Here is a 288,358-nt window from a genome sequence, read left to right as displayed (position 1 = left end):
ACCATAGGCTCAGAAATCATTTTGGACGCACTCGATGGTACCACTAGGTGATGAGGCTCAAGTGGAAGCTCGTTTCGGTCCATTTAGTGATAGTGCCAATGTTGACGCAAGATAGTTGTACGGTTTGCGTCGAACGTATCATAGGCTCAAAAATTATTTTGGACGCATCTGATGGAACTCCTAGGTGATGTGGGTCAAGTGGAATATTGCTTCTTTCCATTTGGAGACAGTGTTAGTGTCGGTGCAAGATAGGTGCATTGTTTGCGCTAGACATAGGCTGAGAAATCATTTTGGACGCACCTGATTGTACCACTAGGTGACGTGGCTCAAGTGGAAGCTTGTTTTCAGTCTGTTTGGAGATAGTGCTAATCTTGACGCAAGATTGGTGCATGGTTTGCGTCGAACATACATAGGCTGGGAAATCATTTTGGACGCACCCGATCGAACTCCTAGGTGACGTGGGTCATGTGGAACCTCACTGCTTTCCTTATGGAGACTGTGTTAGTGTCGGTGCAAGATTGGTGCATGGTTTGTGCTAGACATACCATAGGCTCAGAAATCGTTTTGGACGCACTCAATGGTACCACTTGGTGATGAGGCTCAAGTGGAAGCTCGTTTCGTTCCGTTTGGAGATAGTGCCAATGTTGATGCAAGATAGTTGTACGGTTTGCGTCGAACGTATCATAGGCTCAAAAATCGTTTTGGACGCATCCGATGGAACTCCTAGGTGACATGGGTCAAGTGGAATATTGCTTCTTTCCATTTGGAGATAGTGTTAGTGTCGGTGCAAGATAGGTTGCGCTAGACATAGGATGAGAAATCAATTTGGTTGCACCTGATGGTACCACTAGGTGACGTGGCTCAAGTGGAAGCTCGTTTCAGTTGGTTGGAGATAGTGCTAATCTTGACACAAGATAGGTGCACGGTTTGCATTAAACATACATAGGCTGGGAAATCATTTTGGACGCACCCGATGGAACTGCTAGGTGACGTGGGTCATGTGGAACCTCACTTCTTTCCTTATGGAGACAGTGTTAGTGGTGGTGCAAGATTGGTGCATGGTTTGGGCTAGACGTACCATAGGCTTAGAAATCATTTTGGACGCACTCGATGGTACCACTAGGTGATGAGGCTCAAGTGGAAGCTCGTTTCGTCCATTTGGAGATAGTGCCAATGTTGACGCAAGATAGTTGTATCGTTTGCGTCGAACGTATCATAGGCTCAAAAATCATTTTGGACGCATCCGATGGAACTCCTAGGTGACGTGGGTCAAGTGGAATATCGCTTCTTTCCATTTGGAGACAGTGTTAGTGTCGGTGCAAGATAGGTTGCGCTAGACATAGGCTGAGAAATCATTTTGGACGCACCTGATGGTACCACTAGGTGATGTGGCTCAAGTGGAAGCTTGTTTCAGTCTGTTTGGAGATAGCGCTAATCTTGATGCAAGATAGGTGCACGGTTTGCGTCGAACATACATAGGCTGGGAAATCATTTTGGACACATCTGATGGAACTCCTAGGTGACGTGGGTCATGTGGAACCTCACTTCTTTCCTTATGGAGACAGTGTTAGTGTCAGTGCAAGATTGGTGCATGGTTTGCGCTAGACGTACCACAGGCTCAAAAATCGTTTTGGACACATGCGATGGTACCACTAGGTAATGAGGCTCAAGTGGAAGCTCATTTTGGTCCGTTTGGAGATAGTGCCAATGTTGACGCAAGATAGTTGTACGGTTTGCGTCGAACGAATCATAGGCTCAAAAATCGTTTTGGATGCATCCGATGGAAGTCCTAGGTGACGTGGGTCAAGTGGAATCTCGCTTCTTTCTATTTGGAGACAGTGTTAGTGTCAGTGCAAGATAGGTGCATGGGTTGCACTAGACGTACCATAGGCTCAGAAATCATTTTGAACGCACTCTATGGTACCACTAGGTGACGAGGCTCAAGTGGAAGCTCGTTTCGGCCTTTCGGACATAGAGGTAAACTTGACACAAGATAGGTGCACGGTCTGCGTCGAACGTACCATAGGCTTAGAAATCATTTTGGACGCACCTGATGGAACTCCTAGGTGACGTGGGTCATGTGGAATCTCGTTTCTTTACGTTTGGGGATAGTGTTAGTGTCAGTGCAAGATAGGTGTGTGGTTTACGCTAGACGTACCATAGGCTGAGAAATCATTTTGGATGCACTCGATGGTACCACTAGGTGACGAGGTTCAAGTGGAAGCTCATTTCGGTCTGTTTGGAGATAGTGCTAATCTTGATGCAAGATAGGCGCACGGTTTGCGTCGAACATACCATAGCATGGGAAATCATTTTGGATGCACCCAATGGAACTCCCAGGTGACATGGGTCATATGGAACCTCACTTCTTTCCTTATGGACACAGTTTTAGTGTCGGTTTAAGAAAGGTGCACGGTTTGCACCAAACGTACCATCAGCTCAGAAATCGTTTTGGACGCACCTGATGATACTCCTATGTTACGAGACTCAAGTGAAAGCTCATTTCGTTCCATTTGGAGATAGTGCAAATCTTCAGGCAAGATAAGTGCATGGTTTGCGTCGAACGTACCATAGGCTCGGACATCATTTTGGATGCACCAGATGGAACTCCTAGGTGACGTGGGTCATGTGGAATCTCTCTTCTTTCTGTTTAGAGATAGTGTTAGTGTCGGTGCAAGATAGGCGCATTATTTGCGCTAGACATGATATGAACCCGCTAGGGTTTGTTTCTGATCTTTCGATGAGAGGTGTGGGATAACTCGATTGATGGGTGGAGACGACGTTCACGGCCCGACTACAGCCTTCCAAGCTACGCCTTAGCAACCGATACACCACCTCCAATGTCTGCCGTGATCTTGTGGAGCGCGTCACCCGACCATTAGGGCACTCGTCCTACAAGCAATCAAAGAACTAGCAAGAACAAGTATAGCAAGTACTGAATTACTAGATGTAGATGAAAGTTTCAAACTCAGTCTCAATTAAGGTGGGGTTCCAAAGACAAGCAGACGAGCGGCTGATCCAGCATGCGCGCTTACAAGCAAGTAGCGAGAGCTAAACTTGATCTAAACAAAACTCGACTATTCTTGGTGGTGGCTAAGGAGTATATGAAGGTGGAAGGATGACCAGGGGGTGTTGGGGTTGTTCTCCAACCCTAAGATGCATCCCTAATGGACCCAACTTGATACACGGCCCATTGGACCAAACTAAGGTGATGCAGCACCTTTGGACAGACAAGCTCTCAGTTATAATTCAGTCATTGCGGCCGCCTCAAAATAGATATGGACTTGATTCCAGATCCATATGAAAATAGACTTCATAAGGATTCCATGAAGTACTTGAATGCCCCAATCCGAGTCTGTATGCGACCGTGGTGACCATCACAAGTTGGAGCTGTCCTAGAGTCCGAATTCAGCCTCCACGAATCCTTATCCCTTTCGGTCCTCTCCCTGGTTCCTAACCAAAACAAGAGTGCACGTGTCTCCATGGTCTAAATATTATGGATAGGAACTCAAGAGTGAACTTACTTGATGATTAAGGTGATGAGCACGGGCGTGAGTAATAGGACCAGAAACTGGTACTCGTGTCAGCGTGGATGTACCGTTGGTGTTGATGTCCTCATCATCCTCCCCTTCTTGCATTTGAGGCGTCCTCGACTCAAACTCATCTTCTTCTCCCAAATATGGCTTCAAATCTACAATGTTAAATGTGGGACTAACCCCAAATTCTACAGGTAGATTGAGTTTATATGCATTATCATTAATTTTGTCTAACACTTTAAATGGTCCATCAGCCCTAGGCATCAATTTAGACTTTCTGAAATCAGGAAACCTATCCTTTCTCAAGTGCAACCAAACTAAATCTCCAGGTTCAAATATTAGTTCCTTTCTACCTTTATCACCAGCAATCTTATATTTAGCATTCATACGCTCTATGTTTTCTTTAGTTGTTTCATGCAGTTTTAACATCAATTCAGCACGCTTAGTAGCATCAAAATTTAGTTTTTTAGAAGATGGCAAAGGCATCAAATCAATAGGAGCATGAGGCAAGAAACCATAGACAATCTGAAATGGGCACATCTTTGTAGTAGAATGCAGCGAACGATTATAAGCAAATTCAATATGAGGCAAACAATCTTCCCACATCTTAATGTTCTTCTTTAAAACAACCCTTAACATAGTAGACAAAGTTCTATTGACAACTTCAGTTTGACCATCGGTTTGGGGATGACATGTAGTAGAAAACAAAAGCTTAGTCCCCAGTTTTCCCCATAAAGTCTTCCAAAAATGACTAAGAAATTTAGCATCACGATCAGAAACAATTATGTTGGGCACACCATGCAAACGAACAATTTCTCGAAAGAACAAATTAGTAATATGAGTAGCATCATCCGTTTTATGACAGGGTATGAAATGTGCCATCTTAGAAAATCTATTAACAACCACAAACACACTATCACGTCCCTTCCTAGTCCTTGGCAAACCCAGCACAAAATCCATAGAAATATCTTCCCAAGGGGCACTAGGAACAGGTAGAGGCAAATGCAAACCGTGTGGATTTAACCGTGACTTAGCCTTTTGACATGTCGTGCAACGAGCAACAAATCTCTCCACATCTCTTCTCATCTTTGGCCAAAAGAAATGACCAGCAAGTATGTCCTCCATTTTCTTAGCTCCAAAATGCCCCATCAAGCCACCTCCATGCGCTTCCTGCAGCAACAACAAACGAACGAAGCTAGCTGGAATGCATAGCTTGTTAGCTCTAAACACAAACCCATCACTAAAGATGAATTTATTCCAACCTTTCCCATCTTTACAATGCAGCAACACATCTTTAAAATCAGCATCATTAACATATTGGCCCTTAATTGTTTCTAATCCAAAGATTTTGTAATCAAGTTGATTCAGCAAGGTATATCTCCTAGACAAAGCATCAGCAATAATATTCTCTTTCCCTTTCTTGTGCTTAATAACATAAGGAAAAGATTCAATAAATTCAACCCACTTAGCATGTCTATGGTTCAATTACCCTTGACTACGAATATGCTTCAAAGACTCATGATCAGAATGAATAACAAACTCTTTGGGCCACAAGTAATGCTGCCATGTTTCTAATGTGCAAACAAGAGCATACAATTCCTTATCATATGTAGAATAATTTAGAACAGGCCCGCTCAATTTTTCACTAAAATACGCAATAGGTTTGCGTTCTTGTAACAAAACACCACCCAGTCCCATCCCGCTAGCATCACATTCAAGCTCAAAAGTCTTATTAAAATCAAGAAGTTGGAGGAGAGGTGCATGTGTCAACTTATCTTTTAGCATATTGAAGGAGTTCTCTTGTACTTTGCCCCAACTAAAAGGCACTCCCTTCTTTGTAAGCTCATTCAAAGGTGCAGCAATGGTACTGAAGTCCTTCACAAATCGGTGATAGAAACTAGCAAGTCCTAGGAAACTCCACACTTATGTGATAGTCTTTGGTACAGGCCATCCCTGTATAGCTTCTACCTTGGCTTGATCAACCTCAATTCCCTGTGGAGTCACAACATAGCCAAGAAAAGACACTCGATCAGTGCAAAAGGTGCACTTCTCAAGGTTACCAAATAAACGTGCATCTCGTAAAGCATTAAAAACAACACATAAGTGATCAAGATCTTCATCCATAGATTTGCTGTAAATCAATATATCATCAAAGTAGACTACAACAAATTTTCTAATGAAAGCACGTAGAACCTCGTTCATTAACCTCATGAAGGTAATAGGTGCATTAGTTAACCCAAAAGGCATGACTAACCACTCATATAAACCAAATTTAGTTTTGAAAGCAGTTTTCCATTCATCTCCCAATTTCATATGAATCTGGTGGTACCCACTTCACAAATCAACTTTGGAAAACACATTAGCACCACTCAGTTCATCAAGCATATCATCTAATCGTGGAATAGGGTGTCGATATCGAATGGTGATATTATTAATAGCTCTACAATCAACACACATATGCCATGTTCCATCTTTCTTAGGCACTAAAATGACAGGAATAGCACAAGGACTAAGGGACTCACGCACATAACCTTTGTCGAGTAGTTCTTGCACTTGTCGTTGAATTTCCTTCGTTTCTTCCGGATTAGTCCTATATGGCGCACGGTTTGGCAAAGATGCACCAGGAATAAGATCAATTTGGTGCTCAATCCCTCGTATTGGTGGTAGCCCCACTGGTATCTCACTTGGAAAACATCCAAAAACTCCTGCAAAATGTTAGCAACAGCAGGGGGCAAAGAATGCTGCATATCGTGAACTGAAATCAAAGCACCCTTGCATACCAAAGCATAGGCAACAGAAGTGGAAGCAACGAATTCATTAATATCAGATTTAGTAGCAAGCAAGCAATGTCCTTTCAATCTTATCTCATCTTTGTTACTACTAACAGATTTGACATTTTTATCGATCTCAGATTTAGTTTTCTTAGCTTTAGCAACATCATCATGCACAATAGCTTCAGGAGACATAGGAAGCAAAACAATTTTCTTATCATGGTGTATGAGAGAATACATATTTGATCTACCATGATGCATACAATCTGTATCAAATTGCCATGGTCTACCTAGCAGAATATGACTAGCTTCCATAGGCACAACATCACACTCAACAAAATCATGATATGATCCAATAGCAAAATGAATTCGTACCAATCTCGTTACCTTAACCTTACCACTATTGTTGAGCCATCGAATGTGATATGGATGTGGGTGCGGTTTGGTTGTAAGTGCAAGCTTCTCTACCATATCGCTGCTAGCTAAGTTGTTGTAGCTACCTCCATCAATTATCAAACGGCATGAACACTCTTTAATGACACACTTTGTTTGGAACAGTGTATGCCACTGATTTTGCTCCGCCTTCTCCATTTGTGCGCTAAGCACATGCTGCACAATGAGGCTCTCATAATGATCTACATCCTCTGCTCCAATGTGCTGTTCTAGTGGTTCCTCACTTCCTACATGGTCAACAGCAAGCAAAGCAAGTGTATCTTCATCAAAATCACTAGCAAAGGAATACTCACCATCATCTTTGATGACCATAACACGCTTGCTTGGACAGTCACGCATCACATGTCCATATCCCTTGCACCGGTGACACTGAACGTCTCTTGTTCTACCTGTAGATGCCATGGTTGAAACACTCAGCAGCAGGCTTCTGGGTCAGTCTTCGCCACTGAATTTGCAGAAGTAGCACTGAGGTTTGTCGCTGGATGTTGGCATAGGAGCACGTGTAGTTGGAGTAGTAGTCATGCGGGGCTGCCATGAATTAGTTTTCCCTACAGAAATATTATTCTTGGCACTGGCACATCGCCCCTGCACTTCCCTTTCAGCTTTACAAGCAAGATGAAACAAACGGGTTACGTTAGTGTATTCTTTATAATCAAGGATGTCTCGGATTTCATGATTTAACCCACCCAAAAATCTTGCCATAGCAGGTTCCTCATCCTCATCTAAATTACAACGCAACATACCCATTTGTAATTCTTGATAATATTCTTTTACACTTTTAGCACCCTGTCTTAGTTGTTGCAATTTATTCAACAAATCACGTGCATAGTAAGAAGGAACAAATCTAGCCCTCATGATTCGTTTCAAAGCATTCCAAGTTTGTGGTATGTTATTAGGATTTTTCTTGCCATATTCTATCCACCAAACAGTAGCAAAATCAGTAAACTCACTAGTAGCAGCCCTAACATGTGTATTCTCAGGAAATTCATGACATGCAAACTTTTGATCAACAGCAATTTCCCAAGTAATGTATGCATCAGGATCATATTTACCATCAAAAGTAGTATCTTAAATTTTATCTTACTGAAAGCATCATTATTATTGGGTACCTCACGTCGGTGGTGACCACCCATACCTCTATGATTATGGCGTAGGCGACGCCAGTCACGAGTGTTATGAGCATCATGTTTAGTATCAGTAGTATAATCATCATCATAATTATCTTTGAATCGCTCTTCGTCCTTGTTGTCTTCATTATGCTGCTCTTTGTCTTTCGTGTGGAAGTCATCAAAACGCTTTAGAAGAGCAGCAAGGCTTCTGTCCATACGGGCAACTAGATGCCTCCAATCCTATAAGCTTGGTGGTGGAGGCAAGTTGGGTGGCCTCCTAGTTGCCCAATCTTGTCATTGGTCACTTGTAAATCTTGATCAAGTCCTTCTGTATGCTGCTGCACTTGCCTTGTAAAATGTTGAATGATGCCCTTGGTGTGAGGAGATTGTGGCCTCTTGTTAACATCCTCTGATCCTGACATGGTTTAAAAGACAAGGGCAACAAGAAAATAGGTGAAGAAATAAAAGCCCTACAACTATTAGGATGTAGCTACTGCAAGGCGCTCACTCTCAACCTGTTACAAAAGCTCTTACCAATTCTTATCTTGCTCAACTAGGAGGGAACGGCAACCAATAAGTCTACAACCGTCGAATGAAGTGTATCGATGCCGCAACAACAACACCTGTCAAGCTGTAGTCGAAATATGTGGAGCTATAGGTGGGCTGAAGCAAGGAAGTACTAGCACCACGTTAGTCACAAAAGCAAGCTGAATAATTCGTTCAATGGTGGTACTGTGCTGGTCCTAGCCTAGACCGTGCTAAAGATGTGAGCCTGGGCACAAAGGAGGTCACAACACACCACCGGAAATAATGGAGAAGCACAACAAATAGCCCCCTTTTTTCTCTTTTTTTTCTTGTCTTTTTTTTTCTTTTTTTCTTTTTTTTTCTTTTTTTCCTTTTTTTCTTTTTCTAGGGATCCTCAAAACTGATTATATAAACAAAAAGACTTCACAGGAGTCACACACCACACAAACTTTTTCCGAAGGACTAGGGGTATTCCGGTAAAAAAAGACTAGAGTAAAAACTGAGCCAAAACGTATATGCAGGACTGTGGAGTGTTTGAGTATAAGTAGGACTACTGCTGCACAAAGATGTACTCAGATTCAGACTCACAATAGCAGTCAGCTAGTCAACTCAGACTAAAAACCGATTCCAACTCGAACTCAACACCATGTGGGATTCGGTCTCCAACTCAGATTCCTACTCGGTCTTGAACACAAGGATGTATTTGGATTCAGCCAACAGAAAGTTTATATGTTAGCACACAGCTATGACTAGAACGTGATAAGAACTCAAAACTCTAAAGGACAAAAACTAAGACCAGCAACTCGACACAACTGATGTAGCCGACGACTCAACAAGCCCTAACTAAGCAGTGCTAGCAAAGGCTCAAAGGGTTTATAGGATCACGGTAAAACTAATCTACTATATTTTTTTTGGCTTTTCTGGATTATAGGAAAAATTAGAACAACAAAGGATTGGAAGACTCTCACCGATAAACCTTGCTCTAATACCAACTGATATGAACCCTGCTAGGGTTTGTTTCTGATCTTTTGATGAGAGGTGTGGGATAACTCGATTGATGGGTGGAGACGATGTTCACGGCCCGACTATAGCCTTCCAAGCTACGCCTTAGCAATCGATACACCACCTCCAATGGCTGCCGCGATCTTGTGGAGCGCATCACCCGACCACTAGGGCACTCGTCCTACAAGCAATCGAAGAACTAGCAAGAACAAGTATAGCAAGTACTAAATTACTAGATGTAGATGAAACTTTCAAACTTAGTCTCAATTAAGGTGGGGTTCCGAAGACAAGAAGACAGGCGGCTGATCCAGCACGCGCGCTTACAAGCAAGTAGCGAGAGCTAAACTTGATCTAAACAAAACCCGACTATTCTTGGCGGCGGCTAAGGAGTATATGAAGGTGGAAGGACAACCAGGGGGTGTTGGGGTCATTCTCCAACCCTAAGATGCATCCCTAATGGACCCAACTTGATACACGGCCCATTGGACCAAACTAAGGTGACGCAGCACCTTTGGACAGACAAGCTCTCAGTAGTAATTCAGTCATTGCAGCCACATCAAAATAGATATGGACTTGATTCTAGATCCATATGAAAATAGACTTCATAAGGATTCCATGAAGTACTTGAACGCCCCAATCCGAGTCCGTATGCGACTGTGGTGACCATCACAAGTCGGAACTGTCCTGGAGTCCGAATTCAGCCTCCGCGAATCCTTGTCCCTTTTGGACCTCTCCCTGGTTCCTTACCAAAACAAGAGTGCACATGTCTCCATGGTCTAAATATGATGGATAGGAACTCAAGAGTGAACTTACTTGATGATTAAGGTTACGAGCACGGGCGTGAGTAATAGGACCAGAAACTGGTACTCGTGTCGGCGTGGATGTATCGTTGGTGTTGATGTCTTCACCAAGACATAGGCTCAGAAATTGTTTTGGACGCACCTGATGGTATCACTAGGTGACGTGGCTCAAGTGGAAGCCCGTTTTGGTCCATTTGGAGATAGTGCTAATCTTGACGCAAGATAGTTGCATGGTTTGCGTCGATCGTGCCATAGGCTCAGAAATCGTTTGGACGCAGCCAATGGAACTCCTAGGTGATGTGGGTCAGTGTAATCTCACTTCTTTTTGTTTGGAGACAGTGTTAGTGTCGGTGCAAGATAGATGCGTGGCTTGCGCTAGATGTACCATAGGCTGAGAAATCATTTTGGACGCAGTAAATGGTACCACTAGGTGACGAGGCTCAAGTGGAAGCTCGTTTCGGTCCATTTGGAGATAGTGCTAATCTGGACGCAAGATAGGTGCATGGTTTGCGCCGAACATACCATAGGCTGGGAAATCATTTTGGACACACCCGATGGAACTCCTAGGTGATGTGGGTCATGTGGAACCTCACTTCATTCCTTATGGAGACAGTGTTAGTGTCGGTGAAAGATAGGTGCATTGTTTGTGCTAGACATAGGCTCAGAAATTGTTTTGGACACACCTAATGGTACCACTAATTGACGTGGCTCATGTGGAAGCTCGTTTTAGTCTATTTGGAGACAGTGCTAATCTTGACGCAAGATAGGTGCACGGTTTGTGTCGAACATACATAGGCTGGGAAATCATTTTGGATGCACCTGATGGAACTCCTAGGTGACGTGGGTCATGTGGAACCACACTTCTTTCCTAATGGAGCAGTGTTAGTGTCGATGCAAGATTGGTACATGGTTTGCGCTAGACGTACCATAGGCTCAGAAATCATTTTGGACGCACTCGATGGTACCACTAGGTGATGAGGCTCAAGTGGAAGCTTGTTTCAGTCCGTTTGGTGATAGTGCCAATGTTGACGCAAGATAGTTGTACGGTTTGCGTCGAACGTATCATAGGCTCAAAAATCATTTTAGACGCATCCGATGGAACTCCTAGGTGACGTGGGTCAAGTGGAATATCGCTTCTTTCCATTTGGAGACAGTGTTAGTGTCGGTGCAAGATAGGTGCATTGTTTGCGCTAGACATAGACTGAGAAATCATTCTAGATGCACCTGATGGTACCACTAGGTGACGTGGCTCAAGTGGAAGCTCATTTAGTCTATTTGGAGATAGTGCTAATCTTGACGCAAGATAGGTGCACGGTTTGCGTTGAACATACATAGGCTGGGAAATCGTTTTGGACACACCCGATGGAACTCCTAGGTGACGTGGGTCATGTGGAACCTCACTTCTTTCCTTATGGAGACAGTGTTAGTGTCGGTGCAAGATTGGTGCATGGTTTGCGCTAGATGTACCATAGGCTCAGAAATCATTTTGGACGCACTCGATGGTACCACTAGGTGATGAGGCTCAAGTGGAAGCTCATTTTGATCCATTTGGAGATAGTGCCAATGTTGACACAAGATAGTTGTACGGTTTGCGTCGAACGTATCATAGGCGCAAAAATTGTTTTGGACGCATCTGATGGAACTCCTAGTTGACGTGGGTCAAGTGGAATTTCGCTTCTTACCATTTGGAGACAGTGTTAGTGTCGATGCAAGATAGGTGCATTGTTTGCGCTAGACATAGGCTCAGAAATTGTTTTGGACGCACCTGAGGGTACCACTAGGTGATGTGGCTCATGTGGAAGCTCATTTCAGTCTGTTTGGAGATAGTGCTAAACCTGACGCAAGATAGGTGCATAGTTTGCATCGAACATACATAGGCTGGGAAATCGTTTTGGACGCACCCGATGGAACTCCTAGGTGATGTGGTTCAAGTGGAACCTCACTTCTTTCCTTATGGAGATAGTGTTAGTGTCGGTGCAAGATTGGTGCATGGTTTGCGCTAGACGTACCATAGGCTCAAAAATCGTTTTGGACGCACTCGATGGTACCACTAGGCGATGAGGCTCAAGTGGAAGCTTGTTTCGTCCATTTGGAGATAGTGCCAATGATGACGCAAGAAAGTTGTACAGTTTGCGTCGAACATATCATAGGCTCAAAAACCATTTTGGATGCATCCGATGGAACTCCTAGGTCATGTGGGTCAAGTGGAATATCGCTTCTTTGCATTTGGAGACAGTGTTAGTGTCGGTGCAAGATAGGTGCATTGTTTGCGCTAGACATAGGCCGAGAAATTGTTTTGGATGAACTCGATGGTACCACTAGGTGATGAGGCTCAAGTGGAAGCTCGTTTCGTCCGTTTGGAGATAGTGCCAATGTTGACGCAAGATAGTTGTACGGTTTGCGTCGAACATATCATAGGCTGAAAAATCATTTTGGACGCATCCGATGGAAGTCCTAGGTGACATGGGTCAAGTGGAATCTCGCTTCTTTCCATTTGGAGATAGTGTTAGTGTTAGTGCAAGATAGGTGCATGGTTTGCACTAGACGTACCATAGGCTCAGAAATCATTTTAGACACACTCTATGGTACCACTAGGTGACGAGGCTCAAGTGGAAGCTCGTTTTGGCCATTCGGAAGTAGAGGTAAACTTGACGCAAGATAGGTGCATGGTTTGCGTCGAATGTACCATAGGCTCAGAAATCATTTTGGACGCACCTGATGGAACTCCTATGTGACGTGGCTCAAGTGGAAGCTTGTTTCGGACCATTCGGAGATAGTGCTAATCTTGACGCAAGATAGTTGCATGGTTTGTGTCGATCGTGCCATAGGCTCAGAAATCATTTGGACGCAGCCAATGGAACTCCTAGGTGACGTGGGTCATGTGTAATCTCACTTCTTTTTGTTTGGAGACAGTGTTAGTGTCGGTGCAAGATAGGTGCGTGGCTTGCGCTAGACGTACCATAGGTTGAGAAATCATTTTGGACACAGTAAATGGTACCACTAGGTGATGAGGCTCAAGTGGAAGCTCATTTCAGTCCATTTGGAGATAGTGCTAATCTGGACGCAAGATAGGTGCATGGTTTGCGCAGAACATACCATAGACTGGGAAATCATTTTGGACGCACCCGATGGAACTCCTAGGTGACGTGGGTCATGTGGAACCTCACTTCATTCCTTATGGAGTCAGTGTTAGTGTCGATGCAAGCCATGCACCATTGTTACTCCTAGGCCTAGGAGTAATATGCAAGCCATGCGCGGCGGCGAGAGATCACACAAGGCGGCTAGCGGGGGCAAGTCGAGTAATATGGTGGCTTCGACTTGTTGTTTGGGAACGGTGGTTGGGATAGCGGCGGAAACAAAGAATAGCAACGGTGCGGTTGAACTACGACCACGAACACAATCCTAAACCAGCAACAAGACTCGACCACGGAAACAAACTCAACAATGCGAAACTGGAACGAAATTGCAAAGGCACAAAGGTTGATAGGACAGCGGAAAGTAAAATATTTTTTTGGCTTTTGTGGACTCTAGGTAATGAACAAATATGAATCGGGGAAACACTCGATAAAGCTCACCGATCAACCTGGAAATCTGATACCACTTGATAGAAGGGGAGTGCCCGATCTTTCGGTGAGTGGAGATAATTTCGATCTGGTGGAAGTAGACCCTCACGATCCGACTACGACGAGCGAACCCGAAGCGCCAATGCAATCGCTGAACCAACTCCCGATGGTTACCAACCTCACCGGTGCGAGATCAGCCTGATCACGAAGATCGTTTCCTGCACGCAATCGAAAAACGAACAAGAAAAAGACGCGAGCAATCACAATTATCGCTCGAAGGTGGAGTTCTGAATCACACAAAGACGGCGTGGAATTGCCGTGTTCGAGAGTAGCTAAAGCTAGATGTAAAACACAACTCGAGTTGTAAACAAAAGGGACTCCGACTAAATAAAGGGGGCGCAGCCCCTGGAGTCCAGATCGACGGCAGGAGGGGGGGCGCCACCAGGGAAAAAGCGGCGGCTGCCAGCCCTAGGCGCCCCAACTGGGCTGCCCTGTTGGGCCATCTTCTTATTCCGCTGGCCCTTCGTTCCTTAACAGCATGATGAAGTTTAATTCTCTCGCACGGGCCCGAGTGATTGGCCCTAGATGATCAACTGGAGGCGCCTGAGGTGCTGCTGGTGTAGATGTACTCGTGGTGTCCTCATCAGTACCACTAGGTGATGTGGCTCATGTGGAAGCTCGTTTCAGTCTGTTTGCAGATAGTGCTAATCTTGATGCAAGATAGGTGCACGATTTGCGTCGAACATACATAGGCTGGGAAATCGTTTTGGACGCACCCGATGGAACTCCTAGGTGACATGGGTCATTTGGAACCTCACTTCTTTCCTAATGGAGACAGTGTTAGTGTCGGTGCAAGATTGGTGCATGGTTTGCGCTAGACATACCATAGGCTTAGAAATCGTTTTGGACGCACTTGATGGTACCACTAGGTGATGAGGCTCATGTGGAAGCTCGTTTCGGTCCGTTTGGAGATAGTGCCAATGTTGACGCAAGATAGTTGTATGGTTTGTGTCGAACGTATCATAGGCTCAAAAATCATTTTGGACGCATCCGATGGAACTCCTAGGTGATGTGGGTCAAGTGGAATATCGCTTCTTTCCATTTGGAGACAGTGTTAGTGTTGGTGCAAGGTAGGTTGCGCTAGACATAGGCTAAGAAATCATTTTGGATGCACCTGATGGTACCACTAGGTGACGTGGCTCAAGTGGAAGCTTGTTTCAGTCTGTTTGGAGATAGTGCTAATCTTGACGCAAGATAGGTGCACGGTTTGCGTCAAACATACATAGGCAGGGAAATCATTTTGGACGCACCCGGTGGAACTCCTAGGTGACGTGGGTCATGTGGAACCTCACTTCTTTCCTTATGGAGACATTGTTAGTGTCGGTGCAAAATTGGTGCATGGTTTGCGCTAGACGTACCATAGGCTCAGAAATCGTTTTGGACGCACTCGATGGTACCACTAGGTGATGAGGCTCAAGTGGAAGCTCGTTTTGGTCCGTTTGGAGATAGTGCCAATGTTGACGCAAGATAGTTGTACGGTTTGCGTCGAACGTATCATAGGCTCAAAAATTGTTTTGGACGCATTCGATGGAAGTCCTAGGTGACGTGGGTCAAGTGGAATCTCGCTTCTTTCTATTTGGAGACTGTGTTAGTGTCGGTGCAAGATAGGTGCATGGGCTGCACTAGACGTACCATAGGCTCAGAAATTGTTTTGGACACACTCTATGGTACCACTAGGTGACGAGGCTCAAGTGGAAGCTCGTTTTGGCCTTTCGGACATAGAGGTAAACTTGATGCAAGATAGGTGCACGGTTTGCGTGGAACGTACCATAGGCTCAGAAATCATTTTGGACGCACCTGATGGAACTCCTAGGTGACGTGGGTCATGTGGAATCTTGCTTCTTTATGTTTGGGGACAGTGTTAGTGTCAGTGCAAGATAGGTGTGTGGTTTGCGCAAGACGTACCATTGGCTGAGAAATCATTTTGGATGCACTCGATGGTACCACTAGGTGACGAGGTTCAAGTGGAAGCTCATTTCGGTCTGTTTGGAGATAGTGCTAATCTTGACGCCAGATAGGCGCACGGTTTGCGACGAACATACCATAGCATGGGAAATCATTTTGGATGCACCCGATGGAACTCCTATGTGACGTGGGTCATGTGGAACCTCACTTCTTTCCTTATGGACACAGTTTTAGTGTCGGTTTAAGATAGGTGCACGGTTTGCACCAAACGTACCATCAGCTCAGAAATCATTTTGGACGCACCCGATGATACTCCTAGGTGACGAGGCTCAAGTGAAAGCTCATTTTGGTCCATTTGGAGATTGTGCTAATCTTTAGGCAAGATAAGTGCACGGTTTGCGTTGAATGTACCATGGGCTCGGATATCGTTTTGGACGCACCCGATGGAACTGCTAGGTGACGTGGATATTGTGGAATCTCTTTTCTTTCTGTTTGGAGACAGTGTTAGTGTCGGTGCAAGATAGGCGCATTGTTTGCGCTAGACATAGGCTCAGAAATTGTTTTGGACGCACCTGATGGTACCACTAGGTGACGTGGCTCAAGTGGAAGCTCATTTCGGTCCATTTGGAGATAGTGCTAATCTTGATGCAAGATATTTGCATGGTTTGCGTCGATCATGCCATAGGCTCAGAAATCACCCAATGGAACTCCTAGGTGACGTGGGTCATGTGTAATCTCAGTTCTTTTTGTTTGGAGACAGTGTTAGTGTCGGTGCAAGATAGTTGCACGGTTTGCGCCAAACGTACCGTCAGCTCAGAAATCATTCTAGACGCACCCGATGATGCTCCTAGGTGACGAGGCTCAAGTGAAAGCTTATTTCGGTCCATTTGGAGATAGTGCTAATCTTGACGCAAGATAAGTGCACGGTTTGCGTCGAACGTACCATATGCTCGGACATAATTTTGGATGCACCCGATGGAACTCCTAGGTGACGTGGGTCATGTGGAATCTCTCTACTTTGTGTTTGGAGACAGTGTTAGTGTCGGTGCAAGATAAGTGCATGGTTTGTGTCGAACGTACCATAGGCTCGGACATCGTTTTGGATGGACCAGATGGAACTCCTAGGTGACGTGGGTCATGTGGAATCTCTCTTCTTTCTGTTTAGAGACAGTGTTAGTGTCGGTGCAAGATAGGCGCATTGTTTGCGCTAGACATAGGCTCAGAAATTGTTTTGGACGCACCTGATGGTACCACTAGGTGACGTGGCTCAAGTGGAAGCTCATTTCGGTCCATTTGGAGATAGTGCTAATCTTGATGCAAGATATTTGCATGGTTTGCGTCGATCATGCCATAGGCTCAGAAATCACCCAATGGAACTCCTAGGTGACGTGGGTCATGTGTAATCTCAGTTCTTTTTGTTTGGAGACAGTGTTAGTGTCGGTGCAAGATAGTTGCACGGTTTGCGCCAAATGTACCGTCAGCTCAGAAATCATTCTAGACGCACCCGATGATGCTCCTAGGTGACGAGGCTCAAGTGAAAGCTTATTTCGGTCCATTTGGAGATAGTGCTAATCTTGACGCAAGATAAGTGCACGGTTTGCGTCGAACGTACCATATGCTCGGACATAATTTTGGATGCACCCGATGGAACTCCTAGGTGACGTGGGTCATGTGGAATCTCTCTACTTTGTGTTTGGAGACAGTGTTAGTGTATGTGCAAGATAGGTGCTTGGTTTGCGATAGACATACCAGAGGTTCAGAAATCATTTTGGACGCACCTGATGGTACCACTAGGTGACGAGGCTCAAGTGGAAGCTCGTTTCGGTCCGTTTGGAGATATTGCTATTCTTGACGCAAGATAGGTGCACGGTTTGCGTCGAGCATACCATGGGCTAGGAAATTGTTTTGGACGCACCCAATGGAACTCCCAAGTGACATGGGTCATGTGGAACCTCACTTCTTTCCTTATGGACACAGTTTTAGTGTCGGTTTAAGATAGGTGCACGGTTTGCACCAAACATACCAACAGCTCAGACATCATTTTGGATGCACCCGATGGTACTCCTAGATGATGAGGCTCAAGTGAAAGCTCATTTTGGTCCATTTGGAGATTGTGCTAATCTTTAGGCAAGATAAGTGCACGGTTTGTGTCGAACGTACCATGGGCTCGGATATCATTTTGGACGCACCCGATGGAACTCCTAGGTGACGTGGGTCATGTGGAATCTCTCTTCTTTCTGTTTGGAGACAGTGTTAGTGTCGGTGCAAGATAGGCGCATTGTTTGTGCTAGACATAGGCTCAGAAATTGTTTTGGATGCACCTGATGGTAGGTGATGTGGCTCAAGTGGAAGCTCGTTTCGGTCCATTTGGAGATAGTGCTAATCTTGATGCAAGATAGTTGCATGGTTTGCGTTGATCGTGCCATAGGCTTAGAAATCATTTGGATGCAGCCAATGGAACTCCTAGGTGACGTGGGTCATGTGTAATCTCACTTCTTTTTGTTTGGAGACAGTGTTAGTGTCGGTGCAAGATAGGTGCATGGCTTGCGCTAGACGTACCATAGGTTGAGAAATCATTTTGGATGCAGTAAATGGTACCACTAGGTGACGAGGCTCAAGTGGAAGCTCGTTTTAGTCCATTTGGAGATAGTGCTAATCTAGACGTAAGATAGGTGCAAGGTTTGCGCCGAACATACCATAGGCTGGGAAATCGTTTTGGACGCACCCGATGGAACTCCTAGGTGATGTGGGTCATGTGGAACCTCACTTCATTCCTTATGGAGACAGTGTTAGTGTCGGTGAAAGATAGGTGCATTGTTTGTGCTAGACATAGGCTCAGAAATTGTTTTGGACGCACCTGATGGTACCACTAGGTGACGTGGCTCATGTGGAAGCTCGTTTCAGTCTATTTGGAGATAGTGCTAATCTTGACGTAAGATAGGTGCACGGTTTGTGTCGAACATACATAGGCTGGGAAATTGTTTTGGACGCACCCGATGGAACTCCTAGGTGACGTGGGTCATGTGGAACCTCGCTTCTTTCCTAATGGAGACAGTGTTAGTGTCGCTGCAAGATTGGTGCATGGTTTGCGCTAGACGTACCATAGGCTTAGAAATCATTTTGGACGCACGCGATGGTACCACTAGGTAATGAGGCTCAAGTGGAAGCTCATTTCAGTCCGTTTGGAGATAGTGCCAATGTTGATGCAAGATAGTTATACCGTTTGCGTCGAACGAATCATAGGCTCAAAAATTGTTTTGGATGCATCCGATGGAAGTCCTAGGTGACGTGGGTCAAGTGGAATCTCGCTTCTTTCTATTTGGAGACAGTGTTAGTGTCGGTGCAAGATAGGTGCATGGGCTGCACTAGACGTACCATAGGCTCAGAAATCATTTTGGACGCACTCTATGGTACCACTAGGTGACGAGGCTCAAGTGGAAGCTCGTTTCGGCCTTTCGGACATAGAGGTAAACTTGACGCAAGACAGGTGCACGGTTTGCGTCGAACGTACCATAGGCTCTGAAATCATTTTGGACGCACCTGATGCAACTCCTAGGTGACATGGGTCATGTGGAATCTCACTTCTTTACGTTTGGGGACAATGTTAGTGTCAGTGCAAGATAGGTGTGTGGTTTGCGCTAGATGTACCATAGGCTCAGAAATTATTTTGGACGCACTCTATGGTACCACTAGGTGACGAGGTTCAAGTGGAAGCTCATTTCGGTCTGTTTGGAGATAGTGCTAATCTTGACGCAAGATAGGTGCATGCTTTGCGTCGAACATACCATAGCATGCTAAATCATTTTGGATGCACCCGATGGAACTCCTATGTGATGTGGGTCATGTGGAACCTCACTTCTTTCCTTATGGAGACAGTTTTAGTGTCGGTGCAAGATAGTTGCACGGTTTACGCCAAACATACCATCAGCTCAGAAATCGTTTTGGACGCACCTGATGATATTCCTATGTTACGAGACTCAAGTGAAAGCTCATTTCGTTCCATTTGGAGATAGTGCAAATCTTGACGAAAGATAAGTGCACGGTTTGCGTCGAACGTACCATAGGCTCGGACATCATTTTGGATGCACCAGATGGAACTCCTAGGTGACGTGGGTCATGTGGAATCTCTCTTCTTTCTGTTTAGAGATAGTGTTAGTGTCGGTGCAAGATAGGCGCATTGTTTGCGCTAGACATAGGCTCAGAAATTGTTTTGGATGCACCTGATGGTACCACTAGGTGACACGGCTCAAGTGGAAGCTCGTTTTGGTCCATTTGGAGATAGTGCTAATCTTGATGCAAGATATTTGCATGGTTTGCGTCGATCATGCCATAGGCTCAGAAATCACCCAATGGAACTCCTAGGTGACGTGGGTCATGTGTAATCTCACTTCTTTTTGTTTGGAGACAGTGCTAGTGTCGGTGCAAGATAGTTGCACGGTTTGCGCCAAATGTACCATCAGCTCAGAAATCATTCTAGATGCACCCGATGATGCTCCTAGGTGACGAGGCTCAAGTGAAAGCTTATTTCGGTCCATTTGGAGATAGTGCTAATCTTGACGCAAGATAAGTGCACGGTTTGCGTCGAACGTACCATATGCTCGGACATAATTTTGGATGCACCCGATGGAACTCCTAGGTGACGTGGGTCATGTGGAATCTCTCTACTTTGTGTTTGGAGACAGTGTTAGTGTATGTGCAAGATAGGTGCTTGGTTTGCGATAGACATACCATAGGTTTAGAAATCGTTTTGGACACACCTGATGGTACCACTAGGTGACGAGGCTCAAGTGGAAGCTCGTTTCGGTCTGTTTGGAGATATTGCTATTCTTGACGCAAGATAGGTGCATAGTTTGTGTCGAGCATACCATGGGCTAGGAAATTGTTTTGGATGCACCCAATGGAACTCCCAGGTGACATGGGTCATGTCGAACCTCACTTCTTTCCTTATGGACACAGTTTTAGTGTCAGTTTAAGATAGGTGCATGGTTTGCACCAAATATACCAATAGCTCAGACATCATTTTGGATGCACCCGATGATACTCCTAGGTGATGAGGCTCAAGTGAAAGCTCATTTTGGTCCATTTGGAGATTGTGCTAATCTTCAGGCAAGATAAGTGCACGGTTTGTGTCGAACGTACCATTGGCTCGGATATCATTTTGGACGCACCCGATGGAACTCCTAGGTGACGTGGGTCATGTGGAATCTCTCTTCTTTCTGTTTGGAGATAGTGTTAGTATCGGTGCAAGATAGGCGCATTGTTTGTGCTAGACGTAGGCTCAGAAATTGTTTTGGATGCACCTGATGGTAGGTGATGTGGCTCAAGTGGAAGCTCGTTTCGGTCCATTTGGAGATAGTGCTAATCTTGATGCAAGATAGTTGCATGGTTTGCGTCGATCGTGCCATAGGCTCAGAAATCATTTGGATGCAGCCAATGGAACTCCTAGGTGACGTGGGTCATGTGTAATCTCACTTCTTTTTGTTTGGAGATAGTGTTAGTGTCGGTGCAAGATAGGTGCATGGCTTGTGCTAGACGTACCATAGGCTGAGAAATCATTTTGGATGCAGTAAATGGTACCACTAGGTGACGAGGCTCAAGTGGAAGCTCGTTTTAGTCCATTTGGAGATAGTGCTAATCTAGACGTAAGATAGGTGCAAGGTTTGCGCCGAACATACCATAGGCTGGGAAATCGTTTTGGACGCACCCGATGGAACTCCTAGGTGATGTGGGTCATGTGGAACCTCACTTCATTCCTTATGGAGACAGTGTTAGTGTCGATGAAAGATAGGTGCATTGTTTGTGCTAGACATAGGCTCAGAAATTGTTTTGGACGCACCTGATGGTACCACTAGGTGACGTGGCTCATGTGGAAGCTCGTTTCAGTCTATTTGGAGATAGTGCTAATCTTGACGTAAGATAGGTGCACGGTTTGTGTCGAACATACATAGGCTGGGAAATCGTTTTGGACGCACCCGATGGAACTCCTAGGTGACGTGGGTCATGTGGAACCTCGCTTCTTTCCTAATGGAGACAGTGTTAGTGTCGCTGCAAGATTGGTGCATGGTTTGCGCTAGACGTACCATAGGCTCAGAAATCATTTTGGACGCACGCGATGGTACCACTAGGTAATGAGGCTCATGTGGAAGCTCATTTCGGTCCGTTTGGAGATAGTGCCAATGTTGACGCAAGATAGTTATACGGTTTGCGTCGAACGAATCATAGGCTCAAAAATTGTTTTGGATGCATCTGATGGAAGTCCTAGGTGACTTGGGTCAAGTGGAATCTCGCTTCTTTCTATTTGGAGACAGTGTTAGTGTCGGTGCAAGATAGGTGCATGGGCTGCACTAGACGTACCATAGGCTCAGAAATCATTTTGGACGCACTCTATGGTACCACTAGGTGACGAGGCTCAAGTGGAAGCTCGTTTTGGCCTTTCGGACATAGAGGTAAACTTGACGCAAGACAGGTGCACGGTTTGCGTCGAATGTACCATAGGCTCTGAAATCATTTTGGACGCACCTGATGCAACTCCTAGGTGACGTGGGTCATGTGGAATCTCGCTTCTTTACGTTTGGGTACAGTGTTAGTGTCAGTGCAAGATAGGTGTGTGGTTTGCGCTAGACGTACCATAGGCTCAGAAATCATTTTGGACGCACTCTATGGTACCACTAGGTGACGAGGTTCAAGTGGAAGCTCATTTCGGTCTGTTTGGAGATAGTGCTAATCTTGACGCAAGATAGGTGCATGCTTTGCGTCGAACATACCATAGCATGGAAAATCATTTTGTATGCACCGGGTGGAACTCCTATGTGACTTGGGTCATGTGGAACCTCACTTCTTTCCTTATGGAGACAGTTTTAGTGTCGGTGCAAGATAGTTGCACGGTTTACGCCAAACATACCATCAGCTCAGAAATCGTTTTGGACGCACTTGATGATATTCCTATGTTACGAGACTCAAGTGAAAGCTCATTTCGTTCCATTTGGAGATAGTGCAAATCTTGACGAAAGATAAGTGCACGGTTTGCGTCGAACGTACCATAGGCTCGGACATCATTTTGGATGCACCAGATGGAACTCCTAGGTGACGTGGGTCATGTGGAATCTCTCTTCTTTCTGTTTAGAGACAGTGTTAGTGTCGGTGCAAGATAGGCGCATTGTTTGCGCTAGACATAGGCTCAGAAATTGTTTTGGATGCACCTGATGGTACCACTAGGTGACGCGGCTCAAGTGGAAGCTCGTTTCGGTCCATTTGGAGATAGTGCTAATCTTGATGCAAGATATTTGCATGGTTTGCATCGATCATGCCATAGGCTCAGAAATCACCCAATGGAACTCCTAGGTGACGTGGGTCATGTGTAATCTCACTTCTTTTTGTTTGGAGACAGTGTTAGTGTCGGTGCAAGATAGTTGCACGGTTTGCGCCAAACGTACCGTCAGCTCAGAAATCATTCTAGACGCACCCGATGATGCTCCTAGGTGACGAGGCTCAAGTGAAAGCTTATTTCGGTCCATTTGGAGATAGTGCTAATCTTGACGCAAGATAAGTGCACGGTTTGCGTCGAACGTACCATATGCTCGGACATAATTTTGGATGCACCCGATGGAACTCCTAGGTGACGTGGGTCATGTGAAATCTCTCTACTTTGTGTTTGGAGACAGTGTTAGTGTATGTGCAAGATAGGTGCTTGGTTTGCGATAGACATACCATAGGTTTAGAAATCGTTTTGGACGCACCTGATGGTACCACTAGGTGACGAGGCTCAAGTGGAAGCTCGTTTCGGTCTGTTTGGAGATATTGCTATTCTTGACGCAAGATAGGTGCACGGTTTGCGTCGAGCATACCATGGGCTGGGAAATTGTTTTCGATGCACCCAATGGAACTCCCAGGTGACATGGGTCATGTCGAACCTCACTTCTTTCCTTATGGACATAGTTTTAGTGTCAGTTTAAGATAGGTGCATGGTTTGCACCAAATATACCATCAGCTCAGACATCATTTTGGATGCACCCGATGATACTCCTAGGTGACGAGGCTCAAGTGAAAGCTCATTTTGGTCCATTTGGAGATTGTGCTAATCTTCAGGCAAGATAAGTGCGTGGTTTGCGTCGAACGTACCATGGGCTCGGATATCATTTTGGACACACCCGATGGAACTCCTAGGTGACGTGGGTCATGTGGAATCTCTCTTCTTTCTGTTTGGAGACAGTGTTAGTGTCGGTGCAAGATAGGCGCATTGTTTGCGCTAGACATAGGCTCAGAAATTGTTTTGGATGCACCTGATGGTAGGTGACGTGGCTCAAGTGGAAGCTCGTTTCGGTCCATTTGGAGATAGTGCTAATCTTGATGCAAGATAGTTGCATGGTTTGCGTCAATCATGCCATAGGCTCAGAAATTATTTGGATGCAGCCAATGGAACTCCTAGGTGACGTGGGTCATGTGTAATCTCACTTCTTTTTGTTTGGAGACAGTGTTAGTGTCGGTGCAAGATAGGTGCGTGGCTTGCGCTAGACGTACCATAGGCTGAGAAATCATTTTAGATGTAGTAAATGGTACCACTAGGTGATGAGGCTCAAGTGGAAGCTCGTTTTAGTCCATTTGGAGATAGTGCTAATCTAGACGCAAGATACGTGCATGGTTTGCGCTGAACATACCATAGGCTAGGAAATCATTTTGGATGCACCCGATGGAACTCCTAGGTGATGTGGGTCATGTGGAACCTCACTTTATTCCTTATCGAGACAGTGTTAGTGTCGGTGAAAGATAGGTGCATTGTTTGTGCTAGATATAGGCTCTGAAATTGTTTTGGACGCACTTGATGGTACCACTAGGTGACGTGGCTCATGTGGAAGCTCGTTTCAGTCTATTTGGAGATAGTGCTAATCTTGACGCAAGATAGGTGCACGGTTTGTGTCGAACATACATAGGCTAGGAAATCGTTTTGGACGCACCCGATGGAACTCCTAGGTGACGTGGGTCATGTGGAACCTCGCTTCTTTCCTAATGGAGACAGTGTTAGTGTCGGTGCAAGATTGGTGCATGGTTTGCGATAGACGTACCATAGGCTCATAAATCGTTTTGGACACACGCGATGATACCACTAGGTGATGAGGCTCAAGTGGAAGCTCATTTCGGTCCATTTGGAGATAGTGCCAATGTTGACAAAAGATAGTTGTACGGTTTGCGTAACGTATCATAGGCTCAAAAATCATTTTGGACGCATCCGATGGAAGTCCTAGGTGACGTGGGTCAAGTGGAATCTCGCTTCTTTCTATTTGGAGACTGTGTTAGTGTCGGTGCAAGATAGGTGCATGGGCTGCACTAGACGTACCATAGGCTCAGAAATCATTTTGGACGCACTCTATGGTACCACTAGGTGACGAGGCTCAAGTGGAAGCTCGTTTCGGCCTTTCGGACATAGAGGTAAACTTGACGCAAGATAGGTGCACGGTTTGCGTCGAACGTACCATAGGCTCAGAAATCATTTTGGACGCACCTGATGGAACTCCTAGGTGACATGGGTCATGTGGAATCTCACTTCTTTATGTTTGGGGATAGTGTTAGTGTCAGTGCAAGATAGGTGAGTGGTTTGCGCTAGAGTACCATAGGCTGAGAAATCATTTTGGATGCACTCGATGGTACCACTAGGTGATGAGGTTCAAGTGGAACCTCATTTCGGTCTGTTTGGAGATAGTGCTAATCTTGACGCAAGATAGGTGCACGGTTTGCGTCGAACATACCATAGCATGGGAAATCGTTTTGGATGCACCCGATGGAACTCCTATGTGACGTGGGTCATGTGGAACCTCACTTCTTTCCTTATGGAGACAGTTTTAGTGTCGGTGCAAGATAGGTGCACGGTTTACACCAAACATACCATCAGCTCAGAAATCGTTTTGGACGCACCCGATCATACTCCTATGTTACGAGACTCAAGTGAAAGCTCATTTCGTTCCATTTGGAGATAGTGCAAATCTTGACGCAAGATAAGTGCACGGTTTGCGTCGAACGTACCATAGGCTCGGACATCGTTTTGGATGCACTAGATGGAACTCCTAGGTGACGTGGGTCATGTGGAATCTCTCTTCTTTCTATTTAGAGATAGTGTCAGTGTCGGTGCAAGATAGGCACATTGTTTGCGCTAGACATAGGCTCAGAAATTGTTTTGGACGCACCTGATGGTACCACTAGGTGACGTGGCTCAAGTGGAAGCTTGTTTCGGTCCATTTGGAGATAGTGCTAATCTTGATGCAAGATATTTGCATGGTTTGCGTCGATCATGCCATAGGCTCTGAAATCACCCAATGGAACTCCTAGGTGACGTGGGTCATGTGTAATCTCACTTCTTTTTGTTTGGAGACAGTGTTAGTGTCGGTGCAAGATAGTTCGGTTTGCGCCAAACGTACCGTCAGCTCAGAAATCATTCTGGACGCACCCGATGATGCTCCTAGGTGACGAGGCTCAAGTGAAAGCTTATTTCGGTCCATTTGGAGATAGTGCTAATCTTGACGCAAGATAAGTGCACGGTTTGCGTCGAACGTACCATATGCTCGGACATAATTTTGGACGCACCCGATGGAACTCCTAGGTGACGTGGGCCGTGTGGAATCTCTCTACTTTGTGTTTGGAGACAGTGTTAGTGTATGTGCGAGATAGGTGCTTGGTTTGCGATAGACATACCACAGGTTCAGAAATCATTTTGGACGGACCTGATGGTACCACTGGGTGACGAGGCTCAAGTGGAAGCTCATTTCGGTCTGTTTAGAGATATTGCTATTCTTCACGCAAGATAGGAGCACGGTTTGCGTCGAGCATACTATGGGCTGTGGAATTGTTTTGGACGCACCCAATGGAACTCCTAGGTGACATGGGTCATGTGGAACCTCACTTCTTTCCTTATGGACACAGTTTTAGTGTTGGTTTAAGATAGGTGCACGGTTTGCACCAAATGTACCATCAGCTCAGAAATCATTTTGGACGTACCCAATGATACTCCTAGGTGACGAGGCTCAAGTGAAAGCTCATTTTGGTCCATTTGGAGATTGTGCTAATCTTCAAGCAAGATAAGTGCACGGTTTGCGTCGAACGTACCATGGGCTCGGATATCGTTTTGGACGCACCCGATGGAACTCCTAGGTGACGTGGGTCATGTGGAATCTCTCTTCTTTCTATTTGGAGACAGTATTAGTGTCGGTGCAAGATAGGCGCATTATTTGCGCTAGACATAGGCTCAGAAATTGTTTTGGACGCACCTGATGGTAGGTGACGTGGCTCAAGTGGAAGCTTGTTTCGGTCTATTTGGAGATAGTGCTAATCTTGACGCAAGATTGTTGCATGGTTTGCGTCGATCGTGCCATAGGCTCAGAAATCATTTGGACACAGCCAATGGAACTCCTAGGTGACGTGGGTCATGTGTAATCTCACTTCTTTTTGTTTGGAGACAGTGTTAGTGTCGGTGCAAGATAGGTGCGTGGCTTGCGCTAGACGTACCATAGGCTGAGAAATCATTTTGGACGTAGTAAATGGTACCACTAGACGAGGCTCAAGTGGAAGCTCGTTTTAGTCCTTTTGGAGATAGTGCTAATCTGGATGCAAGATAGGTGCATGGTTTGCGCCGAACATACCATAGCTGGGAAATCATTTTGGACGCACCCGATGGAACTCCTAGGTGACGTGGGTCATGTGGAACCTCACTTCATTCCTTATGGAGACAGTGTTAGCGTCGGTGCAAGATTGGTGCATGGTTTGTGCTAGATGAACCATTGGCTCAGAAATCATTGTGGACGCACTCGATGGTTCCACTAGGTGATGAGGCTCAAGTGGAAGCTCGTTTCGGTCCATTTGGTGATAGTGCCAATGTTGACGAAAGATAGGTGCATGGTTTGTGTCGAACATACATAGGCTAGGAAATCATTTTGGACGCACCCGATGGAACTCCTAGGTGACGTGGGTCATGTGGAACCTCGCTTCTTTCCTAATGGAGACAGTGTTAGTGTCGGTGCAAGATTGGTGCATGGTTTGTGCTAGATGAACCATAGGCTCAGAAATCATTTTGGACGCACTCGATGGTTCCACTAGGTGATGAGGCTCAAGTGGAAGCTCGTTTCGGTCCATTTGGTGATAGTGCCAATGTTGACGCAAGATAGTTGTATGGTGTGCATTGAACATATCATAGGCTAAAAAATTGTTTTGGACGCATCCGATGGAACTCCTAGGAGACGTGGGTCAAGTGGAATATCGCTTCTTTCCATTTGGAGATAGTGTTAGTGTCGGTGCAAGATAGGTGCATTGTTTGCGCTAGACATAGGCTGAGAAATCATTTTGGACGCTCCTGATGGTACCACTAGGTGACATGGCTCAAGTGGAAGCTTGTTTTCAGTCTGTTTGGAGATAGTGCTAATCTTGACGCAAGATAGGTGCACGGTTTGCGTCGAACATACATAGGCTCAGAAATCATTTTGGACGCACCCGATGGAACTCCTAGGTGACGTGAGTCATATGGAACCTCACTTCTTTCCTTATGGAGACAGTGTTAGTGTCGGTGCAAGATTGGTGCATGGTTTGCGCTAGACGTACCATAGGCTCAGAAATCATTTTGAACGCACTCGATGGTACCACTAGGTGATGAGGCTCAAGTGGAAGCTCGTTTTGTTCCGTTTGGAGATAGTGCCAATGTTGATGCAAGATAGTTGTACAGTTTGTGTCGAACATATCATAGGCTCAAAAATCATTTTGGACGCATCTGATGGAACTCCTAGGTGACGTGGGTCAAGTGGAATATCGCTTCTTTCCATTTGGAGACAGTGTTAGTGTCGGTGCAAGATAGGTTGCGCTAGACATAGGATGAGAAATCATTTTGGACACACCTGATGGTACCACTAGGTGACGTGGCTCAAGTGAAAGATCATTTCAGTCTGTTTGGAGATAGTGCTAATCTTGACGCAAGATAGGTGTACGGTTTGCGTTGAACATACATAGGCTAGGAAATTTTTTTGACGCATCCGATGGAACTCCTAGGTGACGTGGGTCATGTGGAACCTCACTTCTTTCCTTATGGAGATAGTGTTAGTGGTGGTGCAAGATTGGTGCATGGTTTGCGCTAGACGTACCACTAGGTGATGAGGCTCAAGTGGAAGCTCATTTTGTCTGTTTGGGGATAGTGCCAATGTTGACGCAAGATAGTTGTATGGTTTGCGTCGAACGTATCACAGGCTCAAAAATCATTTTGGACGCATCTAATGGAACTCCTAGGTGATGTGGGTCAAGTGGAATATCGCTTCCTTGCATTTGGAGACAGTGTTAGTGTCGGTGCAAGATAGGGGCATTGTTTGCGCTAGACATAGGCTGAGAAATCATTTTGGACGCACTCGATGGTACCACTAGGTGATGAGGCTCAAGTGGAAGCTCGTTTCATCCGTTTGGAGATAGTGCCAATGTTGACGCAAGATAGTTGTACGGTTTACGTCGAACGTATCATAGGCTGAGAAATCATTTTGGACGCATCCGATGGAAGTCCTAGGTGACGTGGGTCAAGTGGAATCTCGCTTCTTTCCATTTGGAGACAGTGTTAGTGTCAGTGCAAGATAGGTGCATGGTTTGCACTAGATGTACCAAAGGCTCAGAAATCATTTTGGACACACTCTATGGAACCACTAGGTGACTAGGCTCAAGTGGAAGCTTGTTTCGGCCATTCGAACATAGAGGTAAACTTCACGCAAGATAGATGCACGGTTTGCATCGAACGTACCATAGGCTTAGAAATCATTTTGCACGCACCTGATGGAACTCCTAGGTGACGTGGCTCAAGTGGAAGCTCGTTTCGGTCCATTTGGAGAGAGTGCTAATCTTGACGCAAGATAGTTGCATGGCTTGCGTCGATCGTGCCATAGGCTCAGAAATCATTTGGACGTAGCCAATGGAACTCCTAGGTGACGTGGGTCATTTGTAATCTCACTTCTTTTTGTTTGGAGACAGTGTTAGTGTCGGTGCAAGATAGGTGCATGGCTTGCGCTAGACGTACCATAGGCTGAGAAATCATTTTGGACGTAGTAAATGGTACCACAAGGTGACGAGGCTCAAGTGGACGCTCGTTTCAGTCCGTTTGGAGATAGTGCTAATCTGGACGCAAGATAGGTGCATGGTTTGCGTCGAACATACCATAGACTAGGAAATTGTTTTGGACGCATCCAATGGAACTCCTCGGTGACGTGGGTCATGCGGAACCTCACTTCATTCCTTGTGGAGATAGTGTTAGTGTTGGTGCAAGATAGCTGCAATGTTTGCGCTAGACATAGGCTCATAAATTGTTTTGGACGCACCTGATGGTACCACTAGGTGACGTGGCTCATGTGGAAGCTCGTTTCAATCTGTTTGGAGATAGTGCTAATCTTGATGCAAGATTGGTGCACGGTTTGCATCGAACATACATAGGCTGGGAAATCGTTTTGGATGCACCCAATGGAACACCTAGGTGACATGGGTCATTTGGAACCTCACTTCTTTCCTAATGGAGACAGTGTTAGTGTCGGTGCAAGATTGGTGCATGGTTTGCGCTAGACGTACCATAGGCTCAGAAATCATTTTGGATGCACTCGATCGTACCACCAGGTGATGAGGCTCAAGTGGAAGCTCAATTCGGTCCGTTTGGAGATAGTGCCAATGTTGACGCAAGATAGTTGTACGGTTTGCATCGAACGTATCATAGGCTCAAAAATCATTTTGGACGCATCCGATGGAACTCCTAGGTGACATGGGTCAAGTGGAGTATCGCTTCATTCCATTTGGAGACAGTGTTAGTGTCGGTGCAAGGTAGGTTGCGCTAGACATAGGCTGAGAAATCATTTTGGACGCACCTGATGGTACCACTAGGTGACGTGGCTCAAGTGGAAGCTCATTTCAATCTATTTGGAGATAGTGCTAATCTTGATGCAAGATAGGTGCACGGTTTGCGTCGAACATACATAGGCTGGGAAATCATTTTGGACGCACCCGATGGAACTCCTCGGTGACGTGGGTCATGTGGAACCTCACTTCTTTTCCTTATGGAGACAGTGTTAGTGTCGGTGCAAGATTGGTGCATGGTTTGCGCTAGATGTACCATAGGCTCATAAATCATTTTGGACACACTCGATGGTACCACTAGGTCATGAGGCTCAAGTGGAAGCTCGTTTCGGTCCGTTTGGAGATAGTGCCAATGTTGACGCAAGATAGTTGTACGGTTTGTGTCGAACGTATCATAGGCTCAAAAATCGTTTTGGACGCACCCGATGGAACACCTAGGTGACGTGGGTCAAGTGGAATATCACTTCTTTCCATTTGGAGACAGTGTTAGTGTTGATGCAAGATAGTTGCATTGTTTGCGCTAGACATAGACTGAGAAATCATTCTGGACGCACCTGATTGTACCACTAGGTGACGTGGCTCAAGTGGAAGCTTGTTTTCAGTCTGTTTGGAGATAGTGCTAATCTTGACGCAAGATAGGTGCACGGTTTGCGTCGAACATACATAGGCTGGGAAATCATTTTGGACGCACCCGATGGAACTCCTCGGTGACGTGGGTCATGTGGAACCTCACTTCTTTCCTTATGGAGACAGTGTTAGTGTCGGTGCAAGATTGGTGCATGGTTTGCGCTAGATGTACCATAGGCTCAGAAATCATTTTGGACGCACTCGATGGTACCACTAGGTCATGAGGCTCAAGTGGAAGCTCGTTTCGGTCCGTTTGGAGATAGTGCCAATGTTGACGCAAGATAGTTGTACGGTTTGTGTCGAACGTATCATAGGCTCAAAAATCGTTTTGGACGCACCCGATGGAACACCTAGGTGACGTGGGTCAAGTGGAATATCGCTTCTTTCCATTTGGAGACAGTGTTAGTGTTGATGCAAGATAGTTGCATTGTTTGCGCTAGACATAGACTGAGAAATCATTCTGGACGCACCTGATGGTACCACTAGGTGACGTGGCTCAAGTGGAAGCTTGTTTTCAGTCTGTTTGGAGATAATGCTAATCTTGATGCAAGATAGGTGCACGGTTTGCGTCGAACATACATAGGCTAGGAAAATCATTTTGGACGCACCCGATGGAACTCCAAGGTGTCGTGGGTCATGTGGAACCTCACTTCTTTCCTTATGGAGACAGTGTTAGTGTCGATGCAAGATTGGTGCATGGTTTGCGCTAGACGTACCATAGGCTCAGAAATCATTTTGGACGCACTCGATGGTACCACTAGGTGATGAGGCTCAAGTGGAAGCGCGTTTTGGTCCGTTTGGAGATAGTGCCAATGTTGACGCAAGATAGTTGTACGGTTTGCATCGAACGTATCATAGGCTCAAAAATCATTTTGGACGCATCCGATGGAACTCCTAAGTGACATGGGTCAAGTGGATTATCGCTTCATTCCATTTGGAGACAGTGTTAGTGTCGGTGCAAGGTAGGTTGCGCTAGACATAGGCTGAGAAATCATTTTGGATGCACCTAATGGTACCACTAGGTGACGTGGCTCAAGTGGAAGCTCGTTTAAGTCTGTTTGGAGATAGTGCTAATCTTGACGCAAGATAGGTGCACGCTTTGCGTCGAACATACATAGGCTAGGAAATCATTTTGGACGCACCTGATGGAACTCCTAGGTGACGTGGGTCATGTGGAACCTCACTTCTTTTCTTATGGAGACAGTGTTAGTGTCGGTGCAAGATTGGTGCATGGTTTGCGCTAGACGTAGCATAGGCTCAGAAATTGTTTTGGACGTACTCGATGGTACCACTAGGTCATGAGGCTCAAGTGGAAGGTCGTTTTGGTCCATTTGGAGATAGTGCCAATGTTGACGCAAGATAGTTGTACGGTTTGCGTCGAACATACCAAAAGCTGGTAAATCATTTTGGACGCACCCGATGGAACTCCTAGGTGACGTGGGTCATGTAGAACCTCACTTCTTTCCTTGTGGAGACAGTGTTAGTGTTGGTGCAAGCTAGGTGCATTGTTTGCACTAGACATAGGCTCTGAAATCATTTTGGACGCACCTGATGGTACCACTAGGTGACGTGGCTCAAGTGGAAGCTTGTTTTCAGTCTATTTGGAGATAATGCTAATCTTGATGCAAGATAGGTGCACGGTTTGCGTCGAACATACATAGGCTGGGAAAATCATTTTGGACACACCCGATGGAACTCCAAGGTGACGTGGGTCATGTGGAACCTCACTTCTTTCCTTATGGAGATAGTGTTAGTGTCGGTGCAAGATTGGTGCATGGTTTGCGCTAGACGTACCATAGGCTCAGAAATCATTTTGGACGCACTCGATGGTACCACTAGGTGATGAGGCTCAAGTGGAAGCGCGTTTTGGTCTGTTTGGAGATAGTGCCAATGTTGACGCAAGATAGTTGTACGGTTTGCATTGAACGTATCATAGGCTCAAAAATCATTTTGGACGCATCCGATGGAACTCCTAGGTGACATGGGTCAAGTGGATTATCGCTTCATTCCATTTGGAGACAGTGTTAGTGTCAGTGCAAGGTAGGTTGCGCTAGACATAGGCTGAGAAATCATTTTGGACGCACCTGATGGTACCACTAGGTGATGTGGCTCAAGTGGAAGCTCATTTCAGTCTATTTGGAGATAGTGCTAATCTTGACGCAAGATTGGTGCACGGTTTGCGTCGAACATACATAGGCTGGGAAATCATTTTGGACGCACCGGATGGAACTCCTCAGTGACGTGGGTCATGTGGAACCTCACTTCTTTCCTTATGGAGACAGTGTTAGTGTCGGTGCAAGATTGGTGGATGGTTTGCTCTAGACGTACCATAGGCTCAGAAATCATTTTGGACGCACTCGATGGTACCACTAGGTCATGAGGCTCAAGTGGAAGCTCGTTTCGGTACGTTTGGAGATAGTGCCAATGTTGATGCAAGATAGTTGTACGGTTTGCGTCGAACGTATCATAGGCTCAAAAATCGTTTTGGACGCACCCGATGGAACTCCTAGGTGACATGGGTCAAGTGGAATATCGCTTCTTTCCATTTGGAGATAGTGTTAGTGTTGATGCAAGATAGGTGCATTGTTTGCCCTAGACATAGGCTGAGAAATCATTTTGGACGCACCTAATGGTACCACTAGGTGACATGGCTCAAGTGGAAGCTTGTTTCAGTCTATTTGGAGATAGTGCTAATCTTGACGCAAGATAGTTGCACGGTTTGCGTTGAACATACATAGGCTAGGAAATCGTTTTGGACGCACCCGATGGAACTCCTAGGTGATGTGGGTCATGTGCAACCTCACTTCTTTCCTAATGGAGACAGTGTTAGTGTCGGTGCAAGCTAGGTGCATTGTTTGCGCTAGACATAGGCTCTGAAATCATTTTGGACGCACCTGATGGTACCACCAGGTGACGTGGCTCAAGTGGAAGCTTGTTTTCAGTCTGTTTGGAGATAGTGCTAATCTTGACGCAAGATAGGTGCACGGTTTGCGTCAAACATACATAGGCTGGGAAATCATTTTGGACACACCCAATGGAACTCCAAGGTGACGTGGGTCATGTGGAACCTCACTTCTTTCCTTATGGAGACAGTGTTAGTGTCGGTGCAAGATTGGTGCATGGTTTGCGCTAGACGCACCATAGGCTTAGAAATCGTTTTGGACGCACTCGATGGTACCACTAGGTGATGAGGCTCAAGTGGAAGCTCGTTTTGGTCCATTTGGAGATAGTGCCAATGTTGACGCAAGATAGTTGTACGGTTTGCGTCGAACGTATCATAGGCTCAAAAATCATTCTGGATGCATCTGATGGAACACCTAGGTGATGTGGGTCAAGTGGAATATCGCTTCTTTCCATTTGGAGACTGTGTCAGTGTCGGTGCAAGATAGGTTGCGCTAGACATAGGCTGAGAAATCATTTTGGACACACCTAATGGTACCACTAGGTGACATGGCTCAAGTGGAAGCTTGTTTCAGTCTGTTTGGAGATAGTGCTAATCTTGACGCAAGATAGTTGCACGGTTTGCGTCGAACATACATAGGCTAGGAAATCATTTTGGACGCACCCGATGGAACTTCTAGGTGATGTGGGTCATGTGGAACCTCACTTCTTTCCTTATGGAGACAGGGTTAGTGGTGGTGCAAGATTGGTGCATGGTTTGCGCTAGACGTACCATAGGCTCGGAAATTGTTTTGGACGCACTCGATGGTACCACTAGGTGATGAGGCTCAAGTGGAAGCTCATTTTGGTCCATTTGGTGATAGTGTCAATGTTGACGCAAGATAGTTGTATGGTTTGCGTCGAACATATCATAGGCTCAAAAATCATTTTGGACGCATCCGATGGAACTCCCAGGTGACGTGGGTCAAGTGAAATATCGCTTCTTTCCATTTGGAGATAGTGTTAGTGTCGGTGCAAGATAGGTGCACTGTTTGCGCTAGACATAGGCTAAGAAATCATTTTGGACGCACCTGATGGTACCAATAGGTGATGTGGCTCAAGTGGAAGCTTGTTTTCAGTCTGTTTGGAGATAGTGCTAATCTTGACGCAAGATAGGTGCACGGTTTGCGTCGAACATATTTTGGACGCACCCGATGGAACTCCAAGGTGACATGGGTCATGTGGAACCTCACTTCTTTCCTTATGGAGATAGTGTTAGTGTCGGTGCAAGATTGCTTCATGTTTTGCGCTAGACGTACCATAGGCTCAGAAATCATTTTGGACGCACTCGATGGTACCACTAGGTGATGAGGCTCAAGTGGAAGCGCGTTTCGGTCTGTTTGGAGATAGTGCCAATGTTGACGCAAGATAGTTGTACGGTTTGCATTGAACGTATCATAGGCTCAAAAATCATTTTGGACGCATCCGATGGAACTCCTAGGTGACATGGGTCAAGTGGATTATCGCTTCATTCCATTTGGAGACAGTGTTATTGTCGGTGCAAGGTAGGTTGCGCTAGACATAGGCTGAGAAATCATTTTGGACGCACCTGATGGTACCACTAGGTGACATGGCTCAAGTGGAAGCTCATTTCAGTCTATTTGGAGATAGTGCTAATCTTGACGCAAGATAGGTGCACGGTTTGCGTCGAACATACATAGGCTAGGAAATCATTTTGGACGCACCGGATGGAACTCCTCGGTGACGTGGGTCATGTGGAACCTCACTTCTTTCCTTATGGAGACAGTGTTAGTGTCGGTGCAAGATTGGTGCATGGTTTGCTCTAGACATACCATAGGCTCAGAAATCGTTTTGGACGCACTCGATGGTACCACTAGGTCATGAGGCTCAAGTGGAAGCTCGTTTCGGTACGTTTGGAGATAGTGCCAATGTTGATGCAAGATAGTTGTATGGTTTGCGTCGAACGTATCATAGGCTCAAAAATCGTTTTGGACGCACTCGATGGAACTCCTAGGTGACATGGGTCAAGTGGAATATCACTTCTTTCCATTTGGAGATAGTGTTAGTGTTGATGCAAGATAGGTGCATTGTTTGCGCTAGACATAGGCTGAGAAATCATTTTGGACGCACCTAATGGTACCACTAGGTGACATGGCTCAAGTGGAAGCTTGTTTCAGTCTGTTTGGAGATAGTGCTAATCTTGACGCAAGATAGTTGCACGGTTTGCGTCGAACATACATAGGCTAGGAAATCGTTTTGGACGCACCCGATGGAACTCCTAGGTGATGTGGGTCATGTGCAACCTCACTTCTTTCCTAATGGAGATAGTGTTAGTGTCGGTGCAAGCTAGGTGCATCGTTTGCGCTAGACATAGGCTCTGAAATCATTTTGGACGCACCTGATGGTACCACCAGGTGACGTGGCTCAAGTGGAAGCTTGTTTTCAGTCTGTTTGGAGATAGTGCTAATCTTGACGCAAGATAGGTGCATGGTTTGCGTCAAACATACATAGGCTGGGAAATCATTTTGGACACACCCGATGGAACTCCAAGGTGACGTGGGTCATGTGGAACCTCACTTCTTTCCTTATGGAGACAGTGTTAGTGTCGGTGCAAGATTGGTGCATGGTTTGCGCTAGACGCACCATAGGCTTAGAAATCGTTTTGGATGCACTCGATGGTACCACTAGGTGATGAGGCTCAAGTGGAAGCTCGTTTCAGTCCATTTGGAGATAGTGCCAATGTTGATGCAAGATAGTTGTACGGTTTGCGTCGAACATATCATAGGCTGAAAAATCATTTTGGATGCATCTGATGGAAGTCTTCGGTGATGTGGGTCAAGTGGAATATCGCTTCTTTGCATTTGGAGACTGTGTCAGTGTCGGTGCAAGATAGGTTGCGCTAGACATAGGCTAAGAAATCATTTTGGACGCACCTAATGGTACCACTAGGTGACGTGGCTCAAGTGGAAGCTTGTTTCAGTCTGTTTGGAGATAGTGCTAATCTTGATGCAAGATAGTTGCACGGTTTGCGTCGAACATACATAGGCTAGGAAATCATTTTGGACGCACCCGATGGAACTTCTAGGTGATGTGGGTCATGTGGAACCTCACTTCTTTCCTTATGGAGACAGGGTTAGTGGCGGTGCAAGATTGGTGCATGGTTTGCGCTAGACGTACCATAGGCTCAGAAATTGTTTTGGACGCACTCGATGGTACCACTAGGTGATGAGGCTCAAGTGGAAGCTCGTTTCGGTCCGTTTGGAGATAGTGCCAATGTTGACGCAAGATAGTTGTACGGTTTGTGTCGAACATATCATAGGCTCAAAAATCATTTTGGACACACCCGATGGAACTCCTAGGTGACGTGGGTCAAGTGGAATATCGCTTCTTTCCATTTGGAGACAGTGTTAGTGTTGATGCAAGATAGTTGCATTGTTTGCGCTAGACATAGACTGAGAAATCATTCTGGACGCACCTGATGGTACCACTAGGTGACGTGGCTCAAGTGGAAGCTTGTTTTCAGTCTGTTTGGAGATAATGCTAATCTTGATGCAAGATAGGTGCACGGTTTGCGTCGAACATACATAGGCTAGGAAAATCATTTTGGACGCACCCGATGGAACTCCAAGGTGTCGTGGGTCATGTGGAACCTCACTTCTTTCCTTATGGAGACAGTGTTAGTGTCGGTGCAAGATTGGTGCATGGTTTGCGCTAGACGTACCATAGGCTCAGAAATCATTTTGGACGCACTCGATGGTACCACTAGGTGATGAGGCTCAAGTGGAAGCGCGTTTTGGTCCGTTTGGAGATAGTGCCAATGTTGACGCAAGATAGTTGTACGGTTTGCATCGAACGTATCATAGGCTCAAAAATCATTTTGGACGCATCCGATGGAACTCCTAAGTGACATGGGTCAAGTGGATTATCGCTTCATTCCATTTGGAGACAGTGTTAGTGTCGGTGCAAGGTAGGTTGCGCTAGACATAGGCTGAGAAATCATTTTGGATGCACCTAATGGTACCACTAGGTGACGTGGCTCAAGTGGAAGCTCGTTTAAGTCTGTTTGGAGATAGTGCTAATCTTGACGCAAGATAGGTGCACGGTTTGCGTCGAACATACATAGGCTAGGAAATCATTTTGGACGCACCTGATGGAACTCCTAGGTGACGTGGGTCATGTGGAACCTCACTTCTTTTCTTATGGAGACAGTGTTAGTGTCGGTGCAAGATTGGTGCATGGTTTGCGCTAGACGTAGCATAGGCTCAGAAATTGTTTTGGACGTACTCGATGGTACCACTAGGTCATGAGGCTCAAGTGGAAGGTCGTTTTGGTCCGTTTGGAGATAGTGCCAATGTTGACGCAAGATAGTTGTACGGTTTGCGTCGAACATACCAAAAGCTGGTAAATCATTTTGGACGCACCCGATGGAACTCCTAGGTGACGTGGGTCATGTAGAACCTCACTTCTTTCCTTGTGGAGACAGTGTTAGTGTCGGTGCAAGCTAGGTGCATTGTTTGCACTAGACATAGGCTCTGAAATCATTTTGGACGCACCTGATGGTACCACTAGGTGACGTGGCTCAAGTGGAAGCTTGTTTTCAGTCTATTTGGAGATAATGCTAATCTTGATGCAAGATAGGTGCACGGTTTGCGTCGAACATACATAGGCTGGGAAAATCATTTTGGACACACCCGATGGAACTCCAAGGTGACGTGGGTCATGTGGAACCTCACTTCTTTCCTTATGGAGATAGTGTTAGTGTTGGTGCAAGATTGGTGCATGGTTTGCGCTAGACGTACCATAGGCTCAGAAATCATTTTGGACGCACTCGATGGTACCACTAGGTGATGAGGCTCAAGTGGAAGCGCGTTTTGGTCTGTTTGGAGATAGTGCCAATGTTGACGCAAGATAGTTGTACGGTTTGCATTGAATGTATCATAGGCTCAAAAATCATTTTGGACGCATCCGATGGAACTCCTAGGTGACATGGGTCAAGTGGATTATCACTTCATTCCATTTGGAGACAGTGTTAGTGTCAGTGCAAGGTAGGTTGCGCTAGACATAGGCTGAGAAATCATTTTGGACGCACCTGATGGTACCACTAGGTGACGTGGCTCAAGTGGAAGCTCATTTCAGTCTATTTGGAGATAGTGCTAATCTTGACGCAAGATTGGTGCACGGTTTGCGTCGAACATACATAGGCTGGGAAATCATTTTGGACGCACCGGATGGAACTCCTCAGTGACGTGGGTCATGTGGAACCTCACTTCTTTCCTTATGGAGACAGTGTTAGTGTCGGTGCAAGATTGGTGGATGGTTTGCTCTAGACGTACCATAGGCTCAGAAATCATTTTGGACGCACTCGATGGTACCACTAGGTCATGAGGCTCAAGTGGAAGCTCGTTTCGGTACGTTTGGAGATAGTGCCAATGTTGATGCAAGATAGTTGTACGGTTTGCGTCGAACGTATCATAGGCTCAAAAATCGTTTTGGACGCACCCGATGGAACTCCTAGGTGACATGGGTCAAGTGGAATATCGCTTCTTTCCATTTGGAGATAGTGTTAGTGTTGATGCAAGATAGGTGCATTGTTTGCCCTAGACATAGGCTGAGAAATCATTTTGGACGCACCTAATGGTACCACTAGGTGACATGGCTCAAGTGGAAGCTTGTTTCAGTCTATTTGGAGATAGTGCTAATCTTGACGCAAGATAGTTGCACGGTTTGCGTTGAACATACATAGGCTAGGAAATCATTTTGGACGCACCCGATGGAACTCCTAGGTGATGTGGGTCATGTGCAACCTCACTTCTTTCCTAATGGAGACAGTGTTAGTGTCGGTGCAAGCTAGGTGCATTGTTTGCGCTAGACATAGGCTCTGAAATCATTTTGGACGCACCTGATGGTACCACCAGGTGACGTGGCTCAAGTGGAAGCTTGTTTTCAGTCTGTTTGGAGATAGTGCTAATCTTGACGCAAGATAGGTGCACGGTTTGCGTCAAACATACATAGGCTGGGAAATCATTTTGGACACACCCAATGGAACTCCAAGGTGACGTGGGTCATGTGGAACCTCACTTCTTTCCTTATGGAGACAGTGTTAGTGTCGGTGCAAGATTGGTGCATGGTTTGCGCTAGACGCACCATAGGCTTAGAAATCGTTTTGGACGCACTCGATGGTACCACTAGGTGATGAGGCTCAAGTGGAAGCTCGTTTTGGTCCATTTGGAGATAGTGCCAATGTTGACGCAAGATAGTTGTACGGTTTGCGTCGAACGTATCATAGGCTCAAAAATCGTTCTGGATGCATCTGATGGAACACCTAGGTGATGTGGGTCAAGTGGAATATCGCTTCTTTCCATTTGGAGACTGTGTCAGTGTTGGTGCAAGATAGGTTGCGCTAGACATAGGCTGAGAAATCATTTTGGACACACCTAATGGTACCACTAGGTGACATGGCTCAAGTGGAAGCTTGTTTCAGTCTGTTTGGAGATAGTGCTAATCTTGACGCAAGATAGTTGCACGGTTTGCGTCGAACATACATAGGCTAGGAAATCATTTTGGACGCACCCGATGGAACTTCTAGGTGATGTGGGTCATGTGGAACCTCACTTCTTTCCTTATGGAGACAGGGTTAGTGGCGGTGCAAGATTGGTGCATGGTTTGCGCTAGACGTACCATAGGCTCGGAAATTGTTTTGGACGCACTCGATGGTACCACTAGGTGATGAGGCTCAAGTGGAAGCTCATTTTGGTCCATTTGGTGATAGTGTCAATGTTGACGCAAGATAGTTGTATGGTTTGCGTCGAACATATCATAGGCTCAAAAATCATTTTGGACGCATCCGATGGAACTCCCAGGTGACGTGGGTCAAGTGAAATATCGCTTTTTTCCATTTGGAGATAGTGTTAGTGTCGGTGCAAGATAGGTGCACTGTTTGCGCTAGACATAGGCTAAGAAATCATTTTGGACGCACCTGATGGTACCAATAGGTGATGTGGCTCAAGTGGAAGCTTGTTTTTAGTCTGTTTGGAGATAGTGCTAATCTTGACGCAAGATAGGTGCACGGTTTGCGTCGAACATATTTTGGACGCACCCGATGGAACTCCAAGGTGACGTGGGTCATGTGGAACCTCACTTCTTTCCTTATGGAGATAGTGTTAGTGTCGGTGCAAGATTGCTTCATGTTTTGCGCTAGACGTACCATAGGCTCAGAAATCATTTTGGACGCACTCGATGGTACCACTAGGTGATGAGGCTCAAGTGGAAGCGCGTTTCGGTCTGTTTGGAGATAGTGCCAATGTTGACGCAAGATAGTTGTACGGTTTGCATTGAACGTATCATAGGCTCAAAAATCATTTTGGACGCATCCGATGGAACTCCTAGGTGACATGGGTCAAGTGGATTATCGCTTCATTCCATTTGGAGACAGTGTTATTGTCGGTGCAAGGTAGGTTGCGCTAGACATAGGCTGAGAAATCATTTTGGACGCACCTGATGGTACCACTAGGTGACATGGCTCAAGTGGAAGCTCATTTCAGTCTATTTGGAGATAGTGCTAATCTTGACGCAAGATAGGTGCACGGTTTGCGTCGAACATACATAGGCTAGGAAATCATTTTGGACGCACCGGATGGAACTCCTCGGTGACGTGGGTCATGTGGAACCTCACTTCTTTCCTTATGGAGACAGTGTTAGTGTCGGTGCAAGATTGGTGCATGGTTTGCTCTAGACATACCATAGGCTCAGAAATCATTTTGGACGCACTCGATGGTACCACTAGGTCATGAGGCTCAAGTGGAAGCTCGTTTCGGTACGTTTGGAGATAGTGCCAATGTTGATGCAAGATAGTTGTATGGTTTGCGTCGAACGTATCATAGGCTCAAAAATCGTTTTGGACGCACTCGATGGAACTCCTAGGTGACATGGGTCAAGTGGAATATCACTTCTTTCCATTTGGAGATAGTGTTAGTGTTGATGCAAGATAGGTGCATTGTTTGCGCTAGACATAGGCTGAGAAATCATTTTGGACGCACCTAATGGTACCACTAGGTGACATGGCTCAAGTGGAAGCTTGTTTCAGTCTGTTTGGAGATAGTGCTAATCTTGACGCAAGATAGTTGCACGGTTTGCGTCGAACATACATAGGCTAGGAAATCGTTTTGGACGCACCCGATGGAACTCCTAGGTGATGTGGGTCATGTGCAACCTCACTTCTTTCCTAATGGAGATAGTGTTAGTGTCGGTGCAAGCTAGGTGCATTGTTTGCGCTAGACATAGGCTCTGAAATCATTTTGGACGCACCTGATGGTACCACCAGGTGACGTGGCTCAAGTGGAAGCTTGTTTTCAGTCTGTTTGGAGATAGTGCTAATCTTGACGCAAGATAGGTGCATGGTTTGCGTCAAACATACATAGGCTGGGAAATCATTTTGGACACACCCGATGGAACTCCAAGGTGACGTGGGTCATGTGGAACCTCACTTCTTTCCTTATGGAGACAGTGTTAGTGTCGGTGCAAGATTGGTGCATGGTTTGCGCTAGACGCACCATAGGCTTAGAAATCGTTTTGGATGCACTCGATGGTACCACTAGGTGATGAGGCTCAAGTGGAAGCTCGTTTCAGTCCATTTGGAGATAGTGCCAATGTTGATGCAAGATAGTTGTACGGTTTGCGTCGAACATATCATAGGCTGAAAAATCATTTTGGATGCATCTGATGGAAGTCTTCGGTGATGTGGGTCAAGTGGAATATCGCTTCTTTGCATTTGGAGACTGTGTCAGTGTCGGTGCAAGATAGGTTGCGCTAGACATAGGCTAAGAAATCATTTTGGACGCACCTAATGGTACCACTAGGTGACGTGGCTCAAGTGGAAGCTTGTTTCAGTCTGTTTGGAGATAGTGCTAATCTTGACGCAAGATAGTTGCACGGTTTGCGTCGAACATACATAGGCTAGGAAATCATTTTGGACGCACCCGATGGAACTTCTAGGTGATGTGGGTCATGTGGAACCTCACTTCTTTCCTTATGGAGACAGGGTTAGTGGCGGTGCAAGATTGGTGCATGGTTTGCGCTAGACGTACCATAGGCTCAGAAATTGTTTTGGACGCACTCGATGGTACCACTAGGTGATGAGGCTCAAGTGGAAGCTCATTTTGGTCCATTTGGTGATAGTGTCAATGTTGACGCAAGATAGTGGTATGGTTTGCGTCGAACATATCATAGGCTCAAAAATCATTTTGGACGCATCCGATGGAACTCCTAGGTGACGTGGGTCAAGTGGAATATCGCTTCTTTCCATTTGGAGATAGTGTTAGTGTCGGTGCAAGATAGGTGCACTGTTTGCGCTAGACATAGGCTAAGAAATCATTTTGGACGCACCTGATGGTACCAATAGGTGATGTGGCTCAAGTGGAAGCTTGTTTTTAGTCTGTTTGGAGATAGTGCTAATCTTGACGCAAGATAGGTGTATGGTTTGCGTCGAACATACATAGGCTAGGAAATCATTTTGGATGCACCTGATAGAACTCCTAGGTGACGTGGGTCATGTGGCACCTGACTTCTTTCCTTATGGAGACAGTGATAGTGTCGGTGTAAGATTGGTGCATGGTTTGCGCTAGACGTACCATAGGCTCAGAAAATTGTTTTGGATGCACTCGATGGTACCACTAGGTGATGAGGCTCAAGTTGAAGCTCGTTTTGTCCATTTGGAGGTAGTGACAATGTTAATGCAAGATAGTTGTATGGTTTGCGTTGAACGTATCATAGGTTCAAAAATCATTTTGGACGCATCCGATGGAACTCCTAGGTGACATGGGTCAAGTGGAATATCGCTTCTTTGCATTTGGAGACAGTGTTAGTGTCGGTGCATTGTTTGCGCTAGACATAGGCTAAGAAATCGTTTTGGACGTACTCGATGGTACCACTAGGTGATGAGGCTCAAGTGGAAGCTCGTTTCGTCCGTTTGGAGATAGTGCCAATGTTGACGCAAGATAGTTGTACGGTTTACGTCGAACGTATCATAGGCTGAGAAATCATTTTGGACGCATCCGATGGAAGTCCTAGGTGACATGGGTCAAGTAGAATCTCACTTCTTTCCATTTGGAGACTATTAGTGTCAGTGCAAGATAGGTGCATGGTATGCACTAGACATACCATAGGCTCAGAAATCATTTTGGACACACTCTATGGTACCACTAGGTGACTAGGCTCAAGTGGAAGCTCGTTTCGGCCATTCGAACGTAGAGGTAAACTTGACGCAAGATAGGTGCACGGTTTGCATCGAACGTACCATAGGCTTAGAAATCATTTTCGACGCACCTGATGGAACTCCTAGGTGACGTGGCTCAAGTGGAAGCTCGTTTCGGTCCATTTGGAGATAGTGCTAATCTTGACGCAAGATAGTTGCATGGCTTGCGTCGATCATGCCATTGGCTCAGAAATCATTTGGACGTAGCCAATGGAACTCCTAGGTGACGTGGGTCATTTGTAATCTCACTTCTTTTTGTTTGGAGATAGTGTTAGTGTTGGTGCAAGCTAGGTGCATTGTTTGCGCTAGACATAGGCTCTGAAATCATTTTGGACGCAACTGATGGTACCACTAGGTGACGTGGCTCAAGTGGAAGCTTGTTTTTAGTCTGTTTGGAGATAGTGCTAATCTTGACGCAAGATAGTTGCACGGTTTGCGTCGAACATACATAGGCTGGGAAATCATTTTGGACGCACCCGATGGAACTTCTAGGTGATGTGGGTCATGTGGAACCTCACTTCTTTCCTTATGGAGACAGGGTTAGTGGCGGTGCAAGATTGGTGCATGGTTTGCGCTAGACGTACCATAGGCTCAGAAATTGTTTTGGACGCACTCGATGGTACCACTAGGTGATGAGGCTCAAGTGGAAGCTCATTTTGGTCCATTTGGTGATAGTGTCAATGTTGACGCAAGATAGTGGTATGGTTTGCGTCGAACATATCATAGGCTCAAAAATCATTTTGGACGCATCCGATGGAACTCCTAGGTGACGTGGGTCAAGTGGAATATCGCTTCTTTCCATTTGGAGATAGTGTTAGTGTCGGTGCAAGATAGGTGCATTGTTTGCGCTAGACATAGGCTAAGAAATCATTTTGGACGCACCTGATGGTACCAATAGGTGATGTGGCTCAAGTGGAAGCTTGTTTTTAGTCTGTTTGGAGATAGTGCTAATCTTGACGCAAGATAGGTGCATGGTTTGCGTCGAACATACATAGGCTAGGAAATCATTTTGGATGCACCTGATGGAAACTCCTAGGTGACGTGGGTCATGTGGCACCTGACTTCTTTCCTTATGGAGACAGTGATAGTGTCGGTGTAAGATTGGTGCATGGTTTGCGCTAGACGTACCATAGGCTCAGAAAATTGTTTTGGATGCACTCGATGGTACCACTAGGTGATGAGGCTCAAGTCGAAGCTCGTTTTGTCCATTTGGAGGTAGTGACAATGTTAATGCAAGATAGTTGTATGGTTTGCGTTGAACATATCATAGGTTCAAAAATCATTTTGGACGCATCCGATGGAACTCCTAGGTGACATGGGTCAAGTGGAATATCGCTTCTTTGCATTTGGAGACAGTGTTAGTGTCGGTGCATTGTTTGCGCTGGACATAGGCTGAGAAATCATTTTGGACGTACTCGATGGTACCACTAGGTGATGAGGCTCAAGTGGAAGCTCGTTTCGTCCGTTTGGAGATAGTGCCAATGTTGACGCAAGATAGTTGTACGGTTTACGTCGAACGTATCATAGGCTGAGAAATCATTTTGGACGCATCCGATGGAAGTCCTAGGTGACGTGGGTCAAGTAGAATCTCACTTCTTTCCGTTTGGAGACTATTAGTGTCAGTGCAAGATAGGTGCATGGTTTGCACTAGACATACCAAAGGCTCAGAAATCATTTTGGACACACTCTATGGTACCACTAGGTGACTAGGCTCAAGTGGAAGCTCATTTCGGCCATTCGAACGTAGAGGTAAACTTGACGCAAGATAGGTGCACGGTTTGCATCGAACGTACCATAGGCTTAGAAATCATTTTCGACGCACCTGATGGAACTCCTAGGTGACGTGGCTCAAGTGGAAGCTCGTTTCGGTCCATTTGGAGATAGTGCTAATCTTGACGCAAGATAGTTGCATGGCTTGCGTCGATCATGCCATTGGCTCAGAAATCGTTTGGACGTAGCCAATGGAACTCCTAGGTGACGTGGGTCATTTGTAATCTCACTTCTTTTTGTTTGGAGATAGTGTTAGTGTTGGTGCAAGCTAGGTGCATTGTTTGCGCTAGACATAGGCTCTGAAATCATTTTGGACGCAACTGATGGTACCACTAGGTGACGTGGCTCAAGTGGAAGCTTGTTTTTAGTCTGTTTGGAGATAGTGCTAATCTTGACGCAAGATAGGTGCACGGTTTGCGTCGAACATACATAGGCTGGGAAATCATTTTGGACGCACTCGATGGAACTCCTAGGTGACGTGGGTCATGTGGAACCTCACTTCTTTCCTTATGGAGACAGTGTTAGTGTCGGTGCAAGATTGGTGCATGGTTTGCGCTAGACGTATGATAGGCTTAGAAATCATTTTGGATGCACTCGATCACTAGGTGATGAGGCTCAAGTGGAAGCTCATTTTGGTCCATTTGGAGATAGTGCCAATGTTGACGCAAGATAGTTCTTGTTTCAGTCTGTTTGGAGATAGTGCTAATCTTGACGCAAGATAGTTGCACGGTTTGCGTCGAACATACATAGGCTAGGAAAACATTTTGGATGCACCTGATGGGACTCCTAGGTGATGCGGGTCATGTGCAACCTCACTTCTTTCCTTATGGAGACAGTGTTAGTGGTGGTGCAAGATTGGTGCATGGTTTGCGCTAGATGTACCATAGGCTCAGAAATCGTTTTGGACGCACTCGATGGTACCACTAGGTGATGAGGCTCAAGTGGAAGCTCATTTCGGTCCGTTTGGTGATGGTGCCAAGGTTGATGCAAGATAGTTGTACGGTTTGCGTCGAACGTATCATAGGCTCAAAAATCATTTTGGACGCATCCGATGGAACTCCTAGGTGACGTGGGTCAAGTGGAATATCGCTTCTTTCCATTTGGAGATAGTGTTAGTGTCGGTGCAAGATATGTGCACTGTTTGCGCTAGACATAGGCTGAGAAATCATTTTGGACGCACCTGATGGTACCAATAGGTGACGTGGCTCAAGTGGAAGCTTGTTTTCAGTCTGTTTGGATAGTGCTAATCTTGACGCAAGATAGGTGCACGGTTTGTGTCAAACATACATAGGCTAGGAAATCATTTTGGATGCACCTGATGGAACTCCTAGGTGATGTGGGTCCTGTGGAACCTCACTTCTTTTCTTATGGAGATAGTGTTAGTGTCGGTGCATGATTGGTGCATGGTTTGCGCTAGACGTACCATAGGCTCAGAAATTGTTTTGGACGCACTCGATGGTACCACTAGGTGATGAGGCTCAAGTGGAAGCTCGGTTCGGTCCGTTTGGAGATAGTGCCAATGTTGACGCAAGATAGTTGTATAGTTTGTGTCGAACGTATCATAGGCTCAAAAATCATTTTGGACGCATCCGATGGAACTCCTAGGTGACGTGGGTCAAGTGGAATATCGCCTCTTTCCATTTGGAGACAGTGTTAGTGTTGGTGCAACATAGGTTGCGCTAGACATAGGCTGAGAAATCATTTTGGACACACCTGATGGTACCACTAGGTGACATGGCTCAAGTGGAAGCTCGTTTCAGTCTGTTTGGAGATAGTGCTAATCTTGACACAAGATAGGTGCACGGTTTGCGTCGAACATACATAGGCTGGGAAATCATTTTGGACGCACCCGATGGAACTCCTAGGTGACGTGGGTCATGTGGAACCTTACTTCTTTCCTTATGGAGACAGTGTTAGTATCGGTGCAAGATAGGTGCATGGTTTGCGCTAGATGTACCATAGGCTCAGAAATCGTTTTGGACGCACTCGATGGTACCACTAGGTGATGAGGCTCAAGTGGAAGCTCATTTCGGTCCGTTTGGTGATGGTGCCAAGGTTGATGCAAGATAGTTGTACGGTTTGCGTCGAACGTATCATAGGCTCAAAAATCATTTTGGACGCATCCGATGGAACTCCTAGGTGACGTGGGTCAAGTGGAATATCGCTTCTTTCCATTTGGAGATAGTGTTAGTGTCGGTGCAAGATAGGTGCACTGTTTGCGCTAGACATAGGCTGAGAAATCATTTTGGACGCACCTGATGGTACCAATAGGTGATGTGGCTCAAGTGGAAGCTTGTTTTCAGTCTGTTTGGAGATAGTGCTAATCTTGACGCAAGATAGGTGCACGGTTTGTGTCAAACATACATAGGCTGGGAAATCATTTTGGATGCACCTGATGGAACTCCTAGGTGACGTGGGTCCTGTGGAACCTCACTTCTTTTCTTATGGAGATAGTGTTAGTGTCGGTGCATGATTGGTGCATGGTTTGCGCTAGACGTACCATAGGCTCAGAAATTATTTTGGACGCACTCGATGGTACCACTAGGTGATGAGGCTCAAGTGGAAGCTCGGTTCGGTCCGTTTGGAGATAGTGCCAATGTTGACGCAAGATAGTTGTATAGTTTGTGTCGAACGTATCATAGGCTCAAAAATCATTTTGGACGCATCCGATGGAACTCCTAGGTGACGTGGGTCAAGTGGAATATCGCCTCTTTCCATTTGGAGACAGTGTTAGTGTCGATGCAACATAGGTTGCGCTAGACATAGGCTGAGAAATCATTTTGGACACACCTGATGGTACCACTAGGTGACATGGCTCAAGTGGAAGCTCGTTTCAGTCTGTTTGGAGATAGTGCTAATCTTGACACAAGATAGGTGCACGGTTTGCGTCGAAGATACATAGGCTGGGAAATCATTTTGGACGCACCCGATGGAACTCCTAGGTGACGTGGGTCATGTGGAACCTCACTTCTTTCCTTATGGAGACAGTGTTAGTGGCGGTGCAAGATTGGTGCATGGTTTGCGCTAGACGTACCATAGGCTCAGAAATCGTTTTGGACGCACTCGATGGAACCATTAGGTGATGAGGCTCAAGTGGAAGCTCGTTTCGTCCGTTTGGAGATAGTGCCAATGTTGACACAAGATAGTTGTACGGTTTGCGTCGAACGTATCATAGGCTCAAAAATCATTTTGGACGCATCCGATGGAACTCCTAGGTGACGTGGGTCAAGTGGAATATCGCTTCTTTGCATTTGGAGACAGTGTTAGTGTTGGTGTAAGATAGGTGCATTGTTTGCACTAGACATAGGCTAAGAAATCGTTTTGGACGCACTCGATGGTACCACTAGGTGATGAGGCTCAAGTGGAAGCTCGTTTCGTCCGTTTGGAGATAGTGCCAATGTTGACGCAAGGTAGTTGGACGGTTTACGTCGAACATATCATAGGCTAAGAAATCGTTTTGGACGCATCCGATGGAAGTCCTAGGTGACGTGGATCAAGTGGAATCTCACTTCTTTTCATTTGGAGACAGTGTTAGTGTCAGTGCAAGATAGGTGCATGGTTTGCACTAGACGTACCATAGGCCCAGAAATCATTTATGACGCACTCTATGGTACCACTAGGTGACGAGGCTCAAGTGGAAGCTCATTTTGGACGCATCCGATGGAAGTCCTAGGTGACATGGGTCAAGTGGAATCTCGCTTCTTTCTATTTGGAGACAGTGTTAGTGTCGGTGCAAGATAGGTGCATGGGCTGCACTAGACGTACCATAGGCTCAGAAATGGTTTTGGACACACTCTATGGTACCACTAGGTGACGGGGCTCAAGTGGAAGCTTGTTTCGGCCATTCGGACATAGAGGTAAACTTGACGCTAGATAGGTGCACGGTTTGCGTCGAATGTACCATAGGCTTAGAAATCATTTTGGACGCACCTGATGGAACTCCTAGGTGACGTGGCTCAAGTGGAAGCTCGTTTCGGTCCATTTGGAGATAGTGCTAATCTTGAGGCAAGATAGTTGCATGGTTTGCGTCGATCGTGCCATAGTCTCATAAATCGTTTGGACGTAGCCAGTGGAACTCCTAGGTGACGTGGGTCATTTGTAATCTCACTTCTTTTTGTTTGGAGACAGTGTTAGTGTCAGTGCAAGATAGGTGCGTGGCTTGCGCTAGACGTACCATAGGCTGAGAAATCATTTTGGACGCAGTAAATGGTACCACTAGGAGACAAGGCTCAAGTGGACGCTCATTTTAGTCTGTTTGGAGATAGTGCTAATCTAGACGCAAGATAGGTGCATGGTTTGCGCCGAACATACCATAGACTGGGAAATCGTTTTGGACGCACCTGATGGAACTCCTAGGTGACTTGGGTCATGTGGAACCTCACTTCATTCCTTATGGAGACAGTGTTAGTGTTGGTGCAAGATAGGTGCATTGTTTGTGCTAGACATAGGCATAGAAATTGTTTTGGACGCACCTGTGGTACCACTAGGTGGACATGGCTCAATGTGGAAGCTCGTTTCAGTCTGTTTGGAGATTAGTGCTAATCTCGACGCAAGATAGGTGCACGGTTTGCGTCGAACAAACATAGGCTAGGAAATCATTTTGGACGCACCCGATGGAACTCGTAGGCGACGTGGGTCATTTGGAACCTCACTTCTTTCCTAACGGAGACAGTGTTAGTGTCGGTGCAAGATTGGTGCATGGTTTGCGCTAGACGTACCACATGCTTAGAAATAATTTTGGACACACTCGATGGTACCACTAGGTGATGAGGCTCAAGTGGAACCTTGTTTTGGTCCGATTGGAGATAGTGCCAATGTTGACGCAAGATAGTTGTACGGTTTGCGTCGAACGTATCATAGGCTCAAAAATCAATTTGGACGCATCCGATGGAACTCCTAGGTGATGTGGGTCAAGTGGAATATCGCTTCTTTCCATTTGGAGATAGTGTTAGTGTCGGTGCAAGGTAGGTTTGCGCTAGACATAGGCTGAGAAATCAGTTTGGACACACCTAATGGTACCACTAGGTGACGTGGCTCAAGTGGAAGCTCGTTTCAGTCTATTTGGAGATAGCGCTAATCTTGACGCAAGATAGGTGCATGGTTTGCGTCGAACATACATAGGCTAGGAAATCGTTTTGGACGCACCCGATGGAACTCCTAGGTGACATGGGTCATCTGGAACCGTCACTTCTTTCCTTAGGAGACAAGTGTTAGTGTCGGTGCAAGATTGTGCATGGTTTGCGCTAGACGTACCATAGGCTCAAAAATGGTTTTGGACGCACTCGATGGTACCACTAGGTGATGAGGACTCAAGAGGAAGCTCGTTTCGGTCCATTTGGAGATAGTGCCAATGTTGACGCAACATAGTTGTATGGTTTGCGTCGAACGTATCATAGGCTCAAAAATCGTTTTGGACACATCCGATGGAAGTCCTAGGTGACATGGGTCAAGTGGAATCTCGCTTCTTTCTATTTGGAGACAGTGTTAGTGTCGGTGCAAGATAGGTGCATGGGCTGCACTAGACATACCATAGGCTCAGAAATTGTTTTGGACGCACTCTATGGTACCACTAGGTCATGAGGCTCAAGTGGAAGCTCATTTTGGCCTCTCGGACATAGAGGTAAACTTGACGCAAGATAGGCGCATGGTTTGCATCGAACGTACCATAGGCTCAGAAATCATTTTAGACGCACCTGATGGAACTCCTAGGTGACGTGGGTCATGTGGAATCTCGCTTCTTTACGTTTGGGGACAGTGTTAGTGTCAGTGCAAGATAGGTGTGTGGTTTGCGCTAGACGTACCATAGGCTAAGAAATCATTTTGGATACACTTGATGGTACCACTAGGTGATGAGGTTCATGTGGAAGCTCATTTCGATCTATTTGGAGATAGTGCTAATCTTGACGCAAGATAGGTGCACGGTTTGCGTCGAACATACTATAGCATGGGAAATCATTTTGGATGCACCCGATGGAACTCCTATGTGACGTGGGTCATGTGGAACCTCACTTCTTTCCTTATGGAGACAGTTTTAGTGTCGGTGCAAGATAGGTGCACGGTTTACGCCAAACATACCATCAGCTCAGAAATCGTTTTGGACGCACCCGATGATACTCCAATGTTATGAGACTCAAGTGAAAGCTCATTTCATTCCATTTGGAGATAGTGCAAATCTTGACGCAAGATAAGTGCACGGTTTGCGTCGAACATACCATAGGCTCGGACATCATTTTGGATGCACCAGATGGAACTCCTAGGTGACGTGGGTCATGTGGAATCTCTCTTCTTTCTGTTTGGAGATAGTGTTAGTGTCGGTGCAAGATAGGCGCATTGTTTGCGCTAGACATAGGCTCAAAAATTGTTTTGGACGCACCTGATGGTACCACTAGGTGACGTGGCTCAAGTGGAAGCTCGTTTCTATCCATTTGGAGATAGTGCTAATCTTGACGCAAGATATTTGCTTGGTTTGCTTTGATCGTGCCATAGGCTCAGAAATCACCCAGTGGAACTCCTAGGTGACGTGGGTCATGTGTAATCTCACTTCTTTTTGTTTGGAGACATTGTTAGTGTCGGTGCAAGATAGGTGCGTGGATTGTGCTAGACGTACCATAGGCTGAGAAATCATTTTGGACGCACTAAATGGTACCACTAGGTGACGAGGCTCAAGTGGAAGCTCGTTTTAGTCCATTTGGAGATAGTGCTAATTTGGACGCAAGATAGTTGCACGGTTTGCGTCGAACATACCATTGCCTGGGAAATCATTTTGGACGCACCCGATGGAATTCCTAGGTGACGTGGGTCATGTCGAACCTGACTTCTTTCCTTATGGAGACAGTGTTAGTGTTGGTGCAAGATAGGTGCATTGTTTGTGCAAGACAAAGGCTCAGAAATTGTTTTGGACGCACCTGATGCTACTCCTTTGTGACGTGGGTCATGTGGAACCTCACATCTTTCCTTATGGAGACAGTTTTAGTGTTGGTGCAAGATAGGTGCATGGTTTGCGCTAGACGTACCATAGGTTCAGAAATCATTTTGGATGCACCTGATTGTACCACTTGGTGACGAGGCCCAAGTGGAAGCTCGTTTCGGTCCTTTGGAGAAAGTGCTAATCTTGACGCAAGATAGGTGCACGGTTTGCGTCGAACGTACCATAGGCTGGGAAATCATTTTGGATGCACCCGATGGAACTCCTAGGTGATGTGGGTCATGTGGAACTTCACTTCTTTCCTTATGGAGACAGTGTTAGTGTCGGTGCAAGATAGTTGCACGGTTTGCACCAAATGTACCGTCAGCTCAGAAATCATTCTAGACGCACCCGATGATGCTCCTTGGTGATGAGGCTCAAGTGAAAGCTCATTTAGGTCCATTTGGAGATAGTGCTAATCTTGATGCAAGATAAGTGCACGGTTTGCGTCGAATGTACCATATGCTCGGACATAATTTTGGACGCACCCGATGGAACTCCTAATTGACATGGGTCATGTGGAATGTCTCTACTTTGTGTTTGGAGACAGTGTTAGTGTATGTGCAAGATAGGGGCTTGGTTTGCGATAGATGTACCATTGGTTCAGAAATCATTTTGGACGCACCTGATGGTACCACTAGGTGACGAGGCTCAAGTGGATGCTCGTTTCGGTCCGTTTGGAGATATTGCTATTCTTGACGCAAGATAGGTGCATGGTTTGCGTCGAGCATACCATGGGCTGGGAAATCATTTTGGACACACCCAATGGAACTCCCAGGTGACATGGGTCATGTGGAACCTCACTTCTTTCCTTATGGACACAGTTTTAGTGTCGGTTTAAGATAGGTGCATGGTTTGCACCAAACGTACCATTAGCTGAGAAATCATTTTGGACGTACCCGATGATACTCCTAGGTGACGAGGCTCAAGTGAAAGCTCATTTTGGTCCATTTGGAGATAGTGCTAATCTTCAGGCAAGATAAGTGCACGGTTTGTGTCGAACATACCATGGGCCTAGATATCGTTTTGGACGCACCCAATGGAACTCCTAGGTGACGTGGGTCATGTGCAATTTCTCTTCTTTCTGTTTGGAGACAGTGTTAGTGCTGGTGCAAGATAGGCGTATTGTTTGCGCTAGACATAGGCTCAGAAATTGTTTTGGACGCACTCGATGGTACCACTAGGTGATGAGGCTCAAGTGGAAGCTCGTTTCGGTCTGTTTGGAGATAGTGCCAATGTTGACGTAAGATAGTTGTACGGTTTGCGTCGGACGTATCATAGGCTCAAAAATTGTTTTGGACGCATCTGATGGAACTCCTAGGTGACGTGGGTCAAGTGGAATATCGCTTCTTTCCATTTGGAGATAGTGTTAGTGTCGGTGCAAGATAGGTTGCGCTAGACATGGGCTGAGAAATCATTTTGGACGCACCTGATGGTACCACTAGGTGACGTGGCTCAAGTGGAAGCTCGTTTCAGTCTATTTGGAGATAGTGCTAATCTTGACACAAGATAGGTGCACGGTTTGTGATATGAACCCGCTAGGGTTTGTGGACGATCTTTCGATGAGAGGCGTGAGATCACTCGATTTGGTGGATGGAGATGACGTTCACGGCCCGACTACAGCCTTCCAAGACCGCGCCTTAGCAACCGATACACCACCTCCAAAGGCCGTCACGATCTTGTGGAGCGCGACAACCAGCCACTAGGGCTCCCGTCCTGCAAGCAATCGAAGAACTAGCAAGAACAAGGAAACAAGCACTGAATTTGCAAGATGGAATTGAAAGCCTCAAACTGAATCTTATTTTGAGTGGGGTTCCGAAGACAAGGAGACGGGCGGCTGGATCAGCACGCGCGCCTACAAGCAAGTAGCAAAGGCTAAACTTGATCTAAACAAAACCCAAGTGTTCCTGGTGGCGGCTAAGGGGTATATGACATGTGGAGGACGACCACAAGAGAGTTTGGGTCATGCTCCAACCCTAGGACACGTCCCTACTGGACTCTAAACGATACAAGCCCATTGGGCTAACTTAAGGTGGCGCAGCACCTTGGACAGAATAGACCTCTTGGTGATTTTTGGGCTGTTGACGCCGTTTATGAGCAGATATAAGTATGAGATCAGATCCGTATGAAAGTAGACTTCATTAGCTTTCCAACAAGTCTAGAATCACCCCAATCCGACTCCGTATGTAACCGTGGCGACCGTCGCAAGTTGGAGGTGTGCTGCAGTCCGAATCCAGCCTACGCGAGTCCTTTTCCCTTTCGGTCTTCTCCTTGATTCCTAATCAAAACAAGAGTGCACGTGTCTCCAAGATCTAAACAGGATGGACAAGAGCTCAAGAAGGAACTCACTTGATGATTAAGTGTTCGAGCACGAGCACGGGTAATAGGACCAGCAGGTGTCGGTGTGGACGGCGTGGATGTATGATCGGTGTTGATGTCCTCATCATCCTCCCTTTCTTGAATTTGAGTCGTCCTCGACTCAAGCTCATCTTCCTCACCCAAATAAGGCTTCAAATCTGCAATGTTAAATGTGGGACTAACCCCAAAATCTGCAGGAAGATCAAGCTTATATGCATTCTCATTTATTCGTTGCATCACTTTAAAAGGACCATCCGCTCTAGGCATCAATTTAGATTTTCTTAATTCAGGAAACCTATCCTTTCGCAAATGCAACCAAACCAAATCTCCAGGTTCAAGAATCAATTCCCTTCTACCTTTATCTCCAGCAAATTTGTACTTAGCATTCATGCGCTCTATGTTTTCTTTAGTGGTTTCATGTAGTTTTAGCATCAATTCAGCACGTTGCTTAGCATCAAAATTCAACTTTTCAGAACTTGGCAATGGCATTAAATCAATAGGAGCACGTGGTAACAAGCCATAAACAATCTCAAAGGGACACATCTTCGTAGTAGAATGCAGCGAACGATTATAAGCAAACTCAATATGAGGCAAACAATCTTCCCACATCTTAATATTCTTCTTTAAAACAGTCCTTAACATAGTAGACAAAGTTCTATTCACAACTTCAGTTTGACCATCAGTTTGGGGGTGACAAGTGGTGGAAAATAAAAGCTTAGTCCCCAATTTGGCCCATAAAGTTCTCCAAAAATGGCTAAGAAATTTAGCATCACGATCAGAAACAATTGTATTTGGCACACCATGCAAGCGAACAACTTCTCGAAAGAACAAATCAGCAATATTTGTAGCATCATCAGTTTTATGACATGGTATGAAATGTGCCATTTTAGAGAATCGATCCACAACCACAAAAACACTATCTCGCCCTTTCCTAGTCCGTGGCAATCCCAACACAAAATCCATAGAAATATCCTCCCAAGGAGCACTAGGAACAGGAAGAGGCATATACAAACCGTGTGGATTCAACCGGGACTTAGCCTTTTGACATGTTGTGCAGCGAGCAACAAATCTCTCCACGTCTCGTCGCATCTTTGGCCAAAAGAAATGACCAGCAAGAATGTCCTCCGTCTTCTTCGCTCCAAAATGCCCCATCAAGCCACCTCCATGCGCTTCCTGCAGCAACAACAAGCGAACGGAGCTAGCTGGAATGCATAGCTTGTTAGCTCTAAACACAAACCCATCATTGAGGATGAATTTGTTCCACGTTTTCCCATCTTTACAATGCAGCAGCACTTCTTTAAAATCAGCATCATGAGCATATCGGTCTTTAATTGTTTCTAACCCAAAGATCTTGTAATCAAGTTGATTCAGCAAAGTATATCTCCTAGACAATGCATCTGCAATGATATTATCCTTCCCTTTCTTGTGTTTGATAACGTAAGGAAAAGATTCAATAAATTCAACCCATTTTGCATGTCTACGATTCAGTTTTCCTTGACTACGAATATGCTTCAAAGATTCATGATCAGAATGTATAACAAATTCTTTGGGCCACAAATAATGCTGCCATGTTTCTAATGTCCGCACTAGAGCATATAATTCCTTATCATATGTAGAATAATTAAGAATAGGCCCGCTCAATTTCTCACTAAAGTATGCAACAGGTTTTCCTTCTTGTAACAAAACACCACCCAATCCAATTCCACTCGCATCACATTCAAGCTCGAAAGTCTTATTAAAATCAGGGAGTTGGAGTAGAGGTGCATGTGTTAACTTATCTTTCAGCACATGGAAGGCGTGCTCTTGTGCTTTGCCCCAAGAAAAGGGCACTCCCTTCTTTGTAAGCTCATTCAATGGTGCAGCAATGGTGCTGAAGTCCTTCACAAAACGGCGATAGAAACCAGCAAGTCCTAGGAAACTCCGCACTTGTGTGACCGTCGTGGGTACAGGCCATCCTTGTATAGCTTCCACCTTGGCTTTATCAACCTCAATTCCCTGTGGAGTGACAACATAGCCAAGAAACGATACTCGATCGGTGCAGAAAGTGCACTTCTCAAGGTTACCAAACAAACGTGCATCACGTAGAGCATTGAAAACAGCACGTAAGTGATCAAGGTGTTCATCTATGGATTTGCTATAAATCAGTATATCATCAAAGTAGACGACAACAAATTTCCCAATGAAAGCACGCAAAACCTCGTTCATTAATCTCATGAAAGTACTAGGTGCATTAGTTAACCCAAAAGGCATGACTAACCACTCATATAGACCGAACTTGGTTTTGAAAGCAGTTTTCCATTCATCTCCCAATTTCATACGAATCTGGTGGTACCCACTACGCAAATCAACCTTTGAAAACACAACAGCACCACTCAATTCATCAAGCATATCATCTAGTCGTGGAATAGGGTGTCGATATCGAATGGTGATATTATTAATAGCCCTACAATCAACACACATGCGCCATGTTCCATCTTTCTTAGGCACTAAAATCACTGGAACAGCACAAGGACTAAGAGACTCACGCACATAACCTTTGTCTAGTAGTTCTTGCACTTGTCGCTGAATTTCCTTCGTTTCCTCCGGATTGGTCCTGTATGGCGCACGGTTTGGCAAAGATGCTCCAGGGATAAGATCAATTTGGTGCTCAATCCCTCGTATTGGTGGCAGCCCCGCTGGTATCTCAATAGGGGAACACATCAGAATACTCCTGCAAAATGTTAGCAACAGCAGGGGGCAAAGAACGTTGCATATCCTCAAATGAAATGAAAGCATCCTTGCATACCAAAGCATAAGCAACAGAGGTGGATGCATTGAACTCATTAATATCAGATTTTGTAGCAAGCATACAACGTCCTTTCAATTTTATCTCATCTTTGTCATCAACAACAGATTTGTCACTCTCGCTCTTTGCTTTTGCAGCCTTAGTAACATCAGATTTCATAATAGCTTCAGGAGACATAGGATGCAACACAATTTTTCGATCATGGTATAGAAACGAATATTGATTTGATCTACCATGATGCATCGAATCTCTATCAAATTGCCATGGTCTACCTAGCAGAATATTGCAAGCTTGCATAGGCACAACATCACATTCAACAATATCTTTGTATGATCCGATGGCAAAATCGATTCGCACCAGTCTCGTTACCTTTGCCTTACCACTGTTGTTCAGCCATTGGATGTAGTAGGGATGGGGGTGTGGTTTGGTGGTGAGGGCGAGCTTCTGTACCATGTCGCTACTTGCCAAGTTGTTGCAGCTACCTCCATCAATGATCATGCGGCACGAACGCTCCTTGATGACACACTTTGTTTGGAATAAAGTGTGTCGCTGATTTTGCTCCGCCTTCTCCATTTGTGCACTAAGCACTCGCTGTACAATCAAGCTCTCATAGTGCTCCGCGTCACCTGCATTAATGTGTTCTTCTATGTGTTCCTCACTACCTGCATAGTCAGCCGCAAGCAATGCAAGTGTATCTTCATCAAAATCACTAGCGGATGAACACTCACCATCATCTTTGACAATCATAACACGCTTGTTTGGGCAGTCACGCATCATATGGCCATATCCCTTGCACCGATGACATTGTATGTTGCTTGTTCTACCTGTCGATGCCACGGATGAAGTACTCGCAGCCGGCTTTTGCGTTGTCTTCGCTACTGAATTGGTGGGGGCAGCTCGAGTCTTATCACTAGATGATGGCGTAGGAGTACGTGTAGATGGAGTTGTAGACGTGCGCGGCTGCCATGAACTAGCTTTCCCTGCAGAAACATTAGTCCTTGCGCTAGCACGTCGTCCCTGCACTTCCCGTTCAGCTTTACAAGCAAGATGAAACAGTTTGGTTACGTTATTGTATTCTTTGTAAGCGAGGATATCCTGAATTTCCCGATTTAACCCACCTAAAAATCTAGCCATAGCAGGTTCCTCATCCTCCTCTAATTTACAACGCAACATACCCGTTTGTAATTCCTGATAGTATTCTTCTACACTTTTAGAACCTTGTCTCAATTGCTGCAACTTATTTATCATATCACGGGCATAGTAAGATGGGACAAATCTAGCTCTCATGGCTCGTTTCAGTGCATCCCAAGTTTTAGGTATGTTATTAGGATTTTTCTTGCCATATTCAATCCACCAAACAGAAGCAAAATCCTGTGAACTCACTAGTAGCAGCCCTAACACGTGTGTTCTCAGGAAATTCATGGCATGCAAACTTTTGATCAACAGCAATCTCCCAAGTAATGTATGCATCAGGGTCATATTTACCATCAAAAGGAGGTATTTTAAATTTAATCTTACTGAAAGCATCATCATTATTGTGTACCTCGCGTCGGCGGCGGCCACCCATACCTCTACGGTTGTGACGTAGGCGACGTCGATCACGAGTGTCTCGATCATCATGTTCAGTATCACCTGTGTATTCTTCATCATAACTACCATCCTCTCGATCTTCCTCCTTCTTTTCTTCTTTATGCTGGTCTTTATCATTGTTGTGGAGGATCATCAAAACGCCTCAGCAGAGCAGCAAGGCTTTTGTCCACACTAGCAATGGACTGCTCCAAACCTGCAAGCTTGTTGTTTGCGACAATCTAGCGTAGCCTCCAACTGCCCAAGTTTGTCATTTGTCACCTGCAAGTCATTATCAAGTCCCTCCGTGTGCAACTTCACTTTCCTTTCAAAATGTTGTATGATGCCCTTTGTGCGAGGCGAATGGGGAATTTGGTTATCTTCGTCGGTCCCTGGCATGGTTCAAAGACAAAGACAACAAGAAGACAAGTGAAGAAATAAAAGCCCTACAACTACTAGGATGTAGCTACAGCAAGTCGCTCACTCTCCACCTGTTACACAAGTTCTTACCAGTTCTTACCTTGCTCGACAGGAGGGGTCATCTACCAACAAGTCTGCAGCAATGGATGAAGTGTATCGGTGCCGCAGCACGAGACCTGTCAAGCTGTAGAATATGTGGAGCTATAGGTGGGCTGAAACAAGGAACGAACTAGCACCACGTTAGTTACAAAAAGCAAGCTGAATAATCGTTCAACCGGCGGTACTGTGCTGGTCCTAGTCTAGACCGTGCTAGAGACGCGAGCCTGGACACAAAGGAGAGCACAACACACCACCCAAAGTGAACAAAAAAAAATCTCTAAGATCAGCCCCTTTCTCTTCTTTTCTTTTGCTTCTTTCTCTTTTTTTTTCTTTCTTTTTTTTTCTTCTTTTTTTTTTGAATATTTTTTTTTCAGGGGCACTCAAAACTGATTATATGAACAAGACACTCCCAAAGAGTAACTCAGCACACACACTTTTTCCGAAAGGGCAGGGTTATTCCAGTAAGCCACTCGTTTAGATATGAATACCTGCTGCGTGCTTCGTTTGATATTTGTAGCACAGGGTGAACTGATTCCTCGTCCGATTGGAACTTCCAATTCTACTCGGACTTTGGCCAACAGCGAGGAATAACCGATTCCTTGATCCGACTCAAACTTGAAAACCTACTTGGATTCGGCCAACAGAGAGGAACAGCCGATTCCTTGTCCGATTCAAACTTCAAACCCTACTTGGATTCGGCCAACAGAGAGACTATATGATAGCACGTGTTGTGATAGAACGTGACAAGAACTCGAAACTCTAAAGGACTAAAACTAAGACCAGCAACTTGACACAACCGATGCAACCGACGACTCAACAAGCCCTAACTAGGTAGCACTAGCCACGGCCCAAAGGTCTATAGGATTGTAGGAAACTAATCTACTATTTTTTTGGCTTTTTTTGGACTGTAGGAAAAATAAAAACAGCAAAGAATTACAAGTCTCTCACCGATAAACCTTGCTCTGATTACCAACTGATATGAACCCGCTAGGGTTTGTGGACGATCTTTCGATGAGAGGCGTGAGATCACTCGATTTGGTGGATGGAGATGACGTTCACGGCCCAACTACAGCCTTCCAAGACCGCGCCTTAGCAACCGATACACCACCTCCAAAGGCCGTCACGATCTTGTGGAGCGCGACAACCAGCCACTAGGGCTCCTCGTCCTGCAAGCAATCGAAGAACTAGCAAGAACAAGGAAACAAGCACTGAATTTGCAAGATGGAATTGAAAACCTCAAACTGAATCTTATTTTGAGTGGGGTTCCGAAGACAAGGAGACGGGCGGCTGGATCAGCACGCGCGCCTACAAGCAAGTAGCAAAGGCTAAACTTGATCTAAACAAAACCCAAGTGTTCCTGGTGGCGGCTAAGGGGTATATGACATGTGGAGGACGACCACAAGAGAGTTTGGGTCGTGCTCCAACCCTAGGACACGTCCCTACTGGACTCTAAACGATACAAGCCCATTGGGCTAACTTAAGGTGGCGCAGCACCTTGGACAGAATAGACCTCTTGGTGATTTTTGGGCTGTTGACGCCGTTTATGAGCAGATATAAGTATGAGATCAGATCCGTATGAAAGTAGACTTCATTAGCTTTCCAACAAGTCCAGAATCACCCCAATCCGACTCCGTATGTAACCGTGGCGACCGTCGCAAGTTGGAGGTGTGCTGCAGTCCGAATCCAGCCTACGCGAGTCCTTTTCCCTTTCGGTCTTCTCCTTGATTCCTAATCAAAACAAGAGTGCACGTGTCTCCAAGATCTAAACAGGATGGACAAGAGCTCAAGAAGGAACTCACTTGATGATTAAGTGTTCGAGCACGAGCACGGGTAATAGGACCAGCAGGTGTCGGTGTGGACGGCGTGGATGTATGATCGGTGTTGATGTCCTCATCAGTTTGCGTCGAACATACATAGGCTGGGAAATCATTTTGGACGCACCCGATGGAACTCCTAGGTGACGTGGGTCATGTGGAACCTCACTTCTTTCCTTATGGAGACAGTGTTAGTGGCGGTGCAAGATTGGTGCATGGTTTGCGCTAGATGTACCATAGGCTCAAAAATCGTTTTGGACGCACTCGATGGTACCACTAGGTGATGAGGCTCAAGTGGAAGCTCGTTTCGGTCCGTTTGGAGATAGTGCCAATGTTGACGCAAGATAGTTGTATGGTTTGCGTCGAACGTATCATAGACTCAAAAATCATTTTGGATGCATCCGATGGAACTCCTAGGTGACGTGGGTCAAGTGGAATTCGCATCTTTGCCTTTGGAGATAGTGTTAGTGTCGATGCAAGATAGGTGCATTGTTTGCGCTAGACATAGGCTGAGAAATCATTTTGGACACACCTGATGGTACCACTAGGTGATGTGGCTCAAGTGGAAGCTCGTTTCAGTCTGTTTGGAGATAGCGCTAATCTTGATGCAAGATAGGTGCACGGTTTGCGTCGAACATACATAGGCTGGGAAATCATTTTGGACGCACCCGATGGAACTCCTTGGTGACGTGGGTCATGTGGAACCTCACTTCTTTCCTTATGGAGATAGTGTTAGTGTCGGTGCAAGATTGGTGCATGGTTTGCGCTAGACATACCATAGGCTCAGAAATCATTTTGGACGCACTCGATGGTACCACTAGGTGATGAGGCTCAAGTGGTAGCTCGTTTCGGTCCGTTTGGAGATAGTGCCAATGTTGACGCAAGATAGTTGTACGGTTTGCGTCGAACGTATCATAGGCTCAAAAATTGTTTTGGACGCATTCGATGGAAGTCCTAGGTGACGTGTGTCAAGTGGAATCTCGCTTCTTTCCGTTTGGAGACAGTGTTAGTGTCAGTGCAAGATAGGTGCATGGTTTGCACTAGACGTACCATAGGCTCAGAAATCATTTTGGACGCACTCTATGGTACCACTAGGTGATGAGGCTCAAGTGGAAGCTCGTTTCGGCATTTCGGACACAGAGGTAAACTTGACGCAATATAGGTGCACGGTTTGCGTCGAACGTACCATAGGCTCAGAAATCATTTTGGACGCACATGATGGAACTCCTAGGTAATGTGGCTCAAGTGAAAGCCCATTTAGGTCTAGTTGGAGATAGTGCTAATCTTGACGCAAGATAAGTGCATGGTTTGCGTCGAACGTACCATATGCTTGGACATAATTTTGGACGCACCCGATGGAACTCCTAGGTGACGTGGGTCATGTGGAATCTCTGTACTTTGTGTTTGGAGACAGTGTTAGTGTATGTGGAAGATATGTGCTTGGTTTGCGATAGATGTACCATAGGTTCAAAAATTGTTTTGGACACGCCTGATGGTACCACTAGGTGACGAGGCTCAAGTGGAAGCTCATTTTGGTCCATTTGGAGATATTGCTATTCTTGACGCAAGATAGGTGCACAGTTTCCGTCGAGCATACCATGGGCTAGGAAATCGTTTTGGACGCACCTAATGGAACTCCTAGGTGACATGGGTCATGTGGAACCTCACTTCTTTCCTTATGGACACAGTTTTAGTGTTGGTTTAAGATAGGTGCATGGTTTGCACCAAACTTACCATCAGCTCAGAAATCATTTTGGATGCACCCGATGATACTCCTAGGTAACGAGGCTCAAGTAAAAGCTCATTTTGGTCCATTTGGAGATAGTGCTAATCTTCAGGCAAGATAAGTGCACGGTTTGCGTCGAATGTACCATGGGCTCGGATATCATTTTGGATGCACCCAATGGAACTCCTAGGTGATGTGGGTCATGTGGAATCTCTCTTCTTTCTGTTTGGAGACAGTGTTAGTGTCGGTGCAAGATAGGCGCATTGTTTGCGCTAGACATGGGCTCAGAAATTGTTTTGGATGCACTCGATGGTACCACTTGCTGATGAGGCTCAAGTGGAAGCTCGTTTCGGTCCATTTGGAGATAGTGCCAATGTTGACGCAAGATAGTTGTACGGTTTGCATCGGACGTATCATAGGCTCAAAAATTGTTTTGGACGCATCCGATGGAACTCCTAGGTGACGTGGGTCAAGTGGAATATCGCTTCTTTCCATTTGGAGACAGTGTTAGTGTCGGTGCAAGATAGGTTGCGCTAGACATAGGCTGAGAAATCATTTTGGACGCACCTAATGGTACCACTAGGTGACGTGGCTCAAGTGGAAGCTCGTTTCAGTCTGTTTGGAGATAGTGCTAATCTTGACGCAAGATAGGTGCACGGTTTGCATCAAACATACATAGGCTAGGAAATCATTTTGGACGCACCCGATGGAACTCCTAGGTGACGTGGGTCATGTGGAAACCCCACTTCTTTCCTTATGGAGACAGTGTTAGTGGCGGTGCAAGATTGGTGCATGGTTTGTGCTAGACGTACCATAGGCTTAGAAATCGTTTTGGACGCACTCGATGGTACCACTAGGTGATGAGGCTCAAGTGGAAGCTCGTTTCGGTCCGTTTGGAGATAGTGCCAATGTTGATGCAAGATAGTTGTACGGTTTGCGTCGAACGTATCATAGGCTCAAAAATCATTTTGGACGCATCCGATGGAACTCCTAGGTGACGTGCGTCAAGTGGAATATCGCTTCTTTGCATTTGGAGACAGTGTTAGTGTTGGTGCAAGATAGGTGCATTGTTTGCGCTAGACATAGGCGGAGAAATCATTTTGAACGCACCTGATGGAACCACTAGGTGATGTGGCTCAAGTGGAAGCTCGTTTCAGTCTGTTTGGAGATAGCACTAATCTTGACGCAAGATAGGTGCGCGGGTTGCGTCGAACATACATAGGCTGGGAAATCATTTTGGACGCACCTGATGGAACTCCTAGGTGACGTGGGTCATGTGGAACCTCACTTCTTTCCTTATGGAGACAGTGTTAGTGTCGGTGCAAGATTGGTGCATGGTTTGTGCTAGACGTACCATAGGCTTAGAAATTGTTTTGGACGCACTCGATGGTACCACTAGGTGATGAGGCTCAAGTGGAAGCTCGTTTTGGTCTATTTGGAGATAGTGCCAATGTTGAAGCAAGATAGTTGTACGGTTTGCGTCGAACGTATCATAGGATCAAAAATTGTTTTGGACGCATCCGATGGAACTCCTAGGTGACATGGGTCAAGTGGAATCTCGCTTCTTTCCGTTTGGAGACAGTGTTAGTGTCGGTGCAAGATAGGTGCATGGTTTGCACTAGATGTACCATAGGCTCAGAAATCGTTTTGGACGCACTCTATGGTACCACTAGGTGATGAGGCTCAAGTGGAAGCTCGTTTCGGCCTTTCAGACATAGAGGTAAACTTGACGCAAGATAGGTGCACGGTTTGAGTTGAACGTACCATAGGCTTAGAAATCATTTTGGACGCACCTGATGGAACTCCAAGGTGACGTGGCTCAAGTGGAAGCTCATTTCGGTCCATTTTGAGATAGTGCTAATCTTGACGCAAGATAGTTACACTGTTTGCGTCGATCGTGCCATAGTCTCAGAAATCGTTTGGACGTAGCCAATGGAACTCCTAGGTGACGTGGGTCATTTGTAATCTCACTTCTTTTTGTTTAGAGGCAGTGTTAGTGTCAATGCAAGATTGGTGCGTGGCTTGCGCTAGACGTACCATAGGCTGAGAAATCATTTTGGACACAGTAAATGGTACCACTAGGAGACGAGGTTCAAGTGGATGCTCGTTTTAGTCCGTTTAGAGATAGTGCTAATCTGGACGCAAGATAGGTGCATGGTTTGCGCTGAAAATACCATAGACTGGGAAATCATTTTGGACGCACCTGATGGAACTCCTAGGTGATGTGGGTCATGTGGAACCTCACTTCATTCCTTATGGAGATAGTGTTAGTGTCGGTGCAAGATAGGTGCATTGTTTGTGCTAGACATAGGCTTAGAAATTGTTTTGGACGCACCTGATGGTACCACTAGGTGACGTGGCTCATGTGGAAGCTCATTTCAGTCTATTTGGAGATAGTGCTAATCTTGACGCAAGATAGGTGCACGGTTTGCGTCGAACATACATAGGTAGGGAAATCGTTTTGGATGCACCCGATGGAACTCGTAGGCGACGTGGGTCATTTGGAACCTAACTTCTTTCCTAACGGAGACAGTGTTAGTGTTGGTGCAAGATTGGTGCATGGTTTGCGCTAGATGTACCACAGGCTCAGAAATCATTTTGGACACACTCGATGGTACCACTAGGTGATGAGGCTCAAGTGGAAGCTCGTTTTGGTCCGTTTGGAGATAGTGCCACTGTTGACGCAAGATAGTTGTACGGTTTGCGTCGAACGTATCATAGGCTCAAAAATCATTTTGGACGCATCCGATAGAACTCCTAGGTGACGTGGGTCAAGTGGAATATCGCTTCTTTAAATTTGGAGACAGTGTTAGTGTCGATGCAAGGTAGGTTGCGCTAGACATAGGCTGAGAAATCATTTTGGACGCACCTGATAGTACCACTAGGTGACGTGGCTCAGGTGGAAGCTCGTTTCAGTCTATTTAGAGATAGTGCTAATCTTGACGCAAGATAGGTGCACGGTTTGCGTCGAACATACATAGGCTGGGAAATCATTTTGGATGCACCCGATGGAACTCCTAGGTGACGTGGGTCATGTGGAAGCTCACTTCTTTCCTTATGGAGACAGTGTTAGTGTCGGTGCAAGATTGGTGCATGGTTTGCGCTAGACGTACCATAGAATGAGAAATCATTTTGGATGCACTCGACGGTACCACTAGGTGACGAGGTTCAAGTGGAAGCTCATTTCGGTCTGTTTGGAGATAGTGCTAATCTTGATGCAAGATAGGTGCACGGGTTGCGTCGAACATACCATAGCATGGGAAATCATTTTGGACGCATCCGATGGAACTCCTATGTGACGTGGGTCATGTGGAACCTCACTTCTTTCCTTATGGAGACAGTTTTAGTGTCGGTGCAAGATAGGTGCACAGTTTACGCCAAACATACCATCAGCTCAGAAACCATTTTGGACGCACCCGATGATACTCCTATGTTACGAGACTCAAGTGAAAGCTCATTTTGTTCCATTTGGAGAGAGTGCAAATCTTGACGCAAGATAAGTGCACGGTTTGCGTCGAACGTACCATAGGCTCGGACATCATTTTGGATGCTCCAGATGGAACTTCTAGGTGATGTGGGTCATGTGGAATCTCTCTTCTTTCTGTTTGTAGACAGTGTTAGTGTCAGTGCAGAAATAGGCTCAGAAATTGTTTGCGCTAGAAATAGGCTCAGAACTTTTTGTTTACGCTAGACATAGGCTCAGAAATTGTTTTAGACACACCTGATGGTACCACTAGGTGACGTGGCTCAAGTGGAAGCTTGTTTCGGTCCATTTGGAGATAGTGCTAATCTTGACGCAAGATATTTGCATGGTTTGCGTCGATCGTGCCATAGGCTCAGAAATCACCCAATGGAACTCCTAGGTGACATGGGTCATGTGTAATCTCACTTCTTTTTGTTTGGAGACAATGTTAGTGTGGTGCAAGATAGGTGCATGGCTTGTGCTAGACGTACCATCGGCTGAGAAATCATTTTAGACACACTAAATGGTACCACTAGGTGACGAGGCTCAAGTGGAAGCTCGTTTCAGTCTGTTTGGAGATAGTGCTAATTTGGACGCAAGATAGTTTCACGGTTTGCGTCGAACATACCATTGGCTGGGAAATCATTTTGGACACACCCGATAGAACTCCTAAGTGACGTGGGTCATGTGGAACCTGACTTCTTTCCTTATGGAGACAGTGTTAGAGTCGGTGCAAGATAGGTGCATTGTTTGCACTAGACATAGGCTCAGAAATTGTTTTGGACGCACCTGATGGTACCACTAGGTGACGTGGCTCAAGTGGAAGCTCGTTTCGGTCTATTTAGAGATAGTGCTAATATTGACGCAAGATAGTTGCATGGTTTGCGTCGATCATGCCATAGGCTCAGAAATCATTTGGACGCACCCAATGGAACTCCTAGGTGATGTGGGTCATGTGTAATCTCACTTCTTTCTGTTTGGAGACAGTGTTAGTGTGGTGCAAGATAGGTGCATGGCTTGTGCTAGACGTACCATAGGCTGAGAAAACATTTTGGACACACTAAATGGTACCACTAGGTGATGAGGCTCAAATGGAAGCTCGTTTTAGTCTATTTGGAGATAGTGCTAATTTGTACGCAAGATAGTTTCACGGTTTGTGTCGAACATACCATTGGCTGGGAAATCATTTTGGACGCTCCCGATGGAACTCCTAAGTGACATGGGTCATGTGGAACCTGACTTCTTTCCTTATGGAGACAGTGTTAGTGTCGGTGCAAGATAGGTGCATTGTTTGCACTAGACATAGGCTCAGAAATTGTTTTGGACGCACCTGATGGTACCACTAGGTGACGTGGCTCAAGTGGAAGCTCGTTTCGATCCATTTGGAGATAGTGCTAATATTGACGCAAGATAATTGCATGGTTTGCGTCGATCATGCCATAGGCTCAGAAATCATTTGGACGCACCCAATGGAACTCCTAGGTGATGTGGGTCATGTGTAATCTCACTTCTTTCTGTTTGGAGACAGTGTTAGTGTCGATGCAAGATAGGTGCGTGGCTTGCGCTAGACGTACCATAGGCGGAGAAATCATTTTGGATGCACTAAATGTTACCACTAGGGGACGAGGCTCAAGTGGAAGCTCATTTCAGTCTGTTTGCAGATAGTGCTAATCTTGATGCAAGATAGGTGCACGGTTTGCGTCGAACATACATAGGCTGGGAAATCATTTTGGATGCACCTAATGGAACTCCTAGGTGACGTTGGTCATGTGGAACCTCACTTCTTTCCTTATGGAGACAGTTTTGGTGTCGGTGCAAGATTGGTGCATGGTTTGCGCTAGACATACCATAGGCTCAGAAATAGTTTTGGACACACTCGATGGTACCACTAGGTGATGAGGCTCAAGTGGAAGCTCGTTTTGGTCCGTTTGGAGATAGTGCCAATATTGATGCAAGATAGTTGTATGGTTTGCGTCGAACGTATCATAAGCTCAAAAATCATTTTGGACGCATCCGATGGAACTCCTTGGTGACATGGGTCAAGTGGAATCTCGCTTCTTTCCATTTGGAGACAGTGTTAGTGTCGGTGCAAGATAGGTGCATGGTTTGCACTAGACGTACCATAGGCTCATAAATTGTTTTGGACACACTCTGTGGTACCACTAGGTGACGAGGCTCAAGTGGAAGCTCGTTTTGGCCTTTCGGACATAGAGGTAAACTTGACACAAGATAGGTGCACGGTTTGCGTCAAACGTACCATAGGCTCAGAAATCATTTTGGACGCACCTGATGGAACTCCTAGGTGATGTGGGTCATGTGGAATCTCGCTTCTTTGCGTTTGGAGATAGTGTTAGTGTCAGTGCAAGATAGGTGCGTGGTTTGCGGTAGATGTACCATAGGCAGAGAAATCATTTTAGACGCACTCGATGGTACCACTAGCTTACGAGGTTCGAGCAGAAGCTTGTTTCGGTCTGTTTGGAGATAGTGCTAATCTTGACGCAAGATAGGTGCACGGTTTGCGTCGAACATACCATAGGATGGGAAATCATTTTGTACGCACCCGATGGAACTCCTATGTGACGTGGGTCATGTGGAACCTCACTTCTTTCCTTATGGGGACAGTTTTAGTGTTGGTGCAAGATAGGTGCACGGTTTGTGCCAAACATACCATCAGCTTAAAAATCATTTTAGACACACCCGATGATACTCCTAGGTTACGAGACTCAAGTGAAAGCTCATTTCGGCCCATTTGGAGATAGTGCAAATCTTGACGCAAGATAAGTGCACGGTTTGTGTCGAACATACAATAGGCTCAGACATCGTTTTGGACGCACCAGATGGAACTCCTAGGTGACGTGGGTTATGTGGAATCTCTCTTCTTTCTGTTTGGCGAAAGTGTTAGTGTCTATGCAAGATAGGTGCATCGTTTGCGCTAGACGTACCATAGGTTCATAAAACATTTTGGACGTACCTAATGGTACCACTAGGTGACGAGGCCCAAGTGGAAGCTCGTTTCGGTCCATTTGGAGAAAGTGCTAATCTTGACGCAAGATAGGTGCACGGTTTGCGTCGAACATACCATAGGCTGGGAAATCATTTTGGACGCACCCATTGGAACTCCTAGGTGATGTGGGTCATGTGGAACCTCACTTCTTTCCTTATGGAGACAGTGTTCATGTCGGTGCAAGATAGTTGCACGGTTTGCGCCACACATACCGTCAGCTCAGAAATCATTCTGGACGCACCCGATGATGATCCTAGGTGACGAGACTCAAGTGAAAGCTCATTTCGGTCCATTTAAAGATAGTGCAACTCTTGACGCAAGATAAGTGCACGGTTTGCGTCGAACATACCATAGGCTCGGACATCATTTTGGATGCACCCGATGGAACTCATAGGTGACGTGGGTCATGTGGAATCTCTCTTCTTTGTGTTTGGAGACATTGTTAGTGTCTGTGCAAGATAGGTGCTTGGTTTGCGATACACGTACCATAGATTTAGAAATTGTTTTGGACGCACCTAATCGTTTTGGAGACAGTGTTAGTCTCGGTGCATGGTTTGCACTAGACGTACCATAGGCTCAGAAATCATTTTGGACGCACTCTGTGGTACCAGTAGGTGACGAGGCTCAATTGGAAGCTCGTTTCGGCCTTTCGGACATAGAGGTAAACTTGACGCAAGATAGGTGCACGGTTTGCGTTGAACTTACCATATGCTTAGAAATCATTTTGGACGCACCTGATGGAGACAGTTTTAGTGTCGGTGCAAGATACGTACACGGCTTGCGCCAAACATACCATTAGCTCAGAAATCATTTTGGACGCACCCGATGATACTCCTAGGTTATGAGACTCAAGTGAAAGCTCATTTCGGTCCATTTGGAGAAAGTGCAAATCTTGACGCAAGATAAGTGCATGGTTTGTGTCGAACGTACCATAGGCCCGGACATCATTTTGGACGCGCCAGATGGAACTCCTAGGTGACGTGGGTTATGTGGAATCTCTCTTCTTTCTATTTGGAGACAGTGTTAGTGTCTGTGTAAGATAGGTGCATGGTTTGCGCTAGACGTACCATAGGTTTAGAAATCGTTTTGGACGCACCTGATGGTACCACTCGGTGATGAGGCCCAAGTGGAAGATCGTTTTGGTCTGTTTGGAGAAAGTGCTAATCTTGACGGAAGATAGGTGCACAGTTTGCGTCGAACATACCATAGGCTAGGAAATCATTTTGGACGCACCCGATGGAACTCCTAGGTGACGTGGGTCATGTGGAATCTTGCTTCTTTACATTTGGAGACAGTGTTAGTGTCGCTGTAAGATAGGTGCATGGTTTGCGCTAGATTACCATAGGCTTACAAATCGTTTTGGACGCACCCGATGGTAACACTAGGTGACGAGGCTCAGGTGGAAGCTCGTTTCGGCCCATTTGGAGACAGTGCTAATCTTGACGCTAGATAGGTGCACGGTTTGCGTCGAACGTACCATAGGCTCGGCAATCGTTTTGGATGCACCTGATGGAACTCCTAGGTGACATGGGTCACATGGAATCTTGCTTCTTTCCATTTAGAGACAGGGTTAGTGTCGGTACAAGATAGGTGCATGGTTTGTGCTAGACATACCATAGGCTCATAAATCATTTTGGATGCACCCGATGGTACCCTAGTTAACGAGGCTCAAGTGAATGCTCGCTCCGTTTGGAGATAGTGCTAATCTTGAAGCAAGATAGGTGCACGGTTTGCGTCCAACGTATCATAGGCTCAAAATTCATTTTAGACGCACCCGATGCGACTCCTAGGTGACGTGGGTCATGTGGAATCTTGCTTCTTTCTATTTGGAGACAGTGTTAGTGTCGGTGCAAGATAGGTGCATGGTTTGCAATAGACGTACCATAGGCTCAGAAATCATTTTGGAGGCACTCGATGGTACCACTAGGTGACGAGGCTCAAGTGGAAGCTCATTTCAGTCCATTTGGAGATAGTGCTAATCTTGACGCAAGATAGGTGCACGGTTTGCGTCGAACATACCATAGGCTGGGAAATCATTTTAGACACACCCGATGGAACTCCTAGGTGACGTGGGTCATGTGGAACCTCACTTCTTTCCTTATGGAGACAGTGCTAGTCTCGATGCAAGATTGGTGCGTGGTTTGCGCTAGATGTACCATAGGCTCAGAAATCATTTTGGACGCACTCAATGGTACCACTAGGTGATGAGGCTCAAGTGGAATCTCGGTTCGGTCCATTTGGAGTTAGTGCCAATGTTGATGCAAGATAGTTGTATGGTTTGCGTCGAACGTATCATAGGCTCAAAAATAGTTTTGGACGCATCCGATGGAACTCCTAGGTGATGTGGGTCAAGTGGAATCTCGCTTCTTTCTATTTGGAGACAGTGTTAGTGTCAGTGCAAGATAGGTGCATGGTTTGCACTAGACATACCATAGGCTTAGAAATCATTTTGGACGCACTCTGTGGTACCACTAGGTGACGAGGCTCAAGTGGAAGCTTGTTTCAGCCTTTTGGACATAGAGGTAAACTTGACGCAAGATAGGTGTACGGTTTGCGTCAAACGTACCATAGGCTCAGAAATCATTTTGGACGCACCAGATGGAGATAGTTTTAGTGTCGGTGCAAGATAGGTGCACGGTTTGCGCCAAACAAACCATCAGCTCAGAAATCATTTTGGACGCACCCGATGATACTCCTAGATTATGAGACTCAAGTGAAAGCTCATTTCGGTCCATTTGGAGATAGTGCAAATCTTGACGCAAGATAAGTGCACGGTTTGCGTCGAACGTACCATATGCTCGGACATCATTTTGGACGCACCAGATGGAACTCCTAGGTGACGTGGGTTATGTGGAATCTCTCTTCTTTCTGTTTGGAGAGAGTGTTAGTGTCTATGCAAGATAGGTGCATGGTTTGCGCTAGACGTACCATAGGTTCAGAAATCATTTTGGACGCTCCTGATGGTACCACTGGGTGACGAGGCCCAAGTGGAAGCTCGTTTCAGTCTGTTTGGAGAAAGTGCTAATCTTGATGGAAGATAGGTGCACGGTTTACGTCGAACATACCATAGGACAGGAAATCATTTTGGAGGCACCCGATGGAACTCCTAGGTGACGTCGGTCATGAGGAACCTCACTTCTTTCCTTATGGTGACAGTTTTAGTGTCGGTGCAAGATAGGTGCATGGTTTGTGCCAAACATACCATGAGCTCAGAAATCATTCTGGACGCACCCGATGATGCTCGTAGGTGACGAGGCTCAAGTGAAAGCTCATTTCGGTCCATTTGGAGATAGTGCTAATCTTGACACAAGATAAGTGCACGGTTTGCGTTGAACGTACCATAGGCTTGGACATCGTTTTGGACACACCTGATAGAACTCCTAGGTGACGTGGGTCATGTGGAATCTTTCTTCTTTCCATTTGGAGACAGTGTTAGTGTCGCTGTAAGATAGGTGCATGGTTTGCGCTAGATGTACCATAGGCTTACAAATCATTTTGGATGCACCCGATGGTAACACTTGGTGACGAGGCTCAGGTGGAAGCTCATTTCGGCCCATTTGGAGACAGTACTAATCTTGATGCAAGATAGGTGCACGGTTTGCATCGAACGTACCATAGGCTCGGCAATCGTTTTGGACGTACTCGATGGAACTCCTAGGTGACATGGGTCACGTGGAATCTCGCTTCTTTCCATTTAGAGACAGGGTTAGTGTCGGTGTAAGATAGGTGCATGGTTTGCGCTAGACATACCATAGGCTTAGAAATCATTCTGGACGCAACCGATGGTACCCTAGGTAATGAGGCACAAGTGAAAGCTCGCTCCGTTTGGAGATAGTGCTAATCTTGACGCAAGATAGGTGCATGGTTTGCGTCGAACGTATCATAGGCTCGAAAATCATTTTAGACGCACCCAATGCAACTCCTAGGTGACGTGGGTCATGTGGAATCTTGCTTCTTTCTGTTTGGAGACAGTGTTAGTGTCGGTGCAAGATAGGTGCATGGTTTGCAATAGACGTACCATAAGCTCAGAAATCATTTTGGAGGCACTCGATGGTACCACTACATGACGAGGCTCAAGTGGAAGCTCATTTTGGCCTTTCGGAAGAAATCATTTTGGATGCACTCGATGGTACCACTACGTGACAAGGCTCAAGTGGAAGCTCGTTTTGGCCTTTTGGATATAGTGCTAATCTTGACGCAAGATAGGTGCACGGTTTGCGTCGAACGTACCATAGGATCAGAAATGATTTTGGACCCCCAATGGAACTCCTAGGTGACATGGGTTATGTGGATTCTCACTTCTTCCGTTTGGAGATAGTGTTAGTGTTGGTGCAAGATAGGTGCATGGTTTGCGCTAGACGTACCATAGGCTCATAAATCATTTTGGACGCACCCGATGATGCACCTAGGTGATGAGGCTCAAGTGAAAGCTCATTTCGGTCCATTTGGAGAGAGTGCTAATCTTGACGCAAGATAAGTGCATGGTTTGCGTCGAACGTACCATAGGCTCGGACATCATTTTGGACGCACCAGATAAAACTCCTAGGTGACATGGGTCATGTGGAACCTCTCTTCTTTGTGTTTGGAGACAGTGTTAGTGTCTGTGCAAGATAGGTGCTTGGTTTGTGATAGACATACCATAGGTTTAGAAATCATTTTGGACACACCTAATGGTACCACTAGGTGACGAGGCTCAAGTGGAAGCTTGTTTCGTTCCATTTGGAGATAGTGCTATTCTTGACGCAAGATAGATGCACGGTCTGCGTCGAGCATACCATAGGCTAGGAAATCATTTTGGACCCACCCAATGGAACTCTTAGGTGACGTGGGTTATGTGGAGCCTCACTTCTTTCCTTATGGAGATAGTTTTAGAGTCGGTTTAAGATAGGTGCACGGTTTGCACAAAACGTACCATCAGCTTAGAAATCATTTTGGACGCACCCGATGATACTCCTAGGTGACGAGGCTCAAGTGAAAGCTAATTTCGGTCCATTTGGAGATAGTGCTAATCTTCAGGCAAGATAAGTGCATGGTTTGCGTTGAACGTACCATAGGCTCGAATATCGTTTTGGACGGACCCAATCGAACTCCTAGGTGACGTGGGTCATGTGGAATCTCTCTTCTTTCTATTTGGAGACTAGTGTTAGTGTCGGTGCAAGATAGGCGCATTGTTTGTGCGAGACATAGGCTCAGAAACTGTTTTGGACGCACCTGATGGTACCACTAGGTGACGTGGCACAAGTGGAAGCTCGTTTCGGTCCATTTGGAGGTAGTGCTAATCTTGACGCAAGATAGTTGCATGATTTGCTTCGATCATGCCATAGGCTCAGAAATTGTTTGGACGCACCCAATGATACTCCTAGGTGATGTGGTTCATGTGTAATCTCACTTATTTTTGTTTGGAGACAGTGTTAGTGTCGGTGTTAGTGTCGGTGCAAGAAAGGTGCGTGGCTTGCGCTAGACATATCATAGGCTGAAAAATCAATTTGGACGCACTAAATGGTACCACGAGGTGACGAGGCTCAAGTGGAAGCTCATTTTAGTCCGTTTGGAGATAGTGCTAATCTTGACGCAAGATAGGTGCACGGTTTGCGTCAAACATACCATAGGCCAGGAAATCATTTTGGACGCACTCGATGGAACTCCTAGGTGACGTGGGTCATGTGGAACCACACTTCTTTCCCTATGGAGACAGTGTTAGTGTCGGTGCAAGATTGGTGCATGGTTTGCGCTAGATGTACCATAGGCTCAGAAATACGCCCTCGATGGTACCACTTGGTGATGAGGCTCAAGTGGAAGCTCATTTTGGTCCATTTGGAGACAGTGACAATGTTGACACAAGATAGTTTATACGGTTTGCTTCGAACGTATCATAGGCTCAAAAATCATTTTGGACGCATTCGATGGAACTCCTAGGTGACGTGGGTCAAGTGGAATCTCGCTTCTTTCTATTTGGAGATAGTGTTAGTGTCGGTGCAAGATAGGTGCATGGTTTGCACTAGACGTACCATAGGCTTAGAAATTGTTTTGGACGCACTCTATGGTACCACTAGGTGACGAGGCTCAAGTGGAAGCTCGTTTCGGCCTTTTAGACATAGAGGTAAACTTGACGCAAGATAGGTGCACGGTTTGCGTCAAACGTACCATAGGCTCAGAAATCATTTTGGACGCACCCGATGATACTCCTAGGTTACGAGACTCAAGTGAAAGCTCATTTTGGTCCATTTGGAGATAGTGCAAATCTTGACGCAAGATAAGTGCACGGTTTGCGTCGAACGTACCATAGGCTTGGACATCATTTTAGACGCACCATATGGAACTCCTAGGTGACGTGGGTTATGTGGAATCTCTCTTCTTTCTGTTTGGAGACAGTGTTAGTGTCTGTGCAAGATAGGTGCATGGTTTGCGCTAGACGTGCCATAGGTTCAAAAATCATTTTGGACGCACCTGATTGTACCACTAGGTGACGAGGCCCAAGTGGAAGCTCGTTTCGGTCCGTTTGGAGAAAGTGCTAATCTTGACGGAAGATAGGTGCACGGTTTGCGTCGAACATGCCATAGGCTGGGAAATCATTTTGGACGCAGCCAATGGAACTCCTAGGTGATGTGGGTCATGTGGAACCCCACTTCTTTCCTTATGGAGACAGTGTTAGTGTCGGTGCAAGATAGTTGCACGGTTTGCGCCAAACGTACCGTCAGCTTAGAAATCATTCTGGATGCACCCGATGATGCTCGTAGGTGACGAGGCTCAAGTGAATGCTCATTTTGGTCCATTTCGAGATAGTGCTAATCTTGACGCAAGATAAGTGCACGGTTTGCGTCAAATGTACCATAGGCTCAGACATCATTTTGGACGCACCTGATAGAACTCCTAGGTGACGTGGGTCATGTGGAACCACACTTCTTTCCTTATGGAGACAATGTTAGTATCGGTGCAAGATTGGTGCATGGTTTGCGCTAGACATACCATAGGCTTACAAATCATTTTGGACGCACCCGATGGTACCCTAGGTAATGAGGCTCAAGTGAAAGCTCGCTCCGTTTGGAGATAGTGCTAATCTTGACGCAAGATAGGTGCACGGTTTGCGTCGAACGTATCATAGGCTCAAAAATCATTTTAGACGCACCCAATGCGACTCCTAGGTGACGTGGGTCATGTGGAATCTTGCTTCTTTCTATTTGGAGACAGTGTTAGTGTCGGTGCAAGATAGGTGCATGGTTTGCAATAGACGTACCATAGGCTCAGAAATCATTTTGGAGGCACTCGATGGTACCACTACGTGACGGGGCTCAAGTGGAAGCTCGTTTTGGCCTTTTGGAAGAAATCATTTTGGACGCACTCGATGGTACCACTACGTGACAAGGCTCAAGTGGAAGCTCGTTTCAGCCTTTCAGACATAGTGCTAATCTTAACACAAGATAGGTGCACGGTTTGCGTCGAATGTACCATAGGATCAAAAATGATTTTGGACCCCCAATGGAACTCCTAGGTGACATGGGTTATGCTGATTCTCACTTATTCCGTTTGGAGACAGTGTTAGTGTTGGTGCAAGATAGGTGCGTGGTTTGCGCTAGACATACCATAGGCTCAGAAATCATTTTGGACACACCCGATGATGCTCCTAGGTGATGAGGCTCTATTGAAAGCTCATTTCGGTCCATTTGGAGATAGTGCTAATCTCGACGCACCAAATGGTACCACTAGGTGACGTGGCTCAAGCGGAAGCTCGTTTCAGTCCGTTTGGAGATAGTGCTATTCTTGACGTAAGAATGGTGCACAGTTTGCGTCGAGCATACCATAGGCTGGGAAATCATTTTGGACACACCCAATGGAACTCCCAGGTGATGTGGGTTATGTGGAACCTCACTTCTTTCCTTATGGAGACCATTTTAGTGTCGGTTTAAGATAGGTGCACGGTTTGCACAAAACGTACCATCAGCTCAGAAATCATTTTGGACGCACCCGATGATACTCCTAGGCGACGAGGCTCAAGTGAAAGCTCATTTCGGTCCATTTGGAGATAGTGCTAATCTTCAGGCAAGATAAGTGCATGGTTTGTGTTGAACGTACCATAGGCTCGGATATCGTTTTGGACGCACCTGATCGAACTCCTAGGTGACGTGGGTCAGGTGGAATCTCTCTTCTTTCTGTTTGGAGACAGTGTTAGTGTCGGTGCAAGATAGGAGCACGGTTTGCACCAAACGTACCATCAGCTTAGAAATCATTTTGGACGCACCCGATGATACTCCAAGGTGACGAGGCTCAAGTGAAAGCTCATTTCGGTCCATTTGGAGATAGTGCTAATCTTGACGCAAGATAGTTGCATGGTTTGCGTCGATCGTGCCATAGGCTCAGAAATCATTTGGACGCACCCAATGGAACTCCTAGGTGACGTGGTTCATGTGTAATCTCACTTCTTTTTGTTTGGAGACAATGTTAGTGTCGGTGCAAGATAGGTGCGTGGCTTACGCTAGACGTACCATAGGTTGAGAAATCAATTTGGACGCACTAAATGATACCACTAGGTGACGAGGCTCAAGTGGAAGCTCATTTCAGTCCATTTGGAGATAGTGCTAATCTTGATGCAAGATAGGTGCACGGTTTGCGTTGATTGTGCCATAGGCTCAGAAATCATTTGGACGCACCCAATGGAACTCCTAGGTGACGTGGGTCATGTGTAATCTCACTTCTTTCTGTTTGGAGACAACGTTAGTGTTGGTGCAAGATAGGTACGTCTCTTGCGCTAGACGTACCATAGGTTGAGAAATCATTTTGGACGCACTAAATGGTACCACTAGGTGACGAGGCTCAAGTGGAAGCTCATTTTAGTCTGGTTGGAGATAGTGCTAATCTTGATGCAAGATAGGTGCACAGTTTGCGTCGAACATACCATAGGCTGGGAAATCGTTTTGGACGCACCCGATGGAACTCCTAGGTGACGTGGGTCATGTGGAACCTCACTTCTTTCCTTATGGAGATAGTGTTAGTGTCGGTGCAAGATTGGTGCATGGTTTGCGCTAGATGTACCATAGGCTCAAAAATTGTTTTGGACGCACTCGATGGTACCACTAGGTGATGAGGCTCAAGTGGAAGCTTGTTTTGGTCCATTTGGAGATAGTGCCAATGTTGACGCAAGATAGTTTTAGTGTCGATGCAAGATAGGTGCACGGTTTGCGCCAAACATACCGTCAGCTCAGAAATTGTTTTGGACGCACCGATGAAACTCCTAGGTTACGAGGCTCAAGTGAAAGCTCATTTCGGTCCTAGTTTGAGATAGTGCAAATCATGACGCAAGATAAGTGCACGGTTTGCGTCGAACGTACCATAGGCTCGGATATCATTTTGGACACACCAGATGGAACTCCTAGGTGACGTCGGTTATGTGGAATCTCTCTTCTTTCTAGTTGGATGGTTTATGCTAGATGTACCATAGGTTAAGAAATCATTTTGGATGCACCTGATGGTACCACTAGGTGACGAGGCCTAAGTGGAAGCTATGTTTCGGTCAGTTTGGAGAAAGTGCTAATATTGACGCAAGATAGATGCACGGTTTGCATCGAACATACCATAGGCGGGGAAATCATTTTAGACGCACCCGATGGAACTCATAGGTGACGTGGGTCATGTGGAACCTCACTTCTTTCCTTATGGAGACAGTGTTTGTGTCGGTGCAAGAAAGTTGCACGGTTTGCGCCAAACATACCATCAGCTCAGAAAAATCATTTTGGACGGCACCCGATGATACGCCTAGGTGACGAGGCTCAAGTGAAAGCTCATTTCGGTCCATTTGGAGATAGTGCTAAATCTTGACGCAAGATAAGTGCATCGGTTTGCAGTCGAACGTACCATAGGCTCGGACATCATTTTGGACGCACCCGATAGGAACTCCTAGGTGACATGGGTCACGTAGAATCTCTCTTCTTTGTGTTTGGAGACAGTGTTAGTGTCTGTGCAAGATAGGTGCTTGGTTTGCGCTAGACAGTACCATAGGTTCAGAAATCATTTTGGATGCACCTGATGGTACCACTAGGTGACGAGGCTCAAGTGGAAGCTCGTTTCGATCTGTTTGGAGATAGTGCTATTCTTGACGCAAGATAGGTGCACATGTTTGCGTCGAGCATACCATAGGCTGGGAAATCATTTTGGACAGCACCCAATGGAACTCCCAGGTGACGTGGGTCATGTGGAACCTCACTTCTTTCCTTATGGAGACAGGTTTTGGTGTCGGTTTAAGATAGGTGCATGGTTTGCGCCAAACATACCATCAGCTCAGAAATCATTTTGGATGCACCCGATGATACTCCGGTGACAAGGCTCAAGTGAAAGCTCATTTTGGCCCATTTGGAGATAGCGCTAACCTTCATGCAAGATAAGTGCACAGTTTGCGTCGAATGTACCATAGGCTCGGACATCATTTTTGACGCACCCGATGGAACTCCTAGGTGACGTGGGTCAAGTGAAATGTCTCTTCTTCTGTTTGGAGACAGTGTTAGTGTTGGTGCAAGATAGGTGCATTACTTGTGCTAGACGTAGGCTCAGAAATTGTTTTGGATGCACCTAATGGTACCACTAGGTGACATGGCTCAAGTGGAAGCTCGTTTCGGTCTATTTGGAGATAGTGCTAATCTTGATGCAAGATAGTTGCATGGTTTGTGTCGATTGTGCCATAGGCTTAGAAATCATTTGGACGCACCCAATGGAACTCCTAGGTGACGTGGGTCATGTGTAATCTCACTTCTTTCTGTTTGGAGACAGCGTTAGTGTCGGTGCAAGATAGGTTCGTGGCTTGCGCTAGACAGTACCATAGGCTGAAGAAATCATTTTGGACGCACTAAATGGTACCACTAGGTGACGAGGCTCAAGTGGAAGCTTGTTTAAGTCCGTTTAAAGATAGTGCTAATTTTGACTCAAGATAGGTGCACGGTTTGCGTCGAACATACCATAGGCTGGGAAATCATTTTGGACGCACCCGATGGAACTTCTAGGTGACGTGAGTCCTGTGGAACCTCACTTTCTTTTCTTATGGAGACAGTGTTAGTGTCGATGCAAGATTGGTGCATGGTTTATGCTAGATGTACCATAGGCTCAGAAATCATTTTGGACGCACTCGATGGTACCATAGGTGATGAGGCTGAAGTGGAAGCTCATTTCGGTCACGTTTGGAGATAGTGCCAATATTGACGCAATATAGTTGTATGGTTTGTGTCGAACGTATCATAGCCTCAAAAATAATTTTGGACGCATCCTATGGAACTCCTAGGTGACGTGGGTCAAGTGCAATGTCGCTTCTTTCTGTTTGGAGACAGTGTTAGTTTTGGTGCAAGATAGATGCATGGTTTGCACTAGATGAACCATAGGCTCAGAAATTGTTTTGGACGCACCCTATGGTACCACTTGGTGACGAGGCTCAAGTGGAAGCTCAGTTTTGGCCTTTCGGAACATAGAGGTAATCTTGATGCAAGATAGGTGCATGGTTTGCGTCGAACATACCGTAGGCTCAGAAATCATTTTGGACACACCTGATGGAACTCCTAGGTGACTGTGGGTCTTGTGGAATCTCGCTTCTTTCGGTTTGGAGAAAGTGTTAGTGTCAGTGCAAGATAGGTGCGTGGTTTGCGCTAGACGTACCATAGGCTGAGAAATCATTTTGGACGCACTCGATGGTACCACTAGGTGATGAGGTTCAAGTGGAAGCTCGTTTCTATTCGATTTGGAGATAGTGCTAATCTTGACGCTTGATAGGTGCACGGTTTGCGTCGAACATACCATATGATGGGAAATCATTTTGGACGCACCTGATGGAACTCCTAGGTGACGTGGGTCATGTGGAACCTCACTTCTTTCCTTATGGAAATAGTTTTAGTGTCTGGTGCAAGATAGGTGCACGGTTTGCGCCAAACATACCGTCAGCTCAGAAATTGTTTTGGACTGCACCCGATGAAACTCCTAGGTTACGAGGCTCAAGTGAAAGCTCATTTTCGGTCCAGTTTGAGATAGTGCAAATCATGACACAAGATAAGTGCACGGTTTGCGTCGAACGTACCATAGGCTCAGACATCATTTTGGACGCACCAGATGGAACTCCTTGGATGATGTGGGTTATGTGGAATCTCTCTTCTTTCTGTTTGGATGGTTTACGCTAGACGTACCATAGGTTAAGAAATTGTTTTGGATGCACCTGAATGGTACCACTAGGTGACGAGGCCCAAGTGGAAGCTTGTTTCGGTCCGTTTAGAGAAAGTGCTAATATTGACACAAGATAGATGCACCGTTTGCGCCGAACATACCATAGGCTGGGAAATCATTTTGGACACACCCGATGGAATTCCTAGGTGTCGTGGGTCATGTGGAACCTCACTTCTTTCCTTATGGAGACAGTGTTTGTGTCGGTACAAGAAAGTTGCATGGTTTGCGCCAAACGTACCATCAGCTCAGAAAAATCATTTTGGACGGACCCAATGATACGCCTAGGTGACGAGGCTCAAGTGAAAGCTCATTTCGGTCCATTTGGAGATAGTGCTAATCTTGATGCAAGATAAGTGCATGGTTTGTGTCGAACGTACCATAGGCTCGGACATAATTTTGGACGCACCCGATGGAACTCCTAGGTGACGTGGGTCACGTAGAATCTCTCTTCGTTGTGTTTGGAGACAGTGTTAGTGTCTGTGCAAGATAGGTGCTTGGTTTGCGCTAGACGTACCATAGGTTTAGAAATCATTTTGGACGCACCTGATGGTACCACTAGGTGATGAGGCTCAAGTGGAAGCTCATTTCGATCTATTTGGAGATAGTGCTATTCTTGACGCAAGATAGATGCACGGTTTGCATCGAGCATACCATAGGCTAGGAAATCATTTTGGACGCACCCAATGGAACTCCCAGGTGACATGGGTCATGTGGAACCTCACTTCTTTCCTTATGGAGACAGGTTTGGTGTCGATTTAAGATAGGTGCATGGTTTGCGCCAAACATACCATCAGCTCAGAAATCATTTTGGACGCACCCGATGATACTCCGGTGACAAGGCTCAAGTGAAAGCTCATTTTGGCCCATTTGGAGATAGCGCTAACCTTCATGCAAGATAAGTGCACATTTTGCGTCGAATGTACCATAGGCTCGGATATCATTTTCGACGCATCCGATGGAACTCCTAGGTGATGTGGGTCAAGTGAAATGTCTCTTCTTTCTGTTTGGAGACAGTGTTAGTGTCGGTGCAAGATAGGTGCATTGCTTGCGCTAGACGTAGGCTCAGAAATTGTTTTGGACGCACCTGATGGTACCACTAGGTGACGTGGCTCAAGTGGAAGCTCGTTTCGGTCTATTTGGAGATAGTGCTAATCTTGATGCAAGATAGTTGCATGGTTTGTGTCGATTGTGCCATAGGCTTAGAAATCATTTGGACGCACCCAATGGAACTCCTAGGTGACGTGGGTCATGTGTAATCTCACTTCTTTCTGTTTGGAGACAGCGTTAGTGTCGGTGCAAGATAGGTTCGTGGCTTGCGCTAGACGTACCATAGGCTAAGAAATCATTTTGGACGCACTAAATGGTACCACTAGGTGACGAGGCTCAAGTGGAAGCTTATTTAAGTCCGTTTAAAGATAGTGCTAATTTTGACTCAAGATAGGTGCATGGTTTGCGTCGAACATACCATAGGCTGGGAAATCATTTTGGACGCACCCGATGGAACTTCTAGGTGACGTGAGTCCTGTGGAACCTCACTTCTTTTCTTATGGAGACAGTGTTAGTGTCGATGCAAGATTGGTGCATGGTTTATGCTAGATGTACCATAGGCTCAGAAATCATTTTGGACGCACTCGATGGTACCATAGGTGATGAGGCTGAAGTGGAAGCTCATTTCGGTCCGTTTGGAGATAGTGCCAATATTGACGCAATATAGTTGTATGGTTTGTGTCGAACGTATCATAGCCTCAAAAATAATTTTGGACGCATCCTATGGAACTCCTAGGTGACGTGGGTCAAGTGCAATGTCGCTTCTTTCTGTTTGGAGACAGTGTTAGTTTTGGTGCAAGATAGATGCATGGTTTGCACTAGATGAACCACAGGCTCAGAAATTGTTTTGGACGCACCTTATGGTACCACTTGGTGACGAGGCTCAAGTGGAAGCTCGTTTTGGCCTTTCGAACATAGAGGTAATCTTGACGCAAGATAGGTGCATGGTTTGCGTCGAACATACCGTAGGCTCAGAAATCATTTTGGACACACCTGATGGAACTCCTAGGTGATGTGGGTCTTGTGGAATCTCGCTTCTTTCGGTTTGGAGAAAGTGTTAGTGTCAGTGCAAGATAGGTGCGTGGTTTGCGCTAGACGTACCATAGGCTGAGAAATCATTTTGGACGCACTCGATGGTACCACTAGGTGATGAGGTTCAAGTGGAAGCTCGTTTCTATTGATTTGGAGATAGTGCTAATCTTGACGCTTGATAGGTGCACGGTTTGCGTCGAACATACCATATTATGGGAAATCATTTTGGATGCACCTGATGGAACTCCTAGGTGACGTGGGTCATGTGGAACCTCACTTCTTTCCTTATGGAAATAGTTTTAGTGTTGGTGCAAGATAGGTGCACGGTTTGCGCCAAACATACCGTCAGCTCAGAAATTGTTTTGGACGCACCCGATGAAACTCCTAGGTTACGAGGCTCAAGTGAAAGCTCATTTCGGTCCAGTTTGAGATAGTGCAAATCATGACGCAAGATAAGTGCACGGTTTGCGTCGAACGTACCATAGGCTCAGACATCATTTTGGACGCACTAGATGGAACTCCTTGGAGATGTGGGTTATGTGGAATCTCTCTTCTTTCTGTTTGGATGGTTTACGCTAGACGTACCATAGGTTAAGAAATTGTTTTGGATGCACCTAATGGTACCACTAGGGGACGAGGCCCAAGTGGAAGCTTGTTTCGGTCCGTTTAGAGAAAGTGCTAATATTGACACAAGATAGATGCACGGTTTGCGCCGAACATACCATAGGCTGGGAAATCATTTTGGACACACCCGATGGAATTCCTAGGTGTCGTGGGTCATGTGGAACCTCACTTCTTTCCTTATGGAGACAGTGTTTGTGTCGGTACAAGAAAGTTGCACGGTTTGCGCCAAACGTACCATCAGCTCAGAAAAATCATTTTGGACGGACCCAATGATACGCCTAGGTGACGAGGCTCAAGTGAAAGCTCATTTCGGTCCATTTGGAGATAGTGCTAATCTTGATGCAAGATAAGTGCATGGTTTGCGTCGAACGTACCATAGGCTCGGACATAATTTTGGACGCACCCGATGGAACTCCTAGGTGACGTGGGTCACGTAGAATCTCTCTTCGTTGTGTTTGGAGACAGTGTTAGTGTCTGTGCAAGATAGGTGCTTGGTTTGCGCTAGACGTACCATAGGTTTAGAAATCATTTTGGACGCACCTGATGGTACCACTAGGTGATGAGGCTCAAGTGGAAGCTCATTTCGATCTATTTGGAGATAGTGCTATTCTTGACGCAAGATAGGTGCACGGTTTGCATCGAGCGTACCATAGGCTAGGAAATCATTTTGGACGCACCCAATGGAACTCCCAGGTGACATGGGTCATGTGGAACCTCACTTCTTTCCTTATGGAGACAGGTTTGGTGTCGGTTTAAGATAGGTGCATGGTTTGTGCCAAACATACCATCAGCTCAGAAATCATTTTGGACGCACCCGATGATACTCCGGTGACAAGGCTCAAGATGAAAGCTCATTTTGGCCCATTTGGAGATAGCGCTAACCTTCATGCAAGATAAGTGCACATTTTGCGTCGAATGTACCATAGGCTCGGATATCATTTTCGACGCACCCGATGGAACTCCTAGGTGACGTGGGTCAAGTGAAATGTCTCTTCTTTCTGTTTGGAGACAGTGTTAGTGTCGGTGCAAGATAGGTGCATTGCTTGCGCTAGACGTAGGCTCAGAAATTGTTTTGGACGCACCTGATGGTACCACTAGGTGACGTGGCTCAAGTGGAAGCTCGTTTCGGTCTATTTGGAGATAGTGCTAATCTTGATGCAAGATAGTTGCATGGTTTGTGTCGATTGTGCCATAGGCTTAGAAATCATTTGGACACACCCAATGGAACTCCTAGGTGACGTGGGTCATGTGTAATCTCACTTCTTTCTATTTGGAGACAGTGTTAGTGTCGATGCAAGATAGGTTTGTGGCTTGCGCTAGACGTACCATAGGCTGAGAAATCATTTTGGATGCACTAAATGGTACCACTAGGTGACGAGGCTCAAGTGGAAGCTCGTTTAAGTCCGTTTAAAGATAGTGCTAATTTTGACGCAAGATAGGTGCACGGTTTGCGTCGAACATACCATAGGCTGGGAAATCGTTTTGGACGCACCCGATGGAACTTCTAGGTGACGTGGGTCCTGTGGAAGCTCACTTCTTTTCTTATGGAGACAGTGTTAGTGTCGATGCAAGATTGGTGCATGGTTTATGCTAGATGTACCATAGGCTCAAAAATCATTTTGGACACACTCGATGGTACCATAGGTGATGAGGCTAAAGTGGAAGCTCATTTCGGTCCGTTTGGAGATAGTGCCAATATTGATGCAATATAGTTGTATGGTTTGCGTCGAATGTATCATAGCCTCAAAAATAATTTTGGACGCATCCGATGGAACTCCTAGGTGACGTGGGTCAAGTGCAATGTCGCTTCTTTCTGTTTAGAGACAGTATTAGTGTTGGTGCAAGATAGATGCATGGTTTGCACTAGACGAAGCATAGGCTCAGAAATTGTTTTGGACGCACCCTATGGTACCACTAGGTGACGAGGCTCAAGTGGAAGCTCATTTTGGCCTTTTGGACATAGAGGTAATCTTGACGCAAGATAGGTGCATGGTTTGCTTCGAACATACCGTAGGCTCAGAAATCATTTTGGACACACCTGATGGAACTCCTAGGTGACGTGGGTCATGTGGAATCTCGCTTCTTTCGGTTTGGAGAAAGTGTTAGTGTCAGTGCAAGATAGGTGCGTGGTTTGTGCTAGACGTACCATAGGCTGAGAAATCATTTTGGACACACTCGATGGTACCACTAGGTGATGAGGTTCAAGTGGAAGCTCGTTTCTGTCGATTTGGAGATAGTGCTAATCTTGACGCATGATAGGTGCACGGTTTGTGTCGAACATACCATAGGATGGGAAATCATTTTGGACGCACCTGATGGAACTCCTAGGTGACATGGGTCATGTGGAACCTCACTTCTTTCCTTATGGAAATAGTTTTAGTGTCAGTGCAAGATAGGTGCACGGTTCATGCCAAACATACCATCAGCTCAGAAATTGTTTTGGACGCACCCGATGAAACTCCTAGGTTACGAGGCTCAAGTGAAAGCTCATTTTGGTCCAGTTTGAGATAGTGCAAATCATGACGCAAGATAAGTGCACGGTTTGCGTCGAACGTACCATAGGCTCAGACATCATTTTGGACGCACCAGATGGAACTCCTTGGTGATGTGGGTTATGTGGAATCTCTCTTCTTTCTGTTTGGATGGTTTACGCTAGACGTACCATAGGTTAAGAAATTGTTTTGGATGCACCTGATGGTACCACTAGGTGACGAGGCCCAAGTGGAAGCTCGTTTCGGTTCGTTTGGCGAAAGTGCTAATATTGACGCAAGATAGATGCACGGATTGCGTCGAACATACCATAGGCTGGGAAATCATTTTGGATGCACCTGATGGAATTCCTAGGTGTCATGGGTCATGTGGAACCTCACTTCTTTCCTTATGGAGACAGTGTTTGTGTCGGTGCAAGAAAGTTGCACGGTTTGCGCCAAACGTACCATCAGCTCAGAAAAATCATTTTGGACGGACCCGATGATACGCCTAGGTGACGAGGCTCAAGTGAAAGCTCATTTTGGTCCATTTGGAGATAGTGCTAATCTTGACGCAAGATAAGTGCATGGTTTGCGTCGAACGTACCCTAGGCTCGGACATCATTTTGGACGCACCCGATGGAACTCCTAGGTGACGTGGGTCACGTAGAATCTCTCTTCGTTGTGTTTGGAGACAGTGTTAGTGTCTGTGCAAGATAGGTGCTTGGTTTGTGCTAGACATACCATAGGTTTAGAAATCATTTTGGACGCACCTGATGGTACCACTAGGTGACGAGGCTCAAGTGGAAGCTTGTTTTGATCTGTTTGGAGATAGTGCTATTCTTGACGCAAGATAGGTGCACGATTTGCGTCGAGCATACCATAGGCTAGGAAATCATTTTGGATGCACCCAATGGAATTCCCAGGTGACGTGGGTCATGTGGAACCTCACTTCTTTCCTTCTGGAGATAGGTTTGGTGTCGGTTTAAGATAGGTGCACGGTTTGCGTCAGATGTACCATTAGCTCAGAAATCATTTTGGACACACCCGATGATACTCCTAGGTGACGAGGCTCAAGTGAAAGCTCATTTCGGTCCATTTGGAGATAGAGCTAACCTTCATGCAAGATAAGTGCACAGTTTGTGTTGAATGTACCGTAGGCTCGGATATCGTTTTTGACACACCTGATGGAACTCCTAGGTGACGTGGGTCATGTGAAATGTCTCTTCTTTCTGTTTGGAGACAGTGTTAGTGTCAGTGCAAGATAGGTGCATTGTTTGCGCTAGATGTAGGCTTAGAAATTGTTTTTGACGCACCTGATGGTACCACTAGGTGACGTGGCTCAAGTGGAAGCTCATTTCGGTCCATTTGGAAATAGTGCTAATCTTGATGCAAGATAGTTGCATGGTTTGCGTCGATCATGCCATAGGCTCAGGAATCATTTGGACACACCCAATGGAACTCCTAGGTGATGTGGGTCATGTGTAATCTCACTTCTTTCTGTTCGGAGACAGCGTTAGTGTCGGTGCAAGACAGGTGCATGGTTTATGCTAGATGTACCATAGGCTCAGAAATCATTTTGGACGCACTTGATGGTACCATAGGTGATGAGGCTGAAGTGGAAGCTCATTTCGACCCGTTTGGAGATAGTGCCAATATTGACGCAATATAGTTGTATGGTTTGCATCGAACGTATCATAGCCTCAAAAATAATTTTGGATGCATCTGATGGAACTCCTAGGTGACGTGGGTCAAGTGCAATGTCGCTTCTTTCTGTTTGGAGACAGTGTTAGTGTTGGTGCAAGATAGGTGCATGGTTTGCACTAGACGAACCATAGGCTCAGAAATCATTTTGGACGCACCCTATGGTACCACTAGGTGACGAGGCTCAAGTGGAAGCTCGTTGTGGCCTTTCGGACATAGAGGTAATCTTGACGCAAGATAGGTGCATAGTTTGCGTCGACTGTACCGTAGGCTCAGAAATCATTTTGGACGCACCGGATGGAACTCCTAGGTGACATGGGTCATATGGAATCTCACTTCATTCCGTTTGGAGAAAGTGTTAGTGTCAGTGCAAGATAGGTGCGTGGTTTGCGCTAGACGTACCATAGGCTGAGAAATCATTTTGGACGCACTCGATGGTACCACTAGGTGATGAGGTTCATGTGGAAGCTCGTTTCTGTCGATTTGGAGATAGTGCTAATCTTGACGCATGATAGGTGCACGGTTTGCGTCAAACATACCATAGGATGGGAAACCATTTTGGACGCACCCGATGGAACTCCCAGGTGACGTGGGTCATGTGGAACCTCACTTCTTTCCTTATGGAAATAGTTTTAGTGTCGGTGCAAGATAGGTGCATGGTTTGCGCCAAACAAACCGTCAACTCAGAAATTGTTTTGGATGCACCCGATGAAACTCCTAGGTTACGAGGCTCAAGTGAAAGCTCATTTTGGTCCATTTTGAGATAGTGCAAATCATGACGCAAGATAAGTGCACGGTTTGTGTCGAACGTACCATAGGCTCAGACATCATTTTGGACACACCAGATGGAACTCCTAGGTGATGTGGGTTATGTGGAATCTCTTTTTCTTTCTGTTTGGATGGTTTACGCTAGACGTACCATAGGTTAAGAAATCATTTTGGATGCACCTGATGGTACCACTAGGTGACGAGGCCCAAGTGGAAGCTCGTTTTGGTTCGTTTGGAGAAAGTGCTAATATTGACGCAAGATAGATGCACGGATTGCGTCGAACATACCATAGGCTGGGAAATCATTTTGGATGCACCTGATGGAATTCCTAGGTGTCATGGGTCATGTGGAACCTCACTTCTTTCCTTATGGAGATAGTGTTTGTGTTGGTGCAAGAAAGTTGCACGGTTTGCGCCAAACGTACCATCAGCTCAGAAAAATCATTTTGGACGGACCCGATGATACGCCTAGGTGACAAGGCTCAAGTGAAAGCTCATTTTGGTCCATTTGGAGATAGTGCTAATCTTGACGCAAGATAAGTGCATGGTTTGCGTCGAACGTACCCTAGGCTCGGACATCATTTTGGACGCACCCGATGGAACTCCTAGGTGACGTGGGTCACGTAGAATCTCTCTTCGTTGTGTTTGGAGACAGTGTTAGTGTCTGTGCAAGATAGGTGCTTGGTTTGCGCTAGACATACCATAGGTTTAGAAATCATTTTGGATGCACCTGATGGTACCACTAGGTGACGAGGCTCAAGTGGAAGCTCGTTTCGATCTGTTTGGAGATAGTGCTATTCTTGACGCAAGATAGGTGCACAATTTGCGTCGAGCATACCATAGGCTAGGAAATCATTTTGGATGCACCCAATGGAATTCCCAGGTGACGTGGGTCATGTGGAACCTCACTTCTTTCCTTCTGGAGATAGGTTTGGTGTCGGTTTAAGATAGGTGCACGGTTTGCGCCAGATGTACCATTAGCTCAGAAATCATTTTGGACACACCCGATGATACTCCTAGGTGACGAGGCTCGAGTGAAAGCTCATTTCGGTCCATTTGGAGATAGAGCTAACCTTCATGCAAGATAAGTGCATAGTTTGTGTTGAATGTACCGTAGGCTCGGATATCATTTTCGACGCACCTGATGGAACTCCTAGGTGACGTGGGTCATGTGAAATGTCTCTTCTTTCTGTTTGGAGACAGTGTTAGTGTCAGTGCAAGATAGGTGCATTGTTTGCGCTAGATGTAGGCTTAGAAATTGTTTTTGACGCACCTGATGGTACCACTAGGTGACGTGGCTCAAGTGGAAGCTCGTTTCGGTCCATTTGGAAATAGTGCTAATCTTGACGCAAGATAGTTGCATGGTTTGCGTCGATCATGCCATAGGCTCAGGAATCATTTGGACACACCCAATGGAACTCCTAGGTGATGTGGGTCATGTGTAATCTCACTTCTTTCTGTTTGGAGACAGTGTTAGTGTCGGTGCAAGATAGGTGCATGGTTTATGCTAGATGTACCATAGGCTCAGAAATCATTTTGGACGCACTCGATGGTACCATAGGTGATGAGGCTGAAGTGGAAGCTCATTTCGACCCGTTTGGAGATAGTGCCAATATTGATGCAATATAGTTGTATGGTTTGCATCGAACGTATCATAGCCTCAAAAATAATTTTGGACGCATCCGATGGAACTCCTAGGTGACGTGGGTCAAGTGCAATGTCGCTTCTTTCTGTTTGGAGACAGTGTTAGTGTTGGTGCAAGATAGGTGCATGGTTTGCACTAGACGAACCATAGGCTCAGAAATCATTTTGGACGCACCCTATGGTACCACTAGGTGATGAGGCTCAAGTGGAAGCTCGTTTTGGCCTTTTGGACATAGAGGTAATCTTGACGCAAGATAGGTGCATAGTTTGCGTCGACTGTACCGTAGGCTCAGAAATCATTTTGGACGCACCTGATGGAACTCCTAGGTGACATGGGTCATATGGAATCTCACTTCATTCCGTTTGGAGAAAGTGTTAGTGTCAGTGCAAGATAGGTGCGTGGTTTGCGCTAGACGTACCATAGGCTGAGAAATCATTTTGGATGCACTCGATGGTACCACTAGGTGATGAGGTTCAGGTGGAAGCTCGTTTCTGTCGATTTGGAGATAGTGCTAATCTTGACGCATGATAGGTGCACGGTTTGCGTCAAACATACCATAGGATGGGAAACCATTTTGGACGCACTCGATGGAACTCCCAGGTGATGTGGGTCATGTGGAACCTCACTTCTTTCCTTATGGAAATAGTTTTAGTGTCGGTGCAAGATAGGTGCATGGTTTGCGCCAAACAAACCGTCAACTCAGAAATTGTTTTGGATGCACCCGATGAAACTCCTAGGTTACGAGGCTCAAGTGAAAGCTCATTTTGGTCCATTTTGAGATAGTGCAAATCATGACGCAAGATAAGTGCACGGTTTGTGTCAAATGTACCATAGGCTCAGACATCATTTTGGACGCACCAGATGGAACTCCTAGGTGATGTGGGTTATGTGGAATCTCTCTTTCTTTCTGTTTGGATGGTTTACGCTAGATGTACCATAGGTTAAGAAATCATTTTGGATGCACCTGATGGTACCACTAGGTGACGAGGCCCAAGTGGAAGCTCGTTTCGGTTCATTTGGAGAAAGTGCTAATATTGACGCAAGATAGATGCACGGATTGCGTCGAACATACCATAGGCTGGGAAATCATTTTGGATGCACCTGATGGAATTCCTAGGTGTCGTGGGTCATGTGGAACCTCACTTCTTTCCTTATGGAGATAGTGTTTGTGTTGGTGCAGGAAAGTTGCACGGTTTGCGCCAAACGTACCATCAGCTCAGAAAAATCATTTTGGACGGACCCGATGATACGCCTAGGTGACGAGGCTCAAGTGAAAGCTCATTTTGGTCCATTTGGAGATAGTGCTAATCTTGACGCAAGATAAGTGCATGGTTTGCGTCGAACGTACCCTAGGCTCGGACATCATTTTGGACGCACCCGATGGAACTCCTAGGTGACGTGGGTCACGTAGAATCTCTCTTCGTTGTGTTTGGAGACAGTGTTAGTGTCTGTGCAAGATAGGTGCTTGGTTTGCGCTAGACGTACCATAGGTTCAGAAATCATTTTGGACGCACCTGATGGTACCACTAGGTGATGAGGCTCAAGTGGAAGCTCATTTCGATCTGTTTGGAGATAGTGCTATTCTTGACGCAAGATAGGTGCACGGTTTGCATCGAGCATACCATAGGCTGGGAAATTATTATGGACACACCCAATGGAACTCCCAAGTGACGTGGGTCATGTGGAACCTCACTTCTTTCCTTATGGAGACAGGTTTGGTGTCGGTTTAAGATAGGTGCATGGTTTGCGCCAAACATACCATCAGCTCAGAAATCATTTTGGACGCACCCGATGATACTCCAGTGACAAGGCTCAAGTGAAAGCTCATTTTGGCCCATTTGGAGATAGCGCTAACCTTCATGCAAGATAAGTGCACAGTTTGCGTCGAATGTACCATAGGCTCGGATATCATTTTCGACGCACCCAATGGAACTCCTAGGTGACGTGTGTCAAGTGAAATGTCTCTTCTTTCTGTTTGGAGACAGTGTTAGTATCAGTGCAAGATAGGTGCATTGTTTGCGCTAGATGTAGGCTTAGAAATTGTTTTTGACGCACCTGATGGTACCACTAGGTGACGTGGCTCAAGTGGAAGCTCATTTCGGTCCATTTGGAAATAGTGCTAATCTTGATGCAAGATAGTTGCATGGTTTGTGTCGATCGTGCCATAGGCTCAGGAATCATTTGGACACACCCAATGGAACTCCTAGGTGATGTGGGTCATGTGTAATCTCACTTCTTTCTGTTTGGAGACAGCATTAGTGTCGGTGCAAGATAGGTGCATGGTTTATGTTAGATGTACCATAGGCTCAGAAATCATTTTGGACGCACTCGATGGTACCATAGGTGATGAGGCTGAAGTGGAAGCTCATTTCGACCCGTTTGGAGATAGTGCCAATATTGACGCAATATAGTTGTATGGTTTGCATCGAACGTATCATAGCCTCAAAAATAATTTTGGACGCATCCGATGGAACTCCTAGGTGACGTGGGTCAAGTGCAATGTCGCTTCTTTCTGTTTGGAGACAGTGTTAGTGTTGGTGCAAGATAGGTGCATGGTTTGCACTAGACGAACCATAGGCTCAGAAATCATTTTGGACGCACCCTATGGTACCACTAGGTGACGAGGCTCAAGTGGAAGCTCGTTTTGGCCTTTTGGACATAGAGGTAATCTTGACGCAAGATAGGTGCATAGTTTGCGTCGACTGTACCGTAGGCTCAAAAATCATTTTGGACGCACCTGATGGAACTCCTAGGTGACATGGGTCATATGGAATCTCACTTCATTCCATTTGGAGAACGTGTTAGTGTCAGTGCAAGATAGATGCGTGGTTTGCGCTAGACGTACCATAGGCTGAGAAATCATTTTGGACGCACTCGATGGTACCACTAGGTGATGAGGTTCAGGTAGAAGCTCGTTTCTGTCGATTTGGAGATAGTGCTAATCTTGACGCATGATAGGTGCACGGTTTGCGTCGAACATACCATTGGATGGGAAACCATTTTGGACGCACCCGATGGAACTCCCAGGTGACGTGGGTCATGTGGAACCTCACTTCTTTCCTTATGGAAATAGTTTTAGTGTCGATGCAAGATAGGTGCATGGTTTGCGCCAAACAAACCGTCAACTCAAAAATTGTTTTGGATGCACCCGATGAAACTCCTAGGTTACGAGGCTCAAGTGAAAGCTCATTTTGGTCCATTTTGAGATAGTGCAAATCATGACGCAAGATAAGTGCACGGTTTGCGTCGAACGTACCATAGGCTCAGACATCATTTTGGACGCACCAGATGGAACTCCTAGGTGATGTGGGTTATGTGGAATCTCTCTTCTTTCTGTTTGGATGGTTTACGCTAGACGTACCATAGGTTAAGAAATCATTTTGGATGCACCTGATGGTACCACTAGGTGACGAGGCCCAAGTGGAAGCTCGTTTCGGTCCGTTTGGAGAAAGTGCTAATCTTGACGCAAGATAGTTGCATGGTTTGCGTCGATCATGCCATAGGCTCAGAAATCATTTGGACGCACCCGATGGAACTCCTAGGTGACGTGGGTCACGTGTAATCTCACTTCTTTCTGTTTGGAGACAGCGTTAGTGTCGGTGCAAGATAGGTGCGTGGCTTGCGCTAGACGTACCATAGGCTCATAAATCATTTTAGACGCACTAAATGGTACCACTAGGTGACGAGGCTCAAGTGGAAGCTCATTTAAGTTTGTTTAAAGATAGTGCTAATCTTGATGCAAGAAAGGTGCACGGTTTGCCTTGAACACACCATAGGCTGGGAAATCATTTTGGATGCACCCGATGGAACTCCTAGGTGACGTGGGTCCTGTGGAACATCACTTCTTTCCTTATGGAGACAGTGTTAGTGTCGGTGCAAGATTGGTGCATGGTTTATGTTAGACGTACCATAGGCTCAGAAATCATTTTGGACGCACTCGATGGTACCATAGGTGATGAGGCTGAAGTGGAAGCTTGTTTCGGTCCATTTGGAGATAGTGCCAATGTTGACGCAAGATGGTTGTATGGTTTGCGCCGAACGTATCATAGGTCAAAAACCGTTTTGGACGCATTCGATGGAACTCCTAGGTGATGTGGGTCAAGTGGAATCTCGCTTCTTTCCTTTTGGAGATAGTGTTAGTGTCGATGCAAGATAGGTGCATGGTTTGCACTAGATGAACCATAGGCTCAGAAATCATTTTGGACGCACCCTATGGTATCACTAGGTGATGAGGCTCAAGTGGAAGCTCGTTTTGGCCTTTTGGACATAGAGGTAATTCTTGACACAAGATAGGTGCACGGTTTGCGTCGAACATACCATAGGCTCAGAAATCATTTTGGACACACCTGATGGAACTCCTAGGTGACGTGGGTCATGTGGAATCTCGCTTCTTTCCATTTGGAGACAGTGTTAGTGTTAGTGCAAGATAGGTGCGTGGTGTGCGCTAGATGTACCATAGGCTGAGAAATCATTTTGGACGCATTCGATGGTACCACTTGGTGCGAGGTTCAAGTGGAAGCTCATTTCTGTCTGTTTGGAGATAGTGCTAATCTTGACGCAAGATAGGTGCACGGTATGGGTCGAACATACCATAAGATGGGAAATCATTTTGGATGCACCCAATGGAACTCCTAGGTGACGTGGGTCATTTGGAACCTCACTTCTTTCCTTATGGAGACAGTTTTAGTGTCGGTGCAAGATTGGTGCATAGTTTGCGCCAAACATACCATCAGCTCAGAAATCATTTTGGATGCACCCGATGATACTCCTAGGTTATGAGGCTCAAGTGAAAGCTCATTTCGGTCCATTTGGAGATAGTGCAAATCTTGATGCAAGATAAGTGCACGGTTTGCGTCAAATGTACCATAGGCTCGGACATTGTTTTGCACGCACTAGATGGAACTCCTTGGTGACATGGGTTATGTGGAATCTCTCTTCTTTCTGTTTGGAGACAGTGTTAGTGTCTGTGCAAGATAGGTGCATGGTTTGCACTAGACGTACCATAGGTTAAGAAATCGTTTTGGACGCACCTGATGGTACCACTAGGCGATGAGGCCCAAGTGGAAGCTCGTTTCAGTCCGTTTGGAGAAAGTGCTAATATTGACGCAAGATAGATGCACAGTTTGCATCGAACATACCATAGGCTAGGAAATCATTTTGGATGCACCCGATGGAACTCCTAGGTGACGTGGATCTTGTGGAACCTCACTTCTTTCCTTATGGAGACATTCTTAGTGTTGGTGCAAGATAGTTGCACGGTTTGCGCCAAACGTACCATTAGCTCATAAAAATCGTTTTGGACGCACCCGATGATACTCCTAGGTGATGAGGCTCAAGTGAAAGCTCATTTTGGTCCATTTGGAGATAGTGCTAATCTTGACACAAGTTAAGTGCACGGTTTGAGTCGAATGTAACATAGGCTCGGACATCGTTTTGGACGCACTCGATGGAACTCCTAGGTGACGTGGGTCATGTAGAATCTCTCTTCTTTGTGTTTGGAGACAGTGTTAGTGTCTGTGCAAGATAGATGCTTGGTTTGCGCTAGATGTACCATAGGTTCAGAAATCATTTTGGATGCACCTGATGGTACCACTAGGTGACGAGGCTCAAGTGGAAGCTCGTTTCGGTCTGTTTGGATATAGTGTTATTCTTGATGCAAGATCGGTGCATGGTTTGCATCGAGCATACCATAGGCTGGGAAATCATTTTGGACGCACCCAATGGAACTCCCAGGTGACGTGGGTCATGTGGAACCTCACTTCTTTCCTTATGGAGACATTTTTAGTGTCGGTTCAAGATAGGTGCATAGTTTGCGCCAAACGTACCATCAGCTCAGAAATCATTTTGGATGCACCCGATGATACTCCTAGGTGACGAGGCTCAAGTGAAAGCTCATTTCGGTCCATTTGGAGATAGGGCTAATTTTCAGGCAAGATAAGTGCACGGTTTGCGTCAAACATACCATAGGCTCTAATATCATTTTGGACACACCTGATGGAACTCCTAGGTGATGTGGGTCATGTGGAATGTCTCTTCTTTCTGTTTGGAGACAGTGTTAGTGTCGGTGCAAGATAGGTGCATTGTTTGCGCTAGACGTAGGCTCAGAAATTGTTTTGGACGCACCTGATGGTACCACTAGGTGATGTGGCTCAAGTGGAAGCTCGTTTCGGTCCATTTGGAGATAGTGCTAATCTTGACGCAAGATAGTTGCATGGCTTGCGTCGATCATGCCATAGGCTCAAAAATCATTTGGACACACCCAATGGAACTCCCAGGTGACGTGGATCATGTGTAATCTCACTTCTTTCTGTTTGGAGACCGTGTTAGTGTTAGTGCAAGAAAGGTGCGTGGCTTGCGCTAGATGTACCAAAGGTTGAGAAATCATTTTGGACGCACTAAATGGTACCACTAGGTGACGAGGCTCAAGTGGAAGCTCGTTTCAGTCCGTTTGATGATAGTGCTAATCTTGATGCAAGATAGGTGCATGGTGTGCGTCGAACATACCATAGGCTAGGAAATTATTTTGGACGCACTCGATGGAACTCCTATTTGATTATAGTGTCGGTGCAAGATTGGTGCATGGTTTGCGCTAGACGTACTATAGGCTCAGAAGTCGTTTTGAATGCACTCGATCGTACCACTAGGTGATGAGGCTCAAGTGGAAGCTCATTTTAGTCTGTTTGAATATAGTGCCAATGTTGACGCAAGATAGTTGTACGGTTTGCGCCGAACGTATCATAGGCTCAAAAACCGTTTTGGACGCATCTGATGGAACTCCTAGGTGACGTGGGTCAAGTGGAATCTCGCTTCTTTCCATTTGGAGACAGTGTTAGTGTCAGTGCTTGGTGCATGGTTTCCACTAGACGAACCATAGGCACAGAAATCATTTTGGACGCACCCTATGGCACCACTAGGTGACGAGGCTCAAGTGGAAGCTCGTTTTGGCCTTTCAAACATAGAGGTAATTCTTGACGCAAGATGGGTGCACGGTTTGAGTCGAACGTGCCATAGGCTCAGAAATCATTTTGGACGCACCTGATGGAACTCCTAGGTGACGTGGGTCATGTGGAATCTCGCTTCTTTCTGTATGGAGACAGTGTTAGTGTCAGTGCAAGATAGGTGCATGGTTTGCGCTAGACGTACCATAGGCTGAGAAATCATTTTGGACGCACTCGATGGTACCACTAGGTGATGAGGTTCAAGTGGAAGCTCATTTCTGTCTGTTTGGAGATAGTGCTAATCTTGACGTAAGATAAGTGCACAGTTTGCGTCAAACGTACCATAGGACAAGAAATCATTTTGGAGGCACCCGATGGAACTCCTAGGTGACGTCGGTCATGAGGAACCTCACTTCTTTCATTATGGTGACAGTTTTAGTGTCGGTGCAAGATAGGTGCACGGTTTGCACCAAACATACCATGAGCTCAGAAATCATTTTGGATGCATCCGATGATACTCCTAGGTTATGAGGCTCAAGTGAAAGCTCATTTCGGTCTATTTGGAGATAGTGCAAATCTTGACGCAAGATAAGTGCACGGTTTGTGTCGAACGTACCATAGGCTCGGACATCATTTTGGACGCAACAGATGGAACTCCTAGGTGACGTGGGTTATGTGGAATCTCTCTTCTTTCTATTTGGAGACAGTGTTAGTGTCAGTGCAAGATAGGTGCATGGTTTGCGCTAGACGTACCATAGGTTAAGAAATTGTTTTGGATGCATATGATGGTACCACTAGGTGACGAGGCCCAAGTGGAAGCTCGTTTTGGTCCGTTTGGAGAAAGTGTGAATATTGACGCAAGATAGATACACGGTTTGCGTCGAACATACCATAGGCTGGGAAATTATTTTGGACGCACCCGATGGAACTCCTAGATGACGTGGGTCATGTGGAACCTCACTTCTTTCCTTATGGAGACAGTGTTAGTGTCGGTGCAAGATAGTTGCACGGTTTGCGCCAAATGTACCATTAGCTCAGAAAAATCATTTTGGACGCACCCGATGATACTCCTAGGTGACGAGGCTCAAGTGAAAGCTCATTTCGGTCCATTTGGAGATAGTGATGATCTTGACGCAAGATAAGTGCATAGTTTGCGTCGAATGTACCATAGGCTCGGACATTGTTTTGCACGCACTAGATGGAACTCCTTGGTGACATGGGTTATGTGGAATGTCTCTTCTTTCTATTTGGAGACAGTGTTAGTGTCAGTGCAAGATAGGTGCATGGTTTGCGCTAGACGTACCATTGGCTCAGAAATCATTTTAGACGCACCCGATGGTACTCCTAGGTGACGAGGCTCAAGTGGAAGCTCGTTTTGGTCTGTTTGGAGATAGTGTTGTTCTTGACACAAGATCGGTGCACGATTTGCGTCGAGCAAACCATAGGCTAGGAAATTGTTTTGGACGCACCCGATGGAACTCTGAGGTGACGTGGGTCATGTGGAACCTCACTTCTTTCCTTATGGAGACAGTTTTAGTGTTGGTTTAAGATAGGTGCACGGTTTGCACTAAACATACTATCAGCTCAGAAATCATTTTTGACGCTCCCGTTGATACTCCTAGGTGACGAGGCTCAAGTGAAAGCTCATTTCAGTCCATTTGGAGATAGTGCTAATCTTCAGGCAAGATAAGTGCATGGTTTACGTCGAACGTACCATAGGCTCGGATATCATTTTGGACGCACCCGATGGAACTCCTAGGTGAGGTGGGTTGTGTGGAATGTCTCTTCTTTCTATTTGGAGACAGTGTTAGTGTCAGTGCAAGATAGGTGCATGGTTTGCGCTAGACGTACCATTGGCTCAGAAATCATTTTAGACGCACCCGATGGTACTCCTAGGTGACGAGCACAGTTTGTGTCGAACTACCATAGGCTCAGAAATCATTTTGGACGCACCAGATGGAACTCCTATGTGACGTGGGTCATGTGGAATCTTGCTTCTTTCTGTTTGGAGATAGTGTTAGTGTCGGTGCAAGATAGTTGCATGGTTTGTGCAGACGTACCATAGGCTAAGAAATCATTTTGGATGCAGTCGATGGTACCACTAGGTGACAAGGCTCAAGCGGAAGCTCGTTTTAGCCTTTCGGACATAGAGCTAATCTCGACGCAAGATAGGTGCATGGCTTGCGTTGAACGTAACATAGGCTTGGAAATCATTTTCACCTGATGAAACTCCTAGGTGACGTGGGTCATGTGGAATCTCGCTTCTTTTTGTTTGGAGACAGTGTTAGTGTCGATGCAAGATAGGTGCTTGGTTTGCGCTAGACGTACCATATGCTGAGAAATCATTTTGGACGCACTTGATGGTACCACTAGGTGACGAGGTTCAAGTGGAAGCTCGTTTCGGTCCGTTTGGAGATAGTGCTATTCTGGACGCAAGATAGGTGTACGATTTGCGTCGAACATACCACAGGCTGGGAAATCATTTTGAACGCACCCGATCGAACCCCTAGGTGACGTGGGTCATGTGGAACCTCACTTCTTTCCTTATGGAGACAGTTTTAGTGTTGGTGCAAGATAGGTGCACGGTTTGCGCCAAACATACCATTAGCTCAGAAATCATTTTGGACACACCCGATGATACTCCTAGGCAATGAGGCTCAAGTGAAAGCTCATTTTGGTCCATTTGGAGAGATAGTGCAAATCTTGACGTCGGTTCTGTGGAATCGTTTTAGTGTCGGTGCAAGATAAGTGCACGGTTTGCGTCGTACGTACTATAGGCTCAGACATCATTTTGGATGCACCCAATGAAACTCCTAGGTGACGTGGGTTATGTGGAATCTTTCTTCTTTCTATTTGGAGACAGTGTTAGTGTCTATGCAAGATAGGTGCATGGTTTGCGCTAGACATAACATAGGTTCAGAAATTGTTTTGGACACACCTGATGGTACCACTTGGTGATGAGGCTCAAGTGGAAGCTCGTTTCGGTCCATTTGGAGATAGTGCTAATCTTGACACAAGATAGCTGCACGGTTTGTGTCGAACGTGCCATAGGCTAAGAAATCATTTGGACGCACCCAATGGAACTCCTAGGTGACGTGGGTCATGTGGAATCTCACTTCTTTCCATTTGGAGACAGTGTTAGTGTTAGTGCAAGATAGGTGCATGGTTTGCGCTAGACGTACCATTGGCTCAGAAATCGTTTTGGACGCACTCGTTGGTACCACTTGGTGACCAAGCTCAAGTGGAAGCTCATTTAGGCCTTTCGAACATAGAGCTAATCTTGATGCCAGATAGGTGCATGGTTTGTATTGAACGTACCATAGGCTTGTAAATTGTTTTGGACGCACCTGATGGAACTCCAAGGTGACGTGGGTCATGTGGAATCTCACTTCATTCAGTTTGGAGACAATGTTAGTGTCTGTGCAAGATAGGTGCATGGTTGGCGCTAGACGTACCATAGGCTCAGAAATAATTTCGGACGCACTCGATGGTACCAATTGGTGATAAGGCTCTAGTGGAAGCTCGTTTTGGTCCATTTGGAGATAGTGCTAATGTTAACGCAAGATAGTTGCACGGTTTGCGTCGAACATATCATGCGCTCAAAAATCATTTTGGACGCACCTGATAGAACTCCTAGGTGACGTGGGTCAAGTGGAATCTTGCTTCTTTCCATTTGGAGACAGTGTTAGTGTCGGTGCAAGATAGGTGCATAGTTTGCTCTAGACGTACCATAGGCTCTGAAATTGTTTGGGACGCACTCTATGGTACCACTAGGTGACGAGCTCAAGTGGAAGCTCGTTTTGGCCTTTCAGACAGAGCTAATCTTGACGCTAGATAGGTGCACGGTTTGCATCGAACGTACCATAGGCTCAAAAATCATTTTGGACACACCTGATGGAACTCGAAGGTGACATGGGTCATGTGGAATCTTGCTTCTTTCTGTTTGGAGACAGTGTTAGTGTCGGTGCAAGATAGGTTCGTGGTTTGCGCTAGATGTACCTAAGGCACAAAAATCATTTTGGACACACTCGATGGTACCACTAGGTGATGAGGCTCAAGTGGAAGCTTGTTTCGGCCTTTCGGACATAGTGCTAATCTTGACGCAAGATAGGTGCATGGTTTGCGTAGAACATACCATAGGATCAGAAATCATTTTGGACACACCCGATGGAACTCCTAGTTGACGTGGGTCATATGGAATCTCACTTCTTTCTATTTGGACACAGTGTTAGTGTTAGTGCAAGATAGGTGCATGGTTTGCGCTAGATGTACCAAAGGCTTACAAATCATTTTGGACGCACCCGATGGTACCACTAGGTGACGAGGCTCAAGTGGAAGCTCGTTTTGGTCCATTTGGAGATAGTGCTAATCTTGACACAAGATAGTTGCACGGTTTGCGTCGAATGTGCCATAGGCTCAGAAATCATTTGGACGCACCCAATGGAACTCCTAGGTGGCGTGGGTCATGTGGAATCTCACTTCTTTTTGTTTGGAGATAGTGTTAGTGTCGGTGCAAGATAGGTGCACATTTTGCGCCAAACGTACCATCGGCTTACAAATCATTTTAGACACACCCCATGGTACTCCTAGGTGATGAGGCTCAAGTGAAAGCTCGCTCCATTTGGAGGTAGTGCTAATCTTGATGCAAGATAGTTGCACGGTTTGCGTCGAACGTACTATAGGCTCGGAAATCATTTGGACACACCCAATGGAACTCCTAGGTGACGTGGGTCATGTGGAATCTCACTTCTTTCCATTTGGAGACAGTGTTAGTGTTAGTGCAAGATAGGTGCATGGTTTGCGCTAGACGTACCATTGGCTTAGAAATCGTTTTGGACGCACTCGTTGGTACCACTTGGTGACCAAGCTCAAGTGGAAGCTCGTTTAGGCCTTTCGAACATAGAGCTAATCTTGATGCTAGATAGGTGCACGGTTTGCATCGAACGTACCATAGGCTTGTAAATCGTTTTAGACGCACCTGATGGAACTTCAAGGTGACGTGGGTCATGTGGAATCTCACTTCATTCCGTTTGGAGACAATGTTAGTGTCGGTGCAAGATAGGTGCATGGTTGGCGCTAGACGTACCATAGGCTCAGAAATAATTTCGGACGCACTCGATGGTACCACTTGGTGATAAGGCTCAAGTGGAAGCTCGTTTTGGTCCGTTTGGAGATAGTGTTAATGTTAACGCAAGATAGTTGCACGGTTTGCGTCGAATGTATCATGCGCTCAAAAATCATTTTGGACACACCTGATAGAACTCCTAGGTGACGTGGGTCAAGTGGAATCTCGCTTCTTTCTGTTTAGAGACAGTGTTGGTGTTGGTGCAAGATAGGTGCATGGTTTGCTCTAGACGTACCATAGGCTTAGAAATCATTTGGGACGCACTCTATGCTACCACTAGGTGACGAGCTCAAGTGGAAGCTCGTTTTGGCCTTTGGAACATAGAGCTAATCTTGACACCAGATAGGTGCACGGTTTGCGTTGAATGTACCATAGGCTCAAAAATCATTTTGGACACACCTGACGGAACTCGAAGGTGATGTGGGTCATGTGGAATCTTGCTTCTTTCCGTTTGGAGACAGTGTTAGTGTCGGTGCAAGATAGGTTCGTGGTTTGCGCTAGACGTACCTAAGGCACAAAAATCATTTTGGACACACTCGATGGTACCACTTGGTGATGAGGCTCAAGTGGAAGCTTGTTTTGGCCTTTCGGACATAGTGCTAATCTTGACGCAAGATAGGTGCACAGTTTGCGTAGAATGTACCATAGGATCAGAAATCATTTTGGACACACCCGATGGAACTCCTAGTTGACATGGGTCTTGTGGAATCTCAATTCTTTCTATTTGGACACAGTGTTAGTGTTAGTGCAAGATAGGTGCATGGTTTGCGCTAGATGTACCAAAGGCTTACAAATCATTTTGGACGCACCCGATGGTACCACTAGGTGACGAGGCTCAAGTGGAAGCTCGTTTCGGTCCGTTTGGAGATAGTGCTAATCTTGACACAAGATAGCTGCACGGTTTGCATCAAACGTGCCATAGGCTCAGAAATCATTTGGACGCACCCAATGGAACTCATAGGTGACGTGGGTCATGTGGAATCTCACTTCTTTTTGTTTGGAGATAGTGTTAGTGTCGGTGCAAGATAGGTGCACATTTTGCGCCAAACGTACCATCAGCTTAGAAATCATTTTAGACACACCCCATGGTACTCCTAGGTGATGAGGCTCAAGTGAAAGCTCGCTCCATTTGGAGGTAGTGCTAATCTTGACGCAAGATAGTTGCACGGTTTGCGTCGAATGTACCATAGGATCGGAAATCATTTTGGACGCACCAGATGGAACTCCTATGTGACTTGGGTCATGTGGAATCTCACTTCTTTCTGTTTGGAGACAGTGTTAGTGTCGGTGCAAGATACGTGCACATTTTGTGCCAAACATACCATTGGCTCAGAAATCATTTTAGACGCACCTGATGGTACTCCTAGGTGACGAGCACAAGTGAAAGCTCGCTCCATTTGGAGATAGTGCTAATCTTGATGCAAGATAGGTGCACGGTTTCCGTCGAACGTGCCATAGGCTCGGAAATCGGTTTGGAAGCACTGATGGAACTCCTAGGTGACGTGGGTCATGTGGAATCTCACTTCTTTCCGTTTAGAGACAGTGTTAGTGTCAGTGCAAGATAGGTGCATGGTTTGTGCTAGACCTACCTTAGGCTCAAAAATCATTTTGGACACACTCGATGGTACCACTAGGTGACGAGGCTCAAGTGGAAGCTCGTTTTGGCCTTTCGGACGTAGAGCTAATCTTAACACCAAATAGGTGCATAGTTTGCGTCAAACGTACCATAGGCTCAAAATTTTGTTTGGAAGCACCTGATGGAACTGCTTGGTGACGTGGGTCATGTGGAATCTCACTTTGTTCCATTTGGAGACAATGTTATTATCGGTGCAAGATAGATGCATGGTTTGCGCTAGACGTACCATAGGCTCAGAAATCATTTCGGACGCACTCAATGGTACCAGTAGGTGATGAGGCTCAAGTGGAAGCTCGTTTTGGTCTAGTTGAAGATAGTGCTATTGTTGACGCAAGAGTGTTGCATGGTTTGCATCGAACGTATCATAGGCTCAAAAATCATTTTGGATGCACCCGATGGAACTCCTAGGTGACGTGGGTCAAGTGGAATCTCGCTTCTTTCTATTTGGAGATAGTGTTAGTGTCGGTGCAAGATAGGTGTATGGTTTGCACTAGACATACCATAGGCTCAGAAATCATTTTGGACGCACTCTATGGTACCACTAGGTGACGTGGCTCAAGTGGAAGCTCGTTTTGGCCTGTCGGACATTGAGCTAATCTTGATGCAAGATGGGTGCACGGTTTGCATAGAAAGTACCATGGGCTTGGAAATCATTTTGGAAGCACTCGATGCAACTCCTATGTGACGTGGGTCAAGTGGAATCTCGCTTCTTTCCATTTGGAGACAGTGTTAGTGTCGGAACAAGATAGGTGCATGGTTTGCACTAGACATACCATAGCCTCAGAAATCATTTTGGACATACTCTATGGTACCACTAGGTGACAAGGATCAAGTGGAAGCTCGTTTTGGCCTTTTGGACATAGAGGTAATCTTAACGCAAGATAGGTGCACGGTTTGCGTCGAACATACCATAGGCTGGGAAATCATTTTGGTCGCACCCGATGGAGCTCCCAGGTGATGTGGGTCATGTGGAACCTCACTTCTTTCCTTATGGAGATAGTTTTAGTGTGGGTGCAAGATACGTGCACGGGTTGCGCCAAACGTACCATTAGCTCAGAAATCATTTTGGACGCACCCGATGATACTCCTAGGTGATGAGGCTTAAGTGAAAGCTCATTTCGGTGCATTTGGAGATAGTGCAAATCTTGACGCAAGATAAGTGCACGGTTTGCGTCGAACGTACCGTAGGCTTGGACATCATTTTGGACGCACCCGATGAAACTCCTAGGTGACGTGGGTCATGTGGAATCTCTCTTCTTTCTATTTTGGAGACAGTATTAATGTCTGTGCATGATAGGTGCATGGTCTATGCTAGACTTAACATAGGTTCAGAAATTGTTTTGGACGCACCTGATGGTACCACTAGGTGACGAGGCTCAAGTGGAAGCTCATTTCGGCCTTTCGGACATAGAGCTAATCTTGATGCAAGATGGGTGCACGGTTTGCGTCGAACGTACCATGGGCTCAGAAATCATTTTGGAAACACCCGATGGAACTCCTAGGTGACATGGATCAAGTGGAATCTCGCTTCTTTTGGTTTGGAGACAGTGTTAGTGTCGGTGCAAGATAGGTGCATGGTTTGCACTAGATGTACCATAGCCTCTGAAATCGTTTTGGACGCACTCTATGGTACCACTAGGTGACGAGGCTCAAGTGGAAGCTCGTTTCGGCCTTTCGGACATAGAGCTAATCTTAACACCAAATAGGTGCACGGTTTGCGTTGAACGTACCATAGGCTCAAAAATTGGTTTGAAAGTACCTGATGGAACTCCTGGGTGACGTGGGTCATGTGGAATCTCACTTCGTTCTATTTGGAGACAATGTTATTGTTGGTGGAAGATAGATGCAAGGTTTGTGCTAGACGTACCATAGGCTCAGAAATCATTTTGGACGCACTCAATGGTACCAGTAGGTGATGAGGCTCAAGTGGAAGCTCGTTTTGGTCCGTTTGGAGATAGTGCTAATGTTGACGCAAGAGTGTTGCACGGTTTGCCTCAAACGTATCATAGGCTCAAAAATCATTTTGGACACACCCAATGGAACTCCTAGGTGACGTGGGTCAAGTGGAATCTCGCTTCTTTTCATTTGGAGATAGTGTTAGTGTCAGTGCAAGATAGATGTATGGTTTGCACTAGACGTACCATTGGCTCAGAAATCATTTTGGACGCACTCTATGGTACCACCAGGTGACGTGGCTCAAGTGGAAGCTCATTTCGGCCTATCAGACATTGAGCTAATCTTGACGCAAGATGGGTGCACGGTTTGCGTCAAAAGTACCATGGGCTCGGAAATCATTTTGGAAGCACCCGATGGAACTCCTAGGTGACATGGGTCAAGTGGAATCTTGCTTCTTTCCGTTTGGATACAGTGTTAGTGTCGGTACAAGATAGGTGCTTGGTTTGCACTAGACATACCATAGCCTCAGAAATCATTTTGGACATACTCTATGGTACCACTAGGTGACGAGGATCAAGTGGATGCTCGTTTTGGCCTTTCGGACATAGAGGTAATCTAAACGCAAGATAGGTGCATGGTTTGCGTCGAACATACCACAGACTGGAAAATCATTTTGGACGCACCCGATGGAACTCCCAGGTGACGTGGGTCATTTTGAACCTCACTTCTTTCCTTATGGAGATAGTTTTAGTGTCGGTGCAAGATACGTGCATGGTTTGTGCCAAACGTACCATCAGCTCAGAAATCGTTTTGGACGCACCCGATGATACTCCTAGGTGACGAGGCTCAAGTGAAAGCTCATTTTGGTCCATTTGGAGATAGTGCAAATCTTGACACAAGATAAGTGCATGGTTTGCGTCAAACGTACCATAGGCTCGGACCTCATTTTGGACACACCCGATGGAACTCCTAGGTGACGTGGGTCATGTGGAATCTCTCTTCTTTCTATTTTGGAGACAGTATTAGTGTCTGTGCATGATAGGTGCATGGTCTACTCTAGACTTAACATAGGTTCAGAAATCATTTTGGACGCACCTGATGGTACCACTAGGTGACGAGGCTCAAGTGGAAGCTCATTTCGGCCTTTCGGACATAGAGCTAATCTTGACGCAAGATGAGTGCATGGTTTGCATCGAACATACCATGGGCTCAGAAATCATTTTGGAAACACCCGATGGAACTCCTAGGTGATGTGGATCAAGTGGAATCTTGCTTCTTTCTGTTTGGAGACAGTGTTAGTGTGGGTGCAATATAGGTGCATGGTTTGCACTAGACGTACCATAGGCTCTGAAATCATTTTGGACGCACTCTATGGTACCACTAGGTGATGAGGCTCAAGTGGAAGCTCATTTTGACCTTTTGGACATAGAGGTAATCTTGAAGCAAGATAGGTGCATGGTTTGCATCGAACATACCATAGGCTAAAAAATCATTTTGGACGCACCTGATGGAACTCCTAGGTGACGTGGGTCATGTGGAATCTCGCTTCTTTCTATTTGGAGACAGTGTCGGTGCGGGACCCATGGGATACCCCACAAGGAAGGAAGAAGAACTAGCCTAACTAGGATTCTTCCCCTGTAATCTTAGTAGTAGTATTATTCTATAATCCTACTAGGAACTCTCATTGTAAACTGACTAGGACTCTGGTCTCCTGACTATATAAAGGAGGGCAGGGCTCCTTGAATCGGGAGTTCAGAGAAGAACACAACACTTCATAATCAATCCAACGCAAAGGCTAAGGCTGACTGGACGTAGGGCTATTACTCGATCATCGATCGAGGGTCCGAACTAGGATAAATCGACTGTCTCTTACGTTAACCATTGAGTTCTGCCATATGCTAAAGCCCGAACATATTGCCCCGGGGACCCCCCATGGTAGGCTATCAGTGGTCAAACATTGACAGCTGGCGCGCCATGTAGGGGCTTTCGGTGACTTTACATCCGAGAGCTCGATGGACCTCAACAACATGATCTTCTCAAAGGGATCAATCTTCATCTTCGGTTCATGGATCTGTGAGGTAGGCGACGATGGCAAGCTCCAAGGCCATCTCCTCAAAGATTCAGATCATTATCAGGACTTTTTCATTTCGGTGACAACGACAGATCAGCTGACCGAAAGATTCGCATAGCTCGTAATGTCTAATCCAACTCGGATTTCACGACTTCATGCATCCGATTCAAACTCAAGTTCCACTTCCGAAATGAAGTCTTATCCGAGTTCTTTTGGAAAACTGAGTTCTTTTCTGACAAAGGTCTAGAACATGACGTCAACCTATCAAGAATACTACTCGGAATTCACTGAAAGTACTTCAAAGAAGTCGGGTCCTCTTCCATTTGGACTCCACAACATGGCAACATCTTATCAGACATGGCCCGAAGGATCCACTTATCCTATGCTTAGAATGCCACTAAAGGGAGCCCAAGAAGGTCTCATTTTAACCATAACATCTCAATACTGCATCGTTCACTGGCCAGATACCATTCCTGAGGATGACAGAACCCAACTAGTCGACGATACAACAATAGTGTAACACCTCGGGTGTTAGCCTTGCATAACTTGACTTGCATAGCATGAGCATGATCATAAAGCATTCATATATAAGCTTTGACACTTGAAACAGTTGATTGAAACATATGCAACATTTTTATTATTTCATGTTCCCATGTGTATGTGCATATGATCATGAGTGTAAACATGTAGATGATTGTGTAACCTTGCAAATAGCTTAAACATGTTTAGTATATCATCATGAACAACTTTGGTAATTATGGCTAGGGCTAATTTGGTCATTATGTCATAGTTTAAGTATGTACCCTCTTTTGAATGTAGCTTGTTTGACCAAGTTTGAACTAGGTGTTAGAGACCTTGCATCGAGGAGATCACTAAAGCAAAGTTGTAGTATTTGACATAAGGAACAACTTTTATTTTTGGGTCATTGACTGATTTAGCTTCTAACATGCTTGAATTGGTCCCACAAAAATCAGCAAAATCAAGATTTCAACACTTCAGAAATTTTTTCTAAGTCTTGTACCCTAACTGTGCTGACAGCCGACCTTTGGGATGATATAACTCGAGTTCGGTTGGGAATTGGCACGAGCTCTTTGAACAAGAATGGAAGTTGGTACATTGAGCTATGATTTTTGTTTAGACAGTTTATGCTTTGGAGCCATGGTTTAGTGGTGAAATGGCCTAGAAAACACGCTGTCATGTGGCCATCGTGTTAACTAAACCAACTGAATCGCCGTTCGGTGGCCGACCAGCTTCAGGCATCGCGCACCGTGTGGAGGCCAGCGACGGCCGTGCGTCGCCGGCGCTCTAGCCTAGCAGTGGCCAAGGTAGGTAGACTGCGTGCCTTCAACTCCCCAGCGTCAGCCCGCTCCCTCCCGTGCTCACCATTTTCATTTCCTCGGCCTCATTTCCTCGCCAGCAGCAGCAGCCGAGCACCTCCTCGCCTCCGCCAGTCGCCATAGCTACTGCCAAGCCTCGCTGAAGCCACCCATTCGTCACCACAGCAGCACCACCGTCTCGCCAGCAACTCCTAGCATCCCCCATTGCCCTGCTGTTCTAGCTTGGTAAGCCATCGCAGCGCGCAACACCTCGCCAGGAGCTCCGCCAGCTAGTCCCATCACCGTGGCCACGTCGCCTCCGTCCACCATTGGCCAGTGATAGCTTGTGGTATAGGATCGCCGTGGTCTAGAGATACTCAGTCCATGCCTTAGTTGGAGACGCTATAGCTTCCACCGGCACCTCACCGTCGTTCAGCACCACCGCTCCGCCATGGCCAGCCGCCGTCAGTCACTAGCGTCGATGTTAGGGCCGGGCAAGTAGTGCAAACGATGCGCCTCGTCGAGTAGAACGTCTGGTGAAGATGTCACCACCGGCGAACTCGCCGCCATTGAGTTCTAGCCATGCCCAGTAGAGTATCGCCGCCGGCTCTATTTCCGTCTCAATGACAGGTGGGGTCAACTGACCAGTGGGTCCCGCTTGTCAGCGACTCCATGTATTAAAGCTAGTTCATTTTGAATGCAGATTTCATATGTTTTGCAATTTTTGTATCTTCAGTTTGGTAGCTTCAAAAATTGTGAAATAAATTTGTTAGTGTTCCTTAGGAAGTGTAGTATTTAGGAAAAATATGTTTTTGACATTTACAGGAGAAATTTTTAGAGATTTAAATAGGGATTTGAAATGTGCCTTTTGAATGCATTCAAATTTGTTTATTTTATATCTATAGTTCCTGTCCTCCAAAAATTATGAAATTTTTGTGGTAAGCTAGTCTTAGCATATATGAGCTCTTGTAAAAATTTGAGGACCAGTGCGTGTGTAGATTTATAGTTCTAGATTTTTCTTGTATGAATAGTTAATCCTTGCATGAATTTTTATAAATTATTTATGAATCCAAAATTCATGAAATTTGTTGGAGGTAATCCTAGTACCATATGGATGCTAAGAAAAATAGGAAATCTATTGCTTGACACTTTTCAATAGGGTTTTCCATTTATGCTATTTCAAGCCTTGCTGCCTTGCCATTTTTGTATAGGATGTTCTGCTTGGCAAAATGGCATGAAACTTTTACAGTAGTCCTTTGATAGCCTTATAAGGACACTGTAAATTTTTAAGAATTTTTTCATGCACATTTGATATATATTTATTATTTCACCTATGTATCCAAATAAAATAATAAAGTCATATAAAGAAATAGTTTAGGCTTCACCATTATGTTATCTTAAATGTATTTGGTATGCTTAAATTGTTGGTAGATTTTATGTTGTCAAATTTTGACTGATTTCATGAAGTAGAAGTATTGTTACTTTGTATGGCAAATTGAATAGTTTCCGGATAGATTCTGGGGTTTGATGAGTTGCATGTTTAAAATGATGTGTACTGTAAAAATGGTTAATAATAAAGTTGTAGAGAATTTGATAAGCTTTCCAGAAAGTCTAGGATCACTATATTTGGATTAGTAGAACTCTAGTTATGAGTGAAACAAGTAGCTACTATTTTGTGGTATAGTCGATGCATTGTGGAAGTAGATAATTAAATAATCAAGAAGAGATATGCATCTACTCAATAAACATGATGCACTTGTTAACATATATGCATTCGTAATACTTATGTCATATTCATGCATCTAGGATCAAAGGAAAAGATAATGTTGCTGGAATTTGAAGAAGCAGAGGAAGGGGACCAGCAGGAGAATCCGCAAGCCACAGCTCCCGAAGGCGTGGAGCAGAACCCTAAAGAGCTTCCGGAGTGTCCTGACCATCGCCCTACTTCCTTTCTATGAGGCAAGCCCTGGAGCATTCTAAGTCTCCCAATAATTTACAATTGTTTACTTAAGTACTTATGATTGATGCATTAGGTTATAAGAGTTGAATGGAACCACTTGATGCATGTACATTCCTTGTCCAGATATTACACCTTTAACCGGTATAGGTCCAGGATCGAATATATGCTTAGCCATGCTTAGACCGGTAGAAGTCGGGTGATGTCTTGTCACCTGCGAGATATAGGTGGATACCAGAGCACGGTTGGCTATATCTGCTATCGTGGAATAGAACCATGAGGTAAAAGTAAATAAAGACCGGACGGGAGGTCGATAGAGAAGCAACAAGACATGGAGGTCTTGGGTGTGGATCTATCCCCGTCTATGTCGATTAAGGACCGCACCATTGTTGGAACTTCTAACAAGATTGAACGCATGCCTCTCCCTTAGCTAGCTGGATAACTCGTTCCGACCGTGAAGCCGAGTAATCCAACTCAGGCCGAGACCCGTTCTGTTGTGCGCTCCTTCCAGGGAACGATCAGACTAAGCCCAAGGGCAGGCTGGGCCTAAACATCCTGGCATCTGGTGTTCTAAATTGTGCGGCGTGGTACGGACCCGTGAAATGTGTACCTAAGTTGTACCAAAGGTGACCTAAGGCTATCGTGGCTGGTAGACCTGGGTTTGTGTTAGGAATAAATTCTCAGCTGGTTGAAATCGATTCGAATCACCATCTCTCCCGGATAGTGAGAAACTTGACTATCTCCAACATCGTAGTAACTGTGTTATGAAACATGATGGTTCGGATGAATATGGAATTACAATACCTGCTACAGGTTACTATTGTATGCTTCTAAATGATATACCACATGTTTGGCATAGGATAGTTGCTAATCTAGAAATGGATAGTTATAATTAACTTGATAAAGGCGTCGTAATGGTCTAACTACGTTAATTGCTTTTATGCAAAATGTTGTCAAGTTACGTCCACTTATACAGCCTTGCATAATCCTTGGAGTCATTTTATTTCTGGTTCATGATGGGTAAGTCTAGCTGAGTACCTTCTCGTACTTAGGGTTTATTTTCCCATTGTTGCAGATGGCACTGTGTATCATGGTTATTGCAAGAGTTGCTTCTATCCCACCGTGGATGAGGAGTAAGCCTTGGGCAGGCTTCTTTATTAATTCCTATCCTTGCTTTTGTGGACCGTGATCTGACTTGGCACTATATCAAACTATGTTGGAAACTTTATTTTCAAACTTAATTGCTTTCTGCTTTATTTATCAAACTCGGTTTGTAATAACTTTTATTCGTACTCTGATGATGAAATGTATCTATGAACTTTATGTAATATGTGGCATGTATGTTGAGTCCTGTACGATCTTGGTTGTTGTAAATCGTTTATCGAGACCCGTCGTGGTACTCGACGGACTACCGGGTTTATATGGGTTCAAGTATGACAGTGCGACCGCTTGCGGGCTGCCATTGTACTTGTACTCTTATAAATTGGTCGGTTCTGCGACAGCTGGCATCAGAGCAAGATTCAACGTTAATTGTCACAAGAGTATTTAAAACAAAAGTTTTTGTTTTCCAAAAACCCTTCTTGAGCAACTAATAGTTATATAATAGGTATTTGAAATCTAAAGTGTGCCAATGATCACTTTCCTTATGCCCAAATTAGGACTATTAGGTGGCTATTTAAGTACTATCATGGGGGTTTTTACTTCATCGTCCATACGGCATGCTATTGTATGGATGCCATTCACTTGAGTGGTAATGTATGGATCAAATGCCTCTATGCCAAGGTAAGATGATGAGTGTATGACCGCAAGAGGTAAGCGTGCGGTCGGGGAGAGTTAGCTTTGGTACGGCTATGTATGCATGCTTGCATGTGTATATGGTATGTATTTAATTATGGGTTTAAATTATTGTCGGGTAGATTGATACGAAAGTATATGTATGGGTATACATATATGGAAGTATTTACAATTACATTCTGCATATTTCATTATGGGTTTAGGGCTGAAATGGAATTTTATGCAGGTACACTGACAACGAAACGTGTAGCTCGACTAGTTACGCTGTTTATGAGAGAACAAATGTATGCCACCGTGTCTACCGATTAGAAACAATTTTTTTCCTAAGTTTGTGAGGACGTATGGCACGAGCATGCATTATAATAATTACCATTCACATAACTACATTGTTCCTCCCCTTATAAAATTCTTACTCAGTTAAGTAACTCTTATCCATTATGGCATTATCTCACCAAGTGGTACATGTTAATGGTGCAGATGGCACGCACAAAGCAGACCGCTCGCAAGTCCACCGGAGTCAGAGCTCCCAGCCGTCAGCTTGCTCCACGTACCCATCAACGTCATATGTTTCTTGGAGAGTTTGGGATGCCTACACTCTTGTGGAGAGTGCTTAGCTATGTAGGCTATCCTGATGGAATGGAGCCCCGCTACTTCTGGGCGAATGAGCAGTTGGGAGAAGGTCTCTTGGTTACTGTGGAGGCCGTTGTTCATCCCTAAGGTGATGATTCTGAGTGGACAGGTTGGTGTTATGAGTCAACTGGTAGGACTGCTGAAGAAGCAGCTGGCAGGGCAGCCTTTGGGATCCTGAGGGATATCATGGATCGTTTTCCTCAGGAGCTGGTAGCCGCTTTGGTTGGAGTTTTTCCAAGGGGCAACCCCTCCACTGACTCATGGCAGCAAGCAAGAGGTAGACCCTTGGAGATTGGTGCAGCAGAAGGGTAGAATAGTGATAACCCTGCCATGAGCGCCATGTTCGTAGTGATGAGAGTGTTAGAGGGAGTAGAAGGTAGCCTCAGGCGTGTGTCTGGTGCTCTTGGTCATGCCCGTGAGGATCGACGTTAGCTTCAGAGGGAGCATGACGCCGAGATTGAGAGGCTCAATGTAGAGATGGCTCGGTTAACTCACCAGAGGAATGCAGCCTGGTCCAGGGAAGATGTTCTGAGAGCTCAACAGTTTGAGTTGGGGTAGCAGCTGGCCAATGCGGAAGAATACAACGATAACCTACATGAAGAGGTTCATCTGCTGAACAACCAGCTCCACCCTTATGTCCCACCTGGAGCTGCTGAGATGGATCTAGAAGAGGACGAGGAAGAAGAAGAAGTGGAGCCTGAAGAAGAAGTGGAGCCCGAAGAAGGGGATGATCCTATATCTGACCTTGATAGTGATCATGATGAGGATTAGATCGCTTAGTACTTAGTAGAAGGTCTAATGTATCACCTTTATTCATGTAATGGACCTGTAGTTGGAATTTGGCATTAGTAATCCGACTATCATGTAATGTTGTTAATCGCACGACTATCGCACGTTTGGTTGAACATCAATGCAATTCCAGTCCTTTGTTGATGATCATGATTTAAATTTGCATGCGTTATGAGCGCAATAAGTGGTCAAATTGGTGATGTCATGTTGTGAGAATGAATTGTTATGCCTCTATTTTTATTATGATTTTGAGAATTTTCTCCAGTAATTTTAGTTTGGCATGAGTACATAATTCATCTGCAATCTCTTGGCATCAACCAATAATCGCTTATTGTTGCAACTTCACAGATGACGCGCACCCATGCTGGAGCTGGTGGCAGCCAGGATGGCAACCATGATGACTTGCCACCCCCACCACCACCGTCTGCTCAGGAGTTCTTTATCTAGTTCCTAGGGAGCCAGAGGACAATTGAGGAAGCTTTGCGCCTTATCGCGCAAAACACCGCTCGTGGCCACCCACATCAACCAGGGGCCGAACCAAATCAGAACAGTACATTCAAGGAGTTTTTGGATATGAAGCCTCCAATCTTCAAGGTGGCTGAGGAACCACTATAGGCTGATGAGTGGCTAAATACCATTGAGCAGAAATTTCGTTTGCTAAGGGTCACTGAGCATCTGAAAGCTGAGTATGCTTCTCATCAATTGCAAGGACCAGCAGGGATCTGGTGGACACATTTCCTGTCGTCTTTGTCTGCCAATGCGCGAGTTACCTGGGAACAGTTCAAGCTAGCTTTTAGGGGACACCATATTCCCCCGGGCCTGATGCGCATGAAAGTGGCCAAATTTATGAGGCTCACTCAAGGAACAAAGTCACTCACAGAATATATGCACGCATTCAACAACTTGTCCAGATATGCTCCAGGTTTTGTGGATACCGAAGGAGAAAAAGATAGAGAGTTTCAAGTGAGGTTTGGGTACCTAAACTGATGAAGACTAGTGGCAAATTACTAGATGTGCCACGTACGAATGAGTTTATTAGTGATGCCTTGACCCAAGAAAACCACAACAATATGCATGCAGTTGCTAAGGGTCGCAAAGAGGCATATGAGGTCGGTGCCTCTGGATCTTTCCAGTCAAAGGCGCCTATCATAGCTAGGCCACAATTCCTGTCCACCTGCACCCAAGTTTAGGCCTCCACCACCTAAAGCTCAGAATAATATGCCACAGAAACCATTCCATAAGGCGTTCACTATTGCCTTACCAAAAGGAAATGGCAGTCAGGACAGCTCCACCGGATTCAGAAGTAATCAACCATGTTTCAACTGTAACCAACTGGGTCATTGGTCCAAGGAATGCCCCCACCCCAAGAAGAATGGCAACCAGAATCAGAACAATCAGAGGCAGGCTGAATGCCAGGGCACGTCAGGGACACATGCATTATACCGCTGTAGAAGAAGTGCCCGCTGGAGAAGTTGTCACAGGCTGGTATGTTTCTCGTCAACAAGCATCCCGCTGTTGTTTTATTTGATTCAGGAGCTTCTCATTTCATTTATGAGTCAAAGCATTTGCATCTAGACATGATCAAGAAATAATTGAAGTAAGAAAAGGGGGTTATAACATAAGTTCAGCAGGGGAACTGTTACTACCAAAAAGATAGTAAAAAATGTACTCATCTCTATACAAGGGAGGGAGTACACAATAGATTTGATAATATTGCCCGGGTTATCGATAAGTGTAATCTTAGGCATGAATTGGATGAAGGAATCATGGTGTTCTTATTGACACTAGCACCCGCACTATTATGTTGAGAGAACCCACAGGAGGGAATGCTTTTCTAGTACCACTCTCCCGCGATTTTGAACCCCAACATTTAGCCTGTGCTATCCAAACCACCACACTATTGTGATATCCCAGTGGTTTGTGAGTTTCTGGATGTATTTCTAGAGGAATTACCAGGTCTACCACCGGATAGGGACGTGGAATTTAAGATCGAGTTAGTGCCAGGTACGGCACCCATATCAAGAAGACCCTATAGAATGCCACCCAATGAGTTAGCGGAACTTAAGGTTCAATTGCAAGATCTATTGGACAAGGGTCTTATCCAACCTAGCTCATCTCCGTGGGGATGTCCAGCCTTGTTTGTGAAAAAGAAGGACAAGTCACTGAGAATGTGTGTAGATTATAGACCACTCAATGCTGTGACCATCAAGAACAAATATCCATTGCCCCGCATCGACATCTTAGTTCGATCAGCTAGCGAAGGCAAAGGTATTCTCCAAAATTGACTTGAGATCAGGCTACCATCAGATAAAGATCAGACCGGAGGATATACCTAAAACTGCTTTCTCTACTAGGTATGGCTTATACGAGTATTTGGTTATGTCTTTCGGACTAACAAATGCTCCAGCCTACTTCATGTACCTGATGAACTCGGTATTCATGCCCGAACTTGACAAGTTCAGTGGTCGTGTTTATCGATGATATATTGATTTATTTAGAAAATGAGTCAGATCATGAAGAGCATCTGAGGATTGTCCTATCCAGACTGAGGGAGCATAAGCTATATGCCAAGTTTAGCAAATGTGAATTTTGGTTGAGCAAAGTACCTTTCTTAGGTCACATTTTATCAAGAGATGGAATCTCAGTAGACCCATCAAAAGTACAAGAGGTCATGGATTGGAAAGCCCCAACTTCGGTTCATGAAGTTCGGAGTTTTCTAGGGTTAGCAGGATACTATCGTCGGTTTATTCTAGATTTCTCAAAGATAGCTAAGCCTATGACCAGACTACTTCTAGAAAGATGAGAAGTACAAGTGGACACTAGAATGTGAAGTAGCTTTTCACACCCTTAGAACTTTGTTGACTATAGCACCTGTGCTAGCACAACCAGACATTGAAAAGCCTTTTGATGTATTTTGTGATGCATCGGGAATAGGTTTGGGATGTGTGCTTATGCAAGAAGGAAGAGTAATTGCATATGCTTCTCGGCAATTGAGGAAACATGAAGTCAACTACCCTACACATGATTTGGAACTTGCAAGCCGTTGTCCATGCATTAAAGATATGGAGACATTACTTGTTGGGCAATGTATGTCATATCTATACTGACCACAAAAGTCTCAAGTATATCTTTACCCTAGCTAGAACTGAACATGAGACAACGAAGATGGTTGGAATTGATTAAGGACTATAATTTAGAAGTGCATTACCATCCGGGTAAAGCTAATGTAGTAGCCGATGCACTTCAGTCGGAAAGTCCCATTGCAACACTATGGAAGCATTGTTGGAAGATGGATTCAACTTGTTACATCCTGCTGTACTACACAATATCACGATCAGTTGTTCACTTGAGAGCAAAATCATAGAGCTACAGCAGACAGATGTAGGAATAAGTCACATCAAGAGAAAAATGCAAGAGCAAGGAAACCAAACATTTTAGATTGGACGAAAGAGGTGTATTATGGTTTGAGGACCTGACTAGTGGTACCAAAAGACCATGAGCTAAGGAATCAAATTTTAGATGAAGCTCACTCATCCAAATTGTCCTATCCATCCGGGTAGTAGTAAGATGTATCAAGATTTGAAAACCCATTTTTGGTGGACTAAGATGAAGAAAGAGATCGCAGCCTATGTTGCTAGGTGTGATAACTGCAGTAGAGTAAAAGCTATCCATATGAAAACTGCTGGATTACTTCAGCCATTGCCTATTCTAGGATGGAAATGGGAGGAAATCAGCATGGACTTTATCACAGGCCTTCCAATGATGCCACAAGGTCACGATTCAATATGGGTAATTGTTGATCGTCTCACCTAAGTCAGCACATTTTGTACCAGTTCACACAACATATCACATGGGGAAATACTCTGAGTTATATGTTTCCTAGATCGTGAGACTGCATGGAGTACCCAGGACTATAATCTCAGATCGAGGACCACAGTTCGTAGCTCGTTTCTAGGAGCACTTACACCAGGCTTTGGGAATCAAGCTAATCAGAAGTTCAGCATATCATCCACAAACTTCAGGATAGACAGAGCGAGTGAACCAAATCCTAGAAGATTTACTTAGAGCTTGTGTTATATCTTCAAAAGGTTCATGGGAGAAATGGTTACCTTTAGCTGAATTCTCCTATAACAATAGTTATCAAGCGAGTATCAAGATGGCTCCATTTGAAGCCTTGTATGGCAGAAAATGCAGAACTCCATTGAATTGGATTGAGCCCGGTGAAAGGAGATACTTTGGTATTGACTTTGTCAATGAAGCCGAAGAGCAAGTACGTATCATCCAACAACATATGAAGGCAGCTCAATCAAGACAAAAGAGTTATGCTGACAAAAGAAGAAGACCACTGACTTTTGAAGTGGGTGACTATGTATACTTGAGAGTATCACCCATGAAAGGTGTGAAAAGATTTGGGATGAAAAAGAAGCTTTCACCAAGATATGTAGGGCCATACAAAATTTTGGAACGAAAAGGAAATGTTGCATATAAGTTACAACTTCCACCAGAGATGAGTGCAATATTTAATGTGTTCCATGTGTCTCAGTTGAAGAAATGTCTTCGAGTACCAGAAGAAGCTATTGCACCCACCAACATGCAGCTTAATCGGATTTGACCTATGAAGAAAAGCCAATTCGAGTATTAGAGGAGATGGAGAGAGGAACACGGAGTAAGATTATTAAGTTCTATAAGGTGGTGTGGAACAATCATAGTGAACAAGATGCTATGTGGGAGAGAGAAGATTATTTATGAGAAGTTTATCCCGCCTTTTTCCAAGAATGGTAGGTCTTGCAAATCTTGGGACGAGATTTTTATAAGGGGGAGGGGCTGTAACACCTCGGGTGTTAGCCTTGCATAACTTGACTTGCATAGCATGAGCATGATCATAAAGCATTCATATATAAGCTTTGACACTTGAAACAGTTGATTGAAACATATGCAACATTCTTATTATTTCATGTTCCCATGTGTATGTGCATATGATCATGAGTGTAAACATGTAGATGATTGTGTAACCTTGCAAATAGCTTAAACATGTTTAGTATATCATCATGAACAACTTTGGTAATTATGGCTAGGGCTAATTAGGTCATTATGTCATAGTTTAAGTATGTACCCTCTTTTGAATGTAGCTTGTTTGACCAAGTTTGAACTAGGTGTTAGAGACCTTGCATGGAGGAGATCACTAAAGCAAAGTTGTAGTATTTGACATAAGGAACAACTTTTATTTTTGGGTCATTGACTAATTTAGCTTCTAACATGCTTGAATTGGTCCCACAAAAATCAGCAAAATCAAGATTTCAACACTGAAGAAATTTTTTCGTCTTGTACCCTAACCATGCTGACAGTCGACCTTTGGGACGATATAACTCGAGTTTGGTTGGGAATTGGCACGAGCTCTTTGAACAAGAATGGAAGCTGGTACATTGAGCTATGATTTTTGTTTAGATAGTTTATGCTTTGGAGCCACGGTTTAGCGGTGAAATGGCCTAGAAAACATGCTGTCAGGCGGTCATCGTGTTAACTGAACCAACTGAATCGCTGTTCGGTGGCCGACCAGCTTCAGGCATCGCGCGCCGCGTGGAGGCCATGATGGCTGCGCGTCACCGACGCTCTACCCAGCGCAGCCAAGGCAGGCAGACACATGCCTTCAACTCCCCAGCGTTCGCCCGCTCCCTCCCATGCTCACCATTTTTATTTCCTCAGCCTCATTTCCTCGGCGCTGCAGCAGCCGAGCACCTCCTCGCCTCCGCCATCGCCATAGCTGTGCCAAGCCTCGTTGAGCCACCAATTTGTCACCACAGTAGCACCACCATCTCCCCAGCAACCCCCAGCATCCCCATTGCCCGCTGTTCCAGCTTGGTAAGCCACCGCAGCGCGCAACACCTCGCCGGAGCTCTGCCGCTAGTCCCGTCACCGTGGCCACATCGCCTCCATCCACCATTGGCCGTGATAGCTTGTGGTATAGGATCGCTGTGGTCTAGAGATACTCGTCCATGCCTTAGTTGGAGCCGCTGTAGCTTCCACCGGCACCTCATCGTCGTTCAGCGCCATGGCTCCGCCATGGCTGCCGCTGTCGTCACTAGCATTGATGTTAGGGCCGGGCAAGTAGTGCAAACGATGCGCCTCGTCGAGTAGAACGTTTGGTGAAGATGTCACCGCCGGCGAACTCGCCGCCATTGAGTTCTAGCCGCGCCCATAGAGTAGCGCTGCCGGCTCTATTTCTGTCTCAATGACAGGTGGGGTCAACTGACCAGTGGGTCCCGCTTGTCAGCGACTCCATGCATTAAAGCTAGTTCATTTTGAATGCAGATTTCATATGTTTTGCAATTTTTGTATCTTTAGTTTGGTAGCTTCAAAAATTGTGAAATAAATTTGTTAGTGTTCTGTAGGAAGTGTAGTATTTAGGAAAAATATGTTTTTGACATTTACAGTAGAAATTGTTGGAGATTTAAATAGGGATTTGAAATGTGCTTTTGAATGCATTCAAATTTGTTTATTTTATATCTAGAGTTCCTATGCTCCAAAAATTATGAAATTTTTTTGGTAAGCTAGTCTTAGCATATATGAGCTCTGGTAAAAATTTGAGGACTAGTGTATGTGTAGATTTATAGTTATAGATTTTTCTTTTATGAATAGTTAATCCTTACATGAATTTTTATAAATTATTTATGAATCTAAAATTCATGAAATTTGTTGGAGACAATCCTAGTACCATATGGATGCTAAGAAAAATAGGAAATCTGTTTCTTGACACTTTTCAATAGGGTTTTGCATTTATGCTATTTCAAGCCTTGCTGCCTTGCCATTTTTGTAAAGGATGTTCTACTTGGCAAAATGGCATGAAACTTTTACAGTAGTCCTTTGATAGCCTTAGAAGGACAATATAAAATTTTAAGAATTTTTTATGCACATTTGATATATATTTATTATTTAACCTATGTATCCAAATAAAATAATAAAGTCATATAAAGAAATAGTTTAGGCTTCACCATTATGTTATATTAAATGTATTTGGTATGCTTAAATTGTTGGTAGATTTTATGTTGTCAAATTTTGACTGATTTCATGAAGTAGAAGTATTGTTACTTTGAATGGCAAATTGAATAGTTTCTGGACAGATTCTGGGGTTTGATGAGTTGCATGTTGAAAATGATGTGTACTATAAAAATGGTTAATAACAAAGTTGTAGAGAATTTGATAAGCTTTCTAGAAAGTCCAGGATCACTATATTTGGATTAGCAGAACTCCAGTTATGAGTGAAACAAGTAGCTACTGTTTTGTGGTATAGTCGATGCATTGTGGAAGTAGATAATTAAATAATCGAGAAGAGATATGCACCTACTCAATAAACATGATGCACTTGTTAACATATATGCATTCGTAATACTTATGCCATATTCATGCATCTAGGATCAGAGGAAGAGATAACGTTGCTGGAATTCAAAGAAGTAGAGGAAGGGGACCAGCAAGAGAATCCGCAAGCCGCAGCTCCCGAAGGCATGGAGCAGAACCCTGAAGAGCTTCCGGAGTGTCCTGACCACCGCCCTACTTCCTTTCTGTGAGGCAAGCCCTAGAGCATTCTAAGTCTCCCAGTAATTTACAACTGTTTACTTAAGTACTTATGATTGATGCATTAGGTTATAAGAGTTGAATGGAACCACTTGATGCATGTACATTCCTTGTCCAAATATTACACCTTTAACCGGTATAGGTCCAGGATTGAATATATGCTTAGCCATGCTTAGACCGGTAGAAGTCGGGTGATGTCCTGTCACCTACGAGATATAGGTGGATACCGGAGCACGGTTGGCTATATCTGCTATCATGGAACAGAACCATGAGGTAAAAGTAAATCAAGACCGGACGGGAGGTCGATAGAGAAGCAATAAGACATGGAGGTCTTGGGTGTGGATCTATCCCCATCTGTGTCGATTAAGGACCGCACCGTTGTTGGAACTTCTAACAAGATTGAACGCATGCCTCTCACTTAGCTGGCCAGATAACTCGTTCCGACCGCGAAGCCGAGTAATCCAACTTAGGCCGGGACCCGTTCTGTTGTGTGCTCCTTCTGGGGAACGATCAGACTGAGCCCAAGGGCAGGCTAGGCCTGAACATCCTAGCATCTGGTGTTCTAGATTGTGTGGCATGGTACGGACACGCGAAATGTGTACCTAAGTTGTACCAAAGGTGACCTAAGGCTATCGTGGCTAGTAGACCTGGGTTTGTGTTAGGAATAAATTCCCACCTGGTTGAAATCGATTCGAATCGCCGTCTCTCCCGGATAGTGAGAAACTTGACTAGCTCCAACATCGTAGTAACTATGTTATGAAACATGATGGTTCAGATGAATATGGAATTACAATACCTGCTATGGTTACTATTGTATGCTTCTAAATGATATACCACATGTTTGGCATAGGATAGTTGCTAATCTAGAAATGGATAGTTATAATTAACTTGATAAAGGCATCGTAATGGTCCAACTATGTTAATTGCTTTTATGAAAAATGTTGTCAAGTTACATCCACTTATACAGCCTTGCATAATCCTTGGAGTCATTTTATTTCTGGTTCATGACGGGTAAGTCTAGCTGAGTACCTTCTCGTACTTAGGGTTTATTTCCCATTGTTGCAGATGACACTGTGTATCATGGTTATTGCAAGAGTTGCTTCTATCCCACCGTGGATGAGGAGTAAGCCTTGGGTAGGCTTCTTTATTAATTCCTATCCTTGCTTTTGTGGACCGTGATCTAACTTGGCACTGTATCAAACTATGTTGGAAACTTTATTTTCAACTTAATTGCTTCCGCTTTATTTATCAAACTCGGTTTGTAATAACTTTTATTCATACTCTGATGATGAAATGTATCTGTGAACTTTATGTAATATGTGGCATGTATGTTGAATCCTGTACGATCTTGGTTGTTGTAAATCATTTATTGAGACCTGTCGTGGTACTCGATGGACTACCAGGTTTATATTGGTTGAAGTATGACAGTGCGACCGCTTGCGGGCTGCCCTTGTACTTGTACTCTTATAAATTGGTCGGTTCTACGACAAATAGCAACTCTACCCTACCAAGAAGGAGACTCGATCTATAACCTTGAAACCTCTACTGAAGTTATCAACAGCTCTGGCAGTACAGAAATCAACGACGATGACAAAACAACTCACACTAGAGAAGGGCACGATGGTGAGACCGAAAGTCAAAGGCAAGCGAGAGAAAGAAAGAATAAATTGAAACAAGGACGTCAACGCCGTGCTAAGCAGCGAAAGGACACTTGGATCAAATATGAGTCAAATCTAGCCGAGTACAACAGAAGAAAATCAGAGTGAGAAGTCAAAGAAGGACGAGCAGCGAATACACCCTACGATAAGATCTGAGAAGCACTAGAAGAACTCAGGGCGACTTCACATCCCAATGAAAAACAAGAACAGCTTCAGGACTTCCTTCGTTCAATAGTCCTAAGGACGCACGACGGAAGGACCTGCTCAAGACTGCCAGATAGGTCAACATCTCATGAAAAGGAAGATCAAAATAAAAGAAAGTCCACTTTTGAAAGACTTGGACCAAGTGGAAGTCACAACGGAGAGAGTCGAAGAAATCATAATAGAAATGACCGAGTCGAACAACCAAGAAAGGCTAGAAGCAAAGCACCTACTCGGATAGCTACACAAAACTACTCTCACCAAGACGACAGTTGGCAAGAAGGGGGTGCAGAATCAAAATATACAGAAGCCAGAACGCACGATAGATTCCCTTGTTTTGAAAACAGACTTGCTTCAATATGACTACCTCACAAGTTCAAGCCATCCAACCACTCCAAGTATGATGGCAAGACCGAACCAAAGCAATGGCTCAAGATCTACTTGCAATCAATTCAATTGGCCGGTGGGGATGATGACATCAAGACCTTGTTCTTTCCCATGGCCTAGAAACTATGCCACTTCAATGGTTTGACAAATTGAATCTAGGATCAATTAGAAATTGGGAGGACTTGCAAAGAGCTTTCTGTGAAAATTTTGTGGGTATTATTACACACCCAATCACCCATGTAGAGTTAAAAGGACTCAAGCAGAAAGGAGGTGAAAGTCTCAGAAATTACTATCGACGATTTGGCGAACTACGAGCTCAAGTACATGACATCACACAACGGGAAGTAATCAAAGCTTTCTCTCACGGAATCATGGCTAGGTGGCAATTTCAAGACTTCTGCAAAGAAAACCCAAGAAACAATGAAGAATTCAGATGAACAGTAGTAAAGATGATCACCGCAGAGGAAAAGACACGAGAAAGATTCTCGGATAGAAACAACAGAGACAACCCGGATAGGCAAAATCCTCGAAACAACAGACATCAGGAAAGAAAGCGTGGTTTGGACAACATAGTAGCAATGGCTGACAAATCAATGAAGTTTTCAAAACCCAGAAGATATGACGACATTGAGAACATACGTTGCCCCTTACACCCCAATGGAAAGCACACCATCAGAAATTGCTACAACTTCAACAAAAGATACACAAGAAAAGATAGCAAGGGGAATAATAAAGAAGACAATCAGAAAAAAGAAGATGACAACCATGAAGACAAGGGTTTCTAAAAATCCAAAGGGACAGTGGCAGTAATCTTTGCCGGGATTCCAGAGTCTAGAAGCAAACATCAGGAAAAGCTACCGTTACGAACCATCATGGCAGCAGAACCAGCTACACCAAGATATCTCAATTGGTTAGAGTATCCAATCCAATTTTCAAGAGAAGACCAATGGACCAGCGTAGGAAACGCAGGCCATTACCCACTGGTTCTAGATCTAACCATTGCCGGTATGACTGTTACGAAAGTACTAATCGATGGAGGAGCTGGACTCAACATTATTTTTTTAGAAACCCTAAGGAAGATGGGACTACAACTCCCCGGGATGATCACACCAACAAGCACACCTTTTTATGGCATAGTACCTGGCAAGGCAGCAATGCCACTTGGACAAATCACTCTACCAGTTACTTTTGGGACTCCCTCAAACTACCACACAGAATTCATCAAATTTGAAGTCGCGGACTTCAATTCATCATATCATGCAATCCTCGGGCGCCCAGCACTAGCGAAATTCATGGCAATACTACATTATCTGTACCTGTTGCTTAAGATGCCAGGGCCTAACGGTGTTCTTTCTCTTTGGAGTGATTTAAAGCGCGTATTTGACTGTGATGTTCATGTAATCCAAATTGTAGCAAAAGCATAGGCAAACGATGGAAGAAAAGAAATAGCCACTATCGCTGCAGAAATAAGCCAAGAAGAACTAGAGATACCGGCTAAAAGACCAACCATCCTAGCACCACCAAAAGATGCCGACATCAAGCAAATCGACCTAGGCACCGGTGATCCCTCAAAAACGGCAACCATCAGTGCACACCTATCAGCAAAATAGGAACTCGTGCTCACCAACTTTCTTTGGGACAACATGGATATCTTCGCTTGGAAGCCGGCCGACATGCCAGGAGTCCCAAGAGAGTTGTCTGAGCACAGAATTGATATCAATGAAGGCTCCAAGCCTGTGAAACAATGACTACAATGATTCTCTCCTAACAAGAAGGCTGCAATTAAAAAGGAAATTACAAAACTAATGGCAGCTGGATTCATCAGAGAAATCCTTCACCCAGATTGGCTAACAAACCTAGTTCTAGTATAGAAAAAGAATACGGATGAGTGGCGCATGTGTGTTGACTACATAGATCTCAACAAACACTACCTGAAAGATCCATTTAGCCTACCACGCATTGATCAAATAGTTGATTCAACAGCAGGATCTGCCCTATTATCCTTTCTTGATTGCTATTCCGGATATCACCAGATCACATTAAAAGAACAGGACCAAAGCAAGACATCTTTCATCACTCCATTCGGCGCCTACTGCTACAAGACCATGTTGTTTGGACTTAAAAATGCTGGAGCCACTTACCAAAGAGCTATCCAAACATGCCTTGGCGATCAGATCGGCAAAAACATAGAAGCATACGTGGTTGATGTGGTTGTAAAAACGAAGAACCCGGATGCACTGATTGAAGACTTAAAATAAACCTTCGAGAATCTGAAAAGGTGGAGATGGAAATTGAACCCAAATAAGTGTGTATTCGGAGTTCCTTTAGGACAACTACTCGGATTCTTGGTCAGTCATTGTGGAATCAAAGCAAGTGCCAAGCAAATTTGAGCCATAACAGAGATGGGCCCTCCTTGAAGCGTCAAAGATGTACAAAAACTAACAGGCTGCATGGCGGCACTCAACCGTTTCATATCAAGACTCGGCAAAAAAAGGGTTACCTTTCTTTAAACTACTAAAGAAGACAGACAAGTTTGAGTGGACGGAAGAAGCCAATGAAGCTTTCAAGAAACTTAAGGCATACCTCACCTCCTCACCAGTCCTCACACCTCCAAAGAAAGACGAAGACATGATGCTATACATTGCGGCAACTTCTACTGTGGTCAGCACGGCAATAGTAGTAGAAAGAGAAGAAGAAAGGCGCGTATATAAAGTACAACACCCAGTATACTACATCAGCGAAGTACTGTCAGAATCAAAAATCTGGTACCCGCACATGCAAAAACTACTCTATGCCCTACTGATCACTTCACACAAGCTTCGCCACTATTTTGAAAGCCACAAAATTACCATGGTGACAGATTTCCCACTCGGAGACATCTTACACAACAAAGACGCAATAGGGCGCATATCTAAGTGGGTAGTTGAACTTGATGCTCTCAACATCAATTTTAACCCACGGAAAGCAATTAAATCTCAAGCCCTTGCTGATTTTGTTGCTGAGTGGACAGAGATTCAACAACCTATGTCAAATACAATCCTTGACCACTGGAAGATGTACTTTGATAGATCACTCAAGCTAGGCGAAGCCGGTGTAGGCGTTCTACTAATTTCTCCAGATAGAAAACAACTCAAGTATGTCCTTCAGATATTATGGCAAGCTACCAACAATGAAGCAGAGTACGAAGCTCTCATCCACGGGCTACGAGTGGCAATTACCCTCGGAATCAAATGATTACTCGTATACGGTGATTTGGTAGTAGTCATCAACCAAGTCAACAAAGATTGGGATTGCACCAAAGAAAACATGGGTGCTTACTGCGCCAAAATCCGAAAACTTGAAAAACATTTCCAAGGATTAGAAATTCTACACGTCATGCGCGATTCTAATATTACAGCAGACATCCTCGCCAAGCTCGGATCAGACAGGGCGAAGGTCCCACCCAGTGTATTCGTAGAGGAGCTATCAGCTCCTTCTATCAAACAACCCAATGAGATAACCACTAAAATCTCAGCCAAAGACAACCAGATCTTGGTAATCACCACTTCATGGACCTAGGTTTTTATTGATTACATCAAAGAGAATAAGTTACCAGTAGAAAAATAGGAATCTACCCGAGTTGTTTGCAGAAGCAAGAATTACGTCCTAGTGGGAGATAAGCTCTATAGAAGAGCCACATCATTAGGAGTACTCCTAAAATGCATCTCATTTGAAGAAGGCAAACAAATCCTAGATGAAATACACTCAGGTTGCTGTGGAAACCACGCCGCTTCAAGAACACTAGTCGGTAAAGCATTCTGCACTAGTTTCTACTGGCCAACCACTTTGAAAGATGCAGAAGAACTCGTAAGAAGATGCAAAAGTTGTCAGATGTTCACAAGATAGGCTCATGTGCTAGCCCACAACCTCATCTACATACCACCTGCTTGGCCCTTCTCCTGCTGGGGGCTGGATCAAGTAGGACCTCTCAAGAAAGCAAAAGGCGGCTTCGAGTACATCTTCATGGCAATCGACAAGTTCACCAAATGGATTGAATTCAAACCACTAACAAAATACAGCGTAGCCAAAGCAGTCAAGTTCATCCAAGACATTATGCACTACTTTGGCATGCCCAATTAAATCATCACGGATTTGGGTTCTCCCTTCACGGTCATAGAATTCCAAAGTTGGGCACAGGATTATGGCTTCAGCATAGATTACGCATCAGTTGCACATCCAGAAGCCAATGGATAGGTAGAAAGGGCTAATGGACTCGTACTAGCCGGATTGAAACCAAGACTGTATGAAGAACTAGTAGACTATGGATCAAAACAGATTGAATAATTACCCAAGGTTGTATGGGGGCTACGGACTTAAATAAGCAGAGCCACCGGATACTCACCTTTCTTCCTAGTGTATGGATCAGAAGCCGTACTACCCATAGACTTGATCTGGACGTCACCAAGGATAGAGCAATACGACGAAGGAGAAGTAGAACACACCCGAAGATTAGAACTCGACAGTACAGAAGAAGTCAGAGTAAACGCTACCCTACAATCAGCAAGATACCTCCAAGGACTAAGGCGCCACTACAACAAGAATACCCAGTCTCGATCATTACAAGTCGAAGACCTAGTACTAAGAAGAATACAAAAAACCGACGGACGCCACAAACTACTTAGTCCATGGGAAGGTCCTTTTATTGTCACAAAAGTCATTGGACCAGGCACATACAAGCTCATAACTAAAGACGGAAAAGAAGTCAACAATACATGGCACATCAGTCAGCTATGAAGATTCTACGCATGAAAACAACTCAAGGGAAAATATGTATACAAGACACAAGAGATCAACGTTCATGATCAACAAAGATAGCGCTCACCAAAAACATATGTATCATAATAGCACATTAATATTCATGATCAATAAAGATGATTCTCTCTCATATGTCTCATCATGGCTTTCCCCGAGTTGTTTCTTAAATGCAAAATGGCTGAAAAGACGCCTGAGCATCCCGGCCAAGAGCAAAATAGCTGAAAAGATGCTTAAGCCCGCCGATGAGGGTAGCTAACAAGCTAACACCCGAAATAAAATGCAAAATGGCTGAAAAGACACCTAAGCATCCTGGTCGAGAGCAAAATAGTTGAAAAGATGCTTGAGCCCGCCGATGAGGGTAGCTAACAAGCTAACACCCGAAATTAAATGCAAAATGGCTGAAAAGACGCCTGAGCATCCTAGCCAAGAGCAAAATAGCTGAAAAGGCGCTTGAGCCCGCCGATGAGGGTAGCTAATAAGCTAACACCTGAAATAAAAAGCAAAATGGCTGAAAAGACGCCTGAGCATCTCGACCGAGAGCAAAATAGCTGAAAAGACGCTTGAGCCCGTCGATGAGGGTAGCTAACAAGCTAAAACCTGAAATAAAAAGCAAAATGGCTAAAAATATGCCTGAGCATCCCGGCCGAGAGCAAAATAGCTGAAAAGACGCTTGAGCCCACCGATGAGGGTAGCTAACAAGCTAACACCCGAAATAAAAAGCAAAACGACTAAAATTAAGCATGAGCATAGACCACAACAATTTCAAGACAAGACCCTCCAGCTACTTGTTCCAAATAGCAAGAGGCTCGGGGGCTACACTGGAGATACCCAAGAACACAAAGATCTACATATAATGAGTTGTTTACATGGCACAAAAGAAGGCCAGACAAGCACTCGATAGATCAAGAAAGGTTGTCAACATTAAGATCTATATATAACAAATTGTTTACATGGGACAGAAAAGTACTCGACAAATCAAGAAAGTTTGTCAAGATAGCGCACATAATTGTTTACAAGGCAAAGGCAAAAGCAAGACAAAGTACTCGGCAATTCAAGTAACTCTAACCAATTGGACAAATCATCCAAGGAATAAACAAGGCATCCAGGCAAAGAAGACATCAACAAAAAATCTTCATTCAAAAAGAAGTATGATGTCATATTACAAGGCACAGGCATAAAGGTCAAATACATCAAGCCTCATCATCAGGAGAAGAGATAACAATATTAAGATTATCTACAATTCTACTAGCTAAGTCTTCGACCTCATGCTCCATCCTCTCAACGGCATCAATGTATTCTTGACTATCAGCTTCCTCTGCTATCTTGGACAAAGGCGCCGTTGGAGCAAGAACCCGGACCTAGGCCAGGACATTCTTGGTACATAATTGAGCACACCTCTTCACGAACTCTTGGAAACGAGTCGGAATTCGAGGAATTAACTGAGCCCAAGATTGCCCATCGTCTGCTGGAGTCTGGAGAACATCGGCTACTGAACGAAAGGACTTCCATAAAGCATTCCAGATATTAGTAGCCGTTGTTAACCTACCGGTCAAGTCTTGAATAGTCTTTTGGGCCTGCATAAGATCCCTGTTAGCTCCATGCCTAATCAACTTAGCAAGTGCGAGTTCTTCTTTAGCTCGAGTAATTACCTCCTCAGCTTTGTTGTGGTTAGTGTGGATGAGTGTTTTCATCTCTTCGATACCCTTTGAGAGCTTCTGCTTTTCAACTCGGAGAGCTAGGTGAAGCAACAAAAACAAGTCAGCAATAAAGGAAGTCAAAATCCAAAAGGAAACAAGCAGAACCCGCAATACCTTTGCACTCGTTCTTCATGGACTCCACCGCAGCATCCTTTTGCTTCTCTGCCTCTACCACCCGGGCATGAAGAGCCTTCTCCTCCTTTTGGTGCGTTTGGCGCTCAGTCTCCAACTCAGCCTGGAGGAGATCAAGATCGGCTTTCAGGGTGCTCACCTCGAAAGACAACTTTTTCTCGTTTTCAGACGAGAAAAAGAAGCCAGTATGATCATGAGAGAAGGACTGAGCAAAAAGAGACAAAGAAAAACAAGACATAAGGATAGAAGAAAAATGAGCATCCAAAGACAGAATGGCAGAAAAACTTACCTGGAGCTTTTCTCCAAAAAGAAGTCGTAAGGGTCGATAAACTTCCCCAGGCAGCAGTTAACTCCGATAGTCGATGAGTGGCATCAAACTGCTGCACCACGTCATCAGCAAAAGGCGGACCACCAGAGGCAAGAGAAGGAGAAGGAGAAGTTAGCCGAGGTGAAGAAGGTACGACTAGAGCAATCTCCCGAGAAGCCAAGGCCAATCCCTCAGATGAACCTGCCACCATGGCCACGGTCACTTCGGGAGCTAGCAAATCAGCAGCTGCGGACTCCATCCCCCTCACAGCCACCTCAGCGCCCATGTGTTCCGAGCCCTAAGACTCAACATGCAAGGGCGCACTAGAGGTTTGACAAGAAGTTGACTGGAGGGCCATGGAAGATGAAGGACTAAAAGATGACAAGAGAACCCATCAAAAAAGAATAAGAAAAAGAAGAACAGAAGCAAAGAGACGAAACTAGAATCCACTCACCTAGCTATCTTCTTTTTCATAAAACAAAAAGAAGATCTCGTAGGGGGAACCACGGCAGCAAAAACATCCCCACCACTTAGGGGCAGGAGCGGCATAGCCGGTACCGGAGCCCGGAAGAACTCAATACCAGAGCTATGGAAGAACTCGGCACCAGAGCTATAGAAGAACCCGGTGCAGGAGCCTTAGAAGAACTCATATCCAACGACCGCTTACTACAAAAAGGTCAAGACCAAAGTCAAAACAAAAAGGAGGAATTCAGTAGCAAGAAAATAAGAAAGCAACTCACCGCCACATGAGAAGGGGTACATCATCGTCCTCTTCTCCCTCAGTCTCGACCAAGGCCACCAAAGCACCAGCTAAAAAAAAGAACAAAAATACTCGGTTCAAGATAAGAACAAGAAGACAAAAGGGAAAGAGTGTATTAATATGCTCACCTAAGAGCATGCTAGCTACAACTGGAGTACCTGGACGAGTACTTGGCTGGCGAGACTTCTTGGAAGCAGGTAAACCAGATGAAGAACCATCCGCTTGCCCCCTCTTTGAGACACTATGAGGACTTCGAGGGACTGGACGAGGAACATATTCTTCATATACATCAACAACTCTAGAAGAAACTCTAGGAAACACTGTGGTGATTGGGAACTTGCTAGTTGTAGAAGCCCCAACAGGGTTCTCCCCAGTATTCACCATGGTAGGGAGGACATCAAGGGGAATAGGGTCAATAAAATTCCACCCTAATTCCTACGAAAAAAATAAAACAACAAGGAAAATTAAGCAAAAATGGATACAGCAAAAGAAATACAAAAAGTACCCGCACGAAGAGAAAATGACTTACAACTAGAGGCGGGTTGTTGGCAGAGAACTCGGAGACAGTAAGCAGGACAACGCTTGCTCCTTTCAGCATCTTCTGGAGATGCTTGAGTACCTCCTCGTCGGTCAACTCAAGGGCTGGGACCATGCATGAAGGATCCTCAGCCCTAGAGTACTCGAAGCCAAGGTGCTCACGCTCCTTCAGAGGCTGAACATGGCGATGAAGAAAGCTCGAGACAATACCGAAGCCGGTCAAGCCCTGCTATTTCAGAATACTTATCCTATCAAGAAATGGCTGGATTGCCTGAACCTCAGCAGTCATCACAGGGTTCTTATCCCATCGGTCATTAACCAAGGGACTAGATTTAGAGTGAACAACAAGAGAAGGAATTAGATTGGCGGCATAAAACCAGTCGGCACGCCAATCCCTCATAGAATCAACTAGGTCATAGTCAAAGAACTTGCTCTTAAGACCCTGGTGAAATTGAATCTCGTAGCCACCAAGAACACTAGTGTCTTCACGGCGGGGTTGGGGTTTTAGGCGAAAGAAGTAGCAAAAGAGAGAAAGAGAAGGGGGAATTCCAAGGAAAGTTTCACAAAGATGAACAAAGACAAAAAGGTGAAGGACTGCATTGGGAGCAAGATGATTCAGGCAAATCCCAAAATAGTTGAGAAATTGATGAAGAAAGGTGGAGGCAGGAAGGCAAAGTCCAGCACAAATGAAGGAGACGAAAAGAACAATCTCACTAGGACCTAGAGCAGGGACTCGATGCTCACCTAGAACTCTCCATTCAGCAATGGCCTTGCTCTGGATCAAACCATCGCTGACAAGTTCCCGAAGCTGATCTTCGGTCATCATCGGAGCCGGCCAAGCCTTCTGGGCAGCCCTCATGGCCACGAACTCCTGGTTCTCAATCACGGAAACTGATGATTCCTCGTCCATGAAGGTTGCCTAGGACTTGCTCACGACCTTCTTATTACCCATGTACTAATGGAGGCAAAAAGCAACTAGGGAAGAGAAAGCTTGGACGGCGGCGCTAGGATGGTGGCAATGGCGATGGTGGATTTCTGGGAGCTAGGGTTTCAAGGAAAGAGATGGGCAGTAAAGAAAAAGAAGATGAAAGGTCCTTAAATAGATTTTACAGCGATAAAAATGGCCCACCAGGCCCGTTAAAGCACGGTGTGAGAACGCAACGGTCCATTTACTGACACAGCTAAAATGACGAAGGGCACAAATCCACACAACGATACAAATCAACGGGCAGATTTCAGACTTATCCATCTAGCACTACAGCGGAGTTATCAGATTACTGCAAAAAACAACTTGTCAACCATGAAGAAAAGAAGGGCTACCTCACAAGGAACATAAGAACTCGGTTCTTATGGAAAGAACTTAGAAATCTCATGAACAACAAGGACCACAGCAGAAAAATAAATGACAACTCAGAAGACAAGATCCTTTCCATTACAAGCGACTTCAAAAATAGAAGATTACATATCTTAAAGACCCAACAAACTCGGTACCATGAAAAGCAAAGTAGCAAAGAGGAACTTGGACACGGCTAGGCTCTGGAATGACTACATGTCCCAAATTGCTACTCGGAAGGACAGACTGCCCTCGGCTACACTATTTTCTTCAAAGGATGGACGCAGTGCACCCAAGGCGGAAATCAGCAGAATAGCAGGACAACATGGAGCAGAGAAGGCCGGCAGGCATCTGTCTACCCAAGTCTAATGTGATGCTGGATATGGTGTTGATCTGCATCGGACAGTCTCAAGACAAGCGGTGAGGATCAACCTAGAACAGCCAGATGAAGGAACGAAGCCCACATCACAAGACTTCCTCCAACTACCACCATGTACATCCTGGTACATTGCTGCTGCGGGATTAGCCTACCTCTAATCCCTATCACAAGACTTCCTCCAGCTACGACAAGACACACAGGAACTACAAAACATGCCCGGGGGCTGCTCTACTTCACAAACTACCATATTCATGACTACAAAGGTTTCAACAGAATGTTCAATGGATGAAAACAAGCACTCTGGAAGGGTATTTATAGATCGAAGGAGTGGTGCACATGGACTAGGAGTACCAACAAAACAAGCCTAACAAAGGACACAGTGAAAAGACAGGGCTCAATAATGAAAGACTCAGGCGAGAGGGGACAGTACTCGAAGACGAGAATATTCGGAAGAATATACCAACACAGTACAACCCGTGAACAAAAGGCACTTACACTCAACCACCACCATACAACTACATCTAACAACAGCAGACTACCAGAGAATACATCAAGACCCTGCATCTGAGTTCTTCCTGAACAAAACAACCTGGATATATGCTCAGGGGCTACAATAGGAAAGTTATACAGTTCTTTTGAACAACTCAGATTCAAGACCCTCCAACTTTTTGTTCCAAATAGCAAGAGGCTCGGGGGCTACACTCAGTGAGTGCACTTTTTTCTTCAAAAAAGCGCACGTCACTTAGAAGACTTCTTCAAGACAGACGACTTCAAGGCCACAAGATAAAAAGAACCCGGACATAGCCATATCCGAGCCCTTTTCGACAAAAAGAACCTGGACATAGCTAAACCCGAGATCTCTTTAAACAAAGAATCCGGGTATATGCTCGGGAGCCTTTCAACGAAGAATCAGGGAGATTTCAAGAAAAAACCCTCAAGCTCCTTGTGCCAAACAGTAAGAGGCTCGGGGGCTACATCCAAATGGGGGTACTTTTTTCTTCAAAAAGGTACACATCACACAAAGATCTCATGAAGCGCTGCACAGTTTCGCTTAAGGAAGCCCTCGGACGACACTTGTTCCTGCTCGACAAGACTTGAAGGAACAAGACGAGGCTTCTAGAACTCAACCATGAAGTGCTCGAGGGCTTGTCGGTGCGAGACCCATGGGATACCCTGCAAGGAAGGAAGAAGAACTAGCCTAACTAGGATTCTTCCCCTGTAATCTTAGTAGTAGTATTATTCTATAATCCTACTAGGAACTCTCATTGTAAACTAACTAGGACTCTAGCCTCCTGACTATATAAAGGAGGGCAGGGCTCCTTGAATCGGGAGTTTAGAGAAGAACACAACACTTCATAATCAATCCAACGCAAAGGCTAAGGCCAACTAGACATAGGGCTATTACTCGATCATCGATCGAGGGTCCGAACCAGGATAAATCGACTGTCTCTTGCGTTAACCATCGAGTTTTACATACGATGAAGCCTAAACATACTGCCCCAGGGACCCCCGTGGTAGGCTATCGGTGGTCAAACATCGATAGACAGTGTTAGTGTCGGTGCAAGATAGGTGCGTGGTTTGCGCTAGACGTACCATAGGCCGAGAAATCATTTTGGACGCACTCAATGGTACCACTAGGTGACGAGGCTCAAGTGGAAGCTCGTTTCGGCCCGGTTGGAGATTGTGCTAATCTTGACGCAAGATAGGTGCACGGTTTGGGTCAAACATAACATAGGCTGGGAAATCATTTTGGATGCACCCGATGGAACTCCCAGGTGATGTGGGTCATGTGGAACCCCACTTCTTTCCTTATGGAGACAAATTTAGTGTCGGTGCAAGATAGGTGGACGGTTTGCGCCAAACGTACCATCAGCTCAGAAATCATTTTGGACTCACCCGATGATACTCCTAGGTGGTGAGGCTCAAGTGAAAGCTCATTTTGGTCCATTTGGAGATAGTGCAAATCTTGACGCAAGATAAGTGCACGGTTTGTGTCGAACGTACCATAGGCTCGGACATTGTTTTGGACGCACCTGATGGAACTCCTAGGTGGCATGGGTCATGTGGAATCTCTCTTCTTTCTATTTGGAGACAGTGTTAGTGTCTGTGCAAGATAGGTGCATGGTTTGCGCTAGATGTAACATAGGTTTAGAAATCATTTTGGACGCACCTGATGGTACCACTAGGTGACGAGGATCAAGTGGAAGCTCGTTTTGGTCCATTCAGAGATAGAGCTAATCTTGACGCTAGATAGGTGCATGGTTTGCGTCAAACATACCATAGGCTCGAAAATCATTTTGGACGCACCTGATGGAACTCCTAGGTGACGTGGGTCATGTGGAATCTCACTTCGTTCTGTTTGGAGACAATGTTAGTGTCAGTGCAAGATAGGTGCATGGTTGGTGCTAGACGTACCATAGGCTCAGAAATCATTTTGGATGCACTCTATGGTACCACTAGGTGATAGGGCTCAAGTGGAAGCTTGTTTCGGTCCGTTTGGAGACAGTGCTAATGTTGACGCAAGATAGTTGCACGGTTTTTGTTGAACGTATCATGCGCTCAAAAATCATTTTGGACGCACCCGATGGAACTCCTAGGTGACGTGGGTCAAGTGGAATCTCGCTTCTTTCCGTTTGGAGACAGTGTTAGTGTCGGTGCAAGATAGGTGCATAGTTTGCACAACGTACCATAGGCTTAGAAATCATTTTGGACACACTCTTTGGTACCACTAGGGGATGTGGCTCAAGTGGAAGCTCGTTTTGGCCTTTCATACATAGAGCTAATCTTGACGCAAGATGGATGTACGGTTTGCGTTGAATGTACCATGGGCTAAAAAAACATTTTGGAAGCACCCGATGGAACTCCTAGGTGACATGGGTCAAGTGGAATCTCGCTTCTTTCCATTTGGAGACAGTGTTAGTGTCGGTGCAAGATAGGTGCAAGGTTTGCACTAGACGTTCCATAGCGATAGAAATCATTTTGGACGCACTCTATGGTACCACTAGGTGACGAGGCTCAAGTGGAAGCTTGTTTGGCCTTTCTGACATAGAGCTAATCTTGACGCAAGATAGGTGCACGGTTTTGTCGAACGTACCATAGGCTCATACATCATTTTGGACGCACCCGATGGAACTCCTAGGTGACATGGGTCATGTGAAATCTCTTTTCTTTTTGTTTGGAGACAGTGTTAGTGTATGTGCAAGATAGGTGCATGGTTTGCACTAGACGCAACATAGTTTCAGAAAATCATTTTGGACGCACCTGATGGTACCACCAGGTGATGAGGTGCAAGTGGAATCTTGTTTCGGTCCATTTGGAGATAGTGCTAATCTTGACGCAAGATAGTTGCACGGTTTGCATCGAACGTGCCATAGGCTTAGAAATCATTTGGACGCACCCAATGGAACTCCTAGGTGACGTGGGTCATGTGGAATCTCACTTCTTTCTGTTTGGAGACAGTGTTAGTGTCGGTGCAAGATAGGTGCACATTTTGTGCCAAATGTACCATTGGCTCGAAAATCATTTTAGACGCACCCGATGGTACTCCTAGGTGACGAGCATAAGTGAAAGCTCGCTCCATTTGGAGATAGTGCTAATCTTGATGCAAGAAAGGTGCACGATTTGTGTCGAACTTACCATAGGCTCGGAAATCATTTTGGATGCACCAGATGGAAGTCCTATGTGACGTGGGTCATGTGGAATTTCACTTCTTTCCGTTGGGAGATAGTGTTAGTGTCTGTGCAAGATAGGTGCATGGTTTGCGCTAGATGTACCAAAGGCTTAGAAATTGTTTTGGACGCACTTGATGGTACCACTAGGTGACGAGGCTCAAGTGGAAGCTCATTTTGGCCTTTCGGACATAGAGCTAATCTTGACGCTAGATAGGTGCACGGTTTGCATCGAACGTACCATAGACTCGAAAATCATTTTGGAAGCACCTGATGGAACTCCTAGGTGACGCGGGTCATGTGGAATCTCACTTTATTCGATTTGGAGACAAAGTTATTGTTGGTGCGAGATAGGTGCATGGTTTGCGCTAGATGTAGCATAAGCTTAGAAATGGTGTCAGATGCACTCGATGGTACCACTAGGTGATGAGGCTCAAGTGGAAGTTCGTTTCGGTCTGTTTGGAGATAGTGCTAATGTTGACGCAAGATAGTTGCACGATTTGCGTCGAACGTATCATAGGCTCGAAAATTGTTTTGGACGCACCAGATGGAACTCCTAGGTGACGTGGGTCAAGTGGAATCTTGCTTCTTCCTATTTGCAGATAGTGTTAGTGTCAGTGCAAGATAGGTGCTTGGTTTGTACTAGACGTACCATAGGCTCAGAAATCATTTTGGACGCACTCTATGGTACTACTAGGTGACGTGGCTCAAGTGGAAGCTCATTTCGGCCTTTCAGACATAGAGCTAATCTTGACGAAAGATGGGTGCACGGTTTGCGTCGAACGTACCATGGGCTCAGAAATCATTTTGGAAGCACCCGATGGAACTCCTAGGTGACATGGGTCAAGTGGAATCTCGCTTCTTTCCATTTGGAGACAGTGTTAGTGTTGGTGCAAGATAGGTGCATGGTTTGCACTAGACGTACCATAGCCTCAGAAATTGTTTTGGATGCACTCTATGGTACCACTCGGTAACGAGGCTCAAGTGGAAGCTCGTTTTGGCCTTTCGGACATAGAGGTAATCTTGACGCAAGATAGGTGCACGGTTTGCGTCGAACGTACCATAGGCTTGGACATCATTTTGGATGCATCTGATGGAACTCCTAGGTGGCATGGGTCATGTGGAATCTCTCTTCTTTCTGTTTGGAGACAGTGTTAGTGTCTGTGCAAGATAGGTGCATGGTTTGCGTTAGACGTAACATAGGTTCAGAAACCATTTTGGACGCACCTGATGGTTCCACTAGGTGACGAGGCTCAAGTGGAAGCTCGTTTTGGTCCGTTTGGAGATAGAGCTAATCTTGATGCTAGATACGTGCATGGTTTGCGTCGAACGTACCACAGGCTCGAAAATCATTTTGGACGCACCTGATGGTACTCCTAGGTGACGTGGGTCATGTGGAATCTCTCTTCATTTTGTTTGGAGATAGTGTTAGTGTCTGTGCAAGATAGGTGCATGGTTTGCGCTAGACGCAACATAGTTTCAGAAAATCATTTTGTACACACCTAATGGTACCACCAGGTGACGAGGCGTAAGTGGAATCTCGTTTCGGTCCATTTGGAGATAGTGCTAATCTTGACGCAAGATAGTTGCACGGTTTGCGTCAAACGTGCCATAGGCTCAGAAATCATTTGGACACACCCAATGGAACTCCTAGGTGACGTGGGTCATGTGGAATCTCACTTCTTTCTATTTGGAGACAGTGTTAGTGTCGGTGCAAGATAGGTGCACATTTTGCGCCAAACGTACCATCGGCTCAGAAATCATTTTAGACGCACCCGATGGTACTCCTAGGTGATGAGCATAAGTGAAAGCTCGCTCTATTTGGAGATAGTGCTAATCTTGACACAAGAAAGGTGCACGGTTTGCGTCGAACGTACCATAGGCTCGGAAATCATTTTAGATGCACTAGATGGAAGTCCTATGTGACGTGGGTCATGTGGAATTTCACTTCTTTCTGTTGGGAGACAGTGTTAGTGTCTTTGCAAGATAGGTGCATGGTTTGCGCTAGACGTACCATAGGCTCAGAAATTGTTTTGGACGCACTCGATGGTACCACTAGGTGACAAGGCTTAAGTGGAATCTCGTTTCGGCCTTTCGGACATAGAGCTAATCTTGATGCCAGATGATGTGCACACATCTATGCAGCACGTGTAGCAAGTTGTTGTGGCCCGATCTTCTCGTAGGATCTACGAACTTGATAAATTGTCGTTGCGTGACCTGGTGAAGAGGCAATGCACCGCGAGGCTATCCACGCGATGAACTACCGAGACAATCACCCTTCCACATATCAACGAACAGCCCACGCAATCACATCGTATAGATGTGAAGGCACAAACTGGGTGAACCGTAGTTCGGCATTCTACAACTCCCTCAGGAATCAAAAGAACAAGTTTGCAAGCCTCTCAAGACTCACGCTGGAACAAGAATTCCAAGAGTTGGTATTTCTGAAATTGCAATCATGAGTTCCTGTTCACGTCATCCATTACAGGGATATATAGCACTAGTGGAGTTTCAGTTTGGTGGAAAATAATTGAGAACATATAGTGAGAAGTTGCAGCACTACTTTTATTAATAACCAAGCCTAGTAGGGCGCCTAGCTGGTTGGTATTCTCTGCATGCATGCTAGAGCGTGTGTGGACAGCAACCCAGTTGTTGGTTGCATGCATTCCTAACTCCCAAATTATTTGCTTGCACTTCAACGGCTGATATTCATGGTAGCTGAATCGCCTTTCCTCTCTCATGCCGTCCAGGTTCCATGCATATATTTGGCGGGCAGAATCCATCATCATCCCATGCTTATTCGTGCACTCCATCATTCCTAAGAACATTGAAACAAGTACTCAAAAGCATAGGTTCATTCAATGTAATCTGATTATTAAGCACAAGGTTAGCGTTCACCTGAGAATGAATTTCCTTCTCCAATTGTTTAGCTCTACTCCTTGTAATTGGACCAGCTATATCAAGTGTAGCTTCATTTGGAGATGAGTGAATGCTAGGGATGTCTTCATTAGCCTCCCCCTCTTGGGAAGGAGTCATCCTCGACTCAGGCTCACCAGGAAATGGAAGCAAGTTTTTGACATTGAATGTGGTACTCACATTGGAATATTCAGGTGGCAGCTCAAGTTTGTAAGCATTATCATTTATCTGTTGGAGAACCTTGAACGGACCATCACCCCTAGGGGATAACTTACTCTTACGCTGTTGGGGAAAGTGATCCTTGCGTAGATGCAACCATACAAGATCTCCTGGCTGGAATGTAACCTTCTTCTTACCTTTGTTTGCTTGCTTTGCATATTGTGCTGATTTCTTCTCAATATTCTTTCTTGTCTCCACATGTAACCGCTTGATAAAGTCTGATCTTTTCGTAGCATCCAAGTTAACTTGTTCCTGTAATGGTAAAGGCAAAAGATCCATGGGAGTATGCGGTTTAAACCCATAAACAATTTCAAATGGACAAGAGTTTGTTGTAGAATGGACTGCCCTGTTATAAGCAAATTGAACATGTGGAAGGCAGTCTTCCCAGAGCTTCAAATTCTTTTTCAACATAGCACACAACATGGTTGACAAGGTACGGTTGACAACTTGTATTTGCCCATCCATTTGTGGATGACAAGTGGTTGAAAATAACAACTTTGTGCCAAGCTTAGCCCAAAATGTCTTCCAAAAGTAGCTGAGAAATTTTGTATCCCAGTCTAAAACAATAGTCTTTGGAACTCCATGTAAACGAATGATCTCCCTGAAAAACAAATCAGCAATGTGTGAAGCATCATTGCTCTTATGACATGGGATAAAATGTGCCATTTTAGAAAAGCGATCTACAACAACATAAATAGAATCCCTCCCCCTCTGAGACTGAGGTAACCCCAGAACAAAGTCCATAGATATATCTTCCCAAGGTACATGTGGAATAGGTAATGGAGTATATAAACCATGGGGATTGAGGCGGGACTTAGCTTTCAAGCAAACGATGCAGCACCCAACGTGCCGCTAGACATCACGTCGCATATGTGGCCAAAAGAAATGATTAGAGAGCATGTCTAATATCTTTTGGACACCAAAATGACCAGCCAGTCCACTTGCATGTGCTTCCTGCAAAAGAACTTGACGAATCGAACAAGCTAGAATGCATATTTTGTTAGTCCGAAACAAGAAGCCATCATGCACATAATATTTATCCCAACCTTTTCCATCAATGCAACGAGAGAAAGGTTCATTAAAATCAGCATCAACAGCATAAAGTGTTTTAATGGATTCTAAACCAAGCACTTTTGTATCTAGTTGTGTAATCAATGCACATCTTCTAGACAAGGCATCGGCAACAATGTTATCTTTACCACGCTTATGTTTGACAACATAGGGAAACGTTTCAATGAACTCAATCCATTTAGCATGTCGACGGTTCAGCTTGCCTTGGCTTTTAAGATATTTCAATGCTTCATGATCAGAATGAATTACAAATTCTTAAGGTAACAAGTAATGGTGCCAAACTTCCAAAACGCGAACTAAGGCATAAAGCTCTTTGTCATAAACCGAGTAATTCAGATGTGGACCATTTAGCTTTTTAGAAAAGTAGGCAACAGGTTTACCTTCTTACAGCAGTACACCTCCTATGCCAATACCACTTGCATCACATTCGATCTCAAATGTCTTACCAAAATCAGGAAGTTGTAGCAGCGGTGCTTCACAAAGCTGTGTTTTCAGTGTGTGAAATGCTTGGTCTTTGTCATGGCCCCACGTGAATGGAACATCCTGCTTTGTGAGATTGTTAAGGGGTGCAGCGAGGGTGCTGAAATTTTTGACAAAACGCCTATAGAAACTTGCAAGACCATGAAAGCTTCGAACTTGGCTCACATTTACCGGTGTAGGCCAATCCTGTATTGCTTTAACCTTCTCTTCATCAACCTGAATACCATCTGCGGAAACAACAAAGCCAAGGAAAACAACACGGTCTATTCAAAAGATGCACTTAGCAATGTTACCATACAATTTCTCTTCCCTCAAAACAACAAGTACTTGACGGATATGATCAAGATGTTCATCAAATGATTTGCTATAGATCAGAATATCATCAAAATAAACAACTACAAACTTGCCAATGAAAGCTTGTAAAACATGGTTCATTAAGTGCATAAAAGTTGAAGGAGCATTTGTCAAGCCAAATGGCATCACAAGCCATTCATAGAGACCAATTTTAGTTTTAAACGCTGTTTTCCATTCATCACCAAGTTTCATGCGGATTTGATGATAGCCACTACGCAAATCAATCTTGGTGAAAATGATGGAACCACTCAATTCATCTAACATGTCATCAAGTCATGGAATGGGATGGCGATATCGAACAGTTATAGCATTGATAGCACGACAATCAACACACATGCGCCAAGAGCCATCTTTCTTTGGAACTAAAAGAACAGGAACAACACATGGTGATAAGGATTCATGAACATACCCTTTGTCCAAAAGCTCTTTTACCTGTCGCTGAATTTCCTTTGTCTCTGTGGGATTGGTGCGGTGGGCTGGACGATTTGGAAGAGAAGCACCTGGTACCAAATCAATTTGATGCTCAATTCCACGGAGTGGAGGAAGTCCAGCTGGTATCTCATCGGGAAAAACATCTTTGAAGTCCTATAAGAGATCAAGAACAACACTAGGCAGCGATGAAGGTAAATCGTTAGTTGAAAGTAGGACCTCCTTGTGCAAGAGCACAAAGAATGGGGCTATGGTGTTTCTCACTTCTCTCATATCACTCTTGCTCACAAAGAGACACTCAGTGTGGCGTGGCTGTTTAGGATTGGCATGAGTCTTTATGTGGTTGGATGGGTTAGAACTCTCTCCCTTACTTGTGTTGGGGATCTCACTCAATTTTCTTTTGTTAGATTCCTCTCTTTTCTTGCGAGCCATATCTGAAGCATGTATCTCCTCTAGAGATAATGGAATAAGAACCACCTTCTTGTCATTGTGAATGAAAGTGTGTTTGTTAGACCATCCAAAATGCACCGAGTCCACATCAAATTGCTAGGGCTGACCAAGTAGCAAATGGCATGCTTGCATGGGGACAATATCACAATCCACCTCTCCATGATAATCACCAATGGAAAATGACAAACAAATCATGGCTGAAACCTTAACTGTCCCAGAATTATTCAACCATTGCATATGGTATGGATGTGGATGGCGACGTGGCTGCAAGCCAAGCTTCGCAACAAGCAAAGCACTAACAATATTATTGCAGCTCCCACCATCTATGATGAAATGGCACACTTGTCCTTTCACTTTGCATCTGGATTGAAACAAATTATGGCGTTGTCCTTGTTCAGCAGCAACAAATTGAGTGGAAAGAACTCACCTCACCACCAAAGAAGGAGATGGTGTGTTCATTATAGAACGCGTCAAATTAGGAAAATCAGCAAGCAGCTCATCAAAATCATCACTAGTAATCTCGTCGAAAGATGGAGAAACAACATCTTGTAATAGGTCATTGTGAGCAAAAGTTGGAATAGGTTGAATGGCTAAACAATTTAGACCTAGCTCAAATGTACCATCCTCTGCTGAATACTCACAAGTGTCAAGATTAAGATCTGCAAATACATTATTAAACTCGTCCTCCTCTTCACTTTGGGAATCATAAGAACCATCAGCAAGTGCAATAATAGTACGACGATTGGGACATTCAGCTTGCTTATGCCCATGACCACCACACTTAAAACACTCAATCTCGCTTGTCTTGCATTGGGTGGCTGTAGTAGAAGAAGTGGGCTGACTTGAACTCATAGCTTTACCTTTCACATCCAATTGTTTGGAAGAAGTTGGAAGATATCTATTTGCTCCACGAGATGAAGATTTGGGTGTTGCAGCTCCTTGCTGTTGGAATTGAGGCGTGACATCCCCTTGCTGTTGGGAATGATGCCATGAAGCATTGTATTTGTAAGATGTAGCAATTTGCCTTTCAACCCTCTTTGCAAAATGAACCAACTCGGTGAGACATGTGTAGGTTGTCATATCCACTTTATTAGCAATGGGTTTATTGAGGCCAACTAGAAACCGAGCCAATGTGGATTCCTCATCTTCAGTTATCCCTATACGAAGTACACACATTTCTAATTCTTGAAAATATTCATCAACAGTACGAGTACCTTGCACAAGACATTTCAGCTTCAAATGTAGATCACGAGAGTAATATGCTGGAACAAAATGACATCGCATTTCTCTCTTCATGTCTTCCCAAGTTATACGAACATGCCCAACTCTCTGATATTCAGTATGGACCTGATTCCACCAAGTTATGGCATAGCCTTTAAACTCAATGGCTGCAAGCTTTGCCTTCTTTTCAGTAGAGTATTCATACAAATCAAATATTTGTTCCACCTTGGTCTCCCATTCAAAATAAGCATCAGCATTCTCCTGTCCGCTGAAAGGGGGAATAGACACTTTCACATTTCTTAAACCATCATCATTACGACGACGATGGCGGTCACGATAACCATGATGGCCACCACCATGTCGATGATCATCCATGTCGGACAACATATCATCATCACCATCATAATCTCTACCTCCAACTAGAACGCGCCGAGCACGACCAAAACCATGGCCAAACCCACCACGTCCATGTCCATGACCAGCGGCACGACGTGGTGCCTCGTTATCCTCATTGTCATCATCCTCATTTGGTGGTGGTTCTCTATGAGGCATGTTCAATTGGAGAGTGTGTAGTTGTTTCATCAAATCATTCATTTGTGTATGCAGCTCCTAGAATTCCTCCACCAAAACAGCGGCACCATCTCCACATCCTACCATATTAGTAGAGGGGGGAAAAGGACAATATATATGTGGAATATATGTGGAATCACTCCTTCACCACTTGCTGAACAAGTTCTTTCTCTTCCTAGAAAGGGCAAGAACCGGGGCTGCAATCTGTAGTGGAAGAGTGAAGAGACTACGGTACAACAGCTCATGGTGCTTTTAAGTGGAGCTTGGTGGGGTAATATGTAAATGGAATGCGCTAAAATGTAGTAATGCAAAACTGAATAATAATCCAAGAACTCAAGTCTAAGTTGCTGAATATAAAGGAAAAGATGCTCAAAGAAAGGAACAAGATGTAGGAATTGGATAGATGAACACCAATTGCACCAACCGAAACTTGTTGCTGCCCAAACCCCTTTGTGGTGTGCTGAACACAATTCTCATTTATTTCTTTTCTTTCCTTTTTTTTGAACAAGAACTCGTTGTTTTCAGTCCTTCTTTTGACCCATATACATCTTTTCTTTTAACCTTTGTGAGAAACACAGCACAACTTTCAACTAAAGGGGCACATAAGGATCAACTAAGATGGATGGCGCAGCACAAAAACAAGAAACTTGGGTGGGAAATTTGTGGCAGGTAGAAAACAAGGGTGGAACGGGTGGTTTTTTTAGTTATATATATGCAGCAAGCAATGACGATTAGAACAAGGGTGGGATGGGTGGGTACATGCAGCAAGCGATTTGATGATTAGAACAATGATAACAACTAGAATGATGTGGAAAAGAAAAATTCAGCAACTAGACAAATCTTAAAGGATTAAAACTCGATAAAGCAAACTACAAAATCAGTAGCACGTATGAATTTGGGCTGTAGGTTTTCTTTTTTTGGCTATTAGTGGACAGTAGGTATATAAACACTATCCTACCAAAAACAAGAACAATCCTAATGAGTAAACGGAGGTTCTAGTACCAGATGATGTGCACACGTCTATGCAGCACGTGTAGCAAGTTGTTGTGGCCCGATCTTCTCGTAGGATCTGCGAACTTGATAAATTGTCGTTGCGTGACCTAGTGAAGAGGCAATGCACCGCGAGGCTGTCCACATGACAAACTACCGAGACAATCACCCTTCCATGTACCAATGAATAGCCCACGCAATCACGCTGTATAGATGTGAAGGCACAAACTGGGTGAACCGCAGTTTGGCATTCTACAACTCCCTCAGGAATCGAAAGAACAAGTTTGCAAGCCTCTCAAGACTCACGCTGGAACAAGAATTCCAAGAGTTGGTATTTCTGAAATTGCAATCACGAGTTCCTGTTCACGTCATCCATTACAGGGATATATAGCACTAGTGGAGTTTTAGTTTGGTGGAAAATAATTGAGAACATGTAGTAGGAAGTTGCAGCACTACTTTTATTAATAACCAAGCCTAGTAGGGCACCTAGCTGGTTGGTATTCTCTGCATGCATGCTAGAGCATGTGTGGACAGCAACCCAGTTGCTGGTTGCATGCATTCCTAACTCCCAAATTATTTGCTTGCACTTCAACGGCTGATATTCATGGTAGCTGAATGGCCTTTCCTCTCTCATGCACGTCCAGGTTCCATGCATATATTTGGTGGGCAGAATCCATCATCAACCCATGCTTGTTCATGCACTCCATCATTCCTAAGAACATTGAAACAAGTACTCAAAAGCATAGGTTCATTCAATGTAATCTGATTATTAAGCACAAGGTTAGCGTTCAACTAAGAATGAATTTCCTTCTCCACTTGTTTAGCTCTACTCCTTATAATTGGACCAGCTATATCAAGGGTAGCTTCATTTGGAGATGAGTGAATGCTAGGGATGTCTTCATTACCAGATAGGTGCACGGTTTGCGTCAAATGTACCATAGGCTCAACAATCGTTTTGGAAGTACCAGATGGAACTCCTAGGTGACGTGGGTCATGTGGAATCTCACTTCGTTCCATTTGGAGACAATGTTATTGTCATTGCGAGATAGGTGCATGGTTTGCACTAGACGTACCATAGGCCTAGAAATGATTTCAGACGCACTCGATGGTACCACTAGGTGATGAGGCTCAAGTGGAAGCTTATTTTGGTCTGTTTGGAGATAGTGCTAATGTTGACGCAAGATAGTTACACGATTTGCATTGAACGTATCATAGGCTCAAAAATCATTTTGGACGCATCGGATGGAACTCCTAGGTGACGTGGGTCAAGTGGAATCTCGCTTCTTTCTATTTGGAGATAGTGTTAGTGTCGGTGCAAGATAGGTGCTTGGTTTGCACTAGACGTACCATAGGCTCAGAAATCATCTTGGACGCACTCTATGGTACTACTAGGTGACGTGGCTCAAGTGGAAGCTCGTTTCGGCCTTTCGGACATAGAGCTAATCTTGACGCAAGATGGGTGCACGGTTTGCGTCGAACGTACCATGGGCTCAGAAATCATTTTGGAAGCACCCGATGGAACTCCTAGGTGACATGGGTCAAGTGGAATCTCGCTTCTTTTCATTTGGAGACCGTGTTAGTGTCGGTGCAAGATAGGTGCATGGTTTGCACTAGATGTACCATTGCCTCAGAAATTGTTTTGGACGCACTCTATGGTACCACTAGGTAACGAGGCTCAAGTGGAAGCTCGTTTTGGCCTTTTAGACATAGAGGTAATCTTGACGCAAGATAGGTGCACGGTTTGCGTTGAACGTACCATAGGCTCGGACATCATTTTGGATGCACCCGATGGAACTCCTAGGTGGCATGGGTCATGTGGAATCTCTCTTCTTTCTATTTGGAGACAGTGTTAGTGTCTTTGCAAGATAGGTGCATGGTTTGCGCTAGACGTAACATAGGTTCAGAAATCATTTTGGACGCACCTGATGGTACCACTAGGTGATAAGGCTCAAGTGGAAGCTCGTTTTGGTCCGTTTGGAGATAGAGCTAATCTTGATGCTAGATAGGTGCATGGTTTGCGTTGAATGTACCATAGGCTCGAAAATCATTTTGGATGCACCTAATGGAACTCCTAGGTGACGTGGGTCATGTGGAATCTCACTTCATTCTGTGTGGAGACAATGTTAGTGTCGGTGCAAGATAGGTGCAAGGTTGGCGCTAGACGTACCATAGGCTCAGAAATCATTTTGGACGCACTCTATGGTACCACTAGGTGATAGGGCTCAAGTGGAAGCTCGTTTCGGTGCATTTGGAGATAGTGCTAATGTTGACGCAAGATAGTTGCACGGTTTGCGTCGAACGTATCATGCACTCGAAAATCATTTTGGACGCACCCGATAGAACTCCTAGGTGACGTGGGTCAAGTGGAATCTTGCTTCTTTTTGTTTGGAGACAGTGTTAGTGTCTTTGCAAGATAGGTGCATGGTTTGCGCTAAACGCAACATAGTTTTGGAAAATCATTTTGGACGCACCTGATGGTACCACCAGGTGACGAGGCGCAAGTGGAATCTTGTTTCGGTCCATTTAGAGATAGTGCTAATCTTGACGCAAGATAGTTGCACGGTTTGCGTAGAACATGCCATAGGCTTAGAAATCATTTGGACGCACCCAATGGAACTCCTAGGTGACGTGGGTCATGTGGAATCTCACTTCTTTCTATTTGGAGATAGTGTTAGTGTCGGTGCAAGATAGGTGCACATTTTGCACCCAACGTACCATCAGCTCAGAAATCATTTTAGACGCACCCAATGGTACTCCTAGGTGACGAGCATAAGTGAAAGCTCGCTCCATTTGGAGATAGTGCTAATCTTGACACAAGAAAGGTGCACGGTTTGTGTCAAACATACCATAGGCTCGGAAATCATTTTGGATGCACCAGATGGAAGTCCTATGTGACGTGGGTCATGTGGAATTTCACTTTTTCTGTTGGGAGATAGTGTTAGTGTCTGTGCAAGATAGTTGCATGGTTTGCGCTAGACGTACCAAAGGCTCAGAAATTATTTTGGACACACTCGATGGTACCACTAGGTGATGAGGCTCAAGTGGAAGCTCATTTTGGCCTTTCAGACACAGAGCTAATCTTGACGCCAGATAGGTGCACGGTTTGCGTCGAACGTACCATAGGCTCAAAAATCATTTTGGAAGCACCTGATGGAACTTAGGTGACATGGGTCATGTGGAATCGCACTTCGTTCCATTTGGAGACAAAGTTATTATTGGTGCAAGATAGGTGCATGGTTTGCGCTAGACGTACCATAGGCTCAAAAATGATTTCAGACGCACTCGATGGTACCACTAGGTGATGAGGCTCAAGTGGAAGCTCATTTCGGTCTGTTTGGAGATAGTGCTAATGTTGACGCAAGATAGTTGCACAATTTGCGTCGAATGTATCATAGGCTCAAAAATCATTTTGGACGCACCAGATGGAACTCCTAGGTGACGTGGGTCAAGTGGAATCTCACTTCTTTCTGTTTGTAGATAGTGTTAGTGTCGGTGCAAGATAGGTGCTTCATTTGCACTAGATGTACCATAGGCTCAGAAATAATTTTGGACGCACTCTATGGTACTACTAGGTGAAGTGGCTCAAGTGGAAGCTCGTTTCGGCCTTTCGGACATAGAGCTAATCTTGACGAAAGATGGGTGCACGGTTTGCGTCGAACGTACCATGGGCTCGGAAATCATTTTGGAAGCACCAGATGGAACACCTAGGTGACATGGGTCAAGTGGAATCTCGCTTCTTTCCGTTTGGAGACAGTGTTAGTGTCGGTGCAAGATAGGTGCATGGTTTGCACTAGACGTACCATAGCCTCAGAAATCGTTTTGGACGCACTCTATGGTACCACTCGATAACGAGGCTCAAGTGGAAGCTCGTTTCGGCCTTTCGGACATAGAGGTAATCTTGACGCAAGATAGGTGCATGGTTTGCGTCGAACGTACCATAGGCTCAGACATCATTTTGGACGCACCTGATGGAACTCCTAGGTGGCATGGGTCATGTGGAATCTCTCTTCTTTCTGTTTGGAGACAGTGTTAGTGTCTGTTTAAGATAGGTGCATGGTTTGCGCTAGACGTAACATAGGTTCAGAAACCATTTTGGACGCACTTGATGGTACTACTAGGTTTATGAGGCTCAAGTGGAAGCTCGTTTTGGTCTGTTTGGAGATAGAGCTAATCTTGACGCTAGATAGGTGCAAGATTTGCGTCGAACGTACCACAGGCTCGAAAATCATTTTGGACGCACCTGATGGAACTCCTAGGTGACGTGGGTCATGTGGAATCTCTCTTCATTTTGTTTGGAGACAGTGTTAGTGTATGTGCGAGATAGCTGCATGGTTTGCGCTAGACACAACATAGTTTCAGAAAATCATTTTGGACACACCTGATGGTACCACCAGGTGATGAGGTGCAGGTGGAATCTTGTTTCGGTCCGTTTGGAGATAGTGCTAATCTTGACGCAAGATAGTTGCACGGTTTGCGTCGAATGTGCCAAAGGCTCAGAAATCATTTGGACACACCCAATGGAATTCCTAGGTGACATGGGTCATGTGGAATCTCACTTCTTTCTGTTTGGAGATAGTGATAGTGTCGGTGCAAGATAGGTGCACATTTTGCACCAAACGTACCATCAGCTCAGAAATCATTTTAGACGCACCCGATGGTACTCCTAGGTGATGAGCATAAGTGAAAGCTCGCTCCATTTGGAGATAGTGCTAATCTTGACGCAAGAAAGGTGCACGGTTTGCGTCAAACCTACCATAGGCTCGGAAATCATTTTGGATGCACCAGATGGAAGTCCTATGTGACATGGGTCATGTGGAATTTCACTTCTTTCCGTTGGGAGACAGTGTTAGTGTCTGTGCAAGATAGGTGCATGGTTTGCGCTAGACGTACCATAGGCTCAAAAATTGTTTTGGACGCACTCGATGGTACCACTAGGTGACGAGGCTCAAGTGGAAGCTCGTTTCGAGCTTTCAGACAAAGAGCTAATGTTGACGCCAGATAGGTGGACGGTTTGCGTCAAATGTACCATAGGCTCGAAAATCATTTTGGAAGCACCAGATGGAACTCCTAGGTGACGTGGGTCATGTGGAATCTCACTTCGTTCCATTTGGAGACAATGTTATTGTCGTTGCGAGATAGGTGCATGGTTTTCGCTAGACGTACCATAGGCCTAGAAATGATTTCAGACGCACTTGATGGTACCACTAGGTCATGAGGCTCAAGTGGAAGCTCGTTTCAGTCTATTTGGAGATAGTGTTAATGTTGACGCAAGATAGTTGCACGATTTGCATTGAACATATCATAGGCTCAAAAATTATTTTGGATGCACCGGATGGAACTCCTAGGTGACGTGGGTCAAGTGGAATCTCGCTTCTTTCTATTTGGAGATAGTGTTAGTGTCGGTGCAAGATAGGTGCTTGGTTGGCACTAGACGTACCATAGGCTCAGAAATCATCTTAGACGCACTCTATTGTACTACTAGGTGACGTGGCTCAAGTGGAAGCTCGTTTTGGCCTTTCGGACATAGAGCTAATCTTGACGCAAGATGGGTGCACGGTTTGCGTCGAACGTACCATGGGCTCAGAAATCATTTTGGAAGCACCCGATGAAACTCCTAGGTGACATGGGTCAAGTGGAATCTCTCTTGTTTCCGTTTGGAGACAGTGTTAGTGTTGATGCAAGATAGGTGCATGGTTTGCACTAGATGTACCATAGCCTCAGAAATCGTTTTGGACGCACTCTATGGTACCACTAGGTAACAAGGCTCAAGTGGAAGCTCGTTTTGGCCTTTCAGACATAGAGGTAATCTTGACGCAAGATAGGTGCATGGTTTGTGTCGAACGTACCATAGGCTCGGACATCATTTTGGATGCACTCGATGGAACTCCTAGGTGGCATGGGTCATGTGGAATGATGAGGACATCAACACCGACACGGGAATGGCTACTCCAACTGAACCAGCACAGGCGCCACCAGGACCCATCACTCGAGCTCGTGCACGTGAATTAAACTTCGTGATGATTTTGAAGAATGAAGGACCAGAAGTTTCCTAAGTGCATGCGCCATCTATGCTCATGATGAACCTGCCCAGAATAATGTCTAGGTGCTGCGCCACCTATGTGTTTTTTAGTTTTGTCAAGAAATAACCAGGAAGGTGCTGCACCATCTAAATCAGGAAAGGGAATCAATGAGATGGTGTGTGGCTGTTTGGGCGCCTATTCCTTGCCTTGTGGGCAGGCTGGGCGTCCTCCTTCCTCCCTCCTCCCCCTATTTAGCCAAGGGCTGCGCCCCCTCTTTGGCTTGGGTTTTGTTTTGCTTAAGTTAGCCATTGCTACTTCCGAAGCTTCGTCTTCGTGTAATTCAGAACCCCACCTTCGAGTAATATTCAGGGTTGCTCGCCTCAAATTCTTGCTTGTTCTTCGATTGCATGCAGGAATTGATCTTCGTGATCAGGTTGATCTCGCACCAGCAAGGTCAATAACCATCGGGAGTTGGTTCAGCGATTGCTAAGGCGCCACGGACTTGTTCGTCGTAGTCGGATCGCGAGGGTCGACACCCACCAAATCGTAGTTATCCTCCACTCACCGAAAGATCGGGTACTCCAGCTCTATCAAGTGGTATCAAATTTCAGGTTGCTCGGTGAGATCTATCCCTTTATTTGTAGTTTTGTTCATCGTCCTATCATCCACCAGAAAAGCCAACAAAAAAACGTTTCAGGTTAGAACCATTGTCCAAGACCTTTTGAGCCTTTGCATCTTTCATTCAGTTTACTGCTTTGTTGAGTTTTTGGTTGCATCGCTGTGTCGTGTTGCTGGTCTTGGCGTCTAGTCCATTAGAGTTTTGAGTTCCTGTCACGTATTAGTTCACATCTTTGCACTTGATCCTCCTTTTCCTTTGTCCTCCATGCTCCTGTAATCTTTCCCACGTCATAGACCCCCTTGTGCATGCCAATTTCCCACCTACAAAAGGAAAGTAATTTATTTCGGGTCTTGATTTATCTCGGCAAGGACACAGGCATTAGCTGTTGCATCCGTAGTCCGTTTGGGAAGTTTAGGTACAATTTGGAAAGCATATTTCGTGCCCTGTCCAACGGATACTCACTTGCCTTGCGATTCATTTTGGGCGTATCACAGGAGATCATGCGAGATCAGGCAGTCTGTGGCTACACGAAAGGAAAGAGTTCCTGATTTCCTTTTGTTTTCCTTTTTGAGTTGTGCAACGTGTTGGCAGTGTCATCAAACTGAAAAAGGCTAGAGGTGCATAAAACAAAAACAAGAGCCGCACCCAAAAAAAAACAAAAGGCAAAAGGTGCAAAAAGAGCCGCACACAAAAAAAAAACAACAAAAAAAAAACAAGAGATGCCAAGGGTGTGTACTCGCTGTCTTTTACTCTTTGTTCTTGCAATTCTGTGTCTATCTTTGTGCGTGGGCTCACGTCTCTAGTATGGTCTAGCCTAGGACCAGCACAACACCAGCTTTGAGTGATTATTCAACTTTGCCTTTGCTGAATGCTTGTGCTACTCCTTGCTACAAATTGAAGCCTTCCCATAGCTCCACAAATTTTCTACAGCGATCAAGCTCTGTGTCCTCTGGCAATCGCTCCATTCAATCTTTGGAAGGTTGTACCGCTGGTTGCAAGTCACCCCTGCGAGCTTGGTAAGAACGGGTAAGAGTTTGATAACAGCTTTAGTTTGAGTGCCTTGATCAGCACCACTTCCTATTAGCTTTAGGACACATACTTGTTTTCGTGTTCGTTGTTTTTCCACTAACAATGTCAGGGGAGCCAGCTGATCAGGACACCATGCCTCACTCCCCACGCACTAAAGGCATCATTCACCACTTTAATCGCAAGATGAACGAGCATGTGGAGGGCTTGGCAGAGGAGATTAGGATCGCCAACGAACAAGTGGGTCAATTTCAGGACGCTCAAATGGCCACAAATGCTACGCTTGCGGAGATGCAGCAAGCACAAGCTGCCCACGCCACCAGCCTTGCCACGCTCACTACACGCCTTGATGAGTTGGTACAACAACTTGCTGATCAACGTGCGGACTTTGATTATGGTGGTGATACCGAGATCGACGACCAGGACCGCCATGGAGGGCGCCACCGCAACCGCCGTGGTGAGCGTGTGGTACGTAATCGAAACGACTCATTTACTAAGATTAAGTTCACAATTCCTTCATTTAATGGCAAATATGATCCGGGTGCGTATCTTGATTGGGAACTTGCGGTAGATCAGAAATTTCATTGTCATGATGTTCCTGCACAATATCAAGTTAGGGCTGCTACTAGTGAGTTTACAGATTTCGCATCAATTTGGTGGCGTGAGCATCGCAGCAAACACCCTAATAACATTCCCACAACTTGGGAGCAATTAAAAACTGTCATGCGACACCGATTTGTTCCTTCCTATTATGCACGAGACTTGCTTAATAAAATGCAGCGTTTTCAGCAAGGAACCAAATCTGTAGAAGAGTATTATCAGGAGTTGCAAACCGGCATGATTCGTTGTGGTTTAGTTGAGACTAATGATGCTGCGATGGCACGATTTCGTGGTGGTTTGAACCGTGAAATTCAGGATATTCTTGATTATAAGCACTACGATGATATTACTACTTTGTTTGCATTTGCTTGCAAAGCTGAACGTGAAGTGCAGGGACGACGAGCAAGGACCCATTCTAACTCTTTTGCAGGTCGCACTACTTTGACCCATTCAACCCCTACGACGCCCTATACACCTAGTAGTACGTCACGTGACAAGGCAGCAGCTCCACCTCCAGCGCCCCCTTCAGTTAATAAGAGCGCCTCCTCTTCCACTAGCCGCACAAAGGACATTCAATGCCATCGTTGCAAAGGTTATGGGCATATGATACGGGACTGCCCCAACAAGCGTACGTTGATTATACGTGATGATGGTGAGTATTCTTCCGCTAGTGATTCCGATGAAACTATATATGCTATGCTTGCTGCTGACGTTTCAGGACATGTGGAAGAACACGTGGCTGCCACTGACGCCGACAAGTATGAGAGTCTTGTTGTGCAGCGAGTCCTCAGTACACAAGTTGCACAGCCTGAGCAGAACCAGCGCCACACTTTGTTCCACACCAAAGGCGTTGTGCAAGAACGATCCATTCGCATCATCATTGACGGCGGTAGTTGCAACAATTTGGCAAGTTCGGATCTGGTGGAGAAGTTGTCTCTCCAAACGCGTCCACATCCACATCCCTACCACATTCAATGGCTCAACCAGGGTGGCAAACTCAAGGTAACACGTTCGGTTCGTGTTCACTTCTCCATGGGTTCTTATTCTGATTATACTGATTGCGATGTTGTTCCTATGGAGGCATGTTCGTTGTTGCTTGGTAGGCCGTGGCAATATGATACTGATTGTTTACATCATGGTCGCACAAATCATTATTCATTACTGTTTAAAGGCAAGAAAATTATTCTTCATCCAATGACCCCTGAACAGATTGTGAAAGATGACATTGCTAGGGCTACTAAAGCATTAAAACAATGCCAACAACAACCAGCCACGTCTAAAGAAATTAAGCTACATGCTCCTGTTTTACTTGCTACGCGTGCTGATTTTGATGAACTACATGTTGATAAGATGCCTTGCTATGCGCTTGTATGTTCTCATGTGCTGGTTTCACTCGATGATGCACCATCTTTGGATATACCCCCTGCTGTTACTAAGCTTTTGCAGGACTTTGCCGATGTGTTTCCGAAGGACTTACCACCAGGTCTTCCTCCCATTCGTGGCATTGAGCACCAGATCGACCTCATCCCGGGCGCCCAGCTTCCAAACCGCGCCCCGTACCGTACCAATCCTGATGAGACAAAGGAGATTCAGCGCCAAGTCCAAGCACTACTTGATAAAGGCTACATTCGTGAGTCTCTTAGCCCTTGCTCTGTTCCTGTGCTACTTGTCCCAAAGAAAGATGGTACCTGGCGCATGTGTGTAGATTGTCGAGCGATTAACAATATCACAATTCGTTATCGTTATCCTATACCTCGCCTTGATGATATGCTTGACGAGCTTAGCGGTGCTGTTATATTCTCCAAGGTAGATTTGCGTAGCGGGTACCATCAGATTAGAATGAAACTTGGGGACGAATGGAAGACGGCTTTTAAAACAAAATTTGGCTTATATGAATGGTTAGTTATGCCGTTTGGACTGACTAATGCTCCCAGCACGTTTATGCGCTTAATGAATGAAGTTTTGAGGCCTTTCATAGGCTTGTTTGTGGTTGTTTATTTTGATGATATTCTGATTTACAGCAAGTCTAGGGAAGAGCATTTGGAACATTTGCATGCTATTTTTGATGCTTTGCGCGCTGCCCGCTTGTTTGGTAACTTGGACAAGTGCGACTTCTGCACACAACGTGTTTCGTTTCTTGGCTATGTTGTTACTCCGCAGGGCATTGAGGTGGACAGCAGCAAGATTGACGCCATCCAGAGCTGGCCCACGCCAACAACAGTTACGCAGATTCGGAGTTTTCTTGGGCTTGCAGGTTTCTACCGACGGTTCGTGCGTGACTTCAGCTCCATTGCCGCCCCGTTGCATGAGCTCACCAAGAAGGGCGTTCCTTTCTCCTGGGGTGTGGCACAGGACGAGGCATTCACCATTCTAAAAGATAAGTTGACACATGCCCCCTTACTACAGCTACCTGATTTCAATAAGATGTTTGAACTTGAATGCGATGCTAGTGGTATTGGGTTAGGCGGTGTTTTGCTGCAAGAGGGCAAGCCAGTTGCTTACTTTAGCGAAAAATTAAGCGGTGCTAGTCTGAATTATTCCACTTATGATAAGGAGCTTTTCGCTTTGGTTCGCACACTTCAAACATGGCAGCACTATCTTTGGCCTCGTGAGTTTATAATTCATTCTGATCATGAGGCATTAAAACATATTCGTAGCCAAACTAATCTGAACCGTCGGCATGCTAAGTGGGTCGAATTCATAGAGTCTTTTCCTTACATCATCAAACACAAGAACGGGAAAGACAACATTATTGCTGATGCTTTGTCGCGTAGATACACCATGCTGTCCCAGTTAGACTTTAAAATTTTTGGTTTACAAACTGTGAAAGAACAATACGCCGATGATCCTGGCTTTAAGGACATCATGCTGCATTGCAAGGATGGTAAACCATGGGGTAAATTCCATGTAACCGATGGGTTTTTGTTCCGCGCTAACAAGCTATGTATTCCCGCAAGCTCGGTTCGTCTTTTGCTGTTGCAGGAAGCGCATGGTGGCGGCCTCATGGGACACTTTGGTGTTTACAAGACACAGGAGATTTTGGCCGCGCACTTCTTTTGGCCCCAGATGCGCCGCGACGTGGAGCGTTTTGTTGCATGCTGCACCACGTGCCAGAAAGCTAAGTCACACCTGAACAACCACGTTTTAATGTTGCAGATTTGAAACCATATGCGGGCGAGGGTGAGGAGATGCCGTCGAAGTCGACTTCGATTCAAGAAGGGGAGGATGATGAGGACATCAACACCGACACGGGAATGGCTACTCCAACTGAACCAGCACAGGCGCCACCAGGACCCATCACTCGAGCTCGTGCACGTGAATTAAACTTCGTGATGATTTTGAAGAATGAAGGACCAGAAGTTTCCTAAGTGCATGCGCCATCTATGCTCATGATGAACCTGCCCAGAATAATGTCTAGGTGCTGCGCCACCTATGTGTTTTTTAGTTTTGTCAAGAAATAACCAGGAAGGTGCTGCACCATCTAAATCAGGAAAGGGAATCAATGAGATGGTGTGTGGCTGTTTGGGCGCCTATTCCTTGCCTTGTGGGCAGGCTGGGCGTCCTCCTTCCTCCCTCCTCCCCCTATTTAGCCAAGGGCTGCGCCCCCTCTTTGGCTTGGGTTTTGTTTTGCTTAAGTTAGCCATTGCTACTTCCGAAGCTTCGTCTTCGTGTAATTCAGAACCCCACCTTCGAGTAATATTCAGGGTTGCTCGCCTCAAATTCTTGCTTGTTCTTCGATTGCATGCAGGAATTGATCTTCGTGATCAGGTTGATCTCGCACCAGCAAGGTCAATAACCATCGGGAGTTGGTTCAGCGATTGCTAAGGCGCCACGGACTTGTTCGTCGTAGTCGGATCGCGAGGGTCGACACCCACCAAATCGTAGTTATCCTCCACTCACCGAAAGATCGGGTACTCCAGCTCTATCATGGAATCTCTCTTCTTTCTGTTTGGAGACAGTGTCAGTGTCTTTGCAAGATAGGTGCATGATTTGCGCTAGACGTAACATTGGTTCAGAAATCATTTTGGACGCACCTGATGGTACCACTAGGTGACAAGGCTCAAGTGGAAGCTCATTTTAGTCCGTTTGGAGATAGAGCTAATCTTGATGCTAGATAGGTGCATGGTTTGCGTCGAACGTACCATAGGCTCGAAAATCATTTTGGACACACCTAATGGAACTCCTAGGTGACGTGGGTCTTGTGGAATCTCACTTCGTTCTGTTTGGAGACAATGTTAGTGTCGGTGCAAGATAGGTGCAAGGTTGGCGCTAGATGGACCATAGCCTCAGAAATCATTTCGGATGCACTCAATGGTACCACTAGGTGATAGGGCTCAAGTGGAAGCTTGTTTCGGTCCATTTGGAGACAGTGCTAATGTTGACACAAGATAGTTGCACGGTTTGCGTCGAACGTACCATGCGCTCGAAAATCATTTTGGACGCACCCGATGGAACTCCAAGGTGACGTGGGTCAAGTGGAATCTCGCTTCTTTTTGTTTGGAGACAGTGTTAGTGTCGATGCAAGATAGGTGCATGGTTTGCACGACGTACCATAGGCTTAGAAATTGTTTTGGATGCACTCTATGGTACCACTAGGGGACGTGGCTCAAGTGGAAGCTCGTTTTGGCCTTTCATACATAGAGCTAATCTTGACGCAAGATGGATGCACGATTTGCGTTGAATGTACCATGGGCTCAAAAATCATTTGGACACCCAATGGAACTCCTAGGTGATGTGGGTCAAGTGGAATCTCGCTTCTTTCCTTTTGGAGATAGTGTTAGTGTTAGTGCAAGGCTTGCACTAGACGTTCCATAGCGACAGAAATCGTTTTGGACGCACTATATGGTACCACTAGGTGACGAGGCTCAAGTGGAAGCTCGTTCGGCCTTTTGGACATAGAGGTAATCTTGACGCAAGATAGGTGCACGGTTTCGTCGAACGTACCATAGGCTCATACATCGTTTTAGACGCACCCGATGGAACTCCTTGGTGACGTGTGTCATGTGGAATCTCTCTTCTTTTTGTTTGGAGACAGTGTTAGTGTCTATGCAAGATAGGTGCATGGTTTGCGCTAGATGCAACATAGTTTCAGAAAATCATTTTGGACGCACCTAATGGTACCACTAGGTGATGAGGTGCAAATGGAATCTCGTTTCGGTCTATTTGGAGATAGTGCTAATCTTGACACAAGATAGTTGCACGGTTTGCATCGAATGTGAGATAGGCTCAGAAATCATTTGGACGTACCCAATGGAACTCCTAGGTGACATGGGTCATGTGGAATCTCACTTCTTTCTGTTTGGAGATAGTGTTAGTGGTGGTGCAATATAGGTGCACATTTTGCGCCAAACGTACCATTGGCTCAGAAATCATTTTAGATGCACCCAATGGTACTCCTAGGTCACGAGCATAAGTGAAAGCTCGCTCCATTTGGAGATAGTGCTAATCTTGATGCAAGAAAGGTGCATGGTTTGCGTTGAACTTACCATAGGCTTAGAAATCATTTTGGATGCACCAGATGGAAGTCCTGTGTGACATGGGTCATGTGGAATTTCACTTCTTTCTGTTGGGAGACAGTGTTAGTGTCTGTGCAAGATAGGTGCATGGTTTGCGCTAGACGTACCATAGGCTCAGAAATTGTTTTGGACGCACTCGATGGTACCACTAGGTGACGAGGCTCAAGTAAAAGCTTGTTTTGGCCTTTCGGACATAGAGCTAATCTTGACGCCAGATAGGTGCACGGTTTGCATCGAACGTACCATAGGCTCGAAAATCATTTTGGAAGCACCTGAAGGAACTCCTAGGTGATGTGGGTCATGTGGAATCTCAATTTGTTCCATTTGGAGACAATGTTATTATCGGTGCGAGATAGGTGCATGGTTTGTGCTAGACGTACCATAGGCTCAGAAATGATTTTAGACGCACTCGATGGTACCACTAGGTGATGAGGCTCAAGTGGAAGCTCGTTTCGGTCTTTTTGGAGACAAAGCTAATGTTGACGCAAGATAGTTGCATGATTTGTGTCAAACGTATCATAGGCTCGAAAATCATTTTGGACGCACCGGATGGACTCCTAGGTGACATGGGTCAAGTCGAATCTCGCTTCTTTCTATTTGGAGATAGTGTTAGTGTTGGTGCAAGATAGGTGCTTGGTTTGCACTAGACGTACCATAGGCTCAGAAATCATTTTGGACGCACTCTATGGTACTACAAGGTGACGTGGCTCAAGTGGAAGCTCATTTTGGCCTTTTAGACATAGAGCTAATCTTGACGCAAGATGGGTGCACGGTTTGCGTCGATCGTACCATGGGCTCAGAAATCATTTTGGAAGCACCCGATGGAACTCCTAGGTGACATGGGTCAAGTGGAATCTCGCTTCTTTCTGTTTGGAGACAGTGTTAGTGTCGGTACAAGATAGGTGCATGGTTTGCACTAGACGTACCATAGCCTCATAAATCATTTTGGACGCACTCTTTGGTACCACTAGGTAACAAGGCTCAAGTGGAAGCTCGTTTCGGCCTTTCAGACATAGAGGTAATCTTGACGCAAGATAGGTGCACGGTTTGCGTGGAACATACCATAGGCTCGGAAATCATTTTGGAGGCACCTGATGAAACTCCTAGGTGACATGGGTCATGTGGAATCTCGCTAATTTCCATTTGGAGACAGTGTTAGTGTAGGTGCAAGATAGGTGCATGGTTTGCACTAGACGTACTATAGCCTAAGAAATCATTTTGGATGCACTCTATGGTACCACTAGGTGACGAGGCTCAAGTGGAAGCTTGTTTTGACCTTTTGGACATAGAGGTAATCTTCACGCAAGATAGGTGCACGGTTTGCGTCGAACGTACATAGGCTCGGAACTCGTTTTGGAGGCACCTGATGGAACTCCAAGGTGACGTGGGTCATGTGGAATCTCGCTTCATTCCATTTGGAGACAGTGTTAGTGTCAGTGAAAGATAGGTGCATGGTTTGCGCTAGATGTACCATAGGCTGAGAAATCATTTTGGATGCACCCGATGGTACCACTAGGTGACCAGGCTCAAGTGGAAGCTCATTTTGGCCTTTCGGACATAGAGCTAATCTTGACACCAGATAGGTGCATGGTTTGCATCGAACGTACCATAGGCTCGAAGATCATTTTGGAAGCACCTAATGGAACTCCAAGGTGACGTGGGTCATGTGGAATCTCACTTTGTTTTGTTTAGAGACAATGTTACTGTCGGTGCAAGATAGGTGCATAGTTGGCGCTAGATGGACCATAGCCTTAGAAATCATTTTGGATGCACTCAATGGTACCACTAGGTGATAGGGCTCAAGTGGAAGCTTGTTTCAGTCTGTTTGGAGATAGTGCTAATGTTGACGCAAGATAGTTGCATGGTTTGCGTCGAACATATCATACGCTCAAAAATCATTTTGGATGCACCAGATGGAACTCCTAGGTGACGTGGGTCAAGTGGAATCTTGCTTCTTTCTGTTTGGAGATAGTGTTAGTGTCGGTGCAAGATTGGTGCTTGGTTTGCACTAGATGTACCATAGGCTCAGAAATCATTTTGGACACACTCTATGGTACTACTTGGTGACGTGGCTCAAGTGGAAGCTCGTTTCGGTGCAAGATAGGTGCTTGGTTTGCACGATGTACCATAGGCTTAGAAATCATTTTGGACGCACTCTTTGGTACCACTAGGGGACGTGGCTCAAGTGGAAGCTTGTTTTGGCCTTTCATACATAGAGATAATCTTGACGCAAGATGGGTGCATGGTTTGCATTGAATGTACCATGGGCTCAAAAATCATTTTGGAAGCACCCGATGGAACTCCTAGGTGACGTGGGTCAAGTGGAATCTCGCTTCTTTCCTTTTGGAAACAGTGTTAGTGTCGGTGCAAGATAGGTGCAAGGTTTGCACTAGATGTTCCATAGCGATAGAAATCATTTTGGATGCACTCTATGGTACCACTAGGTGACGAGGCTCAAGTGGAAGCCCGTTCGGCCTTTCGGACATAGTGCTAATCTTGACGCAAGATAGGTGCTTGGTTTCGTCGAATGAACCATAGGCTCATACATCGTTTTGGACACACCCGATGGAACTCCTAGGTGATATGGGTCATGTGGAATCTCTCTTCTTTTTTGTTTGGAAACAGTGTTAGTGTCTGTGCAAGATAGGTGCATGGTTTGTGCTAGATGCAACATAGTTTCAGAAAATCATTTTGGACACACCTGATGGTACCACCAGGTGATGAGGCGCAAGTGGAATCTCATTTCGGTCCGTTTGGAGATAGTGCTAATCTTGATGCAAGATAGTTGCACGGTTTGCGTCAAACGTGCCATAGGCTCAGAAATCATTTGGACGCACCCAATGGAACTCCTAGGTGATGTGGTGTCAGTGCGGGACCCACGGGATTCCTCGCAAGGAAGGGAGAAGACCTAGTCCAATTAGGATTCTTCTCCTGTAATCTTAGTTGTAGTATTACTCTATAATCCTACTAGGAACTCTCATTGTAAACCGACTAGGACTTTGGCCTCCTGACTATATAAAGGAGGGTAGGGCTCCTTGGATTAGGGAGAAAAAGACAATAATTGTACAACACAACACTTCATAATCAATCCAACGCAAAGGCTAACGTTGACTGGAGGTAGGGCTATTACTCGATGAAAGATCGAGGGTCCGAACCAAGATAAATCGACTGTCTCTTGCATTAACCGTCGAGTTTTGCATACGCTGAAGCCCGAACATACTGGCCCAGGTACCCCCAAAGATCTATATACAATAAGTTGTTTACGTGGGACAGAAAAGTACTCGACAAATCAATAAAGCTTGTCAAAATAGCGCGTAGAGTTGTTTACAAGGCAAAGATGAAAGCAAGACAAAGTACTCGGCAAGTCAAGTAACTCTGACCAATTGGACAAACCATCCAAGGAATAAACAAGGCATCCAGGCAAAGAAGACATCAACAAAAATCTTCATTCAAAAGAAGCATAATGTCATATTACAAGGCACGGGCATAAAGGTCAAATACATCAAGCCTCATCATCAAGAGAAGGGAGAACAATATTAAGATTAATTACTATCCTACTAGCTAAGTCTTCAACTTCAGGCTCCATCCTCTCAACGACATCAATGTATTCTTGACTATCAGCTTCCTCTGCTATCTTAGACAAAGAAGCCGCTGGAGCAAGAACCCAGACCTGGGCCAGGACATTCTTGGTACATAGTTGAGTGCACCTCTTCACAAACTCTTAGAAATGAGTCAGAATTTGAGGAATCAACTGAGCCCAAGATTGCCCATCATCCGCTGGAGTTCGGAGAACATCGACTACTGAACGAAAGGATTTCCACAAAGCTTTCCAATTTTTAGTAGCCGTCGCCAACTTGCCAGATAAGTCTTCAATAGTTTTTTGGGCCTGCATAAGATCTCTATTAGCTCCACGCCTAATCAACTTAGCAAGCGCAAGTTCCTCCTCAGCATGAGTAATTACCTCCTCAGCCTTGTTGTGACTTGTATGAACAAGAGTCTTCATTTCTTCAACACCCTCCAAGAGCTTCTGCTTTTTAACCCGGAGAGCTGGACAAGACAACAAACAACAAGTTAGCAGAAAGGAGAATTTGAATGCAGAAGGAAACAAAAAGAACCTGCAATACCGTTGCACTCTTTCTTCATGGCCTCTAAGTTCTTCATGGCCTCCGAATTCTTCTAAGCCTCCTGGAAAGCAGCATCCCTCTGCTTCTCAGTCTCAACAACCCAGGCACGAAGAGATTTTCCCTCCTCCTAATGCGTTTGATGCTCAGCCTCCATCTCGACTTGGAGGAGGTCAAGATCAGCTTTTAGGGTGCTCACTTCGAAAGACAACTTTTTCTTGTTTTCAGACAAGAAAAAGAAGCCGGTATGATCATGAGAGAAGGACTGAGCAAGGAGAGACAAAGAAAACTAAGAAATGAGGACAGAAGAAAAGCGAACATCCAAAGAAGGAACGGCGGAAAAACTTACCTAGAGCTTTTCTCCAAAAGAAGTCACAAGGGTCGATAAACTTCCCCAGGCAGCAGTTAACTCCGATAGTTGATGAGTGGCATCAAACTGCTGCACCACATTGTCTGCAAGAGACAGACCACTAGAGGCAAGAGAAGGAGAAGTAGAGGCCGACCGAGGCAAAGAAGGAACAACCAGAGCGACCTCCCGGGAAGCCAAGGCCAATCCCTTAGAAGGACCTGCCGCAATGGCCACGGTCACCTCCGGGGCAACCAAGTTTGCAGCGGCATCGTTGCCAGAAAGCTTCATTACCCCCACAGCCACTTCACCAATAGTACACTACGAGTCCTGAGGCTCAATACTCGATGGCACAACGGAGGGCTGAGAAGAAGTCGACGGAGAAACGAGAGAAGACGAAGGCCTAGAAGTTGATAAAAGAAATCGCCAATGAGAACCAGAGAAACGGAGAATAGAAGCAAAGAGACAAAGCTAGAATCCACTCACCTAGCCACCTTCTTCTTTGCAAAACAAAAAGAGGACCTCGCAGGGGGGACCACGACGGCAAAAATGTCCCCACCACTTGGTGGCAGGAGCGGTATAGCCGGTACCAGAGCCCTAGAAGAAGCTGGTACCGGAGCACTGGAAGAACTCGGCACCGGAGCTACCGAAGAACTCAACACCAAAGCCAAAGAAGAAACCGGCGTAGGAGCCTCAGAAGAACCCATACCCGACATCCGATTACTACAAAAAGATCAAGACTAAAAGTCAAGACAAAGAGGAGGATTTCAATGGCAGGGGAATACGAAAACAACTCACCGCCGCATGATAAGGGGTACTTCATCATCCTCTTCCTCCTCGATCTTGACCAAGGCCACCACGGCACCCGCTGAAAAAAGAACAAAAGCACTCGATTCAAGATAAAAACAAGAAAACAAAGGGACATAGAGTATTAATATGCTCACCTAAGAGCATGCTAGCTACAACTGGAGTACCTGGACGAGTACTTGGCTTGCGATACTTCTTAGAAGTAGGTAGACCAGATGAAGAACCATCCATTCGCCCCCTCTTTGAGATGCTACAAGGACCTCGAGGGACTAGATGAGGAACATATTCTTCATATACATCAACAACTCCGAAAGAAACTCTAGGAAACGATGTGGTGATTTGGAACTTACTAATTGCAGAAGCCCCAGCAAGATCCTCCCCAGTATTCAACACAGCAGGGACGACATCAAGGGGGATTGGGTCAACAAAGTTACACCCCAATTCCTACAAAGAAGGGTAAAACAATCAGATGAGAAAGATTAAACAAAGGTGGAGACCACAAAGGAAATTCAAAAAGTACTCGAATAAAGAAAAACAACTCACAGCAAGAGGAGGGTTCTTAGCGCAATACTCAACAACAGCGTAAGGAACGACATTCACCCCTTTCAGCATCTTCCAAAGATGCTCAAGCACCTCCTCGTCAGTCAACGCAAGGGCAAGAACCATACAAGAAGGATCCTCTACCCCAGAGTACTCAAAACCAAAGTTTTCTCGCTCCTTAAGAGGTTGGACTCGACGGCGAAGAAAACTGGAAATAAAACCAAGGCCGGTCAAACCTTGCTGTTTCAGAGTACTTATCCTCCCAACAAGCGGCTTGATCGCCTGGTTCTCATATTCCGTCAAGAGTTTCTTTTCCCATCGATCGTTAACCGTGGGACCAGAAGAAGAATGAACGGAAAGGGGAGGAATCATGTTGGCAGAATAAAACCACTCGGAACGCCAATCCTTCATAGAGTCAACTAAGTCATAATCAAAAAATTTAATTTTGAGACCCTGACGAAACTAAATCCCACACCCACCAAGAATAGAAGTGTCATCACGACAGGGTTGTGGTTTTAGATGAAAGAAGAAACGGAAGAGGGAAAGAGAAGGAGGAATTCCAAGAAAGGTTTCGCAAAGATGAACAAAGACAGAAATATGGAGGACAACATTGGGGGTAAGATGGTTCAAAGCAACCCCAAAATAATTAAGGAATCAATGGATGAAGGCAGAAGCGGGAAGGCAGAGTCCAGCACGGACAAAGGAGACAAAGAGGACGATCTCACCAGGACTAGGAGCAGGGACCCGATGCTCGCTTGGAGCTCTCCATTCAGCAAAGTCCTTACTCTGGATCAAGCCGTCACTGACAAGCTCGTGAAGCTGCTCTTCAGTCGTCGTCGGAGCTGGCCAAGACTTCTGGGCAGCCCTCATGGCCATGAACTCCTGATTCTCAATCACGGAGAGTGATGATTCCTCATCCACAAAGGTTGACTGGGACTTGCTTGTGGTTTTCTTCTTACCCATGTACTAATGGAGGTAAAAAGCAACTAGGGGAAGAGAAAGCTTAGATGGCGGTGCTAAGACAGCGGCGGCAATGGCGACGGCGGACGTCTGAGAGCTAAGGTTTCAAGGCAAGAGAAGGGCAGTAAAGAAAAAGAAGATGAAGGGTCTTTAAATAGATTTTACAGTGATAAAAATAGCCCACCAGGCCCGTTAAAGCACCGTGTGAGAATGCAATGGTCCATTTACTGACACAGCTAAAATGATGGAGGGCACAAATCCACACAACTGTACAATTCAACGGGCAGCTTTCAGACTTATCCATCCATCACTACGGCGGAGCTATCAGATTACTGCAAAAAACAACCCATCAACCATGAAGAAAAGAAGGACTACCTCACAAGGAACATAAGAACTCGGTTATTACGAAAAGAAAATCTCAAGAACAACAGGGATCACAGCAAAAAAGTAAAGGACAACTCAGAAGACAAGATTTGTTCCATTACAAACGACTTCAAAAATAGAAGATTACAAATCTTACAAGACCCAACGAACTTGGTACCATGAAAAGCAAAGTAGCAAAGAGGAACACGAACACGGCTAGGCTCTGGAACGACTACGTGTCCCAAATTGCTACTTGGAAGGACAAACCGCCATCATCTACACTATTTTCTTCAAAGGACAGACATAGTGCATCCAAGGCGGAAATCAGCAGCACGGCAGGACAACATGGAGCAGAGAAGGCTGGTAGGCATCTGTCTACCCAAGACCGATGTGATGCTGGATATGGTGTTGATCTACACCAGACAGTCTCAGGACAAGCGACGAGGATCAACCTAGAACTACCAGATGAAGGAACGAAGCCCACATCACAAGACTTCCTCCAACTACTACCATGTACAACCTGGTACAATGCTGCTGTGGGATTAGCCTACCTCTAATCCCTATCACAAGACTTCCTCCAGCTACGACAAGACACATAGGAACTACAAAACATGCCCTGGGGCTGCTCTACTTCACAAACTACCATGTTAATGACCACGAAGGTTTCAACAGAATGTTCAATGGATGAAAAGAAGCACTTCGAGAGGGTATTTATAGATCAAAGGAGCGGTGCACATGAACTAGGAGTACCAACGAAATAAGCCTAACAATGGACATAGTGAAAAGACAGGACTCAATAATGGAAGACTCAGGTGAGAGGGAACAGTACTCGAAGACGAGCATATTCAGAAGAATATACCAACACAATACAACCCATGAACAAAAGGCATTTACACTCAACCACCACCATACAACTACATCTAACAATAGCAGACTACCAAAGAATATGCCAAGACTCTACATCCGAGTTCTTCCTGAACAAAACAACCTAGATATATGCTTGAGGGCTGCAAGAGGAGAGGTATACAGTCCTTTCAAACAACTCAGAATCAAGACCCTCCAACTTTTTGTTCCAAATAGAAAGAGGCTTGGGGGCTACACTCAGTGAGTGCACTTTTTTCAAAAAAATGCACGTCACTCAGGAGACTTCTTGAAGACAGACGATTTCAAGGCCACAAGCCAAAAAAGAACCCGGACATAACTCAATCTGAGATCTTTTTAAACAAAGAAACCGGATATATGCTCGGGAGCCTTTTGACAAAGAATCAAGGCGACTTCAAGAAAAGACCCTCAAGCTCCTTGTGCCAAACAGCAAGAGGCTTGGGGCTACATCCAAATGGGAGTACTTTTTTCTTCAAAAAAGTACACACCACGCAAAAATCTCAGGAAGCACTACACGGTTTTGCTCAAGAAAGCTCTCGGACGACGCTTGTTCCTGCTCGACGAGACTTGAAGGAACAAGACGAGGCTTCCAGAACTCAACCATGAAGTGCTCGAGGGCTTGTTGGTGTGGGACCCATGGGATACCCCACAAGGAAGGGAGAAGACCTAGTCCAATTAGGATTCTTCTCTTATAATCTTAGTAGCAGTATTACTCTGTAATCCTACTAGGAACTCTCATTGTAAGCCGACTAGGACACTGGCCTCCTGACTATATAAAGGAGGGCAGGGCTCCTTGGATCAGGGAGAAAAAGACAATAATTGTACAACACAACACTTCATAATCAATCCAACGCAAAGGCTAACGCCGACTGGAGATAGGGCTATTACTCGATCAAAGATCGAGGGTCCAAACCAGGATAAATCGACTGTCTCTTGCGTTAACCGTCAAGTTCTGCATACGCTAAAGCCTGAACATACTACCCTGGGTACCCTCGTGGCAGGCTATTGGTGGTCAAACATCGACACGTGGGTCATGTGGAATCTCACTTCTTTCTGTTTGGAGATAGTGTTAGTGTCGGTGCAAGATAGGTGCACATTTTGTGCCAAACATACCATCGGCTCAGAAATCATTTTAGATGCACCTGATGGTACTCCAAGGTGACGAGCATAAGTGAAAGCTCGCTTCATTTGGAGATAGTGCTAATCTTGACGCAAGAAAGGTGCATGGTCTGTGTTGAACATACCATAGGCTTGGAAATCATTTTGGATGCACCAGATGGAAGTCCTATGTGACGTGGGTCATGTGGAATTTCACTTCTTTCCATTGGGAGACAGTGTTAGTGTCTGTGCAAGATAGGTGCATGGTTTGCGCTAGATGTACCATAGGCTCAGAAATTGTTTTGGACGCACTTGATGGTACCACTAGGTGACGAGGCTCAAGTGGAAGCTCATTTTGGCCTTTCGGACATAGAGCTAATCTTGATGCCAGATAGGTGCACGATTTGCGTCGAACGTACCATAGGCTCGAAAATCATTTTGGAAGCACCTGATGGAACTCCTAGGTGATGTGGGTCATGTGGAATCTCACTTCATTCCATTTGGAGACAATGTTATTGTCGGTGCGAGATAGCTGCATGGTTTGCGCTAGATGTACCATAGGCTCAGAAATGATTTCAGACGCACTCCATGGTACCACTAGGTGATGAGGCTCAAGTGGAAGCTCGTTTTGGTCTGTTTGGAGATAGTGCTAATGTCGACGCAAGATAGTTGCACAATTTGCGTCGAACGTATCATAGGCTCAAAAATCATTTTGGACACACCGGATGGAACTCCTAGGTGACGTGGGTCAAGTGGAATCTTGCTTCTTTCTATTTGGAGATAGTGTTAGTGTTGGTGCAAGATAGGTGCTTGGTTTGCACTAGATGTACCATAGGCTCAGAAATCATTTTGGACGCACTCTATGGTACTACTAGGTGACGTGGCTCAAGTGGAAGCTCATTTCGGCCTTTCGGACACAGAGCTAATCTTGACGCAAGATGGGTGCACGGTTTGCGTCGATCGTACCATGGGCTCGGAAATCATTTTGGAAGCACCCGATGGAACTCCTAGGTGACATGGGTCAAGTGGAATCTCGCTTCTTTCTGTTTGGAGATAGTGTTAGTGTCGGTGCAAGATAGGTGCATGGTTTGCACTAGACATACCATAGCCTTAGAAATTGTTTTGGACGCACTCTATGGTACCACTAGGTAACAAGGCTCAAGTGGAAGCTCATTTTGGCCTTTCGGACATAGAGGTAATCTTGACGCAAGATAGGTGCACGGTTTGCGTTGAACGTACCATAGGCTCGGAAATCATTTTGGAGGCACTTGATGAAACTCCTAGGTGATGTGGGTCATGTGGAATCTCGCTATTTTCCGTTTGGAGACAGTGTTAGTGTAGGTGCATGGTTTGCACTAGACGTACCATAGCCTTAGAAATCGTTTTGGACACACTCTATGGTACGACTAGGTGACAAGGCTCAAGTGGAAGCTTGTTATGACCTTTTGGACGGTAATCTTGACGCAAGATAGGTGCACGGTTTGCGTCGAACGTACCATAGGCTTGGAACTCATTTTGGACGCACCTGATGGAACTCCTAGGTGACGTGGGTCATGTGGAATCTTGCTTTGTTCCATTTGGAGACAGTGTTAGTGTCGGTGAAAGATAGGTGCATGGTTTGCGCTAGATGTACCATAGGCTGAGAAATCATCTTGGACGCACCCGATGGTACCACTAGGTAACAAGGCTCAAGTGGAAGCTCGTTTTGGCCTTTCGGACATAGAGCTAATCTTGACACCAGATAGGTGCATGGTTTGCATCAAACGTACCATAGGCTCGAAGATCATTTTGAAAGCACCTGATGGAACTCCTAGGTGACGTGGGTGATGTGGAATCTCACTTTGTTTCGTTTAGAGACAATGTTAGTGTCGGTGCAAGATAGGTGCATGGTTGGCGCTAGACGGACCATAGGCTCAGAAATCATTTCGGACGCACTCGATGGTACCACTAGGTGATGAGGCTCAAGTGGAAGCTCATTTCAGTCCATTTGGAGATAGTGCTAATGTTGACGCAAGATAGTTGCATGGTTTGCGTCGAACGTATCATGGGCTCGAAAATCATTTTGGACGCACCTGATGGAACTCCTAGGTGATGTGGGTCAAGTGGAATCTCGCTTCTTTCTGTTTGGAGACAGTGTTAGTGTTGGTGCAAGATAGGTGCATGGTTTGCACTAGACGTACCATAGGCTCATAAATCGTTTTGGACGCACTCTATGGTACCACTAGGTGACATGGCTCAAGTGGAAGCTCGTTTCGGCCTTTCAGACATAGAGTTAATCTTGACGCAAGATGGGTGCATGGTTTTGATATGAACCCGCTAGGGTTTATGGATGATCTTTCGATGAGAGGCGTGAGACAACTCGATTTGGTGGACGGAGATGACATTCACGGCCCGACTACAGCCTTCCAAGACTGCGCCTTAGCAACCGATACACCACCTCCAAAGGCCGTCATGATCTTGTGGAGCGCAACAACCAGCCACTAGGGCTCCCGTCCTGCAAGCAATCGAAGAACTAGCAAGAACAACGAAACAAGCACTGAATTTGCAAGATGAATTTGAAAACCTCAAACTGAATCTTATTATGAGTGGGGTTCCGAAGACAAGGAGACGGGCGGCTGGATCAGCACGCGCGCCTACAAGCAAGTAGCAAAGGCTAAACTTGATCTAAACAAAACCCAAGTGTTCCTGGTGGCGGCTAAGGGGTATATGACGTGTGGAGGACGACCACAAGAGAGTTTGGGTCATGCTCCAACCCTAGGACGCGTCCCTACTGGACTCTAAACGATACAAGCCCATTGGGCTAACTTAAGGTGGCGCAGCACCCTTGACAGAATAGACCTCTCAGTTATTTTTGGACTGTTGACACCGCTTCTGAGCAGGTATGAGTATGAGGTCAGATCCGTATGAAAGTAGACTTTACTAGCTTTCCAACAAGTCCAGAATCACCCCAATCCGACTCCATATGTAACCGTGGCGACCGTCGCAAGTTGGAGGTGTGCTGCAGTCCGAATCCAGCCTACGCGAGTCCTTTTCCCTTTCGGTCTTCTCCTTGATTCCTAATCAAAACAAGAGTGCACGTGTCTCCAAGATCTAAACAGGATGGACAAGAGCTCAAGAAGGAACTCACTTGATGATTAACTTTTCAAGCACGAGCACGAGTAATAGGACCAGCAGGTGTCGGCGTGGATGGCGTGGATGTATGATCGGTGTTGATGTCCTCATCATCCTCCCTTTCTTGAATTTGAGTCGTCCTCGACTCAAGCTCATCTTCCTCACCCAAATAAGGCTTCAAATTTGCAATGTTAAATGTGGGACTAACCCCAAAATCTGCAAGAAGATCAAGCTTATATGCATTCTCATTTATTCATTGCATCACTTTAAAAGGACCATCCGCTCTAGGCATCAATTTAGATTTTCTTAATTCAGGAAACCTATCCTTTCGCAAATGCAACCAAACCAAATCTCCAGGTTCAAGAATCAATTCCCTTCTACCTTTATCTCCAGCAAATTTGTACTTAGCATTCATGCGCTCTATGTTTTCTTTAGTGGTTTCATGTAGTTTTAGCATCAATTCAGCACGTTTCTTAGCATCAAAATTCAACTTTTCAGAACTTGACAATGGCATTAAATTAATAGGAGCATGTGGTAACAAGCCATAAACAATCTCAAAGGGACACATCTTCGTAGTAGAATGCAGCGAACGATTATAAGAAAACTCAATATGAGGCAAACAATCTTCCCACATCTTAATATTCTTCTTTAAAATAGTCCTTAACATAGTAGACAAAGTTCTGTTCACAACTTCAGTTTGACCATCAGTTTGGGGGTGACAAGTGGTGGAAAATAAAAGCTTAGTCCCCAATTTGGCCCATAAAGTTCTCCAAAAATGGCTAAGAAATTTAGCATCACGATCAGAAACAATTGTATTTGGCACACCATGCAAGCGAACAACTTCTCGAAAGAACAAATCAGCAATATTTGTAGCATCATCAGTTTTATGACATGGTATGAAATGTGCCATTTTAGAGAATCGATCCACAACCACAAAAACACTATCTCGCCCTTTCCTAGTCCGTGGCAATCCCAACACAAAATCCATAGAAATATCCTCCCAAGGAGCACTAGGAACAGGAAGAGGCATATACAAACCGTGTGGATTCAACCGGGACTTAGCCTTTTGACATGTTGTGCAGCGAGCAACAAATCTCTCCACATCTCATCGCATCTTTGGCCAAAAGAAATGACCAGCAAGAATGTCCTCCGTCTTCTTCGCTCCAAAATGCCCCATCAAGCCACCTCCATGCGCTTCCTGCAGCAACAACAAGCGAACAGAGCTAGCTGGAATGCATAGCTTGTTAGCTCTAAACACAAACCCATCATTGACGATGAATTTGTTCCACGTTTTCTCATCTTTACAATGCAGCAGCACTTCTTTAAAATCAGCATCATGAGCATATCGGTCTTTAATTGTTTCTAACCCAAAGATCTTGTAATCAAGTTGATTCAACAAAGTATATCTCCTAGACAATGCATCTACAATGATATTATCCTTCCCTTTCTTGTGTTTGATAACATAAGGAAAAGATTCAATAAATTCAACCCATTTTGCATGTCTACGATTCAGTTTTCCTTGACTACGAATATGCTTCAAAGATTCATAATTAGAATGTATAACAAATTCTTTGGGCCACAAATAATGCTGCCATGTTTCTAATGTCCACACTAGAGCATATAATTCCTTATCATATGTAGAATAATTAAGAATAGGCCCGCTCAATTTCTCACTAAAGTATGCAACAGGTTTGCCTTCTTGTAACAAAACACCACCCAATCCAATTCCACTCGCATCACATTCAAGCTCGAAAGTCTTATTAAAATCAAGGAGTTGGAGTAGAGGTGCATGTGTTAACTTATCTTTCAGCACATGGAAGGCGTGCTCTTGTGCTTTGCCCCAAGAAAAGGGCACTCCCTTCTTTGTAAGCTCATTCAATGGTGCAGCAATGGTGCTGAAGTCCTTCACAAAACGGCGATAGAAACCAGCAAGTCCTAGGAAACTCCGCACTTGTGTGACCGTCGTGGGTACAGGCCATCCTTGTATAGCTTCCACCTTAGCTTTATCAACCTCAATTCCCTGTGGAGTGACAACATAGCCAAGAAACGATACTCGATCGGTGCAGAAAGTGCACTTCTCAAGGTTACCAAACAAACGTGCATCACGTAGAGCATTGAAAACAGCACGTAAGTGATCAAGGTGTTCATCTATGGATTTGCTATAAATCAGTATATCATCAAAGTAGACGACAACAAATTTCCCAATGAAAGCACGCAAAACCTCGTTCATTAATCTCATGAAAGTACTAGGTGCATTAGTTAACCCAAAAGGCATGACTAACCACTCATATAGACCGAACTTAGTTTTGAAAGCAGTTTTCCATTCATCTCCCAATTTCATACGAATCTGGTGGTACCCACTACGCAAATCAACCTTTGAAAACACAACAGCACCACTCAATTCATCAAGCATATCATCTAATCGTGGAATAGGGTGTCGATATCGAATAGTGATATTATTAATAGCCCTACAATCAACACACATGCGCCATGTTCCATCTTTCTTAGGCACTAAAATCATAGGAATAGCACAAGGACTAAGAGACTCACGCACATAACCTTTGTCTAGTAGTTCTTGCACTTGTTGCTGAATTTCCTTCGTTTCTTCCGGATTGGTCCTGTATGGCGCACGGTTTGGCAAAGATGCTCTAGGGATAAGATCAATTTGGTGCTCAATCCCGCGTATTGGTGGCAGCCCCGCTAGTATCTCAATGGGGAACACATCAGAATACTCCTGCAAAATGTTAGCAACAGCAGGGGGCAAAGAACGTTGCATATCCTCAAATGAAATCAAAGCATCCTTGCATACCAAAGCATAAGCAACAAAGGTGGATGCATTGAACTCATTAATATCAGATTTTGTAGCAAGCATACAACGTCCTTTCAATTTTATCTCATCTTTGTCATCAACAACAGATTTGTCATTTTTATTGCTCTTGCTCTTTGCTTTTGCAGCCTTAGTAACATCAGATTGCATAATAGCTTCAGGAGACATAGGATGCAGCACAATTTTTTGATCATGGTATAGAAACGAATATTGATTTGATCTACCATGATGCATCGAATCTCTATCAAATTTCCATGGTCTACCTAGTAGAATATTGCAAGCTTGCATAGGCACAACATCACATTCAACAATATCTTTGTATGATCCGATGGCAAAATCGATTCGCACAAGTCTCGTTACCTTTGCCTTACCACTGTTGTTCAGCCATTGGATGTAGTAGGGATGGGGGTGTGGTTTGGTGGTGAGGGCGAGCTTCTGTACCATGTTGCTACTTGCCAAGTTGTTGCAGCTACCTCCATCAATGATCATGCGGCACGAACGCTCCTTGATGACACACTTTGTTTGGAATAAAGTGTGTCGCTGATTTTGCTCCGCCTTCTCCATTTGTGCACTAAGCACTCACTATACAATCAAGCTCTCATAGTGCTCCGCGTCACCTGCATTAATGTGTTCTTCTATGTGTTCCTCACTACCTGCATAGTCAGCCGCAAGCAATGCAAGTGTATCTTCATCAAAATCACTAGCAGATGAACACTCACCATCATCTTTGACAATCATAACACGCTTGTTGGGTAGTCATGCATCATATGGCCATATCCCTTGCACCGATGACATTGTATGTTGCTTGTTCTACCTGTAGATGCCATGGATGAAGTACTCGCAGCCGGCTTTTGTGCTGTCTTCGCTACTGAATTGGTGGGGGCAGCTCGAGTCTTGTCACTAGATGATGGCGTAGGAGTATGTGTAGACAGAGTTATAGACGTGCGCTGCTGCCATGAACTAGCTTTCCCTGCAGAAACATTAGTCCTTGCGCTAGCACGTCGTCCCTGCACTTCCCGTTCAGCTTTACAAGCAAGATGAAATAGTTTGGTTACGTTATTGTATTCTTTGTAAGCGAGGATATCCTGAATTTCCCGATTTAACCCACCTAAAAATCTAGCCATAGCAGGTTCCTCATCCTCCTCTAATTTACAACGCAACATACCCGTTTGTAATTCCTGATAGTATTCTTCTACACTTTTAGAACCTTGTCTCAATTGCTGCAACTTATTTATCATATCACGGGCATAGTAAGATGGAACAAATCTAGCTCTCATGGTTTGTTTCAGCGCATCCCAAGTTTTAGGTATGTTATTAGGATTTTTCTTGCCATATTCGATCCACCAAACAGAAGCAAAATCTGTGAACTCACTAGTAGCAGCCCTAACACGTGTGTTCTCAGGAAATTCATGGCATGCAAACTTTTGATCAACAGCAATCTCCCAAGTAATGTATGCATCAGGGTCATATTTACCATCAAAAGGAGGTATTTTAAATTTAATCTTACTAAAAGCATCATCATTATTGTGTACCTCACGTCGGCGGCGGCCACCCATACCTCTATGGTTGTGACGTAGGCGACGTCGATCACGAGTGTCTCAATCATCATGTTCAGTATCACCTGTGTATTCTTCATCATAACTACCATCCTCTCAATCTTCCTCCTTCTTTTCTTCTTTATGCTGGTCTTTATCATTGTTGTGGAGGTCATCAAAATGCCTCAGCAGAGTAGCAAGGCTTTTGTCCACACTAGCAATGGACCTCTCCAAACCTGCAAGCTTGTTGTTTGCGGCAATCTGCGTAGCCTCCAACTACCCAAGTTTGTCATTTGTCACCTGCAAGTCATTATCAAGTCCCTCCATGTGCAACTTCACTTTCCTTTCAAAATGTTGTATGATGCCCTTTGTGCGAGGCGAATGTGGAATTTGGTTATCTCCGTCAGACCCTGGCATGGTTCAAAGACAAAGACAACAAGAAGACAAGTGAAGAAATAAAAGCCCTATAACTACTAGGATGTAGCTACAGCAAGTCGCTCACTCTCCACCTGTTACACAAGTTCTTACCAGTTCTTACCTTGCTCGACAGGAGGGGTCATCTACCAACAAGTCTGCAGCAATGGATGAAGTGTATCGGTGCCGCAGCATGAGACCTGTCAAGCTGTAGAATATGTGGAGCTATAGGTGGGCTGAAACAAGGAACGAACTAGCACCACGTTAGTTACAAAAAGCAAGCTGAATAATCGTTCAACCGGCGGTACTGTGCTGGTCCTAGTCTAGACCGTGCTAGAGACGCGAGCCTGGACACAAAGGAGAGCACAACACACCACCCAAAGTGAACGAAAAAAAAATCTCTAAGATCAGCCCCTTTCTCTTCTTTTCTTTTGCTTCTTTCTCTTTTTTTTTCTTTCTTTTTTTTGAATATTTTTTTTCTTTCTTTTTTTTCAGGGGCACTCAAAACTGATTATATGAACAAGACACTCCCAAAGAGTAACTCAGCACACACACTTTTTCCGAAAGGGCAGGGGTATTCCGGTAAAAAAAAGATATGAATACTTGCTGCGTGGTTAGTTTGATATTTGTAGCACAGGGTGAACTGATTCCTCGTCCGATTGGAACTTCCAATTCTACTCGAACTTGGCCAACAATGAGGAATAACCGATTCCTTGATCTGACTCAAACTTGAAAACCTACTTGGATTCGGCCAATAGAGAGGAACAGTCGATTCCTTATCCGATTCAAACTTCAAACCCTACTTGGATTCGGCCAACAGAGAGACTATATGATAGCGTGTGTTGTGATAGGAAAGTGATAAGAACTCGAAACTCTAAGGGAATAAACTAAGACCAGCAATCTAACACACCCGATGCAACCAAAAATTCAACAAGCCCTAACTAGGTAGCACTAGCCACGGCTCAAAGGTCTATAGGATTGTAGGAAACTAATCTACTATTTTTTTTGGCTTTTCTAGACTATGAGAAAAATAAAACAGTGAAGGATTGGAAGTCTCTCACCGATAAACCTTGCTCTGATACCAATTGATATGAACCCGCAAGGGTTTATGGTCGATCTTTCGATGAGAAGCGTGAGATAACTCGATTGGTGGATGGAGATGACATTCACGGCCCGACTACAGCCTTCCAAGACCGTGCCTTAGCGACTGATACACCACTTCCCAAGGCTATCATGATCTTGTGGAGCACGACAACCAGCCCTAGGGCTCCCGTCCTGCAAGCAGTCGAAGAAACTAGCAAGAACGAGGAAACAAGCACTAAAATTGCAAGATAAAATTGAAGGTTTCACACTGAATCTTATTATGAGTGGGGTTCCGAAGACAAGGAGACGGGCGACTGGATCAACACGCGCGCCTACAAGCAAGTAGCGATGGCTAAACTTGATCTAAACAAAACCCAAGTGTTCCTGGTGGCGGCTAAGGGGTATATGACGTGTGGAGGACGACCACAAGAGAGTTTGGGTCATGCTCCAACCCTAGGACGCGTCCCTACTGGACTCTAAACGATACAAGCCCATTGGGCTAACTTAAGGTGGCGCAGCACCCTGGACAGAATAGACCTCTCGGTGATTTTTGGACTGTTGACGCTGCTTCTGAGTAGGTATGAGTACGAGGTTAGATCCGTATGAAAGTAGTAGCTTTCCAACAGGTCCAGAATCACCCCAATCCGACATAAATCGTTTTGGACGCACTCTATGGTACCACTAGGTGACATGGCTCAAGTGGAAGCTCGTTTCGGCCTTTTAGACATAGAGTTAATCTTGACGCAAGATGGGTGCACGGTTTTTGATATGAACCCGCTAGGGTTTATGGATGATCTTTCGATGAGAGGCGTGAGACAACTCGATTTGGTGGACGGAGATGACGTTCACGGCCCGACTACAGCCTTCCAAGACTGCGCCTTAGCAACCGATACACCACCTCCAAAGGCCGTCATGATCTTGTGGAGCGCAACAACCAGCCACTAGGGCTCCCGTCCTGCAAGCAATCGAAGAACTAGCAAGAACAACGAAACAAGCACTAAATTTGCAAGATGAATTTGAAAACCTCAAACTGAATCTTATTATGAGTGGGGTTCCGAAGACAAGGAGACGGGCGGCTGGATCAGCACGCGCGCCTACAAGCAAGTAGCAAAGGCTAAACTTGATCTAAACAAAACCCAAGTGTTCCTGGTGGCGGCTAAGGGGTATATGACGTGTGGAGGATGACCACAAGAGAGTTTGGGTCGTGCTCCAACCCTAGGACGCGTCCCTACTGGACTCTAAACGATACAAGCCCATTGGGCTAACTTAAGGTGGCGCAGCACCCTGGACAGAATAGACCTCTCGGTGATTTTTGGACTGTTGACGCCGCTTCTGAGCAGGTATGAGTATGAGGTCAGATCCGTATGAAAGTAGACTTTACTAGCTTTCCAACAAGTCCAGAATCACCCCAATCCGACTCCGTATGTAACCGTGGCGACCATTGCAAGTTGGAGGTGTGCTGCAGTCCGAATCCAGCCTACGCGAGTCCTTTTCCCTTTCGGTCTTCTCCTTGATTCCTAATCAAAACAAGAGTGCACGTGTCTCCAAGATCTAAATAGGATGGACAAGAGCTCAAGAAGGAACTCACTTGATGATTAACTTTTCGAGCACGAGCACGAGTAATAGGACCAGCAGGTGTCGGCGTGGACGGCGTGGATGTATGATCGGTGTTGATGTCCTCATCAGGTTTGCGTTGAACGTACCATGGGCTCAGAAATCATTTTGGAAGCACCCGATGGAACTCCTAGGTGACGTGGGTCAAGTGGAATCTCGCTTCTTTCCTTTTGGAGATAGTGTTAGTGTTGGTGCAAGATAGGTGCAAGGTTTGCACTAGACGTTCCATAGGGACAGAAATCATTTTGGACGCACTCTATGGTACAACTAGGTGACGAGGCTCAAGTGGAAGCTCATTCGGCCTTTTGGACATAGAGCTAATCTTGACGCAAGATAGGTGCATGGTTTGGTCAAACATACCATAGGCTCATACATCGTTTTGGACGCACCCAATGGAAGTCCTCGATGACATGGGTCATGTGGAATCTCTCTTCTTTTTGTTTGGAGACAGTGTTAGTGTCTGTGCAAGATAGGTGCATGGTTTGCGCTAGACGCAACATAGTTTCAGAAAATCATTTTGGACACACCTGATGGTACCACTAGGTGATGAGGCGCAAGTGGAATCTCGTTTCGGTCCGTTTGGAGATAGTGCTAATCTTGACGCAAGATAGTTGCACGGTTTGCGTCGAACGTGCCATAGGCTCAAAAATCATTTGGACACACCCAATGGAACTCCTAGGTGACATGGGTCATGTGGAATCTCACTTCTTTCTGTTTGGAGATAGTGTTAGTGTCGGTGCAAGATAGGTGCACATTTTGTGCCAAACGTACCATCGGCTCAGAAATCATTTTAGACGCACCCGATGGTACTCCTAGGCGACGAGCATAAGTGAAAGCTCGCTCCATTTGGAAATAGTGCTAATCTCAATGCAAGACAGGTGCACGGTCTGCGTCGAACATACCATAGGCTCGGAAATCATTTTGGATGCACTAGATGGAAGTCCTATGTGACGTGGGTCATGTGGAATTTCACTTGTTTTCGTTGGGAGACAGTGTTAGTGTTTGTGCAAGATAGGTGCATGCTTTGCGCTAGACGTACCATAGGCTCAGAAATTGTTTTGGACGCACTCGATGGTACCACTAGGTGACGAGGCTCAAGTGGAAGCTCCTTTCGGCCTTTCGGACATAGAGCTAATCTTGACGCCAGATAGGTGCACGGTTTGCGTCGAACATACCATAGGCTCAAAAATTGTTTTAGAAGCACCTGATGGAACTCCTAGATGACGTGGGTCATGTGGAATCTCACTTCATTCCATTTGGAGACAATGTTGTTGTCGGTGAGAGATAGGTGCATGGCTTGCGCTAGACATACCATAGGCTCAGAAATGATTTCAGACGCACTCGATGGTACCACTAGGTGATGAGGCTCAAGTGGAAGCTCATTTCGGTCTGTTTGGAGATAGTGCTAATGTTGACGCAAGATAGTTGCACAATTTGTGTCGAACATATCATAGGCTCGAAAATCATTTTAGATGAACCGGATGGAACTCCTAGGTGACGTGGGTCAAGTGGAATCTCGCTTCTTTCTATTTGGAGATAGTGTTAGTGTTGGTGCAAGATAGGTGCTTGGTTTGCACTAGACGTACCATAGGCTCAGAAATCATTTTGGACGCACTCTATGGTACTACTAGGTGACATGGCTCAAGTGGAAGCTCATTTCAGCGTTTTGGGCATAGAGCTAATCTTGACGCAAGGTGGGTGCACGGTTTGCGTCAAACGTACCATGGGCTTGGAAATCATTTTGGAAGCACCCGATGGAACTCCTTGGTGACATGGGTCAAGTGGAATCTCGCTTCTTTCTGTTTGGAGACAGTGTTAGTGTCGGTGCAAGATAGGTGCATGGTTTGCACTAGATGTACCATAGCCTCAGAAATCATTTTGGACGCACTCTAAGGTACCACTAGGTAACGAGGCTCAAGTGGAAGCTCATTTTGGCGTTTTGGACATAGAGGTAATCTTGATGCAAGATAGGTGCATGGTTTGCGTCGAACATACCATAGGCTCAAAAATCATTTTGGAGGCACCTGATGAAACTCCTAGGTGATGTGGGTCATGTGGAATCTCGCTTCTTTCCATTTGGAGACAGTGTTAGTGTAGGTGCAAGATAGGTGCATGGTTTGCACTAGACGTACCATAGCCTCAGAAATCATTTTGGATGCACTCTATGGTACCACTAGGTAACGAGGCTCAAGTGGAAGCTCATTTTGGCGTTTCGGACATAGAGCTAATCTTGACGCAAGATGGGTGCACGGTTTGCATCAAATGTACCATGCGCTCAGAAATCATTTTGGAAGCACCCGATGGGACTCCTAGGTGACATGGGTCAAGTGGAATCTCGCTTCTTTCCATTTGGAGACAGTGTTAGTGTCGGTGCAAGATAGGTGCATGGTTTGCACTAGACGTACCATAGCCTCAGAAATCATTTTTGACACACTCTAAGGTACCACTAGGTAACAAGGCTCAAGTGGAAGCTCATTTCAGCGTTTCGGACATAGAGGTAATCTTGATACAAGATAGGTGCACGATTTGCGTCAAACGTACCATAGGCTCGGAAATCATTTTAGAGGCACCTGATGAAACTCCTAGGTGACGTGGGTCATGTGGAATCTCGCTTCTTTCCGTTTGGAGACAGTGTTAGTGTAGGTGCAAGATAAGTGCATGGTTTGCACTAGACGTACCATAGCCTCAGAAATCGTTTTGGATGCACTCTATGGTACCACTAGGTGACGGGGCTCAAGTGGAAGCTTGTTTTGACCTTTCGGACATAGAGGTAATCTTGACGCAAGATAGGTGCACGGTTTGCGTCGAACGTACCATTCGCTCAGAAATCATTTTGGAGGGACCTGATGGAACTCCTTGGTGACGTGGGTCATGTGGAATCTTGCTTCGTTCTGTTTGGAGACAGTGTTAGTGTCGGTGCATGATAGGTGCATGGTTTGCGTTAGACGTACCATAGGCTGAGAAATCATTTTGGACGCACCCGATGGTACCACTAGGTGATGAGGTTCAAGTGGAAGCTCATTTCGGTCCGTTTGGAGACAGTGCTAATCTTAACGCAAGATAGTTGCATGGTTTGTGTCGAACATAACATAGCCTCGAAAATCATTTTGGACGCACCTGATGGAACTCCTAGGTGACGTGGGTCATGTGGAATCTCTCTTCTTTTTGTTTGGAGACAGTGTTAGTGTCTGTGCAAGATAGGTTCTTGGTTTGCACTAGACGCAACATAGTTTTAGAAAATCATTTTGGTCACACCTGATGGTACCACTAGGTGACAAGGTGCAAGTGGAATCTCGTTTTGGTCCGTTTGGAGATAGTGCTAATCTTGACATAAGATAGTTGCACGGTTTGCGTCGAACTTGCCATAGGCTCAGAAATCATTTGGACGCACCCAATGGAACTCCTAGGTGATGTGAGTCATGTGGAATCTCACTTCTTTCTGTTTGGAGATAGTGTTAGTGTCGGTGCAAGATAGGTGCACATTTTGCGCCAAACGTACCATTGGCTCAGAAATCATTTTAGATGCACCCGATGGTACTCCTAGGTGATGAGCAGAAGTGAAAGCTCGCTCCATTTGGAGATAGTGCTAATCTTGATGTAAGAAAGGTGCACGGTCTGCGTTGAACGTACCATAGGCTCGGAAATCATTTTTGATGCACTAGATGGAAGTCCTATGTGATGTGGGTCATGTGGAATTTCACTTCTTTCCATTGGGAGACAGTGTTAGTGTCTGTGCAAGATAGGTGCACGGTTTGCGCTAGACGTACCATAGGCTCAGAAATTGTTTTGGATGCACTCGATGATACCACTAGGTGACGAGGCTCAAGTGGAAGCTCGTTTCGTCCTTTTAGACATAGAGGTAATCTTGACGCCAGATAGGTGCACGGTTTGCATCGAACGTACCATAGGCTCAAAAATCATTTTGGATGCACCTGATGGAACTCCTAGGTGACGTGGGTCATGTGGAATCTCACTTCATTCTGTTCGGAGACAATGTTAGTGTCGGTGTAAGATAGGTGCACGGTTTGCGCTAGACGCACCATAGGCTCAGAAAACATTTCGGACACACTCGATGGTACCACTAGGTGATGAGGCTCAAGTGGAAGCTCGTTTTGGTCTGTTTGGAGAGAGTGCTAATGTCGACGCAAGATAGTTGCACGATTTGTGTCAAACGTATCATAGGCTCGAAAATCATTTTGGACACACCGGATGGAACTCCTAGGTGACGTGGGTCAAGTGGAATCTCGCTTCTTTCTGTTTGAAGATAGTGTCAGTGTCGGTGCAAGATAGGTGCTTGGTTTGCACTAGACGTACCATAGGCTCAGAAATCATTTTGGACGCACTCTATGGTACTACTAGGTGACGTGGTTCAAGTGGAAGCTCGTTAGGTGATGAGGCTCTAGTGAAAGCTTGCTCCATTTGGAGATAGTGCTAATGTTGACACAAGATAGGTGCAAGGTTTGCATCGAACGTATCATAGGCTCGAAAATCATTTTGGACGCACCGAACGGAACTCCTAGGTGATGTGGTTCATGTGGACTCTCACTTCTTTCTATTTGGAGACAGTGTTAGTGTCGGGGCAAGATAGGTGCATTGTTTGCTTTAGACGTACCATAGGCTCAGAAATTGTTTTGGACGCACTCGATGGTACCACTCGGTGATGAGGCTAAAGTGGAAGCTGGTTTCAGTCCATTTGGAGATAGTGCTAATGTTGACGCAAGATAGTTGCATGGTTTGCGTCGAACGTATCATAGGCTCAAAAATCATTTTGGACGCACCCAATGGAACTCCTAGGTGACGTGGGTCAAGTGGAATCTCGCTTCTTTCTGTTTGGAGACAGTGTTGGTGTCGGTGCAAGATAGGTGCATGGTTTGCACTAGACGTACTATAGGCTCAGAAATCATTTTGGACGCACTCTGTGGCACCACTAGGGGACGTGGCTCAAGTGGAAGCTCATTTTGGCCTTTCGTACATAGAGCTAATCTTGACACAAGATGGATGCATGATTTGCGTCGAATGTAACATAGGCTTAGAAATCATTTTGGACGAACCTGATGGAACTCCTAGGTGACATGGGTCATGTGGAATCTCGCTTCTTTCCATTTGTAGACTGTGTTAGTGTCAGTGCAAGATAGGTGTGTGGTATGCGCTAGACGTACCATAGGCTGAGAAATCATTTTGGATGCACTTGATGATACCACTAGGTGACGAGGCTGAAGTGGAAGCTCGTTTCGGTCCATTGGGAAATAGTGCTAATCTTGACGCAAGATAGGTGCATGGTTTGTGTCGAACATACCATAGACTTAGAAATCATGTTAGACACACCTGGTGGAACTCCTAGGTGACGTGGGTCATGTGGAACCTCACTTCTTTCCTTATGGAAAGCTCGCTCTATTTAGATATAGTGCTAATCTTGACGCAAGATAGGTGCACGGTTTGCGTTGAACGTACCATAGGCTCAAAAATCGTTTTGGATGCACCACATAAACTCCTATGTGACGTGGGTCATGTGGAATCTCACTTCTTTCCATTTGGGGACTATGTTAGTGTTAGTGCAAGATAGGTGCATGGTTTGCGCTAGACGTACCATAGGCTTATAAATCATTTTGGACACACTCGATGATACCACTAGGTGACGAGGCTCAAGTGGAAGCTCATTTTGGCCATTCAGACATAGAGCTAATCTTGACACTAGATAGGTGCACAATTTGCGTTGAACATACCATAGGCTCAAAAATCATTTTGGACGCACTAGGTTGAACTCCTAGGTGATGAGGCTTAAGTGAAAGCTCGCTCCATTTGGAGATAGTGCTAATGTTGAAGCAAGATAGGTGCAAGGTTTGCGTCTAACGTATCATAGGCTTGAAAATCATTTTTGACACACCCAATAGAACTCCTAGGTGACGTGGGTCATGTGGAATCTCACTTCTTTACGTTTGGAGATAGTGTTAGTGTCGATGCAAGATAGGTGCATTGTTTGCACTAGACGTACCATAGGCTCAAAAATCATTTTGGACGCACTTGATGGTACCACGATGTGATGAGGCTCAAGTTGAAGCTCATTTCAGTACATTTGGAGATAGTGCTAATGTTGACGCAAGATAGTTGCACGGTTGCGTCAAACGTATCATAGGATCAAAAATCGTTTTGGACGCATCCGATGGAACTCATAGGTGACATGGGTCAAGTGGAATCTCGCTTCTTTCTGTTTGGAGATAGTGTTAGTGTCAGTGCAAGATAGGTGCATGGTTTGCACTAGATGTACTATAGGCTTAGAAATCATTTTGGACGCACTCTATGGCACCACTAGGGGACGTGGCTCAAGTGGAAGCTCATTTTGGCCTTTCATACATAGAGCTAATCTTGACACAAGATGGATGCATGGTTTGCGTCGAATGTAACATAGGCTCGGAAATCATTTTGGACGAACCTGATGGAACTCCTAGGTGACATGGGTCATGTGGAATCTCGCTTCTTTCCGTTTGGAGACTGTGTTAATGTTGGTGCAAGATAGGTGCGTGGTATGCGCTAGACGTACCATAGGCTGAGAAATCATTTTGGATGCACTCGATGATACCACTAGGTGACGAGGCTGAAGTGGAAGCTTGTTTCGGTCCATTGGGAAACAGTGCTAATCTTGACGTAGGATAGGTGCATGGTTTGCGTCGAACATACCATAGACTCGGAAATCGTGTTGGACACACCCAATGGAACTCCTAGGTGATGTGGGTCATGTGGAACCTCACTTCTTTCCTTATGGAAAGCTCGCTCCATTTGGAGATAGTGCTAATCTTGACGCAAGATAGGTGCACGGTTTGCGTCGAACGTACCATAGGCTCGGAAATCGTTTTGGACACACCACATAAACTCCTATGTGACATGGGTCATGTGAAATCTCACTTCTTTCCATTTGGGGACTATGTTAGTGTTAGTGCAAGATAGGTGCATGGTTTGCGCTAGACGTACCATAGGCTCAGAAATCATTTTGGACACACTCGATGGTACCACTAGGTGACGAGGCTCAAGTGGAAGCTCATTTTGGCCTTTCAGACATAGAGCTAATCTTGACACCAGATAGGTGCACGATTTGCGTTGAATGTACCATAGGCTCAAAAATCATTTTGGAGGCACTAGGTGGAACTCCTAGGTGATGAGGCTCAAGTGAAAGCTCGCTCCATTTGGAGATAGTGCTAATGTTGATGCAAGATAGGTGCAAGGTTTGCGTCTAACGTATCATAGGCTCGAAAATCATTTTGGACGCACCCAATGGAACTCCTAGGTGACGTGGGTCATGTGGAATCTCACTTCTTTATGTTTGGTGACAGTGTTAGTGCCGATGCAAGATAGGTGCATTGTTTGCGCTAAACGTACCATTGGCTCAGAAATCATTTTGGACGCACTCGATGGTACCACGAGGTGATGAGGCTCAAGTTGAAGCTCATTTTAGTCCATTTGGAGATAGTGCTAATGTTGATGCAAGATAGTTGCACGGTTGCGTCGAACGTATCATAGGCCCAAAAATCATTTTGGACGCACCCGATGGAACTCATAGGTGACGTGGGTCAAGTGGAATCTCGCTTCTTTCCGTTTGGAGATAGTGTTTGATGTAGATGGGGGGCCCGATCTTTCGTCAGGTTCAAGATAAACAACGATTTGTTCAGAGAGCAACACACCGATCCGGCTTCAGATCACAAAGACCCAAACCCTGCAACCTTAGCACCACGTCTCCTCTGGTTATCAACCGTGTCACAATCCGGTTGACCTTGCCAAGAAGGCTAATCCCTGCTGTGAATCAAAGAACACAAGCAAGAACAAGATAAAAAAGCAGCTCAATTAAAGTGACAATTGCGGATGAATGATTAAGCACTCGAAGTTGGGGTCTTGCAAACCGATAACAGCGACTGTTTAATGACAGATTGATCTAAAACAAAACCCAAAACCTAATGACGGTGGCGGCGTATGATTATAAAGGTCTTAGGGTCGTCGCCTACCCTAGACGCGCCCCCTAATGGGCCCAAACACGATACACGGTCCAACGGACCAAAAGTAGGTGTCGCAGCACCCTAACAGATTCTAGATGCTGACTTGTTTTGACTATTCCTGTTGATTCCAAAGAGGTTTTGACGTGAAACCACTTGGATTGGCTTTCTTATCAAATTAGCTTTCCATCCATAAGTGGATTATCGAAAACAGAGTTCGGATGCGTCCTGGGCGTCCGTTTCATTGCAGACTGGTCTTGACGGCCGAGGCAGACTCGAACTCGGATTGGACTGGGCCTCTGGCTTGGCTTGGACATCCTTGCTGGCCTCCTAAGGTGGTGGCCAAGGAGGAGGATGTCCAAGGCCATCTCTTAGGTGTTCTCCATCTTCTTGGGGCGTGCTCCAACTTGGACCTGGGTCCCAAGGATGTCTAACAAGCCCATGACGACAGTGTAGCTCCCGCCAAAAATAGCAATAGAATATATTGGTGATTTGGAGGCCTTGCCGACGTGATATTGAGATAGGACCAGATCTATTTGAAAGATTATCAAACAAGCTTTCCATCAAGTGCTTATTGACCTTGATCGCACTCCGGATGGATGAGTTATGGCCTTCCCAATGAGGCACTGTCGGGCTACCGACGAACCAAAAGTTCAACTTTGATGAACTTCCATTATGAAACACATTTGAACCTACAATCAAATAGTGACATGTACATGTGAAACCAAGTGAATTATAACCAAAGCCACTATGCAAATGTAGGAATGAGCACACCTTATAATCATTGTTCGTATCCGAAGGTGCCATGTCCTCATCATCCTCCCCTTCTTGACAACAAACCGTCCTCGGTTTGGGATTAGCTGAAGGAAACGTTGTTGGTAGTAGCCAACATTGCTCCCCTTCTTGAAATTTAACATGTTTCTTTATAACAAAACTAGGGAAACTCGACATGACAAGATTATAGCAATTGGAATCCTTTGGTTGATCATACTTTTGCGCAATATTAGGAGATTTCAGAGTTGAACAAATATAGACACGATGCACCATATACTCTCCTTTACAATTATATTTTCCAATAAAATGATATGTACAAGTAGACAACCATGGCAATTCAACACATTTAAGTTTCTCTTCTAAACTACTAAGAGCATATAAAGTATCAAACTCAATATAACCCAAAGTATTTGAAGAATACAATAATTTCTTTTCTTTTTTTTTGGTAGCAATGGGAAGCAAACGTTTATGTTCAGCATAAGTAATTGGTTCCAAAACATGGAAAATTGAAGCATCATCAACTAATTCATCTTTATCACAAGGAACATCAAGCAAATTATCACGGGACAAAGATAAATCAAGAGAGGGTTCCACTAACAATTGCTCTATGATAGCATGGTTTGTGGAAAAATTTAGTACATTAAGACAATTTTCACCTTCTGTGAGTGTAGCACCATGGGCATTACCTGTGTTCTCAGCAGGAGTAATAGGTGCATTGTGAAGTGATGGTTCTGAATTTGCATATGAGGTTGTGAGCTCCTCATTTTCTTCCATGTCATCCTCTCACTTATGGATATTATCCTGCAAAAGGTTAGTCATAGCAAGAGGAATAACAACAGATTCTTCCTCCAAATGGTGCACCTCATCATATGAAATCAAAATAGGAGGTGGATTAACAAAGGTTTCTCGCATAAGAAGTTTCATATCATTCCAAGTTTGAGGTTTATCAGAAGGATCTAAAGACTCCCACCAAGATAAAGCAGAATGTCACAAAACACTAGCTGCATTTTTTACCTTCCTCCTTAGACACATAAAGCGAGTAGCAAATATGTTGTCGATGGCAATTTCCCACTCCATGTACTCATCAGCACCTATACCATCATAAGTCGGTGGATACGAACAACCTGTCATTGTTAGAAGACAACAAAAAACAATACAAAAATATTATCCCTATCAAATGACTACGTGGTTGCAGTGGTGTCACTTTTGACAGCAAGTGGAAGCGTCTTACCAAGCTCTTACAAAGTTCTTACCAATGCAAGCAGTGGGCGGTACAACCAGCGGCTGGTTCGTGAGACCTGTGAGGCAGTGGTACCGAGATTGCAAGGACCTTTTTTTGTACTGATCTGAAGTATATATGTGGGGCTTGGGAGGCATGAAAAAAAATAAATATATATATGTGGCACACAAGTCAGTGACAGACAGCAATATTGAATAAATGTCCAGAGCACTTGTCCTAGTTGCTGGCCTATACATGTTTCTATCACCAGTTGTGATAAACAAGAGAGGAAACAAGGATGAAAGGAAACAAGTATTAAAGATAGCAACGGATATGAACAAGGCAAAAGATACCACAAACAATAGAGCTACTGAGTGTTCTTTATGTGCTCCTTTTCGATATCTTCTATTCTCTTTTACTATTTTTTTCTTTTATTTTTTTGTCTAATCTTTTTTTCTTGCTTTTGCTCTTTTGATATTTTTTTCTTAGCAAGGAGCACACAAGAATAAACCATAAAAAATTTGAGCTCAATTGAATAAAAGATGTGGCCTATAGAAAATTAGGACTGTGCTAAAAAGCATACAAAACTTGTGGGCCCAGAAACTCAATTTTCCTAATCGAATTTCGTAAATCTAATTTTTGCGAACCCAGCAATGCTAGGATGAAATAGATCTAAAATTTTCTGGCGTTCTCCATAGATATAAAATTTTCCCCGTTTCGAGTTCGGATGCAAAAGTTATGATTGTTTTAAGGAAACTGCTCGAATAAGGGTTTTAGTGGACACAAGATGCAAACCGATGGTGATACGGAATAGCGGCAGGTGGAGGGATCAACACAAACTAGAAAAGAACACAATCTAATCCAGCAACAAGACTTTGACCTAGGACACAAACTCAACAACGGAATCTGAAACTGAAATATGTAGAGGCTATGGCGCGGAAGGTTCGAGGATAGGAAATAAAAGTATGGCACTGGACTATAGGATGAATACGAAACTCTCAAACTATGGAATAAAAGTGAACCTAACAGTATACCTTAGCTCTGATACCACTTGATGTAGACGGGGTCCCGATCTTCTATCAAGTTCAAGATAAACAATGATTTGTTCGGAGAGCGACACACCAATCCGGCTTCAGATCACAAAGACCCAAACCCTGCAACCTTAGCACCACGTCTCCTCTGGTTATCAACCTTGTCACAATCCGGTTGACCTCGCCAAGAAGGCTAATCCCTGCTGCGAATCGAAGAACACAAGCAAGAACAAGATAAAAAGCAACTCAATTAAAGTGACAACTGCAGATGAATGATTAAGCACTCGAAGTTGGGGTCTTGCAAACCGATAACGGCGACTGTTCAATGATAGATTGATCTAAAACAAAACCCAAAACCTAATGATGGTGGCCGTGTATGATTATAAAGGTCTTAGGGTCGTCGCCTACCCTAGACGCGCCCCCTAATGGGCCCAAACACGATACACGGTCCAACGGACCAAAAGTAGGTGTCGCAGCACCCTGACAGATTCTGGACGCTGATTTGTTTCGACTATTCCCATTGATTTCGAAGAGGTTTTGACGTGAAACCACTTGGATTGGCTTCCTTATCAAATTAGCTTTCCATCCATATGTGGATCATCGAAAACAGAGTTCGGATGCGTCCTGGGCATCCGTTTCATTGCAGACTGGTCCTGATGGCCGAGGGCAGACTCGAACTCGGATTGGACTGGGCCTCTGGCTTGGCTTGGACGTCCTTGCTGGCCTCCTAAGGTGGTGGCCAAGGAGGAGGACGTCCAAGGTCATCTCTTAGGTGTTCTCCATCTTCTTGGGTCATGCTCCAACTTAGGCCTGGGTCCCAAGGATGTCTAACAAGCCCATGATGATAGTGTAGCTCCCGCCAGAAATAGCAACAAAATATATTGGTGATTTGGAGGCCTTGCCGATGTGATATTGAGATGGGACCAGATCTATTTGAAATCTTATCAAACAAGCTTTCCATCAAGTGCTCATTGACCTCGATCGCACTCTGGATGGATGAGTTATGGCCTTCCCAATGAGGCACTGTCGGGCTGCCGACGAACCAAAAGTTCACCTTTGATGAACTTCCATTATGAAACACATTTGAACCTACAATCAAATAGTGACATGTACATGTGGAACCAAGTGAATTATAACCAAAGCCACTATGCAAATGTAGGAACGAGTGCACCTTATAATCATTGTTCGTATCCGAATGTGCCATGTTAGTGTCAGTGCAAGATAGGTGCATGGTTTGCACTAGATGTACTATAGGCTTAGAAATCATTTTGGACGCACTCTATGGCACCACTAGAGGATGTGGCTCAAGTGGAAGCTCATTTTGGCCTTTCGTACATAGAGCTAATCTTGACACAAGATGGATTCATGGTTTGCGTTGAATGTAACATAGGCTCGGAAATCATTTTGGACGAACCTGATGGAACTCCTAGGTGACATTGGTCATGTGGAATCTCGCTTCTTTCCGTTTGGAGACTGTGTTAGTGTCGGTGCAAGATAGGTGCATGGTAGGCACTAGACGTACCATAGGCTAAGAAATCATTTTGGATGCACTCGATGATACCACTAGGTGACGAGGTTGAAGTGGAAGCTCGTTTCGGTCCATTGGGAAACAGTGCTAATCTTGACGCAAGATAGGTGCATGGTTTGCGTCGAACATACCATAGACTCAGAAATCCTATTGGACACACCCAATGGAACTCCTAGGTGACGTAGGTCATGTGGAACCTCACTTCTTTCCTTATGGAAAGCTCGCTCCATTTGGAGATAGTGCTAATCTTGACGCAAGATAGGTGCACGGTTTGCGTCGAACGTACCATAGGCTCAGAAATCGTTTTGGATGCACCACATAAACTCCTATGTGACATGGGTCATATGGAATCTCACTTCTTTCCATTTGGGGACTGTGTTAGTGTTAGTGCAAGATAGGTGCATGGTTTGCGCTAGACGTACCATAGGCTCAGAAATCATTTTGGACGCACTCGATGGTACCACTAGGTGACGAGGCTCAAGTGGAAGCTCATTTTGGCCTTTCAGACATAGAGCTAATCTTGACACCAGATAGGTGCACAATTTGCATCGAACGTACCATAGGCTCGAAAATCATTTTGGACGCACTAGGTGGAACTCCTAGGTGATGAGGCTCAAGTGAAAGCTTGCTCCATTTGGAGATAGTGCTAACGTTGATGCAAGATTGGTGCAAGGTTGGCGTCTAACATATCATAGGCTCGAAAATCATTTTGGATGCGCCCAATGGAACTGCTAGGTGACGTAGGTCATGTGGAATCTCACTTCTTTACGTTTGGAGATAGTGTTAGTGTCGATGCAAGATAGGTGCATTGTTTGCGCTAGACGTACCATAGGCTCAGAAATCATTTTGGACGCACTCGATGGTACCATGAGGTGATGAGGCTCAAGTTGAAGCTCATTTCAGTCCATTTGGAGATAGTGCTAATGTTGATGCAAGATAGGTGCATGGTTGCGTCGAATGTATCATAGGCTCAAAAATCATTTTGGAAGCACTCGATGGTACCATGAGGTGATGAGGCTCAAGTTGAAGCTCATTTCAGTCCATTTGGAGATAGTGCTAATGTTGACGCAAGATAGGTGCATGGTTGCGTCGAACGTACCATAGGCTCAGAAATCATTTTGGACGCACTCGATGGTACCACTAGGTGATGAGGCTCACGTGGAAGCTCGTTTTGGCCTTTTGGACATAGAGCTAATCTTGACACCAAATAGGTGCATGGTTTGCGTCGAACGTACCGTTGGCTCAAAAATCATTTTGGAAGCACCTAATGGAACTCCTAGGTGACGTGGGTCATGTGGAAACTCACTTCATTCCATTTGGAGACAATGTTATTGTAGGTGCAAGATAGGTGCATGGTTTGCGCTAGACGTACCATAGGCTCAGAAATCATTTCGGACGCACTCGATGGTACCAATAGGTGATGAGGCTAAAGTGGATGCTCGTTTTATTCTATTTGGAGATAGTGCTAATGTTGACGCCAGATAGTTGCACGGTTTGCATCGAACATATCATAGGCTCGAAAATCATTTTGGACGCACCCGATGGAACTCATAGGTGACGTGGATCAAGTGGAATCTCGGTTCTTCCCGTTTGGAGACAGTGTTAGTGTTGATTAAAGATAGGTGCGTGGTTTGCGCTAGATGTACCATAGGCTAAGAAATCATTTTGGATGCACTCGATGGTACCACTAGGTGATGAGGCTAAAGTGGAAGCTCGTTTTGGTCCGTTGGGAGATAGTGCTAATCTTGACGAAAGATATGTGCATGGTTTGCGTCGAACATACCATAGACTCAGAAATCATGTTTGACACACCCTATGAAACTCCTAGGTGATGTGGGTCTTGTGGAACCTCACTTCTTTGCTTATGGAAAGCTCGCTCCATTTGGAGATAGTGATAATCTTGACGTTAGATAGGTGCACGGTTTGCGTCGAACGTACCATTGGCTCATAAATCATTTTGGACGCACTCGATCGTACCACGAGGTGATGAGGCTCAAGTGGAAGCTCATTTTGGTCCATTTGGAGATAGTGCTAATGTTGACGCAAGATAGTTGCACGGTTGCGTCGAACATTTCATAGGCTCAAAAATCATTTTGGACGCACCCGATGGAACTCATAGGTGACATGGGTCAAGTGGAATCTCGCTTCTTTCCATTTGGAGACAGTGTTAGTGTTGATTAAAGATAGGTGCGTGGTTTGCGCTAGATGTACCATAGGCTGAGAAATCATTTTGGATGCACTCGATGGTACCACTAGATGACAAGGCTGAAGTGAAAGCTCGTTTTGGTCCATCGGGGGATAGTGCTAATCTTGATGAAAGATATGTGCATGGTTTGCATCGAACATACCATAGACTCAGAATCACGTTTGACACACCTGATGAAACTCCTAGGTGATGTGGGTCTTGTGGAACCTCACTTCTTTCCTTATGGAAAGCTTACTCCATTTGGAGATAGTGCTAGTCTTGATGTAAGACAGGTGCACGGTTTGCGTCGAACGTATCATAGGCTCATAAATCATTTTGGATGCACTAGATGGAACTCCTATGTGACGTGGGTCATGTGGAATCTCACTTCTTTCTGCTTGGAGATAGTGTCAGTGTTAGTGCAAGATATGTGCATGGTTTGCGCTATACATACCACAGGCTCAGAAAATCATTTTGGACGCACTCGATGGTACCACTAGGTGACGAGGCTCAAGTGGAAGCTCTTTTTGGCCTTTCGGACATAGAGCTAATCTTGATGCCAGATAGGTACATGGTTTGCGTTGAATGTACCATAGGTTCAAAAATCATTTTGGATGGACCAGATGGAACTCCTTGGTGACGAGGCCCAAGTGAAAGCTCGCTCCATTTGGAGATAGTGCTAATCTTGACGCAAGATAGGTGCATGGTTTGCGTCGAACGTACCATAGGCTCAGAAATCATTTTGGACACACCAGATGGAACTCCTATGTGACGTGGGTCATGTGGAATCTCACTTCTTTCCTTTCGGAGATAGTGTTAGTGTTAGTGCAATATAGGCGCATGTTTTGCGCTAAACGTACCATAGGCTTAGAAATCGTTTTGGGCGAACTCGATGGTACCACTAGGTGACGAGGCTCAAGTGGAAGCTTGTTTTAGCCTTTCAGATATAGAGCTAATCTTGACACCAGATAGGTGCACAGTTTGCGTCAAACGTACCATAGGCTCAAAAATCATTTTGGACGCACCAGATGGTACTCCTAGGCGATGAGGCTCAAGTGAAAGCTTGCTCCATTTGGAGATAGTGCTAATGTTGATGCAAGATAGGTGCAAGGTTTGCGTCAAATGTATCATAGGCTCAAAAATCAATTTGGATGCACCCAACGGAACTCCTAGGTGACATGGGACATGTGGAATCTCACTTCTTTCCGTTTGGAGACAGTGTTAGTGTCGGTGCAAGATAGGTACATTGTTTGCGCTAGACGTACCATAGACTCATAAATCATTTTGGATGCACTCGATGGTACCACTAGGTGACGAGGCTCAAGTGGAAGCTCATTTTGACCTTTCAGACATAGAGGTAATCTTGATGCAAGATAGGTGGACTGTTTGCGTCGAACGTACCATAGGCTTGGAAATAATTTTGGAGGCACCTGATGGAACTCCTAGGTGACGTGGGTCATGTGGAATCTCGCTTCATTCCGTTTGGAGACAGTGTTAGTGTCGGTGCAAGATAGGTGCATGGTTTGTGCTAGACGTACCATAGGCTGAGAAATTATTTTGGACGCACCCGATGGTACCACTAGGTTACGAGGTTCAAGTGGAAGCTCGTTTCGGTCCGTTTGGAGATAGTGCTAATCTTAACGCCAGATAGGTGCATGGTTTGCATCGAGCATACCATAGGATGGGCAATCATTTTGGACGTACCTGATGGAACTCCTAGGTGACGTGGGTCATGTGGGACCTAACTTCTTTCCTTATGGAGACAGTTTTAGTGTCGGTGTAAGTTAGGTGCACAGTTTGTGTCAAATGTACCAACAACTTAGAAATCATTTTGGATGCACCTGATGATACTCCTAGGTGACAAGGCTCAAGTGAAAGCTCGTTTCGGTCCATTTGGAGATAGTGCAAATCTTGACGCAAGATAAGTGCATGGTTTGCGTCGAACGTACCATAGGCTTGAACATCGTTTTTGACGCACCCAATGGAACTCCTACGTGACGTGGGTCGTGTGGAATTTCTCTTCTATCTATTTGGAGACAATGTTAGTGTCTGTGCAAGATAGGTGCATGGTTTGCGCTAGATGTAACATAGGTTCAGAAATCGTTTTGGATGCACCTGATGGTACCACTAGGTGATGAGGCTCAAGTGGAAGCTCGTTTTGGTCCGTTTGGAGATAGGGCTAATCTTGACGCCAAATAGGTGCACGGTTTGCGTCGAACGTACCATAGGCTCGAAAATTGTTTTGGACGCACCTAATGGAACTCCTAGGTGACGTGGGTCATGTGGAATCTCACTTCGTTCTGTTTGGAGACAATGTTAGTGTCGGTGCAAGATAGGTGCATGGTTTGCGCTAGACGTACCATAGGCTCAGAAATCATTTCGGACGCACTCGATGGTACCACTAGGTGATGAGGCTCAAGTGGAAGCTTGTTTCAGTCTGTTTGGAGATAGTGCTAATGTTGACACAAGATAGTTGCATGGTTTGCGTTGAACATATCATAGGCTCGAAAATCATTTTGGATGCACCCGATGGAACTCCTAGGTGATGTGGGTCAAGTGGAATCTCACTTCTTTCTGTCTGGAGATAGTGTTAGTGTCAGTGTAAGATAGGTGCATGGTTTGCACTAGACGTACCATAGGCTTAGAAATCATTTTGGACGCACTCTATGGTACCACTAGGTGACGTGGCTCAAGTGGAAGCTCGTTTCGGCCTTTCAGCTATAGAGCTAATCTTGATGCAAGATGGGTGCACGGTTTGTGTCGAACGTACCATGGGCTCGGAAATCATTTTGGAAGCACCCAATGGAACTCCAAGGTGATGTGGGTCAAGTGGAATCTCGCTTCTTTCCGTTTGGAGATAGTGTTAGTGTCGGTGCAAGATAGGTGCATGGTTTGCACTAGACGTACCATACCTCATAAATCATTTTGGATGCACTCTATGGTACCACTAGGTGATGAGGCTCAAGTGGAAGCTCATTTTGGCCTTTCGGACATAGTGTTAATCTTGACACAAGATAGGTGCACCGTTTGTGTCGAACGTACGATAGGCTCGGAAATTATTTTGGATGCACCAGATGGAACTCCTATGTGATGTGGGTCATGTGGAATCTCACTTCTTTCCATTTGGAGACAGTGTTAGTGTCAGTGCAAAATAGGTGCATGGTTTGCGCTAGACATACCATAGGCTCTGAAATTGTTTTGGACGCACACGATGGTACCACTAGGTGATGAGGCTCACGTGGAAGCTCGTTTCGGCCTTTTGGACATAGAGCTAATCTTGACACCAAATAGGTGCATGGTTTGTGTCGAACGTACCGTTGGCTCAAAAATCATTTTGGAAGCACCTAATGGAACTCCTAGGTGACGTGGGTCATGTGGAAACTCACTTCATTCCATTTGGAGACAATGTTATTGTAGGTGCAAGATAGGTGCATGGTTTGCGCTAGACGTACCATAGGCTCAGAAATCATTTCGGACGCACTCGATGGTACCAATAGGTGATGAGGCTAAAGTGGATGCTCATTTTATTCTATTTGGAGATAGTGCTAATGTTGACGCCAGATAGTTGCACGGTTTGCATCGAACATATCATAGGCTCGAAAATCATTTTGGACGCACCCGATGGAACTCATAGGTGACGTGGATCAAGTGGAATCTCGGTTCTTCCCGTTTGGAGACAGTGTTAGTGTTGATTAAAGATAGGTGCATGGTTTGCGCTAGATGTACCATAGGCTAAGAAATCATGTTGGATGCACTCGATGGTACCACTAGGTGATGAGGCTAAAGTGGAAGCTCGTTTTGGTCCGTTGGGAGATAGTGCTAATCTTGACGAAAGATATGTGCATGGTTTGCGTCGAACATACCATAGACTCAGAAATCATGTTTGACACACCCTATGAAACTCCTAGGTGATGTGGGTCTTGTGGAACCTCACTTCTTTGCTTATGGAAAGCTCGCTCCATTTGGAGATAGTGATAATCTTGACGTTAGATAGGTGCACGGTTTGCGTCGAACGTACCATTGGCTCATAAATCATTTTGGACGCACTCGATGGTACCACGAGGTGATGAGGCTCAAGTGGAAGCTCATTTTGGTCCATTTGGAGATAGTGCTAATATTGACGCAAGATAGTTGCACGGTTGCGTCGAACATTTCATAGGCTCAAAAATCATTTTGGACGCACCCGATGGAACTCATAGGTGACATGGGTCAAGTGGAATCTCGCTTCTTTCCATTTGGAGACAGTGTTAGTGTTGATTAAAGATAGGTGCGTGGTTTGCGCTAGATGTACCATAGGCTGAGAAATCATTTTGGATGCACTCGATGGTACCACTAGATGACAAGGCTGAAGTGAAAGCTCGTTTTGGTCCATCGGGGGATAGTGCTAATCTTGATGAAAGATATGTGCATGGTTTGCGTCGAACATACCATAGACTCAGAATCACATTTGACACACCTGATGAAACTCCTAGGTGATGTGGGTCTTGTGGAACCTCACTTCTTTCCTTATGGAAAGCTTACTCCATTTGGAGATAGTGCTAATCTTGATGTATGACAGGTGCACGGTTTGCGTCGAACGTATCATAGGCTCATAAATCATTTTGGATGCACTAGATGGAACTCCTATGTGACGTGGGTCATGTGGAATCTCACTTCTTTCTGCTTGGAGATAGTGTCAGTGTTAGTGCAAGATAGGTGCATGGTTTGCGCTATACATACCACAGGCTCAGAAAATCATTTTGGACGCACTCGATGGTACCACTAGGTGACGAGGCTCAAGTGGAAGCTCTTTTTGGCCTTTCGGACATAGAGCTAATCTTGATGCCAGATAGGTACATGGTTTGCGTTGAATGTACCATAGGTTCAAAAATCATTTTGGATGGACCAGATGGAACTCCTTGGTGACGAGGCCCAAGTGAAAGCTCGCTCCATTTGGAGATAGTGCTAATCTTGACGCAAGATAGGTGCATGGTTTGCGTCGAACATACCATAGGCTCAGAAATCATTTTGGACACACCAGATGGAACTCCTATGTGACGTGGGTCATGTGGAATCTCACTTCTTTCCTTTCGGAGATAGTGTTAGTGTTAGTGCAATATAGGCGCATGTTTTGCGCTAAACGTACCATAGGCTTAGAAATCGTTTTGGGCGAACTCGATGGTACCACTAGGTGACGAGGCTCAAGTGGAAGCTTGTTTTGGCCTTTCAGATATAGAGCAAATCTTGACACCAGATAGGTGCACAGTTTGCGTCAAACGTACCATAGGCTCAAAAATCATTTTGGACGCACCAGATGGTACTCCTAGGCGATGAGGCTCAAGTGAAAGCTTGCTCCATTTGGAGATAGTGCTAATGTTGACGCAAGATAGGTGCAAGGTTTGCGTCAAATGTATCATAGGCTCAAAAATCAATTTGGATGCACCCAATGGAACTCCTAGGTGACATGGGACATGTGGAATCTCACTTCTTTCCGTTTGGAGACAGTGTTAGTGTCGGTGCAAGATAGGTACATTGTTTGCGCTAGACGTACCATAGACTCATAAATCATTTTGGATGCACTCGATGGTACCACTAGGTGACGAGGCTCAAGTGGAAGCTCGTTTTGACCTTTCGGACATAGAGGTAATCTTGATGCAAGATAGGTGGACTGTTTGCGTCGAACATACCATAGGCTTGGAAATAATTTTGGAGGCACCTGATGGAACTCCTAGGTGACGTGGGTCATGTGGAATCTCGCTTCATTCCGTTTGGAGACAGTGTTAGTGTCGGTGCAAGATAGGTGCATGGTTTGTGCTAGACGTACCATAGGCTGAGAAATTATTTTGGACGCACCCGATGGTACCACTAGGTTACGAGGTTCAAGTGGAAGCTCGTTTCGGTCCGTTTGGAGATAGTGCTAATCTTAACGCCAGATAGGTGCATGGTTTGCATCGAGCATACCATAGGATGGGCAATCATTTTGGACGTACCTGATGGAACTCCTAGGTGACGTGGGTCATGTGGGACCTAACTTCTTTCCTTATGGAGACAGTTTTAGTGTCGGTGTAAGTTAGGTGCACAGTTTGCGTCAAACGTACCAACAACTTAGAAATCATTTTGGATGGACCTGATGATACTCCTAGGTGACAAGGCTCAAGTGAAAGCTCGTTTCGGTCCATTTGGAGATAGTGCAAATCTTGACGCAAGATAAGTGCATGGTTTGCGTCGAACGTACCATAGGCTTGAACATCGTTTTTGACGCACCCAATGGAACTCCTACGTGACGTGGGTCGTGTGGAATTTCTCTTCTATCTATTTGGAGACAATGTTAGTGTCTGTGCAAGATAGGTGCATGGTTTGCGCTAGATGTAACATAGGTTCAGAAATCGTTTTGGACGCACCTGATGGTACCACTAGGTGATGAGGCTCAAGTGGAAGCTCGTTTTGGTCCGTTTGGAGATAGGGCTAATCTTGACGCCAAATAGGTGCACGGTTTGCGTCGAACGTACCATAGGCTCGAAAATTGTTTTGGACGCACCTAATGGAACTCCTAGGTGACGTGGGTCATGTGGAATCTCACTTCGTTCTGTTTGGAGATAATGTTAGTGTCGGTGCAAGATAGGTGCATGGTTTGCGCTAGACGTACCATAGGCTCAGAAATCATTTCGGATGCACTCGATGGTACCACTAGGTGATGAGGCTCAAGTGGAAGCTTGTTTCAGTCTGTTTGGAGATAGTGCTAATGTTGACACAAGATAGTTGCATGGTTTGCGTTGAACATATCATAGGCTCGAAAATCATTTTGGATGAACCCGATGGAACTCCTAGGTGACGTGGGTCAAGTGGAATCTCACTTCTTTCTGTCTGGAGATAGTGTTAGTGTCAGTGTAAGATAGGTGCATGGTTTGCACTAGACGTACCATAGGCTTAGAAATCATTTTGGATGCACTCTATGGTACCACTAGGTGACGTGGCTCAAGTGGAAGCTCGTTTCGGCCTTTCAGCTATAGAGCTAATCTTGACGCAAGATGGGTGCACGGTTTGTGTCGAACGTACCATGGGCTCGGAAATCATTTTGGAAGCACACAATGGAACTCCAAGGTGATGTGGGTCAAGTGGAATCTCGCTTCTTTCTGTTTGGAGATAGTGTTAGTGTCGGTGCAAGATAGGTGCATGGTTTGCACTAGACGTACCATACCTCATAAATCATTTTGGACGCACTCTATGGTACCACTAGGTGATGAGGCTCAAGTGGAAGCTCATTTTGGCCTTTTGGACATAGTGTTAATCTTGACGCAAGATAGGTGCACCGTTTGTGTCGAACGTACGATAGGCTCGGAAATTATTTTGGATGCACCAGATGGAACTCCTATGTGATGTGGGTCATGTGGAATCTCACTTCTTTCCATTTGGAGACAGTGTTAGTGTCAGTGCAAAATAGGTGCATGGTTTGCGCTAGACATACCATAGGCTCTGAAATTGTTTTGGACGCACACGATGGTACCACTAGGTGATGAGGCTCACGTGGAAGCTCGTTTTGGCCTTTTGGACATAGAGCTAATCTTGACACCAAATAGGTGCATGGTTTGCGTCGAACATACCGTTGGCTCAAAAATCATTTTGGAAGCACCTAATGGAACTCCTAGGTGACGTGGGTCATGTGGAAACTCACTTCATTCCATTTGGAGACAATGTTATTGTAGGTGCAAGATAGGTGCATGGTTTGCGCTAGACGTACCATAGGCTCAGAAATCATTTCGAACGCACTCGATGGTACCAATAGGTGATGAGGCTAAAGTGGATGCTCGTTTTATTCTATTTGGAGATAGTGCTAATGTTGACGCCAGATAGTTGCACGGTTTGCATCGAACATATCATAGGCTCGAAAATCATTTTGGACGCACCCGATGGAACTCCTAGGTGACATGGGTCATGTGGAATCTCGCTTCGTTCCATTTGGAGACAATGTTAGTGTCGGTGCAAGATAGGTGCATGGTTTGCGCTAGACATTTCATAGGCTCAGAAATCATTTCGGACGCACTCGATGGTACCACTAGGTGATGAGGCTCAAGTGGAAGCTCGTTTCGGTCCGTTTGGAGATAGTGCTAATGTTGATGCAAGATAGTTGCACGGTTTGTGTTGAATGTATCATAGGCTCGAAAATCATTTTGGATGCACCCAATGGAACTCCTAGGTGACGTGGGTCAAGTGGAATCTCGCTTCTTTCCATTTGGAGATAGTGTTAGTGTCGGTGCAAGATAGGTGCATTGTTTGCGCTAGACGTACCATAGACTCAGAAATCATTTTGGACGCACTCGATGGTACCACTAGGTGACGAGGCTCAAGTGGAAGCTTGTTTTGACCTTTCGGACATAGAGGTAATCTTGACGCAAGATAGGCGTACGGTTTATGTCGAACGTACCATAGGCCCGGAAATCATTTTGGAGGCACCTGATGGAACTCCTAGGTGACGTGGGTCATGTAGAATGTCACTTCGTTCCGTTTGGAGACAGTGTTAGTGTCGGTGCAAGATAGGTGCATGGTTTGTGCTAGATGTACCATAGGCTGAGAAATCATTTTGGACGCACCCGATGGTACCACTAGGTGACAAGGTTCAAGTGGAAGCTCGTTTCGGTCCGTTTGGAGATAGTGCTAATCTTGACGCAAGATAGGTGCATGGTTTGCGTCGAACATAGCATAGGATGGGAAATCATTTTGGACGCACCCGATGGAACTCCCAGGTGACGTGGGTCGTGTGGAACCTAACTTCTTTCCTTATGGAGACAGTTTTAGTGTCGGTGTAAGTTAGGTGCACGGTTTGCATCAAACGTACCATCAGCTCAGAAATTGTTTTGGATGCACCTGATGATACTCCTAGGTGACGAGGCTCAAGTGAGAGCTCATTTTGGTCCATTTGGAGATAGTGGAAATCTTGACACAAGATAAGTGCATGGTTTGTGTCGAACATACCATAGGCTTGAACATCGTTTTGGACGCACCCGATGGAACTCCTACGTGACGTGGGTCATGTGGAATTTCTCTTCTATCTATTTGGAGACAATGTTAGTATCTGTGCAATATAGGTGCATGGTTTGCGCTAGACGTAACATAGGTTCAGAAATCGTTTTGGACGCACCTGATGGTACCACTAGGTGATGAGGCTCCATTGGAAGCTCATTTTGGTCCGTTTGGAGATAGGGCTAATCTTGACACCAGATAGGTGCACGGTTTGCGTCGAACGTACCATAGGCTCGAAAATCATTTTGGACGCACCTGATGGAACTCCTAGGTGACGTGGGTCATGTCGAATCTCACTTTGTTCTATTTGGAGACAATGTTAGTGTCGGTGCAAGATAGGTGCATGGTTTGCGCTAGACGTACCATAGGCTCTGAAATCATTTCGGACACACTCTTTGGTACCACTAGGTGATGAGGCTCAAGTGGAAGCTCGTTTTGGTCTGTTTGGAGATAGTGCTAATGTTGATGCAACATAGTTGTGCGGTTTGCATTGAACATATCATAGGCTCGAAAATTATTTTGGATGCACCTGATGGAACTCCTAGGTGACGTGGGTCAAGTGGAATCTCGCTTCTTTCTATTTGGAGACAGTGTTAGTGTCGGTGCAAGATAGGTGCATGGTTTGCACTAGACGTACCATAGGCTCAGAAATTATTTTGGACGCACTCTATGGTACCACTAGGTGACGTTGCTCAAGTGGAAGCTCGTTTTAGCCTTTCGTATATAGAGCTAATCTTGATGCAAGATGGGTGCACAGTTTGCGTCGAACGTACCATGGGCTCAGAAATCATTTTGGAAGCACCCAATGGAACTCCAAGGTGATGTGGGTCAAGTGGAATCTCGCTTCTTTCCGTTTGGAGATAGTGTTAGTGTCGATGCAAGATAGGTGCATGGTTTGCACTAGACGTACCATACCTCAGAAATCATTTTGGACGCACTCTATGGTACCACTAGGTGACGAGGCTCAAGTGGAAGCTCATTTCGGCCTTTCAGACATAGTGTTAATCTTGACGCAAGATAGGTGCATTGTTTGTGTCGAACGTACCATAGGCTCAGAAATCATTTTGGATGCAACAGATGGAACTCCTATGTGATGTGGGTCATGTGGAATCTCACTTCTTTCCATTTGGAGACAGTGTTAGTATCAATGCAAAATAGGTGCATGGTTTGCGCTAGACTTACCATAGGCTCTGAAATTGTTTTGGATGCACACGATGGTACCACTAGGTGACGAGGCTCAAGTGGAAGCTCGTTTCGGCCTTTTGGACATAGAGCTAATCTTGATGCCAAATAGGTGCATGGTTTGCGTCAAACGTACTGTTGGCTCAAAAATCATTTTGGAAGCACCTGATGGAACTCCTAGGTGACGTGGGTCATGTGGAATCTCACTTCGTTCTGTTTGGAGACAATGTTATTATCGGTGAAAGATAGGTGCATGGTTTGTGCTAGACGTACCATAGGCTTAGAAATCATTTCGGACGCACTCGATGGTACCAATAGGTGATGAGGCTAAAGTGGAAGCTCAGTTCGGTCCGTTTGGAGATAGTGCTAAGTTGATGCTAGATAGTTACACGGTTTGCATCGAACATATCATAGGCTCGAAAATCATTTTGGACGCACCCGAAGGAACTCCTAGGTGACGTGGGTCAAGTGGAATCTCACTTCTTTCCATTTGGAGATAGTGTTAGTGTCGGTGCAAGATAGGTGCTTGGTTTGCACTAGACGTACCATAGGGTCAGAAATCATTTTGGACACACTCTATGGTACTAGTAGGTGACATGGCTCAAGTGGAAGCTTGTTTTGGCCTTTCAGACATAGAGCTATTCTTGACGCAAGATGGGTGCACAGTTTGCGTCGAATGTACCATGGTCTCGGAAATTATTTTGGAAGCACCTGATGGAACTCCTAGGTGATGTGGGTCAAGTGGAATCTCGCTTCTTTTTATTTGGAGACAGTGTTAGTGTTGGTGCAAGATAGGTGCATGGTTTGCGCTAGATGTGCCAAAGGCTTACAAAATCATTTTGGGCGCACTCTATGGTACCAGTAGGTGACGAGGCTCAAGTGGAAGCTCGTTTCGGCCTTTCGGACATCAAGGTAATCTTGACGCAAGATAGGGGCACGGTTTGCGTTGAATGTACCATAGGCTCGGAAATCATTTTGGAGGCACCTGATGGAACTCTTAGGTGACGTGGGTCCTGTGGAATCTCGCTTCTTTCCGTTTGGAGACAATGGTAGTGTCGGTGCAAGATAGGTGCATGGTTTGCGCTAGACGTACCATAGGCTAAGAAATCATTTTGGACACACTCGATGGTACCACTAGGTGACGAGGCTCAAGTGGAAGCTTGTTTCGGCCTTTTAGACATAGAGCTAATCTTGACACCAGATAGGTGCACGGTTTGTGTCAAACATACCATAGGCTCGAAAATCATTTTGGATGCACCAGATGGAACTCCTAGGTGATGAGGCTCAAGTGAAAGCTCGCTCCATTTGGAGATAGTGCTAATGTTGATGCAAGAGAGGTACAAAGTTTGCGTCAAAAGTATCATAGGCTCGAAAATCAATTTGGACGCACCCAATGGAACTCCTAGGTGACGTGGGACACGTGGAATCTCACTTCTTTCCATTTTTGCGCTAGATAGGTGCATTGTTTGCGCTAGACGTCCCATAGACTTAGAAATCATTTTGGACGCACTTGATGGTACCACTAGGTGACGAGGCTCAAGTGGAAGCTTGTTTTGGCCTTTCAGACATAGAGCTAATCTTGACGCCAGATAGGTGCACGGTTTGCGTCGATCGTACCATAGGCTCAAAAATCATTTTGGATGCACCTGATGGAACTCCTAGGTGACGTGGGTCATGTGGAATTTCTCTTCTATCTGTTTGGAGACAGTGTTAGTGTCTGTGCAAGATAGGTGCATGGTTTGTGCTAGACATAACATAGGTTTAGAAATCATTTTGGATGCACCTGATGGTACCACTAGGTGACAAGGCTCAAGTGGAAGCTCGTTCTGACCTTTCGGACATAGAGGTAATCTTAACGCAAGATAGGTCCACGGTTTGCGTCGAACGTACCATAGGCTTAGAAATCATTTTGGAGGCACCTGATGAAACTCCTAGGTGACGTGGGTCATGTGGAATCTCGCTTCGTTCCGTTTGGAGACAGTGTTAGTGTCGGTGCAAGATAGGTGCATGGTTTGCGCTAGACGTACCATAGGCTGAGAAATCATTTTGGACGCACCCGATGGTACCACTAGGTGACGAGGTTCAAGTGGAAGCTCGTTTCGGTCCATTTGGAGATAGTGCTAATCTTGACGCAAGATAGGTGCATGGTTTGCGTCGAACATACCATAGGATGGGAAATCATTTTGGACGCACCTGATGGAACTCCCAGGTGACGTGGGTCATGTGGAACCTAACTTCTTTCCTTATGGAGACAGTTTTAGTGTCGATGTAAGTTAGGTGCATGGTTTGCATCAAATGTACCATCAGCTCAGAAATCATTTTGGATGCACCTGATGATACTCCTAGGTGACGAGGCTCAAGTGAAAGCTCATTTCGGTCTATTTGGAGATAGTGCAAATCTTGACGCAAGATAAGTGCACGGTTTGCGTCGAACGTACCATAGGCTTGAACATCATTTTGGACGCACCTGATGGAACTCCTAGGTGACGTGGGTCATGTGGAATTTCTCTTCTATCTGTTTGGAGATAGTGTTAGTGTCTATGCAAGATAGATGCATGGTTTGTGCTAGACGTAACATAGGTTCAGAAATCATTTTAGACGCACCTGATGGTACCACTAGGTGATGAGGCTCAAGTGGAAGCTCGTTTTGGTCCGTTTGGAGATAGGGCTAGTCTTGACGCCAGATAGGTGCACAGTTTGCATCAAACGTACCATAGGCTCAAAAATCATTTTGGACGCACCTGATGGAACTCCTATGTGACGTGGGTCATGTGGAATCTCACTTCATTCTATTTGGAGACAATGTTAGTGTTAGTGCAAGATAGGTGCATGGTTTGCGCTAGATGTACCATAGGCTCAGAAATCATTTCGGGCACACTCGATGGTACCACTAGGTGATGAGGCTCAAGTGGAAGCTCGTTTCGGTCTGTTTGGAGATAGTGCTAATGTTGACACAAGATAGTTGCACGGTTTGCGTTGAACGTATCATAGGCTCGAAAATAATTTTGGATGCACCTGACGGAACTCTTAGGTGATGTGGGTCAACTGGAATCTCGCTTCTTTCCATTTGGAGACAGTGTTAGTGTCGGTGCAAGATAGGTGCATGGTTTGCACAGACATACCATAGGCTCAGAAATCATTTTGGACGCACTCTATGGTACCACTAGGTGACGTGGCTCAAGTGGAAGCTCATTTCGGCCTTTTGGATATAGAGCTAATCTTGACCCAAGATGGGTGCATGGTTTGCGTCGAACATACCATGGGCTCGGAAATCATTTTGGAAGCACCCAATAGAACTCCAAGGTGATGTGGGTCAAGTGGAATCTCGCTTCTTTCCGTTTGGAGATAGTGTTAGTGTCGGTGCAAGATAGGTGCATGGTTTGCACTAGACGTACCATACCTCATAAATCATTTTGGACGCACTCTATGGTACCACTAGGTGACGAGGATCAAGTGGAAGCTTTTTTTGGCCTTTCGGACATAGTGTTAATCTTAACGCAAGATAGGTGCACTGTTTGCGTCAAACGTACCATAGGCTCAGAAATCATTTTGGATGCACCAGATAGAACTTCTATGTGATGTGGGTCATGTGGAATCTCATTTCTTTCCATTTGGAGATAGTGTTAGTGTTAGTGCAAAATAGGTGCATGGTTTACGTTAGACATACCATAGGCTCTGAAATTGTTTTGGACGCACACGATGGTACCACTAGGTGATGAGGCTCAAGTGGAAGCTTGTTTTGGCCTTTTGGACATAGAGCTAATCTTGACGCCAGATAGGTGCATGGTTTGTGTTGAACGTACTGTTGGGTCAAAAATCATTTTGAAAGCACCTGATGGAACTCCTAGGTGACGTGGGTCATGTGGAATCTCACTTCGTTCCATTTGGAGACAATGTTATTGTCGGAGCAAGATAGGTGCATGGTTTGCGCTAGACATAGCATAGGCTCAGAAATCATTTCGGATGCACTCGATGGTACCAATAGGTGATGAGGCTAAAGTGGAAGCTTGTTTCGGTCTGTTTGGAGATAGTGCTAATGTTGACACCAGATAGTTGCACGGTTTGCATCGAACATATCATAGGCTCGAAAATCATTTTGGACGCACCCGATGGAACTCCTAGGTGACGTGGGTCAAGTGGAATCTTGCTTCTTTCCGTTTGGAGATAGTGTTAGTGTCGGTGCAAGATAGGTGCTTGGTTTGCACTAGATGTACCATCGGCTCAGAAATCATTTTGGACGCACTCTATGGTACCAGTAGGTGATGTGGCTCAAGTGGAAGCTTGTTTTGGCCTTTCGAACATAGAGCTATTCTTGACGCAAGATGGGTGCATGGTTTGCGTTGAATGTACCATGGGCTCGGAAATTATTTTGGAAGCACCCGATGGAACTCCTAGGTGACATGGGTCAAGTGGAATCTCGCTTCTTTCTATTTGGAGACAGTGTTAGTGTTGGTGCAAGATAGGTGCATGGTTTGCGCTAGATGTACCAAAGGCTTACCAATCATTTTGGGCGCACTCTATGGTACTAGTAGGTGACGAGGCACAAGTGGAAGCTCGTTTTGGCCTTTCGGACATCGAGGTAATCTTGACGCAAGATAGGGGCACGGTTTGCGTCGAACGTACCATAGGCTCAAAAATCATTTTGGAGGCACCCGATGGAACTCCTAGGTGACGTGGGTCATGTGGAATCTCGCTTCTTTCCGTTTGGAGACAATGGTAGTGTTGGTGCAAGATAGGTGCGTGGTTTGCGCTAGACGTACCATACGCTAAGAAATCATTTTGGATGCATTCAATGGTACCACTAGGTGATGAGGCTCAAGTGGAAGCTCGTTTCAGCCTTTTAGACATAAAGCTAATCTTGACACCAAATAGGTGCACGGTTTGCGTCAAACATACCATAGGCTCAAAAATCATTTTGGACGCACCAGATGGAACTCCTAGGTGATGAGGCTCAAGTGAAAGCTTGGTCCATTTGGAGATAGTGCTAATGTTGACGCAAGATAGGTGCAAGGTTTGCGTCAAAAGTATCATAGGCTTGAAAATCAATTTGGATGCACCCAATAGAACTCGTAGGTGACGTGGGACATGTGGAATCTCACTTCTTTCCGTTTGGAGACAGTGTTAGTGTTGGTGCAATATAGGTGCATTGTTTGCGCTAGATGTACCATTGACTTAGAAATCGTTTTGGACGCACTCGATGGTACCACTAGGTGACGAGGCTCAAGTGGAAGCTCGTTTCGGCCTTTTGGACATAGAGCTAATCTTGACGCCAGATAGGTGCACGGTTTGCGTCGATCGTACCATAGGCTCAAAAATCATTTTGGACGCATCTGATGGAACTCCTTGGAGATGTGGGTCATGTGGAATTTCTCTTCTATCTATCTAGAGATAGTGTTATTGTCTGTGCAAGATAGGTGCATAGTTTGTGCTAGATGTAACATAGGTTCAGAAATTGTTTTGGACGCACCTGATGGTACCACTAGGTGACGAGGCTCAAGTGGAAGCTCGTTTTGACCTTTCGGACATAGAGGTAATCTTGAGGCCAGATAGGTGCACGGTTTGCGTCGAACGTACCATAGACTCAAAAATCATTTTGGACGCGCCTGATGGAACTCCTAGGTGACGTGGGTCATGTGGAATCTCACTTCGTTCTGTTTGGAGACAATGTTAGTGTCGCTGCAAGATAGGTGTATGGTTTGCGCTAGACGTACCATAGGATCAGAAATCATTTCGAATGCACTCGATGGTACCACTAGGTGATGAGGCTCAAGTGGAAGCTCGTTTCGGTCCGTTTGGAGATAGTGCTAATGTTGACGCAAGATAGTTGCACGGTTTGCGTTGAATGTATCATAGGCTCGAAAATCATTTTGGATGCACCTGATAGAACTCATAGGTGACATGGGTCAAGTGGAATCTCGCTTCTTTCTATTTGGAGATAGTGTTAGTGTCGGTGCAAGATAGGTGCATGGTTTGCACAGATGTACCATAGGCTCAGAAATCATTTTGGACATACTCTATGGTACCACTAGGTGACATGGCTCAAGTGGAAGCTCATTTCGGCCTTTCAGATATAGAGCTAATCTTGACGCAAGATGGGTGCACGGTTTGCGTCGAACATACCATGGGCTCGGAAATTATTTTGGAAGCACCCAATGGAACTCCAAGGTGATGTGGGTCAAGTGGAATCTCACTTCTTTCTGTTTGGAGATAGTGTTAGTGTTGGTGCATGGTTTGCACTAGACGTACCATACCTCAGAAATCATTTTGGACGCACTCTATGGTACCACTAGGTGACGAGGCTCAATGTAACACCTTAGGTGTTAGCCTTGCATAACTTGACTTGCATAACATGAGCATGAGCATCAAGCATTCATAAACAAGCATTTACAATTGAAACATTGATTGAAACATCTGCAACATTTGCTTGTTATCGCATGTTTCCTTGAACATATGCAACTTTTCTCATTATTTCATGTCTCCATGTGTATAAGCATATGATCATGAGTGTATACATGTAGATGGTTGATATGAGTCACAAAAATATATTGGCAATACTTAGGTTAGCAAATGGAACATGGTTCATGAATGTCACTTCCCATGATCAAGCCCTTAAGTCATGTTTCATGTGATTACACTAAATAGCTCTATGAGTGACTAATACATGAAATGGTTGTATGACCTTGCAATTAGCCTAAACATGTTTAGAGTATCATTATGAACAACTTTGATATTCATGGTTAGGGGTAATTAGGTCATTAAGCCATGATTTGAAGTGTATTATCATTTAAATGTGACATGTTTGACCAAGTTTGAACTAGGTGTTAGAGACCTTGCATGGAGATGGTCACTAAAGCAAAGTTGTAGTATTTGACATAAGGAACAACTTTTATTTTTGGGTCATTGAATGATTCAGCTCCTAACATGTTTGAAATTGGCTCACAAGAATCATCAAAACAAACATTTCAACACTTATGAATTTTTTCTAAGTCGTTGTTCATTGACAGACTGACAGGCTAACATTGGGGATGACATTACTCAGTGTTGGTTGCAAATTACAGCATGATTCCTTAACAAAAGTTGTAGCTGGTACATAGGACTACACAAGTCATGTAGATCGTTTGCACTTTGGAGCTTTGGTTCAGCAGATAATTCACCGTCAAAACACATCGTCACGCACTACATCACGTCACTGAATGGACTGAATAGGTGATTCAGTGGCTGACCACCGGCAAGCTTCGCGCGCCGCGTGAAGCCAACGGCCAGCCATGCATCACCGGTGCCTCACCGTGTTAACATCGCCCGCACCTGCCCGCACTCAGCCACGCCCTCATTTTCCCATGTCGCCTCCTCCTTCGTCGCTCGTAGTGCCCGCAGCAGTAGCGCCGCTCACCGCCATCGCCGTTGCCAGTCACCGGCTGGCCTAGCCGCTTCTCCATCACCACAACAGCACCACCGCCACCCCAGCAACCCACTGCTTCTCCCAGCGCCCGCTAAAAAGGCTCGGTAAGCCGCAGCGCCACGCGCAAGCTCACCGAAGCTCTCCTACTACCTCTGTCGCCGTGGTCAGACCTAACCCGACCACTGCAGGCCATGATAGAGCGCTAGATAGGTTCACCGTAGTTCAGTTATGCTCGTTCGAGCTCTAGGTCGAGTCGCCGTGGCTTCCACCGGCGTCTCACTGTCGTCCCATGCCACCACCCCGCCATTGACGTCGCCGTAGTCGCTAGCTCCGATGAGAGGTCCCACCAAATAGTCCAATCGACGCGTTAGGTCGTGGGGATCACGTAGTGAAGATGTCACTGCCGGCGAGTTCGCTGTCGGTGAGCTCTAGCCGCACCAGTAGAGTAGCGCTGCCTGCTCTGTTCTTGTCTCAATGACGTGTGGGGTCCCCTGTCAGCGGGTCCCACTGGTCAGCGACAGCCGTATTGAAAGCTAGTTCATTTTGAATTCAGATTTCATGTGTTTTGTGATTTTTAGATCTCTAGTTTGGTAGCTTCAAAATTTGTGCAATAAATTTGGTAGTGTTCCTTAGGAAGTGTAGTATTTAAGAAAAATATGATCTTGACACTTACAGTAGAAATTTTGGAAGATTTAAATGGAAATTTGAAATGTGTTTTTGAATGCATGCAAATTTGTTTATTTTATATCTAGAGTTCCTATGCTCCAAAAATAATGAAATTTTTGTGGTAAGCTATTCTTGTCATGTATGAGCTCTGGTAAAAAATTGAGAATCAGTGCATGTGTAGATTTATAGTTATAGATTTTTCTTTTATAAATAGTTAATCCTTGTATGAATTTTTATAAATTATTTATGAATCCAAAGTTCATGAAATTTGTTGGGGGTAATCATAGTACCATAAGGATGCTAAGAAAAATAGGAATTCTGTTGCTTGACACTTTGCACTAGGGTTTTCTATTTATGCTATTTTAAGCATTTATGCTTTGTCTTTTTCCGTATAGAGTGTTTTACTAAATAAAATAGCATGAAACTTTTACAGTAGTCTTTTGGTAGCATTAGTAAGGCACTGTAAATTTTTAAGAATTTATGATGCACATTTGATATATATTTATTATTTAACCTATGTATGTAAATAAAATAATAAAGGCATATAAAGAAATATTTTGGGCTTCATCGTTATATTTCTTGGATGTATTTGGTATGCTTAAACTATGGGTATTGTCGAAGTAATAGATGCATTGTCGAAGTAATAGATGCATTTGGATAATTAGAACTCCAGTTATGAGTAAAATAAGTAGCTGCTGTTCGTCAAGTAATAGATGCATTGTCGAAGTAATTAGTTACATAATCAAGAAGAGATATGCACCTACTCAGTAGAACATGATGCGCTTGTTAACATATATGCATTCACAATATCTTATGCCATATTCATGCATCTAGGATCAGAGGAAGAAATAATGTTGTTGGAATTCAACAAGGTAGAGGAAGGGGACCAGCAGGAGAATCCTCAAGTCGCAGCTCCCGAAGGCATGGAGCAGAATCCTAAAGAGCTTCTAGAGTGTCCTGACCACCGCCCCACTTCCTTTCTGCGAGGCAAGCCCCGGAGCATTCTAAGTCTCCTAGTATTTTACAAATGATTACTTAAGTACTTATGATTGATGCATTAGGTTATAAGAGTTGAATGGAACCACTCGAAGCATATACATTCCTTGTCCAGATATTACACCTTTAACCGGTATAGGTCCAGAATCGAATATATGCTTAGCCATGCTTAGACCGGTAGAAGTCGAGTGATGTCCTGTCACCTATGAGATATAGGGGGATATCAGAGCACGGTTGGCTATATTTGCTATCATGGAATAGAACCATGGGGTAAAAGAAAATCGAGACCGGGCGGGATGTCGATAGAGAAGCAACAAGACATGGAGGTCTTGGGTGTGGATCTATCCCCATCTATGTCGATTAAGGACCATACCGTTGTTGGTGCTTCTGACAAGATTGAACGCATGCCTCTCACTTAGCTGGCCGGATAACTCGTTCCGACTGTGAAGCCAAGTAGCTCAACTTAGGCCGGGACCCGTTCTATTGTGCGCTCCTTCCGAGGGACGATCAGACTAAGCCCAAGGGCAGGCTAGGCCTGAATGTCCTGGCATCTGGTGTCCCAGATTGTGTGGCGTGGTACGGACCCACGAAATGTGGACCTGAGTTGTACCAAAGGTGACCTAAGGCTGCCTTCGTGCAGTATGCCTGGGTTTGTGTTAGGAATAAATTCCTAGCTAGTTGAAATCGATTCGAATCACCTGTCTCTCCTGGATAGTGAGAAACTTGGCTAGTCCCAACATCGTAGTAACAGTGTTATGGAACATGATGGTTCGAATGAATATGGAAGTACAATACCTGCTATGGTTACTATTGTATGCTTTTAAATTGATATACCACATGTTTGGCATAGGATAGTTGCTAATCTAGAGATGGATAGTTATAAATAATTGATAAAGGAATCCTAATTGTACAACTAAGTCAATTGCCTTTATGCAAAATGTTGTTAAGCTATCTCCACTTATACAGCCTTGCATAATCCTTGGAGTCATTTTATTTCTGGTTTATGATGGGTAAGTCTAGCTGAGTACCTTCTCGTACTCAGGGTTTTATTTTCCATTATTGCAGATGGCACTGTGTATCATGGTTATTGCAAGAGTTGCTTCTATCCCACCGTGGATGAGGAGTAAGCCTTGGGTAGGCTTCTTTATTAATCCCTATCTTTGCTTTTATGGACCGTGATCCTACTTGGCACTGTATCAAACTATGTTGGAAACTTTATTTTCGAACTGAATTGCTTCCGCTTTATCTATCAAACTCGGTTTGTAATAACTTTTATTCATACTCTAATGACAAAATATATCTATGAACTTTATGTAATATGTGGCATGTATGTTGAATCATCTACGATCTTGGTTGTTGTAAATCATTTATCGAGACCCGTTGTGGTACTCGACAGACTATCGGGTTTATATGGGTTCAAGTATGACAGTGTGACCGCTTGTGGGCTGCCATTGTACTTGTACTCTTATAAATTGGTCGGTTCTGCGATAGCTGGTATCAGAGCAAGATTCAATGTTAATTATCACATGTGTATTTAAAACAAAAGTTTTTGTTTTCCAAAAACCCTTCTCTAGCAACTAATAGTTATATTAATAGGTATTTGAAATCTAAAGTGTGCCAATGATCACTTTCCTTATGCCCAAATTAAGGACTATTAGGTGGCTATTTAAGTACTAACATGGGGGTTTTTACTTCGTCGTCCATACGGCGTGCTATTGTATGGATGTCATTCACTTGAATGGTAATGTATGGATCAACTGCCTCTACGCCAAGGTAAGATGATGAGAGTATGACCGCAAGATGTGAGTGTAACACCTCTAGTGTTTTGACCTAGTACTAAAATTTGACATGTCATCATATGCATTGCAAAGCATTCATATAGTATAAAGTTTTGAATGCATTCACTAAATAAGGTTTATTTCATAATGTTGTTATTTCATGTGATGTGATTCAAAACCCTAAATAAAGATCATGACTACAAGGGTCAAAATTCATGTGATCATGTGAGGTCATGTGTCATTTGACTTAAATAACCCTAATGGGCCATGTTACTGGTCAAAAATCAAAATTTAAGTAAAAGGAAGACAAATCAAATTTGAATTCATATTCAAATTGTAAAAGTCCTTTTTGCCCCTTTTGACTAATTCAAAATCCATGTAGAATTTGGGGTAGAGGCAAAAAGCAAAGTTAGAGGTTATTTTATGTGGATCAACTTTGGTATTCAAAGTTTTTCAAGTTTACATATAAAATTTGGAGTAATTTTGAAATCATTCAAGTGCTCAAATGCACCCCAAATTTAAATTTCAAAATGGAGGCAGAATTTGAAAATGTTCCTAGAAGCAAAGTTGTAGAGTTTGAAAAATTGAACAACTTTCATTTTTGGAGATTTTCAACTTCTTTAGAAAAATTGTGAGTAATTTGAAAAATGGACGCAGTGGCAATTTTGTAATTATTTCAAAATTCAAAATCTAACCGGAACAGGACGCCACCGCCACCGAAGCTGCGTGCTGCCGACCTTCTTCGCCGCTTTCACGCGTGGTGACACGCTGCCATCACCGTGGCATCTTCGTCGTATGCTGTCGAAGCCTAGACGAGCTCCTCCTGGCTATAAATAGTCGTATCGTAGTCGTCCCTCTCTTCCTTTCCTGCCTCTACTCGCCGCCGACGACCTCACTGCGCTCGCTGAAATTCGCCGCCGTCGTAGCATCCTAAGTCAGTAGCATCCGCTAGTAGCTCCACCTCGTCTTTTTGCTCCTCCCAAGCCTGATCGTGGCTGCTCCTAGGCAGTCCAGCGCCACCACGCGACGTCGTCTTCTTCGGAGCCGGCCAAAGCTCCGCCGCGACCCACCTCGCCGTGGCTAGGTCGATTCAGTACGCCTCCGTCTGCACCAAGTACACCCTCGTGATCACGATGAGCTCCTGAGCATGATGCTCGCTCTTCTTTTGACTCTATTGCACCATAGCCATAGCTACTGTCGACCGCCGTCGAGTCCGAGTCAGCCATGGCCGGCGTAGGGTTCCATCTGGTGTGCCTAGTTGCTGTTCTGAGGGTTGGGTTAGATTCACGACATGGTGTAGATCACGTTGGTGCAGCCCATCTCACCGGAGAATCACCGCCAACGTGTTTTACCTGATCAGAACTGACCACTGCTACTGTGCGTTTGCTTTGAGTCACTGACAGTGGGGCCTGGCTGTCAGTGCGAGTGAGGAAGAAGAACAGTGCAATTTTGTATTTTCTGAAATTGTGAATAGTGCTAAAACTTTGGGAATTTGTAGGAAATTCTTCATAGCTCCAAAAATTCTGAAATTTTGTGTGTAGCTTCTGTACATGTTCTAGTATGGTTTAAAAATTTGAAACTTGAAATTTGAATAAATTTTTAATGTTCAAATATTCAGTCCATTAATTGATAAATGCAATTTCCATGATTTTTGTAGGTCACTGTATAATTCGAAAAATTATGAAATTTGTTTTGGTACACTAATTTGTCCTAAGGAAGCTTACATAAAATTTTTAGGTCATTTGGAACAAGTTCATTTTTGGGCTTAATTCCAAATTAATCCAAAAAAATAAATAAAGACAAACCCTAAGTGTTTGATTAGTGTTGGATCTTGTTTTGGCCATGTTTTGTGACTAGTAGGGTTTCAAGATGCATTTGGTCAAGTCACATGTGTGGTTCTTGATGGTAGGATTGCAAGTTGGTTTTGTTGGCTTACAACTGTACCGTAAAATAAAATCCTTTATAGGGTGTTTTTTTTACACTTCATGTACCGTGAAAGCATCATGTTTATATTATCATCATGTTAAAGCATATGTTATCATTTCGTGTAGAACCCGAGAATGAAACAATTCTAGTTGAGCAAGTTCTAGAAGAATCCCCGGTTGTCATGGGATTCGATAATTATGGTACTGATCCGGAACCCGAGATCGTCAACGAAGGCAAGCCTCGGTTTATGCATTAAACCATTACCTTGTTACTTTGAAAAGTTTATCACCTATGTTACTCATTGCATTAAGTTGATTAATTCAAATGTTACCTACTTGATGCATTACCTCCCTTGATAATTGTTTACCATCCTTGAAGATGTTTTCATTTACAAAGGCGTAGAATGCTTAGTATGCTTTATGGTAGGATTTCTAAGTAAAAGTTTCGATATATTTAAAGATGGCATACTAGGCCAAAGAAAGAAAGAAGGTTGAATGACTAGAGACTAGTCAGGTGACTTACCTTGAATTTTTGGGTAATGTTGCCGGCTATGTCGCTTAAAGGCCACTCATTGTGGATCTTCTGAATGAGACACTTTGTAGTACTGGTCACATACTCCGGTAAGCCTACTTCGGCTAATCCGATGCTAAGACGAATGCCCACGCACTGGGAGTGGAGAGATGGCAGGGAGTAGCGTGTACCCTTGTGGCTAGAATGTGGCCGGATTTGAGGTGTGCTGTGCTCTCGGGTGGCGTGGAGACGGCTTAGTATAGGAGGATCCTGGTAGCGAGGTTGACATATGCAAGATTAAGTTCTACATATGTCATGTGATAAGGAATCCCCAGCTGGGACTTGAATCAATTTGAATTGCCAGTGCTCCACGGATATGGAGACTCATTTCATTACAGAAGCAATGTAGGACTGGTGAATTACTAAAATATGAGAAAAGAATGGAATGGAAAGGAATGGAATATGGGGAATATATATATTTAGTCAAGATAATGAACTAAAATGACTTAGGGGTAAAACTTAAAAATAGAATGAAGAATAGTAAGCTTTTGGCAAAGAACTTTTGAATCTTGCTACAACCTTACCTTGCCCCAACCCCTGCATCTCTAAAGTCTTACACCCCCCGTTACGTCAGGTTAGTCTTGTTGAGTACCTTTATACTCAGGGTTTGTTAACCCTTGTTGCTAGGTGAGTCGCATGCGTAGGCTTGTTTTGGTCCCTGCTGCATGTCTATGTTTGAAGTCAATGACGATGAGGAGTGATGAATGGCCTTTGGACAAGGCACTAGTTTGTATGATAAATAAAGTTAATGTAATATTATACCGCTACTATGGTTGTATGACACTTATGGTATTGTAAGTTTGAAAACAACTGGTTTGTAACTATGTTATCTTAAGACTTCTGCTATCTTTTACTCTAGTATATATTTGAATAAACTGTTGTAATCTATAATGTCTGTGATTGGGATCCTATTTGAAAAGAGAATCGTGGATGATTTGGGTTTCCTGAGGACACCCGACAGACCTGTTGAGTTGTTCGGAACTTATGAACGCTATCCGAGGTCTGATAAGACAACGATAGGTGCACGTGGGCCCGATTTCTTAGGAGGTTCTGCCATAGCTGGTATTAGAGCAGTTCCCATCTAAGATCATTGTAGGTTATTTTGGAAAACCTTCAAAATGATTTGGATCAATGAAAGTAAACTCGATATTTTAAAGTTCAAATTTCTTTCTTCTTACCTTTGATCTAGCCTCAATCCTGTCTTATTTGAAAGTTTGTGGCGGATAATATGATTAGGTTTGTCCTATGTATTAAAAATCTAGTACTTATGATTATATAAATCTTTTGTACTTAGATTCGTAAGATCGATTCATGCATCATGCTTGAGCACTTTGCATAAATAATTCCCCTTAATAGTGGTTGGGTAAGTAATGTCAATCCCATTCTTGCTAACCTTCGTTATCCTCAAGCTATTCTTATAGTCCTACCTTAAATCCTATAGGCTATGGCAAAGACCAAGAAAACCGCACGCAAGTCCACCGGACCTCATGGAGTCCCTCGTCACCAATTGGCACCAAGAAACCACGAGCTTGGTGAGGGAAGTTCCAAGAACCTAGGAGAGGAAGGATCTTCAAGCAACCCCGCCAACATCGAGAACCTTAACAAGGAGCTCAACACTCTTCATCAAGCTCATGCCAAAGATCAAGAGGAGTTGGCAGAAATGCAAAGGGGCATCACCATGACCATGGAACTATGGAATGAAGCCTGGACATGAGAGGATGCGGCCAATGAACACGTCCATGAGTTGGAGTTCTACGTGGAAGATCTAGAGATGGACAATGCCATTCTTCATGAGAATGTCCACCTGCTGTACGCTCAACTTCATCACCTCATGGGGATGGTGAAGTTACCAATGAAGAAATGATTGTAGCTCCAGGAGAAGTCAAGAATGAAGAAGAGGAGGAGGATCCTGAGGAGTTGGTGTACTTCTCAAATGAAGATGAGGTTTCATCCGATATGGGCACGGATGCCGAAGACTGAGAGCTTGGAGTAGAAGTAGTTCCTTTACTGCTTTCCTAGAAAACCAGGGTTGTCTTGTGGCATACAAGACATGTAATATAAATAAGGACCCTTTGTAGCATGAAACCTTTTAAATGCTTTCAATAAAGAATAATGTAAGTAAATGTGTTTCTCTAACAGATGCCTCGTCCTATCACCCGAACTGGTGCTAGTGGCTTGCACGACGATGATGAGTGCCCAAATCCTCCACCAATGCCTTCGACTATGGCAGATGCCATAGTCCACACTCGTCAACGCAATGGTAGAGAATGCTAGGCTATTAAGGGAATTGGAGTAGAACCAGCAGGCACCATACCCTAATCATGGCCGTCGTAATGGAAATGACGAGTCAACCTATGTGGATTTTACTGACATATGTCCTGCCTGTGTTCTCTAAGGCAGACAAACCTCTAGAAGCTAATGATTGGCTTAGGACAATAGAGCTAAAGTTTGAGCTGATTCACTGTACTGAGGTTCAGAAACCAAGGTTTGCGGCACAGCAACTCCGAGGAGCTGCTGGTGCCTGGTGGGCAAATTTGGTAGCAGTATAGCCCGCTGGTCACCAAATCAACTAGAGGGAGTTCAAGGATGCCTTTAGGGCACACTATATTCCAGACGGTGTGATGACCATGAAGTTAGAAGAGTTCTTGGCTCTTAAGCAAGGGGAGCACCCAGTGATGCATTATGTTGGGCGTTTTAACCACCTATCGTAGTATGCTATTGAGTATGTGAATACTGACAGGAAGAAAAAGAATCATTTTCTTAGAGGCCAGAACACTAAACTTCAGACCATGATGACAACTTGTGGTAACGCAACTTACCACGAGACAATCAACATTGCTATCGCTTCAGAGGAGAATTACCGCCGACACAAGGAGGCGAAGAAGAAGAAAATATTTGCTTCCAGATCGTCAAGTGGAAAGCGTCAGAAGATCGTATACCATCCTCAGAATCATGGCTGTGCACCATTCTACCCACAACAAGGCCAAAGCAGGCAACAAATCTTCATTCGCCCTGCAACTAATACGCCTTATACTCATCAAGCACTACAACAGCAAAATAATACAAATAATGCAAACCGCAATGCTACTCCCCAGAATCACAATTTTCCATGCTATAATTGTGGTAAACCTGGACATTTTTCCTAAGAATGTCCGTATCCTAGGAAGAACAATCCTAATGCACCCAAAGCCCCTATTAATCAAGCTCAGAATCAGTACAAGGGCAATGCTTAGAACAATCAGAAGGGTCAGGCTAAGAAGAAAACTAGAAGGGTCTTATATACTCAAGTGGAATCTATTCTAGAAGGAGAACCAGTAATGATGGGTATGTTTCCCATTACTAAGCATCCTGCAATTACCTTATTTGATTCTGGTGCATCCCAGACATTCATCAATCGTACATTTGTTGTGAAGCATGGGATAGCTATTGGGGAAACAAAAGAACCCTATCATATACAGTCGCCCGGGGGACGAATCTGTACAAGGGAGGTAGTTCAGCATGTACCTATTGATTTGGGAGGTTGTGAGTTCCCTACCAATATGCTAATATTAAAGGATCAAGATATAGATGTGATCCTTGGTATGAATTGGTTAACTCAACACGGGGCTATCATAGATGTCCTACGTAGAACCATAAGGGTAAATGCACCTAGCAGCAAAGCCCAACTTCTCATCCAACTTCCCTTTCCTAAGAGTACAGTGGGAACAGTCTTTGCAACTATTGTTGAAGGAGCCGAGAAAATTTCAGTGGTATGTGAGTTTACGGATGTCTTTCCCGATGATCTGCTTGGTCTGCCACCAGACCGAGATGTAGAGTTTAGAATTGATCTGAAACTAGGGACAACACTAGTGTCCAGAAGAGCATATAGGATGCCACCCAAAGAACTAGCAGAACTAAAAATGCAACTACAAGAGTTGTTAGACAAGGGTTTCATTCAACCCAATTCATCACCTTGGGGATGCCCTGCTATTTTCGTGAAAAAGAAGGACCAAACCTTAAGGTTATGTGTTGACTATCGGCCGTTAAATGAAGTCACCATCAAGAACAAATACCCCTTGCCCTAAATTGATTTGCTTTTTGATCAACTTACGGGAGCTAAGGTATTCTCAAAGATAGACTTAAGATCAGGCTACCACCAAATTAAGATCAGACGTGAAGATGCTGCCGAAGACAACATTTACTACTCGATATGGTCTATATGAGTATCTAGTCATGTCTTTTGGGCTGACCAATGCCCCGGCTCATTTCATGTACCTAATGAACTCAGTTTTTATGCCCGAGTTGGATAAGTTTGTTGTGGTGTTTATTGATGACATTCTTATCTACTCTAAGAGCAAAGAGGAACATGTGGAACATCTCCGTATTATTCTACAAAGATTAAGAGATCACCAATTATATGCCAAATTCAGCAAATGTGCATTTTGGTTGGAGGAAGTACAATTTCTGGGTCATGTACTATCTACTGAAGGTATAGCTGTTGATCTGAGCAAGGTAGAAAAAGTCCTTAATTGGAAAGCACCTACAACTGTTCATCAAGTTCGTAGTTTCCTGGGGTTGGCAGGGTATTACCGTCGGTTTATCCCTGACTTCTCTAGAATTGCAAAACCAATTACTGGATTGCTGAAAAATCAAACTAAGTTTGTATGGTCAACAAAATGTGAAGAGGCCTTTCAGACATTGAAGAAGTTGCTGACAACTGCACCAGTATTAGCACAACCTGATATTGAGAGGCCATTTGATATCTATTGTGATGCATTTGGAATTGGTATTGGCTATGTTCTTATGCAAGAAGGAAGAGTCATAGCGTACGCTTCCAGACAACTCAAGAAGCATGAAGAACATTATCCCACCCATGATCTTGAATTAGCTGCTGTTGTTCATTCACTCAAGATTTGGCGACATTATTTATTGGGCAATATATGTCATATTTATACAGATCACAAAAGTTTGAAATACATCTTCACCCAGTCAGAATTGAATATGAGGCAAAGAAGATGGTTGGAACTTATTAAAGATTATGATTTAGAAGTGCACTATCATCCGGGCAAGGCTAATATGGTTGCCGATGCCCTGAGTCGCAAGAGTCATTGTCATTGTTTGATTGTAGAACCTATGCAATGAACATTGTGTCAATAGATGGAGCATCTGAATTTACAAATCATAGAACAAGGTTCCCTGTCCAATATTCCAGTTGAGTCCATTATCAAAGATCAGATCATTGCTGCTCAATAGAAAAGTAAGGGCATAGCCCATATTAAGGATAAAGTTAGATCTGGGAGACCAACATGTTTCAAGATTGATGAATCAGATGTCGTATGGTTCAAGGATAGATTAGTAGTACCCAAAAATCCTGAGCTATGAAAGCAGATTCTTGATGAAGCTCATTCTATAAGATACTCCATTCATCCGGGTAGCAACAAAATGTATCATGATCTGAGAAAGAGATATTGGTGGACCAAAATGAAAATAGAAATAGCTCAATATGTAGCCAAGTGTGATATTTGTCAGAGAGTCAAAGCGGTTCATACGAAGACTGCAAGTCCATTACATTCATTGCCAGTTCCATCTTGGAAGTGGGAAGATATTTGTATGGACTTCATAGTGGGGTTGCCTAGGACATCTGCAGGCTATAATTCAATATGGGTTATTGTTGATCGCCTAACCAAGATAGCTCATTTCTTACCAGTCAGAGATAAATATCGAGCGGAACAATATGCCAAGCTTTATCTTGATAGAATCTTTAGTCTGCATGGGGCACCCAAGACCATTGTCTCTGATAGAGGGTCATTGTTCGTATCCAAGTCTTGGAAAAGTCTACATGAGTCTTTGGGAACTAAACTTATCCATAGTTCTACTTATCATCCGCAAACAGATGGACAGACTGAAAGGGTAAATCAAATTCTTGAAGATATGTTGAGAGCATGTGTTCTTTCTTTTGGTGCTAAATGGGATGAATGCCTTCCCTTAGCTGAATTCTCGTATAACAATAGCCATCAAGAGAGCATTAAAATGGCACCATTCGAGGCACTGTATGGCCGTAGGTGCCAAACACCTTTAAATTGGTCAGAAGCTGGAGAACGTTGGTTCTTTGGACCGGATGTGGTCAAGGAAGCTAAAGAGAAAGTTAAACTCATACAAGCCAATATGAAGGTAGCTCAATCCCGACAGAAAAGCTATGCTGATAAGAGGAGACGACCACTAGAATTCAAAGTGGGAGATTATGTCTACCTCAAGGTATCACCGATGAAAGGAGTTCATCGTTTTGGGATTCGGGGAAAGTTGGTGCCCTGTTATGTCGGTCCTTTCCAGATCCAACAACGATGTGGACCAGTCACCTATCGCGTCAAGCTACCAGATCACATGTTAGCGGTACATGATATCTTTCATGTATCTCAGTTAAAGAAGTGTCTTCAAGTACCTGACCAAGAAATCGACTTTGGTGATGTAGAACTAGAACCTGATTTGACTTATGCCGAGTACCCCATTAGAGTCTTAGATTAGAAAGATCGAGTCACTCGTAGACGTACAATCAAGTTCTACAAAGTACAATGGAATCAACACACTGAAGATGAAGCTACTCGGGAGTCCGAGGATTACTTAGAAGAGAATTTTCCTGACTTCTTCACTTCTATCTAGTTGCAATACCTTGTCTATATTGTAACTTGTCTCTTTTATCAACGGAATGGAAAACCCCCTCACTCGCCTTTTGAATAAAGTTCAAATGTGTTAGCTTGACACATTTCCTTTTCCATTACTTAGCCTTAAGTTTTAAATCTCGGGATGAGATTTCTTTAAGGGGGAAGGGTTGTAACACCTCTGGTGTTTTGACCTAGTACTAAAATTTGACATGTCATCATATGCATTGCAAAGCATTCATATAGTATAAAGTTTTGAATGCATTCACTAAATAAGGTTTATTTCATAATGTTGTTATTTCATGTGATGTGATTCAAAACCCTAAATAAAGATCATGACTACAAGGGTCAAAATTCATGTGATCATGTGAGGTCATGTGTCATTTGACTTAAATAACCCTAATGGGCCATGCTTACTGGTCAAAAATCAAAATTTAAGTAAAAGGAAGACAAATCAAATTTGAATTCATATTCAAATTATAAGTCCTTTTCGCCCCTTTTGACTAATTCAAAATCCATGTGGAATTTGGGGTAGAGGCAAAAAGCAAAGTTGGAGGTTATTTTATGTGGATCAACTTTGGTATTCAAAGTTTTTCAAGTTTACATATAAAATTTGGAGTAATTTTGAAATCATTCAAGTGCTCAAATGCACCCCAAATTCAAATTTTAAAATGGAGGCAGAATTTGAAAATGTTCCTAGAAGCAAAGTTGTAGAGTTTGAAAAATTGAACAACTCTCATTTTTGGAGATTTTGAACTTCTTTAGAAAAATTATGAGTAATTTGAAAAATGGACGCAGTGGCAGTTCTATAATTATTTCAAAATTCAAAATCTAACCAGAACAGGACGCCACCTGCCACCGAGCTGCTTGCCGCCGACCTTCTTTGCCGCTTTCACGCGTGGTGACACGCTGCCATCGCCATGGCATCTTCGTCGTGTGCTGTCGAAGCCAGACGAGCTCCTCCTGGCTATAAATAGCTGTACCGTCATCGTCCCTCTCTTCCTTTCCTGCCTCTGCTCGCCGACGACGACCTCACTGCGCTCATGAAATTTGCCGCCGTCGTAGCATCCTAAGTGAGTAGCATCCGCCAGCAGCTCCGCCTCGTCTTTCTGCTCCTCCCAAGCCTGATCGTGGTGCTCCTGGCAGTCCGGCGCCACCACGCGACGTCGTCTTCTTTGGAGCCGGCCGAAGCTCCACCGCGACCCACCTCGCCGTGGCCAGGGCGATTCAGTATGCCTCCGTCTGCACCAAGTACACCCTCGTGATCACGGTGAGCTCCTGAGCATGATGCTCGCTCTTCTTTTGACTCTACTGCACCTTAGCCATAGCTACATCGACCGCCGTCGAGTCCGAGTTGCCATGGTCAGCGTAGGGTTACATCTGGTGTGCCTGTTGCTGTTCTGAGGGTTGGGTTAGATTCGCGACATGGTGTAGATCACGTTGGTACAGTCCATCTCACCGGAGAATCACCACCGGCATGTTTTGCCAATCAAAACTGACCATGCCGCCATGCATTTGCTTTGAGTCACTGACAGTGGGGCCTGGCTGTCAGTGCGAGTGAGGAAGAAGAACAGTGCAATTTTGTATTTTCTGAAATTGTGAATAGTGCTAAAACTTTGGGAATTTGTAGGAAATTCTTCATAGCTCCAAAAATTCTAAAATTTTGTGTGTAGCTTTTGTACATGTTCTAGTATGGTTTAAAAATTTGAAACTTGAAATTTGAATAAATTTTTAATGTTCAAATATTCAGTCCATTAATTGATAAATGCAATTTCCATGATTTTTGTAGGTCACTGTATAATTCCAAAAATTATGAAATTTGTTTTGGTACACTAATTTGTCCTAAGGAAGCTTACACAAAATTTTCAGGTCATTTGGAACAAGTTCATTTTTGGGCTTAATTCCAAATTAATTCAAAAACATAAATAAAGACAAACCCTAAGTGTTTGATTAGTGTTGGATCTTGTTTTGGCCATGTTTTGTGACTAGTAGGGTTTCAAGATGCATTTGGTCAAGTCACATGTGTGGTTCTTGATGGTAGGATTGCAAGTTGGTTTTGTTGGCTTGCAACTATACCGTGAAATAAAATCCTTTGCGGGGTGTTTTTTTACACTTCATGTACCGTGAAAGCATCATGTTTACATTATCATCATGTTAAAGCATATGTTATCATTTCATGTAGAACCCAAGAATGAAACGATTCTAGTTGAGCAAGTTCTGGAAGAATCTCCGGTTGTCACGGGATTCGATAATTATGGTACTGATCCGGAACCCGAGATCGTCAACGAAGGCAAGCCCCGGTTTATGCATTAAACCATTACCTTGTTACTTTGAAAAGGTTATCACCTATGTTACTCATTGCATTAAGTTGATTAATTCAAATGTTACCTACTTGATGCATTACCTACCTTGATAATTGTTTACCATCCTTGAAGATGTTTTCATTTACAAAGGCGTAGAATGCTTAGTATGCTTTATGGTAGGATTTCTAAGTAAAAGTTTCGATATATTTAAAGATGGCATACTGGCCAAAGAAAGAAAGAAGGTTGAATGACTATAGACTAGTCGGGTGACTTACCTTGAATTTTTGGGTAATGTTGCCAGCTATGTCGCTTAAAGGCCACTCATTGTGGATCTTCTGAACTGAGACACTTTGTAGTACTGGTCACATACTCCGGTAAGCCTACTTCGGCTAATCCGATGCTAAGATGAATGCCCACGCACTGGGAGTGGAGAGATGGCGGGAGTAGCATGTACCCTTATGGCTGGAATGTGGCCGGATTTGAGGTGTGCTGTGCTCTCGGGTGGCGTGGAGACGGCTTAGTATAGGAGGATCCAGTAGCGAGGTTGACATATGCAAGATTAAGTTCTACATATGTCATGTGATAAGGAATCCCCAGCTAGGACTTGAATCAATTTGAATTGCCGATGCTCCACGGATATGGAGACTCGTTTCATTACAGAAGCAATGTAGGACTGGTGAATTACTAAAATATGAGAAAAGAATGGAATGGAAAGGAATGGAATATGGGGAATATATATATTTAGTCGAGATAATGAACTAAAATGACTTAGGGGTAAAACTTAAAAATAGAATGAAGAATAGTAAGCTTTTGGCAAAGAACTTTTGAATCTTGCTACATCCTTACCTTGCCCCAACCCCTGCATCTCTAAAGTCTTACACCCCCGTTACGTCGGGTTAGTCTTGTTGAGTACCTTTGTACTCAGGGTTTGTTAACCCTTGTTGCAGGTGAGTCACATGCGCAGGCTTGTTTTGGTCCTTGCTGCATGTCTGTGTTTGAAGTCAATGACGATGAGGAGTGATGAATGGCCTTTGGACAAGGCACTAGTTTGTATGATAAATAAAGTTAATGTAATATTATCCTGCTACTATGGTTGTATGACACTTATGGTATTGTAAGTTTGAAAACAACTGGTTTGTAACTATGTTATCTTAAGACTTCCGCTATCTTTTACTCTGGTATATATTTGAATAAACTGTTGTAATCTGCAATGTCTGTAATTGGGATCCTGTTTGAAAAGAGAATCGTGGATGATTTGGGTTTCCCGAGGACACCCGATAGACCTGTTGAGTTGTTGGGAACTCGTGAACGCTATCCGAGGCCTGATAAGACAACGATAGGTGCATGTGGGCCCGATTTCTTAGGAGGTTCTGCCACAGTGAGCGTGCGGTCGGGGAGAGTTAGCTTTGGTACGGCTATGTATGCACGCTTTCATGTGTATATGGTACGTATTTAATTGTGGGTTTAAATTATTGTCGGGTAGCTTGATACGGAAGTATATGTATGGGTATACATATATGGAAGTATTTAAAATTACATTCTGCATATTTCATTATGGGTTTAGGGCTGAAATGAAATTTTATGCAGGTACACTAACAACGAAACGTGTAGCTCGACTAGTTACGATATATATGAGAGAACGTGGGTATGCCACCGTGTCTACCGTTAGAAACAAAAAATTTTCCTAAGTTTGTGAGGACGTACGGAACGAGCATGCATCATGATGATTACCATTCACATAATTCAATTGTTCATCCCCTTATAAAATTCTTACTCGGTTATGTAACTCTTATCCATTATGGCCTTGTCTCACCAAGTGTACATGTTGATGGTACAGATGGCAACACCTGTCAGATGTGAGAATTTCCTGAATGTTTTTGGAACACCTACCCTCTTGTGGAGAGTTCTGCACTTTGCGGGGTACCATGAACTGCCCCAGTATCATTGGATCGAAGAGTATGTGGAAGGACAGCCATGGTATAAGGTGTGGCTCACTATACCAGCCCGCACACAACCGCCCTTTTAGCAGGAGTGGAAGGCAGAATCGGAAGGGAAGACTCCTTGGGAGGCTGCCCAAGTAGTGGCCTTCGAGATGTTAAGTCAAATCTGTCAACAACATGGATATGCACTTACCAGCAGTGCAGCAAGTGTGTTTCTTGGGTGGACCCATCCACCACAAATTGGGAACAACGTAGCCAAAATGCTTTGATCAGAGATCGGGATGAGCGCGTGACTAGCTCTAGTCCTTCCATGAGTGCAATGTTTGCCGTGATGAAGATGTTTTGTGCATGCCAGGACACTAGGGATTTCTAGCAGGAATCATACGCCACCTGCATGGACAAACTCATGAGAGCTGAAGCCACACAAAACAAGCTCAAGAAGTGTGTGCGCAAGCAAAAGAAAGCCGCAAGTAAAGCCCAAAGGGAATCTGACCAAGCTTATGAAGCTTTAGGCGCTCTTTATGCCCAAATGGAACAAGTGGATCAGTAGAGAACAGCAGCTCAAGAAGCTAGAGCTAATGATGAAGCTATACTTGCAGGACTACGGGAGCAGTTGGAAACCACCCGTGCGAAGGTGTCCACAGCTAGACAGTCAGCGTGATGCAGTAGAAAATCGTGTCGCTAACATAAGGATAGAGCGAGATAGGCACCACAACATGAGCCACACTCAGGATCGTGCTGAAAGGAGCCTACTATCAACAGCTTGCACAAGCTCAACTGCAAGTAATGAATCTTCAGCATGAAGTGCACTATTTGAACAACCAGCTAAACCCTATCCTTGATGGGGAAGAGGATGGTCTAGATATGGAAGAGGATGATGATGAGGAGCCTAAGGAAGGAGATGATCCTATCTCTGACCTCGATAGTGATCATGATAAGGATTAGATCGTGTAGTACTTAGTATAAGTACTTAATGTATCATCGTTGGTTATGTAATGGACCTATAGTTTGGATTTAGTGTTGGTGAGTTGAACTATCATGTAATATGGTTATTTGCATGACTATCGCACATTCGGTTAAAACTCTAATTCCAGTTGATCTATCTAAGCTCCTAATTTGGATATTAACATGCTATGAGTCTAATGAGCGATCAAATTGGTGATGTCATGTTGCGAGAATGAATTGTAATGCCTCTGTTTTTATTGTGAATTTGAGAATTTTCTCTAGTAATTTCAGTTTGGCATGATTATGATTCATCTACAATCTTGTGGCATCAACCAATAATCGCTTATTGTTGCAACTTCGCAGATGACGCGCACCCATGCTGGAGCTGGTGGCAGCCAGGATGGCAATAATGATGACTTGCCACCCCCACCGCCGCCGTTCGCTCAGGAGTTCTTTACCCAGTTCTTAGGGAGCCAAAGGACAATGGAAGAAGCTCTGCGCCTCATCACGCAAAACACCGCTCATGGCCATCCACATCAACCAGGGGCCGAGCCAAATCCGCACAGTACATTCAAGGAATTTCTAGATATAAAGCCTCCTATCTTCAAGGTGGCTGAGGAACCACTGCAGGCCGACGAGTGGCTCAACACCATTGAGCAAAAATTTCGTCTGCTGAGGGTCACGGAGCATCTGAAAGCTGAGTATGCTTCTCATCAGCTGCAAGGACCAGCAGGGATCTGGTGGACACATTTCTTGTCATCTCTGCCTGCTAATGCGCGAGTGACCTGGGAATAGTTCAAGCTAGCTTTTAGGGGACATCATATTCCCCCGGGCCTAATGCGCATGAAAGTGGCTGAATTTATGAGGCTCACTCAAGGAACGAAGACCCTCACAGAATATATGCACGCATTCAACAACCTGTCCAGATATGCTCTAGGTTTTGTGGATACTGAAGAGAAAAAGATAGAGAGTTTCAAGCGGGGTCTGGGTACCAAACTGATGAAGACCATGGCCAATTCTAGGTGTGCCACGTACAATGAGTTTATCAGTGATACCTTGACCTAAGAAAACCACAATAACATGCATGCCATTGCTAAGGGTTGCAAGAGGGCATATGAGGCAGGTGCCTCCAGATCTTCACAGTCAAAAGTGCCTATCACAGCTAGGCCATAATTCCGTCCACCTGCACTCAAGTTTAGGCCTCCACCACCTAAAGCTCAGAATAACAGGCCACAGAAACCATTCCATAAGGCATTCACTATTGCCTTACCAAAAGGGACTGGTAGTCAGGGAAGCTCCATAGGACCTAGGAATAATCAGCCATGTTTCAACTGCAACCAAATGGGTCATTGGGCCAAGGAATGCCCCCACCCCAAGAAGAATGGCAACCCAAATCAGAACAATTAGAGGCAGGCGAACACAAGGGCATGTCTGGGATACGTGCATTATACCGCTGTTGAGGAAGTGCCCGCGAGAGAAGTTGTCATGGCTGGTATGTTTCTCGTCAACAAGCATCCCGCTGTTGTTTTATTTGATTCAGGAGCTTCTCATTCATTTATGAGTCAAGCATTTGCATCTAGACATGATCAAGAAATAATTGAAGTAAGAAAAGGGGGTTATAATATAAGTTCAGCAGGGGGTACTATTTCCACCAAAAAGATGGTAAAAAATGTGCTCATCTCTATACAAGGGAGGGAGTACACAACGGATTTGATAATATTGCCCGGGTTATCGATAAGTGTAATCTTAGGCATGAATTGGATGAAGGATCATGGTGTTCTTATTGACACTAGCACCCATACTATTATGTTGAGAGAATCCACGAGAGGGAATGCTTTTCTAGTACCACTCTCCCGCAATTTTGAACTCCAACATTTAGCTTGTGCTATCCAAACCACCACACATCGTGATATCCCAGTGGTTTGTGAGTTTCCAGATGTATTTCTAGAAGAATTACTAGGTCTACCACCAGATAGGGAGGTGGAATTTAAGATTGAGTTAGTGCTAGGTACAGCACCCATATCAAGAAGGCCCTATAGAATGCCACCCAATGAGCTAGCAGAACTTAAGGTTCAATTACAAGATCTATTGGACAAGGGCCTTATCCAACCTAGCTCATCTCCGTGGGGATGTCTAGCCTTGTTTGTGAAAAAGAAGGACAAGTCACTGAGAATGTGTGTAGATTATAGACCACTCAATGCTGTGACCATCAAGAATAAATACCCATTGCCTCGCATCGACATCTTGTTCGATCAGCTAGCGAAGGCAAAGGTATTCTCCAAAATTGACTTGAGATTAGGCTACCATCAAATCAAGATCAGACTAGAGGACATACCTAAAACTACTTTCTCTACTAGGTATGACTTATATGAGTATTTGGTTATGTCTTTCGGACTAACAAATGCTCCAGCCTACTTCATGTACCTGATGAACTCGGTATTCATGCCCGAGCTCAACAAGTTCGTGGTCATGTTTATCGATGATATATTGGTTTATTCAGAAAATGAGTTAGATCATGAAGAGCATCTAAGGATTGTTTTATCCAGATTGAGGGAGCATAAGCTATATGCAAAATTTAGTAAGTGTAAATTTTGGTTGAGCAAAGTACCTTTCTTAGGTCACATCTTATCAAGGGATGGAATCTCTATAGACCCATCTAAAGTACAAGAGGTCATGGATTAGAAAGCCCCAACTTCGGTTCATGAAGTTCGGAGTTTTCTGGGGTTAGCAGGGTATTATCGTTGTTTCATTCCAGATTTCTCAAAGATAGCTAAGCCTATGACCAGGCTACTTCAGAAATATGAGAAGTACAAATGGACACCAGAATGTGAAGCAGCTTTTCACACCCTTAGAACTTTGTTGACTACAGCACCTGTGCTAGCACAACCAGACATTGAAAAGTCGTTTGATGTATTTTGTGATGCATCGGGAATAGGTTTGGGATGTGTGCTTATGCAAGAAGGAAGAGTTATTGCATATGCTTCTCGGCAATTGAGAAAGCATGAAGTCAACTACCCTACACATGATTTAGAACTTGCAGCAGTTGTTCATGCATTAAAGATATGGAGACATTATTTGTTGGGCAATGTATGTCATATATATACTGACCACAAAAGTCTCAAGTATATCTTTACCCAACCAGAGCTGAACATGAGACAAAGAAGATGGTTAGAGCTAATTAAGGACTACAATTTAGAAGTGCATTACCATCTGGGTAAAGCTAATGTAGTAGCAGATGCACTTAGTCAAAAGTCTCATTGCAACACTATAGAAGCATTATTGGAAGATGGATTCAACTTATTACACCCTGCTGTACTACATAATATCACAATCAGTTGTTCACTTGAGAGCAAAATCATAGAGCTACAGCAGATAGATGTAGGAATAAGTCACATCAAAAGAAAAATGCAAGAGCAAGAGACCAAGCATTTTAGATTGGATGAAAGAGGTGTTTTATGGTTTGAGGACCGACCTGTGGTACCAAAAGACCATGAGCTAAGGAATCAAATTTTAAATGAAGCTCACTCATCCAAATTGTCTATCCATCCGGGTAGTAGTAAGATGTATCAAGATTTGAAAACCCATTTTTGGTGGACTAAGATGAAGAAAGAGATCATAGCCTATGTTGCTAGGTGTGATAACTACAGTAGAGTAAAAGCTGTTCATATGAAGTCCACCGGATTACTTCAGCCATTGCCTATTCCAGGATGGAAATGGGAGGAAATCAGCATGGACTTTATCACCGGCCTTCCAATGACGCCACAAGGTCATGATTCAATATGGGTTATTGTTGATCATCTCACCAAGTCAGCACACTTTATACCCGTGAACACATGGTATATAGTTGGGAAATACGCTGAGATATATGTTTCCTAGATCATGAGACTGCATGGAGTACCCAGGACTATAATCTCAGATCGAGGACCATAGTTCATAGCTCATTTCTAGGAGCACTTACACCAAGCTTTGGGGACCAAGCTAATCAGAAGTTCGGCATACCATCCGCAAACTTCAGGACAAACAGAGCGAGTGAACCAAATCCTAAAAGATTTGCTTAGAGCTTGTGTTATATCTTCAAAAGGTTCATGGGAGAAATGGTTACCTTTAGCTGAGTTCTCCTATAACAATAGTTATCAAGTGAGTATCAAGATGGCTCCATTTGAAGCATTGTATGGTAGGAAATGTAGAACTCCATTGAACTAGATTGAGCCGGTGAAAGGAGATACTTTGGTATTGACTTTGTCAATGAAGCTGAAGAGCAAGTACGTATCATCCAATAGCATATGAAGGCAGCTCAATTGAGACAAAAGAGTTATGCCGATAGAAGAAGAAGACCATTGACTTTTGAAGTGGGTGACTATGTATACTTGAAAGTATCGCCCATGAAAGGTGTGAAGAGATTTGGGATGAAAAAGAAGCTTTCACCAAGATATGTAGGGCCATACAAGATTTTGGAACAGAAAGGAAATGTTGCATATAAGTTACAACTTCCACTAGAGATGAGTGCAATATTTGATGTCTTCCATGTTTCTTAGTTGAAGAAATGTCTTCGAGTACCTGAAGAAGCCATTGCACCCACCAATGTGCAGCTTCAATCGGATTTGACCTGAGGAAAAGCCAATTCGAGTATTAGAGGAGATGGAAAGAGTAACACAGAGTAAGATTATTAAGTTCTATAAGGTGGTGTGGAACAATCATAGTGAACAAGATGCTACGTGGGAAAGAGAAGATTATTTACGAGAAGTTTATCCCGCCTTTTTCCAAGAATGGTAGGTCTTGCAAATCTCGGGATGAGATTTTTATAAGGGGGAGGGGCTATAACACCTCAGGTGTTAGCCTTGCATAACTTGACTTGCATAACATGAGCATGAGCATCAAGCATTCATAAACAAGCATTTACAATTGAAATATTGGATTGAAACATCTGCAACATTTGCTTGTTATCGCATGTTTCCTTGAACATATGCAACTTCTCATTATTTCATGTCTCCATGTGTATAAGCATATGATCATGAGTGTATACATGTAGATGGTTGATATGAGTCACAAAAATATATTGGCAATACTTAGGTTAGCAAATGGAACATGGTTCATGAATGTCACTTTCCATGATCAAGCCCTTAAGTCATGTTTCATGTTATTACACTAAATAGCTCTATGAGTGACTAATACATGAAATGATTGTATGACCTTGCAATTAGCCTAAACATGTTTAGAGTATCATTATGAACAACTTTGATATTCATGGTTAGGGGTAATTAGGTCATTAAGCCATGATTTGAAGTGTATCATCATTTAAATGTGACATGTTTGACCAAGTTTGAACTAGGTGTTAGAGACCTTGCATGGAGGTGGTCACTAAAGCAAAGTTGTAGTATTTGACATAAGGAACAACTTTTATTTTTGGGTCATTGAATGATTTAGCTCCTAACATGTTTGAAATTGGCTCACAAGAATCATCAAAACAAACATTTCAAGACATGAAATTTTTCTAAGTCGTTGTTCATTGACAGACTGACAGGCTGACATTGGGGATGACATTACTCAATGTTGGTTGCAAATGAGAGCATGATTCCTTAACAAAAGTTGTAGCTGGTACATAGGACTACACAAGTCGTGTAGATCGTTTGCACTTTGGAGCTTTAGTTTAGCAGATAATTCGCCGTCAAAACACCTCGTCAGGCACTGCATCGCGTCACTGAATGAACTGAACAGGCGATTCAGTGGCCGACCACCGGCAGGCTTCGCGCGCCGCGTGGAGCCAACAGCCGGCCGCGCGTCACTGGCGCCTCGCCGCATTAACATCGCCCGCACCTGCCCGCACTCAGCCACGCCCTCATTTTCCCATTTCGCCTCCTCCTTCGTCGCTCGCAGCGCCCGTAGCAGCAGCGCCGCTCGCCGCCATCACCGTTGCCAGTCACCGGCTGGCCTAGCCACTTCTCCATCACCACAACAGCACCACCGCCACCCCAGCAACCCACTGCTTCTCCTAGCGCCCGCTTATAAAGCTCGGTAAGCCGCAGCGCCATGCGCAAGCTCACTAGAGCTCCGCTGCTACCTCCGTCGCCGTGGTCAGACCTAACCCGACCACTGTAGGCCATGATAGAGCGCTAGATAGGTTCACCGTAGTTTAGTTATGCTCGTTCGAGCTCTAGGTCGAGTCATTGTGGCTTCCACCGATGTCTCACTGTCGTCCCACGCCACCACCCCACCATTGACGTCGCCGTAGTCGCTAGCTCCGACAAGAGGTCTCACCAAATAGTCCAATCGATGCGTTAGGTCATGGGGATCACGTAGTGAAGATGTCACCGCCGGCGAGTTCACCATCGGTGAGCTCTGGCCACGCCAGTAGAGTAGCACCGCCTGCTCTGTTCTTGTCCCAATGACGCGTGGGGTCCCCTATCAGCGGGTCCCACCGATCAGCGACAACCATATTGAAAGCTAGTTCATTTTGAATTCAGATTTCATGTGTATTGTGATTTTTAGATCTCCAGTTTGGTAGCTTCAAAATTTGTGCAATAAATTTGGTAGTGTTCCTTAGGAAGTGTAGTATTTAAGAAAAATATGATCTTGACACTTATAGTAGAAATTTTGGAAGATTTAAATGGAAATTTGAAATGTGTTTTTGAATGCATGCAAATTTGTTTATTTTATATCTAGAGTTCCTATGCTCCAAAAATCATGAAATTTTTGTGGTAAGCTATTCTTGTCATGTATGAGCTCTGGTAAAAATTTGAGGATCAGTGCATGTGTAGATTTATAGTTATAGATTTTTCTTTTATAAATAGTTAATCCTTGTATGAATTTTTAAAAATTATTTATGAATCCAAAATTCATGAAATTTGTTGGGGGTAATAATAGTACCATAAGGATGCTAGGAAAAATAGGAATTCTATTGCTTGACACTTTTCACTAGGGTTTTCTATTTATGCTATTTTAAGCATTTATGCTTTTTCTTTTTTGTATAGAGTGTTTTACTGAATAAAATAGCATGAAACTTTTACAGTAGTCTTTTGGTAGCATTAGTAAGGCACTGTAAATTTTTAAGAATTTATGATGCACATTTGATATATATTTATTATTTAACCTATGTATGTAAATAAAATAATAAAGGCATATAAAGAAATAGTTTGGGCTTCATCATTATATTTCTTGGATGTATTTGGTATGCTTAAACTATGGGTAGACTTTGTGTTATCAAACTTTGAATGATTACATAAAGTAGAAGTATTGTTACTTTGTAATGCAAATTGGAAGGATTCCAGACAGATTCTGGAGTTGGATAAGTTGCATGTTAAAAATGATGTTTGATGTAAAAATGGTTAATAACAAAGTTGTAGGTAATTTTATATGCTTTTCAGAAAGTCCTAGGATCACTGCATTTGGATAATTAGAACTCCAGTTATGAGTAAAATAAGTAGTTGTTGTTCGTCAAGTAATAGATGCATTGTCGAAGTAATTAGTTACATAATCAAGAAGAGATATGCACCTACTCAGTAGAACTTGATGCACTTGTTAACATATATGCATTCACAATATCTTATGCCATATTCATGCATCTTGGATCGGAGGAAGAAATAACGTTGCTGGAATTCAACGAGGTAGAGGAAGGGGACCAGCAGGAGAATCCTCAAGTCGCAGCTCCCGAAGGCGTGGAGCAGAATCCTGAAGAGCTTCCGGAGTGTCCTGACCACCGCCCCACTTCCTTTCTATAAGGCAAGCCCTAGAGCATTCTAAGTCTCCTAGTATTTTACAAATGATTACTTAAGTACTTATGATTGATGCATTAGGTTATAAGAGTTGAATGGAACCACTCGATGCATATACATTCCTTGTCCAGATATTACACCTTTAACCGGTATAGGTCCAGGATCGAATATATGCTTAGCCATGCTTAGACCGATAGAAGTCGGGTGATGTCCTGTCACCTACGAGATATAGGGGGATACCGGAGCACAGTTGGCTATATTTGCTATCGTGGAACAGAACCATGGGGTAAAAGAAAATTGAGACCAGGCGGGATGTAGATAGAGAAGCAACAAGACATAGAGGTCTTGGGTGTGGATCTATCCCCATCTGTGTCAATTAAGGACCATACCATTGTTGGCACTTCTAACAAGATTGAACGCATGCCTCTCACTTAGTTGGCCGGATAACTCGTTCTGACCGCAAAGCCGAGTAGCTCAACTCAGGCTGGGACCCATTTTGTTGTGCGCTCCTTCTGGGGGACGATCAGACTGAGCCCAAGGGCAAGCTAGGCCCAAACGTCCTGGCATCTGGTGTCCTAGATTGTGCGGCATGGTACGGACCCGCGAAATGTGGACCTGAGTTGTACCAAAGGTGACCTAAGGCTACCTTCACGCAGTATGCCTAGGTTTGTGTTAGGAATAAATTCTCAGCTAGTTGAAATCGATTCGAATCGCCGTCTCTCCCGGATAGTGAGAAACTTGGCTAGTCCCAACATTGTAGTAACTATGTTATGGAACATGATGGTTTGAATGACTATGGAAGTACAATACCTGCGATGGTTACTATTGTATGCTTTTAAATTGATATACCACATGTTTGGCACAGGATAGTTGCTAATCTAGAGATGGATAGTTATAAATAATTGATAAAGGAATCCTAATTGTACAACTAAGTCAATTGCCTTTATGCAAAATGTTGTCAAGCTATCTCCACTTATACAGCCTTGCATAATCCTTGGAGTCATTTTATTTCTGGTTTATGACGGGTAAGTCTAGCTGAGTACCTTCTCGTACTCAGGGTTTTATTTCCCATTGTTGCAGATGGCACTGTGTATCATGGTTATTGCAAGAGTTGCTTCTATCCCACCGTGGATGAGGAGTAAGCCTTGGGCAGGCTTCTTTATTAATCCCTATCTTTGCTTTTGTGGACCATGATCCTACTTGGCACTGTATCAAACTATGTTGGAAACTTTATTTTCAAACTGATTTGCTTTCGCTTTATCTATCAAACTCGGTTTGTAATAACTTTTATTCATACTCTGATGACAAAATGTATCTGTGAACTTTATGTAATATGTGGCATGTATGTTGAATCATCTACGATCTTGGTTGTTGTAAATCATTTATCGAGACCTATCGAGGTACTCGACGGACTACCAGGTTTAAATGGGTTCAAGTATGACAGTGCGACCGCTTGTGGGCTGCCATTGTACTTGTACTCTTATAAATTGGTCGGTTCTGCGACACTCAAGTGGAAGCTCATTTCAGCCTTTCAGACATAGTGTTAATCTTGACGCAAGATAGGTGCACCGTTTGTGTCGAACGTACCATAGGCTCGGAAATCATTTTGGATGCACCAGATGGAACTCCTATGTGATGTGGGTCATGTGGAATCTCACTTCTTTCCATTTGGAGACAATGGTAGTGTCGGTGCAAGATAGGTGTGTGGTTTGCGCTAGACGTACCATAGGCTAAGAAATCATTTTGGACGCACTCGATGGTACCACTAGGTGACGAGGCTCAAGTGGAAGCTCGTTTCGGCCTTTTGGACATAGAGCTAATCTTGATGCCAGATAGGTGCATGGTTTGCGTTGAACGTACCGTTGGCTCAAAAATCATTTTGGAAGCACCTGATGGAACTCCTAGGTGACGTGGGTCATGTGGAATCTCACTTTGTTCTGTTTGGAGACAATGTTATTGTCGGTGCAAGATAGGTGCATGGTTTGCGCTAGACATACCATAGGCTTAGAAATCATTTCGCACGCACTCGATGGTACCAATAGGTGATGAGGCTAAAGTGGAAGCTCATTTTAGTCCGTTTGGAGATAGTGCTAATGTTGATGCCAGATAGTTGCACGGTTTGCATTGAACATATCATAGGCTCAAAAATCATTTTGGACGCACCCGATGGAACTCCTAGGTGACGTGGGTCAAGTGGAATCTCGCTTCTTTCCATTTGGAGACAGTGTTAGTGTCGGTGCAAGATAGGTGCTTGGTTTGCACTAGACGTACCATAGGCTCATAAATCATTTTGGACGCACTCGATGGTTCCCTAGGTGATGAGGCTCAAGTCGAAGCTTGTTTCAGTCCATTTGGAGATAGTGCTAATAATGACGCAAGATAGTTGCACGGTTTGCGTCGAACGTATCATAGGCTCAAAAATCGTTTTGGACGCATCTGATGGAACTCCTAGGTGACGTGGGTCAAGTGGAATATCGCTTATTTCCATTTGGATACAGTGTTAGTGTCGGTGCAAGATAGGTGCATGGTTTGCACTAGACATACCATAGGCTCATAAATCATTTTGGACGCACTCTATGGTACCACTAGTTGAAGAGGCTCAAGTGGAGGCTCGTTTTGGCCTTTCGGACATAGAGGTAATCTTGACGCAAGATAGTTGCATGGTTTGCGTTGAATATAACATAGGCTCAAAAATCGTTTTGGACGCACCTGATGAAACTCCTAGGTGACATGGGTTATGTGGAATCTCTCTTCTTTCCATTTGGAGATAGTGTTAGTGTCGGTGCAAGATAGGTGCGTGGTTTGCGCCAAACGTACCATCAACTCAAAAATCATTTTGGACGCACCCGATGGTACTCTTGGGTGATGAGGCTCAAGTGAGAGCTTGTTTCGGCCCGTTGGGAGATAGTGCTAATCTTGACACAAGATAGGTGCTTTGTTTGTGTCGAACATACCATAGACTCAGAAATTGTTTTGGACACACCCGATGGAACTCTTAGGTGATGGGGGTCACGTGGGACCTCACTTCTTTCCTTATGGAAAGCTTGCTCCATTCGGAGATAGTGCTAATCTTGACGCAAGATAGGTGCAAGGTTTGCGTCGAACATACCATAGGCTCAGAAATCATTTTGGACGCACCAGATGGTACTCCTATGTGATGTGGGTCATGTGGAATCTCACTTCTTTCCATTTGGAGATAGTGTTAGTGTCAGTGCAAGATAGGTGATGGTTTGCGCTAGACGTACCACATGATGAGAAATCATTTTGGACGCACGTGATGGTACCACTAGGTGACGAGGCTCAAGTGGAAGCTCATTTCAGCCTGTTAGACATAGAGCTAATCTTGACAGTAGATAGGTGCACGGTTTGTGTCGAACGTACCATAGGCTCGAAAATCGTTTTGGACGCATCAGATGGAAATCCTAGGTGATGAGGCTCAAGTGAAAGCTCGCTCCATTTGGAGATAGTGCTAATGTTGAAGCAAGATAGGTGCAAGGTTTGCGTCGAACTATCATAGGCTCGAAAATCATTTTGGATGCACCCAATGGAACTCCTAGGTGACGTGGTTCATGTGGAATCTCACTTCTTTCTATTTGGAGACAGAGTTAGTGTTGATGCAAGATAGGTGCATTGTTTGCTTTAGACGTACCATAGGCTTAGAAATTGTTTTAGACGCATTTGATGGTACCACTCGGTGATGAGGCTAAAGTGGAAGGTCATTTCGGTCCATTTGGAGATAGTGCTAATGTTGACGCAAGATAGTTGCATGGTTTGGGTCGACCATATCATAGGCTCAAAAATCATTTTGGATGCACCTGATGAAACTCCTAGGTGACGTGGGTCATATGGAATCTCACTTCGTTCTGTTTGGAGACAATGTTAGTGTTAGTGCATGATAGGTGCATGGTTTGTGCTAGACATACTATAGGCTTAGAAATCATTTTGAACACACTCGATGGTACCCAAGGTGATGAGGCTCAAGTGGAAGCTTGTTTTGATCTGTTTGGAGATAGTGCTAATATTGACGCAAGATAGTTGCACGGTTTGTGTTGAACATATCATAGGCTCAGAAATTGTTTTGGACACACCTAATGGAACTCTTAGGTGACAAGGGTCATGTGGAACCTCACTTCTTTCCTTATGGAAAGCTTGCTCCATTTGGAGATAGTGCTAATCTTGATGCAAGATAGGTGCAAGGTTTGCGTCGAACATACCATAGGCTCAGAAATCATTTTGGATGCACCAGATGGAACTCTTATGTGATATGGGTCATGTGGAATCTCACTTCTTTCCATTTGGAGACAATGTTAGTGTCAGTGCAAGATAGGTGCATGGTTTGCGCTAGACATAACATAGGCTCAGAAATTGTTATGGACGCACTCGATGGTACCACTAGGTGATGAGGCTCAAGTGGAAGCTCGTTTCGGCCTTTCGGACATAGAGCTAATCTTGACGCAAGATAGTTTCATGGTTTGCGTCGAACGTAACATAGCTTTAGAAATCATTTTGGACGCACCTGATGGAACTCCTAGGTGACGTGGGTCATGTGGAATCTCGCTTCTTTCCATTTGGAGACAGTGTTAGTGTTGGTTAAAGATAGGTGTGTGGTTTGCGCTAGACGTACCATAGGCTAAGAAATCATTTTGGATGCACTCGATGGTACCACTAGGTGACGAGGCTAAAGTGGAAGCTCGTTTCGGTCCATTAGTAGATAGTGCTAATCTTGACGAAAGATATGTGCATGGTTTGCGTCGAACATACCATAGACTTAGAAAATCATGTTTGACACACCCGATGGAACTCCTAGGTGACGTGGGCCATGTGGAACCTCATTTCTTTTCTTATGGAAAGCTCACTCCATTTGGAGATAGTGCTAATATTGATGCAAGATAGGTGCATGGTTTGCGTCGAACTTACCATAGGCTCGGAAATCATTTTGGACGCACCAGATGGAACTCCTATGTGACGTGGGTCATATGGAATCTCACTTCTTTCTGTTTGGAGATAGTGTTAGTGTTAGTGCAAGATAGGTGATGGTTTGCGCTAGACATACCACATGATGAGAAATCATTTTGGACGCATGCGATGGTACCACTAGGTGACGAGGCTCAAGTGGAAGCTCATTTCAGCCTTTCAGACATAGAGCTAATCTTGACACTAGATAGGTGCATGGTTTGTGTCGAACATACCATAGGCTCGAAAATCATTTTGGACGCATCAGATGGAACTCCTTGGTGATGAGGCTCAAGTGAAAGCTCACCCCATTTGGAGATAGTGCTAATGTTGAAGCAAGATAGGTGCAAGGTTTGCGTCGAACGTATCATAGGCTCGAAAATCATTTTGGACGCACCCAATGGAACTCCTAGGTGACGTGGTTCATGTGGAATCTCACTTCTTTCTATTTGGAGACAGAGTTAGTGTTGGTGCAAGATAGGTGTATTGTTTGCTTTAGATGTACCATAGGATCAGAAATTGTTTTGGACGCACTTGATGGTACCACTCGGTGATGAGGCTAAAGTGGAAGCTCATTTCAGTCCATTTAGAGATAGTGCTAATGTTGACACAAGATAGTTGCATGGTTTGCGTCGACCGTATCATAGGCTCAAAAATTGTTTTGGACGCACCTAATGGAACTCCTAGGTGACGTGGGTCAAGTGGAATCTCGCTTGTTTCCATTTGGAGGCAGTGATAGTGTCGGTGCAAGATAGGTGCATGGCTTGCACTAGATGTACAATAGGCTCAAAAATCATTTTGGACGCACTCTATGTTACCACTAGTTGATGAGGCTCAAGTGGAGGCTCGTTTTGGCCTTTCAGACATAGAGTTAATCTTGACGCAAGATAGTTACACGGTTTGTGTCGAATGTAACATAGGCTCAAAAATCATTTTGGACGCACCTTATGGAACTCCTAGGTGACGTGGGTCATGTGGAATCTCGCTTCTTTCCATTTGGAGACAGTGTTAGTATCGGTGCAAGATAGGTGCGTGGTTTGCGCCAAACATACCATCAACTCAAAAATCATTTTGGATGCAGCCGATGGTACTCTTGGGTGACGAGGCTCAAGTGAGAGCTCATTTCAGTCCATTGGGAGATAGTGCTAATCTTGACGCAAGATAGGTGCTTGGTTTGCGTTGAACATACCATAGACTTGGAAATCATTTTGGACACACCCGATGGAACTCTTAGGTGACGGGGGTCACGTGGAACCTCACTTCTTTCCTTATGGAAAGCTTGCTCCATTTGGAGATAGTGCTAATCTTGATGCAAGATAGGTGCAAGGTTTGCGTCGAACATACCATAGGCTCATAAATCATTTTGGATGCACCAGATGGAACTCCTATGTGATGGTCATGTGGAATCTCACTTCTTTCCATTTGGAGACAGTGTTAGTGTCAGAGCAAGATACATGCATGGTTTGCGCTAGACATAACATAGGCTCAGAAATCGTTATGGACACACTCAATGGTACCACTAGGTGACGAGGTTCAAGTGGAACCTCATTTCGGCCTTTCGGACATAGAGCTAATCTTGACGCAAGATAGTTGCACGGTTTGCATCGAACGTAACATAGCCTCAGAAATCATTTTGGACGCACCTGATGGAACTCCTAGGTGACGTGGGTCATGTGGAATGTCGCTTCTTTCTGTTTGGAGACAGTGTTAGTGTTGGTTAAAGATAGGTGCGTGGCTTGCGCAAGACGTACCATAGGCTGAGAAATCATTTTGGATGCACTCGATGGTACCACTAGGTGACGAGGCTAAAGTGGAAGCTTGTTTCGGTTCGTTGGGAGAAAGTGCTAATCTTGACCCAAGATAGGTGCATGGTTTGCGTCGAACATACCATAGACTCAGAAATCATGTTTGACACACCCGATGGAACTCCTAGGTGACGTGGGTCATGTGGAACCTCACTTCTTTCCTTATAGAAAGCTCGCTCCATTTGGAGATAGCGCTAATTTGACGCAAGATAGGTGCATGATTTGCGTCGAACATACCATAGGCTCAGAAATCATTTTGGACGCACCAGATGGAACTCCTATGTGACGTGGGTCATGTGGAATCTCACTTCTTTCTGTTTGGGGACTATGTTAGTGTTAGTGCAAGATAGGTGCATGGCTTGTGCTAGACGTACCATAGGCTCAGAAATCATTTTGGTCGCACTCGATGGTACCACTAGGTGAAGAGTCTCAAGTGGAAGCCTAATTCGGCCTTTCAGACATAGAGCTAATCTTGACACTAGATAGGTGCACGGTTTGTGTCAAACGTACCATAGGCTCAAAAATCGTTTTGGATGCACTAGATGGAACTCCTAATTGATGAGGCTCAAGTGAAAGCCCACTCCATTTGGAGATAGAGCTAATGTTGACGCAAGATAGGTGCAATGTTTGCGTTGAACGTATCATAGGCTCGAAAATCATTTTGGACGCACCCAATGGAACTCCTAGGTGACGTGGTTCATGTGGAAGCTCACTTCTTTCTATTTGGAGATAGTGTTAGTGTCGGTGCAAGATAGGTGCATTGTTTGCTTTAGACGTACCATAGGCTTAGAAATTGTTTTGGACGCACTTGATGGTACCACTCGGTGATGAGGCTAAAGTAGAAGCTAGTTTTGGTCTGTTTGGAGATAGTGCTAATGTTGATGCAAGATAGTTGCATGGTTTGCGTCGAACGTATCATAGGCTCGAAAATCATTTTGGATGCACCCAATGGAACTCCTAGGTGACGTGGTTCATGTGGAATCTCACTTCTTTCTATTTGGAGCCAGAGTTAGTGTCGGTGCAAGATAGGTGCATTGTTTGCTTTAGACGTACCATAGGCTCAGAAATTATTTTAGACGCACTCGATGGTACCACTCGGTGACGAGGCTAAAGTGGAAGCTCATTTCAGTCCATTTAGAGATAGTGCTAATGTTGACACAAGATAGTTGCATGGTTTGTGTCGACCGTATCATAGGCTCAAAAATAATTTTGGACGCACCTAATGGAACTCCAAGGTGATGTGGGTCAAGTGGAATCTCGCTTGTTTCCGTTTGGAGGCAGTGATAGTGTCGGTGCAAGATAGGTGCATGGTTTGCACTAGACGTACAATAGGCTCAAAAATCATTTTGGACACACTCTATGTTACCACTAGTTGACGAGGCTCAAGTGGAGGCTCGTTTTGGCCTTTCGGACATAGAGGTAATCTTGACGCAAGATAGTTACACGGTTTGCGTCGAATATAACATAGGCTCGAAAATCATTTTGGACGCACCTGATGGAACTCCTAGGTGACGTGGGTCATGTGAAATCTCACTTCTTTTCATTTGGAGATAGTGTTAGTGTCGGTGCAAGATAGGTGCGTGGTTTGCGCCAAACGTACCATCAACTCAAAAATCATTTTGGATGCACCCGATGGTACTCTTGGGTGACGAGGCTCAAGTGAGAGCTTGTTTTGGCCTGTTGGGAGATAGTGCTAATCTTGACGCAAGATTGGTGCTTCGTTTGCGTCGAACATACCATAGAGTCAGAAATTGTTTTGGACACACCCGATGGAACTCTTAGGTGATGGGGGTCACGTGGAACCTCACTTCTTTCCTTATGGAAAGCTTGCTCCATTTGGAGATAGTGCTAATCTTGACGCAAGATAGGTGCAAGGTTTGCGTCGAACATACCATAGGCTCATAAATCATTTTGGATGCACCAGATGGAACTCATATGTGATGGTCATGTGGAATCTCGCTTCTTTCCATTTGGAGACAGTGTTAGTGTCAGTGCAAGATACGTGCATGGTTTGCGCTAGACATAACATAGGCTCAGAGATCGTTATGGATGCACTCGATGGTACCACTAGGTGACGAGGTTCAAGTGGAACCTCGTTTCGGCCTTTCAGACATAGAGCTAATCTTGACGCAAGATAGTTGCACGGTTTGCATCGAACGTAACATAGCCTCAGAAATCATTTTGGACGCACCTGATGGAACTCCTAGATGACGTGGGTCATGTGAAATCTCGTTTCTTTTCGTTTGGAGATAGTGTTAGTGTTGGTTAAAGATAGGTGCATGGTTTGCACTAGACGTACCATAGGCTGAGAAATCATTTTGGATGCATTAGATGGTACCACTAGGTGACAAGGCTAAAGTGGAAGCTTGTTTCAGTCCGTTGGGAGATAGTGCTAATCTTGACCCAAGATAGGTGCATGGTTTGCGTCGAACATACCATAGACTTAGAAATCATGTTTGACACACCCGATGGAACTCCTAGGTGACGTGGGTCATGTGGAACCTCACTTCTTTTCTTATGGAAAGCTCGCTCCATTTGGAGATAGTGCTAATCTTAATGCAAGATAGGTGCATGGTTTGTGTCGAACTTACCATAGGCTCAGAAATCATTTTGGACGCACCAGATGGAACTCCTATCTGACATGGGTCATGTGGAATCTCACTTCTTTCTGTTTGGGGACTGTGTTAGTGTTAGTGCAAGATAGGTGCATGGCTTGTGCTAGACGTACCATAGGCTCAGAAATCATTTTGGACGCACTCGATGGTACCACTAGGTGACGAGGCTCAAGTGGAAGCACATTTCGGCCTTTCAGACATAGAGCTAATCTTGACACCAGATAGGTGCACGGTTTGTGTCGAACATACCATAGGCTCGAAAATCATTTTGGATGCACTAGATGGAACTCCTAAGTGATGAGGCTCAAGTGAAAGCCCACTCCATTTGGAGATAGAGCTAATGTTGACGCAAGATAGGTGCAAGGTTTGCGTCGAACATATCATAGGCTCGAAAATCATTTTGGATGCACCCAATGGAACTCCTAGGTGACGTGGTTCATGTGGAATCTCACTTCTTTCTATTTGGAGACAGTGTTAGTGTCGGTGCAAGATAGGTGCATTGTTTGCTTTAGACGTACCATAGGCTTAGAAATTATTTTGGATGCACTCGATGGTAGCACTCAGTGATGAGGCTAAAGTGGAAGCTGGTTTTGGTCCATTTGGAGATAGTGCTAATGTTGATGCAAGATAGTTGCATGGTTTGCGTCGAACGTATCATAGGCTCGAAAATCATTTTGGACGCACCCGATGGAACTCCTAGGTGACATGGGTCAAGTGGAATCTTGCTTCTTTCCATTTGGAGACAGTGTTAGTGTCGGTGCAAGATAGGTGAATGGTTTGCACTAGACGTACTATAGGCTCAGAAATCATTTTGGACGCACTCTATGGCACCACTAGGGGACGTGGCTCAAGTGGAAGGTTGTTTTGGCCTTTTGTACATAGAGCTAATCTTGACACAAGATAGATGCACGGTTTGCGTCGAATGTAACATTGGCTCAGAAATCATTTTGGACGCACCTGATGGAACTCCTAGGTGACATGGGTCATGTGGAATCTCGCTTCTTTCCATTTGGAGACTGTTTTAGTGTCGGTGCAAGATAGGTGCGTGGTATGCACGAGACGTACCATTGGCTAAGAAATCATTTTGGATGCACTCGATGATACCACTAGGTGACAAGGCAGAAGTGGAAGCTCATTTCGGTCCGTTGGGAGACAGTGCTAATCTTGATGCAAGATAGGTGCATGGTTTTCGTCGAACATACCATAGACTCAGAAATCATGTTGGACACACCCGATGGAACTCTTAGGTGATGTGGGTCATGTGGAACCTCACTTCTTTCCTTATGCAAAGCTCGCTCCATTTGGAGATAGTGCTAATCTTGATGCAAGATAGGTGCACGGTTAGCGTCGAATGTACCGTAGGCTCGGAAATCATTTTGGATGCACCAGATAAACTCCTATGTGACGTGGGTCATATGGAATCTCACTTCTTTCCGTTTGGGGACTGTGTTAGTGTCACTGCAAGATAGGTGCATGGCTTGCGCTAGATGTTCCATAGGCCAAGAAATCATTTTGGACGCACTCGATGGTACCACTAGGTGACGAGGCTCAAGTGGAAGCTCATTTCGGCCTTTCAGACATAGAGCTAATCTTGACACCCGATAGGTGCACGGTTTGCGTTGAACGTACCATAGGCTCAAAAATCATTTTGGATGCACTAGGTGGAACTCCTAGGTGATGAGGCTCAAGTGAAAGCTCGCTCCATTTGGAGATAGTGCTAATGTTGATGCAAGATAGGTGCAAGGTTTGTGTCTAACGTATCATAGGCTTGAAAATCATTTTGGACGCACCCAATTTAGCTCCTAGGTGACGTGGGTCATGTGGAATCTCACTTCTTTCCGTTTGGAGATAGTGTTAGTGTCAGTGCAAGATAGGTGCATTGTTTGCGCTAGACATACCATAGGCTCAGAAATCATTTTGGACGCACTCGATGGTACCACGAGGTGATGAGGCTCAAGTGGAAGCTCATTTCGGTCCATTTGGAGATAGTGATAATATTGACGCAAGATAGTTGCACAGTTGCGTCGAACGTATCATAGGCTCAAAAATAGTTTTGGACGCACCCGATGGAACTCATAGGTGACGTGGGTCAAGTGGAATCTCACTTCTTTCTGTTTGGAGACAGTGTTAGTGTCAGTGCAAGATAGGTGCCTGGTTTGCACTAGACGTACCATAGGCTCAGAAATCATTTATGACGCACTCTATGGTACCACTAGGTGACGAGGCTCAAGTGGAAGCTCATTTTGGCCTTTCGGACATAGAGCTAATCTTGACAAAAGATAGTTGCACGGTTTGTGTCGAATGTAACATAGCCTCAGAAATTATTTTGGACGCACCTGATGGAACTCCTAGGTGACGTGGGTCATGTAGAATCTCGCTTCTTTCCATTTGGAGACAGTGTTAGTGCTGGTGTAAGATATGTGCGTGGTTTGCGCTAGACGTACCATAGGCTGAGAAATCATTTTGGATGCACTCGATTGTACCACTAGGTGATGAGGCTGAAGTGGAAGCTCATTTCGGTCCGTTGGGAGATAGTGCTAATCTTGACGCAAGATAGGTGCTTGGTTTGCGTTGAACATACCATAGACTTAGAAATCATGTTTGACACACCCGATGGAACTCCTAGGTGATGTGGGTCATGTGGAACCTCACTTCTTTCATTATGGAAAGCTCGCTCCATTTGGAGATAGTGCTAATCTTGACGCAAGGTAGGTGCATGGTTTGCGTCGAACTTACCATAGGCTCGGAAATCATTTTGGACGCACCAGATGGAACTCCTATATGATGTGGGTCATGTGGAATCTCACTTCTTTCCGTTTGGAAACAGTGTTAGTGTTAGTGTTAGTGCAAGATAGATGCATGGTTTGCGCTAGACGTACCATAGGCTCAGAAATCGTTTTGGATGCACTCGATGGTACCACTAGGTGATGAGGCTCAAGTGGAAGCTCATTTCGGCCTTTCAGACATAGAGCTAATCTTGACGCCAGATAGGTGCACGGTTTGCATCGAACGTACCATAGGCTCGAAAATCATTTTGGATGCACCAGATGGAAGTCCTATGTGACGTGGGTCATGTGGAATTTCACTTCTTTCCATTTGGAGATAGTGTTAGTGTCTGTGCAAGATAGGTGCATGGTTTGTGCTAGATGTACCATGGGCTTAGAAATCATTTTTATGCACTTGATGGTACCACTAGGTGACAAGGCTCAAGCGGAAGCTCGTTTCGGCCTTTCAGACATAGAGCTAATCTTGACACCAGATAGGTGCACGGTTTGCGTCGAACTGTACCATAGGCTCTAAAATTGTTTTGGACGCACTCAATGGTCCCACTAGGTGACGAGGCTCAAGTGGAAGCTCGTTTCGGCCTTTCGGACATAGAGCTAATCTTGACACTAGATAGGTGCACGATTTGCGTCGAACGTACCATAGGTTCGAAAATCATTTTGGACACACCAGATGGAACTCCTTGGTGATGAGGCTCAAGTGAAAGCTCGCTCCATTTGGAGATAGTGATAATCTTGACTGCAAGATAGGTGCATGGTTTGTGTCGAACGTACCATAGGCTTGGAAATCATTTTGGACGCACCAGATGGAACTCCTATGTGACGTGGGTCATGTGGAATCTCACTTCTTTCCATTTGGAGACAGTGTTAGTGTTAGTGCAAGATAGGTGCAAGGTTTGCGCTAGACGTACCAAAGGCTTAGAAATCATTTTGGACGCACGCGATGGTACCACTAGGTGACGAGGCTCAAGTGGAAGCTCGTTTTGGCCTTTCAGACATAGAGCTAATCTTGACACTAGATAGGTGCATGGTTTGCGTCGAACGTACCATAGGGTCAAAAATTGTTTTGGACGCACCAGATGGAACTCCTAGGTGATGAGGCTCAAGTGAAAGCTCGCTCCATTTGGAGATAGTGCTAATGTTGACACAAGATAGGTGCAAGGTTTGCATCGAACGTATCATAGGCACAAAAATCATTTTGGACGCACCCAATGGAACTCCTAGGTGACGTGGGTATGTGGAATCTCACTTCTTTCCGTTAGGAGACAGTGTTAGTGTCGGTGCAAGATAGGTGCATGGTTTGCGCTAGACATACCATAGACTCAAAAATCATTTTGGACGCACTTGATGGTACCACTAGGTGACGAGGCTCAAGTGAAAGCTCATTTCAGCCTTTCAAACATAGAGCTAATCTTGACTCTAGATAGGTGCATGGTCTACGTCGATCATACCATAGGCTCAAAATCATTTTGGACGCACCTGATGGAACAACTAGGTGACGTGGGTCATGTGGAATCTCACTTCGTTCCATTTGGAGACAATGTTAGTGTCAGTGCAAGATAGGTGCATGGTTTGCGCTAGACATACCATAGGCCCAGAAATCATTTTGGACGCACTCGATGGTACCACTAGGTGATGAGGCTCAAGTGGAAGCTTGTTTTGGTCCATTTGGAGATAGTGCTAATGTTGACGCAAGATAGTTGCATGGTTTGCATCGAATGTATCATAGGCTCAAAAATTGTTTTTGATGCACCTGATGGAACTCCTAGGTGACGTAGGTCAAGTGGAATCTCGCTTGTTTCCGTTTGGAGACATTGTTAGTGTCGGTGCAAGATAGGTGCATGGTTTGCACTAGACATACCATAGGCTCAAAAATCATTTTGGATGCACTCTATGGTACCACTAGTTGACGAGGCTCAAGTGAAAGCTCATTTCGGCCTTTTGGACATAGAGCTAACCTTGACGCAAGATAGTTGCACGGTTTGCGTCGAACGTAACATAGGCTCTGAAATCATATTGGACGCACCTGATGGAACTCCTAGGTGTCATGGGTCATGTGGAATCTCGCTTCTTTACGTTTGGAGACAGTGTTAGTGTTGGTGCAAGGTAGGTGCGTGGTTTACGCCAAACGTACCATCAACTCAAAAATCATTTTGGATGCACCCGATGGTACTCTTGGGTGACGAGGCTCAAGTGAGAGCTTGTTTCGGTCCTTTGGGACATAGTGCTAATCTTGACGCAAGATAGGTGCATGGTTTGCGTTGAACATACCATAGACTCGGAAATCATTTTGGACACACCCGATGGAACTCTTAGGTGACGTGGGTCACGTGGAACCTCACTTCTTTCCCTATGGAAAGCTTGCTCCATTTGGAGATAGTGTTAATCTTGACACAAGATAGGTGCACGGTTTGTGTTGAACATACCATAGGCTCGAAAATCATTTTGGATGCACCAGATGGAACTCCTATGTGACGTGGGTCATGTGAAATCTCACTTCTTTCCATTTGGAGACATTGTTAGTGTCAGTGCAAGATAGGTGCATGGTTTGCGCTAGAAATAACATAGGCTCAGAAATCATTATGGACGCACTCGATAGTACCACTAGGTGACAAGGCTCAAGTGGAAGCTCGTTTTGGCCTTTTGGACATAGAGCTAATCTTGACACAAGATAGTTGCACGGTTTGCATCGAACGTTACATAGCCTCGGAAATCATTTCGGACGCACTTGGTAGAACTCCTGGGTGACATGGGTCATGTGGAATCTCGCTTGTTTCTGTTTGGAGACAGTGTTAGTGTTGGTGCAAGATAGGTGCGTGGTTTGCGCTAGACGTACCATAGGCTCAGAAATCTTTTTGGATGCACTCGATGGTGTCACTAGGCGACGAGGCTGAAGTGCAAGCTTGTTTCGCTCCATTTGGAGATAGTGCTAATCTTGATGCAAGATAGGTGCATGGTTTGCGTCGAACGTACCGTAGGCTCAGAAATCATTTTGGACGCACCAAATGGAACTCCTATGTGACGTGGGTCATGTGGAATCTCACTTCTTTCCGTTTGGAGACAGTGTTAGTGTTAGTGCAAGATAGGTGCATGGTTTGCGCTAGACGTACCATAGGCTCAAAAATCATTTTGGACGCACTCGATGGTACCACTAGGTGATGAGGCTCAAGTGGAAGCTCGTTTCGGACTTTCAAACATAGAGCTAATCTTGACACCATATAGGTGCATGGTTTGTGTCGAACGTACCATAGGCTAAAAAATTGTTTTGGATGCACCAGATGAAACTCCTAGGTGATGAGGCTCAAGTGAAAGCTCGCTCCTTTTGGAGGTAGTCTAATGTTGATGCAAGATAGGTGCAAGGTTTGCATCGAACGTATCATAGGCTCAAAAATCATTTTGGACGCACCCAATGGAACTCCTAGGTGACGAGGTTTATGTGGAATCCCACTTCTTTCTTGTTGGAGACAGTGTTAGTGTCAGTGCAAGATAGGTGCATTATTTGCTTTAGACGTACCATAGGCTCAGAAATTGTTTTGGACGCACGCAATGGTACCACTTGGTGACGAGGCTCAAGTGGAAGCTTATTTTGGCCTTTTGGACATAGAGCTAATCTTGACGCTAGATAGGTGCACGGTTTGTGTTGAATGTACTATGATAGAACCGCCCAATTTATACAAGATCAAGTACGGCTGTCCCCGCTAACACATTGACACGTGCATACTTTCACTTATATAAACCCAGTAGTCCACCGAGTGTCACGAAGGACCTCGGTACATCAACATCACAACCAAGATCGCATGATTAAGCAAACACACATCACATACATAGAGTTGCAGCGAAAATAATATTACAAATAAGTTCCCAATTAATAGTACAAGTTTGGGGTTTCAAAATCAATTAGTGAAAACAAAATAGCTTTCAAATGATTACATTAATATAAGTTTCAAATACATTGCTAGCATAAGTGACATCCTCAGATAAAAGCATATAGATGAGAAATAACAAAGAGTCACCGAGCCCACCGGTGGTTAGCCACCATCTTCAGCAGGTCAAAACTTCACCTGCAACATGGTGGGATAAACCCTGAGTACTCGAATGTACTCAGCTAGACTTACCCATCATAAAACAGAAATAAAATTGACTCTAAGGATTATGCAAGGCTGTATAAGTGGAGGTAGCTTGACAATATTTTGCATAAAAAGCGATTAACTTAGTTATACAATTATAATTCCGTTATCAAGTTATTTATAACTATCCATCTCTAAATTAGCAACTATCCTATGCCAAACATGTGGTATATCATTTTAAGAGCATACAATAGTAACCATAGCAGGTACTGTAATTCCATGTTTATCCGAACCGTCATATTCCATAATACAATTACTACGATGTTTATCCGAATCGATTTCAACCAACTAGGAATTTATTCCTAACACAAGCCCAGACATACCTGATGAGGACATCATTGGCTCAAATATGACCATGCCAACCACTTCTATACCAAAGGTGCAACCATTCTATATGAGGCTTATCATTGATGCATTTGATGAATTGGTGCTCCACCATAAAATGTGTTCATTCTCATTTTCAGAATTACTTACATGGATCAAGGGAAGGCTTGATTGCATATGGAAAGCATGGAAGGTTAATGAAGTTGATTGGGGACCAAATCCAAGTATTCCTAATGTCCTCTGCTAGGCCACCACGTCACTTTGGTTCCAAGGACAGAAAGAGTCCAAGTCCAACACGTTTTGGAAGTTGAATTCGGACTGCAAAATAGTCCCAAATTGCGACGGTCGCCACGACTTCATACGGACTCCGATTGGGATGTTCTAGCACTTTTTGGAAAGCTTATCAAGTCTATTTTCCAACGGATCTAGACTCATTGCTATATCTTATCTGATGCTTCCACAGTCGTCATTTCAACGCCAGGACCTTTTCTGCCTTTGGTGCTGCGTCACCCTATTTTGGGCCGATGGTCCATGTATCAAGTTGGGTCCATTAGGGATGCGTCCTAGGGTTGGAGAACGACCCCAACACCCCCTGGTCATTCCCCTAGGTATTAATAAGGATTAGAGCTGCCACAAACAGATTGGGTTTTATTTTGTTGAAAGTTTAGCCATTGCTACTTCCTAGTAGACGCATGTGTCGACTAGACCATCCGTTCTACTCGATTCAGAACCCCAACTTTATGATTTCAGATTGGTTTTCATCTCCATATTTGCAATTGAGTTGCTTGTTCTACTTGTTCTTGCTTGTTCCTTGATTGCTTGCAGGAATTACCCTAGTGGTTTGGTTGATCGTGCTCCACAAGATCGCGACGGCTGTTGGAGGTGGTGTATCGGTTGCTAAGGCGTAGCTTGGAAGGCTGTAGTCGGGCCGTGAATGTCATCTCCATCCCCAAATCGAGTTATCCACCTTCTCTCATCGAAAGATCGGGATTCACCCTAGCGGGTTCATATCAGTTGGTATCAGAGCAAGGTTGATCGGTGAGAGACTTCCAGTTCTTTGTTGTTTTTAATCTCCTATAGTCCAGAAAAAGCCAAAACAAAATTAGTAGATTAGTTCTCCATAATCCCAAAAACCCTTTGTGCTTAATACTATTACTGCTTAGTTAGGGCTTATTGAATTAACGGGTGCATCGTCATGTTAAGTTGCTGGTCTTAGCGTTTAGTCGTTTAGAGTTTCGAGTTCTAGTCACGTTTCTGTCACCATAGCAGATTTGAGTTTATTTGTTTCTCTCAACGAATCTGAGTGGATTTCCAAATTCTTTTGTTTTGTTTACCACCATTATCCTAGCCACGTCCTTGGAGGTTTCATCCACGTCCATATTTCCATCTACAAAAAGGAAATCCAACAAGATCAAGATAGAATTTGATTCGGAGTCCTGTTTTATCCTGAAAAGAAAAGCACCATATTTCCTTTGTTAGGAGTCTGAATAGGGAGTTTAAATACAATCTGGAAACCTTAACTTGTCCTCTTTCCAACGGATCAGAGCTTGCTCTGAAATTCATTCTGAGCGCTTCGCAATTGCCCTAGAGATTTGTGCGTCTGCTGGTTTTGCAAAACAGCCACTTGTTTGACTTTGCTACTGAATCACCCTTCCCAAGGAAACATTTAATTGTTGTAAGTAGCTTGTTAATTCTTGTTGCAAAAATTTCAGTTTTGTGCTAGTTGGAAAAAAACAGAAAAAAGATAGAAGAAAGAAAGAAAAGAAAGAAAGAAAAGAAAGATAGAAAGAAAGAAAGAAAAGAAAGAGAAAGAAGAAGAGAAGGGTTTTCTTTTGTTGTTATTCCTATCCTTGTGATCCTTCTTTGCTGCAGCTCAGTGACTTTGTTTGTGTCCAGGCTCGCGTCTCTAGCACGTACTAGCCTAGGACCAGCATAATAACGTCGTTGAGTGTTTGTTCAATTTGCTTGCAACTAACGTGGTTCTAGTACTTCCTTTCTTTAGCCCACCTACAGCTCCACATATTCGACTACAGCTTGAGAGGTTTTTGTTGCTGCGGCACCGATACACTTCGCTCCACGGTTATAGACTTGTTGGTTGCCGTCACCTCCTGTTTGGCTTGGTAAGAACTTGTAAGGGCTTGTTTTAACAAGTTGAGTTTGAGAGAATTACAACCAACACATCCTAGTAGTTGATAGGAGGATACATATTATTTTTGTGTTTCTTGTTTTCTACTAATCATGGCAGGTGATATGGAGATTTTTGAGCTATTGAAACTAGACCCTCATATTCAGGATGTCATTCAACACTTGCCGTTATATGATGGTAAGTTTGATCCTCAAGCTTACATTGATTGGGAGTTAAAAGTAGACAATGAATTTGATGAGCATGACCTGTCTGAGAAACAAAAGATTTGTATTGCCTCCAATGTTTTGACTAAATTTGCTTTGCTAGAATGGAAACACATTCGTAGGCACAAGAAAGTTCTAGAATCTTAGGAAGACTTCAAAATTCTTTTTAGAGATGCATTCATTCCTGCATATTATGTTGATTATTTGCTTGCAAAATTAGACAACTTGAAGCAGGGTAGTAAAACTGTGAAACAATACTACCATGATTTTAAGATTTGTATCATGTTTGGTGGATTGGATGAATGCATGGAAGATGTTATGAGTAGGTTCATGAGAGGGCTCAATTCTGAAATTCGAACCTTGTTAATGAGCAAATCATATTGCCATATTGGTCAATTGTTTTGTCTTGCTCTCAATGCTGAAAAAGAGATTCTATTATCTGTGAATACTTGCCAAAATGATGTGACCCATAATGTCCAAAATTTGTCCACTCTGCATGCTAATGAAGAGCAACAAATAGTGGAACCCACTACTGATTTTCCGTTGTCACAAAATGAATTACTCGCTGTTCCTTGTGATAAAGAGGAGTTGTGTGCTGATGATTCTTTTACTCCTATGCCACAAGTAGCGAATAAGTGTGATACTTTTGGTTTGGAAACCATACAAATGTGCTGAAGATAAGCTTTTTCATCCTATTACATGTGCACAAGATGAACTGAATTTGCTGTCCTCTTTAAATACTTTGGGTTATATTGAATTTGATATTCTGTGTAATCTAAATTGTCTAAAAGAGAAACTTAAATTTGATTCTGGTTTGCCAAGTTTTAATCATTGTTCGCTTCATGCAATTGGCAAATATGACAGCAAAAGAGAATATTTGGTGCATAAAGTTTATATTTGCTCTAATCTGAAATATCCTTTTGGGCCACCACACCATGATCAAATTGAGGGCTGCACTAATACTAATGATGTCTTGCAAAGTTTTCCTAGTTTTTCCCATATGCAACAGGATAAATATCAAGAAGGGGAGCACGGTTCACTTTTACCTACAACACATCTTCCAACAAAGGTCAAACCGAGGACGGTTTGCTATCAAGAAGGGGAGAATGATGAGGACATCATTGGCTCAAATATGACCATGCCAACCACTTCTATACCAAAGGTGCAACCATTCTATATGAGGCTTATCATTGATGCATTTGATGAATTGGTGCTCCACCATAAAATGTGTTCATTCTCATTTTCAGAATTACTTACATGGATCAAGGGAAGGCTTGATTGCATATGGAAAGCATGGAAGGTTAATGAAGTTGATTGGGGACCAAATCCAAGTATTCCTAACGTCCTCTGCTAGGCCACCACATCACTTTGGTTCCAAGGACAGAAAGAGTCCAAGTCCAACACGTTTTGGAAGTTGAATTCGGACTACAAAATAGTCCCAAATTGCGACGGTCGCCACGACTTCATACGGACTCCGATTGGGACGTTCTAGCACTTTTTGGAAAGCTTATCAAGTCTATTTTCCAACGGATCTAGACTCATGGCTATATCTTATCTAATGCTTCCGCAGTCGTCATTTCAACTGCCAGGACCTTTTCTACCTTTGGTGCTGCGTCACCCTATTTTGGGCCGATGGTCCATGTATCAAGTTGGGTCCATTAGGGACGTGTCCTAGGGTTGGAGAATGACCCCAACACCCCCTAGTCAGTTCCCCTAGGTATTAATAAGGATTAGAGCCACCACAAATAGATTAGGTTTTGTTTTGTTGAAAGTTTAGCCATTGCTACTTCCTAGTAGACGCATGTGTCGACTAGACCATCTGTTCTACTCGATTCAGAACCCCAACTTTATGATTTCAGATTGGTTTTCATCTCCATATTTGCAATTGAGTTGCTTGTTCTACTTGTTCTTGCTTGTTCCTTGATTGCTTGCAGGAATTACCCTAGTGGTTTGGTTGATCAGTGCTCCACAAGATCGCGACTGGCTGTTGGAGGTGGTGTATCGGTTGCTAAGGCGTAGCTTGGAAGGCTGTAGTCGGGCCGTGAACGTCATCTCCATCCCCAAATCGAGTTATCCACCTTCTCTCATCGAAAAGATCGGGATTCACCCTAGCGGGTTCATATCAGTGACTGTGGTGGCCTAGCAGAGGACGTTAGGAATACTTGGATTTGGTCCCCAATCAACTTCATTAACCTTCCATGCTTTCCATATGCAATCAAGCCTTCCCTTGATCCATGTAAGTAATTCTGAAAATGAGAATGAACACATTTTATGGTGGAGCACCAATTCATCAAATGCATCAATGATAAGCCTCATATAGAATGGTTGCACCTTTGGTATAGAAGTGGTTGGCATGGTCATATTTGAGCCAATGATGTCCTCATCAATACCTACGCCGAGGTAGTCTTAGGTCACCTTTGGTACAACTCAAGTACACATTTTGCGGGTTCGCCTAGCGCTGCACTAATCAGGGACAACCAAATGCTAGGACGTTTAGGCCTAGCCTGCCCTTGGGCTTAGTTTGGCTCCCCGCACATCCTTACTACCATCCAGAGTGCGCACTCTTACAGAGCAGGGCCCGACCTGACTTGAGCTACTTGGCTTCAGTGGTCGAAATGAGTTATCCGGCCAGCTAAGTGATAGGCATGCGTTCAATCTTGTCAAAAGTGCCAACAATGGTACGGTCCTTAATCGACATAGACAGAATCACATGAGTCAACCTATGCATAGACTCCGCCCGACCTTGATTTACTTTTACCCCATGGTTCTCTTCCACGATAGCAAATATAGCCAACCGTGCTTCGGTATCCACCTATATCTTCACAGGTGACAGAAAATCACCCTGACTTCTACCGGTCTAAGTATGGCTAAGCATATATTCGATCCTGGACCTACACAGGGTTAAAGGTATATTTCTAGACAAGGAATTTATATGCATCAAGTGGTTCCAATCAACTATTATAACCTAATGCATCAATCATAAAGGACTCAAGTAATATTTTGTAAAACACTAGGAGACTTAGAATGCTCCAGGGCAAGGACTCAAGTAATATTTTGTAAAACACTAGGAGACTTAGAATGCTCCAGGGCTTGCCTAGAATCCAACACTAGGTCAGTGCTTGTTAGATGACACTCGCTTGGTTAGCATCTCCTATTCAGGCATGTACTCCAGGGATCCTTCCATCTTCGAGAAAAGTCCACCATACACTGTCTTTGGGTTCGGTTTCAACCTCATGTCCTTCATGTGGTTCATCTAGCATACCTAGATGAGATGCAAGATGCAAGTGCATGAATATGAAGAATGGTAGTATGAGATGCATCATATAATAGCATTCAAGGCAACCATAAGATCATGCAAGACATAGGCACCTAGAGTTATTTAACTAAACATCACATAACCTATTATAGAGGGATAGTAAGCATATTAGGTATGGCACACAATTGAACTTAAGTTCAGATATTGCATACATGCATCGATCAAGAACTAACCAACATGTTTAGTTAAACAAGAGCAAGCTAAAGCAATCACTTAGCACATGTATAGAAAGCTGGATAGCGGCACAACAGTAAATTGTTTTATTCATAACTAGAGATTCAGACATCCAAATAAGGTGATCCTAGACTTTCTAGAAATCTTATTAAATTGTCTAAAATATTTTTATTATTATCACAAGGTGATTCCCCAACTAACAAGGTCAATCAACCACAATTGGGCACCTCTGTCCAGACTTGGACAGATTCTGCTATGCAACTTCACAAGCTTATAACTAGAGTTCTACTAATCCAAAAGATATGCAACAAGACAATATGGAAATCTTATGAAATTGTCTACAATTCATATTTAATCATCCCCGCATGATTCCCAAGTTAAAAGGGTCAAACAGTCACATTTATCAAATCTGGTCCAGAAATTCCAGAGAACTATAATTTCTAAAGACCAATTAAGAACAGTTAGAACTCACAAAATGTTTGACCAAATGCCATGAAAATTTAACACAAGATGTTTAAGTGAGTTATCTACTAACTTTCTTATTATCATCTTAAGATGATTCTACAGATAACAAGGCCAATTAATCCAATAATTACATCTCTGTCTAAAACATGGACAGAAACTGACATGCCAATTTAAACTAGCTATAAATGGAGTTATACATGGACAATAAATGTGGTTCTAGACTTTTTAGAAAGATTAGCAAATTCTGAACAACTTTGTTGAAAACACCTCAAGCTAATTCTACTATTAAGAAGGCCCCACAGTAAGAACAAGGAAACCCTCTCTGGGTTTGGGCATAAACAGCCATAGAGATTTAACCAAGTATAACTCAAGATCTACTTAACCAAAAATCATTATATTTAACTTTTTGGAAATGTTAAGAAAAGTACTACAACTCATGTATTTTCATCAAGTCATGATTCATAACTTAACTGAGCCAATTAATTCAAACATGCAGAACTATTCAGAGTAGGAGCAAAGCAATACAGGGCATTTGTTATTTTTATAACTCTTAAAATATAAATCCTAAACTCCTGAAATTATGACCAGACAACAACAATCACCTGATGAGAACTCCATAAAAATTTCACATTCATTTGAGCAAATGAACGATAGTTATGAAAAAGACAAAACACAACTAGTATTACAAACCTAACTGCATAAATTGATTTTTACAACAAACATTTTAAACTAAATCATGCCATATTATAGATCTAGTGCATAGAGAATTTCACAAGTATTCGAAAAAGTCCTCATTTGCTATTTTTGGATTTTTCTACAATTTACTACGATTTTTCAAAAATGATCATCCAAATTTGTAAAAAAAATCAAAGAAAGGAATGTAAAACTTGCATTGGGGTCCCTGCAGAAAACTAAAATCAAGGATCAGCGATTGACCATTCTCGACACTATTCACTAGAGTCACGGATCCATCACTTAACCCACCTGTAAAATACCATATTCAAGCGCGTGGTCCACCTTCTCCCACCTCTCGACGGCAGCGCAGGGGAGCGGCCGGGCTCGCGGCTCCGGCGGCTGTGGTCGTCTACGGCGTCAGCGAAGCGGCGTGGAGCATCCAGGGACCTTCTCACATGCATGGGGTCAGTCAGGTCGGCTAGAGGTGGGCCAGGTTGGCCTGGCCACACGCACAGGCAGAACGCCCACGGCTGCTCCGGTGGCGACGACGATACGGCGGCCGTGGTGACTAGAAAATGGGCACGGGAGGGGCGGCGTGAGGCGTTGGACATGTAGCGACACTCAGTGCAGATGTAGGAGGACTATAGGAGAGGGAGCAGCAGTGGCACGGGAGTTTGGCGGTGGCGGCCATGGTGGCTCCGCTCTAGTGCGCGCGCGCGGCACCAAGAGCGAAAGAAAGCGTAGGGGGAGGGTAGAGGGAGTGAGGGCGAGTCGCTCAGGTGCGCCACTACATTGAGTGAGCCGCAAAGCATGCGGCAGAGAGTAGGGGCACATGGCGGCCATGTCCACAACACGCGTCGTTCATTGAGGCAAACTTCCGAACATGTGGCGGGCGACAGTGAGGTGAGGTGGGGAGCCGATTTGGGTCGTCTCAGGTGTGAATTGGACATTAGGGCCTAAAATGAAGTTTGAAGCCCATGAACTGCCGTTCATTTTTCATTTAGAGAACATGGTCATTAGAGCTCTCCATTAGCGGTTAATCAAGCCCCAAGTTGATAGTGTCAACGACTTGAGGTTTACGCCTTGCTCTGCTTGTGCTCCAATTACTTGGTCCAAACATGGTCAAACTAATCCCAACCTTTTGTATGTCCTTCTCCAAGATGTAAACTCCAACTTTATTTTGGGGTCAAGTCAAGTTGCTTAATGAAAACATGAGAATGCGACATGCCAACGCCGATTACGACTGAATTCCTTAGAATAATTCTATGTATCAAAACAACCGCTGATTCAATTTTTAAACCTCAGTTTGACTTAGTTCCAAATTGATCTGGCTCTTGGTCCAAAAACAAAGTTTGTTCTACTCCACTCAAACTTCAACTTTTATTTAAGGTGCAACTCCATGCAAGCAATGTAAGCGATTGTTCAACACAGGTCAAATTAGCATCTCGGTAAAGCTCAAATCAGAGTTTTAGACCGATTGGAGCATTTTCTTGACCTCAGCTCAACACGAACCCTTCATGACTTTTGTTGTAGAGTTCAATTAGAGTCATTTGGAAAAGGTAGCAAGGTTTGTTTGATGACCTATAATTCCATTCACTTAATAAAGCAATCCAAGAAAGATTATAACTTATCATTTCATGTGACTTCTTGATTCCAAACTTCATGAAACTTTTCCACTGGTCTAGATGGATGCATGTTGATGTAATGTACATGGAATGAGCATATTTAACCTTACTCTTGAATAATCTTAACAAGGATCCATATGTAAGCAAGGTGCGTTGTCCAAGTTTAAGTTGGAGCTCACTCTTGTAGATTTGATCTTGACACCTTCATCACCATTTAACATGTCATGTTTGAGCTCAACCCATTGCTTAACTAGCGACAAACACCTAGGGGTGTTACAGCCCTCCCCCCTTATGGGAATCTCGCCCCAAGATTCGGTGTGAAAGACTTTCAAGGGAAGAGAAGCATGTCAACCATTTTCCAACATCAGTGATAGCATTAGGCTACATAACTTCAGAGTATCAGAGAGGCTGATTTGTTCAAGACACTTTCTAATACTTGCTCTTCGTAGTAAGTTTTGTCTAAAGAATTTCCTTCATTGGCTTCCATGAAGCATTGTTGCTTTGGGAGGAATCTGAGATATCACAACACTTCATTCTCGGGATACGGAGAGTATTATGGAGCATAAACTAATCACCCATAATCTCCACTTCCCTAGTGGATATAGCATGGACCATGTGAACTTTGCATGAGGCTGCAAGTTTCTAAAAGCTACTCATTACAATGGTTCCATGTTCATTCACAAAGTTCGAAAAGCAGTTCTCTACCAATGTATCTTGAGTACAACCTTTCATAAGGGATGAGATCACAAACAGGGGAAACATCTTTTGTGGCTGTGAGAAATCGAGTAACCAACAGACAATATCTATGCCGGTCGTAATCATCCAATCAATCGGATGCCAACCGATGGAAAACTACATATTGTTCCATGTGTGCAGTTCTACTTCTCTAATGATAACACTGTATAATATGAGTTCATTGAGTGAGCGGTGAATGTGATAGCTAACACTGTGGACTCAGCATTTTTGACAATCATTATTTGGGGGGAATCCTTGTATCCAAGCGGCAATAGTTATCTGGGTTGGATCTACAGGCAACCTCTTGGGTAAAAACACATGGAAGGTACTGAAGAACAAGTCCTGCCTTGGAAATCCTTGCTGAAGAAGGATGATAGCGAGTTCTGAAGGTCAACGAAAAGTTGCAGGTATATGCTGACTTGAAAAATAGTACACTACTAAGCAGGTTGAGCACAAGTTGCCTTCATGGTGTAGTGGCGCAGTAAGTCAGGTTGACTTGCACTATCACAAAATTAGCTTTGTTGAACTACATTTGCCATTGGAGCTTTCTTTGTAATGTCAATCAACAACTCATACTCATAATCTGAAATCTGTTGTTTGACACCTTTCCAATTGTTTTTGACCCAAAAAGGCACAAATTGACTTTGTAGAACACCTTGACTGCGCAAGCATTGTTGATATGAGAGGGCAAAAGCAAGACACAAAGGGGTGCAAGGAGTCTTCTCTAGGGTATCTAAAGTATTACAATCATCACATTGCCAACATGACCTAAGCTACAAACACAACCTTCTAATATGAGATATGATAGTAGTCAGTAGAGAAATCATAGATTTTGTACCTCTCGATAATCAATTTATATCTAGGCAAACTACTGCTCCATAGGTGCACAAATTTTGGTAGACATTTAGATCCAAGAGTCCTTTGACTACTGACCAAAATTCAGCTTAAACAGACACCAGTTTGACTATCAAACGAATCATCTACCAAAACTGCTTTGTTCTGAAATTTTGATGATCCGAACTATCAAAACATCTCTCAAATCTAATACTTTACTCAACCAATACTCAAGCCAACTTAAGACATCAAAGTACCTTAAGCGAGGGATGAGATTACCAAGTTTGGTGTGAATTCAACCATGTTTGAGCCACTATCACTGGCTTAAAAATAATCAGTTTAGTGCCATGAAATCTCGATAGATTTCCCACTCTTCTTTTCCTTTGATTTATACCTTGGGAAGTGTGTTCTGCACTCTCTAATTTTCTTTATGACAGCGGTAGCTTTCTCCCTGAGGATGGAGGCTAGGGTTTTCCTTATATGCTCCCTAGGGAACAACCTCAACCGTTGATGTAAGCACCTAGCTCAACGATACACAAGCATTGAACTAGTGGGATATTCTTGTAGGTCACAATGCATACTTCCCACGGAGTGATAGTCCTACAAAGATAAGGGAACGTCCCTGATTATCCTTCTTTGCCTCATCCAATAGAGTCCTGAACAAATCCTTTGATAGCACCATATACATAATGATGCTGAGCAAAACTAGGGATGCGTTTTCTCTAGCTGTTTACTTAGCCGATACCACATCCTGCACTATCTGTGGGCTTAGTCCAAGATGGAATTGACTTGATGACATAGGGCTTGGAGAAGAAAGCAGTACTGGCATCGTGGACCGGCTTTGTTGTTTCTTCGTCTAACATTGCTCTAGTGAGACATAGCCTTCGAGGCTACCAAAGAATCATTACCTAGCTAGAGATTAACCTTCCTACTGGTAACTAATCGGTTAGCTCTCAACACTAAAAAGGTTCCAAATCTTCACTCTTGACAATAAGAATTGTGGTCAAAGCATAAACAGATGGTCGCCATTGAAGTCAGTAGAAAGGGGTCACACTGAAGAAGGTCGGTAAATCATCCTGCACATAAAGGTCAAGGCTAAGATAGAAAGCTCATAAGCACTAGGTGACCTATTACTGCACATAACATCCTGGGCCAATTATCATCCAACTAATAACTTGTTCCACTTTAAGTGTGGTGTGCCCTTTTGATCCAACAGGAATGACATAAATTGGTCATTAGATGACCGACTGTCATTATGGGGATAGTCAAGTAGAGTCACTTGTCTACCATCTCTTGTAGTCTGTTAATGTTCCTATCAGTGACCTATTCTTCAAAGGTTATCCTTTGGACAGCTTTAGAAGGAAGTCCTATTGTATCTAGTTCGATGTACAGATCTTTAGACAAGATAAGGAGAGATAACCAAGGAAGAGCCTAGGTGAAAATAACACATCAGTGCAGTTCTGCAATGGATCATAACTAGAAACCCCGACATCAGCGCGCACCCAGTAGCATAATCATGTGCCGGCCGGCCATAAGGAGGCCCTAGGTTCCGTCGTGGCACCATGGTTGCTACTCATAACACCATTGCTGAACATGCAACCCACAAGAATTTTCACGTGGTACAAATTTGGTTGCAAAGGAGCAAGCACCATACGAAGGTGGGATAGCAAACAAAGGTAGTCACAAGGTTAGGAATCAATAAGGAGGCAATCCATAGATCAAAACATAGCAGCAAGAGAACATAGCCTAATTGCTGAAGACAACTGACCAAGGGACTCTTGCCTAATTTCCATATACGTCTTGTGTCCACCACAGTGATTACTAGATAATGATTAACGTGAGATTTGGTCTTGCCGAGCAGCAACATGAGATCCAAATTGATAAACATCTAGAGACTTGAAAGAGTAGGAGACAAAATACATGAGATCTGAGGGATAGAGCCTAAGGCACTGACTAGGGATTCAGTTGATAAAACAATGACATGATCTACAAGGAAAAGGTTCCCAAGCTAGGGTAGATAGCAATTAGCGTTGCACCAGATCATTTGTAGAAGAAGGAGCAATGAGATCCAATAAGGATTTTTGAGCAAGGTCCTCCCACACAGGAGCGGGACAACCATGAGATTACCAAAACTTGGACGTTGTTCTAGGATAGCGATCTTCAATGCTCGTATGCTTACCAAGGACACAAGGGTGACAACTATGGCACTACCTAGATAACGAGCATCCACACCTACATCATGGTCTTAAGCAAGCATTTAGAAACACTCCATCTAATTAGCTTAAGCGACTATCACTTAGCACAAAGCTCGCACCTAACAAGTAGTCACCTACAGCAACACTACTACACATATCATGCAAAACATGGTGGTAAGGTACTATTATCCTTTATTTCCTTTTTATAGAGTAGGTAAAAATCTCTACAAAACAAGTTTTACTTACATTAAGCAATTTAGTTTTCAAAGGGGTAATTTTTTTAACTATTAACTTGTCATCTATTTCCTTTGGAAGCGAACATACAAGGCAAAGCTAATCACACACTATCTTCAAGCAGCATGGGACAAGGCATTTTGTCTAGCTTCACATAAGGAAGATAGTAACATCACATGGTCACAAGTTACTCAGTATTTGAACAAAGTGAGGGAAGCATATTTATGCACAAGCACAATCATGATGCATGCTCGTCCTATTCGTCCTCACAAAATTACTAGCCTAAGGCGGCAATCACGTTCTATGTCGGTGGCATAACATGTACTCTCTCGATATATAGCTAGTCGTCAGCTATATTCAATCTACGCATTCGTGGTTAGCATACCTGCAGGCAAATTCATTGCAGTCCATCCCCACAAGAGATAAATAAGCACACAATGAAAACAGTAAACTAAGATACTCTCCATATACACATCCCCAGATATATATACTTCGGTATCCATAGCTATCTGGAAGATATACCCACAATTAAGTACCTCCATATATACATGTGTGTAACATGTAAATATTCCAGTAACCACAGCTAACTCTCCCCTAGACCGATAGTTGGACTGTCATGCTCTCACAACTCACACTTACCTAGGCGTAGAGGCAATTGATCCATACATTACCATTCAAGTGAACGGCATCCATACAATAGCACGCCGTATGGACTGATGAAAGTAAAAATTGCAATAAAGTACATCCCCCAAAGTTAGTACTTAGATAGCCACCTCATAGTCCTTAACTGGGCATAAAAGAGGATGTCGCTAGCATAGTTTTGCAAATAAGTTTTGACAAATTTGCCTATAGCTAAAGTTTTAGTTAAAATAGGCTTTTTAAAACCAAAACTTGGCTTTTAAAACTATGTACATGACTAGTATTATGCTTAATCTTGCTCTGATACCAGCTGTGACAGAACCTGCCCAATTTATACAAGATCAAGTACGGCTGTCCCCGCTAACACATTGACACTGCGCATACTTTCACTTATATAAACCCGATAGTCCACCGAGTGTCACTGAAGGACCTTGGTAAATCAACATCACAACCAAGATCATGTGATTAAGCAAACACACATCACATACATAGAGTTACAGCAGAAATAATATTACAAATAAGTTCCCAATTAATAGTACAAGTTTGGGGTTTCAAAATCGATTAGTGAAAACAACATAGCTTTCAAATGATTACATTAATATAAGTTTCAAATACATTGCTAGCATAAGTGACATCCTCAGATAAAAGCATATAGATGAGATATAACATAGAGTCACTGAGCCCACCGGTGGTTAGCCACCATCTTCAGCAGGTCGAAACTTCACCTGCAACATGGTGGGATAAACCCTGAGTACTCGAATGTACTCAGCTAGACTTACCCATCATAAAACAGAAATAAATTTGACTCCAAGGATTATGCAAAGTTGTATAAGTGGAGGTAGCTTGACAATATGTTGCATAAAAAGCGATTAACTTAGTTATACAATTATAATTCTGTTATCAAGTTATTTATATCTATCCATCTCTAAATTAGCAACTATCCTGTGCGAAACATGTGGTATATCATTTTAAGAGCATACAATAGTAACCATAGTAGGTATTGTAATTCCATGTTTATCCAAACCGTCATATTCCATAATACAATTACTACGATATTGGGACTAGCCAAGTTTCTCACTATCCGGGAGAGACAGCGATTCAAATCAATTTCAACCAGCTGGGAATTTATTCCTAACACAAACTCAGACATACCTGCACCAAGGTAGTCTTAGGTCACCTTTGGTACAACTCAAGTACACATTTCGTGGGTTTGCCCAGCGCCGCACAATCAGGGACAACCAAATGCCAGGACGTTCTGGCCCTAGCCTGTCCTTAGGCTTAGTTTGGCTCCCTGCACATCCTTATTACTATCCTAGAGTGCGCACTCTTATAGAGCGGGGCCCGACCTGAGTTGAGCTACTCGGCTTTCGTGATCGGAATGAGTTATCCAGCCAGCTAAGTGATAGGCATGCATTCAATCTTATCAGAGAGTGCCAACAACTGGTACGGTCCTTAACTGGCACAGACGGAATCACATGAGTCAACCTACGCATAGACTTCGCCCGGCCTTGATTTACTTTTACCCCATGGTTCTTTTCCATGATAGCAAATATAGCCAATAGTGCTTCGGTATCCACCAATATCTCGCAGGTGACAGGAAATCACCCGACTTCTACCGGTCTAAGCATGGCTAAGCATATATTCGATCCTAGACCTACATAGGGTTAAAGGTATATTTCTGGACAAGGAATTTGTATGCATCAAGTGGTTCCAATCAACTCTTATAACCTAATGCATCAATCATAAAGGACTCAAGCAATATTTTGTAAAACACTGGGAGACTTAGAATGCTTCGGGGCTTGCCTAGAATCCAACACTAGGTCAGTGCTTGTTAGATTACACTTGCTTGGTGTGCATCTCCTATTCAGGCATGTACTCCAAGGATCCTTCCATCTTCGGGAAAAGTCCACCATACACCGTCTTCGGGTTCGGTTCCAGCCTCATGTCCTTCACATGGTTCATCTAGCATACCTAGATGAGATGCAAGATGCAAGTGCATGAATATGAAGAATGGTAGTATGAGATGCATCATATAATAGCATTCAAGGCAACCATAAGATCATGCAAGACATAGGCACCTAGAGTTATTTAACTAAACATCACATAACCTATTATAGAGGGATAGTAAGCATATTAGGTATGGCACACAACTGAACTTAAGTTCAGATATTGCATGCATGCATCGATCAAGAACTAACCAACATGTTTAGTTAAACAAGAGCAAGCTAAAGCAATCACTTAGCACATGTAGAGAAAGCTGGATAGCGGCACAACAGTAACTTGTTTTATTCATCACTGGAGATACAGAAATCCAAATAAGGAAATCCTAGACTTTCTAGAAAGCTTATTAAATTGTCTAAAATATGTTTATTATCATCACAAGGTGATTCCCCAACTAACAAGGTCAATCAATGCACAATTGGGCACCTCTATCCAGACTTGGACAGATTCTGCTATGCAACTTCACAAGCTTATAACTAGAGTTGTACTAATCCAAAAGATATGCAACAAGACAATATGGAAATCTTATGAAATTGTCTACAATTAATATTTAATCATCCCAGCATGATTCCCAAGTTAAAAGGGTCAAACAGTCACATTTATGAAATCTGGTCCAGAAATTCCAGAGAACTACAATTTCTGAAGACCAAATTAGAACAGTCATAACTCATAAAATGTTTGGCCAAATGCCATGAAAATTTAACACAAGATGTTTAAGTGAGTTATCTACTACTTTCTTATTATCATCTTAAGATGATTCTACAGATAACAAGGCCAATTAATCCAATAATTGCATCTCTGTCTAAAACATGGATAGAAACTGATATGTCACTTTAAATAGCTATAAATGGAGTTATACATGTCCAATAAATCTGATTCTAGACTTTTTAAAAAGCTTAGCAAATTCAGAACAACTTTGTTGCAAACACCTAAAGCTAATTCTACTATTAAGAAGGCCCCACAGTAAGAACAAGGAAACCCTCTCTGGGTTTGGGCATAAACAGCCACAGAGATTTAAGCAAGTATAACTCAAGATCTACTTAACCAAAAATCATGATATTTAACTTTTTGGAAAGCCTAAGAAAATTACTACAACTCATGTATTTTCATCAAGTCATGATTCATAACTTAACAGAGCCAATTAATTCAAACATGCAGAACTATTCAGAGTAGGAGCAAAGCAATATAGGGCATTTGTTATTTTTATAACTCTTAAAATATAAATCCTAAACTCCTGAAATTATTACCAGACAACAACAATCACCTGATGAGCACGCCATAAAAATTTCACTTTCATTTGAGCAAAAGAACTATAGTTATGAAAAAGACAAGACACAACTAGTATTACGAACCTAACTGCATAAATTGATTTTTACAGCAAAAACTTTAAACTAAATCATGCCATATTATAGATCTAGTACATAGATAATTTCAGAAGGATTCGAAAAAGTCCTCATTTACTATTTTTGGATTTTTCTGCAATTTACTACGATTTTTCAAAGATGATCATCCAAATCTGTAAAAAAATCCAATAAAGGAATGTAAAACTTGCATTGGGGTCCCTGCAGAAAACTAAAATCAAGGATCAGCGATCGACCCTTCTTGGCACTATTCACTAGAGTCATGGTTGCTTCACTTAACCCCCTATAAAATACCATATTCAAGCGTGTGGTCCACCTTCTCCCACCTCTCGACGATAGCGCAGGGGAGCGGCCGGGCTCGTGGCTCCGGCGGCTGTGGTCGTCTACGGCATCGACGAAGCGTCGGGGAGCATCCAGGGACCTTCTCACACACGTGGGGCTGCTCAGGTCACACGGAGGCAAGCCAGGTTGGCCTAGCCGCACGCACAGGTGGAACGTCGACGGCTGCTCCGGTGGCGACAGCGATACGGCGGCCGTGGTGATAGGAAAATGGGCGCGGTAGGGGCGGCATGAGGCGTTGGACGCGTAGTGACACTCAGTGCAGACGCAAGAGGGCTATATGAGAGGGAGCAATGGCGGCATGGGAGCTTGGCGATGGCGGCCATGGTGGCTCCGCTCTGGTGCGCGCGCGCGGCACCAAGAGCGAAAGAAAGCGCAGGGGGAGGGTAGAGGGAGTGAGGGCGAGTCACTCAGGTGCGCCACTACGTTGAGTGAGGCACAAGGCACACTGCAGAGAGCAGGGGCTCATGGTGGCCACATCCACAACACGCGCCGTTCATTGAGGCAAACTTCCAAACAGGTGGTGGGCGATAGTGAGGGTGAGGTGGGGAGCTGATTTGGGTCATCTCGGGTGCAAATTGGACATTGGGCCTAAAACAAGGTTTGAAGCCCACGAACTGCCCTTCATTTTTGATTTAGAGAACATGGTCATTATAGCTCTACATTAGTGGTTAATCAAGCCCCAAGTTGATAGTGTCAACGATTTGACGAGGTTTACGCCTTGCTCTGCTTGTGCTCCAATTACTTGGTCCAAACATGGTCAAACTGATCCCAACCTTTTGTATGTCCTTCTCCAAGATGTAAACTCCAACTTTTATATTGGGGTCAAGTCAAGTTGCTTAACGACAACATGAGAACGTGACATGCCAACGCCGATTACGATGAATTCCTTACTTCGAATAATTCTAAGTCTGAAAATAGCCACTGATTCAATTTTTAAACCTTAGTTGGACTTAGTTCCAAATTGATCTGGCTCTTGGTCCAAAAACAAAGTTTGTTCTACTCCACTCAAACTTCAACTTTTATTTAAGGTGCAACTCCATGCAAGCAATGTAAGTGATTGTTCAACATAGGTCAAATTAGCATCTTGGTAAAGCTCAAATCAGAGTTTTAGAGCGATTGGAGCATTTTCTTGACCTCACCTCAACATGAACCCTTCATGACTTTTGTTGTCGAGTTCAATTAGAGTCATTTGGAAAAGGTAGCAAGGTTTGTTGGATGACCTATAATTCCATTCACTTAATAAGGTAATCCAAGAAAGATTATAACTTATCATTTCATGTGACTTCTTGATTCCAAACTTCATGAAACTTTTCCACTGGTCTAGATGGATGCATGTTGATGTAATGTACATGGAATGAGCATATTTAACCTTAGTCTTGCATAATCTTAACAAGGATCCATATGTAAGCAAGGTGTGTTGTCCAAGTTTAAGTTGGAGCTCCCTCTTGTAGATTTGATCTTGACACCTTCATCACCATTTAACATGTCATGTTTGAGCTCAACCCAATGCTTAATTGGTGACAAACACCTAGGGTGTTACACGTACCATAGGCTCGAAAAGCATTTTGGACGCACCTAGAGTCGGTGACGTGGGTCATGTAGAATCTCACTTCGTTCCATTCAGAGACAATGTTAGAGTTGGTGCAAGATAGGTGCATGTTTTGCGCTAGACGTATCATAGGCTCTGAAATCATTTTGGATGCACTCGATGGTACCACTAGGTGATGAGTTTCAAGTGGAAGCTCGTTTTGGTCCATTTTGAGATAGTCCTAATGCTGACACAAGATAGTTGCACGGTTTGCGTCGAACGTATCATATGCTTGAAAATCAATTTCGACACACCCGATGGAACTCCTAGGTGACGTGGGTCAAGTGGAATCTCGCTTCTTTCTATTTGGAGACAGTGTTAGTGTTGGTGCAAGATAGGTGCATGGTTTACACTATACATACTATAGGCTCGGAAATCATTTTGGACGCACTCTATGGTACCACTAGGGGACGTGGCTCAAGTGGAAGCTCATTTTGGCCTTTTGTACATAGAGCTAATCTTGATGCAAGATGGATGCATGGTTTGCGTCAAACATAACATAGGCTCAGGAAATCATTTTGGACACACCTGATGGAACTCCTAGGTGACATGGGTCATGTGGAATCTCGCTTCTTTTCTGTTTGGAGACTGTGTTAGTGTCGATGCAAGATAGGTACGTGGTATGCGCTAGACATACCATAGGCTGAGAAATCATTTTGGATGCACTTGATGATACCACTAGGTGACGAGGCTGAAGTGGAAGCTCATTTCTGTTCATTGGGAGATAGTGCTAATCTTGATGCAAGATAGGTGCATGGTTTGCATCGAACATACCATAGACTCGGAAATTATGTTGGACACACCCAATGGAACTCCTAGGTGACATGGGTCACATGGAACCTCACTTCTTTCCTTATGGAAAGCTCACTCCATTTGGAGATAGTGCTAATCTTGATGCAAGATGGGTGCACGGTTTGCGTCGAACGTACCATAGGCTCGGAAATAATTTTAGATGCACCAGATAAACTCCTATGTGACGTGGGTCATGTGGAATCTCCCTTCTTTCCATTTGGAGATAGTGTTAGTGTTAGTGCAAGATAGGTGAATGGTTTGCGCTAGACATACCATAGGCTTAGAAATCATTTTGGACACACTCGATGGTACCACTAGGTGATGAGGCTCAAGTGAAAGCTCGTTTTGGCCTTGCAGACATAGAGCTAATCTTGACACCAGATAGGTGCACGGTTTGCGTCGAATGTACCATAGGCTCAAAAATCATTTTGGACGCACTAGGTGGAACTCCTAGGTGACGAGGCTGAAGTGAAAGCTCGCTCCATTTGGAGATAGTGCTAATGTTGACGCAAGATAAGTGCAAGGTTTGCGTCTAACATATCATAGGCTCAAAAATCATTTTGGACGCACCCAATGGAACTCCTAAGTGACGTGGGTCATGTGGAATCTCACAGCTTTCCATTTGGAGACAGTGTTAGTGTCGGTGCAAGATAGGTGCATTGTTTGCGCTAGATGTACCATAGGCTGAGAAATAATTTTGGACGCACTTGATGGTACCACGAGGTGATGAGGCTCAAGTGGAAGCTCATTTTGGTCCACTTGGAGATAGTGCTAATGTTGACACAAGATAGTTGCACAGTTGCATTGAACATATCATAGGCTCAAAAATCATTTTGAACGAACCCTATGGAACTCCTAGGTGACGTGGGTCAAGTGGAATCTCGCTTCTTTCCATTTGGAGACATTGTTAGTGTCGGTGCAAGATAGTTGCATGGTTTGCACTAGACATACCATACCTCAGAAATCATTTTGGACGCACTCTATGGTACCACTAGGTGACGAGGCTCAAGTGGAAGCTCATTTCGGTCTTTCGGACATTGTGTTAATCTTGACGCAAGATAGGTGCACCATTTGTGTCGAACATACCATAGGCTCGGAAATCATTTTGGATGCACCAGATGGAACTCCTATGTGATGTGGGCCATGTGGAATCTCACTTATTTTTGTTTTTAGACAGTGTTAGTGTCAGTGCAAGATAGGTGCATGGTTTGTGCTAGACGTACCATCGGCTCAGAAATCATTTTGGACGCACTCCATGGTACCACTAGGTGACGAGGCTCAAGTGAAGCTCATTTCGGCCTTTTGGACATAGAGCTAATCTTGACGCAAGATAGTTGCATGGTTTGCTTCGAAAGTAACAAGCCTCGGAAATGTTTTTGGATGCACCAGATGGAACTCCTAGGTGACGTGTGTCATGTGGAATCTCGCTTCTTTCTGTTTGGAGACATTGTTAGTGTTGGTGCAAGATAGGTGAGTGGTTTGCGCTAGATGTACCATAGGCTGAGAAATCATTTTGGATGCACTCGATGGTACCACTAGGTGATGAGGCTGAAGTGGTCATTTTGGTCCATTGGGAGATAGTGCCAATCTTGACGCAAGATAGGTGCATGGTTTGCGTCGAACATGCCATAGACTTAGAAATCATGTTTGACACACCCGATGGAACTCCTAGGTGACGTGGGTCATGGGGAACCTCACTTCTTTCCTTATGGAAAGCTCGCTCGATTTGGAGATAGTGCTAATCTTGACGCAAGATAGGTGCATAGTTTGCGTCAAACTTACCATAGGCTTAGAAATCATTTTGGACGCACCAGATGGAAATCCTATGTGACATGGGTCATGTGGAATCTCCCTTCTTTCTGTTTGGAGACAGTGTTAGTGTTAGTGCAAGATAGATGCATGGTTTGCGCTAGACGTACCATAGGCTCAGAAATCATTTTGGATGCACCAGATGGAACTCCTATGTGACGTGGGTCATGTGGAATCTCACTTCTTTCCATTTAGAGACAGTATTAATGTAAGTGCAAGATAGGTGCATCGTTTGAGCTAGACATACCATAGGCTCAGAAATCATTTTGGACGCACTCGATGGTACCACTAGGTGATGAGGCTCAAGTGGAAGCTCATTTTGGCCTTTCAGACATAGAGCTAATCTTGACACCAGATAGGTGCACGGTTTGCGTCGAACATACCATAGGCTCAAAAATCATTTTGGACACACCAGATGGAACTCCTAGGTGATGAGGCTCAAGTGAAAGCTCGCTCCATTTGGAGATAGTGCTAATGTTGACGCAAGATAGGTGCGAGGTTTGCGTCGAATGTATCATTGTCTCAAAAATCATTTTGGACGCACCAGATGGAAATCCTATGTGACGTGGGTCATGTGGAATCTCACTTCCTTCTATTTGAAGATAGTGTTAGTGTTAGTGCAAGATAGGTGCATGGTTTGCGCTAGACGTACCATAGACTCAGAAATCATTTTGGATGCACTCGATGGTACCACTAGGTGATGAGGCTCAAGTGAAAGCTCATTTCGGCCTTTCAAACATAGAATCTTAACACTAGATAGGTGCACGGTTTTGCGTCGAACGTACCATAGGCTCAAAAATCATTTTGGACGCACCAGATGGAACTCCTAGGTGATGAGGCTCAAGTGAAAGCTTGCTCCATTTGGAGATAGTGCTAATGTTGATGCAAGATAGGTGCAAGGTTTGCGTCGAACATATCATAGGCTCGAAAATCATTTTGGACGCACCCAATGGAACTCTTAGGTGATGTGGGTCATGTGGAATCTCACTTCTTTCCGTTTGGAGACAGTGTTAGTGTCGGTGCAAGATAGGTGCAATGTCTGCGCTAGACATACCATAGACTCAGAAATCATTTCGGACGCACTCGATGGACCACTAGGTGACGAGGCTCAAGTGGAAGCTCATTTCGGCCTTTCGGACATAGAGCTAATCTTGACGCTAGATAGGTGCACGGTTTGCGTTGAACGTACCATAGGCTCAAAAATTGTTTTGGACGCACCTGATGGATGTAACACCCTAGGTGTTTGTCACCAGTTAAGCAATGGGTTTGAGCTCAACCATGACATGTTAAGTGGTGTTGGAGATGTTAGGTCAATCATATAAAAATGGGCCACCACTTAAACTTGGACCATGCACCATTGCTTACATGTTGTCCTTTCCAAAAAGTATGCTTGGGTAATGTTGGATGTACTTATTTCATGTGTCTCACATCAATATCCATCTATATTGATCCATGGAAAAGTTTCGTGAAGTTTGGAATCAAGAAGTCACATGAAATGACAAGTTATGTCCTTGCCTGGATTGTTTTATAAAGTGAATGGAATTCTAGATCATCAACCAAACCTTGCAACCTTGCCCAAATCACTCTAATTGAACTCTACAACAAAAGTCATGAAGGGTTCGTGTTGGGCAAAGGACAAGAAAATACCTCAATCAGTCTAAAACTCGGATTTAAGCTTTATCGTGATGCTACTTTGACCGGTGTTGACCAATCACTTACATTGCTTGCATGGAGTTGCACCTTAAATAAAAGTTGAAGTTTGAGTGGAGTAGAACAAACTTTGTTTTTGGACCAAGAGCCAGATCAACTTGGAACTAAGTCAAACGGAGGCTCAAACTTAGAATCTACTGCTGTTTTCAGAGTCCGAAAAATTTGCCAAGTCTGAGTAACTGAAAAGTGGATTTTTAGTTTCATGAGCCCTACTTTGCAGCTCTCTATCTTCCAATATAATCCGAGTTTGACCAAAACCCCTAAAGCACAGTTGGAGACCTCATGTAGCTCTGAAACTTATATTAGTGAAGTTTTCGCTAATTCACGTTGGTTTGGGAGTTTGAGGGAGTCGAAGTTTGTGTTTCAGTTGTAATTTTGCGGTAGTATTAGTTCCTTCAGTCTTTGGAATATTTGAAGCTCGTCATGGCTGACCGACTGTAGCACTTCACTACCGCGTGGCCTCTAGTGCCCGTGCTGTTCGCCAACTCGCCTCCTTGCCTGCTCAAGTAAAAGACCGGCACACTCCTCTCCACTCTCTGTCTCTCCCTTCTCCTTCCTTCTCTTTCTCCCACTCCAAGCCAGCACCACGCCACTGCTGCTGGAGCTCCGTAGCCACCATTGTCGAGTGGCAAAGCTCCAGCACCGCCGTTCCCATCGCGCTGGTCCTCCTCCGCTTGCTCGGACCTCATCCTGTCTACCCCCACCACCAAGCGCCCATGGTGTGCCTCTCCTTCGAGCACCGCACGCTGCCGTACATGGCGGCCGCCATCTCCGCATGCACTGACGCTGCGGCCAAGCTGGCTTGAGTCACTGTGGCCATGCTGTGCCCCTTGGCCAGCCACGTGGGCTCCCCCAGGAGTGTGCGCACGCCCCAGCACCGCCATTCACCGCTGGCGCCGCCTCAGCCGGCTGGAGCCACGAGCCCGACCGCTCCCTGCTCTGTCATCATCGTAAGGATGAAGATGAAGGATGTCTTGCTCAAATAAGGGAAAAGGGAAGGATCTTGCTGGGAAGTTGTGACTCATGTGAATAGTGCTCAGGAGGACCTCTTTGCTGACGTTTGATTTCTATTTTCCGTAGGGACCCCGATGCAAGATTTACATTGCTTTTCTTTGATTTTGGCAGATTTGGATGATCAAGTTTGAAAATTCATAGTAATTAGTAGAAATATCATAAAATAGTAAATGAGTACTCTTTGGAATCCTTGTGAAATTATCTATGCATTAGATCTATAATATGACATGTTTTAGTTTAAATATGTTGCTGTAAAAATAGATTTATGCAGTTAGGTTCTTAATACTTGTCATGTCTTGTCTTTTTCATAACTGCAGTTGTGGTGCTCAAATAAATGTGAAATGTTTATGGAGTGTTACTCTGGTGATGTTTGATGTTTAGTAAAAATTTCAGGAGTTTAGGCTTGATGGTTTAAGAGTTATAAAAATAACAAATTCCCTGTGTTGCTTTGCTCCTATCCTGAATAGGTCTGCATGTTTGAATTAATTGGCCTAGTTAAGTTGTGAATCATGTCTTGGTGACAATACATGAGTTGTTGCACTTTTAATAGGCTTTTCAAAAAGTTAAATATCATGATTTTTGGTTAAGTAGATCTTGAGTTATACTTGCTTAAATCTCTATGGCTGTTTCTGCCCAAACCCAGATAGGGTTTCCTTGTTCTTACTGTGGGGCCTTCTTACTAGTAGAATTAGCTTTAGGTGTTTACAACCAAGTTGTTTAGAATTTGCTAAGCTTTCTAAAAAGTCTAGAACCACATTTATTAGACATAACTCCATTTGTAGCTGTTTGAAGTGTCATATCAGTTTCTGTCCATGTTTTAGACAAAGATTCATTCATTGGATTAATTGGCCTTGTTATCTGTAGAATCATCTTATGATGCTAATAAGAAAATTGTAGATAACTCACTTAAACATCTTGTGTTAAATTTTCAGGGCATTTGGCCATATATTTCATGAGTTATGCCTATTTAAAGTTGGGTTACATAATTGATTGCTCTCTGTCTTGTTTAGACCAGTTTCTGTAAATGGGTATTTTTGACTTAGTTAACTGGAGAATCATGCTAAGATGATTAAAGATGAATTGTAGAAAATTTCATAAGCTTTCCATAATGTCTTGTGCATGGCTATTGGATTTGTATAACTCTAGTAATGATCCAAACATCAAGCTGTTGTTTCCAGTCCAGAATAGACATATGCTAGTTGTGGTTGTTTACTCCATGTGTTGCTAAGTGTGGCTTATGCCCTTATTGATGGTCAAGTTATGATACTTGTGACCTTGTTAAACTTGTGTCATGCTTGATGTGCTTGCTCTCTATAGTTAGTTGTGTGATGTTAGTTAAATAGCTATTGGTGTCTATGTCTTGCATAATCTTGTGTTTGTCTTGAATGCTTATGTGATGCATCTTGTGTTACCATTCATCACATTCATACACATGCATCTTGCATCTCATTTAGGTATGCTAGATGAACCACGTGAAGGATGTGATGTGGAACCGAACTCGAAGATTGGGTTTGGTGGATCTATCCCAAAGATGGAAGGACTAAGCATGTGCTAGGACCAGTGATGTCACCAAGATGGTGCAAGCTAACTAAACTGACTTGTGTCGGATCCTAGACAAGCCCTGGAGCATTCTAAGTCTCCCATGTTTTTACAAATATCTTGAGTATCTTTTATTGTTGATGATGCATTAAGTATAGGAATTGGTTGGAACCAATTGTTGCATTATATCCTTACCTTGTCCAGATAAAATCCTGTGAATCCTAATTAAGTGTAGGATCGAATGATGCTTAGCTATGCATAGACCAATAGAAGTCTGGTGATTTCCTATCACCTGCGAGATGTAGGATGAGCTCTGGTCATGGTTGGCTATATTTGCTATCTTGGGAAAAGAACCATGTGTTAATAATGAATGGAGACCAGACGAGATGATGGTAGTGCAGCAACAAGGCATGGAGGTCTTAGGTGTGAATCTATCCATGTCTATGTCGTTTAAGGACCGATACGCTGTACATCCTCATGTCATGTTGAACGCAGCCTAACACTTAGCTGGCCAGATAACTCATTCCGACCGCGAAGCCTAGTAGCTCGACTCAGGACAGGAACGTGAGCAGTGGCATGCATTCTGGAGGTAGTAAGGATGTGCGGAGAGCCATTGGCATAAGCCCAAGGTGGGTTAGAGTCCCGATCAACCTTGGCAGAGTGGTTCTTTGAGAATGCCGATCAGTTTGGACTCACGACTCTAGAGTTGTGCCAAAGGTGACTTGATTACGACCCTAATGAGGGAAGTAGGGTTTGTGTTAGGAATAACCCTCCAGCTGGATAGGAGTTGATTCGAATCGCCGTCTCTCTCGGATAGTGAGAACTTGACTGAGTAGTGGCAACGTAGATTCACTAAATTTAAAGACATTGTTAAATGATGGTGATGATGATGATGATTATAATGATAATGAGCCATGAAATACCTAATATGGTTATTATTGTTTGCAACTTAATCAAGTGATTGATTAGTATAGGTGCTAATATAGATGATAGGTTAATGGCTTAAAGTCACTGCTAGCTCAGGTTAAAAGTTAATTATTATTACCTATGCTTTTCTGCCAAAAAGGAAGTGTCAGCCAGATCCACTAAATTAAGCTATGCATGATCCTTGGTGTCATTTATTTTGGTTTCCGACGGGTAAGTTTGGCTGAGTACTTTGGAGTACTCAGGGTTTATCCCACCATGTTGTAGGTGAAGTTCCCAGCTAGTTGAAGATGGTGGCTAACCGCCGGTGGGCTTGGTGATTCTATAGTTACTTCTTGTCTATATGCTTTTGTCAGATGATGTCACTTACGCTAGCAATATGTTTGGAACTTATATTAATGTAATCATTTGAAAGCTATGTTATTTTCACTAAGCAGTTTTGAAACCCAAACTTGTACTATTATTTGTGAACCCATTTGTAATATTATTTCCACTACAACCCTATGTGATGTGTATTTGCTAAATCATGTGATCTTGGTTGTGATGTTGATTTACCGAGGTCTTTCGGGACACTCGGCGGACTACCAGGTTTATATAAGTGAAAGTATGTGCGTGTCAACGTGTTAGCGGGGACAGCCGTACTTGATCTTGTATAAATTAGGTGGTTCTGTCACAATAGAACTCCTAGGTGACATGGGTCATGTGGAATCTCACTTCGTTCTGTTTGGAGACAATGTTAGTGTCGGTGCAAGATAGGTGCATGGTTTGCGCTAGACGTACCATAGGCTAAGAAATCATTTTGGATGTACTCGATGGTACCACAAGGTGATGAGGCTCAAGTGGAAGATCGTTTTGGTCCATTTGGAGATAGTGCTAATGTTGACGCAAGATAGTTGCATGATTTGCGTCGAACGTACCATAGGCTCGAAAATTGTTTTGGACGCACCTGATGGAACTCCTAGGTGATGTGGGTCAAGTGGAATCTCCCCTCTTTCCATTTGGAGATAGTGTTAGTGTTGGTGCAAGATAGGTGCATGGTTTGCACTAGACGTACCATAGGGTCAAAAATCATTTTGGACGCACTCTATGGTACCACTAGGTGACGAGGCTCAAGTGAAAGCTCATTTCGGCCTTTTGGACATAGAGCTAATCTTGATGCAAGATAGTTGCTCGGTTTGTGTCGAACATAACCTAGGCTCAGAAATCATTTTGGACGCACCTGATGGAACTCCTAGGTGACGTGGGTCATGTGGAATCTTGCTTCTTTTCGTTTGGAGACAGTGTTAGTGTCGGTGCAAGATAGGTGCGTGGTTTGTGCTAGACGTACCATAGGCTGAGAAATCATTTTGGATGCACTCGATGGTACCACTCGGTGATGAGGCTGAAGTGGAAGCTCGTTTCGATCCGTTGGGAGATAGTGCTAATCTTGACACAAGATAGGTTCATGGTTTGCGTCGAACATACCATAGACTCAGAAATCATGTTGGACACAACTGATGGAAGTCCTAGGTGACGTGGGTCATGTGGAACCTCACTTCTTTCCTTATGGAAAGCTCGCTCCATTTGGAGATAGTGCTAATCTTGACACAAGGTAGGTGCACGGTTTGCGTCGAACGACTCGGAAATCATTTTGGATGCACTAGATGGAACTCCTATTTGACCTAGGTCATGTGGAATCTCACTTATTTCTATTTGGAGACAGTGTTTATGTCGGTGCAAGATAGGTGCATGGTTTGCGCTAGACGTACCATAGGCTCAGAAATCATTTTGGACGCACTCGATGGTACCACTAGGTGATGGGCTCAAGTGGAAGCTCGTTTTGGCCTTTTGGACATAGGGCTAATCTTGATGCCAGATAGGTGCAAGGTTTGCGTCGAACGTACCATAGGTTCGAAATTCATTTTGGACACACCAGATGGAACTCCTTGGTGACGAGGTTCAAGTGAAAGCTTGCTCCATTTGGAGATAGTGCTAATTTTGATGCAAGATAGGTGTATGGTTTGCGTCGAACATACTATAGGCTCAGAAATCATTTTGGACGCACCAAATGGAAATCCTATGTGACGTGGGTCATGTGGAATCTCACTTCTTTCCGTTTGGAGACAGTGTTAGTGTTAGTGCAAGATAGGAGCATGGTATGCGCTAGACGTACCATAGGCTCAGAAATTGTTTTGGACACACTCGATGGTACCACTAGGTGATGAGGCTCAAGTGGAAGCTCATTTTGGCCTTTCAGACATAGAGCTAATCTTGACACCAGATATGTGCACAGTTTGCATCGAACGTACCATAGGCTTGAAAATCATTTTGGAAGCACCAGATGGAACTCCTAGGTGATGAGGCTCAAGTGAAAGCTCACTGCATTTGGAGATAGTGCTAATGTTGACGCAAGATAGGTGCAAGGTTTGCGTCGAACGTATCATAGGCTCAAAAGTCATTTTGGACGCACCCAATGGAACTCCTAGGTGGAGTGGGTCATGTGGAATCTCACTTCTTTCCATTTAGAGACAGTGTTAGTGTCGATGCAAGATAGGTGCAAGGTTTGCGCTAGACATACGATAGGCTCAGAAATCATTTTAGACGCACTCGATGGTACCACTAGGTGATGAGGCTCAAGTGGAAGCTTGTTTTGGTCTGTTTGGAGATAGTGCTAATGTTGACGCAAGATAGTTGCATGGTTTACGTCGAACGTATCATAGGCTTGAAAATCATTTTGGATGCACCCGATGGAACTCCTAGGTGACATGGGTCAAGTGGAATCTCGCCTCTTTCTGTTTGGAGATAGTGTTAGTGTCTGTGCAAGATAGATGCATGGTTTGCACTAGATGTACCATAGGCTCATAAATCATTTTGGACGCACTCTATGGTACCACTTGGTGATGAGGCTCAAGTGGAAGCTCGTTTCGGCCTTTCAGACATAGAGCAAATCTTGACACAAGATAGTTGCTCGATTTACGTCGAATGTAACATAGGCTCAGAAATCATTTTGGATGCACCTGATGGAACTCCTAGGTGATGTGAGTCATGTGGAATCTCGCTTCTTTCTGTTTGGAGATAGTGTTAGTGTCGGTGCAAGATAGTTGCGTCGTTTGCGCTAGACATACCATAGGCTGAGAAATCATTTTGGATGCACTCGATGGTACTACTCGGTGACGAGGCTGAAGTGGAAGCTCGTTTCGGTCTATTCGGAGATAGTGCTAATCTTGACGCAAGATAGGTGCATGGTTTATGTCACAGAACCGACCAATTTATAAGAGCACAAGTACAAAAACAATCGCCGAAACGATCAAATTCTCGAACTTGAGCCCATATAAACCCGGTAGTCAACCGAAATCTCAAAGGATTTCAAACCAACTTGCATACAACCACGATCACAGTAATTCAACATAACATATCGTACGTTACAACATTTCGCATACGTTCGCAAATAGGTTACATCATCATAGAGTCATTGTTATTACAAAACAAGTCTTGTAAACATGCGGAAGCAAATAGTTTAACTCACACACCGAGTTCAAATACACATACTGGTTTGCTGATCACAGACCGCAAAAGCATTCAGATAAGAGAAAAGAGATCATGCCCATGATCTAGTCTTCATCACCCGCCGGGTGGAGACAATACTTGCAGAATCCCTGATATAGAAGGTCATCTGCAACAAGAGGGAATAAACCTTGAGTACGGGAATGTACTCAGCTAGACTTACCCGTCGAAAACCAAACAAATGACACCAAGGATTATGCATAGCTTAATGTAGTGGAGCTGACTGACACTTTCTTTTTGCAGAAAAGCATAAGTAATAATGATCAACTCTTAACCTAAACTAGCAGTAACTTTTTAGCCATTAACATGTCATCTATATTAGCACCTATACTAAGCAATCATTTTATTAGGGTGCAAACATTAATAACCATATCAGGTATTCATTGTGGCAACCTTATCATCATCCATTTCACCATATCGTTAAATTAATTGAATCTACGTTGCCGCTGCTCAGTCAAGTTCTCACTATCCGGGAGAGACGGCGATTTGAATCAATTCCTATCTAGCTAGAGGGGTATTCCTAAACACAAACCCTGCGTCCCCCGTCAGGGTCGCAACAAGTCACCTTTGGTACAATTTAGGAGTCGTAGGTCCGAACAGATTGGCATTCTCAGAGAACCACTCTACCAAGGTTGTTCGGGACTCTAACCTGCGTTGGACTTATGCTAATGGCTCTCCGCACATCCTTACTACCTCTAGAGTGCCGCCACTGCTCGTGTTCTCGGCCTGAATCGAGCTACTAGGCTTCGCGGTCAGAACGACTTATCCAGTCAGCTAAGTGTTAGGCTGCGTTCAACATGACATGAGGACGTACAGCGTATCGGTCCTTAAACGACTCAAACGGAGTCACTATGTTCAAACCTACACAAGACCCCGCCCGGACTTAATTCATTATTCACATGGTTCTTTTCCATGATAGAAAATATAGCCAACCGTGATCCACCTCATTCTAAAGCTCGCAGGTGACAGGAAATCACCTGACTTCTACCGCACTAAGCATGGCTAAGCATTTAACCCGTTCCTGAACTTAAATAGGATTCCAGTGCGATATCTGGACAAGGAAGGATATATAATGCAGCAATTGGTTCCAACCAATTCCTATACTTAATGCATCATCAACAATAAAAGATACTCAATGTAATTGTAAAAATATGGGAGGCTTAATATGCTCCGGGGCTTGCCTTTCAGGAACGAGGAAGGCTGGTGGTCAGGGCACTCGGGCAATTCCTCCGCGGCAACTGCTTTGTTGGGTTCCTGCACCTTGGGTTCCTCCTCCTGGTTGGCTCCCTCGAACTCCAGCAATGTCACTCCCTCCGACACACCTATTGCATGAATTCGCAAGATAAATATCATGGATGCACATGAACGAATGTCAGGGATGCTCGGGGAATGCACATGTTCGCTGTAGTTTGCATATTTCCACTTAAGCCCTATTCAAATCACTTTACTTACCAAGTTTATACAACCTAATGTATAATTGCTCATCTTTAGTTAATGACCTAGCACCTGCACCTAAGCATATTCTTAAGTTAGGCTAACCCCTAAACAATCAATGAGAACATTGCAACCACATACACTCAAGCAATTGTATTTCAGCAAAATGAATACTATGTAGCAGTGCAGTAAAGTAGCCATAACTGGAGATTTATAATTCCAAATGACATGCAACAAGACAATCTGGAAAGCTTATGAAATTGTATGCAATTCATTTTCATACCTTGAAGCATGGTTCAAACCTTTGCCAGTTTGAATTCATAAATCAACAGAATTCTATCCTCACAAGGCAGAGAATAAGCAAAATCTACAACCTAACTTTAAACAGCTATAGTTTCTAAACTACTAGGCCAAATGCCCTCAAATTTTGACATGAGCTAGATACATAAATTATCTACAACTCTTGTATTCATTACAATCACAGAAAACCAAAATATCGTGGGGAGCTTTCTAAAGTCCCTAGATCTGTCTAGAGGGACATAATGCAAACGAAATACTTAGTAACTCATGAGGTAAACATATAATTGGACGACACTAAATCTACTCACATGTCACACATATAACAAGAACACCAGAAAGTAGGGTGTTCATTCCCAAAACATTTCCTCTAATACTTTTCTTAATTTATTTAATTAATTAGAGGAAATAGTAAACATATATGAAAGCTACACCATTAAATCTACAAAAATTACAGTAGACCCTACATGCCCTAAGTAGACTACCATAAAAATTTCACACCATTTTAGCAAGTACAACAGCCTACACAAAAATGGTTAGGCAGAATGGCTTAAAATGGCATAATTAGGAAACCTTAGTGAAAAGTGTCAAGCAACAGATTTCATATTTTTCCTAGCATCTATAAGGTACCAAGATACTACCTACCAAGTTTCATGGCCATAGGATTCATAATTAATTTACTAAAATTCACCCAAGTATCCACCAATGATAAAAGGAAAATCTATAACTCAAAAACTACACATGCAATGTCTCTCAAATTTTAACCAGAGCTTCTACTATACAAGACTAGCTTACCCACAAAATTTCATAATTTTTGGATCATAGAAACTCAAGATATGATTTAAACAAGTTT

General features: G+C 44.4%; 1 protein-coding gene across 1 annotated transcript; it reads right to left on the bottom strand.

Moving 5' to 3' along the window:
* Positions 1–143,949: 143,949 nt before the first annotated feature.
* LOC136495632 (uncharacterized) lies at positions 143,950–147,051 on the bottom strand. The gene is made up of 4 exons (XM_066491512.1): positions 145,706–147,051; positions 144,832–144,984; positions 144,339–144,409; positions 143,950–144,272 (listed from the first exon to the last, which is right to left on the bottom strand). Exons 1-4 carry the CDS (start codon positions 147,049–147,051, stop codon positions 143,950–143,952), a joined length of 1,893 nt encoding a protein of 630 aa, XP_066347609.1.
* Positions 147,052–288,358: the final 141,307 nt, after the last annotated feature.

This window comes from Miscanthus floridulus, chromosome 12, assembly GCF_019320115.1.
Source record: "Miscanthus floridulus cultivar M001 chromosome 12, ASM1932011v1, whole genome shotgun sequence".
Taxonomy (NCBI): Eukaryota; Viridiplantae; Streptophyta; class Magnoliopsida; order Poales; family Poaceae; genus Miscanthus; species Miscanthus floridulus.
This window is presented reverse-complemented; position numbering and strand designations above follow the sequence as displayed.

Bases quoted from the DNA above. Each gene is read 5' to 3' on its own strand.
- LOC136495632 (XM_066491512.1), bottom strand. From the start codon at position 147,051: ATGCCTCATAGAGAACCACCACCAAATGAGGATGATGACAATGAGGAT. The intron at 144,985-145,705 runs GTGAGTTCTTTC...GATCTCTTATAG, and splicing joins TCTCCTTCTTTGGTGGTGAG to GACTTCAAAGATGTTTTTCC. The intron at 144,273-144,338 runs GTAACATTGCTA...TTGTTTCCGCAG, and splicing joins GAGGGAAGAGAAATTGTATG to ATGGTATTCAGGTTGATGAA.